The following is a 257383-nucleotide window of genomic DNA, read 5'->3' as shown; positions in this document are numbered from 1 at the left end:
TCTCAGATGGCAGAAGGGCAGACCGGTTATCCCCACTGACAGGGGACATGTGTCTCGGTTCTAGGAGCCCTCTCTGCCTAGGTTTTGCGCTCTAAAAAAAAAATTGAATATTTGGAAACTGGAGTAAAATTGCTACTCTATGAAAAGATAGAATTTTATTGCCTCGATGCCTATTATTCTGAATATGAGGGCCATCAGGGTGGCTACACACTTGCCACCAAGCCTGAGGATTTGGGATCAGTCCCTGGGATCCACATGGTTGGTAGAAAAGAACCAACCCCTGAAAGTTGTCCTCTGCCCTGCACATGTGTGCTATGGTCTACACACAAAACAAATTTTAAAATGCAAAACAAACAAGCTAAGCTCATTTTTAAAAATTATAATATGGTTCCCCAAAGGTCCCGCTTTCTATCGAAACATATGCCTATTAGAGTAAGTCAGCTCCCTATCTGTGACTTCTGTCCTCCCCAAATCATCCTTTGTCTTTGGGGATCACTTTAGGAAACACTGCGTCCTGCCTGGCAGGGAAACTTGTCCCTTGTCTAAGCTTCCTCTGACAGGGATACAAATCTAACCTATCACTGCTGTCACCATGGAAACAAAAACCGTTCATGTCTATATAGCAAGCTGAGACAATTTCCCCCACTGGATCCTGACAAATTAAACCCCAAGGCTGGAGGTGTGGCTCAGTGGTAGATCACTTGCTTAGAGTGAATACGGCTATAGGGTTGATCCCCTGCACTACACACAAAAGCCAGTTGAACCCTCACAACGACGTTCCTGTCGTGTTCCTCAAACTCTGATATGTCCGCAGAGGCAGAGGGAAAGTCAGTATACAAAACAAATCCTCCCCTCTTCCCAAGGAAGCTGCCGCTGCATCCAGTTGTGGGCTCCATCACCAATCCAGTATGTAGTATGGGCCTCCTGGGACCCAAGGGATAGAGAATGCAATGACCGAGACACGGTCTTCATTCACCTTTGGAGTATCTGTTTGCAGTCCATGGGGGGAAAGAGCGCTCCAGGATCCAGGGTGGGAACTTGGAAGAAAGTATCCACTAACCACGAAATTAGGCTTCTCAAAAATACTAACTTCCTTCTGGAACGGAGAGAAAAGAACAGTGGGGAGGGAGGGAAGTGGCTCCCAGAAAGGAAGGAACACACGCATGCAAAGGCCCTGGGGCTGGCACAGCCCAAGTATGGGCTAGGGTTGCCCCTCCTTCAGTTTTCCAGGCACAAGGAGGAACAGCTTCTTTAACCATGCTGGTCCCTCGGCTCAGCAAACCTCATACCCCTAGTCCTGCAGGTAAACCACACCTGTTTTCCTCTTCACTCCTTTCTTTAAGACAATGGAAAACTCACCGGACAAACCCGGACACCGAGAGTGTAAGGGCTCTTTCCCCGTAGGGCCACCAGGTTTGGCCTGGCTGAAAAATTCAAAAGCATCGGTTATTCAATAGCCCACATTTGTTCTTAAAGCTTTCTACATTACAATGAGATGCCTAAACAGAAAAAAATATATATATCTAATTCCTTTTTCATCATATATTTTCTCAAATATGAGGTGTTTAATCTAAAAAAGTAACCAAAGGCTTGGGAAGACTCAGCAAGGGAGTTGTAGGAAAGGCGATTCAGTGCTATTAAAAGCAGAGAAGCTGCCGCAGGAAGGAAACATTGCACAACACGCTTGGCAAGGAGTTTTGTCCTGCACAAGTACTCGGTGAACTGCGTCGCTACACTACCACAATGGCTGCCATCCATGCCAAAGAGGCAGCAGCTGGTTCTGCCAGGACACGTGTTCAGCCAATGGTGTTTGGTGATGGTTATAAACTAAACACAGCCTGGGAGGTGGAGGAAGGGGCAGAAAAAGCGAAGGACCCGAACTACACTTTTGCCATCGGCCAGCGCTTACTGACTTGACTTGCTAGGGCACGGGAAAAGCGTATCTTAGTAAATAAGGCTGCTGCTATTCAGACACAAACCCTGACATTGGCTGGCCTGTGCAGCTTTTCTGCCTGTCTCTTCCTCAGAGCTGCTGAAAAAACACAAACACAACATTGTCAAGCTGCCAGAGATGCAGATGTGGGCTGCCTGGCTGGTTTTAGCTGCCCTGACTCTCCTATAACCTTGACGACTGTGATACGTAGAGTCCCAGGAAGTAGAGTTCCTAAGCGCCCAGTGCTTGAGAACCCAGGGTTTGTCTTTGGTCATTGGACTTGAGGATCACATTCCCTTCCTTTGGGAGCCTGGTATGTGCTCTGTGCTCTATAAGGGAGAACTCTCTACCATGTGAAAATAATATATTCATGTGTGTGCATTGCTGTACTTGAGTTGTGTGCACTGTTGTGTACTGATGCATTTAGGCAACACCCAGAAATCTACAAAGGCTTTGAAGCATTTAATTTCATTTAAATGGTCTCCTTACCCTTGGAATGTGCTACTTAAGTGTTTATGATTTTTTTTTTACACACCATTTTTACAGGGCCATTTGTTTATGATGTGACATGGTAAATAATCATGTTGGTTTTATGTTATTTTTGTTTCTCAAGAAAATAAATGTACATAATATTAAGCAAATGAATAAATTATTAAAATATGGACGTTATGATTGTGCCCACTGTTAAGAGTAAATTTATTTAATTTGTTTCATAATGTGACCGTCCCGGTGATGAAAATTTATATGCCCCTTATGCATATTGATACCATGTATTTAAGCTTTGTTCCATATTGATGAGTGCTCCCTAATAAAATATTTTAAACCTCTTTCTCTAAATGCATAACGCCCTCATTGTTCAATTGTGACATGCTGGGGACATGGCAGGAAACAAAGGGAGCGGGTGGCTGAGAAGAGGGAAGCTGCTGCTGGGTGACATATGGGAGAATGGACTTCCAATGTGCAGGACAGCAGCGTTCAGGACACAGGCCAGAGGAGAGAAACCAGAGAAAGAAGTCGTAGAAATCTGACATGGAGATGTTAAATGTGTTCTGGGCAGAATGTATTGAGTGGCCCAAAGCCAAGGCAAAGAGCAGAGCAGCCAGTGGTCAGAAAAGGGTGTGAGCAAGGAGAACTCTCCAGTAGAGACCGGTTTCTGACCACAGTGGCAGAACCTTGGAACCCCAGGGTTACAATTGAGCCCCATTCCCTCCCAGAGATTTTTCACTATGACCAAGTGAGCTTTAGTCCAGGGGTGCAGGGAGGGGTTCAACGTGCACAAATCAATACATGTAATGCATCAGACTAATAGATGTAAGGGCAGAAATCATATGATCATCTCAACAGATACAGAAAGGCCTTCAGTGAAGTCTAACATCCTTTCATGATAAATGCCCCACAGAACTAGAACTGAAACAAAGGGATGGATGGGTGGATGGATGGACGGACGGACAGACGGATGGATGGATGGGGTATACCTCAGTAAAATAACAGCTTTATATGCCAAACCCATAACCAACAGGATACTAAGTGGGAAAACACAAAGTGGTTCTACTAAAGTCTGAGCAAGAGCAGGGTGTCCATCTTCTCTCCTCTCATTCTGTACAGTATTTGAAGTCTTAGTTAGAGAAATAAGACAAGAAGAAGAAATAAAAGGACCACAAATAAGAAATAAAGAAGTCAGATACTGCTATATACAGATAATAGGTTCCTACGCATAAGAGACCTAAAGATCCCTCTCGAAAACTCCTAGGCATGATTGCCACTGTTATAAAATACCAGGATATAAAATCAGCATACAGAAACCACCAGCTTTCCTACATACTAACTGCAAATAATTCCACTCAAAATAAGATCCAGAAAATAAAATATCTAGCGAAAAGTCTTACTAAGGCAGTGAAAGACCTCTATAATAGAAAAAATTTAAATACTAAAGAAATTGAAGAAGACACGTAAAAAGACTTCCCACACTCAAGGACAGTCAGAATTAATATAGTGAAAATGTCTACATTGCCAAAATCAATGTGCTGATTCAATGTAACCCCCATCAAAATGCTAATGACAATACTCATATTCATATATATTAATGTGTTATATATGTGGTACATATATATATTTGGGATATAACAAATCCTAAAATTCATATAAAAACACAAAAGACCCTGTAGTAACAATGCAATTCTAAGAAGAAAACAAAACCAAATCCACTTTCAGATTCTACTCTCAGAACCATCCTTCCAGATGCGCATGATGTTGGACAAAAGCAGACACACAAATCAGCCAAGCAGAGGACGCAGCACTAAACCCATGCAAGTATGGTCACCTGACTTTTTACAAGAATGCCAAAATACACATTCAGGAAAAGGCAGCCTCTTCAACTGGTAGCTAGTGAGCAATGACTGTCCACGTGTAGAGAAACAAACAAGATCCCTCTCTCATACCCTGAAAAAAAAACAGATTCCAAATGTATCAAAGACCTTAACTAAGACCTGGACCTCTCAAACTGTTAGAAGAAAACATTCAACACATAGGTGTAGGGAAGAATTGTCTGAAAAGGACTCCAGTAACTCAAGAATTAATGCCAACGATGGACAAATGGGATCGCATGAAACTAAAAACTTTCCATCAGCGAACAAATATTAAGCGAAGAGACCGACTATGGAATGGGAGAAAATCTTTATTAGCAGTACATTCAGCACAACATTAACATCTAGTATATAAAGAACTCAAAAGGCTCAATACCAGGAAAAACAAAGATTCTAATTAATAGACAAGCCAATAAACAGACCTCGAAAGATGAACTGCAAAGTCAAGAAGCTTGTTGTAGTGGGTGCTGGAGAGATGGCTCAGCAGTTAAGAGCCCTGTCTGAGGGACTGGAGAGATGGCTCATAAATTAAGAGCACTGGCTACTCTTTCAGAGGCCCTGAGTTCAATTCCCAGCAACCACATCGTGGCTCACAATCATATATAATGATATTTGGCGCCCTCTTCTGGTATGCAGACAGAACACTGTGTACATAATGAATAAATAAACCTAAAAAAAAAAAAAAAAAAAAAAAAAGTGCCCTATCTGGTTCTATAACGAACTTGAGTATTTCCAGCACCTACATAGCAACTCACAACTGTCTGTATCTCCAGTTCCAAGGAATCCAACTCCCTCCTTTGGCTTCTATGGGGACTATACACATGAGGTGAACAGACATACATGCAGGCAAAATACCCATACACATAAAATAAATAAATCTTTTTAAAAAAACAAGCATATGTAAAAGTTTCTCAACAGCCTTAGCAATTATGGAAACTCACAGCTACACTGAGGTTCTGTCCTTGGTCAAGAGAACTATAAAGGCAATGCTGGCACAGATGGGGGGAAAGGGGGAGTCCTTACATACTGCTAATGGCAGTGTAAGTGAGTCAAGCCATGATGGTCAACATAGAGGTTCTTCACAAAGCTAAAAACAGACTACCATTTGGCTCTGCTATGCCACCTCTGGGTATGTACCTGAAGCATGCGTACTCACCCTCTCACAGAGATACCTGGGCACACTTGCTCTCTGCAGCGCTATTCCTAACAGCCAAGTAATGGGTCAGCCACGGTGTCCATCAACAGTAAATGAACATAGGAAATACCGTAGATATACTTATGTGCATACATATATAGTGAGGTTTTATTCAACCATAAAGAACGGAAATACGTTGTTTGCCAGGGAATAGGTTTAGTCTGAGATCATCATATGGGCAAAATAAGCCAGACTCAGGAAAACAAATATCACCTGTTTTCTCTCATTTGTAGATCCTAGATTTTATAGAGGTATATAAACCCATTTATATTGTCATGTGTATGACATAAAAGCAGTGGAGAGGCTGGGGGCTGCGGGAGAAGAAACTGTCAGGACAGGGAGAAAGGGAAAGAAGGAAAAGGGAAGGATATGGGTTAAATGTGGTCAAAGTACATAGTGTACTTCAAGGAATTCTTTATGAAGCTCAGCACCGCATACAATAAACTTGACAAAAAAAATTTTAGACAATAGCAAGTCTTCTTTCTGCACTCAGCTCCTAAGTAGTGCTTCTTCTGGGGTATATGTTCAGGCATTAGATAGCCCAGGCTCCTTACTCCCCTCTATACTGAACTTTGTTCATCTCTATTTCAGACCCAAAGGGTTGAGTGATGATAATTCTGCCCCTTCCCATTCTGATGTTAGCCAAGGTATTTAATGACTCTATGAACCAGTTTCCCCAGACAGAGACTGAACACTAAGTCATTCTGCTGGCCAATTATCATCAGTCCTGTTTATAAATGTTAATTGCTTCTAGCAGAATTTGCAGAAAAAGAATTAGCCTTATGTAAATGGGAAAAACAGTCTCCGTTCCCACTCCTCGCTGCTGCTCTGTTCTGATGCACACACCCCTAGTTTATGTGCATGAACAGAATTTATGTCCACAGGATGCTAATCATGTTGAGGTCAAGGGGAGCTCTGGGGTCTGAATGCGCTCACACACCACCTCTGTGCCACTCCCTCCTGCAAGAATCAAACACAGAAGGACCCGAGTCAGAGGGAAGCGGCACTCAGATTTAATAATCCCCAGGAGAGGCCCCACATGTGGGGTGCCATTACTGAACTGTTCTGACTCCTTCAGGCTTTCCACCCCTTTTTTGAATCTGAAATGGCCAGGGTTGAAGAACGCTGTAGGCTGATTGTTCAGATCTTTCCAAAATCTCCACATGGGAATCTAATTTCCATTGTAAACATATTTGGGGATGCAAAATTAAGTAACAGGAAGAAGCTTCCTTCATAGGTTTGTGACCTCCCCAAACCCCAGGTATTAGGGAAAGGGAAGGTAACTGGGAAAGAACAAAGAGAAAAGACGGTTAGAGGGCATAAAAGAGTGGACCAGCTCACTCACGGCATGGTGTGTGTGCGTGTGGGAATGTCCCAGTGTGCTCAGAGCATGGTGTGTGTGTGTGTGTGTGTGTGTGTGTGTGTATGTTCCAGTGTGCTCAGAGCATGGTCTGTGTGCATGTGGAAATGTCCCGGTGTGCTCTGAGCATGGTGTGTGTGTGTGGAAATGCCCCAGTGTGCTCAGAGTATGGTGTGTGTGCACATGGAAATGTCCTGGTGTGCTCCAAGCAAGGTATGTGTGCATGTGGAAATGTCCTGGTGTGCTCAGAGCATGGTGTGTGTTTGTGTGTGTGTGGAAATGTCCTGGTGTGCTCAGAGCATGGTGTGTGTGCGTGTGGAAATGTCCTGGTGTGCTGAGAGCATGGTGTGTGTGTGGGGGGGTGGAAATGTCCCAGTGTGCTCAGAGCATGGTGTGTGTGCATGTGGAAATGTCCTGGTGTGCTCAGAGCATGGTGTGTGTGCGTGTGGAAATGTCCCGGTGAAGTTTATTAACTTGTACAAGATTATCTTGATGGTCAGCTTGATACAATCTAGAATCACCATAAACACAAACTTCTAAGCATGTCTATATCCGTATTGGGTGGGTTAACTGAGACAGAAAGCTCTACCCTGAATGCGGATAGTACCATTCCGTGGGCTAGGATTCGTCTCTCTCTGCTTCCTGGCTATAGATGCAATGTGGCCAGCTGCCTCCTGCCTTTGTCACCTCTTCCCCATCCTGAGGGACTGTGCTCTTGAGCTGGGAGACAGAATAAACCTTCCCTCCCATAAGCTACATATATCAGGTACTTTGTGGAGACAATATGTAAAATAACTAACACAATTGGTCTGCCTTAATAACTATAGTAAATAATATAGCAAAATGGAGTACACCCCAAATAATGACCTCAGGAAACTGCCTCACCCCTTCTGCCTTGCGAAATTATACCCAGAAGACCATCTACAAACCAGAGGATGGGCCTTAGACACTGTGCTTCTAGGTACCTTGGCCTCCACAAATTCCTGCTAAGTGGAAGCCACCAGGTTATATATATATATAAACCCAGACTAAGACAAGAGAATACCCCAATGTCCTCATTGTCCTCCTCCACCCAGCTCCACAAGCAAGACAGAGGCAGAAACACAGCAAAGTTTAAGCCACACCTACTACACAAGCAAGCCCCTGACCACAGAGCAATGGAGAGGGAACACGGACAAGGAGGGTGGCATTCCTACACTAAGACTCTGAGGTTCAAAGACAGCCATCCAGACTGCACATTCCTCCTTGGTACAGGGGATGGGAAGCTGGGAAACTGGAAGGGTCAAGGGTTTCAGGAAAGTCAGGACCATCAGCGCCTTATTTCTGTACACTAAGGTATAGGCACATGGAACAAAGAGGCATCTTTCTCACTCTCCATATAAACACTGGATGAGGTTTAAATTGAGAAGGCCCCATTCTAGCAGCCTTCAGCCCTGCTCCTGGGAGGCGGGCGACCACCACTTCTTATTAATTGATTCATACAACACACTTCTACTGGGCATTTCCCATATACCAGATGTCATCTCAACACACATTAAAGGAAACTGTAATGGGGAAAAGATGTGGGCCATGATGCTCTCATGCTGGACATCTTCCAGAAATGGTCTACACACATTCAAATAAGCAGCTCTTTTTACTCGCCTTATAAAAGCAGAGTGAGCTGGAGCTTTTTTTTTTTTTTTTTTTTTTTTTTTTTTTTTTTATTTTTTTTTTTGAGCTGGAGCTTTTGATTGGTTGCCTTTGGTACATTTTATAGGCCAGCAACTGAGTAAAGGGAGGTCCTTGGTTATCTTAGATCTTGTGCTTCTGACTTAACAAACACACCACTGAGTTAATGCCAAGTCCAGTCTCCTGCCCTTTGGAAAACAGCAGTTTAATATCAGGAGTCTTACAGAACGACTAGGAGAGCTTATTTTAGAGTTTCCAGCATTTTGAAGGGCCATAAACTTGTTTCAACAGTGTTGTCATGGCCCAAAATATTTCTGGAACTCTTCTGAGATCGCCTTTGGAGTCAATTTATGTATGGCACCGCCCCCTGAAGCCCATGTATGTACTTATGACAGCAGATAACACTAGCCGCGGCAAGCACATTCCTTTCTCAGATGAGAAGTGTGAGTCTTCTGGGCTCAGGGGAAGCTGCTGGGACCCCTGCTGCTGGAGTCCTCAAGTGGCCATTGCCAATGCGTTGGCCAGATGACTCTGTCATCCTTTCAGCCAGATGCAAGTCACAGAGGTCAGACCACTATAAAAAGCTGTTCTGAGTAGTCACTGGGAAAAATTAGGTCAATGCTTTTCACAGATTTTTCTCTCTTTTTTCCCCTTTATCCTTTCTTTCCTTCTTAAATTTTCCCTTTTTTCCTTCACACGTGTGGGGGGGATTGGAAACCAGGAGTTAGCTGAAAGTGTCATTCCTCAGGTGTCATTCCTCCTTGCTGTTGTGAGACAGTGTCTCTCAGTGGCCAAGAACTCTCCTATCGTACTAGGAGGATTAGCCAGAGAGCCCCAGAATCTACTCAACTCTATCTCCCCAGGACTGTGATTACAGGTACAGCCACTGTGAACGGCTCTGATTTTTTTGTTTGTCTGTTTTTTACATGAGTTATGACATGCACTTTACCGACTGAGCCATCTCTTCAACCCCTAAATATTTCTAATCAGCACCATTGTTTCATCGAATAAAATTTTACTCTGATGCCTACCATGCACAACAAAGGAAAATGAAGGAGGCACGGACTGCTGTGAGGAAGAGAGCAAAGCCCAGCTGCTCAGTTACTCACACGCATATCCTCTCTCTGTCTCTCTCTGTCTCTCTCTCTCTTCCCATCCTCCATAAGAACCATGGAAGCAGAGCTGAAATTGAGCAGAACCACACAGTCTTCCGGAGCAGCAGCCATCTTGTTTTCCCATAGGCTTATTGCCCACAACCATCAATCACAGAGCGCTCCCCAAACCAGGGAGGGAGTGTCTGACTACTGGGGTTGGAGCATGGTCACTGAAGGTCTTGGCTTTACAGAAGCCTACCACAGTCAAAAGAAGAGAATGGTCAAAGCCAGTCACCACACAGGCCCAGCATCTGCAAGGACTCTTCCTGGCAGGCTGAAATCAAGAGCAGCCTGGATTTAAGAAGACTTGGCGGGAGCAGAGGGACTGCTCTCAGCCTCAGGACCTGAGGAATAAGAGCTCGTGACAGAGAAGGTGACAGGCACTCAGGACTCAGTTTGTTCCCTTCATCCGCAGCAAAGAAACCAGGGTTCGGCTCCCAGCACCCACTTCGGGTGGCGTACAACCATCTTAACTATAGCTGGCACCCTTGTCTGGCCTCCTCAAGTACCAGAACTTATGCACACATACAAACACATACACATAATTAAGAAAATCTTTAAAACTAGCCAAGTAACACATGTACATTGAGCAAGTGTTCATGGGAAGTGTACCCAGGGCAGGTAGAGCAGTCCAAAGATGTCCATGGACAAAGTAACCAGAGAAGGAACAGAGGCCAGGAATGAGTCATGCAGGGCCCAGGCTCCATCATCGACCTCCCCTTGGCACTGGCAGAGTAAATTGTAAGCACTTAGTTGCCCTCAATTTGCAGCTTGGGAACAGGTGTTTGAAATGCTTTCAATGTGTTAATTCAGCTAACGTTTCCAACAGAATTTTGGAATAGTTTCTGCTATCTTTTTTCTTCTTTAAAGGAGAGAAACTGGGGTTCAGCAAGAATTGGGAGTTTGGAAAATTGACATAACATACCAATACATAGCCTTGCTGGGATCTGAATCCAGTCCAGAAAGTGCTGCCGTTTGTCGGAGTCCTAGCTCTCCTCTCCCTGTCGTGGAGCCTAAGTTCTTAGCAAGGAAGAAAAGAACCTTGCTGAGCAATGAAGGGCCTTCAACCCTTCAAATTCCCTACATACGTATAAGGAAGTTCTTAATAAAATATTTAATGATAGTTCTCTCTGAAGTACTGTCATTCCCTACATGTGATGATATTTGAAATGAGGGTACATGGTTTTAGAACAAGACAGGGTAGTTAGAGCTGGGGCACCCCCGGATTCGTGGTTGTCATCACTGTGCAGGTCCCCAGTTCCCAAAGCAAGACTCTTCAGGAAAATGCTCTCCAGCACTCAGCTATATTAAGTAGCCTCCGGACTAATTCCGGGGTCTCAGGAGTGAGCTGATTCCATTTGACTTCATCACTATTTGATGAGAAAGCTGGGGAGACACCCAGCCCGTGTCCGGACTTTCGCAGTGGCCTCCAGACTTCAACTGAAAGTCTCTTTGGGAACTCAGTGTTGAAATCTCCCAGATAGCAAATATCTCTTCCAGAAGAAAAAAAAAAATCTCTTCTCAGAACTCAGCTCAGGGTGTCTCTCTTCAGTTGGGGCAAAGTGAGCACCAGAGTTCCCAGCCCTGCTCGCCACAGCTGGCTGATAGATAATTGAAACGTCCGCTTTAATCCTCACTTGTTCCCCCACACAAAGGGTCAGGGGGATTCCGTCATGTTATAATAAATATTTAATATGAGGAGAGAGGGACGGTGCTTACCAGGCTCGGTATTCTGTGGGCAGTCGGGAGCATGGAGGTTGAGACAGACTCCCATCTGTGCTTAGGACACAGGTCCCCATATTTTCAGTGTCCCTACAGCTGTGTGGGGACAAAGCAAGGCAAATGAGAGTGAGCCTCATGTCTCAGGGGCAAGTTTGCTTCGCACATCTCTGTACTGAAATGGCCTGAAAAACACTGTTCTCGAGGGAAGAAAAGTACGCTGGTGGACAGGACAGGCTTCATGCTTGGCTTGTGATTAGCTCACTGGGGAGATGACTCAGTGGGTGGAGGGCAGGCCTTATGAGCACAAGGAGCTGTGTCGGACCCCTAGCACTCATGTAAAATGCCAATTGTGGTACATGCTTGCAATTCCAGCACTGGGGAGGCAGAGGCAGAGGCAGGAGGGTTCCTGGCTTCCTTAGCTGACCAGTCTAGCTGAATCAGTGAGCTCCAGGCCAGTGAGACCTTGCCTCAAAGAGATGTACAACATTTGTGAGGATGGTACCCAAGGTTGTCCTCTGTTCTACACACACACACACACACACACACAAGCATGCACACACACACACACATGAGCTTGCATATATACACAATTTAAAAAGTCTTTCTAGGAAAACAAGAGAATTCTCATCTGTGTGAGGAGGAGAACCATCTACCTGTCTCCAGAAGCCTCAAAACCAAAGGTTTTTGGCAAGAAATACATATCAGAAATGTACCCCTCAACCCTTGAGATCAGCTTGCAGTTACCCTAGACCCCAAGTTCCTGTCCCAAAGCCCTGGCATTGCTTCCAGAGCCTGCTCTGGCCTCTCCTCAACCATTCCCGTTAAGCCATTAGCCAAGAGGAGATAATAAATTAGCCGATGGGCAGAGCTTAGAGCTGATGCCCAGAGAGTCTGAGCATGGATGCCCTATGTACTTTCCAGCCCTAGCAATAACAGTGCCTCAAGCTTTTCTGTTTAGATACTGCTTTTTCGATGTGTATTGCTGATTCATTCACATCAAACCCACCACCGTGGTCACAACACCTCAATCTGAACGAAGCCTACTCGACACGTGTAGGGTCGGCAGAGATCTGTACTTGGAAAGCTCAAACAGAACTAAGGCACTGCCCGGGGGCAGGGGAGGGGACAATGACACCGTGAGCAGCAAAATCTCCATCAAAAACAGAACAAAATGTGGCACTACATAGATCATATAAAGGACACTTGTTTACTGAAGACAAACTGTCACTGTGATGGCTAAAATTGATTGACAACTTGACAGGTTTGGAATCACCTAGGTACACCTGTGAAAGATTTTATTGACAGGTTACATTTTAGGCATGCCCTATAAACTATATTGGGCTAATAAGGACTTGATGATAAAAGTCCAATCCTCAGTGCTCACATGAGCATCTAGATGCAGTGGTATACATCTGTAACCCCAGCACTCCAGTGGCAACATTGGAGGTGAAGCCAGGAGAATCATTTGGAAGCTTTGGGGACAGCTAGCCTGGAGTACCCAGCATCTTGGCAGAAACAAGAGAGATCCTGCCTCAAAAGGAAGAAGGTGGGAAGTCACACCTAAAAGCTGTCCTCTGACTTCCATGTGCACACCATGGCACACATGCACACACTCTTAATAATAATAATAATAATAATAACTTTTAGAAGGAAAAAGTCACCCGATCATCATCTTTCATAGCTCTTTGCTTCTGATCATGGATGCAATATGACCAGCCAACCTCAAGAGCTCTGGTACTATGACTTCCCCACCATGATGGACTGTATCTTTGAACTGTGAGCCAAAATAAGTCCCTTCTCCATTAAGTTGCTTTCGTCAAGGAATTTTATCACAGCATCAGACAAGGGACTGATGCAGAAAATACAAGACAAGTAGTTAATGCTCGACTTGGCTGGACATGTGCGCTTCTGAGGGGAGCTAGTCATGCTACCCCACCCTTCCTTACTTTCAGACTGGAGTTCATTTTCACATATGTTGTAAGGTTAAGGCCCTGTTTCCTTTTTTGTTAAACATCTGATTATTCCAGCAATTTTAGCCAACAACTTCCTTGTCCCAGCTTCTATAAATTCCCGTGGAGCAAATGAGGTAGGCGTTCAGTCTTCAGAACTCTTGTAGATGCCTTTTTCCATCACCCACAGAGATCCTTAAATTAAATCTGTCTTGACGTCACCATAAATACCAAATGAAGGAGCTTCATTCATTTCCCATTTCTGATGATGCTCAGTTGACTCATCCATCTATGCTCAACCGATAAACAAATTCAGTGCATTCCAAATATAAAATAGCTCCTTGTCACATGGAATTTCATGAGTTTTTCCTTCGTGGGAAGACGGGTATACATATGTGTGTAAGGATGCTTCCAGCCATGTCCGTGAGGAGGCTGGAGGTGGATGTACCTTTCTCTACCATTTTTAACTTTGTTTCCCAAGACAGAGTCCCTCACTGACCCTGGAGCTCACCATCTGAGCGAGACTGGGTGACTAACAAGCCTCCAGGATCTGCCCGTCTCTACGTACTAGTTCTGGGATTACAGGCATGCATCACCACGCTAACTCTTCCATGGAGGCTGAGGATCCGAACTCAGGTCCTCAAGCTTGCACAGCAGGCATTCTGTCCACTAAAGCCATCTCTGCTCTGCCCCAGAATTTCACGTCTTAACTCCCCTTCCCAACAATGCAGTGTTCTGCTCTCCTAGGTCAAATGAGGGCTACAGAACTAGTCTCCAGAGAGTCTAATACAAGCCATACAGTGTGCTGGTTTCAATGTGATGCCCCCCCTCCCCATTTTCAGGCATTTGAACACTTGGTCCCCAGTTGATGGTGCTGTCTGGTGAGGCCTGGGAGTTAGGAGTTATGACATTGCTAGAGGATGTATTTAACTGGGGACAGGTTTTGATGTAACTCATGTGCCATTTCCAAGTTTGTCTCTCCACCTCTTTGTCTGTCTCTCTCTGTCTCTCTCTGTCTCTCTCTGTCTCTCTCTCTCTCTCTCTCTCTCTTTCTCCTTGCTACTTATGATTGGATATGTAATCTCTCTGCTGTTCCTGCCGCCATACCTGCTTGTTGCCAGGCTCCCCACAGCTACGTTGGCCAACAGAGTAAGGGATCCATGAGAGGCAAGAAGGTACTTCCATTCAACAAGTCTTAGTAGCTGCTGTTGGTTCAAACTTTGAGAGTCTAACCCCAAGTAGTTTATTTTAGGCATATTTAACCAGAGTTTGGTGAAAACTTTCCTGGTGATAATTAGCTTAATCCTTTGTGCACAATAAAGCAAACATAATCTCTTTGAGGAACAAAGTAAGTTAAATAAAGACCTGATGTGATTACATCATAATTCTTTGTCGAGTACATGTGACATCCTTCGTATGTTCTATAGTCAAGCTCATGATAAGGGTCTGGAGAGGATCTGGTCTATGTGGTCTTGGCCACACTGATAGCACAAAGATCACCAAGCGATTAACCACATCTGTTCCTGGCCTTCTGGGCTGATAACAGATTATGTATCGCTTCCATTGAAGGGACATCCTGTATGTTTAATATTCCAAGTTCCCTGCACTTATCTGTGAGCACAAGGACCTCTGTGCCTCCTACAATAGTGGTGATGGACTCTTATCCATCTAGAATCATAACCCTCAAATAAACCTTTCTTTGTATAAGTTGTCTTGGCTATGGTATTTTATTACAGCAATATAAAGCTAACTGGTACATGGATCCTAAAGTCTCCAAATCCCTTGGCGTGTCAGTGTTCCACCCTACAAGTGCCTGGGTCTGAAGTCTGCTTTCTCCAGAACCAGGCTGCTATGCTCTAAGACCCCACAAGCTCTAGCTGCCCATAAGTCATACTTTTTACAAACTTCCATGCTCCCCCTGGCCTCAGAGTGTTGCAAACAAAGGCAATTTAAAGAGAAAATGTGGCCTTTTCAACAGCTTCCAAAACAATTGCACACTCCTTTATCGGCAGGAGAGTCCTGGCTAAGGGGCTTTTCAGACTGGGCATGTTCCATGCCAAGTAGCCCTCGGGGTTTCTCTGAGAAGAAGTCAGACAGGAGGTGGAGAGGAAATGGAGGGAGGTGATTTCCGGCTGCCTTTTTCAAGGCTGTCCGCAAAGTCAAGCAAACTGTTGTTGTGAATTAAATTTCATTTGGAGATATCCCCTAAGAAAGGTTAGATTTGAAGGGGGAAAGGGAACTAAGTCAGGGGTGAGGATGAAGTGGGAGGAAAAAGATTAGTTTGTACCCACATTGGATTTCGGAGGGAATGAATTAGGAGATCTACCATCCATGTGGCTTGGGTCCTAGCACTCTAACTGGGGTGAGAGGGAGTAAAGGAAGGACAGACAGACATACAGAATAGCTGGGGTAAGCGGGGGATGTGAGCACTCTTGATGGAATGGTACCAACAATGTAACAGTCTGGAACCTTGGAGCATTTATTATGTATGGGGTGGGGGTAGCTAGTCCTGCTAGGAGGGAGAAGGAGCCGCTGTGGGAGAGCGGTCTTAGACTGTGTACATCCCGCTAGTTTCCGTGCACACTGGTCAGTCCTTTGTAAACACTCAGACCTGGACCAAAGGAAAGTTTTGCCTTCCTAAGCCTGACCTGAAGGAAAGAAAGGCTTTGCCTATTTCTCATGGATCTGAAGCCTTGGTCTTTGACATGACCAGCTCATGTCACACAATACATGTTCCATCCAAGTTTCTCTCTCTTCCCTACATCAGTGGTTCTCCACCTTCCTAACGCTGCAACTCTTTTATACAGTTCCTCATGTTTGCGTGACCCCAGCCATAAAGCTATTCCATTGCTACTTCTTGACTGTAATTTTGCTGCTGTTATGAACTGTAATGTAAATATCTGATATGCAACCCCCAAAGGGGTCACAACCAACAGGTTGAGAACCACTTCCCTACAGGTCTCTATCAGCTAGAGAAATTAATATTTCTCTCATAAAGAAACACTGGGGAAAAAAAGTCACAATTACTTAAGACTTACAGTGATATCAACTGTATTCCTCCAAGTCTTTGGGACACATGTGGGCATGCCTTATTTTATCTCTTCCAATAAGAAAAGACATTAAAACCCCAATCTCAATTTTTATCTTCCTCTTGACCCCTGTGTCCTTGGTACCTCAAAGCCACCTCTAGATTACATTTTAATGACACAAACTCCATGTGCCAATCTTAAGAAGCATCCTCCAGCGCCGGTGAAATAGCTCAGTGGGTAAGGACACTTGCTGCACCAGCAGATAATCCAAGTTCTATCTCAGGACCACAGCGAGAGGAGGGAACCGGCTCCTGACACTTGTCCTCTGCCTCCGTGCACACAGCGGAAACAGGGAGCGTTTGTGGGGTGGCTTTTAGTGTCCTTATCACAGCCATACCCTCATGGATTAGGCTCTCCGCCATCATGACAAAGACCTGAGAATGCAAATTAAAGAAAAGAAAAGAACTTATTTGGGTTCGTGGTCCCAGCCCACCATCAGCTGGATCTGTTGCTTCTGGCCTGAAGTGAGATAGTATAGCCTGGCGGTGGGAGCGTGTGGCAGAGGCTGCTTGCTTCGTGGCCGCCAAGAAGCAGAAAGAATAGCAGGATGGAGTGAGGACCAGAACCCACCCTTTAAAGACACGCATGCACCCAGTCACACTCCTCCTCCAGTTGGACCTCTTTTCACAGTTTGCCACCTACCAAGAGTCTGTACAAACATTTTAGCCATTGGTGGATTAAAATACAAGTTACACGTGAGCACCCTCGTGATATAATCATTCATAGAAAGCCCTCACAGGCACACCCAGAAGTGTGCCTTACAAATCTTCTAAGGCATTCCTTAATCCGATCAAGTTGACATTCAAGATAAACCGTCCAGCCACTTAAACCTACACTTCCCGAGCACCATCTGTCCGCCGGGTTAAGGAGCAGGATTAAAGGGGAATAAAGAGGCAGTGATGAATACCACGGGGCTCTTTAGTTGAGTCACGTCCGGTCAAGCCCTTGAATCAGATTTCTCTTCAGTTTGGAACCAACTCTGCCTGCTTCTCTGGAGAGAGGGCATACAGATAAGTCGTTTGCCAGATGCCAAGGCTCAGGCCTTCATCTCTCGTGGCACCTGCTTTCTTTAGGAACATCTTTCCACCACTAGTGCCTCTTCTCTTCTGGTGGAAATTTGCCAAGCACCAAAGCTTTCAGTCACTTGCTGGCGGGGACTAGAGGAACTCTAGGCCACATGCTGCAGACCCTTGGGTAGGTATCTCTTACATCCAGCAGTGTGGGTGTCAACTGTGCTTCGGGGGCAGGGGAAGGTCAGTATCTAGAAACCTCACCTCCTATTTGATCCACAGATGTTCCTGATGGATCTCTAAGCCATTTAAACAGAAAGGACAAACCCAAGCAAGTGATAAATAATTGCAGGCGAGGACTGGCCCCAAGTGCTCCCTGGTGTTCATGGGGTCAATTATGTTCCTTGTTGCTTGACGCTCTGCGGTGGCTTCTCCGTGTTCTCTATGTGCAGTCCTGAAGGGTTTCAGCTCTCCCACCTTCACAACTGAGCTTAGGTTTCAGCTCTCTGAGAAGGGCTAAACCAGTGTCTCTTCCGACAAAGGGTGATTTATGCACAATGTCTTTACCTTCAGGACTGAGGGAGGGAACAAAGACAAGGCTCAAGTCAGCATCCATTGTCTCAAGGACAAATCCAGCAGCCCACTCTGGGTCACTTTTGGACTTGCCCAACCTTGTGAAAGTATGTCCAAAAATGATAAAGACGAAACCTCAGGCAATTAGAAATATGCTAATGTAACTGCTGCTTGCTTAACCAATCACATTTGACCTAACTGGGAAACTCCCCTTAACTGTGCTTAAAAGAAGCCTGCATGCCTCTCTTGAGGTTGTCACCATTTTGTACAGGTGAATGACCCCACATATGTTGACATAATAAATGCTCTTTGTTCTTCCATACTATTTGAGTCTGGGGTCTTCCGTCAGCTTTTCCCTGAACCCTACAATCCCATCCTTATCAAGCCTCCGCCTGGATCCCCTCTCCCTTCTCCAGCCTCTGCCCCTGCTTTTTGAACTGTGCCTCCAACCTGCCAGGAAATCCCCATCTCCCCAGCCTCTCTCTACTCATCCTTAGGTCTCATCTGAAACATCATCAGCCCCTCCCAGATGTCAAGACTAGGCTAGCCCTTCTGTGCGGGCATTCTGACAGCATCCCCCACTGCCCCTGCAGCACTTACAAGATCCTAAGGAAAGAAGTGATGTGCACGTCCCTTCTCTAAAATAGCGTAGCATTTACATATTAGTTACACTCACCTTCTCACGTACATCAGATGAGCCCTGCATTACTTACAACACCAAGCACGATGCAATGTAACATAAATCACTTATGTGCTATTGTTGAAAGCCCAGGAACAAGAAAAAGGTCTATACATGTTCAGGACTGATACATGCTTCCCCACTTGTTTAGTGTGTGTGCATGCATGTGATGAGCTTGTGTGTGTGTGTGTGTGTGTGTGTGTGGTGTACTCACCCATGTGTATGCCTGCAGAGACCAGAAGTATATGTTGAGTGTTTTCCCCTATCACTCTCTACTTTATGTGTTAAGACAGGGTCTCCCACTGAACCTGGAGTTCACCATTTTGGCTAGGTTGGCTTGCTATCAAGCCGCTGTGATTTAAGGGTGCTGCCCTACCAGCCCTGCAGTTACAGACATATGCCAAAGCATCTGCCTTTTGCATAGGTACTGGGGATTTGAACTTGGATCCTTATGCTTGTGCAACAAGCACTTTACCCACCGAGACTCCTCCCCAGCCCTTTTCCAAATACGTCTGATCCACAGTTGGTCAGAACCACGTATAGGACCCATAGATCTTGAGGGCTGGCTGGCAAGATTTAGCTAACACGTGTAGACGGAGCATGAACTTCATCTGGCCCACTGGAAACCATGTCTGTTAGGATTTCTGCTTGTCTTCTCGTCTAATACAATGACGAGTGCATAGCAAGAGCTCAAAACTATCTATTGGTCATGTAAATAAGTTGAGAGGGATCAAATATTAACAAAAGAACTCACAATTTCCTGCCCACCCTGGCTTTGCATTTTTTTATCCTTCTTGCAAATGTCAGTCTCAAAAAAAAAAAAATGTCAGTCTCATTCTTCCTACGTGACTTAACAACACTCTTTTGCCACGCCTGGCCAGGGCTCACACTAACAAACACTGAGTACAATCAAACAAGCCTCATTACTTCAGGTCCTCATTGTCATTCAGGTACTGTAGTTTCTGTCCCTCTCTCCCCACAAATCAAGCTCTCCCTCTCTTCCCGGTAGCTGTCAGCCTCAACCTTTGAAATGCCATTTTTTCCTAGAAAACTCTGCTCTTAAAAGAAAAATGAAAGCTATTAAGCACTCTGTGCTGGCCCATCTTTTCCTCTGCATAATCAATGTGTTAGAAAAAATCTTCCTTGACGTACTCTGGATCTTGGTCTCAGTTATGACCACACTGTGTGGGCTTATGTGCAATCTAAGCACACCCAAACTGGGGTTAGCACTTCTGACATTACACTCCACGGTTCTGACTCCCTGGTTATCCATGGTGGGGAGGGAGGATGAGGCAGCATGAAGATTTAGCTGAGGATAGAGAGTCAAACTTGGATTCCTATTCTGGGAGTCTTGTTTACCAACTATAGAATCCCTGAGTTAGAGAGCCTGATCAGCTTGACTGCCAGCTCCACAGAGCCTCACATCATCTGAGAGAAGAGTCCAACCGAGGAGTTGTCCAGATCAAATTGACCTGTGGGCATGTCTGTGAGAGATTATATTGATTGCCATTTGATGTAGTAGAGTCCAGCCTACCATGGACGGTGCCACCCTTAAGCAGGTGGTCCTGAAGTGTTTGAGAAAGGGAGCTGAGGATGAGAGAGCCCAAGAGTCAGCCAGAGAGCAGCATCCTCTGTGGTTCCTGCTGTGTCCATCATCTGTGAAGTGAGCGCCTTGGTTGAATGTAATAGGGTATGGAACAGCAAGTGGAGAGGCCTTCAATTCCTGCTTTGAGTTCCTGTCCTGATGTCCCTCAAAGGGGGTGGGGCAGGCACAGGACTATAACATTCTAAGGTTTCTAAGGTGGACAAAGTCTTTCCTTCCCTCCCCTCTGTTGCTCTTGGTCAATTTTTTGTTGTTGTTATTTTCTTTTTTAGCAAAGGACTCTGCGATTCTATGATTCTTTGCACATACTTCAATGACAAATTTGCTTATCTGGAAACAAAATGCAGCTGTGCATTTTGTAAATTAATTCACTAGCTCTGGAACATTTTTGCGCTGCTTTCTGCAAGAACCTCAACATATTGTGTTAGCTTTTAGTCAGGGCCTTGTATGAAGTCACCTTGATGAGATTTCGAATCAGCTGCAGAAGCAAACCTCGGGGTATGTGTGAGTGGAAGTTCTTAGATTGGGTGGATAAGAAAAGTGTCCCTCAAATAGAAGGTAAAAGATGTTTATTCTTCATCCAGATATCATCAAGAAAGCCTTTCTGGAGACGTTGTGATTGAATTAATATCACAAAAGATGAGGTAACCAAAGAGAAAAAAATTCTAAAGGAAGACAGGGGAGAGAAGCTTGCCATGCTATGGTGGCGGGGTGCTGACCACTCCAACAGGAGTATTGACTCATATGGGGGAAAAAGAAGTAGGGTCTGAAGCTTGAAATGTGGCTGAGGTCAGATTGTGAGGGACAGACACACACACAAGCACACATGTGTGCACACACACACACACACACAGAGAACAGCTAAAAAGCCTGTGATGATTCTTAGAGGCTGTATGTCAGATGTGGAGCCTGCCCAGAGATTTACTTCTGCAGGAAGTTCTAAGTCTCATCAAGATGGCTTCACACAAGACCCTGACTAAAACCAGTGCAAACATGTTGAAGTGCTGCAGAATGCAGTGCGTGAATTTTCCAGAGTTAGCAAATGGAGAGTTGTTTCCAAATACTTGGGGAAAACTAAATAAGTGTGTACTAGGGTTTGCCTGTCAAGTGTCACCCACGGGCTCATGGCTTTTCACAGTTGGTCCCCAACTGGTGGTTCTGCTTGGGGAGGTTATGGGACCTCGCTGGAAGAGGAGGTCTTGTGTGAGTTCTAATTGGTCTTAATAATAAATACCCAGAGCCAGATATCGGGGTAAATGTGGAAAGATCAAAGAGACGAAGGAGCAAGCCACAGCCAACTCTTACCTTGATAAATCCTCAGCTGAAAAAGGGTTGAGCTCCTGTCTCCTCCCGCCTTATATTCCTCTCTCCGCCCAGCCATGTCATTTCCTGTCTGTCTGTACAGACCTCCAGACCTCTATGGTTAAATAGTGGCTAGCTCTGCCCTCTGATCTTCAGGCAAGCTTTATTTGTTAGAGCACAAACAAAATATCACCACGAGGAGGATCATGGGAGGAGGTGTTTTCAGGGTACAGCCTGTCCTGCTTTTAGTCTTGTCTCCACTTCCCAATCCACCAAGACATAAGGAGTCTCTGCCACCTGTGTCTACCACTACGCACCCAACCTCCTCACGATGTGATGGATTGAAGCTGTGACCAAAGTAAGTTCTCCTGCATTGCTTTTCTGTGCTAATTCATCACAAGGATAAGAAAGATAAATCAGTGAGTGAGTAGAGAGGGCTCATGGGTATTTCCCCTCAGAGATGTGTGCGCCCAGAACTCCAGAATATGACCATATTTAGAAGACGAGCCTTTGTGGTTGGTAGGATCTAGAGTGGAGTTTATCCTAAATTAGGATGGGTCCTGAGTCCTTGTAAGAAAAATGAAATAAGGCACAAAGGGGAACAGAGAGGAGAGTCATAGGAGACAGAGACGAGGTTGGCACGATGCAGCTGCAAGCCAAGGAATGCCAGGATTGCTGGCAGGAGGCGGGATATAGCAGGGGGGCACAGAAGGGATGCCTTCCCCTCAGGGCACCTCCCCCACTCATCACGAAATGCCAACCGCACAGTCTCGCACAGGTGGAATTCAGGCTTCCACAGCTGCTGCGGATTCAGAAGTGCAGCTCTGTTCACACCTTGATCTCGGCCATCAGGTCTCTGAAACCCTGGCAGCACACATGCCCATTGATTCAGGCTTCTCTCACAGAAGACTTAGGCAACTAATATATTGGGGCATGTAGGTAGATTATTTAGGGCAATAAGTCTAGAGATGCGGCAGGGAGTTCATTGTCGGATGTTTTGACAATCCAAGTCATTTCTCCCCTCCCATTGGTTCTGTGGATTCTTGAGTTGTACTTTATCAAGCAAGGAGTGTTAGCATTTCCCTGTGTTGATTTCTTATAAGCTCCATGTACATCAGAGGTTCTCAACCTGTGGGTTGAGACCCCTTTGAGGGTCAAATGGCCCTTTCACAGGCTTCAGGCCAACGGAAAACACAGATATTTACATTACGATTCCCAACAGTAGCAAAATTACAGTTAGGAAGTAGAAATGAAATAACTGTAGAGTTGGGGGGTCACCACAACACGAGGAACTGTATTAAAGGGTCACAATATGAGGAAGATTGAGAACCCCTGGTCTACATTATCTAGATGCTATTATTGCTTCAACACCCCCCATCAAAACTTACCTTGAGTTTAATTTCCATTGTCAAGTATTAAGAAGAGAAACCCTGCACTCAGTGGGATATATTTATTATCCACCCCTTTCCACACCCAAGGAAAATCACAGGAGAAGGGGTGGAACAAAACTGTAACAGCAAGGGGCTAGGAGGAGTGAGGCTGCCTTCTTGCCAAGGCGTGGCCATTGTACTCACAGCTCGGAACACCTGTGGCTGCCTGCAGACGACCTAGCTCATCAGTGCGGATGGCAAGGGCCTCACCAGGCCTCACCCCTAGCTGAGGAGGTGGCGACCCTCTGGGGAAGGAAGTCCCTTTGCTCAAGGCTAGTGGGTTGCTCATGCCCAAGAAAAGGGCACCTCACCCATGTTCTTGCAAACAATCCTAATTAAACTCTCTGAGTCATAAAACAAGGAGCATGTGTTGGGACAAAGAAGGGTTCAGGGGTGGGGGTACGACAGGGAATGGGGAGAGAATACGGTTCAAGTACACTGCATACCTGCATATTCTATGCACCTATAGAAATTCTTAAAGAATAGATAAAAGATTACTTAAGAAAAGAAGTGAGTCCTTTAGAGATAACTAGGTCATGAGACAGAGCCCTTATTAATAAGTCAACCCTTCCTAGGTTGGTGGGTTAATGAGTTAATGCACTGTCTGAAGGGTTCACTGTTACAAAAGTCAATTTGATTCCATCACTTGTTTTTACCCCTCTCACCCCCTGATCCCTTATAGCACCAGCAAAAAAAAAAAAGCCACCAGCAGGGGGCAGCCTCTTGACCTTGATCTCCCAGCCTGCTGAACTAGGAGCTGACTAAAACTTTACTCTTTAGAAGTCACCCAGTCTCTGGTATCTGGATACAGCAACAGAAAAATGGGCTACGATGAATATTACGGGTTGCAGAAAAAAATTAAATGGGTCTGAATTTTAGGCATCATGAATTCTAAATCCCAGTGAAAAAGTTTAAACATTAAAAAAATGTAATTCAGCATTTGTAACTGTTGTATCTAATCAAATTTAATGAGGCTCCTTCCTTCTTGAATGAGTCCTTAAGGACCTGCCCTACACACTGGGTATTTTGTTTCCTCCTATTTTTTTGTTGCCTGGCCTCTTGATCATTCTGGAAGAATTGTCTGGGCTCCTGGTGAGCTTAGAATTCCAGGTTTAGTCCTGTGCCTGCCCCACCCCCTTTAAGGGACATCAGGACAGGAAATCAAAGCAGGAATTGAAGGCCTCTCCACTTGCTGTTCCATACACTATTACATTCAACCAAGGCGCTCACTTCACAGATGATGGATACAGCAGGAACCACAGAGGATGCTGCTCTCTGGCCGACTCTTACACTCTCTCATCCTCAGCTCCTTTTCTCAAACACTTCAGGACCACCTGCCTAGGGATGGCACCATCCATGGTAGGCTGGACTCTCCTACATCAACTGGCAATCAATATAATCTCTCACAGACATGCCCACAGGTCAATTTGATCTGGACAACTCCTCGGTTGGGTTCTTCTCTCAGATGATGTGAGCTGGGTCTCTAATTCAGGAGTCCTATGTCTTTTTGCCAAATTCCATGCCACATGCCACAAAACATCCCAAGCTAGGTGGTACGAAATAGTCACAGACCAACTTCTTAGCTTACAGAAGGGAATCAATCAGATTACATACTCGCCCTTAGACAGCCCAAAGCTCCAGGCCACCCCCGCCCCCCAAATATGATCCTGATAGATAGGCAAGCAACAAAAACTTCTAGAACTAAACAAGCATCAACCTCCTATCCCCCACCACCTAGTTCTCTTATGAGGAGCCCGGTCAGGAAGCTCACACACGGCATCCCCAACCACCTAGTTCTCTTATAATGAGGAGCCCGGTCCGGAAGCTCACAAACAACATACACCTGAACGGGTCCAGACTCCCCGTCAACCTCAGAAGAACAACACCACAAATGTACAGAAACCTTAAGTGGTTGGTTTGGTCTGCACTGTTGATATGATGGCTGTGTCCTGGCTCAGACGATTTAGTCTGGCCACTTGCTCGAGATCGCAGCCGTGAGCTGATCATTTATTGCAGGTCCAAGGACGCTCGATAGATCTTAATTGAGCTCAGCCCGTGCTAGATGAAGTGAAATGCAGCTGACAAGGTTTTTTTTTTGTTTTTTGTTTTTTGTTTTTTTTTTGAAGGAACAGAAGCCACACCTTGTTAACCTGAAAAGTATTAAGAGCCCATCAGCAAGTGCAGAAAGCTGGTGGCAACCGAGTGAAGGGTGGCAGTGGGGTCTGCCGAGAAGACCTGGGAAGGAGCACAGCTGAAGCCATGCCCTGCCCATCAAATGAGGACACCATTTCTAAACCTGAGCCCTCTGCAGCAAGCATAACAATCCAACAACCATCACCCTGGGCAGTGCGCTGGCTCACTCTGCAAATTCAGTGTTCCAGGATGACTAAGCTTAGGTAGTGACCACATCTATCTGCAGGCTTGACGACACGGAGGCTGGGCCCTGAGTCTTTCCCTTCCTCTAGCGAGGGCTCGTCCTCTGCTAACGCTCATATAATGGAGTTTTCCCCCAAAATAAAGGGGGAAATCGATCCAGTTACTGAGTAGTAAATACAACAAATAGTCACTATAAAGAGAAATGTATTAAAAGCGTGATGTGAATCCTTGTCTAAAGCAATTTAGCTCAAGCACACATAACAATGAAAAGAATTGTCAGGTAGGAGAGAGGAGTCAGTTATTGAGAGCACTTGCTGCTCACCCAGAGGACCTATGTTCCATCAATTGCACCTACATCAGGCAGCTAACAGTGCCTGTCACTCCAGCTGGAGGAGGGAGCTGATGTCCTCTTCTGGGCTCTGTTGGTACTGCACACATGCATGCACATACACAGTAGAGCTGTACACATGCATGCACATACATACACAGAAGGACCCCTGGAGCTAGATGGTCAGCCAGACAAGGCTCTCGGCAAACTCCGAAGGAATAATGCCTGAGGTTGGCCTTGCTTCCCCACAAATGCCCAAACATGGGTGCACATAAACCTGTGTGCATGAGACAGACAGACAGGCAGACAGAACAGAAAGAAAGAGAGAGAGAGAGAGAGAGAGAGAGAGAGAGAGACTGCCCTAATAAGTTCCAAATCCTGTCCAGAATCCTGGATCTATTCCTTCCTGCTCTGGTGATTTCTCTGTCCTAAGCCACTGCCACCCATGGTCACGCAGGTCTACAACGGCTCCTGCTTCTTCATATGCCTGGGCTCAGACCTCAGAACATGAGCAACACCAGAGGGCAGGCAGCTGAACTGAGCCTGCAAATGACCAGGTTCTGTGCTGGGAGGGTGGGGAGCTGAGCCACAAGAAGGTCTCTGGCTTGGCTGGAGCGTGTGCCTGGGCTCTGCAAAATCAATCCAGTGGATTCCAGATTCCAAATATCAGTCCAGGGTCCAGTGCTTTCTATGATGAAACCTAGAAGGTAAAGTAAATAGACTGAAAGTCAAGGAGTCTAAGCTTTTGTTCAGAAGAAACACACACAGAGGAAGGGAGGGAGGGACAAATGGAGGGAGGAAGGAAAAATGAAAGAAAGAAAAGAAATTTGATTTCTTAGTGAAGCAACCCACTTTGACCCCAAATAGAGAGTCTCAGGACAGAAAGTCAGGACCATTCCAGAGTCCTGGAAAGGAAAATATTACTCCCAAATTTTCAGTGGGATACTCTCCACTTCCATCCATAAGCTAGCATCCCCAGGGCAGGAAGGATGCTGCTGCAGCCTCGGGTCTTCAGTCGGGCTATTTTTAAGAGAACCCAGAACCATAGTATCGCTAAATTCCCAGATGGAGTCAACAAACAGGAAAGAGACAGTTAAATTAAGTACTAGAGTTTGGTCTTCCGATTTCCGGCCTCCTGGTACTACCTGTGAGAGCTCTTGCTTCTATCAGAAAGTACACACTATGAAGCTCATCCCCAGAGCTCCTTTCATGGCCCTATGGACACGGATGCATTCTGAACCTCATCCTCACAGCTGCATTTATGCCCCGTAGACATGGATGTATTTCTGGTCCTCTGGTCTCCATGCCCACAGCTCTTTCCATAGCTGTGTGGCCTGGATGCATTCTGGAACCTGCAGCACAGTTGCCGACCTGTGTCTGAGTTTCAGTGTTCTTCCTGGTGGGAGAAGCAAGATAGTAAGAGTGCGAAGTCACTAAGAAGAGAGAGAGCGAACATCTGATATCAAAATGACAATCGTGCCTTCAAAAGCAGCTCATAAAAGAGAATAAGGCTGTTGCTTTCCGGGAAAATCTCCCCAAATCTCCTGATGCAGAGGAATGCTATAAAGACCCTCAACGTTTGCCCTCGGACTTCCTGAGGTTCCCTCATGGTGGACTGGTTCCATGGTGATAGCGCCTTACTCAGCACCTCACCATTGAGAGAGTCCAATCTCAGAAATGACCTCACCATCCAAGAGCCTTCTCTCCTGCCTGCAGTCCTCCTTCTGCCTAGGGACATCTGGCAACAATCATTTCACTCATTTGCACTGAATGAATGGTGTCTTATTTCCTCCCTCTGCACAGAGCCTCAAGTATGGCCATTAGAGGCTCTTGTGTGTCATCGGATGTTGTGTTTTGCCAAGAAAGTCTTGTTCCTTGTTTTTAAGCTCCTAGAACAATCCCATTTTAGGGTATCTTCTATCTGGACTGGCCCTGCAACAATTTGCAACGCGTGCTTTTTTAAGAGATGCTTTATCCTCTTTCCACACTGAGTGCCTCTGGATGGCCTGCTGCAATCGATGTCCTTGTGTTCCTCTCCAATGTCCCCTCCCACTTAGGGAAGAAGGCGCCAGTCCTTGCGCCTTCTGAGGTATAAAACACAATGACTCCAATGGTCAGCTCCAAGGAAATCTTTGGGGTGTAGGGGTGTAGGGACCATTCCGTATCTTGTCTGCGATGGGTATTGCATGAGTCTAAAGAGAGGAGGAAGTGAAAGCGAACAACGGCAAGGGAAAAAGATGAATCTTGCATGGATTGTCTTATATGGACTCCAGATTGTGTGTGTGTGTGTGCGTGTGTGTGTGCGTGTGCGCGCGCGTGCCTGCGTGCAGTGTGGTTATGGTAATGATATGGAATGGCATGGCATGGCATGGCATGGGACAAAAGTAGAGGGGGCACTAATTGTGGGAGAGGGAAAGACCAGCAGAAGAGGGAGCAGGGAGAGCGACATGGGGAGGGCAAAGAAGAGCCTAATACAATAACAGACATGTAAAACTGGAAGCGATGCATGAGATATTTTGCTTCAAATCCCAGAGCCTGTGTCGTATCGGAACCAATCAATCCATAATTTCTGGGATGGACACCAGGCATCTGTGTTTCCTCCTCTCTCCCCAAGGTTTCCAGAGTGCAGTCAAGGTCAAGCACCGACTGTGAGTAATGTTTGCCTCACAGGAAAAGGGGTTTAGTCAGCAGCTCAGCGTCCATTTCCCAGAGGCAGATTCTGTCCATCAGGCACACCTGTTCCAGCTTGGGCAAGGGACTGGCTTTGTGACTGGCTTCCCCAAATGACTTCCTTAGAGACTGTGGTTTCTGTCACTGAGGCCCCATTCTGGAACCCAGAAGTAGTCCCAGGAGACACAGAATAGACTAGGATTCCATGTTTCCAAATTCATTGTGGGTTCCACCCGCCTCACCCCAGTCACCACAGATGATTAAAAAACAAATAGAAACCCATTGTTTTAAAGGTACAGGAAGCCTTCCTGGTCTAGTGACTCATGCTTTTAATCATAGCACTCAGGAGGCTGAGGCAGGAGACTACCGTGTATTTGGAGGCTGAACTGTTTAACAAGCCTATTTTAAAATAGAGAAGAATGGGCACAGAAGTTCAGGACAGACAAGGACAAATAATAATGTTGTGTGTCAATCTGACCTATCCACATTGTGCCCCAGCATCACTTTGGGAGAGGGTCCCACGAGTGGGTCTCACCCCACCAGCTGAAGACCTAAGCAGACAAAACAACTATTGACAAGATACTTCTCTTACCTATGTGGTTTGAGATTGAAACCTTGGATTTTCCTGTCGGCCATCCACTTCAAGGGTCTGGGGACCGCATCCTTCAGCTAGAACTTGTGTGAATGGATCTGCAAAGACTTGCAAACTTAATCATGCAGATTTGGGGATCCTCGGCCTTCAGGGTGTTGCTTGAACTAATTCCCTGAAGAAAATAAACTCACCCCTCCCCACCTCTCTGTTTCTTTGGTGAGTTCTGACTAATACATATTTTTTTTTGGAAAACTTTTTGCGGGGTGTGTGTGTGTGGTGTGTGTCTGTGGTGTGTGTGTGATGTGTGTATGTGTGTGGTGTGTGTAGGGGTGTGGTGTGTGTGATGTGTGTATGTGCGGTGTGTGTGTGTGTGGTGTGTGTGATGTGTGTATGTGCAGTGTATGTGTGTGGTGTGTGTGATGTGTGTGTGGGTGTGGTGTGTGTGATGTGTGTATGTGCAGTGTATGTGTGTGGTGTGTGTGATGTGGGGGGGGTGTGGTGTGTGTTATGTGTGTATGTGCAGTGTATGTGTGTGGTGTGTGTGATGTGTGTGTGCAGTGTATGTGTGTGGTGTGTGATGTGTGTATGTGCGGTGTATGTGTGTGGTGTGTGTGATGTGTGTATGTGCGGTGTGTATGTGTGTGGTGTGTGTATGTGCAGTGTGTGTGTGTGGTGTGTGTGATGTGTATATGTGCGGTGTATGTGTGTGGTGTGTGTGATGTGTGTATGTGCGGTGTGTGTGTATGTGGTGTATATGTGCATGCCCCAAGGCATTCGTGTAACAAGTTGCAGGAACCAGTTCAAGTCATCAGCCTTGGTGGCAAGTGCCCTCACTTGATGAGCCAGCAAACGCCTCTGTGTTCTTCCATCTGTTCCAGCAGTCTTGAGACACTAATACAGTTACAGGCAGAATATTAATACTGATCCAGTCTAGGAAAACTCCATCATGGTTACTTTCCTCACTCCCCTGCCTCTTCCTTAACTCCCGGCTGTATTTCCTCCATTCTATAATTTGGTCATTTTAAAATTTGCATAGATGATATCACACAGAGCCTACTTTTTTAACCACCAAGTTGAACCATTTAAAAGAAAATAACCCAATGCCACTTTCCTGAACCTTTCTAGAACTAGAAAGACTGTGGTTAGGCTCGCAGCCTTTCCTGACGTGGATTTCTGCTCCAAGACACACCTTTTTCCCAGCGGCATCCCGCCCACCTCCACCCCACCCCCCACCCCCATGCATTCCAGTAGTCAGCAATCGGGAGAGGGAAAGAAGCTCTCCTGCTGTTTTTCCTAGAATTCGATGATCACATCCTCCCTAGAACAAACTTGGGAGCCCGTTCAAGCTCAATCAGTTTTACCACGACTCCATTCAAGCTCAATCAATTTTACCACGACTCCATATCTGTTATCCAGCCCTGCTTGAGTCAATGGGAAAGTGTGCCAGGCTCTCCTCTCTCTCCTGGGTTGACCCACTCCCCTCTCTTCTGGGCTCAGACTCTGGGCTTCTCCTCCACATCTCTCGAGGGATGGAGCATGAGCCCCACCTCAGGGTGTCCACTGTTTTCCTTCCTACCCAGCATGTCACTGCCTGCAGGGGGCACAGCATTTTCTTAATTACTCTGTAACTTAAACAATGAGTCTGGTTTTTACATATGTATCAATGTACTTTATTACTTCTCCTGGCTCTCTGGCTTCCCCCGTTCTCCTGCCACCCTCTTGCTGGTCCCCTCTGACGGCTAGTATCCCCCTTTCTGATTTCACATCACACATCTTTCATTATTCCCCCTCCCTCCTGTGGTCCTTTTCTACACCGGAGCTGCTGCATCCGTGACGGCTTTGTTGTGATGCTTCCTTAATTCCCATCCTCTTCCTGTAATGCAGTGCGTTCAGGCCTTGTCATTTGCTACCCCTCTGCAATTGAAAGGCAATGCTATGCAAATGACCCCCCTTCTCTGCCCTTCTGCCTCCACCTGCCCTGGGCTGGTGTGTCCTCCAGCTGAACCTGCTGGGGTTGCCTGTCACCCTTGATGGGATGGGACTGGATAAGCCCCAGAGTGAAATGCTTTCTGCTGACTGATTCAATAAAGAGAAGATACCCATCTAGATTCCTTGTTTACTAAAATTCAAGGTGTATGACTGTCCTTGGCCCTGAAAGCTCCCTGCTAAGGGGCTGGCTGAATTTCTGTTCTTAACTTGCAACTGGAGAGGAGCTAGTGCGTTCAGCCCCAGGATCAATTTCCATGTCTAGAAAGCTTTTGTCTGGTGTGATGCTGTGAAGCTGAAAATGAAATCAATTTTTGTTTCCAGGACCTGGAGCTCTGCTACTTGGAATAAATGAAAGACACACAAAATCCAATCCACAAGATGTGCTGCCACTGGGCTTAGTCTCTGAGTGTCTGCAGAGGGTATATAATTCAGGAGGTTCATGGCAGCGATGGGTTAAACGGCTCCCCATGAAATGCACTCTGGCCAACAACTCCCTCTTCTTTATGGATCCATGGACAGAGACAGAAGCCAGATACAGGTGGCAGGAGAGGGCAGATCAGCCCTAGCCACAGCAGAGAGCCTGCTGCCTTGTCTGCTCAGTGCTGCGGGGTCTTACACTGAGTACCTCTGAGACATCTGCTCTGTGTGTGCCTTCTCCATGCTGCCAGAGAGAGAGTTCCTGAGAAGCTGTGGGGATGAAGTGTTTGAGTGTAATCGCTAAGAGGAGTCACAGAAGATGGGAAGGGCTGAATCATCTAGGGGAGGCATCTGATAAATTAAATTTTAGCAACTGTTTCCTACAAAATAAATAAGACTTATGAGTCCAATGTGTGAAACAGAGGTGTAGTTTCAATGGGGTATTCAGCTCCTCCCGGGGGACCCTCAGATCCCATCCCAGAACTGTGTCAGGGCTGTGTGGAACACAGGCAGGAAACAGCTCGCAGGAGCCCAAGGCTCACACTGCTTTCGACACTTTAGTGTGAAAAATAGTTAGACTGTGAGAGTGGGTTTGGTTTCTGGACGCCGGCTACTGTCCCTCAGAAGAGGTCTGATTTTTTGATTTTTTTTTTTTTTTTTTTTTAAATTTTCGAGAGACAGGGTTTCTCTGTAGTTTTTTGGTTCTGGTCCTGGAACTAGCTCTTGTAGACCAGGCTGGCCTCGAACTCACAGAAATCTGCCTGCCTCTGCCTCCCAAGTGCTGGGATTAAAGGTATGCGCCACCACCGCCTGGCTAAGAGGTCTGATTTCTAACATGAGTGAACCATCGGGGATCTGCATTTAGAACCCAAAAACACGGTGAGAAAATTGAACATGACTGCTTCGTGTTACATGAATGAGACTCGCAAATAGTAGGGACTGCGAGGGGCAACCACGAATTATTCAGAAGAGAGCTCAGCTTTGGAATAAAGTCGTGTCCCAGGTGAACCCTCACCAAGGCTCACATGATGAGTCGGTGATCCCCAGTGTTTCCTTTAAGGTTCACACTTCCAGAAGTAGGATCCTGTGGTAGAGAAATATTTTGTGTTCAAACAGACTGAAGCCCAGGATATCACATGATGCTCACGTGACCTCAGACAAGGTCACTGACCTTTCTGGGTTCTCTTCTGTGGAGAGATGAGCATCCCCAGAACCAATGGGTGGGGGGGGTCGACACTCATCATCATTATGTTCAGGGACATGTGAAGCCAGATTGCCATAAACTGTCCTTTTGGACCAGGCAGGAAGAAAGTCTAGAAAAGTCAGGTGATCTCGAGTACTGGGGAACATTGACTGTTTGCAGATTTCTCACAGATGCCTGTGTGAATCTAGACTGAAAGCCATAAGGCCCTTAACATGTACCCTGGGAGTCATATTCTACTCCGAGGGAGAGACATGAGCATCTGTTGAACCCATTTCCCTTGAAGCCATGGTAGCTACGGACTTCTCTGCCTCCAACAAAGCAGTTAAACTACAGTAACACAAGTTGCTCATCAGATTCACTAGTACAGGTCAAAGGTCACAAAAATGAACTAAAGATGAGCCACGACGGGAAACCATGATGGCTTGGGTACCACTGTGTAAAGAGGAAGTGGAGTCTCTCTCTCTTTGTCCATCTGTCTGTCTTCTACCCTCCCTCCTTTACTCTTACACGTGGTGGTCAGGGGGTGTCCTATAGACAGACTGTCTTTTTTATGGAGGACTCTAGTACAATCTAGAAGGGCATTTAGATCACTAGTCAATTATTTGTCCTCCATGGTAGTTACATGGGCATTTGTGTACGTAATTTCATTCAGATATAATCTAGTTTCTATGTGTATTATATTCATTACAAAATGACTCCCTTCTAAGTAGCCCTAAGACATTCACAAATAAAATTCAAATGAGGTGTCTTGAACTGGACCCTGGAAAGTCCTGACAAAATACTCAAATGTCAAAATGTCATTCTGCCTGTCACGTCTTTTTCCAATGATTTATCACGGGCTCCTCACACTCTCTAGAAGCTCGGCTCCTTGTGGACACCCTCTTCACTTTATTGATGGCTAGTTTTACTTTCTCATGCCCTCGGTTAGACCCTGAGTTCCCGCTGAGGGAAGGCTGTATCTCTTTCATCTGTGCATCCACCACTGAGCATACAGCTGGAGCTTAGAAAGGATATCTCAGGAATAAGCCAGAAATTGTAGACCGCCTTGGCGAGTTACTCTATCTAGGGTCTGTAACCCGCCTGGCTGGTCAGTTATTCCAGGGTCACGGAGAGGTACCACCTGAAAGACATGGGCTGATGAGAGGAAGGAGGCTAGGCAGATTTGTCAAAGCCTCCATTTATTAGAGTCATTGTTACAGCTTATATAGCCCCTGGATGAGGAGCTTGGGGGGCTGGGGCACGGGATCTTGCCACGTGGTCCACGTCGGTCACGTACGCCAAGAGATTATGATCGACAAGTTGACACACCTAGTTCTCTAGATAGTTTGGAATGTGAGGCAGGTTCGGCTAACAGATAGCTCTCTATTAACAGTTAATTTGGGTGTGGGATAGGCTTTGTCAATAAAACAATTCTCAATACAATTGGGAAGTAGAGCCCTCTGCAAAACTCCTCATGGTGGTGATCCCTATAATAATTTGGGGGGGGGGGGGGACATGGCTCCTGACAAGAAATAAGTGAGAAAAGCTCTCTTTCCGAAAAACGATCCTCCAGCTGTGACCTGTCACGGCTCAAGATAAAACGAACATAGTCAAGAGGAGATTACAGTAACTGAACCAACAGTATCCAGAGGAAAATGAGGCATGTCTTAGACCTGAAGGAGAGGAGAATTTTGGTAAAAAGGCCTATGGACAGACATTCTCTCCACAGCTTAGAGTGTGGAGGCTGTGGAGAGAAAAGGATCGCAGGACTGCGGACACAGCTCCAGAGCAGGGGAAACAGCCAAGCCAGCTGAATAAAGAAAAAGGTGAATAGATTCAGCTTCCTCAAAACACAGGAACCCAGGAATGACTCCTGATCCTCTGCGTAAGTCCCGCTTCTAGGAAGGGGGACCTGCGGGCTCCCGCTTTTCTAGAGTTGGACTCTTAGTGCCTGGAAACCAAGTTTCACACAGAACCATACCCAAGCTGCTGACTAAGGAGTGGTCCCAGGCTCCCACTGTCTTTGATGTTCTAGCCAGAGAGAAGCTCAGTTGTCACCAAGGTCTTCACTCTTTGCCGTGACATGGGGATGATCCTCTTAGGAAAATGCCTTTGATTCCCATCCAGAAAGCATCCTCGAAGCCAAGTTTTGACACAGAATTCAGTCTTTAACACGGCGTATAAAAGGCAGAGACCCCAGCAATGTTTAGATTCAGTTTGGTCCACAGAGTTGGGTTACATCATCCAGTGATTTACATCTCTATCTTTGACCATTAATAAGTTAGACTGTGGCTTTCTGTGCTGAGTTCATGCGCTTTAGTGTCTAAGGAAATTTATAACCTCTATGGAAATGCCAATCACACGGCAGAAATTGCCAGTCCACAGGGAATATGTTGACCTCTCACTCAGTTATTGCTCTGTGCTATTCTCCATGCAAATTCCCAGTTTCTTCTCTTTTTCTTTAGGCAACTTTCCTCTGTAGACTTTTTAAACTGCTTTTATAGATAAACTATTGCTAATATCCAAGATGTATTTGAATATAATGTCACTCAAGCTGGCCTTAAACTCACAGCATGCCTCAACCTCCCAAGTGCTGGAATATGAGAGCTTTGTACCAATCCAGTTATTCTATAGCTTTTATTTATTTAATTTCTTACATTTATAAAGGAAGTATAAAGCATCCCTCCAGAACTGAATCTAATTTTTAAAATGATGGAGTTAAGAAAAAGCAGAGGAAAGAGAAACAGAGAGCCCGTCGGAGCGAGGATTTGGTTCATGCTTCGCTTAATTGCTAATTCCCAGTAGCCTCTTCTGCTTGTTTTTTAGTGGGAGAGAAGATCTATGCTTCGACCTGGAATGAACTTGGGGTGATAGATGGCCCGGCCTCTTGATAATTATGTTCTGCGCGTGTGAAGGAAGCTTCCCTGGCCTGCACTGAAAGCTAAGCTCAGCTGACTCCCAGTCCCCACAAAGGCCAGAGGCAGCGCTCCTGCGTGTGACTTTAAATGCCAGCGTCTCTTCATCTCTCTAAAGGATGCTGTGTTTGGTAAACTCTCTGTCCTGGATTTCGCAGCGGATGCTTCATACCTCGCTACAGAACGCACATTTGGAAGTAATCATCCAGTCTTGCGAGCCGTTTTTGTTTAGTGGCTAGTGTTCTTGGACATCAAAGTAAATTTTCCTTTGAAAACAAAACACAAGTAGGCCAAAGAAAATATACCTTCTGACCTACCGCAAATAAATAATCACCCATAATTTGTTCCCCTACATCATTCCAACACCTTATATGTGAAAGAGTTACGATGAACCAGATGTCTGTGTCCCCAGAATCAGCGTATTAAAGCCATAGCCCCAGTGCAATGGTATTGGGGGTATTAGACTTTAATACGGCTGGAAACCTCAGCACGGAATTAGCGCCCTCGTTGGAGGAAGAGACTGGAGCCGGTGTCGTGGTCTGAATGGGACATGCACACCGCAGGCTCATGTATATGAATACTTGGTCCTCAGCTGGCAGTTCTGTTTTGAGAGGTCATGGAACTTTCACAGACGGGACACCGATGGAAGAAGTGGGTCACTTACTAGATAGCATGCACATGTGTATGCCGAGACCTATGAGCATGTGGAAGCCAGGGTTCGATGATGAGTGTTTTCCTAGGTCATTGTCCACCTTATACATTGAGGCAGGGTCTCTCACCAGAACCCAAATCTGGATGTCAGGCTACTTTACCAGTCTACCTAATCCTCTTGCCCTGGGGGTTCCCCGTCTCTGCCTCCATTTTGTTAGGTGGACCACTGCACCTAGAGGGGTCCTGAGGACCCGAACTCCTGCTCTCCTGCTTGTGTAGCAGGCGCTATCGCTCTTGAGCCATCTTCCAGCCCCTGGACTGTGCTTTCAGGGCTTAGCCTGCCACCCTTTGCAATCCCTGCACTGGCAGGCATGCGAGGTGCTTCACACCTAGGTGCCTGTCACCCACTACTATCAGGGTGCTGTGTACCAGATGTTTGTAAGGGTCACGTTCGCACTGAATGGATGCTGCTCCCGTTTTGAAGCTTTGGCGGGGGAGTAAATGTTCTTATTCAGGACTCTTTTGCTTGTTTGTTCGTTTATGTTTTTTAGAGACAGTGTTTCTCTGTGTAGCCTGACTGTCCTGGAACTCGTTCTGCAGACCAGGCTGGCCTTCAACTCACAGAGAACCACCTGCCTCTGCCTCCAGAGTGCTGGAATTAAAGGCGTGCCCCAGCACTACCCATTATTCAGAACTCTTTAGAAGACAAGAACAGCATTCGGTTGTACCCATGGTTCCTTGTAGTTACTGATACTAAAGCTGCTACATGAATTATAGTCTCAGCATAAAGTACCCTCCCACAGGCTCAAATGTTTGACCACTTGTGGTACTGTCTTAGGAGGTTATAGACCTTTGTGACATGGCATCTCATTGGAAGATGGGAGCTTAGGGGACACAGAAGATTAGAACATTCCTAGTTTCAAAAAATGGCTCTCTCTGCTTTCAAGAGGCTGCGGGTCACACCAAGCCCTGTGAGTACCAGCTGCCAAGCCTCCACTGCCTGACAGTGTGGGGATCTATCCTTTCCCTAAGTTGTTTCCATTGATTATTTTGCTCTAAGGATCAGAAAAAATGACTAGCACCCAGGGAAAAGCCTTCCTTTCCTTCTCCTTGGCTCTCTGGCTCCAACAGCCTCAGTCTCCTGAGAAGACATGGAGGAGATGTGAGTGAAGAGGCCTCTAATTTTTCAGAGCGGCTGACACCAACCACATCTGTGACCACATCCGTGAGACTAAATGCACATGGTAGGTACTGACAGCAAGGGCCGGGCCTGGCTATCAAAAGCCGCTATTTGTGCAAAGCTGGGAAGTCATTCTACTGACCCTTCAGGTTTCTTTCTCTTCCCCCAGCTCAGAGAAATGGTCTCCTTCTCCTAGATCCTTGAAGTGTGTAGCTAGGATGATCCCTTGACATATTACAGGGAACCACTACAGACAAACTCTTAGAGGTCCCTTTCAGAGGTCTCTGCTGGGCTTGGGACAGGGGCTGCCAAATTGCTTGCCACTTCATTGGGGGTGTCTGCAAAGCTCGCCCTCAGGATTCTCATTTGTTTACCGAAAGTAGACTCGAATCTCTCTGAGCAAGTTCTCACAAGGGAAAAAGCCAAAAACCGTCTTCAGGGTCCCAGCTTGAATCTTGAATGCAGAATCGCCATCTGCACACTGCACGCCACCTCCATCAGAGAAACCTGCAGTTGAGAGCCAGTGCCTCTCCCTTTTGGGACATGAGACGGTTGTGTGCAGCAAGGGGCATGCTGAGGTCAGTAGAAAACTTGGCTAAGGACTGGGATGGCGGCTCAGTTGCAAACTGTCTACTGTGCAAACCTGAGGCCTTGAGTTCAGATGTCCAGAACCCACGTGAAGCAGGTGCAGTGAGGCACGTCTGTGACCTCAGCTGGGGTGGTGGGAATGGGGAGACAATGAGTTCACTGTGCAGCCAGCCCAACGAGGGGATGAACTCCATGGCCAGTGAGAGACCCTGCCTCCAAAGAGACAGTGGGAAACCTGGCATGATGCCGCCCAGCGCAGCTACGAGCCCAACCCTCCAGGAGGTGGCGGTCAAGTTCCTCACTGGCTACTTAGTGACTTCCAAGCTAGTCTGAGGTACATAAGACCTTGTCAAAGAAAAGAAAAGAAAAGAAAAGAAAAGAAAAGAAAAGAAAAGAAAAAGAAGAAAAGAAAAGATGGAGTTCAATTGGCGAGGACATTGAATACTGACCTCTGAACTCTATACACACGTGTGGATACACACATGTGCCTACCTACACATGGATACACTCACAGAAATATGTACATATGTCATACATAAAGACATGCAAAAATAATTTCAAAACATAAAAATTAGTAAAGCCTGGTTAAATGTCCCTTGTGCCTGTGCATCTATGACACAGAAAGGTCTTGGATGTCTCCTTTGATGTCTAGAAACACAGCCCCGTACTTTGGAATGTAAATGCAACAAGATCCACACCAAACCGTCCTTGGATGCACTGAAGGAGCAACCTGTAAAGTAGCTGTTTCCTCTGGGTCGGATATAATAATCACCATCTAGAACCAAAAAGCTGTGAGGACCCAGACCAGGACCTCACGGCACTGAGCCTATTGACTGTGCTCCCAGAGAGGGAAAAAGGCAGGTGATGAATCTTGGGACCTTCCCCTCCCCAAGAGTCCAATCCCCATTTTCATTGGATTATTTGTTCCTTTGATGTCAGCCTACAGTCCACAACCCCAGAGAACCTAGACAACAAAAAGACCCTAAGAGAGACATACAAGCATCTACACAGGAAGGTGAAAAAGACAAGATCTCCTAAGTAAATTGAGAGTTTAGGGGTCACGGGAGAGGGTAGAAGGAGAGAGGAGAGGAAGGGAGGGGAGTGGAGAAAAAAGAATAGCTTCATAAAAACAATTTTAAAAGATTCCAATTTCCTAGATCACAAGAGGCAAACAAAGGCCTATGGTGGAATGTGTAAATGCCTGTAAACTAGTCAGGGACTTCCTGGTGGTATATACTCCCATTAGTCACCCACGGTCCTCTGACTAACCCCAATAGACTCATTGGTTCAGCAGGTAGAACTTGAACGGAATCTTCTGCTCCGTCAGTGCCCTCTCCCTCTGGGCTGAACGTAGTGCCTCTTTAAGTCTTTGGAAACCCCACACAACACAGACCAAGAGCAAATAGGGGTCAATCTAGGCACTTGACACTAATCAATCTTAATTTGGGTGAGGAGCACAAAGGCTTTAATCTTTTCTTTTTGTGTTAATTTTTGTTAGCATACAAAATAATAGATGGGTTCTATCATGACATCATCATATATAGACATTGTTGTACAGTGCTTAAATTCATCCCCGTGCTACCTCTTCTTGTCTCTTCTTTCCTACATGCTTGTTCCCTTTCTGTCTCTAAACAGTTTCCTTTACACTTCCGTGAGGAATACATATGTGTGTGTGTGTATACATATATATGGAGAAAGATTGAAATACATTGAGTTATATTGAGATATAAATGTCTAGATTCCGCATATAAAATAAATGTGATATTCGGACTTTCTTCCCTCCATTATCCTCTCCTGTTCTCTACCTCCTCTTAGACCCCTTTCTCCTTCCTACTTTTATGTTGTGTGTGTGTGTGTGTGGTATGTATGTATACACAAGTGTAATTCTTATGCATATAAGAGAAAGTATAAAACACTTGTGTGGTACTTTGAATGCAATTGGCCCCCATAGTCTCATAGAAAGTGGCACTATCAGGAGGTGTGGCATTGTTGGAGGAAGTGTGGCCCTGTATGGGTGGGCTTTGAGGTTTCCTTTGCTCAGAATACCCAATAAGTCAGTTGACTTTCTGTTGCCTGCAAAAATGTAGGACTCAGCTCCAGCGCCATGTCTGCCTTCATGCCTCTAAACTGCAAGAAAGCCACCCCAATTAAATGTTTTCTTTGAAAGAATTGCTATGGTAGGGCTGGAGAGATGGCTCAGAGGTTAAGAGACTGGCTGCTCTTCCAGAGGTCCTGAGTCCAATTCCCAGCAACCACATGGTGGCTCATAACAGCCTATAATGAGATCTGGTGCCCTCTTCTGGCATGCAGGCAGAACACTGTATCTATAATAATAAATCTTTAAAATATTGCCAGGGTTATGGTGTCTCTTCACAGCAATAAAAACCTTAAGTATGACAATCTGCCGTCCTGAATTTTCTTTATTCACTTGATAAGATGTTCTCCAGTTTCTCCTGTCTTCCTGAAAATGACATCATTTCACCCTAATTCCCAGCTCTGTAAACCCCATGGTGTACTTGCATGGTTCCTCCTTCATCCAGTCACCCACTGAAGGGCATCAAAGCACAGGTATCCAAGAGTGAGATAGGGACTCATGGACCCCTCTACCTCGTGTCACTTGCAAATGCTGATGCCACAGACCTTTCAATTGTGAAGATGAGTAAGATAGAGGCTTACTGTTGAGAAAGGGGAGGTGGTTATGTGTTCAAACTGGAGGCACTCTGACTTGGATATATGCCCTGGCTCACACAGGTCCTTACAAGAGCTTACAGAGGATGCTGGTTCCTAGAACTGGACATTAAATCCCAATTGAGAATTTCAAACATAAACAACTACCTGTAGCTCGCCTTTCCAGTACCCCACAGTAACCATTAGATCGATCTGTAGCTCGCCTCTCCAGTACCCCCCAACAGTAGCCATTAGAACTACCTGTAGCTGGCCTCTCCAGTACCCCCCAACAGTAGCCATTAGAACTACCTGTAGCTTGCCTCTCCAGTACCCCATCAGTAGCCATTAGACAAACGGACTCAGTGCACTCAAAGTTGGGGTGATAAACCTTCAAAGAAGCATCTAGATAAGAAGTCGCATCACCCAGGAACAGTACTGTGGTGGTTTGAATAAAAATGGTCCCCATGGGCCCATAGGGAGTGGCACTGTTAGGAGGTGTGACCTTGCTGGAGTAAGTGCTGTGTTGTTGAAGGAGTTGCATCACTGGGGGCAGGCTTTGAGGTCTCAGATGCTCAAGCCACACCTAGTGGCAAAGTCTCTTCCTGCTGCCTGCAGATCCAAGTATAGAACTCTGAATTCCTTCTCCAGCACCATGCTTCTCACCATGATGACAACAGCTAAACTTTTGAACTGTAGGCCAGCCCCAATTAAATGCTTTTCTTTGTAAGAGTTGCCGTGGTCATGGTGCCTCTTCACAGCAATAGAACCCTAACCAAGACAAGGACCAAAGCATAAACCTTTTGCTCTCCTCTCCTGATGCTGAGGTAACCATATAACTCTGTGCATTTAAAGTCTTCAAAGGAAGTGACAAGGCTACCTGTTTTCTGACAGAAAAATAAAAAATCAGCCTACTCTACACTGTATTGGGAACGTCTTCATGAGATAGCATCCAACCTAGATGGGCACACATTGCGTGTTCTGTGAGCAACCTGTGTTAAGTATATGGAGTATTGAATGAAAGGAGATAGATTACTGCCTAACCACATTCTCCAACAAGCATTTAGAAACTTCTAGGGTGTGACATGTAGAGGTTATACAATTTGATTCTCTAGAAATCAAGGAACTCAGCCCAGATAGTCACTGAAACTGAGTCACATAAACCATCTGGGGTTTGCAAGAGGATCCCCAAGTCTTCATGCAACAGTGCCGTGAGTTGCGGACTGTCTCTGCTCACCTCGACACTGCAGAGGACCTGACCTTTAGCACAGGGATGCTATTTCCACTAACAGACAGAAAGCAACCCTGTGTATGAGTTTATAGCAAAAAAAAAAAAAATGTACTCACAACATTGAGGGGATTAAAATCATAGATAGGGATTTGCAACGGTTACCATCATCGTCTAAGGACGGCACTCAAAACATTAGCGTTAGTGGCTCTGTTTTTCAGCCAATTGCTGTCATTTTGCTTCCCATGATCCGAGAGGCATTTTCTGCTTTTATTTTGATCCCATGGCCAATATCAAGAAGTCAGTCACGGTGCTGGAATCAGCATCCACAGGCATTGCCGTATGTTGCCTGGCGTCGCACAGAGCCAGCTTCAAAGCTCTGAGTTATCTTTCCAGCCCTGGAAAGGAACCTTCGGCTGCTTTATTCAAAACCCTTTAAAAGTGTCAGTCCTTCCAGGACTGAGAAGATGGTTCAGTAGCTAAAGCACTTGACACAGAAACGTGAAAACTCAAGTTCCGGTTCCCAGAGCCCACACAAAGACAGGCTTGATTGCATGTACCCACAATCCCAGGGCTGCTAGAGCAAGGTGGGAAGTAGAGTCAGGAGCATGCCTGTAAGTTTACAGGCCATTCAGCTTGGCTTACACATCTGTGAACAAGATACCCTGTCTTAAACACCCCAAGATTGTGTTCTGACCACCACATGCATATCGTGGCATGCTCATGCACACATACACACACACACTCACTCACTCACAGAAAGAGATTCCAATTTCTGTGACTTCTCAGAAGATGACATTGGCATTATTTTTTTTTTGCTTGTCTATTTGTTTTGCTTTGTTTACCCATCAATCTTAACCAAAGTGAGTCCCAGAAAACCTCATATATTGATTGCACTCCGAGACAAGAGAGAGAGCATAGGAGGTTTGCCCAGTAGCCCTCAAAGGTCATCATAGGAAGGACTCCCCTTCCCAGAAGGCCAAGTACCTGCTGCAGTTAAATAGAAGTGTGTGCACAGCATCTGATTAACTGGCAGCCACAAGACTGGCAGATATCAGCTAAGGCACCCAGCTATCTCCACCAAAGGATAAATTTTATATTCAAATGCTTACCACTCAGGAATATCTAAATACCCACAAGCCCCTACTACTTTCCATTGCAGACACGCAGAATTACTAGAACTCGTAATAAATATAAGCTATGCTCCATTCTTGGGAGAGAATCGATGATGAGCTACATGGAGGGTTGTAGGGGACAACAGGGAGCATGGGAGTAACAACAACGGAAAGTCGGAGTGCAAACACCGCAACTCCAGTCCCAGGGGTCCAACGCCCTCTTCTGGCCTCTCCAGGCACTGCATGCTTGTGGCATACATGCGTACCTTTAGAAGACCAAGGAATTTCCAGCATCAGCAAAGGGTGGAAGTGGCGGCAGACGTGAACTTAAGCAGACAATACAGCAAAGCTTTCCCCTTGGGTTTCTGGATAGCTGGGCTGCTGCCAGAAAGGGCCACCCACTATGAAAATAACCCCACAGACTCACCCAGAGGCATGTCTCCTAATCCATGTCAAATACCATCAACTTGGGCATGGAGACCAATCATCACTCCTGAGAAACGAGAATGCCTGGACCTTTTGGGGGGTTATGAGATACTCGCACAGAATTAATTTGATTCTTAAGAATTCAAATCATTAGCATCTTTGTTTGTCATAGCCAGAACCTGGAAACAACCTAAATGCCCCTCGATCGAAGAATGATAAGAAAAATGTGGTACATTTACACAATGGAGTACTACACGACAGAAAAAAAATGATGACATCTTGAATCTTGCAGGAAAATGGATAGAGCTAGAAAACATTATTTTGAGTGAGGTAACCCAGACACAGAAAGACAATTATCACATGTACTCACTCATAGGTGGTTTTTAAACATAAAGCAAAGAAAGCCAGCCTACAAACCACAATCCCAGAGAACTTAGACAACAATGCAGACACTAAGAGAGACTTACATAGATCTAATCTACATGAGAAATAGAAAGTAGAAAAAGACAAGATCTCCTGAGTAAATTGGGAACATGGGGACCCTGGGGGAGGGCTGAAGGGGGCAGGGGAGAGGCAGGGAAGGGAGCAGAGAAAAATGTAGAGCTCAATAAAAATAAGAACTCAAATCATCTTTGTGATCTGGTCAACACAGGGGAGGGGGCTGTGCCCGTCAACTAACAAATGGAGTTTCAGCTCTCAGATGAGGAGAACTCAACAGGTCCAAGGATCGTGCCGACATGCTTTCCATTTCTCCAGTCCCTGAACAAACAATTAGAATGTTCCCACTCACCAATGACAGCATTCCACACTGGCTCTCTGACACACAAGGCAAAACCTACTGTTGTAGAAAGGATTGAGCTGAGCCCAGTCCCCAGAACATCCTTTCTTTGCTACGACAGTAAACCTCAAACTCTCCTGTATCCCAAAAGGAGAGATGCAGAAGCCATCCTCAGCTTCATAGTTTATTCAAGGCCTGTATATTGAGCTGCATGAGATTCCGTCTCAAGTAACCAAAATAAGATAAAATATGCAGCTCTGACTCATTCACTCATTTAAGTGGGGACTGGGGATGAAAAGGTGACTAATGGCGAGCTAGGGCCCCAAAGCAAACTGCTCTGTCACTTGGGCCTTATAACCCAGAATATCCATGATGCATGAAATCTCCATGGAAACCAGCAGGGCTGTGTGAAGCCTCTTGACAAGCTTCAGTGGAAGCAGCATCCCGCAGGGCTGGGAGGTTTCAGAACAGAGCGTGGTCTCCACTGTCAGCCAAACATTCTCCACTGCAGAAATGGCACCCAGCTTACAACTGGGCCCGCTCAAGATTGAGCTCCTGACTGGAGCATCCGGAGGCTGTGTGGCCTGGGCTGCCATTTTAAACGGGGTGTGGTAGGACACAGTGACCCCCAGGGCTAGCAATTGCAAGGTCTGAGGTGTAAATTTATGGGTGCTGGTGATATAATGAATCCAACCTGTGCAGCTTCAAAGACACAAGCGCCACACCCGTGAAGATGCCTTGGGAGGGGGCCCAATACGCAGCCCTCATCTTTGCATTCCCTCCCTCGAGTCAACCCGCACAACCAGACTTGCCTGCTTTCTATTGTCCTAAGAAGCGCCATTTTGTCTTAGCGCTTACAGTCCATCACTGAGGGAAATCGGGGCATGAACTCAAGACAGTAACCTGGAGACAGGAACTAAAGCATGGGCCGTGGAGGAGGACTGCTCACTAGCTTGCTCTTTGTTGTGGAGTTTCATTGTTTTATACAACCCAGGACCACCTGCCCAAAGGTAGCACTGACTGCAGTGGTTTTGGTCCTCCCACATCAATCATTAATCAAGAAAACAACCCCCTCAGACTGGCCTACATGCCAGTCTGCTGGAGGCCCCTTCTTTCTTGAGGCTCTGTGTCCTTAGCTTGCTTCAAGTTGACAATTATGAACCAGCTCAACCACCTAGGGGGGATTTCCTTCCCACTCATTGGCTAAAAGAAGAAAAAGACTCTGTCTGGCCTTGCCCCTGATTGATTCCAAACAATACAAGAACAGGAAATGAGCTATTAATAGCCTGATCTGTGGCACCCTGGGAGACAGGGGAGAACTTTGATCATCACATTGTCTGTCTTCTGGGGAGAGGTAGCCAGGGGCCCAGATTTCAGCTGACTTTGATGGAGTCGATATCACAGAAGTTGGTCGGGGACTTGGAATAAAGAAGATAGGGAGATTAACAACTGCGTATAGATGGATACAAGAATACCCATCTGGCACTTGAGAGACAGAGACAACTGGATCTCTGTGAGTTCCAGGCCAGCCCGTTTACACAGCATGTTCAGGCTAGCACAAGCTACATAGTGAGACATTGTCACAAAAGGAAAAACAATCTACTAGCTAATTCAAACTGTATTTGCACTTCATACTGTTCTATTTTGTCCATTGAGAGCTACTTTGGCTTCTTTATCTTTTATGGGGAGAGCCTGAGGCTCCTTATTTATATGAAGATGGTGGCTCAAGTTACTGCTGTGGTCATCGAACGCTCACACGTGTATGTGGATGCTGAGTTAAAGGTGAACTATGACATCAAGCTATTTTCTGTCATCTCCAAAACTTTGCTTCTCTCCTGTGCTCTGCAGTCTAAGGACTACAAACCCTGTTTCTCCTGTCGGTGGACTTGCTGCTAGCTTATGCCAGTAGGGGGCAGTAGAGGGAGGTCAGCTGGCTGGAGAAGGAGTCAGCTCCCTCCTGCTTGCTTGGGTTCCGGCCAGTCCCGTGCAGCAATGACCCTTCACCAGAGTGGCAGCCAGTTACTTCAGTTTCTAACCTTTTTCCAAACGTCCAGAGCCAGCATTGCATGTGGTCTCAGTCAGAGACACCAGCGGTAGCAGACAGTGCCGGCCCCAGCTTCACAGAGGGCCTTACCCAAGCTCCCGGTTTCTGATGTCCTCACCCCCTTCCCTCCATGGCCTCTTGCTTTTACAGTTCCATAAGCGGCCGGTTCTCGACATGAAATCGTTATCCACACGCACTGTCTGTGTTTTCTTGCCTGGCTCCTCACAGATATGGAAGAAAAATATATAAGCGTGCAACTGAGAAATGACAGACCCTCTGCAAAACGAAAGCAGTTGTTTTGGCGGTGGCAAGCTGGGATGGAGGGGCTTATCTGCCTCCCAGTTCTTCTGAAACCCTGCCATGATGCAATGTCATAAGTCTCTGTCCTTTACAGAGACAGTATGTACCCTGGGCAAACTGTCTCCCACAAGCGAATGATAGGTAAGGAGATCAATTTATGAAATGCCTTGGTAATTGCCAGGTGGGTGGGGACAGAGTGTGAACTGCTGGGAGAGAGAGTAAACAGAATGCTGACAGAGATAGGATCTAGGAGGGAATGTTTTCTGAAAACAGAAAAGGCCATTGCGGGGGTTGAAAGACAGCAACCACGGCTTACTACAGAAAAAGATCCCGCTCATAGAAAGCTCAGTCAAGTACTCACCAAACAAAGAGGAGAACCTGGGTCTGGAATCCCCAGAACCCGTGTATAGGGTTGGTATAGCACCTATCTGTAACCCTGTGCTTGAATTGAGAGAGAGAGAGAGACAGGTGGACCCCCAGAAACCTCTGGCTACCCAGCCCAGACTAGTCTGTGAGGTCCAGCCTCTGTGAGGGACCAGGCCTCAAACATAAGGTAGCACCATTAAAGATACACAGCATAAACCTGTATGCACGTGTTTCCGCATGCCTGCCCACACATACGTGAATATCCTGAATTTTTCTTTCTTACTATTTATAAAGAAGTGGGGCACACAAGGAAACCTGGACATACCGAGGAGAAGCAAGCTGGCCTTCCAGAAGCGTTCTGCAAGACAGGCATGCTGGTCGGACTTATTCTCTGCAGCTTGCGGCAGGCATCAGCGCCCTCTGCTGGTCATGATGTAGAGGACAATGCAGACTATTCTAAACAGCTGTAAGTTGAACCCCCCAAATTTTCTGTAGAACTCCCCAGTCCCTCCCACTGTGATTGCATTAAGCTAAAATAAGATCTTTGGGATGGGCTCTAATCTAATATGACTAGTGTCCCTAGACAATGAAGCAATCAGGACACAGGAAGAGACAGGGGAAAGACTACGTAGACACAGGGAGACAGCCATCCATAGGCAGGGGGACCCAGCCAGGAACTCAGTTTCAGATGGGGCCCCTCCGAAGATGTGAAAAAATAATTTCCTGTGATTTTTTGGTCCATTTTTTCGTATTTATGTAGGAAGGGCTGTATGCCACATGCGGAGGGCAGAGAAAAAGTCGGTCCTCTAATTCTACCGTGTGGATCCCGGGGATCAAACTTAGGTCGTCAGGCTTAGGAACAAGTGTTGTTACCCACTAAGCCACCTCATTGGTTGGATTCTCCGTTCTCTAACCTAGTCTGAGTACTGTGACCACAGCCCCTCATGCTAAGACCCCATTCCAGAAGAGTGTTTTTCTAGACACATCCTTACATTGTTTTCTGCTCTGAGTGGACTGAGATAGACAAAGAATTCCCTTTAAGGACATGCTGCAGTGTGCCACGCAGGACAGAGCCTAGTTTGGACCCCCTAGTTCTGCCCTAGATGCTAAGCACAACACTCCCTGCATAAGGAGTCCTTACAGCCTCCTTCTCCATAAAATATGGTCAGTACTCACCCACTCACAAAACCAGGCTCCAAAACGCTCTTTTTGTTGCTAATAAAATTTAGAAATAAACTATTTGGAATATATTTTTAGAAACACTAAGTAGATATAATACTGACTCTTTGTGTTCACAAATATATTCTTTATCATTTTAAGACAATATAATTTGGGCCAACAAAATGGCCCAGTGAGTAATTGTCACTTGACAACTTGAGTTCAATCTCTGCAGTCCATGTAGTGGAAGGAGAGAAACAGTTGGCATGTACTGTCCTCTGACCTCCACATGTGCTAGGTGTGCATGCCAGCTGCGAAGAAATGTAAGAAGAAAATGTAGAGGTTTCAGTAAATGTAAAAATGTCTGTGAGTGTTTTTACAAGGAAGAGATGCTTCGTGCCAGCAAGTCTTATCGGAACAGCTATCTAGCTGCTGGTGCTGCCTGGTTGTTGTGAACCTAACACAAATGCAGTCACCTGGGAAGAGGGACCCTCAATTGAGGATGCCTACGTCGAATTGGCCTATAGGCGAGTCCGGGGGTGTCTTTTCTTAATTAATGATTGATGTGGGAGGGCCCAGCTCACTGTGGGTGATTCCACCCCTGGGAATGTGGTCCTGGGTTGAACCAGAAAGGCAAACTGAGCGAGTGTTCCCCATAATCTCTGCTTAGGTTCCTGCCTTGGCTTCCCTGGACGATGGGCTGGAAGCCATATGCCAAACAGACCTTTTCCTCCTCCACCTCTGTTATAGTTAGTGTTGATTACAGCAACAGAGAAGCAAACAGGATCACTGCACCAACATTATATGTTACATTCCCAATGCTGATGCAACACATTGTTTAGATTTTTCATTTAGATCAGTGTTCACACCTGGGCTAGCTCTAACCCTTCCGATGCACATGTTACTTTTGGGTCTCTGTAGCAGCCTGCTGAATCAATTAGGGGCTGTGTCCACACACTCGGTGCTACAGCTGCAGAATGCTTTACTTACACAGAGGAAGAACTGTCTACTTGAAAGTTTAAATGGACTCGCCCAGAAAACTGTCAGAGCCTGGAGCTGTTATCAGTTCTAAAGATGTCCAATGAAAGGAACATTTGATTTATTTCGTATAAGAAAAGTGGAAAAAGAGTTAAAAGTTGGGCATGTTGAAGAGATCTCCTTAAGGTAACAAAGCCCCTCTACAGCTGTAAGAAAACATGGACTTGTTTTGTTCTCGGACTTGGGGCCGCCCTTCACAGGCCCAAACTGCATGAGCAGAGTTTGTTTGGGGAGTGTAGTGGATTTGCTTGTTCAGCATTGCCCTGCCACTAAATGCCCCTGAACTGTACGCTTCGAAATGGTTAAAATGGGAACTCTGAGGACATGTAGATTCTACTGCAGAAGAGCAAGCGCCAGGAGAAACACAAACATACCCACAAAGACGATCGAAGGACCAGTGGTGGCCAGTGGTAACTCAAGGAGAAGGAGGGAGGGATGGAGACGTCGAGCAAAGGGGCTCTCAGGTTAAAATGGCGCTGTTACGGGGAGGGGGGGTGGGGAGGGGTGATGACATCCTACGTTTGGAACTCATAGAGCATACAAGGCGGAGCAGTCTGATTGACAGGCGGCATCCAGCAACAATAACCCATTGGAATGGAGTCACCACTGTGGCAAATGCACCGCACCGCGCTAACCCAGGACGTGAGCAACGGGAAACGGGAGGCGGTAGGAGATATGTTCTACGCTCCTTGTTCATTTCTCTCTCTGAAAACTGCTTGAAAGTAAAGTTTATTGATTTTATAAAAATTCAGCCAGATGAAGAGACACGAGCAATGAACACATGTAACAATTTGGATAGACATCATGTCAATCAAGTTGAAGAGTCCAAGAATAAGAATATAGAAATGTAGATTCCAGAAATAAGAATGTGTAAATAAAGAAATAAAAACTCACAAGCCTAGGAGAATGTGAGCAGGCTGTCAGCAGCTTAAGGACTGACTATTAACAGTGGGTTACTCCGCTTTGGAAGCCGAGTCTGAAGCGGCCCTCTGAAGACAAACTTTTGGATATCCCCCCTGGCCACTCATGACTAGAAACTGATGTGAGCTGAGTTAACTTTTAAAAGATGGGACATTCAAAGAGTACAATACAGGACAATATTTGCATAGAATGGCTCACCGGAAAGCACTTTATTAAAATCTACTTTAAGAAATGTACTGATGGACTCCTAACAACGGAGAAAAGAAGAGAAAACTGCTGCAGGCCCCTTTATGAAATTGTCCTTGCAGCTCAGACTAAATAGTTCTCAGCTAACACAGGAGACTAGCTGGACATTATCAGGTGGTCACCGTGGATCTTAGGAGGTTTGAGCTGTAGGAACCAGCCATACTAAGTTAAATATGAACAGATCACCCAAAGGAAGTTCTTTACTTCCTGAGTCTCAGTAGTTTACCCTGAAGCAATACCTGCTTGCAGGAAAAACCACGAGCTGAGATTACCCGACCAGCACCCAGGAAGAGACTATCCAAAGGAAATGCCTAACATTCCAACCACTGTAGATAGGATCTCTTGCCAGTACACACTCACCAGGACACCCGTAGACAAATGTCAGTCAATCTGGGGTCCTGAACCTCAGAAACCCCTTACTCCCACCTTTACTACTATAAAAACCCAACTCTAACTGAGCTCAGGGCTCTCCGTTTATTCCAATACGTTGGACATGCGGAGAGACCAAGTTTGCAAACCTGCATAAAATAAAGGCTCTTTGCTTTTATGTACGGGACTCGGTCTCCTTGTTGGCTTTTGGGAGACTTTGCAGATTTGGGCATAACCTGAACCACTGACAGCTTGACCTACCATCGCTCACACAGCATTCCATTCACTAAACAGACAAGACAGACAGCTCTTCCCAGGAGCACTGGGAACATGAGCCAAGATGGACCACCCTTAGGGCCATAAAACAAGTCTCAATAAACGGGGGTTTAAGTCAGAGTAAGCATGCTCTCTAGCTGTGTAGAAATCACACTGGGGTCCTTCCCAGAAAGGTCTGCATTCTTTCTCCTCATTAGGAGATGAGAAACACCCTTCGCTCAGCCTCGGAGTGAAGAAAACAGGAAGAAACCAGGGTGAAATTGATAGTACAAAATGTTATCTCTAGACAAGGAAAATATTACAGAGTCTATATTAAGAAAGTAGAGCTAGGGGCTGGAGAGATGGCTCAGAGGTTAAGAGTATTGCCTGCTCTTCCAAAGGTCCTGAGTTCAATTCCCAGCAACCACATGGTGGCTCACAACCATCTGTGGTGAGGTCTGGTGCCCTCTTCTGGCCTGCAGGCATACACACAGACAGAATATTATATACATAATAAATAAATAAATAAATATAAAAAAAGAAAGTAGAGCTATGACTCACAGTCATGCATACATGCACACATACATACATAGATACACACATACATAGATACACACATACACACATATATTCTCACATACATACACATACAAACACACATACACATATGCATGCACGCATACACACACACAATACATATGTACATATATACAAACATACATATATACATAACTTTTTTTGTAAAATTCCCTATCAGCTCTTCAGAAGATTCTTCCTAACAGGCCTTCCCACAAACGGAAGTCCAGGTCTGAACAGCTGCAGTGGTGGCAACCACAATAAAGAGGAAATCCCACCAACCTCGCAGATGCTCTTCAAACACTGAGAAAGAAAAGCTGGCACCCCAATATACTGTGTATTCAACACTACATTGACACAAAGCCAAAGACATCCCAACTGAAATCTATGCTCCTTATGAACAGGTGAAAACAATTCTAAAAATAAGCCTGGCAATTGAACCAAACAGCGTGGCAGAAGGATAATACACCACGACCAAGATTGGTTCAGTCAGTCATGCAAAACTGGTTTATCGGGGCTGGAGAGATGGCTCAGAGGTTAAGAGCATTGCCTGCTCTTCCAAAGGTCCTGAGTTCAATTCCCAGCAACCACATGGTGGCTCACAACCATCTGTAATGGGGTCTGGTGCCCTCTTCTGGCCTGCAGGCATACACACAGACAGAATATTGTATACATAATAAATAAATATTAAAAAAACTGGTTTATCATTTGAAAAATCAATCTGTATAGTTACTATATTAACAAATTTTTAATTTAAAGAAATTCATCTCAATAGAGAAATAAAAAGTACTGGATAAAGATCCAAAGTCTATTATCAATTTTTTTTTTTTTAATTCTTAGGAAACAATGAATGGGAGGAAACTCTCATCTTTGCAAAGAATAGTCTACAAAAAATACGATGGACTGTACACACTGCACTGCTGGAGGCCTGGATGCTTTTCACACAAGTTCTCAGTCCGTTGCTGAGCAACGCTGTTCTGGGGAATGCGGTCAGTGTGATACGGCATGAAAACACCTTCATCGGAAAGGAAGAAGGAAACACATCTCCCTTTGCAGACCAACTGTTTGTCTACATGAAAATCCAGGAGGGCTTGTGAAAAGCTAATGGAAGTCTGGCAGCGCTAGAGGTACAGAGGTGATTCATGGGGCTGGAGCCGTGGCTCAGCAGGTAAAGGCGCTGCCATAGGGTCTGAGGACCTGAATTCCACTCCTGAAAACCACACGGTGGAAGGATCCAGCTGTGAGGGTGATCCTCTAACCTCCACATGTGCACACCCAGACACACACCAAACAAACAAACCAAAATGCTGAGGAGACCTGGTTAAGAACATTTGCTTCTCTTGCAGAGGACCTGGATTTAGTTCCTAGTTCTCAAATGGCAGCTCACAGCTGCCTTAATGTCAGTTCAGGGAACCGACTCCCTCTTCTGCCTTCCACAGTCACTAATGCATGGTTGCGCATACGTAAATGCAGGCAAAACATTCAGAGAGAGAGAGAGAGAAAGAGACATATACACAAATAAATCTTAAAAAATAAAATGCAAACAAATTTTTAAAATTAAGTATCACTATGTTCTAAACACTAAGCCATACGAGTATGTATACAGCCCAATTTAGAACAGCATTAAAATATGAAATGTGGATAAATCCAAAACGACGCTCAGGATCAGTGCATTAAAATGTATACGCTCTACTCTCAAAGACATAAAGCCCTACCTACTCTCATTTTATGAAGCATGTTGTTTAAAGAAATGAGAAACAGCAATTGTATAAATACATCTGAAAAACACATTCTCAACTCCATTGACCAAGAGAAACAAGTGAAGGTGGTTCTGAGACTGAAGAGATGGCTCTTTGGTTAATCATGTGCCACGCAAGCATGAGGACCCACTTCAGATCCACAGAACAGGAAAAAAATGGGAGGGGAGAGGAGGAAAGGGGTGGGGGGGGGATAGAGAAGACTAAGGAGGGAGGGAAGGAGGAGGGAGAGGAGGGCGGGAGGAGGGGAGGGAGAGAGGGATGGAGGGAGAAGGGGAAGGAGAGAGGGATAGAGGTAGGAGGGAAAGGATAGTATCTGACTACAGGACATAACCAGAGCTTAACACTTAAGGGTTTTTTTTTCATTTAATAATTTTTATTTAATTTTTTCATATATTTTGGCCCTGAATTTTCCCTTTCCAAATTCCTCTTCCCGATTCTCCCCACCTGCCTACGCTTGATTCTTAGTTACATTGCAGGCACGCTGTTACAGAACGGGCTATCACCGGAAGATCATCTGAGCCGTTTGGCCCAATGGCTCGACTTAATTTGCGACTTCCTAGCTATGCAAACCACTTCCAGATCACACCCGGTCCCTAAACTCCCGGGTCAGATTTGATCCCACACAGGGAGCTCTGACTCCAGAGCCTCTGAAAGCTTAAATCTCTGAGAGCTCCGGCCGTGCGAGTCATTCTAAGGCTCGTGCACTGCCGCCATCTAGGGGCCAACTGAGCGCATTGCACAACCAGGGTCGTTCATTCTCAATTCCCTGGCTTTCCTTTCTGTCCACCAGGTCTCTGTGGACAGTGAAGTTAAGGCCACCAGGCAAAGGACTGCTGTTCTCAGAATGACCTCCGAGGGCTAGGACGCTCATTCTGGAAATGCCGGAAGCCCCAGAGTTTCTGTTTTTTGATACCACGCTGTTTTATAAGACAGGACCAGGGATATTTAGCACCTGTGTGTGGAAGAAATTGTTAAGCACTACGGGCATCGAATAAAACATGTCTCTGTCCTTAAGGCTCTGTTAACCACATATAAAACAAAACGGATTTATGCTACTTCTGACACGCATGAGACCTGGAAGGCAAAGGCTAATGTACCCCCTACGTGCGCATGCGCACATGCGCCATGGGGGAAGTATTTTTGGCATGGGTCCTGGTGCATTTTTACACACCAGCTCATCTGGACCTCACACGCCAAAATATGCCATGGCGGAAGCTGAGAGTTTCCACAAGCAGCTTACACACCCAGCTCAGAATGAGGCATGCAGAGAGCAGGTACTCAGACTCCTCACTTGGGCCCACCAGGCAGTCACATGCAGGATGCAAGCCAGCATCTTCAATCTGTGCCTGGCTCCTTTACTTTGGGCCACCTGCTGAGCTCTGCACACGGATGTGTGAGTCACTCAAGGAGTGCCTGTCTGACTGCATTTTACCCCCACTTCAAGTCTGAAAACAGAAGAATTACCATCCTAAGCCTTCAGTCATCTTGAGTCTTTCAAGACAGGCTACCCCTTCCCTTTATGACTTCCCAGAGGACAGCCACCCATGAAGACAGGACAGCATCCTGGAATGAGCATCTCCCGAGTGCCAGATTGGTCCCCTATGTGATGATAAATATCAGGACTTCCTCCAACCATTCTGAAGAACCTGAATTGGGGTCAGGTGCACCATGCCTTGGCAAGAACCAGCAGCTATGCACGCCTCTTGCTCCCTGGCCCAGTTTCTCTTCTATTTAAGACTAAACTTCATGTCAGAACCTTGAGGAGAGAGTTGGGGGACACCAAACTCCTCTCTCTGTTCCTCTTCACACGCTGGCCACAGAAATAGTCCTCCCTCCCTGGCTTCCACCATTCCATGTTGTGGAATATTCCTTTATGCTGGGTGAAATTGTGTCACTGCGATTGGTTTAATAAAAAGCTAAACGGCCAATAGCAAGGCAGGAAGTATAAGGGGTGGGGGACTGTGGGACAGAGAGAGCACTGGGGAAAGAAAGAGGGAGTCACCGCCAGACATGAAGGAGGCAAGATGGGCAGAACAGAGTAAAGGTAATAGGGTCATATAAGAGAATGTAGATTTTAAAATATGGGTTTATTTAAGTTATAAGAGCTAGTTAGAAACAAGCCTAAGCTAAGGCTGAGTTTTCATAATTAATAAGAAGTTTCCATGTGGTTATTTGGGAGCTGGCAGGTAGGATGGAGAAAGACTGGTTACAACTACACGTCTCTTTAAATGCTGTATTGTAGCAGATGGCCCTTGAGGGGCGCCATCTTGAAGCTGCTAGGACCCAGTTTTTGTCCTAAAGTTCCAGTTACAAATACACATCTGTGCATGGTCCCAGAGCCCACACTCACCCGCACGAACCTCATCTCCTCGTGACTACCAAAGATAGTTCAAGACAGGACACGTGCATTTCAAGCTTTGTCATTCACTGAGAACAGAAGACTTGAGTTAGACAGACGTCTCCGCAGTCAATAGCATTCGCTGCCCTTGCAGAGGAGCTGCGTTCTGCTGCCAGCACTCACATTGGATGGTTTATACCCCCCAGCAGCTCCAATTGTGACACCATACTCCAACCTCTCCAGTCACTGACACCCACAGAGTGTGCATATGTACCACAGGCACTCTCGCACATCCATAAGATAAAAACAAATAAGAGGAAACCATTTTTGAAACACTTGACTTTCACGTAGTTCTCCTAGCCTATTTCCAGATCCATAATTAGAGATCACAGTCTCCCCTGTCTTCCCAGTGCTGGGGTTATTGCTAGTGCAGCCGTTAGCTACTGGGGCAGCAGAAGAACAGAGGAGAGCATTTCAAGCAGGCACTCAAGAGTAGAAGTACACAGAGAGGTGTCACTGGCCCCCAAAGTGCTCAGAACTCTTATCCTACTACAAGGAGCAACTCCTTACCAAGTCAGCAAACATTAGCCCCCCTGGTACAAAGGTTTCTTGATCATTTTCTCAGGTGAGTTTCCATCAGTAGAGGTCTTTTTTTCCCATCTTTCTCCTGACATCCCTAACCTGAAGTTCTCCCCCCCCCCCCTTTTCTACCTTCTAACTCCAGGGCATTGACTTTGTTTTGCCAAGCTCTGTATGCTTGAGCTAGCAAACCACATTGAACATAACCTTTGCCCGTCGTTCGAGATGGCGCACTCTTTTCTTCCGAGCAAAACACTTATAAACCACGGAGAGACTCCCTGTGTCATCTCCTGGGGGAGTCGCTTCTCGTGGGATAAACCGAAGCATTAGTTTGCCAAGAGTGAGCCTCTATCCCGGGCAGAAGATGGTATCCTAGTTTCTTTGCCTGTGATAAATACCCTGACAAAAGCAACTGAGGAGAAGCAAATACTTTTAGACTCAGAGGTTAAGGCGCAATCCATCCAGGTGGGGGATTAAGGCAGAAATTTGCAGCAGCTGGTCACACTGTGGCCCCAACCGGAAAGCAAAGAGCTTGAAGGCATGTGCTCATCTCGGCTAGATGTCTCTTTTTATTACAGGATCCCAAGCCCAGGGATTGGTGCTTTCCACTTTTAGACTGTATTTTTTAACACAGTAAAGATAGAACTTTGGGCTGGAGAGACGGCTCAGAGGTTAAGGACACTGACTGCTCTTCCAGAGGTCCTGAGTTCAATTCCCAGCAACCACATGGTGGCTCACAACCATCTACAATGAGATATGGTGCCCTCTTCTGACATGGAGGCAGAACACTGTATTGTATATGTAATAAATAAAATCTTTAAAAAAAAAAAAAAGATAACCCTTTGTAGGCATGGCCAGAAGACCAGAATCCACAGGATGATTCTAGATTCTGGGGAGATCACAGATGGGAGAGAACAAGGCAAGTGAAGGGTACTCTTTGGTTACAGGACATTGAAAAGTGAGCCACCTACTTTCAAAGCTACCAGAAGGTTCTATGGAGGCCACTGTGATAGACCTGTCACTAACAGTCTTTCTCCTCTACGGATTTGGGATGCTATACTATGGGCCTGCCAGGCAAGATGAGCCTGCTGGTGCAGCAGCGGCATGGCTGTGTCAGAGAAACCAACTACTTTCTAATTGGATTGTGTTCCATTCCCAGGAATTCGTATGTGGTACTATGAAAATGAATGAAATGTATGCCCTGGCAATGCTGAAGCATGCATGGGCAGCCCCGTATATGGTGGTTCTATTGAACTCGTCCATATTGGGTTTTATGGTCTAAGTTGATGAGGATGACTGACCAGGTTTCTTCCTCAAGAGGGCTCCAGATCTCATTACAGATGGTTGTGAGCAGCCATGTGGTTGCTGGGAATTGAACTCAGGACCCTTAGAAGAACAAGCAGTGCTTGTTCTTAACCACTGAGTCATCTCAAGCCTGTAACTAGGGGGAGGACTGACCTTAAGGCAGAAACTACTGCAGTTTATTGCTAAATGAACATCATATCATGTACCTGTCAAATTTCCTTTCTTACATTTATGTTTAAGCCCATAGATAAGTGCCACTGCCCGCTTTGGCAGTGGGGGGTGGCTCTTGCCGAGACCCATAACTGGTCAAAGTACTAAATCAAGTAGACTGTTGAATACTCAGCAACAAATGGAACAGCAAGTCTTGCTCCATGACTCAGCAAAACTGTGGGGAAAAGGGCGGAAAGAGTATAACATCCGGGAGAAGGGGCAGAACTGTGAGATCCTGTTCTCCGGGAATAGCACAGCTTTTGCACTCTTGAACAATCAGCAGCCGTGATGTCTACACAAAAGCTGCACGAGATTGAGCCAAACAACATTCCATTATGGAAAGGGGAGGGGTTCATAAAGTCCCACGCTTCCCTGAGGATCTACTGGCAATTAGTGGTTACCTGGGTAAGGAGAGGAGCTTTCTTTTTCTTTGATTTGTTTCTTTATTTACTTGGGGGAAAAGGAAACTGCTACAAGACACGAGTGTGCAGGTCAGAGGACAAGTTTGTGGAGGCAGTTCTCTCTTTCCACCTTTATGTGTGTTCAGGGGATGAAACAAGTGCCCTTAACCCCTGAGCCATCTTGCCAACCAAGAGATGCCAGTGGTCTAACCAACCCATGTTCCTGTAAACAACCGTAATGAAACCCATTTGTTATGGAGTATTAGTTTAAGATTGTTACATTTTTTCCCCATGGAACATTTGTTTAATGAGGCAAAGATGTGTCGCATTCTTATGTTGTATTTGTTTAACTCTGTAAAACTGTGTTACTTTGCCTGTCTAAAACACCTGATTGGTCTAATCAAGAGCTGAACAGCCAATAACGAGACAGGAGAGGGATAGGCAGGGCTGCCCTCAGAGAGCATAAATAGAAGGAGAACTCTAGGTTTGAGGAAAAGAGAGGAATGGGAAGAGCTAGAAGCAAGAAAAGAAGGAGAGGAGGATGCCAGGGACCAGTCACCCAGACACACTACCAGCCACGGAGTAAGAAGGAAAGAAGAATATAGAATAAAGACAGGTTAAAAAGCTCAAAGGCAAAATGTAGTTAAAGAGAAACTGGGCAATTTTAGTTAGAAAAGCTGACTAGAAACAAGCCAAACTAAGGCTGGGCATTTATAAATAAGAGTAAGTGTCTGTGTAATTTATTTGTGAACTGGGTAGTGCCCCCCCCCAAAAAAGACTACACCCACTGAGGTGGGGCATGGGAGAATACAGTATCCACACAATGAAAAAAAAATGGCCTATGATGCCCACACAATGAGAAAAAAATGGCCTATGATGCATCTAAGGGTTACATGAAATAATTGTGAGATGTTTATATTCAAAGCTTTGTCTACTTTCTACTGAGCTCTTGGAGACCATATCTTCTTTGTTATAGACTCCATCTGATAACAAGAGCTACCCCCAAAACTTTTCTGGGTTCAATTGAGATAAAAATGTAATTTTTTTTTTTTTTTTTTTTGGTTTTTCGAGACAGGGTTTCTCTGTGGTTTTGGAGCCTGTCCTGGAACTAGCTCTTATAGACCAGGCTGGTCTCGAACTCACAGAGATTCGCCTGCCTCTGCCTCCCGAGTGCTGGGATTAAAGGTGTGTGCCACCACCGCCCGGCAAAAATATAATTTTATTCAAGATAAGTATCTCTTATAAGAATTAGCAAGATGAATTTAGAGACTGGGAAGAGAGGGGAAGACAGCAAGCAGAGTTATCCCACACCTATCCAATTTCCTTTTTCATATTCCTTTCCCTAAACTTAATTTCCATTCTGATTGGTTTCCTCCAACCAGAGAAGCTGGCTACCTTGGTCCTATGGAAGAATATGTGGATAAAACCATGTACCCAGTTGCCACGGTTGTTTTAGGCATGAACACCACTTTGAGGTTGGTTAGTATAAGGGAAGACCTAAGAGATACTGTTTGGGGGGAGTTTTTTCCTCAGTTTAGTAACTTTTCTTGTTGCATGACAATAAGCAACTTACAGGTGGGATGGTTATATTTCTGCTCACAGGTCAAGGGTACAGTCCACCATGGTGGGAGAGGCATGGTGGCAGGAGTGTGTGGCAGCTAGTCATTTGTGTTAAGTGTGTGACTGTGGTCTCTTGTGTTGAGCGTAGGACAGCTTGGTGCTTGTGTTGAGCATGTGACTGCTGGTCTGTTGTGTTGAGTGTGTGACAGCTTGGTGCTTGTGTTGAGTGTGTGACAGCTGGTTGCTTTTGTTGATCAGAAAACCTTTAGGAAGTGGATCCTCCCTGGAGGAAATGAGTCATTGTGAAGAACATGGAGGGGGGGCATGAAAAAGCAAAGGAGAGATGAAATTGACCATGGAGTGGAGAGGACGCTGGAGAGTTGCGAGCCACTGGTGTTGCAGAACTAACAGAGGGGACCATTTATACAGAGCAGGACACACACATACACACACACCTTCCAGCTTGAGATTGGACCTTGAGCTCACACACACTCTTGCTATGGAGCGCTGCGAACTGTCAGCCTCAACAGAAATAAAACAAACACAGCCACTGGACTGTGAACTTGAAATCTCCAAACCTCTCGTTTAAATAGAGCGTTTCTCTTAATGAGTCGTCTGCCTTTGGTGTTGGTTTGCTATACTGCAATGCGGGCTATTACCCCTAAAGAAGGAAGAGGAACTGAGACAGAAGCAACAATTAACCTGCAGCCATTCTGAAGAATGGGCAGACCGAGACGAGGAAGGACCTTCCTGGAGAAAGGCGGTACTGTGCGGTGGTGAAGGGGGATTAATGGATAATGAATTGATTATGACACATCTATAGAGTTGGATGTGAGAGGTTCACCTGAGAAAAAGCAGAAGAAGGCAGACACTCAGAGGGAAGCATGGATTCAAATGGAAAGAAACTAGTGTGGCCCACTGGGTTTCCACAGCACATTCGCACAGGGTAGTGCCTGGGAGAGAAGCTAGGCACCCGTGGCTGAGCCATGATTCCCACTCAGTCTTTATTGGCTGGCACTAGCATGGATTACCAGGGAACACTCAAGCCATGAACAGGTGGACTACCCCCTGTGGAGTCAGCCTCTGGATTCAGACTGTGGATACAGGCTGGTTGGCCAGACTATAGTTGGGGCTGTTCTTCAGGTCCGAGTAGGAGGCATAGGTTGGAGGAAATTATGAAACCTATATAGAAAGCTAAACTGCCTACCACTTGATCCTGGGGGTACAGAGGGGAAGCTACGGGGTGGCTAATACAGGTGGAGACCATAGGGTGGGAAGGATGAGTAGAGGGTACACATGGTGGGAGAGATACGGCTGTGGATCCATCTTCCTTTCCTCCATTGAGATGGTGCTCTGTGCTCCGCGAGAGTCTGACCTCCTCGTCCTGTTCCCTCTTCTGATGCAGCCATCTAGGACTGCATTGCCAGCTTTCTCAATCCTGCTTAAGCACATGAGAGGAAGGATGTATCTCCTCCCAGCAGAGGGCGCACAACATCACAGAGAAGTGGGAGAGAGCAATGCTTTCTCCCCTAGACATCTGCACATGCGTGATAAAGGCATCTTTGGAGCAAGAAGGAGACCCAAGCCAGAGGACCATCAGAACGGGAAAGCTAGGAAGATGACTCAGCCACTAACTATTTGTTGGGTGAGCATGAGGGCTTGAATTCAGTGTCCAGAACCCATGTAAAAAGCCTTGTGATTTTGGTGCTGAGGAGACAGAGACGGGAGGATCCTGTAGGCTTACTGGTCAACCAGCAAACAGCATAATTAATGGGTCCGGGACAATGGGAGATTCTGTCTCAAATGGGGAGGAAAGAAAGTAGATGACATCCTGAGGATTGTTACCTGAGGGTGACATCTGGCTTCTGGCACATGTGTGCACGCACGCACGCACATACAGAGAAAGAGAGATTGCATCTGAGTCCATGCTTAGAAAGGGTGTAAGAGGGTCAGATTTCGAGTGCATTCAGAGCACATTCAAATGTATATTTGTGTGTGTGTGTGTGTGTGTGAGAGAGAGAGAGAGAGAGAGAGAGAGAGAGAGAGAGAGAGAGAGAGAGAGATCTAGGAATAAAGAAGATAAAACTAAAATCCTCAGTCCCTAGACAAGGTCATGACTGGAGGAATATATGGGACTATATCGGCATCTTCTCTGCCCTCCATCTCTTCCTCCTGAACAAGTCAAGGTGGTTGTGGGCCTGCATGAAACGACTTCCTTGTTAAAAAAAGTTGTTTCTGTAACTTTAACACTAGTGGGGCTCGGGTGTCAGTGTTCATCGCGACTCTGACATGTATCGTCTAGTCATAACATAAGCCCCGGTGCGAGGTCTTCTCCAGTCCTCCATGGGTTCCTCTTAGGAGCCCTCAGGCTAAGCAGCCGTGAGCCTAAGTTGGGCTTCTTCCAGCAGCAGCAGAGCCTTTGGCGCTCAGGGCTCTCCTCGTCTGTCACCCCTGTGGGCGCCAGCCCTTCCCTTATGCCAGAGTTTGATCAGGCAACAAGGCATCTAGTATCTAGGTCACTTTGCCCTTTTCAAATGATTGTTTTTGCAAAGGATTCTCATAGACGTTATTTTATTTACAGCCCGAGGTAAGTAAAATAAGGTAAGACACATTTCTGTCTCTGGCTAGCTAGCCACTTATTGAGGGAAAGGCTGGGTTACTTAATGCACAGAGCAAGTAGGAGGTGTCTCTTCAATTGCCATCATCCACAGGCTCTTCTGAGATCCTGGACGGGAGGATAGGGGTGAGAGGTGGAGAGCACTAGGGAAACAGATTGTGCAGGCTGTCAGGCAGGGGGGAATGTAGGCAAGCCAGCTGTGCAAACTAAAGTGTGCAGGATGACCACAGTGCAAATTCGGAGACTGAAATGTGTTTTCTGCATCTCTTGTGGATCTATTCTAGCTTCTTATATCCTTGCCATACTTTATTTATATTGCTATCACTCTCATAATAATGGCTTTCTGTCTAGGAAATCCAGTTTGCCTTTTCTTTCTCTTTTCTCCACATATTTTTGATTGAGTGGAGTGGCGTGTGCCTGTCATTTCAGCATTTGGGAAACAGAGGCAGAAGAATCATGGGTTCAAGACAAGACCGAGATACCTAAGGAAACGGTGTCTCCAAAAAGCAAATATACTTGAGGGGTCAAGAAAGGGCTCAGTGGTTAAGAGTACTTGCTGCTCTTGCAAAGGATCCAGGTTCAGATCCCAGCACCTCCTGAATGGTGGCTCACGATCATCTGTAACTATAGTTCCAGGGCATCTGATACATTGTGCTGACCTCCTTGGGTCTTTCTGCAACATTAAGTTCTCCCTTGAAGACGTGTGTGTGTGTGTGTGTGTGTGTGTGTGTGTGTGTGTGTTTCCTGGTCCCAGGATTGCAGACTCAAAGCTGCTTCTAAGAAAACTGCCTTGACTCTCTGTGCTCCGTCTCCTTATCACTTCGCCAGCACAATGGCCTCTTCTTCATGACTTTTTGCAAAGATTAGCTCTGTTAATGGGCACACAGCTCATAGCACACAGTGCCATAATGAATGCTAGCTGTCAGCTGTGTGACTTTAACCAACCGATTGCTTGGAAACAATGGAGACCATCTCCAACATCCCCTACATCTCCAATAGTCTTTGCAGTCACCCAAGAATGAACCCTGGGTGATTATCAATCATTTCTTGGTATTTAGATTCTTAGAAGGGGCACAGAGGACACTGTTTCTGGCCTGGTGTCCCTTTGCACTTCCCTGCCCCAGCTGTACTCCATCCCTGGCTTGCCGTTCACCAAAGGGCAGAAAAAGCTGGAGACTGAGCAGGTGAGATGACTCCCAGGTCCTGTACTGAGAGCCAGGTTTTCTACAAACACTCCCGCTCAGGAGCAAGATGGGGGCTGAACCCCATCACATCACAGCCGATGGGAGAAGAGCCAGCTCAGCCTCTCCTAAGAGAACGCATGCTACAGAACCTTGCCTGCGATGGGGCCTTGGCTCGGAACAGTGCAAGGCTTAACCACAAGTTCAAGGCGAGGCATGTCACAGACTTCCTCGCTCGCCCCTCATATTTTCTCCTGGCCTCCTTAAGCTTTTATGCATGTGTCTAGAACAGCTGTTCTCAACCAGTGAGTCACGACCCCATGTGGGTTGCGTATCAAATATTTACATTACATTTCATAACAGTAGCAGAATTACAGTCACGATGTAGTAACAAAATAATTTTATGGTTGTGGGGGGGGGCAGTCAGCCCAACATGAAGAACTGTATTAAAGGGTCACAGCATTAGGGAGATGGAGAATCACTAGTGTAGAGTGAAATCTACCAACAGGAACACAGTTGCCAGGACTTAACCATACCACTAGTACCTGGCCCGTCTCTAGACGCAGCCTCCTCCAGCATGCCCCTCGCCACTTAAGAGTGGCCGACAGTGGATGAGACGCTCCCAGCCGCAGCCTGGAGCAAAGCTCAGTATCTGGATCACTTTCAGTTCCTGTCCAAGTGGATCCGCACCTCTTAGTGCCTGAAGGGGCCTCTGTGGGGCCTATCCTGCACAGAGCAGTCTCCTGAGGGGCTGAGTGGAATGCGGACTTGTGAGCTAGAGCCCACAGGCCCTTCTTGGTGTGAGTGGAGTCTGGGAGGTGATGGGATGGAGCTGGGCTCTTCATTATCCCCACACAGGTTCCTCATGTTGAAGACTTCCTGCTCCCCTTTCTCACATTTGACTTACTCGGTCACAAGGGCAGCCCCACACACTCGACACTGTGGCTCCCAGGAGAACCCAAGCCTTTCATTCCGGAACCATCTCAATTAAAGACCATTTCACCCTTAACTACAGTCAATGTTGTGACTGGTCGTTGTAGGTCACTGTGAGTGTTTAAAGGATCCAAGCAGGTGCCTTGCTCTAAGTGACATGGGGCCTTGTTTTTCCTATTACTTTCCCATCTCTTTGCTTGTAATAATAACATTGTCTTTTTCCTTTTCATTGATATTTTCTTGAAGGAAGGACCTCATTACGTCACCCAGTCTTGCCTCAGCCTCCTGGCTGGGCTTGTATAATTCTGAATTTTACCTCATATCCAGTTTAGATGATGATGATGGTACAATCTGTTATGGGGCCCAGGGGTAAACCAGCCCTATCATAGGACGGCCCAGGGTGCCCAAAGCATGCTCCTTCTTCAGCCAGAGCAAATGCGACCTGAAGCAGGGAACTGAGAGCCCAGCATGCCTCTCACCCTTACCAGCATTCCACCCTGGGCTGAGGGTGGAAGCCTAGGTCTCGCTCTTGGTTTTGACGTCGCCTCCACTGAGGTGTCAGGACACACTAGGTGGTCTTCTTTCTCTCCTCCCCCCAATTAATTGGAAGATTTCCCATAAAAACATCGGAAGGAAGACCAGCGCCTACCCGGAACACCCGCCTCAGCTCCTGTGGCCCCACCTGGATCCCAGGCTTCTTGCATTTGGCATGGCACTCCTGGAGGCTCAGGGCCTCCTCTCCAGGATGGGGTTTCAGACACTGATCCTCAGCCTCCGTGGCCCTCAGCCCCCGGATGGGGCATTGTCTGGGATGAGAACTCATCCTGTCACCAGGGTTTCCATAGCAACCTGTGACAAGGGGGTAAGCACTCAGGAGCTGGTCCATGGCCTGAATCTAAGCCATGCCCTGAGCTTCCCCATGAGTAACTTCAGAGAGAAGGCGATACACTGTAAGGGTCTCAATACAGACAAAGCCTCTGAAACAACCACATTCTGCTTTATTGGGTGTTCAGTGGTAATATAACACAGACTTCTTCTTAAGGAATAATAAACACGAGACTTGTATTTTACCATAATTATTTTGCCATTAAGACAGCGGTTACAAAAAATAAAACAAAAAAATTTTTTTTGAAAAAAAAAAAACAAAAACGAAAGTACCTTCCTGGCTACACACATGATCAGCTTTAGCACTGAAAGGTCCCCCCCTCATGGGTCACAATCACAAGTTCAAGGGTTAAAAACCATCTAGCAGTAAATCCTACATTGATTTAGAGCATCAAGTCACTGCAGTTATTCAGTTCTGAGACACTGTGCTGACTTATCTTAGCATTTACATAGGACATTCATTTAACAGACACAGAAAGCGAGCCGACGGGCAAACATGCTTACACGGACTGCGGGAATCTTCAGGTTTGAAACTGTTTGGTTTGGTTTGGTTTTTAAGAAAATGACCTAAAAACGATCGACAGGGCCATGGCCCCAAACAAGAAACAGCAGGAAGACGGTGAGTATTGAAGAGCTGCGAGGGTTTCTCAGAACCCAAACAAACGAACAGAAAGGTGGTTTCCAACTTGTTCAAATTTCCTCTCTTAAGTGCAGGTAAGGGGGGGTGGGAAGCAAATATATTAAGTCAACCAATGTTTAAAAGTGCCAGTTACCTTTAAAAACAACAAAAATTAACAACAAACCAAAACCCCAACCATTAACCTCAAAGGCAAAATGTGTGGTCACTCAAAGCATCACTGTGTTCTGAGGCCCTGTTTTACACAGCAGACTGGATTTGTAAAGGGCCTGTGGACCTAACACTGCTCACACGGACCTGGAAACATATTTGGAAGGAAGTATGACAGATGTTGGCAAATACAGAAAGAAGCCAGCTAATGAAAAGCTGTCACTACAACAGGAAGAGGAAGGGTGACAAACATGAGGTGACAGGGTCTCTAAGTGGGCCATGCATTCAATCTGTACAGTTTTCTTCCCATGAGATATTGTTTCCTAAGACAGGGTCTTTCCTCCTGTAAAACAGGCTTGAAGTCTAATTATTCCCCCCAAGATTTCCACCCTTAGAAGGGATTCCCACATCATGTTAGACTTTTTGAAATAACTGGACAGAAAAAGAAATGTTCCCTCCTGCACACACACACACACACGCACACACGCACACACACACACACACACACGCACGCACGCACTGAGAAGACCTAGTGTCCAGGAATTCTCAGCTTTTCCTGGGAAAGGCAGGGAAGGGCTCCTCCACAGAGACACTGGCCCCAGCTTGGTAGGGTCATATGAGCTTGAGAACTGGATTTACAGATTTGACCAGGACCTCTGTCACTTCTGCGGCCTAATTCTTCATGTTTCTGCACATGTGACTCTATTCTGGGCCCACACATGACAATACTGGTGTCGCAATCCGGGTCACCCCTGTGTCCGGCAAGCCTCAAACTCAGACACCTCCTAGTGATGGGAACTGGATAGCACCAATCTTAACAGAAACCTGGACCGCACAAAACTATGGCCGTGGGTACAAAACTAGGTAGGGTCCTCTCAGGTTGTGCCTGCAGCCAAATCGCAATGCACGGCTTTAAGAGCAGGCCGCAGGGTAAGAAAAGAACACTGTGGGGAAACACAAAGCAAGGAATCAATATCACAATCTCTCTGTGAGTGCAGGAGAAAAAGCCAGAACAGACAGAAGATGTGGGGAAAGGGTGAGGAGAACCTTCAAAAGGTCTAACCTGCCGCAAAATCTAGGTCAACGAAGAAAACCAGCCTCTTTACAACAGCTGACCCGGAAGAGTAAGGGATGGCGATGGAGATGCGAGGAGCTTCTCCAGAGGGGCAGCCGCAGCCTGCCAGCCTCGGATCTGCGCTATGGTTACATAATTGCATCATTAGGATGTCCAGTTCAAGACCCGTGGATTAATATTGAACCAGGCTTTCAATTTAGTATTAAAAAAAAAAAAAAACAAAAAACCTCCCTTATCCCTCCCCATCCCATCCCTCCCCAATCCCACAAAGAAAACCCCTTTTTAAAAATTATTTTAAAAGAAAAGAAGGCAGCTCAGGGCAATTCACTATATCTTCCCAGGAGAGGAAGGTGCTAACCACACAGCCGAGGGTGTGATGGGGCACCCTCGCTGGGATCTGCTTGGTGGTGTGTGTCTGCGTGTGAGATGCAGCTCCGTGTGGGGTGGGTGGCTAGGCTTGGGTGTGGTGTTCACAACTGTGTAGGGGCTTGGGTGAGCGAATTCAGAAACTCCAAGGGGAGACCGAGTGTAGGGGGCCCAAGAGGAAGCCCCAGGAACTGGCTGCCCACAGCAACTATCACAGGCTCTTTAAAATTTAAAAAAAAAAAAAAAAAATTGGAAGGAAGGAAGTCTCAGAATGTCCTCAGGTGTCCCATCCCCCGTCCCCATGTGGCCTGCAGGCCTAGGGGCTTTAGCCCAGGCTGGTGATGTTGGCACGGCCACCAGGGGGCGCCACGATGCGCTGGGTGGTGCGGCGGGGAATGTTGTCATCAATCTGAGCACCTAGGAAAAAGTTAAAACATAGGTGAAATCAAATCAGACTCCTGAGGTTTGCTCAGGTACACTCCTAGGGGAAAAACTGAACCAAGCACACACAGCCTTACCCCTTCTCCCAAACCTCACTAAAGGTTCAAACTACAGGAAGTAGAGTGGACACCCATTCAGCCCACAGGTCATACTTGGTGCAAGTCATATCTTCCGGGGAAAGCAGTTATATTCAAGGTCCTAGCGAGTATGGCTCTTCACTCAGGAGGAGTACGAACGGTCCAGGTCAAGAATGCTGGATCTAGAGCTCCCAAACCCAAAATACCCTGAACTCTAAAAGCACTTGAGAGCTGACATGATGTGACAGTGGAAAATTCCACACCTGACCTGCTAGGACAGACTACAGTCAGACATATACTAAAAATACTGCATGAAATCCCCTTCAAGCCGGGCGATGGTGGCGCACGCCTTTAATCCCAGCACTTGGGAGGCAGAGGCAGGCGGATCTCTGTGAGTTCGAGACCAGCCTGGTCTACAGAGCTAGTTCCAGGAGGACAGGCTCCAAAGCCACAGAGAAACCCTGTCTCGAAAAACCAAAAAAAAAAAAAAAAAAAAAAAAAAAAGAAATCCCCTTCAAGACTTTGTCACATGTATATGAAACACAGATGCACTGTGTGTTTGTTTCATATATATATATATATATATATATATATATATATATATATAGAGAGAGAGAGAGAGAGAGAGAGAGAGAGAGAGAGAGAGAAAGGTGTGGGGTTCATGCACATAAGTGCAGTGCCTGAGGAGGCCAGAAGAGGGCACTGGATCTCCTGGAGCTGGAGTTACAAGTGGTTGAAAGCCACCTGAGCATGGTCGCTAGGAACAAACTTGGGTCCCCCACAAGATCAAAGTTCACTCTTAACTGCTGAGCCATCTGCCCTGCCCACATGTTGTTTGAATTTGGGTCTTAGTCACAAAATATTTCATTATCTACATGATATTTTTCTAATTTTAAAAATGCAAGCTGGCTTCCAGTTCCAAGCATTTCTTTCACAGAAAGGTCTAGCAACCTGCACCATCTATGTAAATAACATGGTGATAGGCGTTGTGACGGATCTCATACTTTAGGGACAAAACTTTGGTTTAAGGGCCTGTCTCCCAAACCAAAACACCTCAAAGAGTCCCGAAAGTGGGAAACTCCTCATCTGTCACAGGCATGTAAAGTATGTTCTAAAACCCAGCAGACTGCCGGGCGGTGGTGGCGCACGCCTTTAATCCCAGCACTTGGGAGGCAGAGGCAGGCGGATCTCTATGAGTTCGAGGCCAGCCTGGTCTACAAGAGCTAGTTCCAGGACAGAACCAAAAGCTATGGAGAAACCCTGTCTTGAAAATCAAATAAATAAATAAATAAAACCCAGCAGACGTGGCAAGAAAAGGGAATCGGTGCGATGAACCATGCTGTTGACAGGCCACGGGACATGGATGTCTGTCTAAGCTTGGAAAACTGGGGAACGGAAGGCCCCATCGTGGGCCAGAAGAAAGAGGGGAAGGAAGTTTCCAAGACAGAAAGTCTACTTTTTTGTCACCACGAGGATTGTCACAGGTTTTACCCCTGCAGATGGTTCACACATGTCCGGTGGCTTTGCCGTGGGCAACTAACATGAGTTAACTCAGTGGATGTCACAGCAGGCCTACGGGGAGCCGGTGCTGAGACTCACCGCACAGGTGAGGGCTGAGGCACAGAAGGTCTGAGTGAGGCGGGCTGCAGAGAGTCCAGGCTCCACACTCATCTGCCACAGTCCCTCTTTAACAATGGATGTGACAGACCAGAAACTGTCCCTTCAGTCTCAAAGGGGTCACACACAGGGTGGGTGTCTCAGCATCCCATGGCACAAAATCTGATCTGAAGATTCTGAAGCCCAGTTTGTCATTGACAGACTCAGGTCTGGTGGCTGGAGCGCTCCCCATCAGGGAAAGAATGAGATGGTTGTTACCTTGCATTTTCTGTGAAGTCCCAGCCTGGCTCTACAGAACCTACTACAAAACCTACTGGCTCTACAGAACCTACCCAGAACCGCCCAGCCCTGGCCGTACCAGACAAGCTGAATCCAGACTGGTGCAGGTTCCGAACAGGTGGGGCCTGCTGCTTGGCAGGGGATGTCTTAGCCGATGAGGCTGGAGTGACCGTCTTGGGTGTCACAGACACCTCGCACACAGGTCCGTCATACAGGCCACGAGGGACCCCTCTCAGCTCGGCCAGCTGAAACACACAATCACCCCACAATCCATGTCACATTCACAGAGGACATCTTCCCGGAACCCTCCCAGTGCGATGGAACAGCAGCTGAGACAGGCCAGGGATGCCTGGAGATTAGGAGACAGACCAGGGATGCCTGGGAACTAGCAGACAGGCCAGGGATGCCTGGGAACTAGGAGACAGACCAGGGATGCCCGGGGACTAGCCCTCCACCCCATGGACAACTACAATAGGCACAGATACGCAACCAGCACCTGAAGTTCCAGGCCAAAGCCCTCCCTCCCAAGGTGGGTCCCCAGTGCGTTACTCTGCTGGTTTCTTACAATTCTTTCCCACCCGGTCACATCATCTTTGAACCCTCCAAGAAGCCCTTGATCATACTGTGAAGAGGATCTGGGGTCATTTTCAAGGTCAAACTGTCTATCTTTCTAATCTCACTCCTCTTTTACTCCCCTTACAGCTCCACCCCTTCCCCACCTCAGTTCCGGAGCGCTCGCCACACCCTGAACACACCATCGGATTTCCACCCATCACATCCCATCTTCCTAGTGTTCTTTGGCTCGGGAAACTCTTATGTAAACTTCAAACCCCAAATGTATTCTTCCATAGCATCCTCTTCCGTGATTCTGCAGCAGGGATTCCCTCCTCTGGGTTCTTACCCCACACTCATCATCAGAGCTGTGGTCATCCTTGTCTCTTCCACCAGCAGGCTCAGTTTCAGGATGAAAACGTCAAGTTGTCTTTATGTTTCCGTCCCCCGTCTCAGTATTCTGACTCACGGTACTTAGTGAATGCCTGCGGCATTAAACTCAACCCATGATGTTTAATAGTTAGCCAAGTCACTCACCCTGCTCCTTGCCTTGATGCGCTTGTACACGAAGTCAGGGAAGGGCTTCCGGGGGATGTAGCGTCCTGAGCCTTCGGTGACGTGGAGCGTGCCATCCTCCAAGACGATCTTGCCCTGGCTGATGACTACCAGGGGGGAGCCACGGCACTCCATGCCTTCAAAGATGTTGTACTCAAGAGCCTGGGGGTAGAGGAGGACGGCTACCATCAGAGCAATCCCTGTCCCTGTCCCTGTCCCAGACTGAATCAGGCTGATGAAGCTTACTGGTATACCCCAGAGATGGAGCCTGTCCCCATTAGCCACCCCGGGGACACTCACTTTCTGTCTATAATATGAACTCAACTCATTTCCACCTCCAAATCTGAGAGAAAAACAAACATGTAATAACATGAGCAGTAAGCACATGCGTGCACATGCGTGCGTGCGTGTGTGTGCGCGCGCGCGCATGTTTGTAAACACTTTACAATTAAATCATTCCAGCTGTATCTTGTGGGCAGACCTATGAACCAGATGCTCAGCATTCTGGGGCAGCAAGTTCACACACAAGTCGAGGCCCTGCCTGAGCTACAGTGCGTTCAAGGCTGTTTTAACAGAGTGGAGCTGTAGCTTAGTGACAGAATGGACTTAGTGGTAGAACCCTTTAAATGCACAGGGCCCTGGGTTCAGTCCTCAGTACAATTTAAAAAGAGAAAAGAGAAACAGAATGGGGAGGGAAGAAAAGGGCTCTTCATTAGCAGAGACCGTGTCCACCAACTCTTCCCAGAGCAGGTAGACTTCCCAAGGCTCGCCTCTGAACAAGATCCAACTGAACTACGAAATGAGGCGGTTTTCTACAGCCTTGCCTGGATGACAAGCCTATAAGGAGCTTAAGGTTCAATCACAGTCCTCAACAGTATAGACTGGTGGCATGTAAAAGACGTGTAAAAGCCTGTGAGGATTGAGGTTTAGAGTCCTCAGTGACCCACAGGTGTTTGGGGGCTCATGTCATTGAGAGTGAAAACAGGCAGTCTGGCGCCCCCTCCTGGGAAACGGGTGGGAGGCTTTCCTGTGTGTTTGCCAGCGAAGCTGAGAGCCGCGTCCACAGTCCTCGGAGTTCTGGCTCAGCGCCGGCAGGAGGCCTACAGCTCTTTCGCTGCAGCTGGAGGTTAGCATGTGTCACAGAGCAGATGTGCTTCTGGGAAAACTCGGGCCAAGAGAAAAAAATGCTAGCAGATCTGTGTTGAGGGCGGGGCCGCACCACCCAGGTCAAAGGCCGCTTCTGCTTGTGCAGCGGCCGCAGAGTACAGAGAAAGGCCACAATGACATAGCAGGATGTGTCTCACGTGGCAAAGCCACACTGCTCCGTAGTGCCAGTGACTGCTCTCAGCACTGTGCAGAGGCTCCACAGAGAAACGTGGGGCGTTGCTGTAAACAAAAGTGGAGGGGCAGGGCTGCAGGTAAGAGGATTTAAAGATGGATTCCGTGATTCTGGGGGACACCATGGCTCACAGCGACCCCCTGAACAGGATGCTTGTCCCTGAAATCAGAGTTGGCTGTGCAGGCGCAGTAGCCTAGGGGAAGCCAGATCCTCCAGGGGGTACCCTAGGTCCTGCGGTTTAGCACCACGGAAGTGCCACCCACGGCATTCTCAGCTCAAGACTGTCTGACCCACACAGGCAGTGAGATTTAAACCCTAGCCTGCATGAGTGCCAGCTTCCAGTTCAGAACTTCAGGTGGGACCTTCTTCCACACCCCCACCCTTAAGGGCGCGGCAGAAGCATGGTGGGCTTTTCCACACCACCTCCCCAAGGACTGACCTGCATCTTCCTGACCCCATACAAAGGTCATAACGGTCCCAATTAGCACCCTCATCTTGGGTGCTTTCCTGCATCGTGGTACAGAAACTAAAGATGTATCTCATCATCGGTATTTGTCTTGTGCATGGCGAAAGGCAGGCACTGGATAACAGTGGTCCATGTCACTTAAACCCTGCCTTAGAACTTTTAGGTTTCCTCACACGCCACCCTCCCGAGGCTTATGTGACGACAATGACGCAATAAAAGATCTTTGCGTGTAGAGCAAAGTGAGAGAATCCTGTCTCCTCTGGCATGACGTTGGGGAGCATGTGAGGGATGGCTAAGATCAAGGTGACATCTATCTCACTCCCATCACTTCCTAATTTGTGATCCATCTCCAGACAGACACAACCTTGGCCATGGACCCTTTTATCCAAGACCTGGCCATCCGCCAGGGAAGTGACCTTAGCTGCTTCTCTGCCACACCTAACCTATGAAAGGAGAAATTTCACAAAAGCCCCAGTCTCCTGTCCACGGCTGGCTGTCCTGCACTCGGTCTCCACACACACAGGTCCCTTGGTACCCGAACCATGAACAATGTACGCACTGGGGCTAGTGGCCTAGGAAGGAGCTGATGTGAAGGCTTCTGTAGCCATCCCTCCTTTAAAATACCGAGAGAAGCAGGACCATGACTCTACTAAGTCAATGGTTCTCATCCTTCCTGATGCTGCGACCCTTTAATACAGTTCTTCATGTTATGATGATCCCCAACCATAAAATTATTTTATTACTACTTCATAACTGTAATTTTACTACTGTTATGAATCATAATGTTAATAGCTGTGTTTTCCAATGGTCTTAGTGAACCCTTGTGAAAGGGTGGTTTGATCCCCCCAAAGGGATTGAGACCCACAGGTTAAGAACCCACTGCTCTGAGTGATGTAAGCCTGGCATGTTCAAGGATGGGACCCCAGACCTCCTGTCATCCTTTTGAGATGGGAGGCTGTGCCACCACTAAGCGTGGGCATTTTTAACGTCATAGGATTTCCCAAAAATTACAGAGCACATTGGAATCTTGGAAAACCTAATGGAGGCTTAGCAATAGGGTTATGGGTAAGTTAGATTTTCCACACTGAAGCCAGACCTGGAGTCTGTTGTTTGTGCTTCACCAGATGAGCAACGCCATCTGGCATGCCCCTGAAGCCGGAGCAGGCAATGAGGCATTCAGGAAGGGCCACATCTCTTCAAAAACATCAGGGCAAGGATACTGCCCTAAAGGTTTAGATAAAAGCGTCAGTTGGCAGCAACTGTCTTCCCGAACCTTCATGCCTCCCTGTTTTCTGTCTAAGCAGAGAGGTCCTGATGCCAGCTACCTGCCCAGTCACGTGTGTCTTTAATGAGCCTTGGCCGTCCCTTTTATTCCCTCTGGAGAGGGCACTCCACTAAAGAGGACAGCACTTTCTCCACCCCTCCTCGCCATGGCGCTGTACACGCAGTCTGGTGGGGGAAGTCTGCCAAAAAAAATGAAGGCTTCTAACTCTGGCTCGACCACAAGATCGCTATGTAACATTAGACTGGTCACTGAAGCTCTCTGCACCTCTCGTTGATTTATCTCCCCACTTGGGATAATCACACCAGACCCTGTAGTGAGAGGATCAAATGAAAAGAGCGGGCATGCGAAATGATACACACGCGTACAAAAGGTTCCCCCTCAGGACGTCACTGAGGATTCCAAGATGGATGATACAAGTTTAAGCGGGCACGGCACCAAGGCTAACGCCGAACCAGCAAGGCAAGACCAGCCGTAAACATGCAGTCCAGCAGTCTGCCCATGCAGCGCCCACCATCTCAGTACCCACAGGGGCCACAGAAGCTGGCACTGAGCCCAGCCAAACCCTTCAGCCCAAGAGAGAGGACTTAGACTGGCGGAAAGCCCAGACCTGTCTCAGAAATACCTGGACCTGCCCTACGCCGTTATGGCACTTGGGGCCGGCCATCCTGATGATTTCAGGCCCACGGAAAGGAGCAGCAGGAATTGTGCTCCCTGTGACACCTGCTGGTCACTTAGAACTTCACTCAGAGATCCGCTCCACTCATTAAGAACTCACTTCCTGCCAGGCGGTGGTGGCGCACACCTTTAATCCCAGGCAGATCTCTGTGAGTTCGAGGCCAGCCTGGTCTACAAAGCAAATTCAAGGACAGGCTCCAAAGCTACAGAGACACCAGTCTTAAAAAACAAAACAAAACAAACAAACAAACAAACTTACTTCCACACCTGACTCCAGATGGGACACAATGACACAGCCCCTACACCCAAGGCTAGGGGAATGCATGGAAGAGGGGACAGTGGAAGAGCCAGAGGACCAGAGGCACTGCTGTGAGACAGTATTTAGTGACAGAAAGATTGTAGCCATTACACAATAAGGTTGTCTGCCCTAGATCGCACTGCTCTGCCGGATGGAGGAAAGGTTCCCAGAGCGCTATAGGCATTCAGTGACTGCTGAGATGGGAGGGAGAGGCATTCTTTCTTCAGGGATTAGCTTCTGGGAATTACCTAAGTCTAAGCGGTTAGCTCAAAGTGCACATACGCGTGGACAACACTAACTAGACTCTATCACTGGGGTGTGTGTGTGTGTGTGTGTGTGTATGTGTGTGTGTATACACATAGTTAACTACAGAAGAGGAGGGCATGAGTTTGAGACAGCTCTGTGGCAAGACAACAGTACTAATGCATCAAACTCTTCAACAACAACAACTATACACACAAACAGTTCCTGTAAGAAGGGGGAAAACAACTCATGTCAAGATCCAAGTGAGCTGGATTTTAGAGAATTATGGATTTGAGGTTTTCAGATTAGAGACGCCCAGCTACCAACATTCATGCAAACATCTGAGAACCTGAAAATTTCTGAAATCCAAATGCCTCTGATTCCAAGCATTTTGGGTAAGCGCTACTGAAACTCTATTATCTTTATCTGCCTTCTGGGGGAACAAGTTGAATAGAATCCCAACAAATGATGGCTCTAGGGTCTGGGGAGCTAGGTCAGAGGTTAAGAGCACTTGCTGTTATCGCAAGAGATCTAAAAGTTCAGTTCCCAGCACCCACACTGGCTGGTTCATTAGCACACTTAACTCCCAGTCCAGGGATCTGGTGCCTTCTTCTGGCCTCTGCAGGCACACTTTCAGGATACTGCCGCACTCCCACCCCCAATAGATCTCTACCCTTTGGCTATTTTTAAAGAGTTCATGTTAAAATTTAAATAAGTAACTTCCATGCTCCTTTATAGCTCAGTATTGTTAAGAACTGTCTCTTGCTAATATGGCTACAGCTAAATAAAATATCAAGACGGGGAGAAAATGGGCTGGAGAGGTGGCTCAGAGGTTAAGAGCACTGATTGCTCTTCCAGAGGTCCTGAGTTCAATTCCCAGCAACCACATGGTGGCTCACAGCCATCTGTAGTGAGATCTGGTGCCCTCTTCTGGCCAACAAGCATACAGACAGACAGAACACTGTATACAGAATAAATAAATCTTTAAAAAAAAAAAAGATGGGGAGAAAATAAGATTTGAGTAATGAGCTGGCATAGAATACTCTACTTGCTTGGTGGAATATATACATGTAGCCCCAGCAACAGGGAGGTTGAGATGGAAGGATGGTGAGTTTGAGGTCAGTGTAGCATGAGACCCTGTTTCCAAAAACAGAAAGTAAAACACCCGTCCAAGGTCCTTCCCTTACCCACTTGGTGTTCCGAGGAACCGCTGGTATCCGATACCTCAAACTCTCAGAACACCCAAACCTCACTGAGCCCCTGGTTCTCAGGTAAAACACCAGGATGCTAAAGGCATATCCCTGAGCTCTGTGACCAAGAGCTTCCCCAATTTTTAGTTATTAAACTGTGACCCCATGTCTGGATGATTTCTTCTATGAAAGGAGAGGTAAAAATTCCTTTAGGACAAGATGCATAGCTATCAATCAGACCTCAGGCCTGAGGGAAGGGGGACATGAAAATGGAAGTGCCCAGTGGCCAGCTCAGGAGCGGACACTTAACTGTTCTCCAGCTAGGCCCCTTTCAGTAAGCCACCATAAGAGGTACGACCCAAACCACAGCAATGGAATGGTGCCTGACTGGTAGAAGCTTCTGGGATTCTAATGTCACTCTAGGGACTCTAAGTGTCGAAAGACAGAGGCCATTGCTCTGAAACATGGCCAAGAGTTGCAGTCTCGTGTACCTCAATAAAGAAAGTGTTGGTCCAGCCCTGGGAAGACTAAAGTCACAGCACATCCTGGAGAAACTTCACTCCTATCCAGCTGAGGTCCTTCCCAAATCCCTGTCTCTCAGTACCTGCAGCACACATGTCTACCCACGATGGGCAAGCCTTACACTGTTGTGCGTCTTGGCAGAGATGGTCTTCACACTGTCAGGGTCCCAGATGACCAAGTCCGCGTCAGATCCCACTGCAATGCGACCTTTCCGGGGGTAAAGGTTGAAGACCTTGGCTGCGTTGGTGCTGGTCACAGCCACAAACTGGTTCTCATCCATCTTTCCAGTGACCTGTGGGGCACAGGGCACGTGTGTGTGTGTACACATGCACGCAAATGCACACACACACACACACACAGGGAGGGCAGAGGTCAGAAAGCTGAAGGTGGAACATGTTCGGCAATAAAGAAACACGTGTTGACAAGCAATGCACTCTGGGATTTCCCTTTCAACAAAGACAGGCACAGGTCTGGGCTTCTAGTCAATGAGTCTCAGGCCAGCCTGGCTTTCCAGGATATATAGTAAGGGCTGATCATTTCCTGAAGTCCTTCCCTTCCAAACCTGCTCTAATCACTGGAGAACAAGGAAGTGAGTGTCCATCAAAGGAAAGCAAAATTTTTAAATGACCAAAAAGGCATATCAAAAAATTCATTTCGGGGCTGGAGAGATGGCTCAGTGGTTAAGAGCATTGCCTGCTCTTCCAAAGGTCCTGAGTTCAATTCCCAGCAACCACATGGTGGCTCACAACCATCTGTAAAGAGGTCTGGCGCCCTCTTCTGGCCCTCAGGCATACAGACAGAATATTGTATACTTAATAAATAAATAAATATTTTAAAAAAATTCATTTCGTTCAGCAAAGAAATTGAATATTAAATAAAAAAGACACGATTTACTAAAACAGTTGTGTTTTGAGCTTCTGCTCTTCATACCCACTGAGGAGTATCATATGCCATGCCAGGTGCCATCATCTTTGCAGGAGGAAGCTTAACAATATGATTTACAGTGTTTAACAGACTCCTTTTGACCTGGTGATGTCACTTCTGGAAACTTCTCATAGTTAAAGATGTACCCAAGTATATGTCTACATGGAGACTCATCTCAGTTAAAAAAAAAAATAGAAACAACACCAATTTTTAGTCAAAGAATTATAGAAAATTGACCGTTTGGTGTCAGAAGAAAAAGAGAACCTTATCTACCATTAAAAATCAAGCTTTCCACTGGGTGTGGTGGCCACACCCTTCACCCCAGCACTAAAGAGGCAGAGGAAGGTGGATCTCTGAGGTGGAGGTCAGCCTGATCTACATTGCTAGTTTTGGGCCAACCCAGGCCTCCCATTGAGACCCTGTTTCAGGGAAACAAGCAAGAAGATTAAAAGTACATTTCCTGTATTTCATGTGGGTTTAAGAGGACGATGACAGTTTCATGACATATTAAGAATCCTTTTAATGGGCTATGAGGTAGTGTGCGATGCTAATGTTACCTGTGCACACGTGTGCTGATAAAAACTGAAGATATGCCCCAAAATGCTCACCGTCGACTAACTCTGACACAAGGTGATTTTACTCACATAATCTAAAGAATTCATTAATAATCAGAAAACCTGTTACTATATTTTAAAAGTGAAAAAGCTTCCGAATTCCCTAGGTCAGTATCTGCCCAAAACAGGTCAAGCAGAAGCCTGGAAGTTCTCCAACACACTCCCAACAGAGTGAAGTCAAAGACTATTGACTGGGTGGGTCAGCAGGGATTGAGGACGCTATCTTCTCATTGACACAGGACTTAGATGTCATAGTTAGAAGGAAATGCACTCCCAGGAACTGCCTTGGAGAAATACCATCGCACAAGTTCGAGTTTCTAGAATGTTCTCACTTGGCCAACATTAGCCCCACGCCCACGGAGACAGGCGCATGCCTGGGCCAGCCAAGAGGGGAATCATCAGTCCTTACCACAGCTTTGTCCCAGATGACGGACATTCGCTCCTCTGTGCCGTTGGTGCCCTCGGGAATCAAGGTGAAGTTGTCCTTCCCTACGGCCTTCTGGGCAGTGTTGAAGGTACAGTGGGCACTGCCAGTGACCTGGAGGTCTCCACTGGAAGGAAACATACGACATGAGGCTTCCTAACAGCACAGGGTACCTCAATCTGTCTGGTGAGATATTTCCTAAGTGATGACCTGCCAACCATGCTGGTATCCTTCTGATACCTCTTCAGACCCTTTAGTCGGCTGTCAGAATGACCCAGGCTCCCATCAGGAATTTCTACCCAGGACGGTGACACAATAATTCCTTGTTCTCACTGATTAACCCCAACTTTGGTCAATAAGGATCTATTTTTAAACCTGTTCCCAGCCACCATGCTGTCACCTACTGGGTCATTTTGGTCTGAGGAGATCTAGAGTGTAGATAGGAACAAGTCACCAATACTCACCAGGACAGCAAGGAGTTGAGAAAGTCAGGAGTGGTTGGGTCAGGGCTCAAGGGTGGGGAGGTGACAAAGGCAGCGGCCTTGGCCCAGTTCTTACTCCAATAATGAGAGCCATCAGTCCCCAAGCTGGCAGTGATGGGCTCACCATACACCACAGTTCCTGAGAAACAGACGCAGAAGGCTCAGTCCGACGCCCCAAGAGTAAGAAACCACTCTTAGCAGACATTACTAGGTGCTCGGCACTGTAGGATGCTCTCAGCGTTCCCTCCCTGGGGATAAAACCTCATCTCACAGTTGATGACACCCATGGCTGGAAGTCCAGTACCCTAGGCAGCCAAGACCAACAAGTCAGCACACACTAAGATGCCCTGCTCTACGGACTCAATGCTCTCTCCTGAGACAATCCTAAACACTATACATGCTACATACCACGGATCTCCAACTCAGATGGTTTCCAACACCCAGGCTTCAGAACCATCTAGAATCTCCTTTTATCGGCTGATGAGTGGATTATCTTTACTATGCAGAAGGTGTCCTCCTTGTTCATACCTGACAGCCCTTCACCATGGTTAATTCTAGCTATAGAGCCAAAATCATAAATAAAACCACAAGGCTGAGGTATCAGGAGCAAATAGTGTCAGAATCTTCTAGAGACACCTGGATGCTTAAGTGGACACACAAGGGACGCAATCAATAGCAGCCATCAGAGCCACAGCTGACTTCATGCGAATCTACAGAGTCTCTAGAAACCTGGCCTAACTCATATGATGTCCAAGAAAGAATGTCAGCTCCCTGGATGTCCAAATGGTGTCTTCTCTGTCCCTCCAGAGGAGGCCAGACAATCGGGGCCACATACACTGCCTAATGTCCATCCTGTATGTCTTAAATACACTCTTCCCTTGACAGGCCTCATCCCTTTCCTAGCCCATTCCTGCAGATTTTAGGTTTGGGCTTGCTGTCTCAGTTCCCCATGCAGGCTCTGTGACCCTGTGACACCCGTGGCATGTGTAGACACTCCATCTTCACAGAACAGTCTCTCAATACTATTCTCTTCCACACGATCCCTCTAAGGCCCTCTCAAGTCATGCCTTCCATGTTTAAACAAAAACAAAACAAAAAACTGCCTTTCCCCCAAACTTTACCTATGTCCCTCATGATTCAATGTCAAGCTCTTCTTTTTTGCCTAGCTGAGTCTGGCCTTGAACCCACTATGTCTGTGGCAAAGGATGAACTTGAACTTCTTATCTTCCTGTCTGGACTCTGGAGAGCTGAGATTACAGGAGGGTGCCACCATGCCTGGCTTTTCAGCCTCCCCTTTCATGGCTCAGGCCCCACCATTCCCCTAAGCTCTGAATCCTACACCCAAATTATCACCCACTTTCAAAGTGCTGGGTTCTTTACGGTGACACCTGTATCACTTTTCTGCCTGCACATAGTAGGCACTCAACATACCTAACAATCATCTTGCTGCCTGTATACAGCAGGTGCTTAATGAATGTGTGTCACGTCAACCCGGTGCTCTAATGTTTCACTAATTCAAGGCCTGAAAGCTGGAACTCGTTCTCAGGTTACCCAAATCCATCTGCCTCTCCTGCCAGCACCCAGCCAAGCTTCTTCTCCCTAAACACGAGACCCACCCTCAAGGCCAAATCCTTCTCAGTCAGGAATGTGTCTCCCTTCTTCTCCACAGTCCTTGCAGAGGCTTATCACTGGATAATAGCCCACAACACCCTCTTTGCCCAGACACTCAAAACTGGCTCCAGGGAGCTGCCCCCTCCTGCCTCAGGAATGTCACAAAGAAGTGGCTGTTTAGTTAGAGGGTGTTGGGAGGCCACAAGCTGCCTCCCGTCCACACTCAATAACAGCCTCCAGGCAGGAGGGAGGTTTCTAGAACCAAGTACAAGCCTGCAGGAGGAGACCCCTGGAGGAAAGAGCCAGGAGAGGGAACCCAGCAATCCTGACCTATGGGAAGCTCTCCCAATAGAAGCTTGTACAAGAGCACTGGGCACTTGCCTCCAGATGGAAAAAGACCTCCTAAAGCCAATGCCAGCTGTTAGCTGTTCTTCAGGCCCCTCATAAGGTGCAGCAGCTGAGCAGAGGCAGCACTGGCTGTTACAGGAACTTCAACAGAGCTGATGAAATCTAACTCCCAATCCAGCAAGCCCTGCCATCGACTGACCCCCTCCACACGAAGGACCCACAGCCAGGCCTGCAAGCCCCTGCCATCCACTGCCCCCACCTCTGTACAAAGGACAGGTCTGTGAACCCTGCTGCCCACTGTCCCCACAGCCCTCGGGTATATAGGTTTTGTCACCATAAAAATTCAGAACAGCAAAGGTGCTCAGAGGAGAAAACAACATCTCCTCTGTTTGGGAAATATACACCCCCAGGATGCCCTGGAATGCATCATCCTCTGTCCTGTTACTGAGTCTGCACCTCCATCCTGGCCCTGGAAATCTGACTGGGGGAACCCGCTAGTAGAAACAGACAGGCTTCGTCCGAGACTGGGATGGGAGTGATACTGTTTGACAAGGGGCTGGGTCCCCTGCCCTCTGCCCCCCTTATCATAAGCCCTTAAGTGACAATGAACTCAGCCTTTAGCCCCTGGAAAACACAGGATGGGTCAGAGCCTCCAAGGTCACTAGAGACATATAATTTCTTCCTTAGACCATCAGAGAGTGGGGACTCCTGGCCAACCTAAGATGGAGCCATGCAGAGACCTGGGGAGAGGAAGTCACAGATTTTTTTTATTTATGTGTATGCGTGTGTGTGCCTTTGTATGAATGTGCAGATGTGAGTGTGTGTGCCAGCAGAGACTAGAAGAAAGTCTTAGCTTCCTGGGAAGTGGAGTTACAAGAGGTTGTGAGGGGTCTAGTGTGGGTGCTGGGAAGCGAACTGTCTGGTCTTCTGCGAAAGCAAGAATTCTTCCCCGATGAGCCACGTCTCCAGCTTTGCTACAATCAAACCTCCTGAGGGAGTCCGAGGTCCTTGCCAGTCATAGGACCCATCATATCCAAGACCTCCACCTTCAAGGGAGTGTGGTTCATACATTGCTGTCTACCTGTCCCCCCCCAGCCCCACCTCAGTGGCCCAGAGCCTTGCCATGGGCTCCTCCCCTTCCTCTATAAACCGTGTGCTGGAGGAAGCCATGGACTGGCTTCCAGAGCTCAGTCAGGCCACAGACACCAGTGAGCTGCTGTGTGCCAGCCATCATTACCACTAATAATAATAAACCACGAACAGCTTAATTGGCCTTTTTTATGCTCCTCTAAATACACTGCTGATGCTTTCTTGGCGGCCGTTTGTAGTTTCTGATTCTCTTCTCCAGGGAAAGTCTAAACTGAAGGATATGACCCCAAGCCAGACTCTGGCAGACGCACTAGTCAGGCCAGGAATGCAGGGGCCGGGCGGGTGATGTTTATTCACAACCAGCCCCGGGCTAAGCACATTCATGAAGAATAACTGCAAGCTGGGGTTTGAAAATGTTTGACAGCTCCGGGCTCCAACAGTTTGTCATTTCCCATGAACGAGAAGCAGGACAGATCCAAAGCAAGAACAATGGGAAACCACATGTAGGGAGTCTTAAAAAAGCTCAGTCACAGAAGCCCAGGGAAATGAGACTTGGTGGAAAGACAGACAGACCCACGTTACTCTGCCTTTTTCTGGGAGTGCTCGGGCCACAGCCTCAACTGCCTGTGGACTATTCAGTGAGATGCTGACAGCAAGAATGGTTCGGGTCTAAAGCAACAAATTGTGTGTGTGCGCGCGCATGTGTGTATGTATGTGTATACGCATGTGTGCACGAGTGTGTGTGTGTATGTGCGTGTGGGTGGGGGGGAATGCACATGGGACAGGGAGTTGCACATATAGAAGACAATGTATCTTATTAGCCTGGAGCTCTCTAAGTAAGCTAGCCCAGCTGGCCAATGAGCCTGAGATCTGCCTCCCCAACACATTACAGTCATGAACCGCCACACCGTTTTCTTTACATGAATTCTGGGAGACAAATTTAGGTTCCTGTGCGTGTTTGCCGACTCTATCTCACTAGCCCTATTTTTTTTTTTTGGCGGGGGGGGGAGGTCAGTACCATGCTAAAATATAGCCCAGGCTGACCTTCAACTAACAATCCTACTTATGCCTCTTTTAGGCTAGGCTTAAGGACTATCCCTCATAGTCTCACGATCACAGACTCCTCATGAGCTGGATCCCCATCCCTGTGCTGGGATCACAGGCATATACCATCCATTGGGACAGTAAACAAAATATTCAGGATAAGTTTTCTGAAGTTCCTAGAACTGATTCTCTAATCTGAGATAATTCAGATAATTCAGGGGCACTCATGATTATTCTTATAGTAAAGAAAACACATGCAGTCCATGCCACAATGGCATGATGAAAACACCACTGCGGACCCTGACCCAAACACTTCTACAAGGCAAGGCTGTGTGTGGATGCTGTATTTGATGCCATAGAACATTTTTTAAAATTAAAAGACTGGTTGGTTGCCTCTATTGGTGCTGGTCAAAATAGGTTGGAAAGAAAAAGAATGAGTTTATGAATTCAAATTCCCAGGTCCAGAACTGGTGTGGGAGGCCTTTCTGTATATGTGCTGTTTTTATTGGTTAATGAATAAATAAACTGTCTTGGGCCTACACAGGGCAGAACAGAGATAAGTGGGGGGTGGGGGGAGTACTAAACTGAATGCTGGGAGAAAGAAGGGGGACTCAAGGGATGCCATGTAGCCACTGCTGGGAACAGACGAGTCAAAACCTTGCCAGTAAGCCATAGCACGTAGTGATACATAGATTAATAAATATGGGTTATATTAAGATATAAGAGCTAACCAATAAGAAGCTAGAACTAATAGGCCAAGCAGTGATTTAAGTAATACAGTTTCTGTGTGGTTATTTCAGGGCTGAGCAGCTGGGAACAAACAGTCTCCTACAACAGGAAACCACTCTTCTCTCTACCCTGAAAGTACCCACATATACCTTTACCAACAGAGAGCACAGGTGGCTGAAAGTCAAACCCAGGATCTTATCCTACCTGGCTGAATTACAATGCAATTTGAATTCCCAGCCTCCAGGGCCACATGCTGTTCATTGACTAGGAAATGCTTCTGTCTCCATACAGACTTCAGATGTGAGCAGCACCCTTGTCTGTCACCTAGGTCTCCAGCCTGTGGGCCTTCTCTGAAGATTTCCCAATCCAGATCGAATACAGCATGAACTGAACCAATACCTTGAAATAAATCCACCTATGTTTTCCTGTCCCATCCCGCATCCTCCAGTGGGCTGTTTCTCTGACTAATGGACTCTGCCAGGATTTCATGACACTCACAATCCAACCCACCTGCCACCTCAATCTCAAATCTGGTTCAAGATTACTACATGGAAAATTAGTTTAACCCAAAGGACTCCTCCTCAAGGTGAAGTAGACTTCATAGGTCATGTGAGCACAGGATTTCATGATGCCCATTAGCCTTCCCTGTTGGCCTGTAGGTCAAGAGAAGTCTTATCCTGGATTTGAGTTTAGTGTCCCTCAACTGCCATGACTATGTGAATGTGGCTGTCCCTTGGTGCTAAGGAAGGACAAGAAGGATGCACATGGGGTGACATCAGCAGGTACTGCCCATAAGTTACCATTCCCTCAGGAAGGGAACTGCAGCCACCCAGGGCTCCTCACGTGAGCGAAAGGTAGCCTGAAGACGTCCCCACCCTGACACTCAGGACAAACAGAGGGCAGAGGCCTGGAATCGTGGCTTTAACTTCCAGCAGGCTGGATGTTTGGGAACAACATGTTCAGTTTCTGCATTCCAATTTCTCTTCTGTGACACGAGTTTATTAAACCAACCACTTTCCACATTCTCCTTAAGAATAAAGCCCAAGCCATGGCTTGATGATACAGGCCTGTAATCCCAGCTACTCAGGAGGCTGGGGCAGGAGGATTAGAAATTCATGGCAAGTCTGGGAAACATAGTAAGACTTTGCCCCCAAATACAAAGTAAGATGAGGTACCAGGATAGAGTTCAGTGAGGTTGGTAAAGGGGTGTCCTGGTGCACGGCGCAGAATGACGGTGGCCACAGGGTCACTCAGGAAAGGGAGGCCACCACTGCGCTTGGTCTAGTTTGCATAGTTATATCCCCCGCTGGCATTTCATCCCATAGTCTCCTGTTTATCTCATTTCTCTATTTGCCCTAACGTCTCCAGCTTGGACATAGGACCAAGCGGGTCTGTGAGTAGCGAGGCTATGGCAAATGAAGAGTAGATAAATATTGTTCTAAGTCCTTCCCATAGCCTGAACCTCACAGGCTCCCTGTCCTATCCTCCAGTCTTGCCTGGTCATAATGTCACTGATCACTCCCCTCCCGTCTTTCTGCTCCTGCCTCACCCTCCCTCCGAGGGCAGATGCTTGAGGTCAAGACCACTTTTAGCTCCTGGCACTGAGGCCTGAAGGGTCACACAGGGAAGGTACACGAACATCTTCATCTGGGCTTGTTGAACCACATTTATTTCATGTCTCAGTGGCAAGAATGACTGGTTACTGGAGACACCTCTCCTCTCATTATCTCTTTTAAACGCAAGCATCCCTCTGTGAGGAGAGTCACAATCACGGCTGTCCCTTTGCAAGTGGGAAACAGATCTGGAGATGCTAAGTCACATGGCTGTAACACGTGCAGGGTCTGGTCCTGATCAGTGTTATTAATCCCAGGGAACAAACCCTCAAGCAGCCTGCTACTGTGTCCTTGGTGTTTCAAAAGCCAGCCTACAAATCACAACCCCAGAGAAATGAGATAACAATGAGGACCCTAAGAGAGACATACGTGGATCTAATCTACATGGGAAATAGAAAAAGGCAAGATCTCCTGAGTAAATTGGGAGTGAGGGGATCATGTGAGAGGGTAGAAGGGGAGGGGGAAGAAAGGGAGGGGAGCAGGAAAAAATATATAGTTCAATAAAAACAATTAATGTGTGTGAGTGTATGTGTGTTTCTTTTTTATTTATTTATTTATTTATTTTGGATTTTTTGAGACAGGGTTTCTCCGTAGGTTTTTGGTTCCTGTCCTGGAACTAGCTCTTGTAGACCAGGCTGGCCTCGAACTCACAGAGATCCGCCTGCCTCTGCCTCCCGAGTGCTGGGATTAAAGGCGTGCGCCACCACCGCCCGGCTCGTGTGTGTGTTTCTTATTACCTATGAGGCCTATGCTCAGGGTCAGGCTCAAGTTTCTACCTGAACTAAATCCGAACCCCATAGAGACCACAAGACTTTTATCTACTAAAATAATCCCCAAGAGGAAAGGTGAGCTGGTCAAACATTAACATGGAGATTTGAAGCCTGAAGCTATACACTCAGTCATCAAGTCCAGTTCAGCTTTTCCCAAGCTCTGACCTTCAGAAGAAAAGAAAAAGTGAAGGTTGCTACCCCAGACTGCCTCCTGGGGAGGTTAGGAAGATCCAACAGGACGCCAAGAGCCTTCCCAGCCCTCTACAGGGCCAGAGCCTTCTGCTGTGGAATTCCCCAGTGACTTGGGTCTGTCTGAGAGCAACAGCTTGAATGCAAAGGCCACCCTGAGAACGGTATGGGCACAGCTGGATACATGCATGGAAGGTTCTGGAACAGAACTGGCGGAATTTCTTCCTTTTGGGACCAGGCTCAAAAGTTAACAAAAACAACATTCTGCTCTGGTCCCCAAAGCAAAATGCCGGAGTGAAACTGTGTGCTTCATGAACGTTGAGTTAGTACCACAGGCTTCGGTGCTGCTGGGGAGCTGGCTGGTGACTCCACCCCAGATGTGATCTGCCAAGGTGAGTCTGTGATGTTTCACACTTTGGACAGGAAGGCCACAATACAAAGTCATGTGAATGTTAGCCTTACCTGACTCCCTATGACTCCCTATCTTTATTATGCAGAATGATCAGTAAAACACACAAAATTAGCTGCCCACCACGCTCCCCCCTTTTCAGACACTGTACCCACTGTGCCCGTGCTACATGGAAGGAGTGCCACCAGGAAGGGTGTTTGGTATTGAAGCTGAACACTCAGTCACCATACAAGTGGACATGGGTGATAAAGGACCACAGGTTCAGTCACCACCTACATGGTTTCCTCAAAAAATAACTTAAGGCCAATGCTGAACAAATTCTAGATGCTTTTTCCAAAAGGGAAGAGAGCTGCACACCTGTGATCCCAGGACTCGGGAGGTGGAGGCAGGAGGATCAGGAAGTCATGGTCATCCAATGCTATACAGTGAGTTCCAGGCCAGCCTGGGCTATGTAAGACCAAGTTTGAAAATACCAAAATAATACTGTTTCTACTCCTACTAAATAAAAGGCAATTTCTTCAAATAGCCAGCAGAGGGCAGGCTCTCAAAAATTAATAGCCTAGCAATTGGTCAGATGGAGCCCCAGAAAACCCCAAAGAGTAGGGGCCATAAATCACAAGGTTGGTCTGGAAGCCATTTTGGGGACAAGCTAACTGAGTAGCCATTGAGCAATTTCTTCCAGAGCTTGTACCAAGTCACCCACCAGTGAAAATATCCTTACAGTCCTTATCCATCCATGTGGGTCACACAGCAAAGTAGGAACAGCTGTACAGGCCAAACTAGACAGAGATCAAGTCGGAGAGAAAGGTGGGGGGAAGGGAGCACCCGATAGGAGGGAAAATCAGATAAACAGAGATAAACAAGCTGGAAAGATCCACCAGAGGGTGGCGGGAACAAGAAGGAAGACGGGCATCCCTGCGCAAGGCTCACTTCGGGTCAGGCTAAGGTTCCCATCAGCCAGTGTTCTTTCCAGCTCTACTGGCTGGGCTAACTCCTAAGCAAAGAGCATGCCGTGTGACCAGCCAAACTCGCGGCGCTCCTCAGGTGACAGTGGAGCCTATTCATAATGTATAAGGTGCTCCATGGAAGATCCCCGAGGGAAAGTGCTGGAAGCTACACTTAGTGAATTAGTTTCTAGGATCTGTCCCGGGAGAACTGGCTTCAGGCAGAAGGCACCCACAGTATACTGGCAGGGAATCCCTTGAGGCCAGTAAACATGTGTCCTGCACCAAGCTCTCACTGTCCCCCAGTAGAAATCCCCACCAAAGGTGGAAGGAAGATACATAGTAGCATTTCCCAGAGAGGCTCTGTAGCCAGCTAAGAGTGATGTAACCTATGTAGGGTGACTAGTTTGTTTACACAGAATCACGCTGATGAATCAACATAAATAGAGAGGGGCTACCAGCCCACACGGCCTTGGTTTTAAATAGATACAAACAAGGCCACGGACTGCAGAACAAAGGGAGGAAACCAGAGCTGCCCGCTCTGTTTGAGTGCAATTAGGTTAATGCTGGAACATGATAAAAGTGGCCCAGTTGGCAGGAGGGTCGGAAAAAGAGCCTCCCCAGTGGGCAGGCTCCTTCCTTCCACCTGCCCACAGTGGGTCTAAAAGCCCCGCGCGACTCACCCTTCTTCCGCGCCTGGGCGATGACGTCAGCCGCGCTCTTGCTCATCACTTTGGTGACATACAGGGGGCAGTTGGTCTGATTGGCAATGGTGATGGAGCGGTTCACAGCTTCAGCCTCGACCTACGGGAGAGCAGAAAGCATGAAAACCCAGCCCACCCTCAAGCCCATCTTCGTCCTCATTCGCCAACAGAGACAGATGGGTCCCCCTAGAGTCTTTCCCAAAGGGCACCCAGTACATAGGTCCTCAGGCCCCACCTAGACCCACACTAGCAGCTCTGGAAGAGAACCTAGCCTAGTGGGTTGCAAGCACTACGCATGATTATTGGCAGGAAACGAGATACTCTGAAGAGATACTTGGTTCACTCCCTTGAGTTATCACACTACTGAAACAATGGCCCCTAAGAAATTAGAACTTCCTGTGGCGAAATTTCATGATGGGAGAAGGAAAAGGCTGAAGCTGGGTGCCTGCCAGAAGAGGAACTTGTCTCCAGGAAAAACAGTTCACGCAGTTCTGACTTGACAGAACCCCCTTCAGGACGGCCGCAGCCAAGACAGCAATGGGTGGGAGGGACCATGCCATGACCTGGAAACGGCCTGGCTGTGCAAGCTTGCCTTCTATTTAAAAGCTGTTATTATTTTCTTCTTTTTAACAATGTGTCCGTCTGTGTGTGGGTCTGTGCACTTGAGTGTTGGTCCCATGGAGGCCAGAGGCTTTGGATCTACCCAGAGTACAGGCAGTAGTGAGCTGTGTGGTGTAGGTGCTGAGTGGTGTCCGCCCTTGTGTGTTCTCAGTCGCTGAGCCGTATCTCCTGGCTGGCCTGGAACTCCTGGTCTTGCCTCCTTGCCTCTTCACCATAGGCCCCTAAGTGTGCTGCCATGACCAACAGCCTCCTGTTTAACCCTAAACTTCGTGTCAGGCCTCTGAAGACCGGCTTATGGATCGTGACTACCCTGAACCATCTCCTTTCTCACTGTTTGCCAATGGCTTATTTCTGTAATTAGCCTATTGAGGACGGCCAGTGAAGCCAAGCTTGTTAGGGCTGCCAGAGCCCAGGCTTTGTCCCTAACCCTGGTAACAATTTCACTTGCTCCTGTTCGAGAAGCACCATACATTCACAGACCCTGGCTGATCTCAGCATGGCCATTCATTCTGCTCTCGTGATCCTGAGTGAGGACATTTACTGTTTGTGACTCTGGAGCCGAGTCTGCCAGATACTTGTGAGCCTGGCCGGCCTCACCCACAAAACAAAACAAGCTTCGCAGGGCTCAGGGATGAAGTAGGCAGCAGCATGTTCTCCAACAGCGGGACTGGTCAGCCACAGCCTGGTACCACCTTCAGCACAGATGAACAACCACCCCAATCAACCATCTGGCTCTTTGTATCTGATCCTCAGGGAATGGAATTTCAGATCCTGCGTCATGTCTGCTGAACACCCAACTAGGAAAGTCACCTTGTATGGAGGCCCATGTCATATTCAACAAGGCGTTGCTCACTATGTCAGACGACACCTATACAAAGCAGATCCCAAAAGGGCACTGCCACACGCTAAGGAGACACTAGTGTAAACTCAGGCAGGTGGGGGGGGGGTCTTATTCTCTCTCTACCCACCAGGCCCTACTCCTAACGCCCTCAAAGCAGAGCTGGTACCCGCCAGATACTCAAAACTTGCTGCACAAATAAATGGCTTCATCTTATTAATATCACTTTAAAAAGCCAGGCCGCCACTTTTCACAGGAGAGAGCTGCACACTCCTCGTTGAGTTGACTTTGTTAGGCCTGTTTCCACCTGAGCATGGCAGGGCTGGGGTCTGTCGCTGCTTCTCTAAGTGCCCATTCCAGCAAGGGAGCCCAGGCCTCAGTCACACTCAGCTTCTGGGCAACAGTTATGTGAAGGGGGTCTACAAACCTACAGGAAAGCGAACGGCTTCAAAAAACACTCACCAAACACTCAAATGTTTCCCATTCCAGGGATGGCTGAAGGGAACCTCCCTCTTGCTCCCTGGCCTCCTTCCCCTCCCTAAAGCCTCCAGCTGGGCTGCCAGCTTGGATGTCTCTAGTGGGAAGTGTGAATGAAAGAGACTTCAAGATGCTCAACACTTTGCAGGGACGCCAGAAACAGCCCTATTGATGTCCCCGCACAGACCCTTCACAAAGGGACAGACACACTCACTATAAATAATGGCTGGGGCTATAGGCCTGCTGCCCTCAGTTAAAGTGGGGTATGTAATGGCTCTAATCAAGAGGCCAAATGGGACCGGCTCCCACTAAGACTAGTGAGGAAAAATACTGGTCCCAGGGGGTCTGTCTGGATTTGCATACACACTGTGAATGGAATTCAGACTCCATCTGGCCCCACAGAGTGGCCTGAAATTGGACAGAGGCCAGACTAAAATGCTAGCTCTCTGGAAGAAGAGGGTATTTAAACCTCACTCTCAGTCGTCCAATCAGAACACTCCAGCCGCTGATCCACCACAGACACTGTTGTATGTGCACTGAGCCGACAGAAATCCCTTTAAATCTTGTGGATAGAAAATAATAGCTTAAAATAAAACCTCTTCTCATTATGGGGAATCTCAGACATCTGGGAGGTTATCGATGTGATTTCATAGATGGGGCAGCACAAGTACCACAGGGAAATGACCTATCCAGGGACCCATAGCAGAGTCTGGATATGGCGGCCTCTGCACAGCCTGTCCCACCCCATCACCTGGCACAGCTGAGTCATATATCCTGAGGCCCACCTGAGACAGTCTATGTTGGCTTTTCTGGGCACATCTAAAAGTCCACTTTCTTCACAGGCCCCAGGCTCTGACAGTTGTCCTTGCTGGCAGCCAGTCACATTCTAGCCTACACATATACTTCCCGTCTGCCTCTCTGTCACCAGCTCGCTGACAGTCCCTCTCAGAGAGGACCCAGCCTCCTCTCAGCTCACTGCCACGCAGGCCCAGGCACTGCCATGATCGGAACACGTGCTGACCACACTGTACCGCCTCAGACAGGCGATCCCTAGAGTCCTGCCTACGTCCTCACCAGTCTCCCTTTTCCCATCGCCTTAGCTAAAAACAAGATGAAATCCTACCGAGCTGCCCGCGTGGCAGGCTGCAAAGAGGAACGTACGGTGAAGTTCAAACGCAAGCTGGCCACCAGGGCACTACTAATGGGAGAGATCCTGACGCCACACAGAAGCTAAATCGTTAGTTAATGTTGTGGCCTATGTGCTGGTGGTTTCTTCCTAAGTGGGCGGTACAGCAAGTCCACTCACAACGGCTCCATGTTTGATTCTCTGTGTTTAACACACACACAACAGACTCAGCTTGGCAAACTGAACAGTCCTCATCCAAAGAAATGGCAAGAGTGAAGGACTTGGAGTCCTAACTCCATTCTGCCAGCCCCTCCCCCTCTTCCTCCCTCCCATCCTGTCTCTGCTCCTCTGAAGTCCCTATATCTAGCCTCACCTCACAGGAATGCCACAGGGTGAAATTAGTGAGGACAACATCAAGCTCAGAGCCTGGCATTAGTTGGGCACCCCCAAATCAACTGAAACGCCTACTCCCCCCATGCTATGGTCCCAGCCTTGCTGGCCCTCAGGGATGTCCATAACTGGCCCCTCTGCACTGTGCAATTCTGTATGACAATGGCCAAAGAGAAGCCCCCAGTGCTGAGCCACATACAAATGGGTTTAAGTTTTTTGTTTAAAGGCTCGATCACAACGGTGGCTCCCTGATAGCGATCTCCTTCTGGGAGACACGTGGGTATCCTTCCTGCTTCCGTGCTTTGTTCTGGCAAGCTCTGGGATCTGGTGGCCCCAGCTCCTTCACAGACCATGTACCAAACATCCCCCTTCTTATCTGGTTCTGGGAACCCTTAAATGTTGAGTCTCCATCCACCCAGGTCCCTGAGAGACTTCTCTTCACCTCTAACACATCTTTGTAATCTAAAACATTCCTTGCAGAACTCCCCCATCATCCTCTTCCCTCAGAGTTCTCAGACGGCTGTTAGAATAACCTTTACCCTTACTGAAGGTCTAGCCTCTGTGTGTGGGTCCCTCTGTGTAGGGAAAAAAATGTCCCTCAAAAGGAGGGGCACTATTAGGAGCTGTGGCCTTGTTGGGGGAAGTGTGTCACTGCAGGGCGGGTTTTGAGGTCTTTTTTCGCTCAAGCTTCCCTCAGTGTGACTTTCAGTCATCTTCTTGTTGCCTCTCAGCTCCAGCACCACATCTGCCTGCATGCCACCACGCTCCCCTTCATGATAACAGACTGAACCTCTGAAACTGTAAGTGAGCCACCCCAATTAAATATTTTCTTTATGAGTTGCCATGGTCATGGTTTCTCTTCACAGCCATAAAAACCCTAAGACATTCTGTAAAGTACTGTAAAGTGAAAAACCTATTGGCCAAAACATCATCTCCTACAACATGAAGCCTGCAGCCTCTGACTTAACAGACTCCGTGGTCTGCTGTGGTAACTCTGTGCTTCGTAGCCAGGGCTAACACTGCCCACAGCTTTCAATGCTTCTTTCTACTAGGCTCCACTGAGCATGCTGCTCTGGGTGAAGGCTCCTCACGTGTGTTGCAGAGATGTAAAAGAGCTTTGTGATTCCACCCTGTGTTTGGAGCCTGGCGGTACTGCTGGTGAGTATGCACATGCAAACACATGTACACACATTTCTTTGAAAGATCAGTGTGCATCCAAAAAGCCCCCGATTTCAACAGGTACTTGGGGGGCATAGTGCTCTGCAGAGTCCAAGAGCCCTCAAGCCACACATCCCACTCCCAGATATTCACCTCCTCCGGTCGGCTCAGCACGTGTCCCTCGGGGCCCGTGATGCCCAGATCCAGGATCCTCTGCTGTTCCTGTAATACATAAAAAGCCAACTGATGAGATGAGCTGGGTGTCAGGTGGCTGATGCTGAGAGACCTGGGCTAAAAGTCTCCCAGCAAGAAGGATAGTGGGCCCTGTTCACAGTGTCATCCCAGACCTCAGAAAGAGAAGGGGCACGACACTAACCCCAGCCCCACTTGAGTAGTGGGACTCAGCCTGTGGGGGATCATCAGATAGCCTGCATACCAGATAGTTACAGTACGGTTCACAACAGTATCAAAATTACAGCTATGAAGGAGCAACGAAACAATTTTAAGGTTGTGGGTCACCACAACAAGAGGAACTGTATTAAAGGGAGGGTCTTAGCATCAGGAAGGTTGTGAACCTTCCCTGGGGATGCTGAACGTAGAGGCCCTCCTCTATGCCCCGGTGGGAGCTGGATATTCAACTCCATCCAGAATATCTGTACTGCAGGGCCAGGAGAAAGGGCCTAGAATGGGAACCAGCCACTTGCCCTGAGAACACTAGCAGGAGATTACCAACAGAGCCCCGGGACCAGAACACCAGGCCCTCGGGATTCCCACACTGTGTTCCGCTCCCAAAGCTGTCCTATATTGTTGAGCTTGCTTTCCTCGAGATGTAGAATATGAGAGAAGGGTCCCGTACCTCTGCAATGATGTCACCATTCTCTGCATGGACTTGAGCAATGGCACCGATATCCCGGATCACACTCAGCACTTCATAGATCTGAGGAAGAGAAGGGTAAGCTCAGAGACCAGAAGTCGAATCTTCCAGGTCAAAGAAAACCCGCTTGGTAAGGGAGAAATAGCAGCCAGGCTGCTCTGGTAGGCCAGACTTAGCAATATGCTCAAGGGGGCTTCTGACCACTCTGCCATTCACAGAGGCAACCCAAAGACAAGGACAGGAGTGAGGTACGAGAAGCAAGGGATGACGGCTCAACCCAGGTATGATGAGGGGCTCTCAGTACCACCTCCAGGCCATATGGGTATCCTGAGGTCACAGGTCGGATTTCAGAGTCTGACGGAGCATGACTCCATCAAAATCAAATCTGTCAGCCATGTCCCATCAACCTATGAGTGAGCTCTACACACATGGAAGAATGTTTCCCCAGATGCCAGTGGTGACCAGACCAAACAGAACAGCAGGAGCCTGCTCGGAAAGGCTGGCTTTCTTACCTGGGAATCCGTCAGCTGGAATCGATCTTTGAAAGCCATGTACACGAGGAAGGAGTTCACCCCTGGGGACAGAGGAAGAAGAGAGACAGACACGTGAGCTGTAGTAGACGAACCCAAACCAAACAATCAAGACGTAAGACTGTTCACCCCTGGGTGTGCACCTGTGCCTATCTGTGTGGGAGGAGGGGGGTGTAGGGGGGCAAAAGAAGAGAAAAAGAGATGGAGATGCCAGGAGAAAGACAAAGCAATCATGCAGCCTCGTGCCTGTCATCCCAGCTGCTCAGGAAGCTAAAACAGGAGGAGCACACTTTTGAGGCTTGGCTGAACTTCAGAGTGAGCTCAAAGCAGTGTAGAATGCTTAGAGAGACTGCCTCAAAAAATCAAAACTACAAAGGGTTGGGTACATAGCAGCGGAGTACTCGACTGGCATAGATGAAGCCCTGGGCTTAATCTTCACCATCACAGAGTTAAAGAGGAGCAAGCACGACAGAGACAGACAGACAAAATGACAAAGCAAATGGGAAGCCAGGAACAGGATTTCTGGAAACTGTTTTCAGGGTTCTTAGGATTTTCCTACGTGGGAACTTTAAAAGTCCAACAAAATTAAAACCTGTGCTGTGAATGCATTCACACCGCAGCGTAACTCACAACAATCAGAAGGTGGGAGCACCCCACCCCACCACCCGGGGGCCATCAGTGCATGGACAGACACACAAGAGGAGGTCTCTGTGCGAGCTGGAACACCAGTCAGCCTGACAAAGGAACTCTGGCTGCGTGGGACAGTGGGCACAGACACAGAAGGCCATCCTACCGAGTGAAATGCACCAGTTATGAAAGACAGGTGCTGCAAAGCCCACGTGTAGGAGGGACAGAGCAATCACTGTCACAAAGAGAGGCAGGATGGGAATACCTGGGCTGGAGGAAGAGGAGGAGAAATTAAGGAGACAGATTTTCATTTCAGTAAGATGAAGCATTCTAGAATTGGATAGTGGTGATAGCTTGGAGAGTGTTCTATTGCATTTATTTGTGTGTGTGCATGCGTGCATGTGTGCGTGCATGCGTGCATACGTGCGTGTGTGCTTGTGCCATGGCATGCACACGAAGGTCAGAGGACAACTTGTTTTCTCCTTCCACCATGTGTGCACTGGGAATCAAAGTCAGGTCATCAAGCTTGGCAGCAAGTGCCTTTACCTGCTGACCCATCCCAGAGGCCCATACTGACAGAATCAAACCAAGGTGAAGGGGGAGCCCACACAACTGCACACTTAGAAGTGAATCAAACTGCGCATCTCGGGCTGGAGAGATATCGCGGAGGTTAAGAGCATTGGCTGCTCTTCTAGAGGATCCAGGTTTAGCTCCCAGCACCCACAAGGTGGCTCATAACTGTCTATAACTCCAGTCCCGGGGGATCTAATGGACTCTTCTGGCTTCTGTGGGCACCAGGCATCCACATGGTACACAGACACACATGTAAGCAAAGCATTCACACATATAAAATAAACAAATGAATAATTATTAAAAAGAGCCTATATATACATATATATATATATATAATTTATCACTTTAAAAAAACTTTTTTGAAAACAAGTATTTATTCTGACTTTGACAAGAAAATTAATTACAAACTTCTGACTATGGAAATTGTCTTTTCTTTGGCAAGCCATGCTGGTTTTTAGGAGATTTTTTTTTTATTAGAAAAAAAATATCCATTAGCTTGGCAAGCAGCTGTCCATCGTAGCACCTTGGAGTTCGTGCCTCCCAAGGCACCAGACCAAACATCCCTGTCCAAGAACCATCACAATTCTAAACAATTGTCTTGACAACCTCAGAGCCTCAGAGCTTAATCCAGGCCATCTGGGGATGCTGGAAGCTGCCTGCGCTAAAGGCCTCTGGGCATCCCAGTTTTTCACTCCATGCCAGGCAACAGTTGCCAGGCAACCTGCCTAGCCTGATTTGGGATAGACTGACCCTGGGAATTGAAAGTTAAAAATCCAGCAGCATCTGGGTATTCTCAAGAAGTGAAAGTGGTCCTCACTAGAAGCCAGAAATGCCAGAAGTGTGTTTGGAGGCTCTGGCCAGGGTCCGGTTCCGAAATGATTTTAGGGTTACCTCTTTAGAAGGGGGGAAAAAGTTACAGTAGCATTGAAAGACCGTTAAAAGAAAGCCGTTGCCTCCTAGCTGAAAAAAAAAAATGAGATCTACTTCTGGATGAAGATGAAACACTGCCTCCTCTCTTAAAAGGGAAATACCTGGTCAAGGGACCTCTCCTCTGGAAGGCAAGTTCACCTGAAGTCACGCTAAAAAGATGGGAGGAATAATTATTCCTTTAAATGAGGTAACGAGCTTTCCTTCCTAGAATTCCAGCTCTCTAGTGTAGTGGGTTTCAGGGCCGCAGCTGTGAGGCTTCATATGTCTGCCCGATTTTCTGAATCACTCAGAAAAACCTAACTTTTCCACTTCCTCTTTCTATCCCTTTTCAAAGTGTGCTTTCTCGACCACTTTGAGCTCTGCTGCTTCTCCAGCTCCCCTCCCCACCTGGTGGCTGCTGTCTGCCATGTAGCTGGCCTCATGCCAGTGTAACTCAAACAACAATGATCTTTTCTCTCTTTTCTTTCTCCCTCTACCCTCCAGGCAACTTACCTACCTTTGAGCTTTTTCCCCTCTTTTAAATTGTATTAAAATGGTCCTTGAGTGTCAAAAAACAAAAAGTAAAAATTTGCAGAGTTGAGGGGTTGGGGGGTTACCTCCATACTAGGAAGAAACTTAAAGGACATCTTAGTCCAATATTTGCAGGACAAATATTGAAATTATTAAGATTCAAGGTTTACATGAATTGCCCTGTGTCACACAGCTAGTCTGTGGACAAGCTGGCTCCCCACTCCAGAGCTTCTTTCACGGGGTCTGTGGACGCCTTTCCTGTCATTCTCCACACCTAGATACTGGCCTCCATCTTTTCACTCAGAGCATACAGTGTTTCTGACTCCGAACCACTAAGAACAAAACAATTAGTAGCATTTCCCCACAAATCAAGACCTCGTGACATCAAAGAGTGACTCCTATAGCTTAATCCACAGCCAAGCTGAAAGGGGCCCAAGAAAACCATGTCATTCAGCTCTACTGCCTGAGCCCCCCAGGTCCTGGGGCACCTCAAGGTACATGAAGACTCCCTGGCCTTCCTGAGAACCCTTCCTCCCAATTCCTGGGATTCTCTGAAGCAGAAAAGGCCCTTCAGCTTGTCCCAGGTTTGAAGAGTCTCATCACCTCCTCAGACAGCCTCATTCTTGCAGGTTTGTGTGACATATTTACCCTAAGACTCCAAAGACAAGCCTACTGCTTCACTGGGCCTTGGAGGACCAGTTACTCCTTGAGATCACATCTCTCAAGCCAGCAATCTGTAGAATGCTGTTACACAAGAAGGCAGCCCAAGAGAAAGCCACACTGTCTGATGTAGACTGATGCACCCACACTGGGCTAGGGCCTCTGCGGGCAGCATAAGCTGGAGCCAAAAGCCCCCATGACTTTCTCTTTCGAGGAAGTCTTTGGGTTAGAACCAAGCACCTACAGTGGAGTTGCGAGACCTACCGTGGTCCTTCACCAGAGCTTCCATCTCCTCCTGGACACCCTTGTGCCACTCGGTGATGTCCACGTGCAGAGAGTAATCACAGCAGGACTTGCTGTCGGCCCATTCCCTCCACTGATCGAAGGCTGCCAGCAGGCTGGTCCCGGGCTCAGGAACGACATGGTCAACTGAGGAAAGAACAGACATTTGTCGTCATCACTGGAGAGTCAGGAGCAGGTGCTTACCCACTTGAACCCTGAACTGAGCCTCCTAGGTTCCCGCAGGAGACACTGATCTCTCCAACAAAGTCTCGGAATGCACTTAAACCTGCTGAGTGCCCAACGGGGAGAAACTGCCGACAAGTGAAACCGTGCATGAACGCCTCAGATCCAATCTATCAAATCCGAGTCCCCGAGGCCTGGGGCACATTCCGAGGACAAGGAGTCCTTGTGGACAATGGCAGTGTCAGAGGGCCAGCTAGAGGATCCAAACCCTCCTTTGTACTGCTTGCTGCTGTGAGACGCCCCAATAGACAGCCAGGCCTCGTTGAGACTGGAATGGGGCCATGTACGGCGGACCTTTCCAAAACAGCGAGCAGCCCCGCTCACTCCTGACTAGTCAGGTTTCCTCGGTGTAATTCCACTCTGTAATTTAAGGACAATCTTTCATCTTAAGAGTTTAAAACATTTTGAAGCTGAGCTTGCTGTAATATTATTACTAAGGTAGGCTGATATTTAGGACAAAGATGAACTCAGGCTGCTCAGTCTGTACCCTGGCTCCATCGGTGCCTCGCAGGTACCCCTGGGTAAACTACTCTGCTGCCCTAAGTCTCGGGGTTGCTTCTAAAGGGGATTGTATTACCTACAGACTTTGTTATGAAGATCACACACAGACAGAATGTCTATCAACCTTGCAATGCTCCTTGATTTGAACCCTCTAGTGCCTTCTTCTTAAACTGCAAATGTAGTTTAAAGTCACCAACAAGCTCAACAGAGCCTGGCTGACCTCTGCAACAGGACCCTGTGCTGGCTCTGTCTGGCCCTCTGTCTCCAGCTACATCGGGCTGCTTCCTTGTATCCCAGGGTCTTTGTACATGCCACTATCTCTCATAGGATCCCTGGAGGGCTCTTGCCCAGGCTTCCTTGATAACATGAGGCTTTCTGGAACTGCTATGGCCCATCTTTTGTACACACACACACACACACACACAACAAAGCACTAAGATTCCAACTGAAATTAGCTGTTCAAAGGTCAACCAAATTCATGCAACAAGAAGGAAAAAGGCTCAAGACTCTGGACTCCTAAAGCAATGAACTATTCTTCCGAAATGAATATTAGATTTCCTATGCCCAGAATCAAAACTTTCAGATGCAAGTACATTGTGATTGGCTTAACTTGGCTTCATACATATTGAGATGATCATCAGATACAGCAGTTAGCCCTGCCTGATCATTATAAATTACCTAAATGTATTGAATGTCACACTGCACGCTGTAAGCCAATATCATTACTAAATGGCAATTAAATAATTTAAAATAAATGTATTTTAAAACACGCTTCTAAATTCTTTTGACAGAATTCTTTTTTTCCAGGGCTAATTCACTGGGGAGTACTCAGATACCGGCACAAAGAATCAGTCTATGTAACGACAGGGTTCCACGGCTACCTAGTATCTAGAACATGCTGTCAACTGATGACGGCTTTGACAAATGCTACCCTAGAAACTCCAGCAAGACAATTCCAATTTCTCTCCCTTGTCTGTTTCCTATTCCACCCTACAACTCCAACAACAAAAACATCACTCTGCTAGCAGCAAGCATTCTGGGCTGTCTGTCTACAGACTGCCTCACCCCTCACTCTCCTCCGTCCCTGCTCCTAGGCAGCCAGACGGACCTTGGAAGACCCTTTATCCGCAGCTGCAGGCCCCATGCACATCATCAGGAAGGGCAGACTCGGGCATCTCCCCAGGGCCCAGCTAGATCTGACTCTGGCAGACGTCTCTGATCTCCATCGCACTCTCTGTCCCCGACATGGTCACCACCCACGGCCACCCTGCGGATTTCTTACTCCTTGGATTCACCCTGTTCCTGTCCACTCTGTGCTCCTTGCTCTGGCAGGGCCCCCTCAGTGAATCCCTTTGCGCTTCACCAGACAGCTCCGCCCCATCAAGTTCATGAGACTGCCACCACCTTCACTGCCGTCTGCAATAGCTCCAGAGTCGCACGTGCACTCACATACTCACATATATTCACACACACTCACACATGCACTCACAGAGACACACACACTGACTCAGAGACACACATAGACTCACACAAAGACATAGGCACACACACTGACTCAGAGACACACATAAACTCACACAAAGACATAGACACACACACTGACTCAGAGACACACACAGACTCACACATGCACTCACAGAGACACACACACTGACTCAGAGACACACATAGACTCACACAAAGACATAGACACACACACTGACTCAGAGACACACATAAACTCACACAAAGACATAGACACACACACTGACTCAGAGACACACATAGACTCACACAAAGACATAGACATACACACTGACTCAGAGACACACACAGACTCACACAAAGACATAGACACACACACTAACTCAGAGACACACACAGACTCACACAAAGACATAGACACACACACTGACTCAGAGACACACACAGACTCACACAAAGACATAGACACACACACTGACTCAGAGACACACACAGACTCACACAAAGACATAGACACACACACTGACTCAGAGACACACACAGACTCACACAAAGACATAGACACACACACTGACTCAGAGACACACACAGACTCACACAAAGACATAGACACACACACTGACTCAGAGACACACACAGACTCACACAAAGATATAGACACACACACTGACTCAGAGACACACACAGACTCACACAAAGACATAGACACACACACTGACTCAGAGACACACACAGACTCACACAAAGACATAGACACACACACTCACATATATCCTCACTCACACAGACACACACACACCTTTGCCCACACACTCAACACTCACAGAGACACACACTCACACAAACACATACATACAGAGATGCACACACTCAGAGACACACACTCACTCACACTCACAGAAACAGATACTCACACTCAGAGACACACACTCACAGAGACACATACACACTCAGAGACACACTCACACAGATATATACACACTCAGAGACACACACACACATATACTCATTCACAGGGACACACAAAGACACAGACACACACCTAGACTCACACAGATGCACACAAAGACAGACATATACGCACACTCACTCACACACACACACACACACACTACAAAGCATAAGCTCCTCATGGCATGGACAGTGTTCAGATACAGGAAGAGCTCAATGAATGCCCTATGTAATCACTACTTGGCACTCACACCTTACCTTTCACACAGTTGAAAAAGAAAACGGGGTTCAAGTGCACCCTCAGTATCGGTGAGCATCATTCTAGGACACCCGGAGGATGCCAAAAATCCACAGACACCTAAGTTCCTTGCATTAGTGTGTGCACACAGTCTGCTACGTCCATCTGTATACTTTTGCAGGGAGACTGAGAATTGACCCCCAGATCCCAGCATGCTACAGCTAGGCTCCACTCCAGACCCCCTCCATACACCTCACAGCCTCTCTAGATTGCTTGCTTGCAGAACCTGATGCAGGACCACACAGTACTCTGCCTGTGTGGACCTGGTATTAGTGCTTGCATTGTGGCAAATTTCAATTGTGTATTTTGTAACTTTCCAGAATTTTTTCCAAACAGTTTTTTTTTATATATATTTGTGGTTTGGCTGAACTCAGAATTAATTGAATCCACAGATGCAAAATCCTTGGATCTGATGGGTCAACTGTACTCTACTAGTGACACGGTCAGCTTTTCCATTTAACCCACAGGGCTGAAACCTGGAGACCCTCCTGCCCCACCCTGCTTGACAAGGAATGTTCCTTCCACCAGACAGCATGGGACATAAGTAAAATTGCCTTCTTCAAAGCTGATTTTCTAAAATAAAGGTAATTTTAGGTAAAAATTAATATTACATTCATTCAATCATCACCACCACCCTTTAAATCAACCAATTCGACTTGGTACATTTTCTTTATCTTTTTTCTACATGTTGTATTTTATTCTATTTCCTTATCTCTAGCCTCTCTCTTCCCCCAAAAGCTTTAGAGAGAGATACCCAAGCCAGTCCTGGCTGACACACTTGTCATCCCAGCATGCAGGAGTTGGAGGCAGGAGGAGCTTGACAAGTCTGAGGTCAGCCTGGGCTACCTAGTGAATAAGTCAGTCATGGACACTTAGTGATATCCTGTCTAAGAAAAACAAGTGAATGACAATAAAACCTTAAAATGCAAGAAGATGCCATCAAACAAGAACAGGAAAAACAGGGAGCTGGAGAGATGGCTCAGTGGTTAAGAGCATTGCCTGCTCTTCCAAAGGTCCTGAGTTCAATTCCCAGTAACCACATGGTGGCACACAACCATCTGTAATGAGGTTTGGTGCCCTCTTCAGGCATACATGCAGACAGAATATTATATACATAATAAATAAATAAATAAATAAATAAATAAATAAATATTAAAAAAAGAACAGGAAAAACAGATGACAAGGAGGAAGGGAGAAAACGGGACACAAAATGAAATCAAGAACAAAGTTGTAAGTTGTATGTTTACGTGTGTGTGTGAAGACATAAATAAATGCACGCATATTTGTGTGCATGTGTATAGACCTGTATGAATGCTTTGTTACTGTCCATGCATATTCACACCTATGCACAGGCATACATGCATGCATACATGTTTGCACCTGCGTGTGTATGCATCAATAGATAAAGTTTGGATGACCTCATGCCTCTGCTAGATGTTGTCAGACTCCCAGGCCCACATCCAGGAAGCCTGACACCCATCCTTCCTGAGGGTCAACAAGGCAAACCATTTCTCAAGAGAACACTGAGAACCGCAAGCTCAGTCTGGGAATAATGCTCAGCCCACTGAGTATAATGATTCTTTTAAATATCTTAATATTGGACTGGATAAAATAGTTTACATCTACACACTGGATGCTTTGATTTGCCCATTACAGAGAATAAATACTAAGTTCTCAACGTTTTGTCCCTTGACTGGCTCTCTTTCATTCTATTTATCCTGTCAGGAGTAAACACAGCCACTTTAGGATACTCTTCTTTAAGATTCATGTATTTCATCTTATGTGTAGGGGTATTTTGCCTTCCATGGAAGTCTGTGCACCGTGTGCATGCCCGGTGCCCACAAAGGTCAGAATGGGCACCGGATTCCCTGGAACTGGAGTTACAGGCTGTTGTGAGTCACTGTGTGGGTGCTGGGAACCAAACCTGGGTCCTCTAGAAGAGCAGTCAGTGCTCTTTAATCTTGAGTCATCTCTCCAGCCTCCGTGATACCCTTTAAGATCCTAAAACCATTAAACATACATATTCACACTCCCCCAGTGCTTAGTATCAAATCTGGTGTCTTGCACACGGTAGGTAAGACCTCTGGATGATTGAGCTACACTGTCAGAACTCTCATTTTTATGAAAGAAAATGTTTCTTTCAAAGGCCCACTTCTTTCTACAAGACCTGCCTGCTTCCTTTTCTACCTAAGGAACCCGAGAGAGCTCTGTGTAGAATGCTCCATGCAGGACGCCTGCTCCCGGACAGCTCAAGCAATAGCTTGCCGTGGCTCAGCCTCCACTCACCCTTCCACAAAGATGGAAGGTCAGTAACAGGACCCACAAAGGGACTCAGACACTGTGACGCCATGCTTCTCCATCCTCAAGGAACATGAGACGTACCTTGAGTGTGAACTCTGGTTCGTGCCCTCACCCGTTGCCCCTGTTCTGAGACAACAGGTCGAGATGGTGACCCGGGGAAGTGAGCTTCTGAGAAGCAGCATTCTGATTCTAGCTGGGTATAGTCTGTTTTCCCATCTGCCTCCCCTCCCATTTCCACCCACTCGGGCCTTTGAGGGCCCTGATCACCACACAATGGCAATGCCACTTTCAAAAACAGAACCAGGTTCCCTGACTAGGAGGTTAGGCCCTCCCCATCTGATGAGTGAGCCATGTGATACCCAGCACTTCAGAGAAACAGGCATGCTTCCCCTAAGCTAATGGCACTTGCAAACGTGTCCCTGAAATGCCTGTATGAACTTTCCCACTGTCCTCCTTCCACAGAAAATCTCCTGGGAAGAGCCGCTTCTCGGGAACACGGCAAAGGGTCATGACCACTTCCGGAGGGAGCAGGGGTCCTTGATGAGGAACCAAAAGTAGAAATCCATTCACAGATCATCTTTCTGGTGGCCTTCTTCGGGTAACTGTCCCTGTGAGAAAGGCGCAGCCACCCTCCAGAAGCCAGCATTGACAAGGGGGTAAACATTAGGGTCAAAGCACCCCAAGAGTTGGGCCTGCTTCCTGTGGTGGCCTTCCTTGTTTACTGAGATTTCCCGGACTCATCTATAACCATGCAGAGTAGAGGAGGGTAAACGTGGGCACAGGGAAAAGTATCTGTGGAATGCCTTGTACACATTGGCTGGCATTTCCTCCTTGGAGCATCTCCATAGAGTCCACAGCACCCGTCCACTTGCTGTATGACAAGCCAAAAGCATGCCCTGGAATGACGGCCTGAATCTGGACATGTTTTCTGTGAAAATCTCAGAATAGCCAAAGAATGACTGACTATAAGTTGTCAGTTCTTAGTTCTGAAAGTTTTACCTCCAAAATGCTCCAAAATCTGAAATATCATGACATATGTGGGAAGCTCCACACTGATCTCACATGACAAGTGCCAGCCAAACTACAGGCATGCTACCGAAGTGTACAGAATTACTTTCAGGGGCCGGGGAGGGGCTTGGCTAATAGGAGGCTTTCCTAACATGTCCATGTCTCTGTCCCCAGTGCTAACAAACTCAGGTCTGTAATCCCAGCGCTCAGGAGGCAGAGGAGGCTGATGGATCACAGCAAGATGGAGGCCAGTCTAGTATACGTGAGACTGTGTCTCAAGAAAAAAAAAGATCTCAAGAGCAGGTCCACCAGACTCAATTAGTGGGCATGGGCCAGGCTCTGGAAGGAACCCATCCAAACTAGGAACGTGAACCTTGCCCCCAACTTCTGGTGCCAACATCTTCCAGGCATTGTGTTAGAGCGGTCCTCCATTGCCACACCCTTGCCTGAATTCCAAACACATGTAGGTTCCCTAAAGCAGAGGGCTCTAAAGGGAACCCCAGGATCAAAAAAAGCAAACACCCCCTTTAGTGTGTGTGAATGTTCATTGGGGGCATCAGGTTGAGAGCTTGTCAACACATTGGCACCTCATAAAATCCTTTCTTCCGAGCAGCTCACACATGGGCTCCTGGCAACTCAGATCAAAGGTCAGGCTAATGAAACCTGCCTGTGGCGCTGCTGAGAGTCATTCATAACTCGTAAATCCCTCCAAGAGATGGAGCCAAATGAAGAGCAGTAATTCCCTGACTCATCAAAAGCAGACATGGAGGGGTGAGAGCCCTCAGGCCATCTGCAGACAGCAGGAGGTCAAGATCTCAAGAGCAGGTCCACCAGACTCAACTAGTGGGCATGGGCCAGGCTCTGGAAGGAAGAGAAGGCCAAGAATGACTCTCTCCACAACAGACAGTATTGCTTGATTTCAAGGGCTTGATAGTTCAAGCTCATTCATTCATAAAGGTGGCCCATGAGCCACACGGTGGTTTGAATAAGAATGGCTCCCATATAGGCTCATATATTTGAATACCTGATCTGCAGTTGGTAGAACTGTTTGGGAAGAATTAGGAAGTGTCCCCTGTTGGAGGGAGTGTGTCACTGGTTCGGGTAGGGGAGCTTTGAGTTTCAAAAGCCCAATCCATCCCCAGTTAGTGCTTGAGATCCCTCCCTCCCACTCTCACGGTTGTGGATCAGATGTAAGCTCTCAGCTACTGCTCCAACGCTATGCTTGCCTGCCATCCATGCCTCCGCCACGATGATAAAAGACTGGACCTCTGAAAAGCTGTAAGCAAGCCCTCAGTTAAATGCTTTCTTTTATAAGCTGCCTTGGTCTCGGTGTCTCTTCTCAGCAACAGAGCAGTGACTAAGACAAGCCACATGGCTGGGGAGATAGTGGTCAAAATGTTTGATGTACAAGTATGAGAACTAGGGTTCAGATCCCAGCATGACATAAAAGTCACGCACCTGCGACCCCAGCACTGGGGACAGCAACAAGCATGTCCCTGGGACTTGCTGACCAGCTAGTCTAGCCAAAACAGTGAGTTTCACTTCAGTGAGAGACATGAAGACACCACTTCACAAAACAAGGCAGAGAACAAAGGGGGGAGACATTTGATATTAACCCCTGATCTCCATGCATAGACATAAGTGAACACACACACACATCAAAAGCCTTGAGACCTTAGCCAGGCAGTGGTGGAGCACATCTTTAATCCCAGCACTGGGAAGGCAGAGGTAGGCAGATCTCTGTAAATTCAAGGCTAGTCTGGTCTACAAGAGCTAGTTCCAGGACAGCTAGGGCTGTTACATAGAGGAATCCTGTCTCAAAAAACAAAAACAAACAAACAAAAAACAAACAAAAAAAAAGAAAAACTTTTGAGATCTGACAATTGATCTGCAGAAGCCCTCAGAGGGCTTTGCACACGAGGCTGTTACCATATGACCACAAAGTCAGCTGACATAAGATAGCCGGGCAGCCTCTATCTGGAGAGATTTTGTAACCGAAATCGAAAAGATATCAGAAGTTTGCCAGGACAACCTACCACTTTCCTGACAAAGAATTCAGGTTCTGGGCAAGTCTTGAATGTTACATAATCAGGGCTGTCAAGACGGCTCAGTGGGTGGAGGTGCCTGCCCCCAAGCCTAGTGATCACATGGCAGAAGAGAACTGACCCCCATAGGTTGTCTCCAGCCTCCACACCATGCCACTCCCTCACCGTGTGTATGCACACCCCGCACACTAAATAAATACATGTGTGCAATTATTAAAAAATTTAAAGATGCATAATTAGATGGAATTTAACTCAGGTCTGAATCCTAAATCTCTAATTTTTTTTTCTTTTCACTATAACAGAAAAAAATGTTACCCGTAATCCCGCTGTCTTATTAATGACTATTCATCTATTACTCCCCAGATCTGTCATACAGGTACATATATCTAATGTGGGTGTAATCACAAGCTATGCTCCTTTTTAGTGGCATGGGGCTTTATTTTACCCTAAGAGCATGGTTGTGTTACCATCTTCTTGACCCATCTTCTAATGAGTTATCCTTGGGGGTGTCCATTAATTTCACAATTTCCCTGAGGAACAACTTGTGGGTTTTCTACATCCCCTAATGATGCATAATGTTCTTATGAATACACTCATGTTTCTAACTGGTCCCCTACTTCAGCTTCTTCCCTGAGGAGAGGATGCTGGGGTCAGCATAAAGGGATGGACTGTGGTTCTCAACCCAGTTGATCAAAGTGGAATGGCTTCACTCTGCCACCAGCAATTCAAGGGGACGTCACTCCAGATAGTACTGGTGCCCAGTTTACAGGGTTGCTATTTAAAGGGGCAAACACAACACCCCTTTCACCCTTCTTGGTTGTCTTTGTTTTCGAAAACTGGCCACTTTCCAAGACCCATCTAGGATGCCCGGGGAACACACGAAGGATTCAGCAGGCCAGCTGTGCAGAATGAGTCACGATCTCATGAGAGCTGGGGCCAGGGGCCACTTGTGCCATTTTAGTCCTAACTCTTGTTCAGCCCTTCTTCAGCTAACAACCTGCTTCTAGGACAATTCCCAGCTAACACTGACCCATCAGGAATGCACAATGGAGACAGGGTTGGCAGGGCAGCCCAGGCCCCAGTTCCCAGCACTGAGGAAAGGCATGTCCCGCCTCTGCTCCATGTTCATCTCCCGGCACAGACAGTTCATAGGAAATACCATCCCTGCCACAGAATGACGCAACTGTTGCCTGGAGAAGACAGCAAGGAGAAGCAAGGTGAGTACCCTAGCCAAACCCTTCACTCACGACGCTGCAGGCAGGCTCCAGGCTGTGCAGCTTTTCTCTAAGCAATGCTGAAGTCGCTGGCTGAGGGAAGGGTGAGGTTCCTGCTTCCTGCCATTAGACATGCACTCTGGGTCAGACTCTGAACAGACGCCACATTGACAGCAGCTCATGTCCCCACACCAGAGAGAGAAACACACTCCGATTCCGACAGGGGTGTCAAGCCTGGAATTCCTCTAGCTCTGACATCCTGAGGGTGACTTTGCCCAGCCCTGCCAGCACCCTGCTCTCAGAAACACTTCAGCCTTCATGTGCTCAGTGAAGACCATGGGGACTCACTCATTTGAAAAGACAGAATGACATGACATTCAAAGAAACATCAGCGGACCAGAAAAATCGCATGACGTGAGATCAGGTCCCAGCGCTCGACCTGCCCACTCCTGCTTGCAGGAAATGGGGACCTGACAGCCAGCAGGTTTGGCCTTGAATCCAGGCGCCACCCGGAATGAGGTCTAGGAAGCTGGGCAAGTTAACTCCTCGGTGCCTCATTTTCTCCATCTGCTACAGAGGTATAGCAACGGTGTCTCTCGCATAGTATCGGGAAACTGAAACCACAGTGCCTAGAAATGGCAGCCGAGTACCAGTTCTCTCACTGGTTGTAGAACTTCAGGGTTCTTGGCCTCCCTGGGCCTCAGTTTTCTTATCTGTAAAATAGACATTATTCTAGTACCTGTTGTGATTCAGCATGTGTCAAGACCTTACACCAGGAGGTTCTCCTGCCAGGCCTGCATCGAATGACTAGCTGACACTGGAGGAGAAAAGCTGTTTTGCACCATCCCTGGCCAGTGCTGTAGCCCCTAAAGGGTGAAGCTCCCCTTGGGGAGACCAGCCACATACCCCAGAAGCAGGGGAGGGGGATGGGAATGAGGGTGGCCCCGAGCAGGGAGTGTCAGCAGTGAAGAACGGGTGTGGGGAGGAACTGGATAAAGGCTCTGCGGAGGGAAGGCCAAGGCCACTGCACCACAAGAAAGGCTCAGAACTCTGAGTCATCCATCCCCTCAGAGGAACAGGCTTCTGCATAAACAGACCAAAACCCAAGGAGCAAGATGAAGCTGCCCTATTTACAGGACAAGTGGGTAAATCGCAGAGATCCGCTGAGGAGATACCTCAGTTCCTGGGGAGATTCCTGCACTATCCCCACCACCCCACCCCATACCTGGACACCAGGATACAAAACAAAAGAAAACAAAACAAAAAAAACCTTCCTATCTGGAAAGTGTTAGGATCAGGTAAATTCCCTTCCCAATGTCAAGAGGACTCAGACAAGGGGAACAAAGCTGCCAATCAGGGCAGATAACAAACTGGCCTCATTAGCAGGGCTCTCTGTCATTCCACTAAAGAGCAAAGCAACCTGATCCTAGAGGTTCCTAGAGATCTCCCCAAACATCAATCCCATCCACAGCAGCCTTTCAGAGTGCTAGGGCATGCTTGTTTTCAAATCCCCTAAGGACGCTGGAAACCCAGGCTGGCAGGATGCTTGGCTCCCTCCCTTCCCCATGTGTATATATGCACACAGTTGTGTGTGTGTGTGTGTGTCTGTGTGTGTGTGTGTGCGTTTTCATGTGCACATGGGTGGTGTACATGCATGTATATGGAAGTTCATACATGCATGCAGGCCTGTACAAGAGGGACAAAAAAGGAGTGTGGTGGAGGCAAGCCCCCTATCCTACTTCTTGGGTCCTTTGGGCCCTTTAAGGAAAATAGAAGAGACACTTCCCAATTTTCACCACAGTCTGCCAGAAATAAACTCCAGACGATGAGCAAATTCCAGAAAGAGTAAAGAGATGTGACGATGGGGGACCACGGAGGACAGCCTAAAGCTTTTCCACAACCCTCCCTGGCCAGGCTGTGCTCTGGGAGCACCACCTCGAGAGGGGGGTGGCCACTGGCTGGGCTTGTCAGATGAGGTGGCTGGAGAAATATGTCATTCATGACACTTCCTCTGTTTGTCTCGGCTTTCGGTTGCCCTGGGCTACAGGACCACAGATTTGGTGCTGGCTTCCCAAAAATAAGAGATTAAGGGACAGGGTGGAAGAGCAGAAGAGAAAGAAGAAAGAAGGAAGGAAGGAGAGGTGGGGGAGAGAATAAGTTTTAAAAGGTCATATACAAGGCTTCCATGTGCAAAGAATACAATCAATTCAGTTTTCATTCCAGAAGGTTCCTTGCCCAGAAAACAACCCGAAGACTTAGTCTTCCCGCTAGCAGGGACTAACAGCAACACACACATTTACTTGTGCAAAGCTATGTTAGAATACTCCCAAAAGCCCAAAGGCCACAGACAATAACAGGAAAGAACACTGTGCCAATCCACGAGAAGGGTCATGTTTACATTTCTCTTGCTGTCCACATAGAAATACTACAACCTGATGACAATGACCCTTCTGTGAAAACACAGATTGAAACAAACAATACGGTGTTCACACCTATATTTGAGGGCACAGTTTATAGCTAATACATGATTAGCATACCGAAAGGAGCACTTAGTTCAAACACTAACCACAGTGTGTTTAAGGCCCCGTCAGTACATGGACAAACATCCCATCCTTGTGGCAAAAGCTGCCAGGACAGTTCCCTGTGCAGTCGGGAATAGATCAGCTTTCTGGGCTTGGAGCTAAACTAAGAAACAAAAACAAAGGAACTGGCTGCCAGTGTTTGTTCCAACATTGCACAATGCCTCTCACATCCCCTCCAAATGAAGTCCCACAGGGAAGGAAGACTCGGTGAGGTCATCTGTTGACTGGGCTCAATTTAAAGCAAAAAAAAAAAAAGATGGGTGTTTTCCTCCTAGGAATCTGGACTGAATTCAAAAGCATAGCACAAACCATATCACAGCCTCCCTGGAGCCTGACACGGCCGCGACACTGACTAGTGTCTCCCTTTTCCACGGGGAACGATGGCTCAATGAGCCTGTTTTGTCCCCCAGTTAATTAGAAAGACTGAATAGAAGCCAATCTGGATGGTGCCTGATAATTCTGTTGAAGCCTGATAAGGGACTTGTGCTTAGCATCCAGGTGTTGCATGCACGTCACCGCCAGTGTGCTCACAATGACACAGCCTCACAATATGCTCTCCCTGTTCCCAGGAACAACAGGGCTCAGGAAGGGCAACCTGGGTGCCAAGCACAGCTCCACATGCAAAAACAGCTGAAAACCGAAAAGTTCACTGGTAACCATAAACACAACTCATCCAATCAGCCAAAGAAAATGCTCAATGCTCATTTGTTTTCATGAATAGCTACACCACTCTTCTATTCACCTATACACACAAATGTATTTTAAATACAGCGCTACAATAGTATCGTGTATAAACTATTCATCGCTAAAGCTCTCTCTTTAAAATGAAAAGGGGGCGGAGTCCATTCAGCACAATGTTGTTTGCCTAATAGTCCCAGAATTCAGAAGGTGAGGCAGGAAGATCTCGTGAGCCTAGGAGTTTAAGACCATTCTAGGCAACAAAGAGACCATATATCAAAATAAATAATAAGTAAAAATGAACTAATTACGGCACTTACTGCCAAGCCTATTGGCTGATCAGCCCCCAGATCCACACAGTAGGAGGGAGGTACCAATCCTTCCTTCAGCTTTTCCTCTGCCCTCCACACGCACGCACATCATGAAGTACACGCATTCACATGCATATGAGCGCAGACACACCAAGAGGGTGCTGGGTCCCTGGAGCTGGATTGGCACGCAGTGGAGAAGAAAGCACAGGTGCTGGGAACTGAACTCGGGTCCTCTGCAAGTGTAACACACGTTCTTAACTGCCGTCTACCCAGGGCCACCTTTTGAGATTTTTGAGTTTACAAAAAGTAATCACTGAAGAATCTTTCTTTACAGCAAAACTAAAGAGGGGCTCAGCGGTTAAGAGCATTGCCTGCTCCTCCAAAGGTCCTGAGTTCAATTCCCAGCAACCATATGGTGGCTCACAACCATCTGTAATGAGGTCTGGTGCCCTCTTCTGGCCTTCAGGCATACACGCAGACAGAATATTGTATACATAATAAAAATAAAAAAAAAACTAAAGAATCTTTTTTTTAATTTAACTAAACTTTTCTCTTAGGTAGCCTATATGGTATCAGATTCTTAAAATCCTTAGTTTTGTGTTGCTCCTGTAGAAAGAATATGTAAATTGTAATTTTCCTTTGGTTATTTGTGGCTTATTACAGTATATAGAAGCGTTTAACCTTAGTACATATTTTCTAGCTGATAAGCTTAATAAACTTTTCTATAAAGAAATAGCAAATATTGTCTTCCGTCAGTCCCCTTGAATAGTTAAGGAATGCACTGAAAAAAATGTTGCAATAATTTCATTTGCTTTGTCCACGCAGGCAGTAGTTCTGAGTCCCACTTTCCTGCGGTGGCCCTGACATCCAGAAATCCACCTGTTTTCAATGTACCACCTTGAACTTGTCACGTCAGGGTTAGCAAAGCAGGTTTAAAACCTGAGTTCTCAACTGAGTATGCACATGACCTTAATGCTGCACGGGGGGTGGGGCAGGGACTGACGCACAACACAGCACAGCACAGGTGACCCCTGAGGATAACTCACTGAAGGAAGAAAGCCAGACACAAAAGCGCACAGGTTCTGATTCTCTTTACATAAACTGTCCAAAACAACCAGGTCCATACAGACAGAAAATGGATTCATGGTTTTCACTAGTGTGGAATGTGGAAAAAGACACTGGAGACCCCAAACCTGCCCCAAGGCCAAACCCCCTTCCTTCAGTGCACCACCCAAGAAATGACTAGAACAAAGGAGATCTCAGTTCAGTGTCCAGCTCCACTACGCCCTCAAGAGACAGAACGACATGGGTGGTAGAGCCAGGACTTAGAAGGACTTCCTCCCATGATCTAGAATGCGTGACTCTCTCCTGAGCTGGAGACTGTGCCTGGCAGGAGAGATGTCCCAAGTGGGGAAGGAGGTGGTACAGGGGCTGTCCTTCCGTGTGAAGCACAAAGCTCAGCAAAGCAAATTCTCATCCTCAGGGGAAGACAAGAAAGATGTCTCTACGGATGGTGAGAGGGGAGAAAACTGCTATGGCCTGAATGTGCCCCCCCCGTGCCCCCCCCCCCGCCCCAGCTCACAGCGCTAAGATGTTTAAAATTTCACCTCTAAATCCTTATGTCAGTGGTGTGTCAGAGGCAGGGACTTTAGGGGGTGTCTAGGGCTAGAGGACGTCATAATGGTGGGGAGCCCATGATGGCATTGATGACTTTACACGAAGCGGAAGAAAGGCCAAGCCTGGCCACGTCTCACGACGTAGCACCTCCCTCCTGCTGCTCTGCCACAGCCCCACTGCCCTCTCCAAAATCCACTGCCATGTTCTTGGACTTCTAGACTCTCATTAATGAACCCCAAACCCTCTGTTCTTCATAAACAACCCAACCTGTGGGATTTACTTAGAGCCACAGAAAGCAGCCCAAAGACAAGAAGTCTCTGGCAGCCACAGCTGAACACTCTTAACAAGAAAGAGACATCAGGGGACAATAAGAGTGTTCCTCTGGATCAGAGCAAAAGCCACATCAGAGCAAGCAGGAACCCTTTACGGAAAGGATGGAAGCCTGAGAGACGGACGAGAAAACAAGGGCCAACGCTGAAGTCACTTGGCAAAACAAATTTCATCCCCAAATCTCCCGGGAGTCAGACAGTCTTAAAAACCAGCTGGACTGTCAAAAGGGAAGCCAGTGGGCCACCTCCCCCCACCTCTGTGACTCACCCCAGTTCTATCTAATCTACAACACCCTGGACATCTCATCGAAACACTAGGAGGCAAGCAAGAATAGCGAGGCAGACAGGGAGCTGCTGGCCGGAGCTAATAAGCTGCAGTCCATCCCAGAACTAAGGTCTCCTGGTTGCCTCCTTGATGTGTCCTTGAGAAAGGGAGGCCTCAAATTCTTTCCACTACACCTCATGTTTCCTTAGTGAATCCCTGGGATGGTCACACAGAGGAAAAAACAATTCTGAGAGCAGAAGTCTCAACCCCAGACTGTTAATTCCCCTCCCCGTCCTCGGACTCTCTCAGTTTCTGAAAACACCTCCTTCCTGGACTGTCTCGCAGTCAGCTATAGGGAGGGCTGAGCTGATGATCCTCACAGAGACATGGGAAAGAGGGGTCCCAGACAAACTCAAGGAGCCTTGGGATGGGGGGCAGCCTGCCTGAGGGCAATTGGCTCAAGCTGGCCCTACACTGAACAGGGGCTGTGCCGCCCACAAGTGGAATTAAGTTAGACTAGAGAATTCATGGTGTCAGTCTCTATGAGGACTGCAGTCCAAATAGCCCTCTGGGGTGCAGGGGGAATCGAGGTCATGGAGGCAGGGCTTCTGTGGAGAGACCAGAGACACTGGGTAGACCACCATGGTGGCAAGCCTCTCCTCGTGGGTGTAGCCGCCCTCTTAGCGGGAGAGGTACACAATAACTGATCATTTTCTCCCTCTCTACTACAGAAAAGGGAAAGGCACTTTGAAGTGATAGCTGGTTGGAAATGCAGGACAAAGCCTGAACACCAAAATAGTCCTGCTGCTGGGGGATTGGACAAGGGTCTAATCCTCCAGGCAAACTCAAGGCAAGGGCTGTGCCCAGGGTTTCTGTGGCATTCACAGACATTGTAATAATAATAATAATAATAATAAAATAAACAAATAAAGCCACAAATACTTTCAACTGAGGAAACAGCTTAGTTGGTTAAGTGTTTGCCTTACAAACATGAAGACCTGGGTTCAATCACCAGATTCCACATAAAAAACTTGGACATGAGGTCAGGTGGTGGTGGCACACAGTCTTTAACCCCAGTACTTGGGAGGCAGAGGCAGGCGGATCTCTGGGAGTTCAAGGCCAGCCTAGTTCCAGGGCAGGCTCCAAAGCTACTGAGAAACCCTGTCTCAGGAAAAAAAAAACAAATAAACAAACAAAAACTTGGACTTGGTGGTGGTTGTTTATAATCCCAGCAGTGGAGAAACCTAGCTTCCTTAGCAAGTTCCAGGTCAGCGAAAGACCTTGTTTAAAAAAAAAAAAAAAAAAAAAAAAAAAAAAAGCTAGACGAGTTACGCACGCATGTACACGCATGCACACGCATGCGCATATGCAACCAAGTTCTCTGGCACTGATCCGCAGATGGATCTGCAGTCCTTATCTACACCCAGGGTAACAAAGTCCAGTGGCTTCTCTGGGCCCCTTCCCATTCCTTCAGTTCTAGCCTAATAATCAGCTCTTGACCGTCAAGGTCAAAGGGAGGACAGGGCTGGAAATGGAGGCCTAGGGTTTGCAGAATCCCAGTGCGATGAATTGATTATCTGCACTCGCAAATGAACTTTCTTCTCAGGTCTTGTGACAAGGACAAAATCTACCTATGATTCCTGCTGGGTCTGCAGAGGAGTCCAGAGAGCATCTATAAGGCCATTTCTCAGCAGAGTTCATCAGAGGACAAGTAGACAAAACAAAAGAGCACCTTACTGGTTCAGCATCACGTGTCTGACTTGCTTGTGAGACAGTCCCAGTGTGGCATTGATATGATATAGACGGAAGTGCATCCACTGGACAGGACCTCAAATGTCTGTCCTCAGAGAAGTTCCACGTAGTTGCACAAAATGACCCAATCAATACACAACCAAAACTTCTTAATCTATGACTTCCTGTCAGTTCCCACTCTGAAGCAAAAGTTTCTTTTCTTCCAAAATATTAAATGCCCACAACCCGTGCCCCCCCCCCCACAATAGGTTTCAGAGTAACCCTGAATACTTGTCAGGGCTTTGGGGACTCCTGGGTTTTACAGTGGCTCTATTCGGCCTGGCTTCTACCTATTGGGATCTGTGCTAATAGGAACTAAAGCACAAGATAAACAATGAGAGTAGCGACCACCACTAAAGGGAAGCACGAGAGGTACCCACCATATGCCTCTTCCTGAACAGGCCACCCACGGCACGGAGATCAGTGCTTAGATTGGGAGCCATGATGTGGTCCCTTGGTGTGATGCTATGAAACAAGAAGCCGAGGCTCCCAGTGCCCACCCAGTGGGAGAGGAGCTCTGCCTTCTGGCAGGTCTTGCCCAGGCCCACTGAGTCATAGGCACTACATGACTAAATGGTTCATTAGCCAAAATACCCACTGGAAAGGATCTGTCACCAAAGCTGGCAGAGGAAACACCCAAGGTTGTGGCCTGAGATCCTCGGCAAGCTACAAGGCAAGCTGGTGGAGCGGGGGATATGGGTACTGGCTGGGGAGAGATGGACACCAGGATATAGACTGCGCAGCACAGCCACTATGAAAATCACGGAGCTCAGTGTGCACAGTAGTTCAGAAGAGGCACAGCACCAGCCTCGTTTGAATTCCAATGACAGTTGAGAACTGGCACCCACTAAGAACAATGTCCTGGGGGCACAACTTCAGAGCTACGGGGCCAAATGGGCTGCCAAGGAAATACAGACCCCAGAGTAAAGAAAAGTAAAAGATACAGTTTTTATTCTCGTTTGTCCTTGTTTTTCTTGCTGTGTTCAAAAGAGGAACTGCTTTATATAGGCTTGAACATAAAACGGACTTTGCACTCTCTTCCTGATGAGCTGGGTCCATCAAGTACTATGAAATAATAACACACACGGCCAGGTGGTAGGTGACTGCATTCTTCTGCATCCTCCCAGAGGAGACAGACAGATGACTGATGAATGACAGACAACACATAAGTGGGCAACTCAATAGATTATAGCCAGGAATAGATACATTTAATATCGTAATCGATTAGCTAGACAAATGCCAACATACACATTAGATTGATGTATATGTAACAGGTTAAATAACAGAGATGAATGGATGACAGACAGACAGATAGACAGATGTACATGGATGGGTCATAGAGTGAGTGAACGGTAGCGTCCCCCAGAAAATTTGTAAATTGAGACCCCCAACCCCCAGAAGGATAGCAGCAGGAGGTTGGGCTTTAGGAGGTGGTGACGCCATGAGTAAGCTTATCGCTCTCACTAAAGAGGTCCAGGAGAACCCCCCAATCATTTCCACCACGAGAAGACACACTGAGAAGACAAGCAACTATGACTCAGAAGGTGGGCCCTCGCAGACACCAAATCTGCTAGCGCCTTGATCTCAGACTTCCCAGCATCCACAGCTGTGAGAAATACATTTCTGTGGTCTGCAAATGGCCCACATATGGTATTCTGTCATAGTAGCCCAAGGAAGTAAGTAGGTAGGTGAGTAGATAGATGGATCTTATCTATAGATTAGAAAGATAGATAGATAGATAGATAGATAGATAGATAGACAGACAGACAGACAGACAGATAGATAGATAGATAGATAGATGATAGCTATAGATAGGGAGATAGATAGATAGATAGATAGATAGATAGATAGATAGATAGATAGATAGATAGATAGATAGAGATAGATCATAGATAGGTAGATGATAGATAGATAGATAGATAGATAGATAGATAGATAGATAGATAGATAGACAATAGATAATAGATAGATAGATAGATAGATAGATAGATAGATAGATAGATTTAGATAGATGGCAGATATATGATAGATAACTTATAGATGATAGAGAAAAGATAGATGGTGAAAAAAGACAGATGACTAGTAGACAGATAGATACATACATGAATAATAAATGAGCAATACGGGCCACACTAACAAATGAAGATGGACAAGTGACGTGAGATCCACACACACACACTAGAATTATCACAATAACCATTTTGTAAATATCATGGTACAAAAAAGTCCACAAATCTCACTGATTCTGTACATAACCATAAGAAATAACAGCCTTGTCAATCTCGCAGATGTAAAATCGCTACCTAGAAATGCATTAGGACGGTGGCTTCCATACAGCGAGCACCACCAGAGAAACACACTCAGGTCTGATTCTTGGTGCTCTCCTCTCACAGGAAGCTCATCCTCTGAAGTGGGCCAGTGAGTTGCACCTAGCCACAAGAGTGGAGCCGGGATAGAGGATCCGATTGGTTGTCCTAAGTACACTGATTCTATGTTATTACCAAGATCTTTTGATTTCTTACACGCAGGCTCCCCACAAGGACGGACTTTAGTCCTGATCTATCATTAGAGGGAGACGTGGTCATAAACACTACTGAGGCAACCCTAAGACAGTAGGCTTCTGGGAGAATCACAGCACAGCGGGTGGTCCATGGCCTGGGGATGGCAGTCACCCTGCCTAGTGTACCTCTGCCCTGCGCTCCTCTCACCCTAGCCCCCATCCCTTCTCCTGCTCACTGCCTCTCCCACTCACTCCAGGTCCTAGCCAGTATTGGGGAAGGAGCCAAGCGAAACCTTCCAGACACCAAGGACAGCAACAGAATCCAGAGGCTCAGCCCCCTTGGTTTCCAAAGATTTTTGAGAAAAAGCAGCTTTGCAAGCTACGCCCACAACCACGTCCCAGCAGTGAGGCAGAGAGGAGAGAGCTGAGCAGGGAAGAGCCCAGCTGGCACCCCGGCTTCTAGAGACCTCCTGAACATCCACTCGTTCCATTTTATCTGTTAACAACTGTTAAAACAAGATCTTAGACGCTGGAAGCTTCCAAACTAGCAAGGTTAAACCCACCTAGAAATAGAAGTTTCTGTGCCTGGAGTTTGTTTAAAACTCCCCAGGAGGCCCAAATGTGCGATTATACTTTTTAATGTTGGCCAGAGATCACTACAAAATTCCCTCTACTGGAGAGGGGCCCTGAGCCACCACAACCCAACTTCAGGCAGCATCTGCTCTATCATTAGGGGAGCATTTCAGTCACATTCTAAAGGGGCGGCCTCCCAAATGGGTTAGCCAGAAAGGGTTTAATTTCTACTCACTGCAACCCCCTTCACCATTAACCTCAGCAGCGAGGCTGACTAATGGTAAAGGCTTCACCCAACAATGGCAACAAGTCTGAGGCAGAGCCCTCAAAACCCTAAGAAAATAAGGGATCATCGCTTGGGAAGAAATGGGGGGGGGGGGGAATGGCTACTCAAAGAGGAAAAGAAGGACATGAAAGGAGCCTTAAGGGAGAAACTTAGGGCCAAGGCTATCAATGATAAGGAAAAAATAACACATCCTTGGCCAACCAGTCCCTCAGGCACTCAGTTTTGTTTTTTTTTTAACCATTGCACACCATTTATTGTGTATACTGTATGAGCAGGTGTGTGTGTGTGTGTGTGTGTGTGTGCGCGCGCGTTTTGCATGAACAGGTATGTGTGCAACCTGCAGTGGTCTGGATGAGAAACGCCCCCCATTGTCACAGGGATTTGGATATTTGCTTCCCTGTTGTTGGTGCTGTTTGGGTAGGTTTAGGTGGTAGAACCTTGCTGGAAGAAGGGGTCAGGCTTTCAGAGTTGAAATCCTTGAGCTACTTCTAGTTCACCCTCTTTGCTATGTGCTGATGGCTGAGGAACTCCTGATTCCGGTTACCATGCCTTCCTATTGCCATGATGGATTCTTATCGCTCTGGACCACTAAAACAAAATAAGTTCTTTCTCTGCTAAGTTACCTTGGTCACAGTATTTTATTATAGCAATAGAAAGGTAGCCTATACTGAAGTCAAAGGAAAGAATCCTCTGATCCTCTGATGTTGGTCCTACAGTGCTCTCCACTGTGTGGGGTGTGTGTGTGTGTGTGTGTGTGTGTGTGTGTGTGTGTGCAGGCACGTGCGTGTGTGTGTTTGTGTTTGAGATGGGATAGATCAAGCAGGTTAGGTTGACTGGCCAGGAATTGTCCAGTCTCCTCAGAGTGTTGAGATTACAAGTTTGAATCTCCCTACCACGCCCAGCTTTTGTTGCATGGGTTCTGGGAATGAGCTCAGATCCTCAAGCTTGCATGGGAAGCACTTTAGTGATTCTCCAGCTCCTGTGTTGAGCAGAAGGAGGGGTGCTCACTGGCCACTAAGCAGAGTGAAGTTCCTGAAGTGACTAAGCATGCTGCCTCTGTTTACTAAACCCCTTCTACCCTGTGACTCAGTACGGAAGCTGGCCAGGGTCAGCTGTAGCATCACCACACTGAGGAAAGAAGGTAAGGGGTGAAGGGGCTGGCTTCTGCACTGCCCTTCCCCAGATTCTAGGATGCTCCAGAATCTGAAGTGGTGGGGCAGCTACCAACAGGAGGCAGACGAGAGAAAATGGGGGCAAGGGTCCAGGTCTTCCACAGCCCAACACCCACCCCTAGAGCTACACACATCAGTTCTCTGTCAGGTGTGGGACAAATGGCTGTACAGGACCACTGTAAAGCAACCTGCCAAGAAGCCAGTGTAGCCAGCTCCCAGAAAGCCATGGACATAAAAAATGGCCCGAGCTCCCAGCCCTGCCCTCCAGAAGTCTTTGCCTAGTTTATTCAGCTGGGATATAGAACAGGGGATCTTTAGGTCATGGAATCTTATCTACCAACGGGAACCCCGAAACTGGGACACTGTGCCATGGAAGCCTGGCACTCATTCATACGAGGGTTGGAGAGAACTGACTGTAGCCCCAACATGTTCTCTGCAGCCCCCCACTCCTCCTGGCCTCAGCCATCACTCTCACTAACCAGACTGAGGGGGAAAGTTCCTATGTGTCTGGACACCCTAGGAAAAACCGGAGAAGAGGCTCTGCAAGCATCCAGGAGCTCAGACTTGCCCGGATCCGTGTGCAACACGCACAGCCAGAGTGGAGACTGAGATCCGAGAGAAGGGCAACATCTCAGTGAATGAAGACCATCCCTTCCTAAGCTGGTTTGATCTCTAAGGCTGGACTGCCAACTCTCAGAACCACGATACAACAAAGAAACCCTGGTGGATCATGGTAACTCCCACAATGGCCCTGAAGTGGATCTGTGGGATAGAACTGCTCCTCGGAGAGAAAATTCCCATGAGACGTGAGCGCGAGACCTTCAGGAAGGGCTCTCCAGCTCTCCAGAATTATTCTCCTCAGCAACAGGTATCAAGCAATTGGCACAGTCATGAACAAAAGCCTTCTAATCCAAACAGCCACCCAGTGACACCTGAGCAAGTCCAGAGAAGACCTTCATGGCCTTAGGCAAATCATCTAGGGTTTGGGAGAGATAAGACGCTGAAGAGGGGTGGGGCGCGTCCATGCGGACAGTATGTGGGATAACGTGGCTTTCTAATCATGACCACAGGAAGATTTTGTGGTGACAACTTTGGTCCTTGACTTGGAAACTTCAGTATGATGTGGTTGGGTATTTGGTAAACACTTTCTAACCAGAGTCAAGCGAGTACTGCAAAGGGAATAATCAAAGTATCCGTTACAGACACATTCAGCTCTCCCCGTGTTCACACGCAGGCTTGCCACAGGCAAGGCACAAACCCAATGCCACGCGGATGAGCAAATGACAAGCAACGGATGTACCACAGTGGTACCCCTGAGCCACGTCCCCTCAATCTTCCTTCACCCACAGAAAAAGCTGGGACAAGTACAAAGGGTCCTGGGAAAGGCTTCTGAGTCCACCAGGGTCCCTAGGGATGCATGGCTTCTATCATGCTACTGTCCACAGGCAGCAAGTTCTCTTAGCTATGCAAATCATCGTGCGTCTCCAGCTCCAGCATCTATGCAGGGACAATTCCAGGAGAGAGCCTGCCCCGTCCACAACCACAGGCTGACACGCCTGAGCTCTGGGCTCTCCCCAACTGCTGGCAGAGCTGACCACAGCACTGGTGATGGTGGGGGTGGCCAGAGCACTAAAGGAGCAGTCACTGCCATCATACTGAGGACAAGACACAGACTTCACAAACCTCATGACCCAGTCGTGCAGTGTCACTCAAATCAAGAGCCCTTGGAGTTTTCTTTTATCCGTCCATCCATCATCCATCTATGCATCATGCATCCATGCATCCATCCACCCATGCATCATCCATCCATCTATGCATGCATCGTGCATGCATCCACCCATGCATTATTCATCCATCCATGCATGCATCCATCCATCCATGCATCATCCATTCACCCATCCATCCATGCATGCATCATGCATCCATCATCCATCCATCTATGCATGCATCATCCATCCATCCCTCCTAGCACGACATTGCTCGGGTGGGAAACTTGACAACAAAACAGAGGGCTTCAGTGGATACATTACATGGAACTAGGTGCCACAAAGTATGAGATAAAAGCCCATCTTTTGCCAAAGTACAGAGAAGTTACAGGTTCCAGGGAGAGGGGTACCTATGCTAAACCTCAAAGGCAGTGAGGAGTCTCACAGACAGAAGGAAGGACAGTCAAGGAGTCTACAGGCATTGAGACTAGTCAGCAGGTTTGCCTCACAGGGCAGACAGCTTGGGTTGCGTTCTCTGAAGAAGAGAGAAGCACCAACGGAGTCAGAGGAAGGGCATGGTGGCAGACCAGGCTTGGAAAGAAAGAGTTCAGCCACAGAAGATTGGGGCCAAACTAGAGGAACAGGAAGCAAAGGTAGGAATCAGATGGATACAGAGGCAAAATGTCCTAGCATGAGTGAAGACCCAGGGAGGCTCTGGGTAGATAGCCAATGGGACTGCGAAGCAACGCTCTGGAACTGGGTGCTGGAGACACAGCAGAAGAGCCATTTGGGGGCACTGTGCCCAGGTCCCACACCTCTAGGAAAAGCCTTGGACTTAGGTCAACAGCATCAGCTGTAACTTCTGCCCCTGGAAATTTTGGCCTGTGGAGCCAGCATAGGCTTCCAAGGGACGCACCACTCTGTCTTCACACACTCAGCACCTGATAATCCAACCTGATCCATTTTCTTTTATTACATCTTACCGAACCTGTGTGGACTTCTATTGCCATTAAGTCCTGCGCTGGTTAGTTTCTGCTGTAACCGTGACAACCTAGAATCACCTGGGAAGAATCTCAACTAGAGAACTGCCTCCCTCAGGTCGGCCTGTGGCCAATGATTGACGTGAGAGGGCCCAGCCCACTGTGGGCAGCGCCATCCCTAGGCCTGGGCCCTGTAAGAAAGCCAGCTAAGCACGAGCCAGAGCAAACAGTGAGCCGTGCTTCTCTACAGCTCCTGCTTGATTCCTGTCCTGCCTTCTCTCAAGGATGGACTGTGACCTGGAAGTGTAGGCTGACAAAAATGCTCTCCTCCACAAGCTGCTTTTTCAGTCGTGGTGGCTCTTAGAGCCACAGGAAGCAAACTAGAACACGCCCTGAAATAAGACAGCACGGCAATAATTTCCCCCAACATTTCCATGGCATTAGGTGTTATGAATAAGACAGCATGATAGTAATTTCCCCCAACATTTACATCACATTAGGTGTTATGAATAATCTAGAGGTTATTCAAAGTCTCCAGGAAGGTGGAAGGTAGACAATATGCAAATACTATGCCAGTCTTACTGTGGCATACTCAAATTTTAGTACCCTTGTGGGGGGTGGTGCTAGCTCCAACTCCCATTTTCCCAATGCAAAATTCCAGCCACCCCCACAACCCACCTCCAGTCGCCGCCATGACTATGGGGCCAGTTTGGATGCCCTATGTCTGGTGTCCCTGCCCACCCATCCCTGGATGGAAAGGGCAAAGGGCATCCTGCCACCCTACACTTGGTGCCCCTCACAAAGATGTCATTGTGTAAGGCTCAGCAGCAGCTTGGCTTGATGCTAACAATATATTCTGCTGGTGATGTGTCACCTTCTTCTACACTGGAACACGCGGCTGCATTTTCTTCAGCAGGCAGCAGGGCCTTGCCAGACAGAAATGGAGCCTCCAGGGACAGGGAACCCACAGCCAGAAGGAAAGAGGTAAAGATTCACCCACCAGTGCAGGTGACAGGGATTAAAGGAGGTAAGAGGGATGAGAGGGAGAAAGGTGTGGGCAGTCTTTGTACCAGTTTACCCAACTGCTTGTTTCTACAATAGCCAGAAGCCCTTCAAGTTCGCACTTGAAAACACCCAAAGCCTTTCTTTCTGGCTTCAACATGTACTTGGGAAGCCAGGGCCCCGTTAAAGAAGCAGGCTCTGAGTTACATGAAGCTATGCCCCTGCCTCACAGAGCAAACTTCAACCACATACTTACGCAGAATATAAGTGAACCCAGCAAGCAGAAGACAGGAAAAAAAAATCCCGAGTCTTCACCTGCACCCAGGGGGAGAGCAGTGAGGCTGCTGGGAATCCTGCCCGCATCAGCAACCATGGTTTTGGCAAGAGTCGTTAGTATTTTTCACAAACTGCCAGAGCAACGGATGTAGGGCGTGGCAACCCTGAGCACCTTTTTACCCACAGACTTTCTCTTTCCACCTTTTACAGTGCTGTGGTTCGAACTCAGGACCTCCCATACAGAGTTCTACTGCTGAGAGAGAGGCTCAGCCCTTCTGTTCTAGGAGATCTGTTCATCAAACCCACTTACCGCTGAGCTAAACTGCCTGCATCTTGAACCCGCCCTAAAACGCCATCACATTCCATCCCAACAGATAGAGGTGGCCATCATGCCCACTCCCTTTTCCTGGAAATCTCCTCGGGGCCCTCGAGTGACCATCTTAGATCCCCTGGATTAGCACAAGACATACTGAGATGCCTCACCCAGGGAAGGAAGCCCACAAGTGCTACTCAGAAACGAAAGGGGATCAGGGAGGGTCCATTCAGCCCAGTGAGCCCCAAGCAGCCAACAGAGCAGCAAGCTAAAGTGGGGTTTGCATGAAGGGCCCTCCCGGGAATGACACCCAAAAGACTGGAGCAAAGCAGAGCAGCAAGGAACACCCCAAAGGATCTGCCTCACAGGTGTGACAAGGGAACAGACTGCTGTCCCTAGTGCTTCAGATTGAAGACTAGGATGATGGAAACACCAGGGAGTCAGGTGTGATTTAAAATGCAGGAGACATGGGACAATGCACTTCTAGCTTCAGGAAGACAGATGGGAATCTCTGACAGACTCCCCAAAGTCACAGTCATCACCGAGAAACCCCCAGGAAGATAGACTTCAAAAGGCATCAACTGTGGTCCTTTTCATGTTGATCCGAACCCTCTTCCCAACCCCACTGTTAACTCTTCCTTCATGACACAGTACACTGACTTTTGCTCTTGGATAAAATCCCTTTTCTAACACAGGACTCTGATATGCCATTGTGCAGTATCCCCACCTCCCCCGACCCCTTGTCAAAAGACATGCCGGAATCAAACCGTTCACATGCAAACCCGGAACACAGCTGCTATGTCCAGTGAACACGCCTTGGATTTCATTGACTGAACACGAAACCCTGAGACTGACACATGAAAGGGCACCACCATGTGTGCCTACAGCTTTCCTGTTTAACAAACAGCTAATACCAGCAGGTCTTCTTCCAAGTATAGTAGCCTAACTCATTTAGTGTCCAGCCCAGGCTACAAAGCATTACCTCGAATGAGCTTCATATTATTGGAATGGAGGTTTCAGGCTACCACTCCATTTGCTCCTGAGTGTGGTGGTATATGCCTATCATCCAAGCATTTGGGAGACAGGGAAATAAAACCAGTAAGTAACTAACCTCTGCTACACATAGAAATTGAGGCTAGCCTAGGCTACGTAAGACCCTGTCTGGAAAACAAACAAACAGAAAATGCTTCGTCTATCCTATCTTCACTCTGAGAAATATCCTTGGAATTTTTGTAATCTAATATTTGTGGCTTCAAATGCCATGTTTTCATAACCCAGTCACATGCGGAAGTCAAGGAGGACAAAAGTACCAGATGAGACGGAGCTGCAAGCCCTCCTCTTACCCTTCAGAATTCCCCCAGAAACCCATCCTCAAGTTCAACTGCAGACAACTGCAGACACAGAGCAGAATATGAGGCCAAGGGAATAAGACAGTTTACTTTCTCCATGGTCTCCCTCAGAGCTCTGCTCAGCTCGCCAACGTTACAATCTAGTAACAAGGACTCATCCCCCCCCCCCCCCCCCGCGCTGGAGCCACACTAAGGTGACAGTGCCTGAGCCTTACTGATCATGGTGGTTCCCCCAGCCAGAGCCGCCTTGGTTCCCTGGAAGAAGTCATCTGCTGACGTCATCCCCTGGTCAGGCATCTGGAAGCGAGTGTGCACATCGATTCCTCCCGGGATCACCATCCTTGAATGGGCTTCAATGGTCTTCACGCCCCCTGGTACAATCAGGTTTTCTCCTATTTGCCTGAGAAAGCACAGTCGGTGAGAGAGGCGCCAATGAGAGGCGGAATCAAGTCGGATCTGACATCTGTCCTCATCGCGCTATCAACAGACCTTCACTACGTGGCGAGCACTTCTGTTTGGAGGCGTCCCTAACATCCTTCATGGGAGCACTCCCACCCACTCCTCATCCCCAAACATGAGCAGATGGGGAACAATGAGGAAAAACCAGGCACAGGGGCTCGTATGACCCCAGCAACTTGGGAGACTGACACGGGGATTACCTCTAGTTCAAATCCTGTAGTCTTGGCTACAGAGGGAGCTCCTGACCCACCAGCACTGGAGAATGAGACCCCTGTCTCAAAGCACAACTTACACAAGGCAGCAAACTCCTCATTCAATGGCTAGTTCTCAGAGACCTCTAAGCTGGAATACTGACGAGGCCCCCAACACTTATATGACGTTCACTCTGCCTTCTTCGGACATGCCATTCGGCTAGTTTCCCAGGACAGTTAGCGCTAGACCTATCTCCCAACATCTGTTTTCACGGTTTTCCTTTTCAATGTAGGGAAAACAGAGGTGGGAAAGTGTAGACAGTGCAAAACAAGGAGGGAAAAAGAAAACTAAAAAGTAAACACTGAAATTCCAATAATCGTAGAATATGGAAGCAGGTGCCCATGGAGTCAGATAAAGGTAGAAAAACAAATACCAATGCTATTTGAGATACGTATCATACCCATTGGGGGAGGGGTGTTGTGGCAGTGTTTTTGATTTGTGTTTGAGGGTTTCATGTTTTGTTTGAGACAATGCCTCTCTACCAAGGCCTAACTATCCTAGAACTCACTCTGTAGTCTAAGCTGCCTTCAAACTCACAGGGATCCTCCTGTCTCCACCTCCCGAGTGCTAGGCTTAAAGGTGGATGCCATCCCAACCAGTTGTAGAATTTTATTTTTGAGACAGGATCTCATCATTCAAATAATTTGTTTAATTTTACTACATCTTTCTACCAGTTTTTTTTTTAAGGGAAAATTCATCAAGGAGGAATTAAATTTCTAAGACAAATAAACATGACTAAAAATAGCATCAGACTGCCCCATTCCGGGCCAGTGTCCTTCGGCCCGACCCATCATGCTTGCCTACGATTGGGGATGCAAAAGGAATAAGAAAGTCATAGCCTGTGACCGCCCAGAGCTGAGACTGTTACAGACAAACACACATGGAGAAAGCATTAACTGTGGAAACACTAAGACCCATTCTGGCTTCGCTGGTCAGGGTGAGCGTCCAAGCAATTGCAGCCAGCGCAGCTTGCCCCTCTCCAGACTCACTGGCTGCGAGAGTCTGATGAGCGCTGCTTATTTAAACGATGCCGTTTGCTGGGATGCTTGCTTTCCAACAGATGTGCTCTCTCTCCAGAGCCCATGAGCTGTCCCCAGAGGAAATGCATGAAGACACTGCTGTACACTCTGTTCAGTTAACCCTCCAGAGTCCCAGAATCCCCAAACCCAGAACCCAATACACAAGCAACACGGGGTGGCCTCATTGATTCTAGGAACTACTTCAAGAATACAACAGAGATAGAGAAATGGCTCAGGGGTTAAGAGCACTTGCTGTTCTTCCAGAGGTCCTGAGTTCAATTCCCAGCACCCACATGTAGCTAACGACCACCCATAATTCTAATTTCAGAGATCCAATGCCCTCTTCCGACTTTCAAGGGCAGAGATGTGGTATCCATACATACATGAAGGCAAAACACTCACAATACATAAAAATAAATCTAAAAGAAAAAAATTGAAAAGGAATGAACCCTAAAATCCCTCCAGCATTAGGCAGTCATTTATCTGAGTTGCTGATAATTAACTCAATATCCTGTGGCCCTCCCTAATTAAGCAGGTGGGTACACATCTTAGCAGGACAGGCTGCTGTCCACCTTCATGTGCTGTGACTGAGCACTCCATCCCAAACGATGACAGTCTAGGAAAACCGAAGCATATGCAGCCTATCGCAAGCCGAGCATGTGAGCTGGCTCCAGGAGGGGGCTGTGTACCTCTGCTCAAAATAGCAGATTACATAATACATGGGTGCTCATGTGTGCTGTGACTTCGAATTCCCTGAATCTGAATTCCCCAAATTCATTAATTACCACCAATAAAAACAAGCTTAAAATATGCTAAATTGGTCACTTCGGGTTTTTCAGCAGGGCCTGACTAATGCCAGATGCACGTTGGACCAATGTTACGACATTCCCAGCCCAAGCTTAGAGTCATTAAAGCTTGAGACTATTTACATGAAAGAAGCTAAAGCTTAGGAACACGGTGTCTGGGTGTGTGCGTGCGTGTGTACGTATGTGTACGTGTGGGTGATGCATATGTACATGCATAGCACGGAATCGTACTTACTTGATCAGCCCATCTTCCATGTATATGTCAGCATAAAAGGACTGGTCATCATTCACAATCTTGCCACCTTTGATCAGAAGGCGATCACTCTGTAACAAAGAGAGGAACAAGGTCACAACATATAACTGACCTAGGAGAAGCACCATTCTCGAGGGGAGGGGAGGGGCGTGGCTAAAGGCATGTTTTTACCATTCAAGACTGATGCTCAAAGTCGGGGAATTTGGGGAGGTACCTTAACCAAAGTGAACCTATGCTATACAGGCTGTTCATCACCTGATAAGTAAGCTCAGCCTACATAAACAAACCATCTTTTCAAGAACATCTTAGACCTGAAAACAAGAAAATAAGAGAGGGGCATTATAGAACATTCCAGCTAAAAAAGAAAACGCTTTTAAAATGATTTTTGGCTAAACCTCATCTTAAAAAAAAAAAAAATCCACCCACGTGTAGGAAAGTCATGTCTTGGCAAACTTTTTGTCGGGGAAAACTGACCAAAAGTCTGTTGTCATAGCATATGCTACACAAACACAGGGGCTTCAGCCATAACAGGCTTTCAGCTTAGTGTGTCCACTCTGTGTTCGTTTATCTTTGTGGTAAATCACAGCAAGTGCATGGGCAAAGGAGGAACTATAAAAACAGACACCCATCTAACAAGTAAGAAACAAGAGTTTTACAATAAATTAGACATGGGGAATTTTTCAAGTCTAATATCACTACAGACGGTTGACCCACTTGAGTGTTAAAAAAAAAATAATACTAAAACTAAACTAAAGACTAGTCCAGCCGAAAGAGCCAAGAACATGTAAAAGAAATGCTATCTTCTGACTCACAGCTATCCAAGACATTGTGAATGGGGTGTATGTGATGTCATCAACCTGGGAGGAAGCACAGGTTTGCTATTGCAGAGCCATTCCCCTTTTATTATGCTACGCCTTTCAAAGAACAGCATTCATCTTGAAAACAGTCAGCCCAGAACTCTAGTACAAAAGAAAACCTCAGCAAGTACTACCTGCGCTTTGCAACTACCTAGAAAGGGAAATTTTCCTTAAAACAGACACATGATGCTACAGAACAAAGAAAACAAGATACAGTTGTGCATAAGTGTAAACGCTATTGGTCTTAGAAGGTATTTATTACTTCCGTTACACTGAAACACAAGGTCGGTTCAGTTTTACACTGCAGGGTCTTCTATCCAGATGTAGGCACATGGAGAGGGTAAATTAAAAAAAAAAAATCTTTACTAGTCCTGCCCTGCACGCAGAGCTATCAGAGCCTTGGAACCTTTGTGAAGTGAATGGGGCAAGATTCTGCTGCTGGGACACATGAGGAAATTGAGACTCAGCGGGCTTAAGCCTGCAGGGACCCCCTCCTTTTCTCCCCTGAGCAGAATGTCTGTAGTCTGGCACTAAGTCCTGTCCTTCACTACCTCCCCTTCCTCACAGAAGTACCTGTCAGTGCCATCACTGAGAAAACCACACCCCTCCCCTCGTCAACGGGCTGGACGGAGGGGGGGGGGAATCAGTCTGTTCAATCTAAAGCCTTCTAAAAGGCTTCTTACATAAGAGGCGGGCCACAGTGACAGAGGGAGAGAGAATCAATAGGTCCTAGGGCATAGGTCTAGATATTTTCAAGGATAGAGGGGGCGCTCTTTTAAAAAGTGGTCGTGGTGGTTGCCTAATTTCCCCCTCCCCATACTGTCAAAATGAAATTGTCTTATTCGTGCAGGAAGACAGTTAATCACAAGAGATTTGCAGGAACTCTCCCCACCCCCACTGCCCAGCTTCCCAGATGCGGTCCTTCAGAAGGCAGTGAACATTGTATGTTGCATCCTGTGTGTCAATCCTTTGGGATCTGGTACCGGGGATTGGAGGGAGAGGGGGCTTCAAGAAAGGCTAGTTAGTACCCACCTAGCCCAAGCTAGAAACCCCAGGCACACGCCCCCTCCTTTGGCCAACTGTTCTTACACCACTCCTGAAGATGGGTGTGTCCTTGTGCACCAGGGAAAGGAGGCCGGGGTCCCAGGGCCCCAGAGACAAGGAAAGAAAAAACTCGCCCTCAAATCCGGCCTTAAAACCCATCTTCACTATTTGGAAGATGATTTCAAATCTGCGTGTTGCTGGGTCATAGCCGACCACACGCTGGCCAGTGCAATCGCACAGTATTATATAACAATGAATTTCCTTGGCGATTCTCCCTGCCCGGGATTTCTTTGGAGGATGTAGAAAACATAACCGGTGAGATTTTTTTCCCCCAGTAAAAGACGCAAAGAGAGGACGAGGGTTGGGGCACCACCCGCTGCATCCCCGAAGCATTGCGAATTCCTCCCAGAGATGCTTGGCAGGGATGAACGAGGCCAGCACCTCGGCCACGGTGATCATTGTCTAGGGCAGGCCGGGCCATCTGCGCGAGTCGCAGCCAGCGCCATTACCTCCGCGAGCTTGCTCGAGGCTGTCCCCAGCGCCCACCCGCCCAGCCCGCTTTGTATGCGCCACCACAACCGCCTCCCTGGTGGCGGAAGGGGCAGGAAAAATGGAGAAAGAGAGCCGGGAGCCCTGCCAAGACCCCAGCCCCAAACCACAGGGCTCCCCTGGTACTCCGGGTCCACAAAAAGCTCCCGCCCTTCTCTGTTCATCATCAAGTCCCGATCCTTCCTTCCCTCCGCATCATCCCGATACGCCCTGCCCTTTCCAGCATCCCTCTGCTGTCAGGACGCCTCCGGGCTGGAACTCGCTCCTTCTCGCAGGAAGAAGGCTCCAGAAAGCTCTTTCTGGAGAGGGCGGGAGACACGGGAAGATCCGTTTTCCAGGCTCCCCACCACCAGGCTCCGGGAGCCTAGCCTCGTAGCACGCAGCCGGAGAACAATATCCGAGCGTCGACCATGCATATTCAATCTGGCATCCATTTGCTTGCACCCCGCGGGCAGCGCTGCAGCATCTCGTACTGACAATGAAGGATACAGCGGATCTGGCGCGCTACCTCCAAGCACTCCCGCGCCTATTTCAACGCCTTGCAAACTGCATGCCTCGTAACTGTTATTACATCTCCCAACCCCCACCCCCACCTTCACCACCATCGCCACCATCGCCACCGTTGGCAACAAGAAGGAAAAGTTGAGTCTCCTCCGCCTTTAAAAATACATTCTTCAGCTATTCTATGTCACAAAAGGTTGCTTGCGTTTCCCGAGTACCAAACTTACCGTGATGCGTGGAATGTTTTTCTTCCCCTGATAAGACATCTCTCCTGGGGGAGGGGGGTAATTTCAAGACGACAGCTTTAAAGCAAAGACAGCCGGAAAAGAAGATTTGGTTTAAAATATATATTTTTGTAGGAAAAAAGTACAGTTCCTTAGCTGGTCTTGCTGTTAGGGGATTTCAAAGCTATAAGAGACAAATGCAATCCTCTGTCTCTTCTCCTCTCCTCCAACACAGATCCAGCTAGGGCGGAAAAAAAGAAAGAGGGAGAGAGAACAGGAGGGAAGGGGGTGGAAATAAACTACAGCAATAAAAGCCTTGGTTCCAGTCAGCCACCACCGCGCATGCGCTGCCAGCCACTCCCTTTCCTCCCAGGCAAAAGCCATCCGCTTCGCGAGAGACGCTCACTGATTGGACGGGATCGTGGGATATGCAAATGAGAAAGGCGGGGCAGGGCGCAGCGCCCGGGCTGCGACTGCGGCAGTGCGCGCAGGGCGCGGTGCGTGCGTCCGAGCGGGGAGCGCGCCTTTCGCGCCCTTTCTCTGAGCCTGGGCGGGCGAGTGGGGACTGCGGCTGGCAGCAGCCCCAGATGCTGCATCTGCAATGCAGGGCACAATGGAGGAGTGGTCGTCCCGGGAGGGTGAGGAGGGGGCGCAAGCCCGCGACGGAGGGGCTTCAGTTCGACCCGGGCGGCACGCACACGCCCGCCCGCGCGCCAATCCGCGGAGGCCGCCGCTGCAGCCCCGCGTGGGGTGACTGCGCAGAGCCAATGGCCTCGCTGGCGGCGAGCGCGCGACTGCACCGCGGCCTCCCCCTCCCCGCTCGCCAGGCGCGGCCTCCGCCCTGCAGCGGCTGCTGCGACAGGGGATTGACGGCTGGAGGAACGCGAACAGCATCCGGGAAGGTCGTGGGCTGCTGGGCAGCGGACGCCCAGCCCGAGAACGTTTTCTTGTTTTGTTTTTGTGTGTGTGACTGCGGACTACCAAGAACAAGAGATGGAGGCCAGCGCCTGTGGGGCCAAAAGGACCAGTCTTGCCCCCTGGTCACCCTCTTAGGTGGTACGCCAAGACTGACTCCTTTTGTGTAATTGTGGGGCCAGCAGATCTGGGGAGAAAGCTGCAGGGAGCCCTAAGGCTCCCACATCCAGAAACAACGTGATGAATTATGAAGGAGCAAGAACAAGAGATAGGGGATGTTATATCCCATAGAAAGGGGAAACTGAGTCATGGAGTAACACTAGCTCTAGTCACTAAGTGCACTCCAGGGCTTCCTTGATGACCCTAGTGGTGCAATAGGCCTAAGAGCCTTTGATTGTCAAGCCAGGCTGTGATGTTCTAACAGTACCACAGGAAGGGAAAAACTGGTGCAGTGAACCCCAGGAGAAGGTTCTCCGGGCAGATGACAAAACTTCTGCAGAGGCGTGACTTTGACCTTCTCACCTTGAGATCAAAGAATGCTCGTGGGTACTGCTTATTCTAGGTCAGGAGGCAGTCTTTCGGGGAGGGAGGGTATCTGTTTAACTGGCCCACACCTGCCAGATAAAGACAGAATTATCCTGTTTTTGTGCTTTGTTTTGTTTTCTGCACCTGGCCACTGGAGGGGTCTTCAGTCTTCTAGGAAGTGTAAAATCACCCTTTCAATTCCTGCCTTAAAATCTGCAGTCCACTAGGGAGGGGACTGTGAGGCTCCTGGTCAGTTCATTCAAGTTCAAGTTCGATTTAAGCTGTGCATCTTGAAAAAAACAGAAGACAGTCCTTGCTTCCTGTTCCAACCGTTTATGATGTGCACTAAAAGGGCCAGCCGAGATCCTAAGGACTGATGTCAGCCGGGAATGACTAAAGAATCCAGGCTCACAAAATTTAGCAGGTGGATCCTATAATCCCAACACTTAGGATGCTGAGATAGGAGGATCAAGAACCACTCGGGCAATATCATGAACTGAAAAATAATTGAATAAGAAAATAAATAAATAAGAAAATAAAGCAAAAAATATGCTTTCCTCTCCAGGAAAGTCGCCAGTAAGGTTCAGCTGGAAATCAACTATTAAATCACAGGAAAAATAAGTTCTTGTCAGGGAAGGATAATGAGATTCAAATTAATTTAAACAAAATAGCCTCCAGTTACATTGTTTTTGTTGCATTTCCCTGTTCTTGGTCTTAATGGGTTTAAATACATCTTGCTATTTTAACAATTTGCTATGGAATATTTTGTTTTGTCGCATCCATCTTATTAGTGTCAGTCTCCTTCCCTCAACCTTACATACAAGGTTCTTAACCCATGATAATTGACATTTCTCCCCATAAATGTCCAGAGACATAAGGTTGAAATTGATTTATCTGTTCTGACTGGAGCTTAAGAGAATATTTGGCAAATGGAAAGCCCCGAAGGAAAAAAACAACAACTTTAATTAATGAAGGAAAATAATTGTAGTTTTGCTTATCTTAGCAAACTTTACTGCTCAGTTCAATGCAGGCAAATAAGAGGGGGTGGGGAAGAAGCATCTACACTGACAGATGGGTTAACCCGAATTGTATTTGTTAACTCTCTTTACGGACACTCAAAGGAAAATTCCTAGGGAATCATTATCAGGGAATAGGATATTCGAAGCCGTGCTCCACCCTGGCTTCTGGGGGTTTAAAAATTAAATGCATGGCGTGGCAACGAGGATGAATCTTTCTCTTCTGCATTCAGTCTCTTCCAGAGCCTACCTCCCTGCAGTTCCTCACCCAGCAGCAGAAGAGGGCAAGCAGCAATGCCTACTGCGACAGTCTTTATGGTATCACCCAGGCATCTGGGGCAATAAGCGGAGGGGTGAGGTGGAGGTGCCCTGTCAGAGACTGACGTCAGCCACCACTGCAGTTGCCTGCCCCTCCCCCTGGACCCCCATCCTGTCACCATGCTCAACAGTCAGAGCTTCTGAGAGAGACAGAGAGACAGAGAGACAGAGACAGAGAGAAAGACAGAGAGAGAGACAGAGAGAGACAGAGAGAGAGAACGAGAGAACAGCTACAGTCCAATAGTAGAGCGCTTGCCTAGTGTGCCCAGAGCTCAGCTGTGTTTAGCTGGACCTATTGGCATAGACTTGTAACTGTAGCTACTCAGGAAGCTGAGGCAGAAGGAACACAAGTTCAATGCCAACTTACCAAGACTGTATCTTAAAACAAAAGAGGTAAGAAAGTACATTTTGTGCTTTCTTTTCTTTCACTTCCGTTTTTTGTTTCTTTGTTTTTCCAAACCCTATAAGATGCAGTTCCAGCAGTCAGACCCATAGCAGGCATTAGTGATTGGTTCGTAAATAAATAGGCTTTGCCACTTTAACTGTTAAGGTAAAACCAAAAGGCTCTTCCCCATTACCAACATGCCCACCCCCAAAAAAGAAAAAAAAAACCCTCAGTCTTTCTTGTGACGCTATCATTGTGCTGGGTCTGCTTCTGTCCACACAGTCCTTCGTCCTCAAGTTCCTGGAACCACAATGGAATTTTGCTTGCAAAATTATTCCCGTGGGAGAGGAGAGGGGAAAAACTGCCTATGTTTATATGTTATGTTTCTTCTAACAAAACTGCCACGTTCCACTAAGACTGATAACAGGCAGCATCCTTAATCCTAAAATCAACCTCAGAGTTACACAAGGTGTCCCTAGGAAAATGTCCCTATTACTCATTTCTCCTACCCAAGTACTAACCAGGCCCGACCCTGCTTAGCTTCCGAGATCAGACGAGATCGGGCGCGTTCAGGGTGGTATGGCCGTAGACCCTATTACTCACTTCTGAAGTTGTATGTTGGAAATGAGTAAGGGAAGAAGGGCACTAACCCAGGGCCCTTTCTCCATTCTGCAGCCACACCCTAGTCCTCTGAAGCTGTCCCTTCCTCTGCTCCATCATTCTGTCTTGTGGGTGGATGATACTGTTTGTCCCATCAGGCCACCCATACTATATGGTGAGCCCCAGCCCCGAGCCTGAGGTGGGGTAATTCTGTTTGAACTCACAGAACTAAGAATTTATTACAGTCTTGGTGATTTTCCAGCCTTATAAAGAGTACCGCAGGAGAACTCCAGGCTTTGAAAGATGGCTGTGCAGATGGGTAGAGTAGAGATAACACCCACTGGAGACTCATAAGATCTTTGTACCAGAAAATGGGGGTAGTGAGCTGAGGGCTGTCGTTTGGAGTCTCCGGAATGACTGGCTGCTTTCAGTTCCTCAGGATCTACCCAGTGTGAATTCTATCCGGGCACAACCCTCCCAGGCTCTTGGTTTCATCTTCCCTCGCTGTGTGGGAAGCTGGAGTAATCATTTCTGCTTCTGTAGCACCCAACGGGTACTTGGAAACAAAACGCTGACAGGAAGATCAAAACCTAGATGTGGTCAGAAAGAAAGAGCCACAGAGCCCCGCGTCACTGCAGCCAGTTGCCCAGGGCTGCAGCCTCCGGTGTGATCTGCAGAGGATAGATGGCACAGTGCTCAACAGAAGGGGCAGTGCCCAAACCAAAGGGCTGTGGCTGGAGTACGCTGCTGCAACGGGTGTACGCAATGGTGATCGCTTTCTTGACTGTGGAAACCCAAAGGGCACAGATTGCCAAAGAACTGCCGTACACGCGTCCAGCCCACTACCACCTTCAGTGGGCGAGTCCTTTGAGTAGCAACCAGTGAGGGCCATCACGGCAGTCATACACTGCTTTTACCAGAGTTGGGCAGGTAGGAACTGCCCCTTCGGGGCTCTGAAAGGGTCCTGAAGATCCCCTGTCTACATGAAGCTGAGAAGGGGATTGGGGCACGGATGAATAAGCACGCCACAGAAACGAACAGAATCATTTTTTTTTCTTCCGGTCTCCAGTTAGCACAGCTACCTCCCAAAGGACCCCACACTGCACACCTTGCACCCCAATGTGTGTTAATGCAGATTATCCTTGGGGTCTCTGTCCCTGCTAGAGACACAAGGCACCTGACTCTGGCCTTCCTGTCTCAGGTCTTCCCCCTGGTGGCCAATGAGGAGTATGCAGATAGTTCGCTCCTTTGTCCTTGACTAGTGGGCTTCATAGTGGGAAAGAGCCTTTAGGTTACTTGGCCTAGTGTTCAGAGCCTGTCTGCCCGTCAGGATTATCTGAACCCTGGCTCCACCCTCAGGGATACAGTCTCCCACGGCCAGGTTCGGGAAGATTATTCTCCTCATTCTCCTCTGATCACTGAGCCTCGCACCCAGACCTTCTAAAGGAGGAGGAAACAAAACAAAGAGCTAAAAGGAAGGTTTTACTCCTACTCAGAACTTTCTCTACTTCCCAAAGTGCAATGTGGCCGGCTCCTTCATTCTACAAAAGAGTGGTAAATATCATTAGCTTTCAACTTGTCCGGTTTCCACTAACAATCCAATTTGCTACAATGTTGCTGCGTAGCTAAAAAGGCAGGAAACAGAGCTTACAGAGCAGTTTAAACTCATATTCCCCACCCAGGTGTGGCTCGGTGGTTGGGTTTACCTAGAATAAGCTCTTCTCTGGCTTTCATCCCCAGCCCTGCCAAAGTTCAAATTCAATACGTTTTTGAAAAAACAATACATATCTTTCACCTTCCCCTGAGCCCTACAAGGTTTGTCTTTGTATCCTATCATAGATAGAGATGTAAGGTACAAAGAGGTCTCTAGTCAAGGGCGGCTTCCCACTCGAGCAAGGAAAATATTCAAATCCAAGAGCCCCATGGTTCAATAGGTGTGTTCTTCCATAATAAAGAACTTGATTGTAGAACCCAGGACCTGCCTTGTGCAAGAGAAAGGCACAGGTGATCCTACCATGTCTTCACTGATTTCTCTCCAGCACATCTTACCCCATGTAGCTGGGGTGCGCTGTCATATAGCTAGGTTGACTGAGGGATTTTTTTTTAGGTTATTTCACCCATACAAAACTGATTTTCATGTAAATACACACCCGAGGCTCTTAACAAATGACTCCTGTGCTCCGGTCATACAACCTGAGGTCTGTTTGTTACAGCACCCATATTCTTTCTAGACTGACTGCTATCGAGTGTCACTGCTCTTTACTTCCTTGAACTTGGGAAAATGCCCCGGCTCTTTCACCACCCCGGGCTCTGTGTCCTCACCAGCTATTGCCCTGTCACTGTCCTTCTTCCAGAACTCCCTTCCAGCAAAGTGTAGCCTATTCTCATGATCTTCATTTTCTCAGAGTTGGCAACTGGTCAACCTCAGGACTACTTCGTAGGCTTTACCCTAAGGGACCTGTTACCTCCACCTACTTTCTTTCAACAACTATTAGCTGTTTAATGTCCACCATATAATATTAAATGAATAAAAATAAGTTACAGTATATTAGTACATAATGCGATCCTATTCAAAATAATCAGTAAACTTGATTTTAGGGCATTTAAGTTCAAAGGGGAAAAAAATGAGCAGAAAGTAACAAGAATTCCATGTGTCCTACCCCAAAAACCAGTTTCTCTTATTATTAACACATTAGTATCCTATGTCTTCAAATAAATTTATTACCACCAGTGATCATATACCATATAATAATAAATTTTTATATATGCACATATATGCTGATGTTAAAATGAGACCTTGCCTCAAATTTTATATATATATGTATATATTATATATATTTCTAGCACTGGCTGACCTGGAATTTATTCTGTAACTCAAGCTGGTGTCAAACTCATGGTGATCTTCCTACCTTCATCCTCCAAGTGCTGGAGAATGGGATTACAGGCATGAGCCATCATATCCAACGTTGACACATTATTAATTAAAGAACATAACTCACATTAGAGTTCGTACTTCATTGCTGTGCTTTGTGGTTTTTTTCCTAGACAGGATGTCATATAGCACAGACTGACCTCCAACTCATTATGTGGCTGAGAATGTATTTGAACTCTGGATCCTTCTGCCTTCACCTCTCAAGCTCTGGGATGCATTACAGGCATGCGCTACCATGCCCGGCAGGTTTACTCTGTAATGTACACCATTACAGTATCATAAAGAATTGTTCCACTGCCCTAAAAAATCCCCTGCTTCTCCAGATTATTATACACACACACACACACACACACACCAGTCTTCTTGTTGACTCTGTTGTTTTGTTTCTTCAAGAACATCATATTGTCAGAGTCATACACTGCTTAGTCTTTCAAAATTGGCTTCTTACATTCATCAATACATGGGTAAGAGTCTCTGTCTTTTCACTGTTTGGTAGCTCATTTAGTTTATCACTTACTAGTCTATCAAGTGGATAAACCATTTATTTGCTTCTCTATTGAAAAACATCCATCTTGGGGGCTGGAGAGCACTCAGCAGTTAAGAGCACTTACTACTCTTGCAGAGGACCCAGGTTCAGTTCCCAGCATCCACATGGTGACTCACCACTAACAGTAACTCCTGTTCCAGGGGAGCTGATGACCTCTCCTGTACTTTGAGGGCACTGTATACACATGGTGCACATAAACTCATGTGACCAAACACAAATACATTAAGATAATAAAGATAACTAAATAAATCTTTAAAAGGGAAAGACAACTTGGTGGCCTCCAAGGTTTTGCAGTTGTGACCTTGCTGCTGTAACAATTTTCATACAGAGTTTTATCTGGACATATGCTTCATCACATCAAAGTGTAAAGTCACTGCATCACCTAGCAAAAGCATATTTAGTTTTATAAGAAATTGCTCAACTGTCTTCCAACATGGTTGTTCTGCTTTTCATTCCTGCTGTAAAATACATTAGATACTACTTATATTGGCATCTGACCCCCCTTAAATGTGAGTTCTTAGTACCTTTAGGAATTAGCTGACCACATGGAGCGTTGGGGGATTTTTGTATTGTTATTATTATTGTTTGTTTTATTATTTATTTATTTTATGTTTATATTATTTATATTATTATTTATTGTTTATTATTATTGTTTGTTTGTTTGTGAGACAAGGTTTCCCTGTGTAGCTCTGGCTGTCCTGGAGCTTACTCTGTAGACCAGACTGGCCTTGAACTCAGAGATCCACCACCACCGCCCAGCTCTTTTATTTTTTTTAAGTAAATGCTGCTGGTATTGATAGTTGGTTTGGGAGATTTTGTTTGTTTGTCTACAGTGCTAGAACTGAACATTCTGCTAGGCAAGTGCTCCCCCAAGTGGTCTTCACCTCTATGAGACGTGACTGGCTCTGTATCTCACATCTAGCCGCACTGACCTGTGCCTCTGTCCTTGTGCCATCGCTGTCCTGTATTTATCACCATAGTTTTTCGTATATTTTCAAATCAGGAACTTTGGTGCCTCTGGATTTGTTCTTCTTCCTCAAAAACGCTTAGATTAGTCATGCTCTTTGGCATTTCTGCATTAGTTAAGGCTGGTTTCTATTTCTGTAAAAAGTGCCAGCAGGATCTGATGGAAAGCGTCAATTCTTCACTCATTAGTCGATGTGAACTATGGGATGCCTTTCCATTTATCTTAATTCCTTTGTGAATAGTTTATACTTTTTAACACAACGCAATGTACAAGTCTTTCACTTCTTTGGTCACATTTATTCCCACATTTTATTATTCTGTTGCTCATACGAATGAAATTGTTTTCTAAATTTTATTTTTAAAAGATTTATTTATTTATTTATTCATTTATTTATTTATTATGTATTAAATGTTCTGTCTGCCTGCAGGCCAAAAGAGGGTACCACATCTCATTACAGGTGGTTGCTGGGAATTGAACTCAGAACCTCTAGAAAAGCAACCAGTGCTCTTAACCACTGAGCCAGCTCCAGCTCCCTAAATTCCATTTTTAGGATAGTTTATGGTGTACCAAAATAAGATTGAAGTCAGGCATGTGATTTTTGCTTGTAATACCAGTACTAGAGAGACTGAGGCAGAAGGATCACAAGTTTGAGACTAGCTTAGACTACTATTGCCAGAGGTTTCTGTCATCCATTCAGTCCCACATCCATTCAGTCTCAAAGAAAAACACACAGAGGTTTACATTAATTATAAACCAGTTGACCTATCAGCTTAGAATTCTTATTAACTCTTACATCCTACATTAACCCAAAATTCTTGTCTGTGTTAGCCACGTAGCTTGGTGCCTTTTATTAGCGAGGCATTCTCATCTTGCTTCCTCTGTGATGACTGAGTCTTTCCTCTTCCCAGAATTCTCTTGTTCTCCTTGCCCCACCTATACTTCCTGCCTAGTCGCCCTGCCTATACTTCCTGCCTGGCTACTGGCCAATCAACGTTTTATTAAAGCAATACAACTGACAAGTCTTCACAGGGTATGAACGAGATCATTGTCCCACAGCAGATTACATAGGAAGACTTTGTCTCAAAACAATAACATTTTTAAAAAATCAAGATGTGAGGGTAAAGGGGCCATAAGATGACTCAGTGGGTAAACTCATGTGGCTTTAGATGATATATATAGGGTAAAAAGATAGACAGATGATAGATAGATAGATAGATAGATAGATAGATAGATAGATAGATAGATAGAGATAGATAGATAGATGATAGACAGATATATGATAGGTAATTGATAAATAGATGATAGGTAGACAGAGATACACAGATGGACAGATAGACAGATAGGCAGATAGATGATAGGTAAGTATTTAGGTAGATTGATGGATAGGTAGGTAGATCAATAGATGATAGATAGACAGATAAATGATAGATAAATAGACAGATAGATGATAGATATGTAGGTAGATGGATAAGTAGGTAGATAGATGAGAGGTAGGTATGTAGGTAGATTGATAGGTAGGTAAATAATAGATAGGTAGGTAAGTAGAGATAGATAGATAGATAGATAGATAGATAGATAGATAGATAGATAGATAGATAGATAGATAGATAGATTATCCACTGGTTCTGTTTCTCTAGAGAACCTTGACTAATACAGACAGCTTTTTTTCTTTTCCTTGTCAACTGTCTTCAAAGACATGTGCGTCCTTGCTTTGCTCCAAACTGAGAGAATTTTTGGGTTTTGCCATTGGTTATGGGACCAGCTTTGGGATCCCCCGATCCCACACACTGTGACGTAAACATACATGCATGTAGACAGAAGGAGGCTCAAGGAGGAAAATCAGGTTTTCTTCTGCACCATTTTCTATCTTATTCCCTCGAGACTGAGTCTCCCATTGAACCTGGGCTAGGCTGGCAGCCAGCACACTGCACCAATCCTCTTGCTTCCACTCCTTACAATGTTGGAGTTAGACATACGGTCATGCTGGATGGTTTTTATAACATGGGTGTTAGTGGTTCAAACTCGGGTCCTCAGGCTTCCATAGCAAGTGTTCTGTACCCACTCAGCCATCTCCCTGCCCCAGTGATGAGTGCACACAGACGGCCTTTGCTGCAGTGACATGGGATCCTTCTGTGGTGGTTTGAATGAGAATGGCCCCCATACGCTTATGTATTTGAATTCTCAGTCCCTTGTAGTTGAACCATTTGGGAACGATTAGGAGAAGTGGCCTCATTGGAGGAGGTGTGTCAGTGGGAGCAAGCTTTGAGGCTTTAAAAGCCCATGCCAAGCCCAGTCTCTCTCTTTTCTCTTCCTGTTGTGTGTGGATCAAAATGTAAATCTCTCAGCTACTGCTCTAGCACCATGCCTGTTCATTTCCCTCTATGATAACGGACTCACCCTCTGAAACTGTAAGTAAGCCCTAATTAAATACTTTCTTTTATAAGAGTTGCCTTGCCCATGGTGTCATGCCACAGCAATAGAACAATAACTAAGACTTCTATACCTGCTTGACTAAGACTTTTATTAACTGACTAGTGTGGGAATTCCTTCTATCTATGTGTTTTTTTTTATTGGTTAATGAATAAAGAATCTGCCTTGGCCTGTGACTGGGCAGAGTAGAGCTAGGCAGGGAAAACTAAACTGAATGCTGGGAGAAAGAAGGCAGAGTTGCGAGACACCATGTAGCTGCCAAAGGGGAAAAACGCAAGCTGTCAGCTATAACCTTGCTGGTAGGCCACAAGCCTTGTGGTAAAATATAAAATAATGGAAATGGGTTAATTCTAGATGTAAGAGATAGCTAGCAATATGCTTAAGTGATTGGCCAAGCAGTGATTTAATTAATACAGTTTCTGTGTGGTAACTTCAAGTCTGGGAAGCCGGGAACAAACAAGTGGTCTCCACCGACAACTGTTAGTCTCTGAGAAAAGCTGTTTTACATTTCTACATTGTAGGATTTTTATTTCATCTTGTCTGCATGTTGTAGGTTGGTTTGCCTGTGCTAAAACATCCTTTGTTCCCCAGGTAAATCCACCCTGCCGTGCTGTGCAACCACATGAGTTTGAATTTGGTTGGGGGTGTTTATAAGTATCTGTTCATCAGGAATGCTGCCCTGTGGCTTCTTATTTCTAATAGTGTCTTTGTCTGGTTTTGAAATCAAGGCAAACTGTTATGATTCGTGACATGAACTGGAAAGTGTCCTTGTCTTTTGGTTTGGGGAAGAGCTTAAGAAGGCCTCAACTCTTTGAGTTGAGATGTTCACCATGGCCATGAGACAGTAGAGTCCTTGTGATCTCCTTTCTGCTGGTGTGAAAGTCATGGTCAACAAGACCCCTCTAGGTTTGATTAACAGTCACACTTACTACTATGGTAATGCCAACGTCCAAGGCACCAGGACACTCAGAGCAGCCACAAAGCTAGAGTGTGTGTGAGGAGGGGATGGCACTGGCTCGCCACACTTTTCTCTGCAGTCGTCCTCAGCTTGTGAGATGTGCCATTCAGCTTTCTGCTCCTGTGTTGTGCCCAGAACTCTCCCAGAGCTCCTGTACACTGATGTCTGCTTGTTGTTTTTGTGTTAGCGTGCTGATGGCTGAGACATCCTAGTGTAGCTGATGACACTCTACCCCAGTTAGCATTGTATGTTTGCTAGTTAATTTTACAGCTGTGCCTGACCACCTCACCATGGCCGGTGATCAACGTTAACCTGACTAGTCATGGAACAGACTGACATCTTGTACCTCATGATGTGTCTCTTTCTTGGAGAAGACCTGGAATCGCTTTAAAGATCAGCTTGCAGGGGACTGGAGAGATGGCTCAGTGGTTAAGAGCACTGGCTGCTCTTCCAGAAGTCCTGAGTTCGATTCCCAGCAACCACATGGTGGCTCACAACCACCTACCTGTAATAAGATCTGGCACCCTCCTCTGGCGTGCAGGCATACATGGAGGCAGAATGTTGCATACATAATAAATAAATAAATAAATAAATAGAAGATCAGCTTGCAGAAAGCACATAGATTACAAAGAGGCAATGGATACGTTGAAATGGAGTAGACAGGCTACAAATTCAGGGACCTGTAATCTCTATTAGGTGCTAGGGTGAAAAGGTCACACAAAGATTGATTATTCCAGACTGAAACTACCAGGGAAATGTGAGAACTAAATGCAGTTGCCTTGGACAGTGGACCCACTGGAGGACACCAATAAGCAACAGTGTAAAGTGAACAGAGTCTGGGGGAATAGAAAGTGGTACCGTGTCCATCGTGACTCTGACTTTGATGGTTTGCTTTGGTCATGAGGAGGACGTTCTCACGTTGTCAGGAAATGCACCCCAGAGTGTGAGGCAACAGATGACAGCTTATTCTATCATGACGCAGAAATAAGCATGCCGTTAGGGAAAGCAGGGGTGACAGAGAAAGGGGGTGTAATGAAATGTCAGCAATTAGGAGAGCTGAGTGAAAGTTATAGCATGCCCAAATTCTCTTTCTCGCTGGTTTTTTCTTACTGTATTTCCCCAGCCAACCTGGAAAGCACTGAGTGGATTCTGATGGCCTTGAACTTGCATTAATCCTCTGCTCTGTTCCCGAGCACTCTTCTGCATTACACCTGTGCATTGTCGTGCATGGCCTCCAAAATTCTCTAAACACTAAATGACTGCAAAATGCAAGCTTCCTTAAAACACTGTTAAGGTCCAAAGTCACTTTACAAAATTTTATATTAATAATATTATAAGTTATATACAAAAATGGCCAAACCACCCCACCCCCCAAAAAAAACCTCACAAATGTTGGCACTTGGGGCCCCTAGCTGCCTCATCCTGAAGCTCTGATTTTGCCTTGACCTTGAAGCCTCTGGGGCAGCTGGCCCAGACCTGGCTCTACCACAGTGTAATGTAGAGATCCAAGGCCGTGTCTTATAAAACGACAAAGGTCAAAATCTCACATTCCCTTTTGTATAAACAGACAAAAAAAATAGTATATGGGCCATCAAGATAGGTCAGCGAGCAGGTAAAGGTGCTTCTCCCAGATCTCGAGACCTTGCCCCAATTATCTAAGTACTTATACAGCAATAAAGAGATCAACAGGAATTACCTGGGATTTCTATAGCCCTTAATTTAGCTATGAACATATTTATTTAAGTCACTCATTAGAAAATCAACTTAAAAAGCTTCCCACAGGCTCTGTGGGAATCCCCAAACCACCCAGGCTGTTGGCAAAATTATAGGTTGCTCTCTGCAAACTGACATCAAGGGCCCATTGCTGAAGACCAAGCCTAGACAGCTCACTGAACACAGAGATGTTGAGCTGGAGTCTACTCAGAAGCTTCACTACTATGTGCCAGAGTCTTTGATTCAGGAGGGTACTCTGCATGCTCTCCAGAGAAGTGTAAACACCGAGCTAGCCACAGGTCCCCTATCTACAACAACGTTCTACCTGCAAGACAGGCTAAGGCAACGGTGGCACGAAGCCGTGGGAGTAACCAACCAATAAATGATCTGACTTAAGGCCCATTCCAGGACATGGAACCCTTATCTGACACTGTTAGGGTAACCAAGAACCCAAGACTAGATAGCCCAGGGACCTAGAGCAAACCCAAATAATACTGGTCTAAAGAGGGAAGGGGAGAAAAAGAATGTAATCATAAAATGACTCCTAATGATATATTCTGCCATGCTCATATCAGTGCCTTATTCAACCATCATCAGAGAACCTTCCTCCTGCAGCAGATGGGAACAGATACAGAGACCATAGCCACACCTTGGAACTCTCGACCCTAAAAGGAATGTCTCCATCAAATCCCTCCCTCCCTTCAGAGCTTGGGAAGATAGGACAGAGAGAATGAGAGAGCCAGGAGATGGAGGGCACCAAGAAAACAGGCCCTCTAAATAAAGGTGAGAAACGCTCATGTGAACTCACAGAGACTGAAGCTGCACGCACAGGGCCTGCACCAGGTCCTCTGCACCTGTAGTGTGGCTTCCGGTTTAGTGTTTTGACGGGATTCCTGAGTGAGCGAACAAGTGGGTCTCTGATTCTTGAGCCTTCTCCTGCCTCTTTCTCCTTCTGTTTGTCTGTTTGCTCAAACTCTAATGTGTTAGCTTTTATCTTACTGTATTTTATTTGTGACACTTAAAATGATTGAATTTAAATACATTTAAAAATGAATGAATGAATAAATAAATAAATGAATACTAAGTAACTAGGGCAAAGGCTAGCAGCTAAAGTGTTAGCCTTTTCCCCATTTTCTCTAGTGGAGCGACACTGGGTACATCAACTACTCCATGGCAGGTCTCGTGTTGAGGAACAGCTGACCAACACATGATGGGCTCATGTGTGCTGTGTGTGTGCTTTCATTTGATTACAGTTTGATGGGGTTACAGTTATATGTGTGCAATCATGTGTGTTCACGTATGTGTGTGCACACAGTGTAGAGGCCGGAAGACAACTTCGGCTATTACTTTTCAGGAGCTATCCATCTTGGTTTTTGAGATAGGCTTTCTCACTGGCCTGTTTTTTGGGGGATTTTTTTGTTTGTTTGTTTGTTTCTTTTTTTGATGATGTTGTATTTTGTTTTCTAAGTTTTGGGCATTTTGTTATTACATTGGGTTTTTGGTTTGAAATTTGATAAAGAACTCAAAGTTAGAGAAGAGGAGAGGATCTGGATGAACTTGGGGGAGGGGAAGAATATGATCAAATTATATTTAAATTTTAAAAATGTTTTAAATTATACATATGTATATGTGTGTGTCTATACATATATACATACATATAAAGAAAATGTAACCAGCCAGCCAGCTTCCTGCTACTGCCAGCATGTCATGTCTTCTCCGCCACTTTAGAATCTTGCCTTCTGGAAATAGAAGCCAAAATAAACCCTTCATTCAAAAAAAAAAAAAAAGCTTTCTACAAAATATATTTTTATTGATATGCATGTTTTCATGTGTGCGCAGGTATGTTATGAATGCACAGGTGTATGTGTGTGCACAGGTGTGTAAAAGGCCAGAAGACAACCGTGGCTGTCATTTTTCAGGAGCTGTCAATCTTGGATCTCCCACTGGCCCGGAGGTCACAAAATAGGGTACACTGCATGTCCAGGGAGCCAGGGAACCCTCTCTTGGGATTACAAGCATATTCCACCCTGCCTGGGTTTATAAAAAGAAACAAAAAACATGAACCCTGCAGATCAAATTCAGGTCCTCATGCCTGCACGGCAAGCATTCTACATGCTGAGGTATCACCCCAGTTCCGGTCCCGCAAAATTCTTATAAGCATGCGTGTATATATAAGATGTGTGTAATCTCAGACATGATGGTACATACATGCAATCTCAACACTGAGGTTGGTGATAGCTGTGACAGAAAGATCGTGAGTTCAAACCCTGCCTTGACTGAAAAAAGAGAACCAGCTGGGCATGGTGGTGTGCACCTTCAATTCCAGCAGTCAAGATGAGAGAGAGGTGGATCTCTAAGTTCGAGGTCAACCTGATCTACAGAGAGCGTTCCAGGACAGCCAGGGCTACACAGAGAAACCTTGTCACCCCCTCCCCCCCCCAAAAAAAAAGAAAGAAAAAAGAAAGGAAAGAGAAAAGGAAAAAGAAAAGTGAACGAGAGCCAATCAAAACCATCTTCATTACAGATCCTAGCCTCCATATATGTGGCTGTGAATCCTCAGGACCCTGCAGTGACCTAGGTCAAGGGGCAGCCACATCTCTCCAGCTCTCATCCTCCACCTTGTCCATCCACAAGGCTACATTCAGAGTCACCACCGTCGCTTGTCTCCGTTATGTGTATGCAGGGGTTTTCTTCTCTGCTATGTCTATTGGGCTTAATTTCAAATTCCTCTTTGTTCAGACATCATTCCCCCCCACACACACACACACTGTTCATGCCCAATCACCTAAAAATTTACTTTTAAAAATACACCACATGTATAATTCAGATGGGGAAATGACTAGGAACATTTGTTAATGCTGCACATCCAAATTCATAAAAATGATCTGTGTGTCTCTGTACTGAAACGGAAATCCAAATATCACATTCTGTTTTGCATAAACAGACTGAAAACGTAGCATGGGGGCCGATGAGATGGGTCAGCAGGTGAAGGCCCTGACCCGATAACCTGAGTTTGACCCCCAGTTTCCACATAGTGAAAGGACTGATTCCCACAAGCTGACCTCTGACCTCCAGACAGTGATAGGCCTGTACCCACACACAGATACACATTGCACAATAAATAAACAAACAAACAAATAAATAAATCCTTAAGGGGTAAAAGCTAACTTTTTCTTATTATTGCTTTTTCTTTTTTGACAAAAAGTCTCACAATATAAACCAGGCTGGCCTCAAACAACTCATAATCCTCCTGCCTCAGGCCCCCCAGTGCTGGGGTAGGAGTTTGTTTGTTTTTTTTTTTTAACTATACTTCAGCTCTTTACCCCAAAACTTCATATATTATACATTTAATCCTCAAAACAACTTCAACATTGTGAACTTAATGTTTGTCCCTCAGATTCTTACTTTGTTGAAATTCCTCCCTGTGTGGTGATATTTAGAGGCAGAGTCTTTGGTTGGTCATCATTTCATGAGGATGGAGCCCTCATGAATGGAGTAAGTGCCTTCATTTAAAAAAGAACATAGAGCTAGCATGTACTCTGTCATGTCAGGATGCTAGAAGCTGACTGCCTGTGGCCAGGAAGAGCACCCTGACCAGAACCCAGTCACGATGACATCTGGTCTCAGACATCCAGGCTACACAACCATGAGAAATAAATATTCACTATTGAAGTTATGAGTCTGTGGTAACTGGTTCTACCAGCCCAGGTCAGGGCATCTCACAGACTGTCCTTATCCTAAGTGATGGGGGAAAGTTGCTCACAGAAACAGTGCTCTATAATATTTCAACAACAACAAGGTCACACGGTGTCTTGGTCACTGCTCTATTGCTGTGAAGAGACACTAGAGCCAAGCCAATTCTTATAAAATAACACGTTTAACTGGGGTCTCACTTACAGTTTAACTGGGGGCTCGCTTACAGTTTAGCTGGGGGCTCGCTTACAGTCTCAGTAAGGAGGCTTAGTTCACTGTCCTCATGATGGGGAGCACGGTGCATACATGGTTATGGAGCAGTAGCTGAGAGCCACATCCTAATCTGCAGGCAGCAGGCAGAGAGAGACACGGGGCTTGACACGGTTCTCGGACTGCACTCTGTCATGCAGTGTTACAACTGTACACATCAACACAATGATACTGTGCAGCCCTGAAGGAAGGAACGGACTACCGACACACGCTGCACAGGTTGCCCTTGAAATGTTAGGCACAGGGAGAGAAGCTCATCACCAAAGGCTGAATCATGCTTTCTTTCCATATGAATAAAATCTCCAGAATGGACAAGTCCACAGTGGTGGAGACAGAATTACTAACTGGCAGAGGCACTAATGGAGGAAAGAGGGACTTTCTGATGGGCCTTTTGGTCAGGGTAGGGTGATGAAAATGCTTCTTAGTAGATATTTGATCGTGGTGCACAGCCTATGAAAACAGTAAAAGCTGCTGAGTAAAGAGGAAGGTTTTATATCCAAAGGACTCCGTACCTGATACTTGCACATCTCTGTGTTCATTGCTGCTCTGTGACAGCAAGGAAATAGAAAATGCCTAGGTGCCCGTCAGCTGGTGACGGCTACTGAAAACATATTCACACACACAACGAAACTGTAGTCTGTAGTAAAGAAGATAAAATTATGAAATTTAGAGGAAAATGGATAGATTTGGAAAGCATAATTTTAAGTGAGGTGACCCAACCCCCCCCTCAAAAAAAAGATAAAATCACATCATATACAATTCCTAGTCCCTAAGGCACAATAGTGTGTAATGCAGGTAAAGCCTAAGAAAACTAGGAAGGAAACGAAGAGAACAGGATAGCTGGAAATAAGAAGGATGCCAGGTGGAAAAGAACATGGGAGACATGAAAGACATAGGGTGGGGAGGATGTGAGGGGCGTGGGAGGACAGGGCTCAGAGTGTAGGGAGGATGACCACTAAGATGCTCTTTGTTTGAAAATGTCATAATCATAACTAAGACCTTGTGTGCTAATTTACATTTTTAAAAGAAAGACCAGGCATGGTGATGCATGCCTTTAGTTGAAGCACCCAAGAGGAAGAGACAGGTGATCTCTGTGAGTTTGAGGCCAGCCTGGTCTACATAGAGAGAGTTCCAGGATAGCTACAACTGCTTAGAGAGATCCTATCTCAATAGACAGATTAGATAGACAGACAGACAGACAGATAGATGATAGACAGACTTTAAGAGGAAAAATTATATATTCAAGGAATAAGCATGTGTTTTAAAAAACACTCTAGAATATTTTTAAGGTATGTGGATTGTATCTCAATTAAAATAGGCTTTTACCAAAACTCAGCTGTCTCCAGAAGTTATTCTGCCCCAACTTGCCCTTGGAGAAGACCCTACCCTCCTCCTCCTCTCTCTATATAAATGGCACCAAAAAGATGTAACTTGAGAGTTCTGCCCTCCAACTCAAACCCCATGCCTTCTTCATCCTCAAAGCCACCTGCCTCAGCACTAAAAGCTCCTTGTCAGGGAGCTATATCCTCATCTCCATTGTCCTGACCACCTCTGGGACCTCGCCTTACTGTACAATGTGGCCCAGGATCCCATCTGTCCCACAACAGAGGGATATATGCATGCATGGGACCTTCTCTAATGACCCACCTGCCTTCCTTGAGTGGCCCTGAAAATCCTGACCTGCCCCTACTCTCCCTCCTGACCCCTCCCACCTCACAGCCCATGACAGTTTCCTCCACCCATGCTGCTCTGTGGAGAGAGTCACGCTAAGACCCACATGGAGTGGCCAGTGGGGGAGGGGGGCTTTTGCGGTCTCCTCCTCCTTCATCTTCCTCTGCCTTGGATGCTGTCAGTCATCCTGCACCTCTGTGCTCCTTCAACCATAGAGTCACTCCCTGTGCATTGGCCATTCTCCTGCATGTCTTCAGGACGGTCTCCCCGACACTACAACTAAGGATGGCGCATTCCCCCACAGTCCCGCTAACTCTATTCAGCCAGCCCATGTTATCTCTGGGCGGTCTTTTCTGTCCAGGGCTTCTAGTAACCCCTCCATACCAATAACACCCCATCTCCATTTTGGTCTCCAGATGGCTTCTGAGATTATCTCCTGCAGGTTTTGCCAGATCAGAAGGCAGTTCCTGTGCCGCCTGGGGGAGTCGCATCAGGACCTTTTAAAAGCATCTCTAAGCCCTTGCGCTCCTTTCCACTACGCTGGACCAGCCCTATGTTCTCTCTCAGGCCCCATCACCTGCTTCCACAGCTCCCTCTGCCTTTTCCTTTTAGCTTCCTGTCCCTGCTGTGGCCTGAATTTGTCTCCCAAAGTTGATGAGAATTAACCCCACCCCAGCAGGACTGGGAGGCGGGGTGTGGTTGCGTCACGAGAGCCCCACATTCATAAATGGGCTGATGTCACTGTGATGGTTAATTCTTTGGGTTGTCAGCCAGGGCTAACTATACAGAGGTCACTGCCATTTTGCCATTCTGCGGGGACACAGCAGAAGTGCCCTGAGCAGATGCCGACACCTAACTCTTGGACTTCCAGCTTCCCTAGCTAGGAGAAAGGAGGTGTCTCTTTATAAACTCCTCAAGTCAGATGTGGTAGCACATGCCTGTGGTCCTAGCACTTGGGAGGTGGGGGGAAGAGCTCAGAAGCGCAATGCAGACCTCTGGTACAGAGTGAATCCAAGGACGGCCTCAGCTAACTGAACAACTAACTAACCAAACAAACAAGCCAGCAAACAGATAAATTAAAAACATGCCCAACAACTTTTCCGAGTTGCTGTCAAGATGGCCGAAGTGGAGCAGAAGAAGAAGCAGACATTCCACTAGTTCACCTACCGCAGCGTGGACCTGGACCAGCTGCTGGGCATGTCCTATGCAGCTCTACAGCGCCAGGCAGAGGTGACGCCTCAACCGCGGCCTGCGGCAGAAGCAGCACTTGCTGCTCAAGCACCTGAGAAAGGCCAAGAAGGGGGCGCCGCCCATGGAGAAGCCCGAGGTGGTGAAGACCCACCTGCGGGACATGATCATCCTGCCCGAGATGGTGGGGAGCATGGTGGGCGTGCACAACGGCAAGACCTTCAACCAGGTGGAGATCAAGCCGGAGATGATTGGCCACTACCTGGGCGAGTTCTCCGTTACCTACAAGCCTGTGAAGCAAGGCCGGCCCGGCACTGGTGCCAACCACGCCTCCCGCTTCATCCCCCTTGAGTAGCTGTGGCCAATAAAGACGCATGTTCAGCCAAAATATATATATATATATATATGCCCAACAGCCTCAACTATTTGGTTATAACGACACACAGCCTGACATGGGCCTGGAAGCTGGTTCTGACAGCCCCTTTACTTACGCTCAGCCTTGGCATTTTAATCTTGGTGCTCAGAAAACTTCTTTTTATTCATTTCTTAACAGACACATTGAATTTGATATTTGACTGCTCTCAATCTGGAGCTATCTTTGGCTTTAAAGTCACCTTCCCTCACTCAAAGCCAGTATGTGACACCCACATAAATGTCCCCCAGGTACCTCACACTCAGAATGTCTATAGCAAAGTCATCTGCTCTTTTCCAGCCACCCCTCCCCATCCTGCTCCCTGAGGCTGGGAATCTCACTTTATCCAAAGGAGGAGCAGAGCGACGGCCACACCCACTCTCTCTCAGGGCCTTCCCCACCAGGATCTCCCACCAGCTCCTGCATTGGGAGCCCACTCCCTTCCTCCCGCAGGCCCTGGTCATTGCCATCTCATGTGTGACTTGCCACAGAACCTCCTGCAGGTCTTCGCTTCCACCATTGTCCACAGGGGTCCTTTGAGAAGCTCAGGTCTACCACACCACTCTCCTGCACTGAGTCTCCACCTCCAGAAGCATCAGTGCCAGCATTTCAGGACGGCAGACAAAACCCTGCTGAGACCGTGCCATTCCTACAGCCATTCCCCTTGACTCGGTACTGCAGACATACAGCCGTCTGAGCTCACGTGTTCTAAATAACTCTTCATTGAGATTGTCTTCTGCCCACTGGAGCCTCCTAGCCAACTCCTCCAAGTCTTCCTACAACTTGGACCTTCTGGACGGGGGAGCCTCCCAGACCACAGTTCTATTGTGGTAGTTCTATTGTGGGTGTTTTGAGAACCCTCCAATCTGTTGTCCACAATGGCTACAGCATCTGTCTCTAGACTCCTGCAAGCTCTGCCTCAATGGTAGGAGCTTGTAGCTATTTTTGTTTCTTTTTCTTCTCTTTTTTGTTTTATTTTGCTTTGTTTTTCAAGACAAGATTTCTCTGTGTATCCCTGGCAGTCCTGGAACTTGTTTTGTAGACCAGGCTGGCCTCAAACTCACAGAGATCCATCTGCCTCTGCCTCCCAAGTGCTGATATCAGTGTGCACCACCACCACCCAGCTTATTTTTTGTTTTTCAAATAGGGTTTCAATCATTATTTAAATAATTCAATTTATTATTGTGTTTATTATTTATTTTAATGGATTTACTCTTTTTCTTTGGGCTATGGTTATTTTCAATGAATTAATAAAAAGGCTTTCTTAGTTCCCAGCCTTACTTTCTAACCTGAAATGTGGACACAAGTCCACACAGACAAGCCCTCAGCAATTTTTAAAGACATTAAAAAACCCCTGAGACCTGAAGGTATGAAAAGCTAGCAGGCAAGGCAACAGAAGAGACGGAACTGGCAGGGGACCATGTAGCTTGGTGGAAGTCAGAACGTGTCTCTCTCTTTCACATTTTTTAAAAGATTTGTTTATGATGTGCACAGTGTTCTGCCTCTGGTTGTGAGTCACCATGTTGTTGCTGGGAACTGAACTCAGTACCTCTGGAGGAGCAGCCAGAGTTCTTAAGCTCTGAGCCATTTCTCCAGCCTGGAACATGTTTCCTAAAGGTATAAAATGGGTGACAATGAACCTGTACACTGGTCCCTGTGTTCTCCTCTTCTTCACACAGGCTAGAACTGCTGGCTCCAAACTTGCAGGCACCAAAGTCAAAACTTTACCCATCCAATCACCTTACATCACCTCAATAAGCACCCTAAAGCATCCCAGGCCTCTGGCTCCTTCTGAGAAACCACACCCAGCATCTGCTGATTGGAGCTAAGTGATGGATGAGCCAAGTCACCATAGAAGACCCCAGCTGCGGTAACCATCCAGAATGAGTCAAGCCACCAGAGAAGATCTCAACTGCAGTCACTGTCTAAAGTTTGCTAACTTAGAAACTCTCTTTGACATGTATACTCATCCCACCCCAGATGACGCCCCCTAACCTCTACGGGGTGGTGGGCCACCCTTCTCTCTGTCCAGTCTCCAGTTATGAGAAACTTCCTATCTCAGGCATTTTCCCAAAATACCCCCTGATGACATAAGTCACAAAACAATCCCATACCAGTTTAGTATTATGGATAATAAAAGGGTTATTTATTTAAGGGGAAAACTTACAGATCACTGTCCTAGACAGCAGTCCTCTGAATGAATAGGAATAGAGTCTAGCAGCTGGAATCAGGAGCTGCATTTTCCGCGGCTTTTACAGTATAAAAGACCATGCCCAAGTGGGCTGGTACCTTAAAGGTTATTGGCTGAAGGAGCAGAATGTGCTCCCACAGCAATCCTCCCCCCCCAAAAAAAACCCACCATTGCTACTATTAAGTCGTAGTAATATTTCTTTGTTTCCCAGCCCCATGGCAGAAGGGGTCTGTCTATAAGGGCATTTCCACAAAGGTTTAGCTAGGGAAAGGAAGGCCCATCCTGAATGTGAGTGCTGCTTTCCATGCACTGGGATCCCTGACTGAGTAAAAGGGAGACTCTTTTTGCTTACTGACTGTGGATACAATGCGACCAGTTACCACAAGCTCCTGCTGCCAAGCCTGCCCCACCAGGACAGACTGTGCCCTCGAAACCGTGAGCCAAAACAAGCCTTTCCTTCCTTAAATTGCTCTGTCAGGGATTTTTGTCACCGTAAAGAAGAAGTGAACCGATACAGCATGGTCACACAATGCTGGGCTATCCAATGCGACAATAGTGAGGTGGGGCTGCTGAATTCACCTCGTGGGAGTACTGTGACCTTGACAAGTTAGGGCAGAGACACAAGTCACGTTGGAGTAGGCTGAAGAGTGAGCCGTGGTATCCAAAATACATAATGCTTACAGAGCAACAGTAAAAAGACAAGCATCCTCCCCACAGAACAATAGGAACAGATTATAAATACTCAGTTCACAAGAGAAAGGCCATGAATAACCAGGCACCATATGAAAAGATGCTCAACTCCCAAGCAGCAGGGAAAAGGCAAACAAAAATTATGAAAGATACTGGAGCCATGGTTCAGCAGTTACAAGTGCTTACTGCTCTATCAGAGGATCTGAATTCAGATCCCAGCACTCCCATCTCACAAACACCTATGATCCAGCTCTGAGGGATCTCTGTACACACACACACACACACACACACACACACACACGCACATCACTAAAATAAGTCGTTTTTTTTTTAAGGAAATTGTAGGTCATTTATAGCTGATGTGAGGTAGATGGGACGCTCTGTGCAGGTTCTATGCAAATACATCATTTATATAAGGGACTTGCACATTTGTGGTTTTTACCATTGATTTTACATCCTAACTAACCCAAAACCATCCAGAAACCAGCAATAGGGGGAGAAAATATTTTTAAAAAGCAATATATAATGGTACATATGAATGACAATGTCACAATGGAACCCACTAGTTAAAGACTGAATTTAAAGAGTTGGGACAGGAGTGCCCAGAAACTTATTTGCCCTGTATGCTGGTTAGATTTATGTCAACTTGACAAAAACTATAGTTGTCTTAGAGGAGGAAATCTCAAATGAGAAAATGTCTCCATAATACTGGGTTCTGGACCAACCTGTAGAGCCTTTTCTTATTTAGTGATTGATGGGGGAGGACCCAGACCATTATGGGTGGAGCCATCCCTGGACTGGTGGTCCTGTGTCCTTTAAGAAAGCAGGCTGAGCAAGTCATGTGGAGAAAGCCAGTAAGCAGATCCCCTTCACAGCTCTGCACCAGCTCCTGCCTCCAGGTTCCTGCCCTGTCCTCCTTCAGGGACGAACCACAGTGTGGAAGTGTAAGCCCAATCCTCCACAGCTTGCTTTTTGGTTATGGTGTTTCATTACAGCACTAGAAACCCTAAGACAGCCCAGGAAGCTTTATTTCCGTATTGCTCTAGAAGGTTCTAAACCTGAATAATTCCATTCAGCGATTGATGACTAAATATGATAACTCAGACTATACCCAATTGGGATGCAACTAAAAAATATCACCAAGCAATTAGAGGTTATTGTAAGAATTGCTATTGTAAGTTATTGCTATTATAAAGATACCTTTGCTGGTGTGCCGCAATTGATCCTCAGTGGTGGTGGCTGTGCATTGCTGGTGGAGGTCTCTGCTGGTGAACAAGCCCAAGGTCAGGAGGTAAAGCAGATCCTGCCTGGAAATCTCATTTGGGCCTTGAACGAAGATGGGTCGGGAGATGAGGAAGGGTGGATAGGGATGGACTGTGACTTACAGCGAAAGACAAAGCATTGTTCTAAAACAGAAAGCAGAGAATAGAATCCGTCGCACCAATCCTGGTTTTAACACTACGCTGAGATGAAAACTACAAGCCAGGCATGGTGATGTGCTTGGGAAGTAGAAGCAATAAGATCAGGAGTTCGGGATCATCTTAAACTATCATAGCTGGTTCGAGGCCAGCTTGGGTTGTTTGAGACCTTAGAGGGAGAGTGGAAGTAAAAGAGAAAGGGAACCCCTCTGCAAAGGGAATGGTGCCCCCTAATGGACTGGATCTTCTAACATCAATGAACAGTCAAGACGCTCCCCCACAGACACACAGCCATGCTCACAAGCCAGCCTCATCTAAATGATTCCCCGTGAGGGCTCTCTTCCCCAGAGATTCTAGGTGGTGGTACATTCACCTTCTACTCCAAATGTCGTCTCTATCAGTCATCTAAGGTCATCTTGTCATGTGGTTCCAAAATCAAAATTGACTTTAAAACTTCCCTGTACCAAAGAACATAATCAATACAGTGAAGAAGAAAGCTATAGAAGGGTGAAAATATTTGTAAGTCATGTGTCTGTGGCTACTTACAGTACATGGACACATACTATAACACAGTAATTGTTCCATACAACTCAAAAGAGCAGTCAAGGGTGTGAACAGATATTTCTCTAGAGAACACATACAAAGGGCCGGGAAGCAGAAACATAATGATCCCACCAGGCATGTCAATAGGGAAATGCAGATCAAACCCACAGTGAGATACCACTTCACACCCACTAGGACAGCAACTATCAAAACAAAAGCAAAAAACAGCAAGGCATATTGGTACATATATGTACTCCCTCCTGCTTGAGAGGCAGAGGCGGGAGAATCACTTGGGCCCAAGTGTTTGGGGACAGAGTTTACAACACAGTGAGACTTCATTTCAAATGAGGAGGACAGAGAGGTGGAGCAGGAGAAGGAAGAGACTGGAGGAAGAAGAAGAGGGAGGGAGAGATGAAGGGATAGATGGAGGGAGGGAGGGAGGAAGGGAGAAGATTTTAAAAGGTACAAGAAGTGGGGAAATAGGAGCCTTTTGCTCTGCTGATAAAACAGCATACCTACTGTGGAAATCATTGTGTGGTCTCTCAAGAAACTAAAAGCAGGCTAATTAGATGGTTTACTAGCTGAGAGTACATACTACTCTCACAGAGAACCTAAATTCTATCCCTAGCACCGACACTGAGTGACTCCACCTGAAACTCAAGCTCTCGAGGAATTCTTTGCCTCCACTCTCTTCGGGCAATGCACTCGCACGCACGTATAGACACACACACACACAGATATACACATAAAAAGCAAAGGCCAGGAGATGGTTCATCCATTCAGAGCATTGACTGCTCTTCCAAAGGAAGTCTTGGGTTCCATCCCCAGCTACATACATTGAATGCGGTGGCACATGTCCGTGATTTTAGCACTCAGGATGCAGAGGCAGGAAGATCCCAAAATTCAAGATCATCTTTGGCTACATAGTGAGTTCAAAGCTCGCTATGGACTATACGAGACCCTGTCCTATAAGAAATAAAAAATTTAGGTAAAGCAGTGTTATCAAAGCAGCAACTCCACCTCCGGGTAGATACTCAGAAGAACTGAAATCAGGAGTTCAAGAAGGCATTTTCGATACCACATTCATAACAATTCAGCATGTCCACAAGTGAATGAATGGACGTACAGAATGTGGAGGCTGGGGTGTAGCTCTGTGGAAGGTGCTTACCTAGCTCACGCAAGAGCCTGGCTTTGACCCCCGCAGCATGAGAAAAAGTACTGTATTTTAACAATGAAATAGCATCAGCCAAAAGAAGGCAGTTCTGCCCATGCTGTAACACGGGTGTCCCCTGAAATTGTCGTGGTGAATGAAAGCAGCCGGTCATCACAGGAAAGTATCAGTGCAGATAGGACACGCCTACAGTGCTGAGATTTTTAGAGACCAGAACTAGGGCTGCCAAGTTTTGGGGGGTCAGGGCTGGGCAGGAGAACGGTAACGTGGTGAGGACAAAGCTTCAGATCTGCCAACTGCAAAGAATTCGGATGAACGAGCAAACATATGTTTACACTTATCTCTGAACTGCACACCTGCATCATCAAGATGGTGAAGTTTGTGTTATTTGTGTTTTGCTCCAAGAGGAAAAAAAAAATCAGTGAATGCAGCTTTCCAGATTTCACAGTTTTAAATTCCACTTGTTGGTCACTGTTCCTCATTGCCACCCCTGGCTTTCCAAAGCTGTTTGCTTGGAAAGCAGGTTTTCCACATTCTTAAGTAGCATTTTATATACACACATTAAAATTTTGATTCTATTAAATCTACTGTATATATTAAATATTTTCATAATTATATAATTAGATATGCATATATGCGGGAAAAATGAATGAGTCTTTTTTATATGAGCAGGATCAGAAAATGGAAGGCTCATTATTCAGAGCAAAAAAACTCTGGGGGCCACCCAGCTAGCTATTGTAAATGAATTTCAAGGCTCCCTGGGGACTTGGTAATATGACTATAATTGCAGGAGGGGCGCCCTAAGCTCCAGGATAGATTTCAGACAGTTCTGTAGTCCTAAGCGCAGTGAGGAATGATGCAGCAATAACAGAAGCAGAAAAGGAGAGATAAGTTGAACTTAATTAAAATTAGAAAGTTTGTTCCTCCAAGAATACTATTTTAAAAACATAAAAACAAACAAAAAACAAAAACGGGGCTGGAAAGATGGCTCAGAGGTTAGGATGGCTCAGCAAATGAACTTATTATATTCTACATTCTATTTGAACACCAGCTGCTCTTCCAGAGGACCAAGGTTTGGTTCCCAGCAACCATGAGGGCAGCTCATAGCCAGCAGCTGTAATGCCAGTTCCAGGAGATCTGGCATCTTCTCCTGAGCTCTGAGGTCACAGGCACACGTGATGCACACACAGAGAGGCACAGACACACCACACGTGATGCATGCATACAGAGAGACATAGATACACACATGCTCATAAATAAAAAGAAAAACAAAACAAATCTTTGAAAAAGTGAGAAATAACCCAAAAATGGAGAAAATATTATCAGAAACCATCTACCAGAGCTGAAAGGACAGCTGAGGGATAGAGAGATTGGCTGTCATGCAAAGTCCTAGGTTTGAAACCCAGAACTAACAATAAACAATCATTATCTATCCAATAAAGAGGAAGAATCCAGAATATATAAAGAATTCTTATCATTCAACAAGACAAGGAAACAAACTTAAGAACAGACGGATTTTTAGATGGATGCATGAACACCCAGCAAGCACAGTGGTAAGTTACTGGGAGTCGGAATAAAGCCACCAAGAGAGCTCACAAACTCACAGAAAGAGAGATAATCAGTCTTGGAAAGACTGTGCAGAAGTGGGGACCCTCACATTCCACAGGACAGAAAATGTAAAGGAGTGTGGTTGGTCCTAAAATGGCCGAACCTAGAATTACCACAGAGCCCAGGAACTCCACTCCTAGGTGAAATCCAAGAAAATGGAGAAAATGGTTCTACCTTGAGATGACTGTGAATCACCAAATTACTCCGAATTGCCAAAAGCTGGAAATGTCCCCAGTGCCCATTAAGGGACAAATGGAAAAGCATACAAAATGAGGCATATTACTCAGCCAGTAAAAGGAAGAAAGTGCCCTGCCACACACACACACACACACACACACACACACACACACTACAGTGTGAATCTCAACAAAACGCACTCATTAAGATAAGGAAGAAACAAACGGCCACATATCGTTTGACTCTGTGGACAAGAAATGTTCAGAAAAGGCAAATTCACACAGACATAAACACAGATGCATGGTTGGCAGAGGGTCTAACAGAAGTGTCTACTTACTGGGCACAGGTTTAGTCTGAGGGTGACGAAAGTGTTTGGAATTAGACAGATATGGTGGCATGCACCACATTGTAAAAAATGCAACTTTTATGCTACAAAAAAACCAGCTAGGAGCAGGGTGGCTTTCCTTTCTGATCCTTCAGTGAACATGGAGAAGGAAGCCTTGAGGGATAGGCTCACTCAATGGCAGCTCAAGGTCATACAGCTGCCCAGATCACACAGCCCTGAGGTGGCAAAGCCAGGTTAGCAGAGGTCTTCCTGTCTTCTTCCACAGCCTTCTCGCTACCAGACAGTTCTCCAGGAATCCCAGCCCACGTGTGCCATGTGTTTATTCAAAAGCAAACCCAGAAGCACCTTCAAGGCAAAGTCCTCTACTCAAGACCAGACTTTGGCTCTTCAGGGCCAGGTTCTCTCCCTCAACTGAGAGGCTCTGACCCATGTAAGGAACCACCTGTGTGGGGTTTGGGGCCTAGGCCACCAACCTTCTTCCTGCAAACAGCTTAAGTGTCTGGCAGCCACCTGTTACTGCTTTTACAAGACCTCCCTCCCTGCTCACGTGACTGTTGAGAATTCCATGCAGGTGTCCCCTCAACTATCCATAGGTTAAAAACTCTAATCCTCAAGACTGCATCACAAGGTGAGACTTCTGGAAGACCCGAGATCGTAAAGGGGGAACTGCGTGGTGAGATGAGTGTCGTCATGACAGACAGAGAGCCTGCTCCCTCCACCTCATGAGGAGCATGAAACAGCTCTCCCTCCCCAGATAAGGGCTGTGAGAACGAAAGCCTGGAGTCCCAGCAGCCTCGTCTACAGTCATCTGTCACAGCCGTCACAGCTGCCTTAGACAATGACTGACAGCGATCGGAAAAGGTACACTGTCTTCACAGAGCTCTGATCTTAGGAAGGGCGTCGTCCAGGCTGTTCAGACTTGGCCTGTGTCCCGGTGGTAGCCGGAGATGCTTCTTGTGTTTAAAAATCAATGGACAGAATTTCATTCGTTATGGGCACATTCATAAAGACTGATCAGTGTGGTCCATTTGATGGATGACATTGAAGAGTGCATAGTAACAAATACGTGTCACTCAGAGCACGCTTACAATCATTATTCTTTCAGAGATGGGTAAGAAATGGTGAATATGAAAAGTAACTCAGAGCCACGCATGATGGTATACAGCCTTACTCCTAGTACTTAGGAAGCAGAGGCAGCAGGATTGCCAGAAGTTCAAAAGTAGCCTAGTCTATGCGGTGACCCCCCAGGCCAGCCAGAGCTACAGAATGAGACCCTGTCTCAAATAAGTGGGGGTAGGGAGCAATTCAGTACATCTTAGTGATTAAGAAGTTCTCAACTGCCTAGTTCTGGGTTCAAATCCCACCCTTGACTCTTCATTAGAACGTTGCCTTTAACTTCCTTAGCAAGGTAAGGGTCACAGTAGCATACATTTCATAAAGTCAACGTCAGATTAATAAAATAGAGCATACAAACATTGCTGCTAGGCCTGCCCCATAAAGCTATGGTGTTCGGTGGGATGGAAGTTCCGCCAGTAGAAGTGAATCACACCTTGAAGTTCACAACACAACATGGCCCGGAGCTGCAGAACAAGTTGGAAGAAACACAGGGCGCATTAGGACAGCTCCATTCGAAGCCGCGTCCACGCGCCTCCCAGACTAACAAGGCCTCCGCAGTCGGGTCAGTAAATAGCAGTGGATCTCCACGGCCTTGGTTTCTGGAAGGTGACGGCACATCTGTCAAAGGAAAGGTTTCCAAGCGAGGAGGCTGCACACTCTGCGACAGAGAGTCTAGCATGGAAAGTCGCAGCTGAGAGTCAGGATATGATTTGTAAGTCATGGGTTGAGTTTTTGGTTTGTTTGGGTTTGCTTGCTTGCTTGTTAGCTTTTCTTTAGAAGGTTATACGTTTCCCTATCCGGAGCACATTCCTAGTTGGACATATGACAATGTCATGAGTCATAGAAATAGGGTCTCTTTTTAAAACTTTTTAAATTACATTCATTTATTGTGTATATGAACAGATGTGTGAGCCATGGCAAACATGGAAGGCAGAGGACAACTTGCAGGAGGTGCTTCTCTCTCCCACCATGTGGGTTCTAGGGATCGAACTGAGGCGGTCGGGTTTGACAGCAAATACCATTCCCCACTGAGACATCTCACTGGTCTGAAACAGGGCCTCCTATTCCGGGTTAGACTTATATACTACATGGTCAAGGCTGACCGCGAACTCCTCACTCTCCTGCCTCCACTTCCCCTGCCCTGGGATTGCAGGCATGTGCCAACATACCTGGGTAGTACCAAGGCCAGGGTTAGAGTGAAGCCAAGAGAAGAGGCCTCCACCTGAGTCACAGGACTGCCACCTTAGGTCGAGGGGTGACGTCCTTTCTTCAGGGTTCAAAAGTAAGTCTCATTTGAGCTCTGGCAATCAAGGTAAAGACACAACACAGGTAACATTCAAGCCATGGTCAATTTGGACTCTCCCTCCCTTCTCAAGGAAGTAGAAAGAGACTCTGGTACCAAAGGCCACCTAAGAAGAGCTGCCTGCTGTAGTCAGGGCTACAACAGTAGTTCAGCCCAGCATGGAACCAGTGGACTTTAACTTCCAAACAGTTGGGGGCGGGTCTTGCCTGTGGTAAAGCAATGGCCATTACCTTCCTCTTGAGCTGCTGTGGAGATAGATACAGCGTTTCACTGGCAGACTTTCATTCAGCTTAGGCCTGAGGCAAAAGGCTGGGGAATCTTGTCTCATCTGAGCTCGACTTTTCGCTTCTTTGCCCCGCCTCCCACAATTAATTTGTTCATTGCACATCTACTAGCTGAACAAGGATTTTTAAGTTACCATTGATTTGTTATAATTTAAAGAATTATAAAAAACCTTTAGGAGGAAGAAAGAAGACTGGGAAGATGGCTCAGTTGGTTAAGAGCTGGAGATCATATGTGACTCTCTTATTTGTTGTTTTGTTGCTGTGAAGAGACGCCATGGTAAGGCAGCTTATAGAAGCTTGCAAGCTCACCCGCAGAACCCAGGTGAAAGCTGAAAGTAGAGACACACTCGTGATCCCAGCACTGGGGAGGCTGAGGCAGGAGGACCACTAAGAGCATCAAGTTATTGGCCTGATTCTAGGCTCCCAGACAAACCTTCAGTACACATCTGTCATCGCACAAGAACCTCAAAGGACAGCTTGGTTATTCGCCACTTACACAGGTCTGGAAAATGTAACCATCAGGATTTCTCTGTAGGTAAGATTTGGGAAGGTTGAATGGAAGAGGGGAGGACAAGGGGGAAGAGAGGGAATTTAGACCATGGTGCCCTTTGGAGGAAGAAGGGGCACCCTAGGAGGATGGGGTAGGGATGGTGTTGTGGAACGCTGGGAACCTAGGGCTGGGAAATAATCAATCTGGGGAGAGGGGATATGAATCCAAGATGGAAATATTAGAAAGCATTGTATAGGCGTAGTGAGTGTCTCGATTCATTTTATGTGCTACTGTAACAGAATGCCTGAATTGGGTAACTTATAACAAAGACATTTTATCTTGTTCTTTATTTTATCCTATTATGTGTTATTTATATGCATATGTGCAGATATGCATGCATGATCACATATTGTGACTGTATATGTATGCACATGTGTGTGGAAGTCGGAGGATGGCCTCAGGTATCCATATTCCTTATTGAGACAAGCCTCCTACTGAGCCCTAGGGCTTGCTGCTTTGACTGGGGCAGCTGGCTGTAAGCCGCAGGGATCTTCCCAACTATTCCTCCACAGCTCTGAGATTACCAACACACACCGCCACAAAACACTGCTTGATTTGAAACAGCATCTTACCGTGTACCCAAGGCTGCTCTGGAATATATTACATAGGACAGCCTGGCCTTGAACGCATAGAGGTTTGCCTGCCTCTGCCTCCCAAGTGCTGTGCACCATGCCCAGCCCACACCCAGGTGTTTATGCTGGCACTGGTGATTCACTCAGGCCTCAGGCTTGTACAGCAAGCCCTTTACTGACTGAGCCATCTCCCCAGTTCTAGACAAGAATTCCATTTGGTGCTTGAATCTAGAAGCTGGGAAGTCTAAGACTGAGGTTGCACACCATTGCCATGAGACATGATAGAAAGCGTCACATTGGCAAAAGAGGAAAAGTGACGCAACTCAAGAGTCTGAGGTTCTTGTATCAACAGGGCTGACAGCATAAGGGGAAGCTACTCCCACCAGCCTTGCTTCCCAGCATGGGACTACACAGAGAATTAAGTTTCCAGCAAGTATCTTGGGGATATGCTTAAGCCAAGCTCAGCAGAGGTCTACAGAGCCCACTCACTGGCATTTGCCATGGACCTGAGGACAGTTACTTCCCTACCTCTGTAGTCTACACATGTTGTTCATGACTAAATGGGCCTGGAAGTTCTTTGAAAGGGATTCAGCATCCAGCATCTCAGGATGAGAGAATGTTTATGACCTAACCGTATCTCCAATGGAAGAGGAGGATCCCAGAAGAAACGGTGGGGCTTGAAGACCACTGTTCACTGGCAAGCTGGCAACTACCATGGCTAAGCACTGAGTGTCCTCCAAAGGTCTGTATGTGAAGCCTGGATCCTCAGGGAGGTAGACCTTTATGATGTATGGTTTGATAGGGACTCCCAATGTCATTGTGTGTGTGCCCTCAAAGAGATTATATTCATTCTCTCTCTCTCTCTCTCTCTCTCTCTCTCTCTCTCTCTCTCTCTCTCTCTCTCCTTGCTAAGCAGCCCTGGCTGACCTAGAACTCATGGTGTAGCCCAGACTGCCCCTGAATACACTGAGGTCCACCTACCTCTGCCTCCACAATGCTGGATTAAAAGTGTGTGCTGTCATGCCTGGCAACTCTGACCATTCTTAAGACCCCTTACAAACAAAGATTCAAGGGAGGAGAAGGGAGCATAACCCAATCTACCCACCCTCCTCTGTGCCAGAGCTTCTAGAAGAATTCCTTGAAAGCCTGGGACACTCTCCTCATGAGTGTAATGACCCTAAATAATGACCACTGATTCTGTCAAAACAATGAGCCAACTAACTGTGCTTTCTGAAGTCACCATCATTATACATATATGCACATCCTCTTGTGAACCATGAAAAATTCATACATTGTAAGCACCAAGCTGGGTAACTGTCCCTAGTTATAAATGACAAAATCCCACAGGAATGCCCCTTTTGTGATAAATGAACCAGAGAGGGCTGCAGAAAGACTGAGCCAGAACCGACCTCTAGAGCTAATGACCAGGAAAGTGAGGCAGAGATGGGTTTACAGGGGTTAAAGCTAGGGACTTGGCCTGGTGCTTTCCCCTTCGAATTGCCTCCTCTATGTTCCCTAGATTTGCAATTTAGAGTTTCTGTTCAATTTAGGGTGTGTTCTTACAATCACTCCTGATCTTACAGCCAGTGAAGCTGCCCTTCAGACTCGAGTGTTAATATGCTGCCTTTGTTACACAGGGGTCATCTCATCTGCCATCTTTACGTGTTCTCTTGTGGACTCTCCAGATGTGGTTCTGTTCCCTCCAGGCTGTTGGAATGACCCGTATGTCTGACTTGGGAGTGTTCACTCAACCCCTGTACTATGCGGTCTTGACTTTCACCAACATACTCCCACAAGGACTCATTTTATACTTACCCTGTTTTCAGTATAAGGTACAATATTGAAACATTTGGGTTAGGGATGTAGCTCAGTAATAGAACAATTGTTTAGCACACACTAGTCCATGGGTTCAGGCTCCAGCATCACAAAAGAAAGAAAGGATAGATAGATAGATAGATAGATAGATAGATAGATAGATAGATAGATAGAGCTGTTGGTCATGGTGGCTCACAGCTGTAATCCCAACACCCAGGAGGCACTGGGATTGTCTGAGTACAAGTCCAGTCTCAACTACAGAGAGAGATTCTGTCTCAAAAAAGAAGGAAAGAAAGAAAGGAAAAGGAAAGAAGAAAAAGCAAAGAAAAAGCAAAAAAGAAAGAAAAGAAAAAAGAAACTTTTTAGTTCAATTGATCACTCGGAACAAAACAAGCTTTTTGGATTTAGATTCTGGTTGCCTCTTAGTGTAATATAAATTTAAAAATCAGAGGATGGTTGGATGAGTGTAAATTAAGTAATTTTTTTTGATAGAAGTGGTTCTAAGAAAGTAAAAAACTCAAACACTCTGCTGTGTTGGGAAACAGACCCCAATCATTGCCCCCAGAGATGCTCTCTGAGGCTTTCCCTGTAGCACACAACCTGAATGCTGGGAAAGCCCTGCAGTGAGCATGTACAAACTGCCCCCAATTTCTCCAGTGGCTGTCTGAATGGAAGCACCTTTAGGACTAACCTTCCTCCTGCCCTGGAAGGGAAGGCACGTGGGAATTCAGTATAAAGTCATTCATAGATTGGTTTCTTATCTTCACCGCGGGCATGAGAGAGAAACAGCAATCGAATATTAAGGCACTGTACACTGTAAATGATCAGCTGAGACATTAAAACTGTGAAAAATACACGAGCATAAATGTTGCCCTGTAACGGAGGAAAATGTGTGTGAAAAGACGAGTGGATTTGAAATGGGCACTGCTGGGGTTTACCGGACCATGTCAAACATTTTCTATGACCACGGATAACTAACCAAACTAGCCTTCTTTGTCTCAACATTAACACAATCAGGGAGTCTTGTCTTCAATTGCAAGTCTTCCCCTCCCATCCTCTTTTTCCTTTCCTTTTTGGCTCTTTGAATATAATCCACGTAGTCTCTCCCCATTCCCAAAGTGCCTCCCAAACAGCGCTGGGGAAGCACTCTGGGAAGCCCTTGCCGAGACACTTAGCAGAACTTTGTTCTGCACATGGGCTATCTAGCTTTTCTTGGTGACATCACGGCCTCCTCGACTCTTCACTGGCTGTGAACCAAGTCCAGGCACTGGAGACAGGCTCAGGGCGCTGGCCGTGGTCCTGACCTCAGAGCACAGGACCCTGGTGCGAAGCGCTCCCAAGGCGGAGACCTTGCCACTCCGAGGAGTCATGTGAGCCCCTTCCCCCTTCGACCCCAGGGAAGTCCTCTGGTCTTCACTGCAGCCCTCCACTGCGCTCTTTGAGCTGCATCAAAAAAGGGTGGGGCACTGAGCCACAGCTGCAATCAGATGCCGCCCGGGAGGATTTAAGAACAGCACAGTGGTCCACCCCAATCGCCACTCGTCGCCTCTAGCTCAGGGATCAGCTGGTCCCTGACGCGGGTTCCCCACCTCCCAGGCACAAGGAGGCCAGGGCAGCCTTTGTGGGAGCTGAGACGCCCACCGGCGAACCCGTGCCTCGCCGCACCCTGCGCGGTGAAGGGGCGGGCAGGGCGCGGTGCGCGTGCAGATGCGGGAGGCAGAGCTCCAAGCGCCGCGTGCCGGCCGCCACGCGGGGATGCTCGGTCCTCCGCGAGATGCCAGGGTTCAGCCCCACTTTCCGTCCCCACCCTCCCATACCAACCTGATCGTAGATGTTCTGCAGGGCTTCCTTGCCCGAGGCCCGCCGGATCTCCACCTTCCGGCCCGATTCAACAGATGGCTCCCCGCTGGCACGCCGGCTCTGCCGGTGCGGGTCCGGGCCCAAGTGGGCGACATCCCGCTGCTGAGCCACCACCTGCCCCGAGCCCCGGCCCACCGAAAGCGAATCGAAGTCGATGGTCTTGTTCTCCGAGGACCCTTCCACCGGGCAGAACATACCGCAGAATTTCTGCCGGGGCTTGGGACTGCCCGAGCCCAGGTTTTTAAAAAAGGCAGGGACCTCTTCGTCCTCTGCCGCCTTCCCAGATTGCTTTCTCTCAGCCATGACTCGGGGGGAGGGTCCTCTCCGTCCGTCCGTGGTTCCCTAAGTCTCCCTGGCTGGGTGTGCACTAGCCCCTCGTTGCTGCCGCCGCTGCTGCCGCTCCCTGCCTACCGCAAGGTGCACAGAAAGGATGGAGGGCTGGCGAGCCGGCGACCCACCCCTCCCGGTCCCTCCTCCTGACCCTGCTTTCTCCCTCCCTGCCCACGCCCCCCGGCGCCGCCGCGCCACCTCCGAGCGAGCGGCAAAGTTGGATCTGGGCGGGCGGTCGCTGCGGCAGAGGCTGCCAGTTCCCGGCAACGCGGGGCGGGGCGGGGCTGGCTGAACGCGCGATCAGGAGGGAGGGGAGAGGGAAGGAGGGGACCCAGGGGGAGGGGACGAGAAAGGGAGGGTACAAGGGGGTGGGGGGGCACCCGGAGCCCGCGCTCCGGAAGTGAAGCGGTCACTCCACCCGCTAATGGATGCGCAGCGGCCGCCCGGCAGACCGCTCTCGGCGCCAGGGTGAGTGTCGGACAAGCTACAGCTGGGCGAGGACTGGAGGGTGCAGAACCTAACCCTGAGTCTCCCTCTTCCACCTGCCTCGCTTAGGTGGCTCTGGAGCTCCCCTGTCCCTGGGTGAGGGCTGAGGGTTGGGGGTCAAGCCTGTAGGCTCTGGGGTGGGGTGATCCTGGAAACAGCAAGGGCTGGTTTCAGACACCCAAGTACCCGACACCAAAGCTTCAGTTTACCCCCGACCTGGATTCTGTGGGGGACTGTCGGGGGAAGACTTCAAAGAGCTGAGGAAAAAGGAGGATATTCTTGCTGCTTGCAGCTGCTGCGGTAGAAGGTGGGGCTCACAACATGGCGGGGACGAAGAAAGCAGAGGGGCGTAGCGAAAGGGAGGAATGACCCGGAGAAAGAAGCAGGCCTGTGGTGCTTAGGGGTCTAGAGAAGAATGCAGGTTGCGAATCGCAGCACTGCGCCTCAACATAGAGACTGAGGACCCTCAACATTATCTGAAAGTCCCAAGCCCTGCAGGTTGGCCACTGCCCCAGGAAAGGCCCAAGAGGGTCTGGATTTGGGTCCCACCACTCACCGCCCCCTCACCACACACACCTGGTTACCACCACCACCACCCAAAATGGTTGTGGGCAGACTGAGCCCACTCCAGACACATCTTGTTTTCAGGGCGTCCCGCCTAGCTCCCCCCGCCCCTGTTGCACACTGCGCCAGAGCCCCGCGGCTGCCAGATGCTGTTTCTCTAGGGCGGCAGCGCTTTGCGCTAAGGGTAGAGTTCGATCACGATTTAGAGGAGGATTACATACTGTGAATTATGCGCAGCCAAAGTGTGTAAAGATTTGAGGATGTGTGTGTGTGTGCGCGCGCGCGCGCGCGTGTGCGCACGCGGTCCAGCCATGGTCCCCAGCTTGGAGGCTTTTCCAGCCCGCACTCTAATCTTGGGTCCTTCCTCGCTTATTCCCAACCTGTAGTCCTGTGTCTGGTGGATTTAAGCCGCCTCTGTTTTTCCAGAGTGGTTGAAACCAGCAGAAGTGTTGCCCATCCTTTAGGGACCCTAGAGGGAGATCTGAGCATGCTCACTAAGGAAAAAGGGTTTGGTCTATGAGAGACAGTTTGCTGCAGTGTATTCTCACAGGGCGATGTGACCAAGAAATCAGTTCCATTGTCAGCCTTTGCTTAGGGAAGGATTGTATGTGGATACCAACACCCCCAGTTGCTGGAGATACCTTGATGGATGGAGAGTCACAGTTCATACACACACACACCACCCCGAACTTATGCAGGAGCTGAGAGCACCATATGTGACCCTTTGGACATTAGCACCCGATGCATTTGGCATTTTAACAAAAGCTTCCACTAAAATTTCCAATGCTTCACCAAAGCCCTGTGAGATGAGGGATTTGGTCCTTCTGGCCTTCCAAGTTAGGACACTGGGTTAGGAGGGGCTATGCCTAAGGTCATATGTCAAGTTAGATTCAAGCCGGGTCTTTGATCCCTGGAGCCCGGTTCCTGTGGGCCCCCTCTGTATGAGAAAAATGCAAAATGCTTGTATTCTCTCACATCTAAACATTTCCTTCGTGGCCCTTTGTACATGAAGGGTGTTTCACTTGGGGTCTTAAATTGGGGGAGGGGGTGATTTTCATTATGTGTGTGTGTGTTCTGCCTGAATATATGTACAGGTACCACATGCATGCTTGAGTCCTTGTAGGCCAGAAGAAAGTGTCAGATCCCCTGGAACTAAAGTTGCAGAAGGTTGTGAGCCACTATATGGGTGCTAGGAACTAAACCTGTGCTTTTAACCACAGAGCAATCTCTCCAGACACTCGGGGTTTTCAGTTTGTTTGTCTGTTTTGTTTTAAGGCCATCCCTTGTAGGTGAAAGGCCTCAAAAGCTAGCCAACTTTAGCATGGCAATTTTTCTGTGGACCTGGGCATTCAGTGCCTTTGTTTGGCTGTTTTTGTTGTTTTTGAGACAAGGTCCTGTATGTAACCCCAGGTTGACCTCAAACTCACTATGTAGCCAAGGATGCTCTTGAAATTCTGTTCCTCCTGCCTTCAGCTCTTAAGGGTTGGGGTAATGGGCATGTGCCACTCTGCCTGGCTCATCTAACGCACAGTTTCAAGCATGGTGGCAAGCGCTCTACCGACTTGACTGTCACTCTTAGCCCCTCCAGTGCCCTTTACACTTCTGATTCCTCCAAATACACCAAGAGAAGGAAGTTCACTCCCTATCTTACAAGAAGATCTCAGGCCTGGATTGGTCTGGAGTTCCAGGTCCCCATGCTCCCAGGCACAGGGTAAGGCAGCATCTTGTCCTCCTGCTTCTGGCACTGGAACAACCTTTAGTACCTCCGAGAAAGACTGAAGCTGCTTCTGAGGTAGCTCCTGCCATAGTTATGGCCAGCATCTGTGGCACAGGGCCTCCCTCAGACTGATGGGAAACGTTCAGGCTAAAGGGAGAAATGGCTGTGGTATCCTAATGTACACTCTACAAAGGTCTCTGGGAAGCACCGCCAAGCACCACATTCAAGCACCGCAGTTGGCATACCACAGTGACTCCATAAGAATGCACGGTCTGGGGCTGGAGAGATGGCTCAGTGGTTAAGAGCACTGACTGCTCTTCCAGAGGTCCCAGGTTCATTTCCCAGCATCCACATGGCGTCTCCCAACTGTCTGTAACTCCATTTCCACAGGATTCAACACCCTCACAGACATTCATGCAAGCAAAACACCAGTGCACATCAAATTAATTTTTAAAAAGAATTCATGTGGTCTGGTGACATTGTGGATATCTTAGCTTGCATAAGTGCACTCTGTGATGTTCAGCCTGTGAGGAAGGCATCCCGGTGAGTAAGTGACCATGCTGTCATAGGGACCCTTTTACATTTGTAGGTCTCCCTTTCCCTGAAGAGCAAGTTGCTTCATGGACACTTCACTCAGTAGTGGGTATGCTTTTGTTTTTTGGGTTTTTTTTTTTTTTTTTTTTGCCTTTTTGCCTTTTTGCCTTTCTCTGAATGACCCAGTCAAATTTAAATACAGGAAGTGTCTTAGTTACTTTTCAAACTCTGTGGCAAAGTACCATGACCAAGGCAACTTGTAGAAGAAAGCATTTAATGGGAGCTTACAGCTTTAGAGAACCAGATCATGACCGTTGTGGCCGGGAGCATAGCAGCAGGCATGGTGCTGGAGCAGTAGCTGAGAGCTCACATCTGATCTACAAACACAAGGTGCAGAGACTGACCATGGGATTGGTGTGAGATTTTGAAATCTCAGCTCCCACCCCCAGTGACACACCTCCAAAATCCTTCCTAGAGAGTTCCACCAACTAAGGACCAAGCATTTGAAGACATGAGCTGTGGAGCTGTGGTGAAAGCACCACAGGAGGACTTGGGTTGGCAACTTACCAGAGTAACACTTAAAAGCCATGCTAGACACAGCAAAAGAGAACTGATTCCTAACTCCAAAGTACACTTATTTTTCTGAGATTCGACTTTTCTCTTACACCCATTAAAAATCATTTTTAAATGTTTGACTAATTCCATTTAGTTCTGTTTATATCTTTTTCTTCTCTTTTTGAGCCAAGATTTCCCTATGAGGCCCAGACTGACTACAAACTTGCAATCCTCCTGCCTCATCTCCACGAATGCTGGGGGTGCCACCACACACAGTACAGTTGAATTTGTTTTTAAAGATGGTTCTCATGTAGCCCAGGCTGGCCTCAAACTCCATATGTGGTCAAGAATGTTCTTAAATTCCTGATCCTCCTGCCTCCACCTCCCACATGCTGAGATTACAGGCATGTACCACCAAGCCCAGTTTACATGGTGTTGGGAATTGAACTCCAGGCTTCCTGCCTGTACGCTAGGCAAGTACTCTTTGGACTGACGAGCATCCCTAAAACTAGGTGGGCTTTTTCTTCATTAAAATATAGCAACTATCTTATTTAGGATGTTCCATTAAATTCTGTGGGTCTGTCACTTTTTTCATGCTTTACTGAACTGTTATATGTTTAATACGTGCATTAATCTTTATTACTAGATTTTAGGCCTAAAAACACATTATTCGTGTTTGTGTATAACAGGACAGCTTGATTTGGGTGAAGTGAAGACATACAGACTATTATATAGAAGTGGGAGACATCTTCCTGAGCTGGAAACTGAATACATGGCTCCTTGATTCTTGAGGAACATTCTGGAACACATAAACAGGTATTTAACTATGTCTCCTAATCTCATCTTTCGACTGGTAAAGGTCTTGAATCCCACCCACTGATGGGGCTTCAGGATGGAGAGACAGGACTCAAGCTGGTCCCCACAGGGAAAGGGTACAGTAAGCAAAGACAGTTCAACAGAGTGGGCAGACACAGGTACAATGGGAGTCCTAGCCTTTGGTCCACCCCTAGTTCCATTCCAAACTAGAATGTGGGTAGGTCCTGGGAAGTAGAGGTCTGTGTAGTAAAAATGAACCTCTGTTTCCCTAGGCATCCCCACCATCTTGCTGAGTGACTCCCCAGAGGTTTGAGCTACAGTGGAAGCCACCTCCCCACTGACTGGAGAGAGCCAAAGTGACAGTAAGTAGGAGATGGGAAAAGCAGTTGTTCCAGGTGCCTCACAGTGACAAGAGTCAACGCCACACAGCTGTCCCCGGCTCTCAGAAGGAACAAGCAAGCAGCAAACCCACAGCAGAGCCACAGGTAACTGTAGAACCCATCAAACTTGCCGTGGGTCTGAAGACACACGGGAAGCGCCTGGTTCTTGAGACTAAATCAAAGGACAAAGCGTTGATCCGCAAGGCTTTGAGCTGCTTCAGGAGTGAGCCGGGCCAGGCCTAAGTGTAAAAGCATAGCCTGGGAGGATGGCAGTGGCCCTGCTGGAGGGTTGGTGCGAGATCATGAGTGTAGATGACCAGAAGGCGTTGATGGTGACGGGCATACCAGTGAACTGTGGTGAGCCTGAGATCCAAGCGGTCCTGCAGGAGGCGCTCAAGTGTGTGGGCAACTACCGCCTGATAGGCAAGCTATTCCAGAAGCAAGACAACACCAACGCTGTCTTACTGGAGCTCACGGAGGACACGGATATGTCTGTGGTCCCCAGTGAGGTGCAGGGAAAGGGGGGCGTCTGGAAAGTGATCTTTAAGACCCCTAACCAGGACACTGAGTTTCTCCAGAGACTGAATCTGTTTCTAGAAAAAGAAGGGCAGACGGTTGCGGGGATGTTCCGAGCCCTTAAGCAGCAGGGAGTGTCTCCGGCTACCACAGCCTGCACATCCCCTGAGTTACTGGCCCACTTGGTGGGGCAGGCAATGGTTCACGCCCCAAGGCCCCTGCTGCCCGTGAAGTACTGTAAGCTTCGAGTGTTCTCTGGAAGCGCAGACCCTGCCCCGGAGGAGGAGTCCTTCGAGGTCTGGTTGGAACAGGCCACTGAGATAGCCAAAGAGTGGCCCATCCCTGAGGCTGAAAAGAAAAGGTGGGTGATGGAGAGTCTTCGTGGCCCCGCCCTGGACCTCATGCACATTGTCCAGGCAGACAATGCTTCCATCAGCGTGGAAGAGTGTCTGGAGGCCTTTAAGCAGGTGTTTGGGAGCCTGGAGAGCCGTAGGTCCGCGCAGGTAAAATACCTAAAGACGTATCAGCAAGAAGGGGAGAAAATCTCAGCCTACGTGCTCCGGTTGGAAACTCTGCTCCGGAGAGCTGTGGAAAAACGGGCTATTCCCCGGAACATTGCTGACCAGGTACGCCTGGAGCAGGTCATGGCCGGAGCCAACCTTAACAATGTTCTCTGGTGCCGGCTCCGGGAGCTGAAGGATGAGGGGCCACTACCCTCCTTTTTGGAGCTGATGAAGGTGATCCGGGAGGAAGAAGAAGAAGAGGCCTACTTTGAGCATGAGAGCAGGGAGGAGCCAGGGGAAAGAGAGGGCTATCGCCGCTGGGACAATGCAAGGAATAACTGAGAGACTTCCCAGCTCCCCTTCACCTCCCGGTGGACACAGGGACAGTGCTTGACAAGGCTAATCTTATTACAGTGGGTTTTTCTCTAATATACAGGGTTGAAGTCAAGCATTAGAAATATATATATATACATATATATGTATATGTATGTATATATATATATATATATATATACACACACATATATATATGACAGGGTCTCATCTTATAGCCCAGGCTGGCCTTGAGTTTGCACTCTTCCTGCATCAAAGCCTCCCAAGCTGAGTTCTGGGATTAGAGGAGTGTACCACTATTAGTGCCCCATCTCAATCTTTCTTTCTGAGGAAAAAATTAGCCTGGACTCTGAGTAGATTGGTTTGGGGGACTCTTAAGTAGATTGTTAGTAAATATGTGACTAAGTTCCTAAAATACCTAAAGCTTCTGTACTTCAGTGTCCTTTAAGCTCAGCAGGGTCAGCCAGGTAGCTCAGCTGATCAGGTCGCTTGGCAACCTCTTCAGATGGGGGTAATGATGTGGACAGGTAATAGAAACTGGCCAGGCAGGAGCAGGAGAAGTGACTCGGAGGTTAAGCGCACTTGCTACTCTTACAGAGAAATTCAGAATCCAGCACCCACATAGTGACTCACAACCATTCAAACTCCAGTTTCAGGGTCTCCAACACCTTCTCTTGGTCTCTTTGGGTGCTGCAGCACACACCTGTAAAATAAATCTTTAGAAAAGAAAATAAACTGGCTAGGCAGTTTAGGGGCATTCCAAGAGTGTCCCTGGCTCTCTGATCCATCAATGTCACGAAGGAGCTTTGATTTCTCGTTGTCAGCTTCATGGAGGTTACTTTGGGGTGGGACTGGGACCTCAGCCAGACACTAATCTTTTTGTAAATTGCTTTAGAAGTAGATCTCTAGATTTTCCTGATAAAAAATGGCTTATATCTGTTCCCCAATTTTAGCCCATCCCCTAAATGATTTTAGGGTTATATCTTCAGAGGAGGGAATTTTATAGTGGCCTTGATCAGGGCTTTTCCGAGTCTCATTAAGAGAAAACCATTGCCTTCTGGTCAGAAGAGTGGAAACTATCTACCTTTTGCCTAGGTGGAGACCTAACGTTCCAAACTAACCAAAATAGAAGAGTTAATCCAGTTGGGCAGGTCCATCACCTGACTAATGGACTGCCCATTAAGAAGACAGATTCATCCAACTCCATGCTAAAGAGATGGGAGGAATAATTATCCCCTTAATGAGATCATGTGCTTTTCTTTCCCAGAACCCCTGGGATCTGCACAGTCACTCCAGAACCACCACAAAATGTAACTTCCACTTGTTCTTTTGCCTGGGGCCCAAGCCAAAGTAAGCTTTCTCTAGTACTTTGAGCTTTTTTTTTTTTTTTTTTTTTTTTTTTTTGCTCTTTCCATGCTAAACCTCTACCTAATTAAAAAAAAAAAAAAAAAAAAAAAAAAGGCATGGCTTTCTCTTTTATGTCCCTCTTCGGGAAGGTTTGATCCCCAGAACCCTCATGGTGGAAGGAGAGCATCAACTCCTGTAAGCCATTATCATCACACATACACACACGCACACGCACGCATGCACATGCGCACTCACGGACGTACGCAAATACATGTACTGTCTTAAACCACACCAAGTAGAACAATGTTGACTCATACCATAGAAGAAAGAATTGACCTTATTAAAAAAAAAAAAAAAAAAAAAAACAGGTTTGAAAGATGAGGTGGAGTGGCTTGTTGGGACATTTCCTTTCTCAAATGAGCAAATTCTGTGAGACTCTGGAAGCTTCCCCAAGCTGTCCTCTATAGCTGAGCAGTCACAGACCTTACACTAGGGATCTGGGGAGCTGGGAGGCAGGCCTTCCTCCACCAGATGAATTAGGACCATCGTGCCCTTGGGTTTCTAATGTCACCGGCAGTGTGTCTCCCTCCACACACACCTTTCTTCTACTTCATGTGGATGGTTCCAGAACCAGCTGCAGGGTCAGTCTCACGACCCATGGATGACTGACCCAGTCTGATACCAAGGGGTACACAGCTATAGAGAGAAATCTTTGAGCAAAAGATGGACTTTCAAAGACACGCACAGAACTGGGCATGCGCAGAGTGGCTGTGACTGTCACTCTGGTCTGTTGAACCATGAAGACTTTAACTGGTGGAAGTGACCTCGCAACCTACTGAGGGCCGCAACATGCAATGTGTTCCACATAAATCCCACTTCATGTGTGCAGCAGGCTACTCTGTGTAGGGTGTTGTGTGCATTCATGGGGTGTGCGTTGGGGGGGGGGTGCTGCGTTACTCTTTAGAAAGAAGCGGAGGTCCAATGGGTTAAATGGTCTCAGCATCAAAATGCTCAGAAGAGATACCTAGACAGAGGCTCACAGTGGATCTTGGGAACCCACCCTTCACTAGCTATGTGTCACTCAAACGTGTTTCCTTAGTTCTGTAGAAGACTGATATTAATTAAGCAAATGTGTTTCAAACTCCTTAAATCTCAAACACAGGACAGGGAGTTTCAAGTGTGCTGAGGACCAAGGCTCAGCACATCAGTGTTCACCAAGTTTGCTCTTGTTTCCAGACTGACCCATTTGCAGGCATCGGTGTATATACTTCAAGTTCTCTGTGTCTGTACATAGACTTGAAAGCTGCGACGCCTTGTGTGTGTGTGCCAGGTTGAGTGCGCTGGGACACCATAAACAAACCATGTAGTTACGTGCCAGGCATAGCTCTGGCACAGTTCATGCACAACCTTGTGGTAGACTCTTGTGTAGTGTAAGCAAGTTGCTTAGTCTCTCTCTGTACATCAGTTTCCTTATCTAAAAACGAGCGGCCGTTAGGATCAAATGGCACAATGCCTTTTAAGCACTTCAAGCAACGTTTGGAACTTAGAAACCCCTCGATACACTGAGGACCTTGGCATTTTCGTGATAGTTGTTGTCAGCTCAATGCATGCTCTTCCGACTAACGGCGTGGAAACAAGGAAGGATGTAACAGACTAACAGTCGTGACGCTCCCACCACCGGGAAGCATTTCTAGCTCTTTTACACGGGCCGTCTTTCACATCTGTGCTAATATTCCAGAACTGGTTGGTGACCGTTAGTTGACTTGATTTTGAAGTGATAACCTGCTCTTCTGAAGTAGGAAAAGCATTTTTAAGTCATCATCTGTGACGATTTCTCTTTCTGAAATATGCATCTCAACAGTGCCCACGCATAGTGATGTGATTGTCACAGCTGACTATTATATCCTGACTTCACGTGGCTTTCTGTTCCTGTGAATGGCCTCACCATTATTATCAACAGACTGCAAAATTAAATGTTACCTCTGTGAAGTTATGAAATAAAGTTTCAGAGTTAGTGAAATCCTGAGTTGTTTTCTGTTTCCTATAAATCTGAGTGACTGCTTCAAGGAGTTTCATTACTAAAAACAAAACTAAACTCAAGGCACTGGAGAGATGGTTCAGTGGTTAAGAAAGAGCCCTTGCTGATCTTCCAGGGGACCTGAGATCAATTTCCAGCACCCACATCTGGTGGCTCATAGGTGCCTGTAGCTCCAGCTTCAGGGGTCCTAACACCCTCTTCTGGCCTCTGAGGGTACCAACACACAAACGGTATTCACACACACATAAAAAGTAATAAATAAATAAGTAAATAAATAAATATTTAAGAAAAAGAAAGTCGAACTAGAGCCAAAGGCCTTGAACTTTCCTAAGTGAGAAAACCTGTCAGCAGAGAACTACAGTAACTACTTGGTGGTGTCTTCCAGGAAAAGACAGCACTTAGTACACCTATCATGAATTTTCCTGCTAAATGCAGATCACCAACTCACTTGCTCAGGAAAATAAAAGCCCAGATCAATCCTCCAGCCTGGATTATGCCGAGGGTGAGAGGACCAGAGGTGGACTCTGCATTCAGGGTTTATGTCAGCTCTCCTGTGTAGATCTAGATGGAGGAATCGCCTCTTGCCTTCGGAAGCAAGCCTTGAACTTGTTTCACCTCTTTGGAGTGCACTGGGAGAGCATTTAATAGTGTGCTAGACACGCTGTGACCAGTTCATTAGGGGTGAGCACCCCAAGGGATGCCCTGCTCCACATCCCCATCGTGTGAGCAAAATCCCCCCAGGAAGGGCTCTCACCTCATAACCCATCTCCATGGGGAAAAAAAATTCCCAAGATTCCTGAACCATTGCTGAAGATCACTTTCCTTTTCAGTAGGTATCCCTGGTGGAAAGTGCAGTCCAGGTCATCAGCATCCTGCATGTTTCAGGGCACTAAATGTCATCTGATGTCTACAACTGCAACAGCTGCTCAGGCTTGTCCATCCTACTGACTGCTGGATCAAATGTCCATGACATTCAGCAGAGCTTCTGGACATCCCATGGTTTGCTAGACAAATGGCCAAGACCAGCAGAGTCTTGTGGAATATTCTTTTACATTGTGTGATGGTGTGTCACTGTGATTGGTTTAATAAAAAGCAAAATGGCCAATAGCTAGGCAAGAGGTAGAGGTGGGACTTCTGAACACAGAGAGCTCTCAGAAGAAGAGGGGAGTCACTAGAGGACACAGAGAGGAAATAGGAGGTGCAAGATGAAGGAGAGGTGAAAAGTCATGAGGCAAAATGTAGATGGATATAATGGGTTAACTAAAGTTATAAGAGCTAGTGGGACAAGTCTCGGCTATAGGTTGAGCTTTCATAATTAATAATAAGTCTCTGTGTTGTTTTTTGTGAGCTGGTGTCCCCAAAAAAATCTGGCTTCAGTCTTGATTGAATGCCTGTCACCCATATCCTTAACTGAACCCTAGTCTTGCTCCTGGGGTTCTGCCAGCCCTTCAACCCCTCAGTAAAAAGATGTTGTATCCCCTCTACCCCAGAAAGACTGGGAGGTGGCAGTAGCATTCCTCAGGCTCTGCACCACCTAGGTTCCACTCAAGAAGGCATCCATTTCTTTCTGGTGTGTGTTCATCCCTCTGCCCCACCACCCACTATCCACTTAAACCTAATCAGGATGGGTGTTATCCAAAGTAAAAAATAACAAAAAGAATAAGGACTGTAATCTGTGTCCAAGACAGGAGGGTCAGAAGTCACTGCCAAGAAGGGACAGAGCCTGAGACACAGTGAAGAAAGAGGATCCAACACAAACAAGTATTGTCAAGTGGGCTCCACCAGCAGAGTCTTTGATAGTCTAAAGACCTAGAGCCAGGGCCTGGAGAGATGGCTAAAGGCATTTTTCAACAAGCCTGATAACCCCCAGAATGTTCAATCCCCAGAATGCACATGGTGGAAGGAAAAAAAACCTACTCCTGCAAGTTGTCCTCTGACCTCCATAGGTATGACATAGCAGGCACACACACATACAAACAGAGAGAGACAGAGAGACACGGAGAGAGAGACAGAGGAGAGAGAGAAAGAGAGAGCAGACATCCCACTTATCAAAGCAGGAAATTGTCCTGGTCCAGACCTCCATGACACTGCTTTTCTCTGTACCCATGTGCTCCCTGACATCCCATAAGGACATCCTCATAAATATCAGTGAAACTCTAGGAGCTACAGCCCCAGCCTCTCTATTGTATGTGTGTATGCAAATATATGTGTACATTGTATATGTGTGTGTGTGGTGTGTTTGCATTTTTTAATTCTTATTTGTTTTTGTTTCTGTATGTGTCTATGTGGCAGATGACCAAAAGAGAGCATCAGACAACCTGGAGCTGGAGCTACAGATGGTTGTGAGTCACTCAGTGTGGGTGCTGGGAACTGAACTTGAGTCCTTTGCAAAAGCTTCATATCCTCTTGACTACTAAGCCATCACTCTCGCCCATTAAATATTTTATAGTCTTTTTTATTCGAGAATTTGTTTGATGGAGGAACAGAGTAGTATCAACACCTTTTTTTTGATAAGATATTTCTAAGTAATTGCAATATAATTAGTGGATGCTTTTATTTTATTGAGACAGGATCTGGCAAGTGGAAATATTTTTAATGTTTCAGTGTTTTATTTTTTAGAAATATCTTAAGTGCTTTGGAAAATCATCTCTGTCCTCCATGCACTTTCTTCTTATCCTGTCTCAGCCCCCCAAGAGCTGGGATTACCAGCATGTGCTAACATCCCTGCACTGAGATTACAGGACCTTCCAATCAGTAATCCAGAGTAATTGTGGAGGACACTTGACTTAACTGCCCGGTCTTGCTGCCTATTATTCAATATCTTCAAACTGTTACTTAAAATATTTTTCTCATACTCACCTTGTGGTGGTTTGAAAGAAAATGGCCTCCAAAGAGAGTGGCACTATTAGGAGGTGTGGCCATGTTGGAAGAAGTGTGTCACAATGGACGTGGGCTTTGAGGGTTCATATATGCTCGTCACAGCCATCGAGACAGACACTTTGTGTTACCTTCTGATCAAGATGTAGCCAGTGCCATGTTGCTTGCATGCCACCATGCTCCCCACCATGATGTTAATAAACTGAACTTTTGAAACTGTAAGCAAGCCACCCTAATTAAATATTTTCCTTTGTGAGATTTCCCAAGGTCATGGTGTCTCTTCAGAGCAAGAATAACCCTAGCTAAGACACACCCATACGTGTGTCTGTAAATATATCGTACTCCCTCTTAGCGGGAAATGGGATCTTCTGGCTTCAACGTTTTTCAAAGACACTGAACAATGAGAGCAAATGTGCTTCATATTTATTCTTACTTTTTTCCTATTCCCTCAGCCAGGAAACTCTTTCAATAACTTCTCACAGACTGTGGCAAGGAATTACCACAGCCTGTTTGTGTGGAACATGCTTTGATTTTTCTCTCCATTGTTTAAGGATATTTTCCTTAAATATAGAGCTCCAGGTTGGAGAACCGATTCCTGCAAGTCGTCTTCTGGCTGCCACACATATGCTAAGGCAAACACGTGCTTCTTCCAATAAAAATTAACAAATAATAAAAGATACAATTAAAAGTTTTAAAAATTCTGAGCATCAAAGATTGCTTCATCCTCTGGCTTGTGCTATTTCTGAGAAATATTTGTGGTTCTAATTTCTGTCCTTTGGTACACCATGTGTCTTTATCTATTTGAATTTTTTTTTAGAATTTCTTTTTCTAACTTGTTTTCAACAAGTTAGATATGCTTTGATGTGATTTTTTAAAAATCCTGCTTGCTGTTCACTGGCTTCTTGAATATCAAGATTATAGCTCTCATCCAATTTGGACAGTGTTTTCCTCTTCAAGTGGCTGTCAAGCGCCATCCTTCTGGGAGACTCCATTGTGCACATTTCCTGCAGCTTGTTGTTCTTTTTCCTCAGGATAATGTTCTTTTCTTTCATTCCTTCTCTTCATGTGTCACCCTGGGGAGTTGTAATGCTGGGTCCTCAACCTCGCTGACTTTGTTGGTGGCATTGTTATGCTGTGGAACTGAACTGAAGTCTATCAGAAGAGCAGTACACACCCTTATCCATTTGGCTTACTATCTATCCAGCCCCAGCTGAAAGTATTTAAAAGAGGATTTGGCACTTGGGAAGCAGGACATCTGTGAGTTCAGGGCCAGCCTGGGATACATAGTGAGATACTGTTTCAAAAACAAACAAACAAACAAAAACAAAAAAGAAAAGAGAAAGGAAGGAAGGGAGGGAGGGAGGGAGGAAGGAAGGGAGAAAAGGAGAGGGAGGGAGGGAGGGAGGGAGGGAGGGAGGGAGGAAGGGAAAGGAAAGGAAAAGGAAAAAGAAAACTCAGACCTTTCCTGAGCTCAGACTACAAAGCGCAGGCACATTTGAAATCCCTTCTCACACCTCCTTCTGCAGCACACGCACGACCTAGTCATGGCTATTCACCCTCCAGACTTCAAGTTTAATGAACTTCTCAAGTTTACATAAGAGCCATTTCTCGTTTTATATGTACTTCTATGTTTGAACCCTGACTGGCCTAGAAGTGACCCTGGTTGTTGTAAATGCCAGGTTACTAAGTGTCTGGATTTTGTTTTCTTCCTTTAAGGCATATTTAAGTTAGTTCGAGCAGGCAGTTAAATTACTGGTGAAACCGTTTCAACCTTTTGAGGTTTAGGATTTTTGTTTTTTGTTTTTCAAGACAGGGCTTCTTTGTGTAATCCTGGCTGTCCTAGAGCTTGTTCTGTAGACCAGGCTGGCCTTGAACTTGCAGAGATCTACCTGCTTCTGACTCAAGAGCTGGGATTAAAGGTATTTTTAAGGTGAATCAGAAAGAGCCGAATAGGATCAATTTAGTCTTACTACTAATACATGACCCTTGTATCATCTCGACTGAGCAATGAGGGTGTTCAAAGAGGCCTCGCTCTTCTGTCCCTGCTATAACTCAAACATCACCAGTCCATGTGAGCTCCACTCTCTTGCTCGTCTTTCAGTCAGAGGGGAACCCTCCTCGGCTGCCTTTGTCCGGTGAAGAGAGTTCTATTCCATGCATGAACAACAGTCTGCAGAAGTGCACCGCCCCTGAGTGGATTCTCAGAGCTCTGTTTCCTATGTAATTTCCTGTTCCTTACACTCTCCTGGGAAACCCAGTGCCCGGGTGCCCCCGCGCAGTCAGAAATACTACCGCCTTAGTCGGGAAGGGGACTTCAGGCAGTGACAACACAGATGAGACACATGGTCCTTCCTGTCAGGGTCCAGTACCGCCTGCTGTCTTGGGACAGAAAAAAAAATGTCTTCCCCTGCCCCTTTTCCAGTCTAAAGAAGTAAGATGATTCTGGTTCGAGATATTCCGTGATAGACAATGTGGAAGTCCATCTTTCTGATTTGAAAATAGAAAATCAGCACAGGGCTGGAGATGGCATTCTGTTGGTTGAGAGCTTGCTTAGCATGCAGGAACCCTGGGCTTGGTCCCTAGCAGCACAGAAACTGATCGCAATGCACAAGCCTGTGACCCCAAGACTTTGAAAACAGAAGCAGGAAGCTCAGAAGCTCCGGGTTAGCCTAGCTACACAGTGAATTCAAGGTCAGCCTGGGATAAATGCGACTCTGCCTCTAAATCAATCAATCAATCAATCAATCAATCAATCAGTACGTTAAACACTGATGGGTAAGACACACTGGAGAGGAAGAACAGAAGGTGCAAAGGGGGAACTGTGGTTCTGAGCACACATGGTCTTTGGCAGGACGATTCCCTCTTCTCTGCACCAGAAGGAACAAAGTGGATTGAGTATTCTGCACAGACTGCCAGCAGACCTTGAGCTGATGTATGTTCCGTGTTAGTGAGGTTCAAAAAGCAACTTACCATCTAAACCCCCAGCACAAAACTGAAGGGATTTCGGCTGCAGGATTTTTCTGAAGTCGTGGCCACACTGCTTGACAAAGGTTGCACCTCTCTGTCCTGCCCCTCCAGGTTTTCCTCCTAACTCGAAGCCCATTCTGGGAGGCCCTGTCCGCTCTCTTCAGTTCCCTACTGCTTCCAGCCTCAAAAGAGGAAGGGCTTGATTAGGCTCGGAGGTGATGGGCAATATGGGGTTGGGGGAGGGTGGGGAGGAATGGACTGGAGTGGGGTTCAGCAGCAGAGCGGGCACTCCGTATGCTTGAGGCTCTGGCTTCATCAGCAGCACACACATAACGGAGGGCATAGCCCAATCTGAGCCCGAGCTGAGTTCCAAGCTGTGCACGTCTTTGCAAGCACATCCAAGATGAGCAGTAAAGGGTTATATCTCAGAGTGTGGAGATGGGGGACCAGATTGCGGAAGGCTTTGAGTGCCAGAAGTGGGAATTAAGACCGGCTTCTGCTTTCATTTATTCATTAATTCATTTCTAAAAATGTGCTGAATGCTGAGAATATGTAGACTCTGAGCTCAAAACTGCAGACATTGGGAGCCGCAAGAATCTCTCATCAAGAGAATGAAGGGACGAAAGAGGCAAATACTTGTAATGAGATGTGGGATGTGACATCCCCTGAAACAAAGAAATTCACCTTTGGTTCTTGTCCATGAGAGAATGTGCCTAAACAACAGGTGGGTGCTAGCATTCTTCTCCCAGCGTGGGCTCACACACCCCAGCTAGTACGTTTATTTGCTGAAAGGTGGAGTAAAAAACCCCATGCAGCCGGGCGGTGGTGGCGCACACCTTTAATCCCAGCACCCAGGAGGCAGAGGTAGGAGGATCTCTATGAGTCTGAGACCATTCTGGTCTATGGAGCAAGTTGCAGGTCAGGCTCCAAAGCTAGAGAAACCCTGTCTCGAAAAACCAAAGAAGGAAGAAAGGAAGGGGAGGGAAGGAGAGAAAGAGAGAGAGAGAGAGAGAGAGAGAGAGAGAGAGAGAGAGAGAGAGGAAAGAACGGAAGGAAGGAAGGAAGGAAGGAAGGAAGGAAGGAAGGAAGGAAGGAAGAAAGAAAGAAAGAAAGAAAGAAAGAAAGAAAGAAAGAAAGAAAGAAAGAAAGCTCTCGTGGAGCCTGGCTCCCGTTTTGGGCAAGTCACTCAACCTCCATAAGCTTTTGTCTTCTCCTCAGGAACAAAGGACCAACTAGCTTCTCTTTGAGTCAAGAAGTCCCTCGAACCTTAGTTGAAATATATGTTGGTTTAGCTAGAAATATTTATTCAGTATCTGGCCAGAGGCTGAGATACAAAGAAAACCAAGATGGCTCCCAGGCTCAGGGGGACCCCATCATGGGATAATGTGGCGAACATGGTCGAGGTAGGTGGGCAGAAGGAGTTCAAGCACATGGTCCCGTGTCACTAGGAGGCATCATGCAGTTGTTCCAGCAGCTGGCTGGGCATCTGCCAATGGCTTCACTGAATACTATGAATCCATGAGTCAAGACCTTTGGGCACATCAAGCCACAGAACATCTGTGCATTTTCCCAATGCCTGGTGGACCGCCCATTCCTGAGAAGGACTCAAAAGTAGAATGACCACAGACATGGTCCCAAGTGCTGGTCTGACAAATGGAGACTAGCTCCTGGGAAAGTTACACTAATGAGTTTGGACTGATATAACAAAACGGTGCAGACAGAGGGGCTTCCACATCAGGCATTTATTTCCCACAATTCTGGAGGTGGGCAGCCAAAGGTAAAGTGCCAACAGGGCTAGTTTCTGCTCTCCTCACCTTGTCTGTCCCCAGACTCCCATGTTGAAATTCTAAAGATCAGGATGGCGGCACACGCTGTTATCTTAACTCACAGTGATGGAGGAAGAAGGATCAAGAATTCAAAATGAGCCTAGGGTGTGTAGCGAGTTAAAGGACAGCCTAGGCTACTTGAGACCATGTCTCAAAAGAAGAAAAGAGGGGAGAGGCGGGGGAAAGAAAGAAAATTCATTCATTCATTCATTCATTCATTCATTCCTCATTCATTCCTCATTCATTCATTCATTCTAACCTTCAGTGTGAGGGCATTTATTTGCATTTGGGGCCCATGGGAGATGACAAAGCCATGAAGGTAGAGCCATCACGAATTGGATTAGTGTCTTTTATAAAATAAACCCCAGAGAGCAGCATTCTTAGCCCTTCTGCCATCTGGGAACACAGTGAGAAGATGCCAGAAAGTGCATCTGATCCTCACTGGGCACTGAATCAGTCAGCACCTTGATCTTGGACTTTTAAGCCTCCAAGTTTGAGAAATAAATGTCTGTGGTTTGTGACCATCTAGCTTACGACCATCTAGCTTAAAAAAATTTTTTAGACAGCGTCTCCTGCAGCCCACACTGGCCTCTAACTTGCTATATAGCCTAGGATGACCTTGAACCCCTGATTCTCCTGCCTGTATCTCGCAAGGGCTGAGATTGCTGGCAAGCACTCCCCCCACATCTGCTTTGGGATAAACACTCTACCCACTGAGCTGCAACCCTGCCTGAAACACTGTTCCACCATCTCTCCTAGACAGCTGTCTTCCTCTGTGCACAGTGTCTCTGGATGTTCTGATCTTTTCTTCTGAGGTCCCCAGTCACACTGGATTAGAGCTCACCCTAAGAGTCTGTATATTTTAATCACCTCTTCAAACTCCCTATTTCCGTACACAGTCATATGCAGTTGTACTATGAGGCCAGGATCTGAACTCAGGAATTTGGGGTTAACTCCACCAGTCCATAGCAAAATTTAGGCTGGTTTTCTGCTGCTTGGAAACATGGGGGGACAAAGATGAGGGGCAAGGTCAGCTCCCCTCTGAAGAAAAGAACCTTGCCTATGTGCCCAGGCTTACAAGGAACAGAAGAGGGAGCCAGCAGCTTCCAGGACACTGTTGCTCAGAATGTGCAAAGATGGATCGTTTCCAAAATTAGAGAGCACCACACTTCCGTGTTGCTCTAAATAGTGCTTGTAAATGCCGTTGTCAGCTTTCTGGAGACTTCACTTTTGGTAGACTTAACCCATTGCTGAGCATCAGCACTGCTCTGAGGACAATAACCTGTATGAGCTCTCTCTCTCTCTCTAGGCAGTCAGGGCCCCTCCACGCCACCCTGGCTTTGCGGGCGGAATACTCTTTCCTCCTCTTATTTTCAACACTGGCCATTTACTCTCAAGAAGAGCAAGGTGGGGGGGCTGGCAGGGCGAGCAAGAAATTATTTCAAAGGAAACCCGTTGCCATAGGAACCAGTTGTCAAATGCTTTTCTGTGCGGGAGGTGTCAAGAGTGGGACTGCGGGATTTGCTAAACGTGGCTTTGTCTTCAGTTTGTGACATGAACAGTGATTGGTGGTGGGGGAGGGGAGGAAGGCTCTCGTCTGTTGGAAGTTCACCCCCCCCCTCAGAGTGAGCTGGGGGCTTCTAACTGCAGTGCTCAGGGGATGGGGGGGGGGGGACACAGAACACACAGGATCAAAGGACAGAGAGAAACCTCCTAGCTAAATCAGAAAATGTCCCCAGGCCCGCCTCCCCTTCTCAGCCCCACGCAAGGCTCTGTTGCTATGCTGAAGTCAGACAAGGTCTATAGCTTTGGAGGGCCAGCAAGCTGAGTGGGGAAGCGGGGCCAGTCCTCAGGAAATAAAAGAGCAAGGCAGCTTGCAGTGTTGGCTGGGCTCCACGTAGTGCCCCAAATGGACAGGCTCTGAGACCCCCAGACGTTCATCATGACTTTACCTGGGGTCAGGTTAGGACGACAGATGTGGGGGACCCATCCTTCACATATCCCTTTGAGAAAGGATGGACTGATCCAGGGTTGATAATCAAAATATAACGGGACTCAAAGAATGAAAAAAAAAAAAAAACCCCAAGAAAAATTTAACCTCATTTGAAAGGGTGAGAACAGACATAAACCACAGGCAAATGGAGGGGTCTAGAGAGGTGGCTCAGCAGCTAAGAGCCCACTTCCCAGCACCCATGCTGGGGAGCTCATTACCACCTGTAACTCCAGCCCTCGGGGATCTGATGCCCTATTCAAACTCCAGAAGCACCTGCACTCACTTGTACATAGTTAAAAATAAAAATAACTCTAAAAGAAACCACAGTGAACTATCGGCTTATAGCTGTTAGGGTGGCTATCATCCAAAAGATAGTAAGGGTAAGAAAGTGGAGAAAACCCATGACTTATTCCAATGGGATATTGTGGGTGGGAACACAGACTTCTATAGTCGTCCTGGTGAACAGACTGGAGGGTCCTCAAAACCCTGACAAGAGAACTACCATGCTGGGGACACAGCTTACTGGTGGAGAACTTGCCTAGCATGCACAAGGCCTGGGTTCCACCCCTAATATTAAGATAAATAAGCACACAATTCATCCAGCAGCCCCACTGCTGAGCAATGCCGAGCAGTTGGACTGAACAGTAATCTGTCTGTCTGCTTCCTCTACCAAGACAATGTGACCAGCCACCTCGACCCTAGCAGCTATGATGTCCCCTCCATGATGGACTATGTCCCCTCGAACTGTGAGCCAAAGCAGTCTCTTGTCAGAAACTTTGTCCCAAGAGAAGTAAGCAAAGCCCTGGCCTTATGTCCTTTGTGAACGGCTTCCATGGAGCACGGGCCACCATCCCCGGCCTGAGGCCCCTAAGGGTCGAACATCACTGGTCTAAATAGTTTCCCTGCATTAGAAACGTGTCCATCCTGTACCAACAATCTTCCTTCTCCCTCTTCGACCTCCAGATCCAGGCTTTCAGCTGACTGTTCTGGGCTGAACGCACAGAACAACAGGGCAGACATAACTTGCCCGTGTGTGTCCTCTGTGTTCCCAGTTGGTGGAGAAGGACCCCGCGTAGATCAGGTGTGCCTCAGGCTCAGGGATAGGGGACCGTGTGAGTGACTGTGAGTGAGCGAGTGACTGAGTGAGCAAGTGACTGAGTGAGCGGATGAGTGAGTGACTGTAAGTGAGTGAGAGAGCGAGTGACTGAGTGAGCGAGCGAGAGTGAGTGAGTGACTGAGCGAGCGAGAGCTAGTGAGTGAATGAGCAGACGAGTGAGTGACTGAGTGAGCAAGTGAGTGACCATAAGTGAGTGACAGAGCAAGAGTGAATGACTGAGTGAGCGAGAGCAAGAGCGAGTGACTGAGTGAGCAAGCGAGTAAGTGAGCAAGCAAGCCAGTGACTGAGTGAGCAGATACGCGAGAGAGTGACTGAGTGAGCGAGCAAGCAAGAGAGTGACTGAGTGACTGTGAGCAATGAGCGAGTGTGAATGAGCAAGCGAGTAAGTGGTGAGTGAGCGAGTGAGAGCACAAGTCAGTGAGTGGCTGTGTGAGTACATGAGCAAGTGTGTGAGTGAGCGAGCGAGCAAATGGTGAGTGAGCAAATAGCAAGTGTGTGACTGTAAGTGGTTATGAGTGAGTGAGCGAGTGAGTGTGAGTGACCGAGTGTGAGTAGTGAGTGAGCAAGTGAACAAGCAAGCCAGTGAGTGACTGAGTAAGCAAGCGAGTGACTGAGAGCGAGTAGTGAGTGAGCAAGTAGTGAGTGTGTGACTGTAAGTGGCTATGAGTGAGCAAGCGAGTGTGAGTGAGCAAGTAAGCAAGTAAGCAGTGAGTGAGTATGTGAGTGAGTAGTGAGTGAATGAGCAAGCGAGCTGAGGACCAAACTGTTCAAGCTCTGGCATGAACAGTGCTGCAGCAAGAGACCCCCAGATATCAAGAGAGACCTCAGCAGTCCCTCAGCAGAATGCTCTCCTCAGATCCTTTGTACTTCTAAGGCAGCTTGATAGACATGGTTGCACACACACACACACACACACACACATAGGAAAGGGGAGGTGAACTTATTAAATAAACATGAAGTTTTGTCCTACAGAGTAAAAGCTGAATAGACCCAATTTTTCATTTCAGCTGATTTTTGCATTGTTGAGTGCTTAGAGATAGCATCAGAGGAGGCAGAAGGAAGGTTCTGGACTTCTCAGCAACATCAGACACCATTGTTTATCCAAGGCCACCAAGAGCTGGAAATGCAGCATCCTTCTTTTGAGATGTTCCCATGGAAACCATGTGTGTGCTATGCATACAGAAGGGCAGCTTCTAGCACCATCCGCCAGCCGTGGCTCCTGAGACAATGTGGTACCCAAAGTAGAAGCCTGCAAATAAGGAAAGGGCAGGGGCACAAAACATCTGCTGCCTCACAGCCAGAAAATGCACCTTCCTTCTCCCTGCGCTCCATTAGCCTGACATATCCCCTCCCTGGGAAATGTGCCAGTCCCCCTGTCACCCTGAGCATAGATTTCCCTGGCCTCCGTGATGGGTGAGATAGACATCTACCTAGGAAGGTTACAATGTTAATTTCACCCTGTCATGTCACAGGAGGAAATGAGACAGGGCTGAGGGCGCAGAAGGGATTTTCCACAGGGGTGACATATTTAATGCGTTTTGCAGTGTGGACACATGGTAAGCAGGCTTAGGTCAGGCTGAACACGTGCTGCTGCTGGTGCTGGTGCTTTCATGGCCAGGGAGACAATGGCTATCACTGTCGTTGCCCACCCATTGTCTGCAGGTAGGATCTGAAGGCAGGAGGCAGTGTAGTCGCCATCTGTGCTCCCACAGGTAGCCCTACAGCCACCTCTGTAGCCCCTATCTGTCAATGATGTGGCAGCTCTGAGCTGCTTCCTTATCTAGTGAATGAAGATCATAAAATCTGCCGCATAAGGTTCTTTCCCTCTGTATGCTGTGAATATGTTTTTATTACCATTGGCTAATAAAGAAACTACTTTGGCCTATGGCAAGGTGGAAAATTCAAGCAGAGATAGAAGAGGAAAGAAGGTGGAGTCAGAGAGATATGATGTAGCCATGCAAGAAACAAGATGTAACAAACCACAAGCCTTGGGTAAAATATAAAATAACAGAAAGAGGTTAATTTAAGATATAAGAGTTAGTTTATAAGATGTCTGATTTAATAGGCCAGACAGTGTTGTAATTAATGTAGTTTCTGTGTGATTATTCAGGTCTGGGTGGCCGGGAAACCAAAGCAGAGTCTCAGTTTACAAATGGTGCCCAACGTGGGGTAAGAATATCCACATAAAGCTTAAGAAAGCTTGAAAAAAAAAAAAGGCTTCTAGGCCCACAAAAACCAGAGTCAACTGAAGCTTGGTAGCCGCATACTTTCACGTAAGCTTGTTTACTGGTGGCAAATAGAGGCATGGCTCCTTTAAGAGAAGGCTTCCTGACTCAGCATTAGCAGCATAAACTGCACAGCCCCTTTAAGAGACAGCTTCTGGTTCATGTTGGCAGCACAAATGGCTCTGGCTCTTTTGGGAGGTCCTTTTATGGAGCACTTGAATGGGTTTGTGGGCAGTGTGCTGCAAGTTACTTGGTGGCAGCCTGGGCCAACTGCTTCAGAGAGTTGAGATGGTAAACATGGCTCCCAGAGCAGTCAGTAAAAGGACCTCTGCCATGTTGGAAAGTCAAGCAGGGTTGGATCAACAGCCAAAGCAGCTGATCTTAGCCATGTCTGCTTAACAGTTTAAAGCAGTAATCAAGAAAGAATTATAGATACACAATAAAGACAGATTAAGACAGAAAAAAAAAAAAACCTCTGAATGGGCTATAGTCTCTTTTTAAAAAGTGTACATAGGCTTAAGAAAAAATGGGTATAGGCAGTTATAGAAAGAAATAGTTTTAAAAAATAAAACCAAGTCTTTAAAGAGAAAGTACAAAATATAAACAAGTGCAGGCAGTCATAGGTTAAAGATAAAAAAGGGATGTGACATAGAAATGAATACTTTATATTGGTATGGATTTTAATTTTTTGATACAAATTTAAGGTCAATTTTGCTATATGTCTATTTATACTCTTATTTGGGGTATTATGTTTATACAGCTCATTTAAAGATGTATAATTAAAAATTACAGATTCATAGATAGTCATTTATAAAAGTCAAACTTGTAGTCATGTTGGTTGGGTTTTCTAGATATACAGAGATATATTTGAGTTAGATAATCTTCAACACTTCAAAGACCTATAAAATATAGCATTTGAAAAGGTTTTAAAAACTTGGACTTTTCTTAACAATGAGACATGTCTGCTTCTGGAATCATCAATTACTTCAGAGAGGTTGATGAGCATCATAGAAACTCATTATGGAATTTGCCTTCAATGTGACATGGCTAGCCATTTGGGCAAGAACCTGCTCTTGTCTGAGCTGCTTGATGGTATGCTATAAACGGGACATGCAGGACCCACAGAAAAATGACTGCTAAACTTCTTGAAGAAGGTGAAATAGTCCTTCAGGGTTCCTGCTTCATAAAAGAGTCTGCCAGACATTCTACAGGACACAGGAGAAAGTGACTGACAAACTGCCAGTATAGGTATAGGTAAAACAATCTTTCAAATTGTCTGCCAGATACTATGGGCCTGTAGGATGAAGATGAATACCCCGACGTTACAGAAGAACTTTGGGTGACTGTCCTGGCAGCAAGGTGTCTCTGAAAATTCTAGTTTTGGGAGTTGCTTACAATGCACTTCCTATTCACTTAGGTAATATTATATCCTTCTGGGCCTTTGATGGAGCTGAAGACTTGATAGGTGTAATTATAGCTTTCCTTAGTTATGATAAAAGATAAATTAGATATGAAACTTTAGACTCATAAAAATATTATAACTGTAATTCTTGCTTGACAACCTATTTTGTTACATGTAATTTTACTATGTTAAAGTTAAAACCTTCCTTTTTATTTAGACAGAAAATATCCCTCTGTATGTTGTGAATATGTTTTATTAGCATTGGTTAATAAAGAAGCTACTTTGGCCTATGGCAGGGCAAAATATAGCAGGCAGGAAATTCAAGCAGAGATACTGAAGGAAAGAAGGTGGAGTAAGAGAGATGCCATGTAGCCACCCAGAAGCAAGAGGTAACAAACTATGAGCCTCATAGTAAAATATAAAATAACAGAAATGGGTTAATTTAAGATGCAAGAGTTAGTTAATAAGAAGCCTGAGCTAATAGGCTAAACAGTGTTGTAATTAATATAGTTTCTGTGTGATTATTCAGGTCTGAGAGGCCAGGAAACCAAAGTAGAGTTTTAATTTACACTTTCCATTCAAAGGAGAAATGATACGTGGACAGTCTCTAGCAGGGGGCTAGGATAAATACCCAGCCGATTATGGGCTTTCTTCCTTTCCATTCACATACACTGACTTCCTGCCAGCAGGGAGACTCGATATTTGTTTTTCACTTTGGCCTATCTCTCATTGTACTCCTCTTCCCCCGATCCCATCTCTGCCCCTATAGAAGGACCATGCCTAGGGACAAATTAAAATCTACTGAAAGGAGACAGGGACTAAGATTAAGTATTACACCTTACCAGGGCCACATGGCCTCTGGTCTTCCATACCTTAGCATGTCTCCTGTGGTGATGGAGGAAGGTCATTGGTTAAATAATAAAGAAACTGCCTTGGCCCATTTATAGACCAGCCCTTAGGTGGGTGGAGTAAACAGAACAGAATGCTGGGAGAAAGAAGCCGAGTCAGGAGTCGCCATGATTCTCCCACTCCAGACAGATGCAGGTTAAGATCTTTCCTGGTAAGCCAGCTCGTGGTACTACACAGAATATTAGAAATGGGTTAGATCAATATGTAAGAGCTAGCCAATAAGAGGCCGGAACTAATGGGCCAGGCAGTGATTAAAAGAATACAGTTTCCGTGTAATTATTTCGGGGCATAAAGCTAGCCATGCGGGCGGTCGGGTGCCCGGAGACGCAGCCCCGCTACTCCTATTACAACAGAGTGGCGCCCAGCGTGATAATGAACTCCACGTAAAACCTGAGAGGGCTTAAAAAGGAGAGAGAATTTAAGACAGCTTTTTGCTGTTTATGGGTTGCATTCAGCAAAGAAATTGTCCTGACTCAGCAACAGGAAAAAACTGGCTGTTTTAAAATGCCGGCTTTCTGGGCTGTGCCGCCATCGCGATCTCTGTCTGGCTCCTGCGGGAGAAAGAATCTTTAAATGGAGCATTTGGAATAAAGTGCTACGGCTTGCTTGATGGCAATGTGGACTACTGTGTGCCTGGAACTGTAAATGGTTCAGGGGCACCAAACGGCTCAGAGGCACATGCAGCTCCACCACGCTACTGGTGCAATCTGCAAGGATCAGAGGCACGAGCGGCTCCGCCATGTTGGACTGGGTGGGGCAAGCAAGCAGTACCTGTTTTTGTTAGCGATTTAAAAGCGCAAAACAAAATGCTCCTGGATAAAAAAAAAATTACAGATTCACAATAAAACTGATTCAGACACTGTTGGATGAATGTACGTAGGCTTGAGAGAGAGAAAAAAATATATATAAAGAATAAAGTTAATGCCCTTAAAAAAAGGGGGATAAAGTCTTTAAAGAGACAGAGTACAGATAGTTATAGATTAAAAGAAATAAAGAAAATAAGCCACGTAAAAATGGAAAATTCACAGAGAGTCTGGATTCTTTGTATTATTGTGTTTTCTTTAAAATTTTCGACTGTAAAGGAGCTAAGTACAGAGAGACATTTCATTATATGGGCTGCCAAGCTAAACCAGAATGGATATAAGGGTATTATGATTTCAGAATATGGGTCTAAGGATATGATGCTTTGGAAAGGAGTTTCTTTTGTTTTCACAGAGGATGTGACCCTGTGGATTTCTTCTATCCCAATATGGTATGATAGACCACGCCCTCCTGAAAGGTTGCTGTGAACACATTCAGAAAATTACTTCATTCAACTGCCGACTGAGATGACCCTGACACACAGGTTACACCATGAAAGATCTGAATACAGCGCCCCCATTCAGCAGGAAGCAGTTTGGAGAGAAAAACTGCGCCCATGTTCCCAAATATGGTTTATAAATGTTCTTTTACATTTAAAGGGGGATATGATATAGATATGAATAATTTGCATTGGTGTGGATTTGAAGGTCAATTTTGTTATATGTATATGCATATTTCTAATCTTGATTAAGGTATTGTGATTGTATAGTTCATTAAAAAATGTAATGTATATAGGTTGCTAATGGATAATCATAAATAATAGTCAAGCTTGTAGTCATGTTAGTTAGATTTTCTAGATGTGCATAGATATATTTCAGCTAGATAGGCATTCTTCATATCTTTCAAAGACTGCAGAATATGGCATTTAAATGTTTTAATAACTTAGGGCTTTTCATGACAATGAGACATGTCTGCTCCTGGCAGCACCAATCTACTTCAAGAGGAAGATGGGCATTGAAGAGGCTCCTTATGGAGTTTGATAGCCATTTGGGCATGAAACTGCTCATGCCTGGACTGATGCATAAACTGCACACAAAGAACTCGCAGAAAAAGGACTGCTGAACTTGCCTAAAGGTGAGATGTTCTTTCGGGGTTCCTGATTCATGAAAGAGTCTGCGAGACATTCTGCAGGACACAGCAAAAAGTAACTGAACTGTCTTTGGAATTTCCTGCTTGATGAAAATGTCTGCTGAATACTATGGCCTGTAGGCTGAAGATGGATGCCCCAATGGTACAAAAGAACTTTGGGTGACTGTCAGGCAGTGAGATGTCTCTGTCATTTCTAGAACTTTGGATTTCTTGTTTGCTTAGGTAATATTATATCCTTCTGGAGTCTTTGATGGAGTTGAAGAATGGTTAGTTATAGCTATAGTTTTCCTTAGTTATGATAAAAGATAAAATAGATATAAATATTGTAACTGTAATTCTTGCTTGATAACTGTTTTGTTATATGTAATCTTACTATGTTAAAGTGAAAGCCTTTTTTTGTTTAAACAGAAAAAGGGGAAATGATGGAGGAAGGTCATTGGTTAAATAATAAAGAAACTGCCTTGGCCCATTTATAGACCAGCCCTTAGGTGGGTGGAGTAAACAGAACAGAATGCTGGGAGAAAGAAGCCGAGTCAGGAGTCGCCATGATTCTCCCACTCCAGACAGATGCAGGTTAAGATCTTTCCTGGTAAGCCAGCTCGTGGTACTACACAGAATATTAGAAATGGGTTAGATCAATATGTAAGAGCTAGCCAATAAGAGGCCGGAACTAATGGGCCAGGCAGTGATTAAAAGAATACAGTTTCCGTGTAATTATTTCGGGGCATAAAGCTAGCCATGCGGGCGGTCGGGTGCCCGGAGACGCAGCCCCGCCGCTCATATTACAACACTGTGGCATGCCAGCATGTTATGCTTGTGCCTCCAGAAGCCACAGTCAGGCCAGCCCTCACTCCACTTGGCCTCCAGACTGACATGTTCAATATAAACTGGAACAGTCTCTGCAGCAGCCCCCAGTTCCGAGAAAACCATCTCATTTAGTCCTATCTGTTGCAGTGCCCCTGGTCCAGTGAACTCTGCTGGAGATGGCGCTAATGCTCGACCCTTCTTCAGCAAGATGGATTCTCAGAGAAGACCATGGACCAGAAGCACCCAAGCTGCCTTCTTTCTTAGTTTCCTATCCCACCTTGATGGACTTGTTCCAAAATCTTTGTAGAGAATACTCAGCATCCAAAAGTTCAAACCTTCCCTTGTCCTGGAGGAGACAGCTTTAAGTTCCTGGAAGAGTGAGAGTCCCACCTGAGCTGTGAAATGCCCACATCATCTGTATGTGAATGAAGGCTGGCAGAGCCTCATTCAGGGCCTTCTGCCAGTCATGTGGTCTGATGCATGACCAGAAAGAGTGTCTAGATTGTGGCATACGGGAGACCCAAGGTTTTCACTTTCCCCAAAATACATACCTTGCTGTAGATACAGTCGCATGCTGGACAGACTAGCACAGGTTCATTATCCTGGATCCTCTTCCGGAAAGACAAGAGCCACGCTCTACAACAGAGTTGAGGAGGTTGCATCTGACTCGGGTTATTTGTGTTTTCATATGCTTTATCCTCCTTACCTTTTTGCCAGTCTAAGAAGGTAGCTGGGAGGTTCAGCCTTGTGTGAAGTCCTTCCAGAAAGCGATTCAAACAGTCCCTCACTCATCTAACACAGGTTTATGAGTGCCCAGGAGAAGGGTGACAGTGTATGAAGTTCTAGGCAGATACAGGTAAACGGGTGAACACAGACAGGGGCACTGAACAAACAGCACAAAACGTATGAAACTGTGACTCAGACTCTGACATTTGCCCCACAGGAGAGAGCGCTGTGCTGGGGAGCTTTCTCCCAGCCAGAGGCAGCTTCCTTCCCAGCAGTGCTGTGCTCTGAGTATGAATCCTGACTTTCCCAAGAGTGGAGACAAGGATGAAGAGGTAGCAGGGAGTTCCATTATATGCACAACCTGAGGGACAAGAAAGGCAGGGGAACAAGACAAGTCAACGTCAATGCAGCAGCGTGACGCAGCATGGGGTGTCATCTGATCTGGCAGGAAGAGGTGACAGGTTGCCAGGATGAGGTTGTACTTCTAGCAAGTAGTTTGGATCAGAGGACTGTAGCCTTGACTAGGTAATTGTTATTTTAGTGGATGCTGGCAAACGAACTGGGGAAACACTTGGGAGTGGGGGAAATACCACTGACAGGACATATACGCATGTCCTGGGTGGGTATGGGGTTGAGGGACAGAGGAAGGGCAGCCTCAAAGGTTCTCGCTTGTCCTGCTGGTGGTTAGTGAGGACCATGATTGGGTTAAAGGTGCGGCAGTGTCACGGTTTCCTCTTGCTGAGAAAGAAAATAAAATTAGAAAAAATTGGAAAAATCAATTTAAAGGAGGAATTATTTTGACTCATGGTTTCAGGCCAAGGTAATTTGGCTTCTTTGTTTCCATGCTTTGGTGAGGCAGAGCATCAGGCAGGAGTGGTAGACAGGAGCTGTTAGCAATAGAAAGAAACCCTAACTAAGACAAGGAGGCAGACATGGTGCTGGAGAAGTAGCTGGGAGTCCCACATTTTGTAGGCAACAGGAAGATCTGAGACACTGGGCCAGACCTTGAGCATACATGTGACCTCAAAGCCTGCCTCTATAGTGACACACTTCCTCCAACAAGACCACACCTACTCCACAAGGCCACGCCTCCTAGTAGTGCCACTCCCTTTGGGGGCCATTTTCTTTCAACCTTCTAAGAGCCCATTTTGCTCTGAACTTAGCTCTTCACGATCCAACCACCTTTCAGTGGCACCATCACTGGGGGGCTCAGCATGAGCTGTTTAAGGGACACCTTATACAGAAGCTGCAATCGACATGCCAACCCTGAGACAAGGTCCTACCGTCCAAATGTAACCTGTGAGGCATGAAGGACTCCTGCAAGACAGACCCAGAAGAGCCAATGGTGTAAGTCAGTCCCCAGAAGTCAGAGGATAAGAGGAAATGGGTATCTCAGCTCCAGCAGGGAGTAAATCCACCCTTCCCCTGCCTTTGTGTTCTATTCAGGTCCCTCAGCTTCACGGACCTGCCACAGGTGACTTGAATCGCTATGGTCTACTGATTCAAATGCTTCTCAGATGCTTCCAGAAATAGCGTCCGACCAGCTACCTGCATGCCTTATAACCCAGTCAGATCTGTACATAAAATGAACCATCACGGGGGGCTGAAGAGATGGCTCAGTGGTTAAGAGCATTGCCTGCTCTTCCAAAGGTCCTAAGTTCAATTCCTGGCAACCACATGGTGGCTCACAACCATCTGTAATGAGGTCTGGTGCCCTCTTCTGGCCTGCAGACATCACACAGACAGAATATTGTATACATAATAAATATTAAAAAAGAGTTTTAAAAAAATGAACCATCACCACACATGTCATTTTTGTTACCCGTGATTCCTCTCATTCATCCTGTTCCATATCCTTTCCAGGAGCCCCTGCCTTCTCTTTCTGTGCAGCATCTGGCCATCTCCCATGCCCTTTCCTGAGACATGTCGATCTCTGCCGTATCACCTTTCACATATATTATTGCAGTATCTGTCCAGGTAGTCTCCTCCCCGCTTCTACCTCTGCTCAGTGTTTATTCCCATTACCGTAGTCAAGAAAGCCTTTCATACCCCCATCCAGTTTCACACTCCTCTGGTCTGGGGCTCCCGCATCACCCAGACACCCAAACACCCAGGAATTGCTGACAGAGCCTCTGGGATCGCTCTTCCTCCCCATCACCACTCTGTCCCTGATGTTCCTTGGGGCCTGTGATGGTTGGTCTTGTTTGACAACTTGACTGGATTAAGAAACATCTACAACTATGGACATCTGCCTCTGTATGTCTACAGGGGTGTTTCCAGAGAGAACTGACACATGGCATGGTGATTGGAAGAAAAGCCCCCACCCAGTTGTGAGTGGCATCCTTCAGCAGGCTGGCATCCTGAAGGATGGGGGGCAGGCCGTGTCCACATAGAGCCTGCCAGCCCTGTCTTCCGAGTGAGCGCAGGAATGACTGCTGGGACAACAGTGGCCTCCTGCTTCTTCAGCATTTCATCACGGAGTCATAGCACCAGCTCCCTAGAGAACTTCTAGGCCTTCAGCATAGGACTGGAACTGCTGCTGACATAAACCAACCCAGTAAGCCACCTTTTATGTCATATGCAGATACTCTGTTGGTTCTGAAGGACCCTGACTAGTTCAGCAGCTTTGCATTGGCTGTTCCTGCTCTGTCTCTTCCCGAAGGACCACATCACCTTCTCGAATGCAGCCTCTTAAGACGGCTCTCGCCATCCTAACTCACAAAAGTAAGTCCCAGCATTTCACCCCAGCAGGAACCAGGGATGTCCCATGTGCCAGCAGGACACTGTAACTGCCATGCTCCAGAGACAGGGTCACTCCTCCAAATCTGTGTCACGTTAGACTCCCCACCAGGGGACTATATTAGTTCCTTTTCTTGTTGCTGTGGCACAAACTCTAAAAGGGGCATATTTTGGTTTACTATTTCAAGATTTACTTTAATGATTTTTATAGATTTATTTTTAATCGTGGATGTGTGCGCATAAGTGGAGGTGTCCACCAAGGTCAGAGGTGTCAGATCGTTCTGGAGCTGCAGGCAGCTGGGAGCTGCCAAGTGTGGGTGCTGGGAACACTTGAGTCCTCTGCCAGAGCTGTACATGGTCACGGCCACCAAGTCATTTCTCCAGCACCTTGGCTCAAAAATTAGAGACGCACTGTAGGAAAGGCATGGTAGCAAGAGCTTGAGGCAACCGGTCACATCTTGTCACCATCAAAAAGCAGGACAGGAAGTGAGCCCCATCGGTGCCCCACTTCCTGCAGTGAGGTTCCGCAACCTTCCAAAGCCAGCCCAGGGCCAAGTATCCAAGCACACAAGCCTATTGAGAATACTGCACATGTAGAACAAAGAGAGACCATGCGGCAAAGGATGTTTTTAAGTGGTTTGTTATAAAGTACTTCCAGGAAAACTAGTCAGAAAGCAAAGGTCGGGTCCTAGGAAGGAAAGCAGAGCAGTGAAGGCCCGCAGGTCCCTCCAGCTCAGCCACATGAACACAAAGGCATGAGGCTTGCCAAGATGGGCATGCTCGGCACTCGTTTGTGAGTGGCTGGGACCGGGAGAATAGCAGCCTCAAGTGTGAGAGTTGTGCAAAGGAAATGGTGGGTGTGGCTGGAGCAGATGTGAAGGGCACTCTCCTGAGGGGGTTCTTTATTATCTGATGGCAGCTGGACAGCACAAAGAGGGCACCAAGGACCCAAGCAAGTTGTCAAAGCATCGAAAGTTAAAGTCTGCTTTATTCACTGGCTCGGCGACGGACAACCACATCCGGTCTGCGAGGGATGCTGGGCCTTCCATAACTTCCGGGAAGCTTCCTGTTTCCAGAATCCCACCAGGAGAGACTGGGGAGATCCTAGACTCCAGCTCCACCTGAGACCAAGCTCCTAGACACAGTGGAGCCCCGCTTCTATTTCCTGACTGTAGGGACTTAGACATGTTAATGGCCTTCATGATACAGCCAGGTATGGCAGCCGGAGCCTGTAATACCAGCATGCAGGAGGCTGCGGCAGGAGACTAGAGAGTTTAAGGAGAACCTGGGCCCCACAGGAAGATCTTGTCTCAAAGGAAAATAAAAACGAGGGAGGGAGGGCAGAATGGTCATCACCTGGGTTTGAACCCCAGAACCCACAGGGCATAAGGAGGGAACTGGCCCCCAAAAGTTATCCACTGGTCCCCACGAGCGCTCACAACCCCCATCCCCATACAAGATAAATAAACAAGTAAATAAACATTTAATAGATTTTTAAAAGGTGGTGAGGGTGCTTATCAGCTTCACCAGTGTTCTGTGAATAGGAAAATTCTGCCACCACAAGACCCTTAGGAATGAGTTATGCATGGCCCAAGTCACGTCTCTGCCGCCTCAGAGTTTGTAAGTTGGAACAATTTATCTCTGTGCTTTCATTCTTCAAGTACAATAGTAAACAGTACCTGCCCCGCCCACTGGAGACTGGCCCTTGCTGAGATCACGTGAGGGAGGGCTGGGGAGGCACTCACGTTCCACGTGGAAACAGAACGTGTGGTAGATGCCTCCACGTCTAGAAGCTTCTCCTAGTCTAATCTCGCCTCTGCTTATCTTGAGGAGGAGGCATTAGCGCGTTCATGGGCTTGGAATAGGGGGCTAAATGAATCTTATCTGACTTCCGAGGGACCAGAAGCCCCAGCTGTCACCTGGGCTACACATCTTATGAAGAGTGGCAGATGGCAAACGTGTGCAGGAGCAGGTGTGAGACATCGTGTGTCACTAGGGAGCCACAGACAGAAGCCACCGCAGGGACCATGGCACACCCCTCAGAATGGCTGACATCCAAGAATCTGACGGTCACAAATGAGGGGGGAGCAGCAGGAGCTCCCGGGATGAAGAATGGCCTGCAGACAGTTCCACAGTTCCGTGCAAAGCTAAACCCGGTCTGACTGCAGGCCTTGGGGGCTGTCCTCGGATAGGTCTGCTGGAAACCATGTACGCACAAAAAAGTTGCACACAGATGTTTACAGAGGTTTGTAATCAACGAAAGTGGGAAGCGGATGGATAAACCCCCACAATGTGCAAGTCCCATCATCATAGGACATTCCAAAAAAACAAAATAATGGAACAATAAAGAATGCGTGCTTGGAAGAGCCTTGAGGTGGGGAGGCTGACATGCCAAGAGCACGGAAGGGGATTTTCAGGGCAGTGGAACAACTCTTTATGATGCTGCAATGGTAACACTGGTCAAGATCCAGAGAACTTGCACAACACAGCAGGAATCTCATGCAAACCACACACTTCAAATAACAATGTGTTGATACTGGCCCAGAAATGGAAAACAAGGTACAAGATGTTAGTAAAAGGCCAAGAGAGGAGAAGGACATTTGCGTAGATTCCCAATCTCTGAGGAGTCAGGAAGATCAGTGGTGCTCAGGAGTTCAAATCAAGCCTTTAGCAACACAGTGAGAGAGAGAAAAATGTCCAGCAAGATAGCTCAGCGGGTAAAGGTGCCGGCCACCACGCCTGGAGAAAGGATTCATTCTCTCTCATTGTCATTGTGTGTGCGTGTGTGTTCGGTGTTCACACCATGCCATGGCACACAATGGGAGGTCAGAGGCTGACTTTCCAATGTCAGGTCTCTCCTCCTGCAGGTACTTGGGACTGAGGATCACACTGGTCTGCCTTCCAGGCATTCACGAGGTGGGGGTGGGGGGCTGGGGTTCTCCTTTGATTTGCACTCTGGCATCTGGACTCTGGTGTGTCATGGGGCAGCTCTCTGGTGAGATCTGGGTTCTAAATGCCTCTGTTTGAGCATCCACTCGTTGTCTAGCTTGGAAAGTTATCTGTGGGGTCACCTCTCTCCTCTTACAGCTGTTGGCTGGCCTAAGCCATTAAACAGCCCTGCACAGACTCTGTAGACCAGGCTGGCCTTTAACTCAGGCACCCGCCTTCCTCTGCCTCCTAAAGGCGTGAGCCACCACCACCACCTGAGGCTTGCTCATACTCAACAGGACGTAGAAGGGGAGACATCAGGAAGAGGTGTGACTGACACTGCTCATAGTGTGGCCAGCCACAGCCCAGGTGAGATCCAGAAGCCAGAAGAACAAGATCCAGCTTGTGCCCCGTGGCTGCAGATCCAATCCTGGGCCATGGGTCTCACAGGAAGGGCTACTGTTACCTGACCACAGACCCGCTGAATGGTTCACGCAAGCATCTTCCCTTGGAGGCCCAGCCTCTGGGCTGTACCACGCTTTTCATCCTAGCAGCTAGGGTCCTAAAGGTGAAGCATATTTGAGCTGGCTTGGGTTTGACTGTTCTGAGAGGAGTGTAATGAGGCCTCGATAATCAACAAAATGTGTATCAGTTAGGTACTGTAGGTACTGAGGGTACCGAGGCCCTTCCAGATTCCGTTCAGCTTGTGCATGCGGTCTCAGAAGTGAGAACTGTGCCAGAGGCAGAAACGGCAGCAAGGGAGCCAAATGAACTTCTTTAATTGAAAGACCCTTAGTGCTGGGGAGACTCTCACTCAAGTCTCGGCATAACACGACGCCCCCCCCCCCCAGTAACTCATGAGAGACCGTCCTTGCTGCAATCACATGAGGTTTAATGATGAGATGAGACGGGAACCAGTGCACTGGGGCCGAGACTCAGAACCCACGCAGGGGAAGAGTTCGACCCCGAGTGACCTGGAGAAGGGGTTTTTATAGGAAGAAACCACAGCCCAGTAATCCAAAAGGGGCAGGGAGGGTGTCACAGAAAATCACAAGGGGGCAACTCCCTGCCTCTCAAGATCACTCAGGTCATAATCAGCTAGTTCCTGAAACACAGTATTCCAAAAATACCTAATGATAATCACAAGGGGGAAACTCCCTGTTTCTCAAGATTATTCTCAAGACTACAATCTAACTTTATCTTCAGCTAGTTCCTGAAACACAGTCACTGAATTGGCCAATCCTAGATTTCTGATTCTTCTCTTCCTGCTTAGATTTTTGGCTATTTTCTTCCTGCTGGGGGGGGGGGGTCTGGATTTATCCAGGTCTTTCACAGTCAAGAAGTAATTGAGGGGGATAGGAAAAAGGAAAAAAAAAAAAAAACCCTGCTCAATAACAAGAAAAAATGCAAGAGGACTGGATAGATGGCTCGGTAGTTAAGACCACTTGCTCTTCCAGAGGACCTGGGTTCGATTTCCAGCACCAATATGTCAACTCACAACTGTCTGTAACTCCAGTTGCAGAAAATCTGACATCCTCTCTGGCCTCCAGAGTCAACAGGCCTGGGTGTGGTCCACAGACATACATGCAAGCAAAACATCCACACAAATGAAATAAAAAGGATCTTTTTAATTTGAAAAAAAAAGACCCTCCACCGAAGAATGGATAAGGAAAATGTGGTACATTTACACAATTGAGTACTACACAGCAGAAAAAAATTACAACATCTTAATTTTGCAGGCAAATGGAGCTAGAAAACATCATTCTGAGTGAGGTAATCCAGACCCAGAAAGACAATTATCACATGTACTCACTCATAGGCGGTTTTTAAACATAAAGCAAAGAAAACCAGCCTACAAATCACAATCCCAGAGAACCTAGACAACAATGAGGACCCTAAGAGAGGCATACATGGATCTAATCTACAGGGGAAATAGAAAAAGATAAGATCTCCTGAGTAAATTGGGAGCCTGGGGAACTTGGGAGGGGGTTGAAGGGGAGGGGAGAGGCAGGGAGAGGAGCAGAGAAAAATGTAGAGCTCAATAAAAGTCAAAAAAAAAAAAAGAATAAGGAGAAGATGCAGTAACAAAATTAATCTAGAAAGGGGCATAAAGAATAAAAACACAAAAGCTTTTCATTGTTCTTAATGAGACGATTACTAAAATCAGTGAAAACAAAGTGGGAGAAGAGGAGGAGGAAGAGAAGAGTGAAGAGTGTGGGTTGGACTGGCGCCTGCCCTCCTATAATCCACGCTCCTACGGAGGCTCTACCCAGCAGGTGCCTGATGGCTTCTGGAGCAGCCTCTTTATGACTTCCCTTCTTTGTGTACTAGGGGCCTCTGCTGGCCGCACTTAGCTTTGCAACCGTGCGAGCTGTGCAGGCTGCCTAGGCTCCCAGACTCCCTGGATTGCAGCCCCTGGGGTGGCTACCCTCCTAGCTGTGGGGTGTCTCCCGTGTGCACGACAGCGAGAGAGCAACCACTGTGCAGAGCTATGCTCAAGCAGACAGAGATCCTCACAGTGCTTAACTCCCCTAGTGCTGATCTCCCTAGGGCGAGAGCAGCTGTACTGTATTGCACAAGGGTGGCTCCAGAGGTTCACCCACCTGCTAACCTCTGGCTCAGGGTTGTCAGACTCCAGAGTTTTCTCAGCTGATGACTGCTTTGCTAAGATCTTTTCTGTGCCTCCTGGCCCCAGGCTTTCGGCCTAGCTTCTTTTCAGTGGGTTACCCCACTCTCCTTTTCTTGACCATCTTCCATATTTCCCCCCAGCAATTCCCTGCTATCCTTTACTACCCATGATAATTCCCAAAGCACTTTCTTGTTCTCCCTTTGGAATGGAGTCTCATTTTTTATCTCTGTGTATGCACACGTGTGTATGTGCATGCATGTTCATGTGTGGGTCTGCACATATGTGCTACAGTGCATCGTGGAGGTCAGAGAACAGCCACGGGGTTTGGCTCACACCTTCCATATTGTGTGAGACACAATGTCTGCTTGCTGCTGACTAGGTGACCCTCACACTTGCAGGGATTCTCTTGTGGCTGCCTCGCATCTTGCCTTGGGGTTCTGGAACTGCGCTATGGTGCCCTTTATGTGTGTGCTGGGGATCGAAACTCAAGTCTTCATGCTTACACACCTCCCCAGCTAGAGCATCTGTTCTTTCTCTGCCTAACTCCTCCCCGTACCTAGGTCCCACAGGGATGGCTTCCAGCACGCTGTGATTCAGGACAGGGCACCTATGAAAATCTTGCTCTAGGGGAGCTGTCGGTGCGGCTCCTCGTGCATGGACAAAGGTCTAACCTGACAGATGCTTTCTGTGATGAAGCAGTTTACTTCCCCCTCAATGTGAAGCAAAGGCCTTGCCCCCAAACATCCCCACCAGCAGGAGGCGCTAACTCCAGTCTGGATGCGGAGCAAGCACATCAGGCTGCTTCATTCTTCCTGACTGGATCACTGGTGGGTCCGCAGGTTCTTCTGGATGCTCGCTGCAGCAGCAAACAAGTTTCATCTCATTTCACTGCTGTTTGGACCTTGGCTCAGGATCGTCCTTTCTTTACATTTTAGCCAGCTTGGTTGCTTCCTGCACTATACATCCCAGGCTATATGCGTGCCCTGGCTACTGCTTTGCCTTAAATTGTGGTCTTGATATGGAACAACTGTTGTGACTTTATTTCCAAGTAATCAGCTTTAAGGCTTTCTTCCTGACAACTGGAAGGAGCTTAATTTGATATTATTTGTTGTTTTATATACTTGTTACTTTAAACAACTCAAAATTATATACTCAACAATAAAAAAAATCAAGCAAATATCTCATTCATGTGACTCAATATAAAATTTTCATGTTTATCTACAACTCTTTTTCCAAGAAGTAATCACTGCAGACACCGATAGGTTTATTCATAAATTACTCTGACATTTGCATTATTATTATTATTTACTCTTACTGTTGTTTTGTTGTGATCATTCTGCATTTTTGGAATTAAAATTTTCTCTGTTATCTGTTGGCTATTATCTTTAAGAAAAGATTTAGTTTGATTTACGTATATGTGTGTGCACATGTGTGCATGTGTGTGTGTGTGTGCATGTGTGTGTGTGTGTGTGTGTGTGGGAGAGAGAGAGAGAAAGCGAGAGAGAGAGAGATCCCAGTTCCAGAGAAGCAAAGACAACTGGATCCCCATGGTCACTGGCTGGCCAACCTGGGCTAATTGGTGAGCCTCTGCTCAGTGATAGACGCTGTTAAAACACAAAATGAATAAGTTCTAAGGTATGATCCCTGAGGCTGACCCCTGGCCTTCCTATCAGATCACACGCATATAGACGGGCATCCACACACAGATACATCTCACACACACACACACACACACACACACACACACACACACACACACACCAGCCCATAAAGGACCAAACTTGCCCTCTGCCATCTTTTTCCCAGAACCACATCCCAGCAGGGATGCTGCCCTGCCTCTCCACTTCCAAGTTGTGTGCAAAGTCATACAAGAACAAATGTTTGCAAAAGGTGTTTCTAACTAGTGAATGTACACGGAAAACCTCACACAGATGGGCAGCTTCCATCCCACGAAACACTCACAGTTAGCAGCCCATGTCCATCTTGATGAAGGAAATAACAAAGAGCTGAGCTAGTTCTGAAAAGCCCAGCTGGGCTGCTCCTCCATGCGCTCACACCCGCTTCTCACTCTGCGCTGACGGAGCCAGCTCCCCCTGCTGAGAGCTTCCAGAAGAAGCAAAGAGGCTGCCAGGCCTGCAGAAGGGACACATACAGGCCAGCAGAGAGCATGGCCCTTGCAGCCTCCTCCTCAGCCAAGTCCAGCTGAGACATTAAACAGAGTTCACGGTGACAGGAAGCCAAGGCTGTTTGAGAGCCAGCATCTGACCTCACTGAAAACAACAAGTGGCATCTTCTGAATGCCTGAGCTGCCACTGCCCCTCCCTCTCGGCAGCTGTACTTCAGTGTGAAGACGCTCTGAAGCCTAGGACGGCAGAGACTCACGGAGGGCAGGAGCAAGGAGGGTGCCATTCATGCGTTCTGGGCTTCCTGTCCTGTTGCCAGTTATGACGGTTGGAGCCTGGGCCTGGTAGCTCTAACAAGCGAGGCTCTGCCATCTGTCATCAACAGGTCAACTAAAGACACAGTTAACAGTAAAAAGCAGAGAAAGGAGAAGAATTCAACATGACCCAGTCAGCAAGAGGCTGGAGAGATGGCTCAGTGATCAAGAGTGCTTGCTGCTCTTCCAGAGGCCTCCAGTTTCCCAGCACTGACATCGGGCCGCTTACAACCACCTTAACTCCATCCAGCTCCGAGGGATACAAATTCCTCTCCCGGCTTCCTCAAGAGAGTATACACACAAACACATGCACACACCATACACACACGTACACACACACTGCATACGCTCACATAGACACATACATACATGAATAAAAACACATTTTTAATTTTTTTAAAATCAACAAAATGAACAAAGACTCATTGACACCCTAACAAAAGCCTACCTTTGGGACCCTGACATGAGGTTTAGGATTAAATAGAAGGCAAGAGGTACGTGTAATTAAGCAATCCTGGTCAAGGTTTGGTCGCACCCATTGTCACACCACGGCAGCCCCTGCCTCCCCAGCAGGTGGTGTGAACTCTCCTTCCCAGAGACAAGCTCCCTTCTGGCCAGCATTCCTCTGCCCACAGGAGATTTCTTGTGAAACTCTAATTTCTTGGGGCCCATTGTTCAATCATCTGATAGCCAAAGGGGAGCAGCACAGCAGTCTTTTTAGAATATCTTCATCCCTGCCAACACGGTTACACTCAGAAGAGGATGTGCGTTCTAAGCCATTCCGTAACCATCACTGCAGGTCACCCCCGTGCCCAGCATAGGGCAAGGGACCCTGCAACTTGCAAACATTAAACCCTGGGCTTTATCCTTCGAGAAGATCACTCACAAGACCCAACGAAGAGGAATGAGTCCCAGAGGGAAACAGCAGAGGCCCCACGCCCCATCCTTGCTGGTTCTTGAACTGGGCTGCAGAGGGCTGCAGGATCAAATACCTGGTCTCCACCCTCAGGTCGGTGGGGATCCCAGGAAGGAATGCAAACAAACACACTGTGCCTTAAGGACAGAAATAACAGGTGGCACCCGAGGCCGGTCAGGAAGCACAGGATGTCTACAGATACGAGAGTGCAGTGAGGGCTGGCGCTGGGGCTTGGGGCAGCAGTTAGCAAAGGCCAAGAGGAAAGAAAGGGTGGTGGGCACAAATACAGAGGTGAGAGGCCAATATCAGGTCACAGAGACCAGGGGTGAGGCTACCTGGAAAGCCCGGTAAGGAGATGAGAAGTAAAGGGTTTACCACCTCAGGCTGACTTATTCTTCACCCGACATGAGAACTGCCTTGGGCTACATGACGTTCTACTCAGTGGCAGGCAGTACCCTCTAGAGATGGACATTCCTACCGTCATGGAAACATCATGGAGTCCAGTTCCTATAAATGGTGGGCAGAACAGGCGTCAGTGGTTCCAGAAGCTCAGGGACTTCCAGGAGAAGCACCATGGGTGGTTCTGTGCCGCACTGTTGTGTCCTCCAAGTGGTGGAAACTTTAGAACTTGGGTCACTGGGGTGGGGCGAGCCTTGAGGACCTAAACCCTCCTCCATCTTCCGTCCTCTCTCTGCTTCTCTGCTGCAGAGGCAGTGTGACCAGCCACCCCCCACTTCTGCCACCACCTTCTCTGCCATGATGGACAGGGTCCCTCCTTCATCTAGGAGCCAATTCTCTCAGGTATCCAGTTAGAAATAAGAAAGGCGGTACACTGAGCCAAGGATCTGCTTTGCCGTCTGACCTGCTCCAACTAGAAACGCAGCTGTCTTAGCCTCGTCTGAACAGAGCAGAGGGAAATAGGCCCCGGACTGTGTTAGTCCTGAAAGCCCTGGGCACAAAGACAGAGGTAGCATCCTCCTCCCTCCGCCCAAGGGATGATTCAGCTGGTGGAGAGTACTCTCGCCAACCTGACACCCTGAGTCCTGTCCTTGGATCCCACAAGGTGGCAGGAGAGAACTCACTTTGGGCAGCTGTCTTCTGACCTCCACTGCACGCTCGCACAGATGCGCACATACATGACAATAAAGAAAGATCGTCAGCAAATATTTTCCTCCTCCACTGGGCATTAGCAAATGGTGGCCGTGAAGGTTGTTCCCCAGGTTATCCTCAGGAATAGGATCACTTCCTGCCGCCACGTGAGTGAATCCTGAAGATTCTATGCTAAATGAAAGGAGGCAGCCACAAATGCACAGACCCTGAAGAATTCCGCCTCCCTCAGGATCCTGAGGCGACAGATTCCTAAGCAGAAGGGAGAGTGGTGGGTGCTGGGCCTGAACGAAAGTTATTTAATGGTGTCAAGCAGCAGTTCTGAATGATGGGAAGGGATGGCAGGGAAGCTCACACAGCGACATGAGGGCGATTGCAAAAATGGTTAAAATGGCTGAGTGTGGCCTCATCTGTGATCCTAGCCTGGGCTACATAACAATATCCTACCTTTAGATTAAAATGGTTAAAATGGCTGAGTGTGGGCTCATCTGTGATCCTAGCCTGGGCTACATAACAACATCCTACCTTTAGATTTGCATGGCATTTATCTGTTTAGTGCATGTGCGAAGGTCAGAGAACAACTTTAGAGGCTTCTCCTTCTACCACGTGGGTCCCAGGAATTGAACTCAGGTCAGCAGTTTTGGCAGCAAGTGACTTTACTTGTTGAGCCATCTGGCCAGCCCACAAGATTCTACCTAAAAACAAAATTGGAAAAAAAAAAAAAAACTAAAGAAAATAAAACAGTTAGAATGCAAACATGAAATATTATGTTCTGTATGCTCTACTACAACATTCCAAAAGGAAGGTTTTCAGGCGGTGTTAGCAAAGACAGCGATCTTTGGCCTTTGGTTAGACTTGGGCCTTCTGGGTCTGCAGCCTGTTTTCATGGTAACCGCAACAGGCCGCTGCATGCCTGGCAGGCAGGATGTCATCATCAAACTAACAAGAGTCCCTGCACTGCGCTGGCCTCCGGCCCACCCATTCTCCTCTCTAAGTTGCCACCCTGAGGAAGCCCTGGTGTCAGCCTCTGGCCTCTGTGTCTCCTCAGGTCAGCGACTCTGAAGCTCAGGTGCTACGCTCACTGGCTTCCTGTGGTCTCAAGCCCGGATCTGCACTCTTCCCTCTTCTATAGAAAAGGCTAGTGTGAGCTTGCTGGGTTAGAGGATGCAATACACCTCTGGGATTTCCCTCTGTTCGGTGACTCTTAATCGGTTCTGTCTGTGGTGCTGCAGACCTAACCCCGGGCCTGGCATCTCCCCCCGGCTGACACTCATAAACGTGTACCCTTTCCTCCTCCTCCGCAGCCGCTCCCCTTATTAATTCCTTCAGACCGTCAAGAGGACAAAGGGGGAGATTTCCGTGTACCCCAACAGGGCTCTACCCACATTTCCTGAATTTCCAGAGTAGCAGCCTCCTCCCAAGGGAAGACAGTCATGGGACAAACATCAGTGAGGATGAGGCTTTCAGCCAAGGGTGGCATGTCCAGGTGACTTTGTGTGGACTTGTGGGCATGGACTTGGAACTCAGAACCCGTAGGATAGGTCACCCAGCTGGCTTCAGCAGCTGTGGAGGTGACGTAACAGAGCTGAGTGGCTCTCTCTTCCCTGTGGGCTGATGGCATGTTTCCTAAACCATCAGGATGGTGGAACAGGGAGGGGAAGGGCCCTCATCTCCCTACAGCCACACCCCACATCACACCCCTGCCCTGTTTTTCCAGACACCCATGCTCCAGTGGATTCCATTTCCCTGTTTTTCCAGACACCCATGCTCCAGTGGATTCCATTTCCCTGTTTTTCCAGACACCCATGCTCCAGGGGATTCCATTTCTCCCCCAATTCATTTCCCAGCTTGCAATCCAAGCATCTTTCTAGAGTACACAAGGAGTAGACCCCATTGGCTGATAAAGTTTATGAAATGTCATATCACTTTTCTCATTGCTGGGACAAGGCGCCTGATACACATCGATGTAAGAAATGGCTTGTTTGGGCTCACAGTTGGAGCGTACACATCCTCACTGTGGAGAACTCATAGCCGCGGGGCTGTGAGGCAGCTAGTCACGTGACACCCGCAGACAGGAAGCAGAGATGAATGCTGGGGCTCAGCTCCCTTTCTCCTTCTCATTCAGTCCAGGGGGCCCCCAGCCTAGGGAATGTCGCCGCCCACACTTAGGGTGGGTCTTCCCACCTCCATTGACTAGAAACTCTCACAGACACTGTCAGCAATCAGTCACCTCGGTGATTCTAAAACCCGACAGGCTGACAGCCAAGATTAAACATCAGAGGGATTGTTACTATTTGAGTCCAAAAAAAAAAAAAAATTGTCTCCAAAGTCTAATATGTTAAGGGATTGTTGCTAACTGGTGTCTTTTGAAAGATGACTAGGTTATGACGGCTGTAACTTCATCAATGGGTCGATCTGTTGAAGCATTTCAAGATGGATAAACAAGGGCCATCTGGCGCTACTGCTTTTAGGCCTGTGGCAAAGCAGAAACACCTTTGGAGGAAAACCGCTCAGGGCAGACAGGAAGCAGGGGGCAGGAAGGCAAAGGGCAGGATACTCCTCCAAAGGTCCGTCCACCCCAGGGAACTACTTCCTGGCTGCTATGTTCCAGTCCCAGGAGGTCTCATCCTGGGCTTTCTCCAGTGTGCTATCCTCCTTAGGAACCATCCAGTTCCATATAGCACTCCTTTATGACTCCCAACTCAACAGACTGCACTTCCTTGTTAAGTGCAGCTTTGTGTGCACACGTATTCAAATTGTACTTTTAATTTGGCTTTATTAGTATATAACAGGCATACACTAATACATATAAAGTGTACACTTGGGGCTGGGGCTGCAGCTGGTTGGTGGAGTGCTAGCCTTACATTCATGATGTCCTAGGTGATATTTGTAACTGCAACAAAAAAGAAAAAAAAAATAGAATAAGCGTATACTTGAGTTACAGCTGGTCATTAGCCACCATTTGGGTGCTGGGAACCCAAGCCAGGTCCTCTGAAAAAGTAGCCAGTGTTCTTAACCACTGAGTCATCTTGTCTACCCCCCATTACTACTTTTTTAGTGTTTTAAAAAAAAAAGACAGTAAAATAACAAGTAATCTAATCAACAAATGGACAATGGCCTGACCACTTTTCAGAAGACATGCAAAACAAGAAGGATGCTCACAATTTTTAGACGACTAAAAAAAAATGAAGATCTGTTGAACTGCCATGAGGTCAGAACAACGCACTTGCCAGATGTCCCTTGAAAACAAGAGGATATGGAAAGTTATGGCAGAATAATGCTACCTTCACACCCCAACAAGTATTTCCTTAGTCGGGCAACTTAACATTTATTTTCTTGGGGAAAAAGTTCCATTAGTAACATATAAAAAAGCTGATTTTTGCCGGGCAGGGATGGCGTATACCTTTAATCCAGCACTCAGGAGGCAGAGGCAGGCGGATCTCTCTGAGTTGAAGGCCAGCCTGGTCTACAAGAGCGAGTTCTACAATGTAGAGCACAAGGTCGAAACTTTTCCCACTATGTATAAGCAGCTCACGGGCAAGGATGTTAATTTTGAATTCCCAGAGTTTCAGTTGCAAAGAAAATTACTGAATAAAGTGTTATTCATAGTGGAAAAAAAAAAAAAAAGAGCTAGTTCTAATATAGGCTCCAAAGCTACAGAGAAACTCTGTCTCAAAAAAACCAAAAAAAAAAAAAAAGTGCCTTTTTTTTTTCCAGTAAGAAAAGAGCAAACATTACAGACTGGTGTCTTACATGCTACGTATTTTGTAATTAAAGCTGCAGCAGTGTAAGATAGCTGAGAATAAAGACTCCACACCCCACTTCTAGAATAAGCTGAATTCTTTGCTGTTCCTCATGTTGGTCTCTGTGGTCTCCTTGACCCCAACTTTTCACAGGAAGAAGCAAACCAAAACTACACCAAGATGCCAGTTCAACCCAGTCGGAATAACTGTCATAAAACAAAAGAAGTCCCTGTACAGGAAGGTGACTGTGGACTGCCCATGCCCTGGCCATTGATACTACAGGGGCAGTCAAAAGCTTTTCCCCATGTTTGGAATGTCCACTCCTGTCCTTGCTGAAATCCGGTGATTTGTTTGTCTGTTTTTTTTTTTTATTTATTTATTATGTATACAATATTCTGTCTATGTGCATGTCTGCAGGCCAGAAGAGGGCACCAGACCTCATTACAGATGATTGTGAGCCACCATGTGGTTGCTGGGAATTGAACTCAGGACCTTTGGAAGAGAGTGGTTAAGTGCTCTTAACCACTGAGCCATCTCTCCAGCCCCTGTTTGTCTGTTTTTTGAGACAGGGTTTCTCTGTGCATGGTCCTGGCTGTCTTAAAACTCAGTGAGCCCCTCCTGCTTCTGCATCCCTAGAGCTGGGGTCAAAGGTTGACACGGTCACTCTGGTGCTTTTTACACATCTTCCTTCTCACAGCCTCGTTTGTATCCTGGCTGCTGGCACCAGGCTCGCTGGGTACCTTCTACCAGCACTGGGCACTGTCCTCAGAGACTTATGGATGCCACCGGGCCAAGGAATGGACAGCACGACCAGCACAAAGAGCAAAACTGGAGACGCTGCCCAGGGCATCACGGAACAGCTTCTCACTGCACTGAGTAGTTGGCTCGGGGATGGGAGACTCAAGATACAAAGTCTTGACACCAGCACCTCAGCAGCTATGTCCTGGCCCCCCGTCCACCTGCTAGTGCCTGGAAAGACTGCAATGTCAAGAGCTTTCCCATTGGATCTGTTGCTAACTTTTCTTTTTTTTTTTTTTTTTTTTTGTTTTTTCGAGACAGGGTTTCTCTATGGCTGTGGAGCCTGTCCTGGAACTAGCTCTGTAGACCAGGCTGGTCTCGAACTCACAGAGATCCGCCTGCCTCTGCCTCCCAAGTGCTGGGATTAAAGGCGTGCGCCACCACCGCCCGGCTGTTGCTAACTTTTCTGCTACCTCCCAACAACTATGCAGGAAACCTTATAGATTAAAAAAAAAACAAACTCACAACAACAACAAAAACCAATAAATGATAAATTCTAGCAAGGATAGGATAGACAGATGAACCCACATAAAATGCTGATGGAAGGTAGACTACTCTGGCTGCCATGAAAGGTCTTTAAAAAATTCAAAACATACGACCTAGCTATACCACTCCTGGGCACATAGCCAAAGGACTCCAAGATTTTTCCTACAGTGACCATACACCCATATTGATCTCTGGTGCATCCTAACAGCCAAGACAATGGACTCAGCTAATCTGCCTAGTGAATGGATTAAGAAGATCTCTCTCTCTCTCTCTCTCTCTCTCTCTCTCTCTCTCTCTCTCTCTCTCTCTCACACACACACACACACACACACAAATAAAAAGCAATCTTAAAAAAGAAAATTCGGCATGTAAGGAAGTCAGGAAAGCGCAGAGAATGTTCAACAGAATGGGGCTCCTTGGTTTGGGTCATGCAGACTCCCCACTCTGACCTAGCAACCTGCAAGCAACCCCACCCACCCTGAGCTGCATGCACACCCATGCGGAACAGCAGAGGTGTCTCCTCCCCTCACATCCATCAAACTCAGCTTCTGTCACATCATACTCTGCTTCTGTCTGGCAGGAAGGCAGGGATGGGCTGCCATACCGGGCTGCGTCAGGGTTTTTATTAATTGCCTTTGAGTGACTACATCTCATCGCATACAGCAGCACCTCACACATTAGGCATTTAATTTTTAAAAAGGGGCATGTGAAATTAGTGGTCTGAACTGTGTGAATGAAGGCGTGAGCCCACCCCCGGGCACAACCTCACCAGCTCTACACCCGTCCTCTGGAAGCCGGGCTCCTAGCCAGGCTGGTGAGTTGGAGACGAGCTGATCTGTCTGGACCTGAGGAAACCAGACACTCCCCTACTTGGGTTTGCCACCCTTGCCTCAGCCAGCTATATCATGGGAGGCCGGGCCCTGCCATTCCTGGGTGAGTAACCAAATAGTAACCCTGGGAGGTGTAGCTGAGGAAGTCCTTCCTCAGGGACACGTGAGGCCCACTCATTGCGTGCCAGACCATCCTGCAGCAATGCCACCATCAGCTGCCAGTCAGCTGACTCTGCCAGGTGACCTCTGAGCAGCATCGGATGTATTTGCTTGTGAACGTCTGCTTTTAGGGGGGCCCTGATGTGGGATATCCCGTATGTGTGCTGCTTTTATTGGTTGATGGATAAAGCTGTTTGGGCTTAGCAGAGTAAAGCCAGGCAGAAAATCAGAACAGAGATAGAGAGAGGAGGCAGAGTCAAAGAGATGCCACATAGCTGCCAAAGGAAACGGTTGATGGGACCTTACCCAGTAAGCCACAGCCTCGTGGCAATACACAGAACAATAGAAATGGGTTATTTAAGATATAAGAACTAGCCAATAAGAAGCCCAAGCTATTGGCCAAGCAGTGTTGTAATGACTATTTATAGTTTCTGTGTGATTATTCGGGTCTGAGCTGTCAGGAAACAGAAGTGGTCTCCGTCTACAGGGTCTTAACTGTGTAGCCCAGACTGACCCAAAGTCTGGACTCTCCTTCAGCCTCCTCGGGGCTGAGATGACAGTGGGTGACCTTGCCTACCTAGGATAAGCTTTTCACATCACACAATCCCAACAGGAAGAGCCACGCTACCAGAACCAGAGCGTTTTCATCAGTTGCTGCTCCATCCTTATTTACTTAACTTGGGATGGTGACAGACAGCTGTTTCCTTTTTTGTTTGTTTGTTTGCTTGTTTTAAGACAGAGTTTCTCCGTGTAGTCCTGGCCAACCTGGAACTCACTCTGTAGACCAGGCTGGCCTAGAACCAGTGATTCGCCTGTTTTGAGTGCTGGGACTAAAGGTGTACACCACCACTACCAGGTCAGATGGAAGCTGAGGCAGGAGGATTATAGGTTCTAGACCAGCCTGAGCTACACAGTGAGACTCTGTCCCAAATCAAGAATAAAAACAAAGGCCGGGCGGTGGTGGCACATGCCTTTAATCCCAGCACTCGGGAGGCAGAGGCAGGCGGATCTCTGGGAGTTCGAGACCAGCCTGGTCTACAAGAGCTAATTCCAGGACAGGCTCCAAAACCACAGAGAAACCCTGTCTCGAAAAACCAAAAAAAAAAAAAAAAGAATAAAAACAAAGAGGAGGAGGAAAAGGAGAGGGAAGAAGGGTGGTATACACTGTTAGTACTCAGAAAGCAGAGGGAAGGGGACCATGAATTCCAGGCCTGCCAGGGCTACATGAGACCTTTCTTAAAAAAAAAACAAAACAAACAAAAAAAAACCCATAAAGAATGAGAAACTGACATTGCCTCTGATCTGCCTACAGCCCTGGCCCACATCCATGTGTTTCCTATACTCCTGATCCCAAGAATATGAATGCCACTCATGGTGGCAGTGGGGACGCTGAGGAAGCGCTACATTACTTGTGCGGTTCTCATAGCCACTGCCCTCCAGGGAAGCCACCAGGGGACGTCAGTCTTCTCTGACCTGACCTCAGCGTCTCCATCCAAGTCCTAGAGAAGCAGGAATCCAGAGGGCTCTGGAGTGGATGCCAAAGCCCCTCCTCACCTCAAGAGGGTAAAAAGTATGTTCACACAGACACACACACACACACACACACACACACACACACACACACACACACGGCACAGCTCCCTGTAAAGTGTCAGGCCCCAGGCCAAGTACGGGGCAGTGTGAAGATCCCCAGAATCAGAACACGAGCAGAGAGGACTGAGTGTGCAGCAGTGACGAGGCCCAGAGATGGGCGTCACAATGACAGCTGCTTCCTGAGAACCCTGAGCAGCCACTCTGTGATACTGTGATTGACGGTGACACATCCACCACGCCATTCCCAGCACAGCGCTCATCCATGCTTGGAATTCTCTAAATTGTCCATAATAAGCCCTTTCCACCCCAGGGTATGCTAATGAGCTGACTCTGAGGAGGATGGAGCTGGGTCCTGGGAACCAAAGTGTGACCAGAAGGATGGAAGGTCCAGCCCCACCCATGACTGGGGAGGTGGAGGCAGGCCGTTTAAGTCAACTTCCAGGGGCCGAGAAGCTCATGACTCATGCCCAGGGCCTAAGTCTCCCTAAAGGAGAGGTTGGGCTTCCACAGAGATGAACAGATGGAGTGCTGGCAGGATGGAATCCCCGAGGAGAGGCGGTGCTGTGCCCCTCAACTGCTAAGCCATCATCTTATGGCCAAAATGCTAATTCCCAGACCTTTCTGAAAAACAATTTTCCATTGTGTACACACGTATTCGTGGCAGTCAGAAGACAATTCGTGAGAGCTGGGTCTCTCCTTCAACCGTATGGGTCTCAGAACCAAACTCAGGCTGGTTAGCAGGCACCTTCCCTGATCAGCCATCTCACTAGCGTCCCTCCCCGAGATAGGGTATGAGAAAGAGGCAGAGGGAGAGGCAGCGAGAGACACATACAGAGAGGAGGCAGAGTAAGAAGAGGCAGAGAGAGAGGCAGTGAGAGACACATACAGAGAGGGGGAGGCAGAGAAAGGGTGGGCTTCTCTGAGTTCTGTGGGCGTTCTGGGAACCTCTGATTTGGAGCCAGTCAGCTAGGAGGTAAAACTGAGCTGTGAAGCTAGGGGCAGACTGCTGGGATTCTTGTCAACTGTCCGTAGTACAGAGCTGATTTCCATCACAAGTTGCCCTGCTGGCCTGGAGAATGGGTCACAGTGTGGAAGACCGCCCCACACAGCGGTTGACACAGGGCAGAGAGACACAGGCTGTTTCCTCTACAACTTTAAGCGCAGCTCTTCTGCCAAGGCTCTGTAAACAGGACAAAACCCCAGTAGCCCACTGCAGTACCCTCGCCACCACTATTGCCACCACCATCCCGGTGCTGAGGATGGAGCCCATGGCCTCCTCCACGCTAGCTAAGTCCTGCCATTGTGATGCATCGTCACCCAGAGACATTCCTAAGCAATGTACCTCTTTTGAAGTAGCTCGGGATCACAATCAACCTCAGCAGCCCTTCCCACCCACACACCTTCTTTCAGAATGACTGGATATCATCAGGATAAAGTCTTGGTTGGTCCTGTGGCTTGCTTAACTTAGTACAGCGGTTCTCAGCCTTGCTGATGCTGTGACCCCATGCAGTTCCTCATGTTGTGGTGACCCCATAAAATTACTTTCATTGCTACTTTGTAACTGCAATTTTGCTACTGTTATGAATTGTATAAATATTTGTGTTTTCTGATAGTCTTTAGGTGACCCCTGTAAAAGGGTCCTTCAACGCCCCAAAGGGGTTGCAACCTGTGGGCTGAGACCACTGACTTAATGGATGCAGGAATCAGAACCTTGTGTAAATCCCTGGCAATAAGAGGCTTCGTGGTGTCTGGCTTTCTGCAGTCATGCTGAGGGAAGCTGATGGCATCTGAGGAGGATTAGAGGAGGCCCTGTGGATGAGTGCTGGGGGCTTCCCCTGCAGAGTTCCCATCAGACAGAGTAGCAGCAAAAGGACCCTGACACCAGCTATGTGACCAAAAGGGGTGGAATCATCAGATTTGGGGGTGGGGGTTAGCAGATTGAAGATAGTATTTGTTAAAACTGACCCTTCTGTCTAACCAGCTCTAATGAGCTATCTGGATCCTCTACCTAGGGTCTCAAGCCTTTTCTACCCCATAAAACGACTTGTGATCCTTACAGAGCAGAGGCCAGGACACGAAGAAGGGGTGCAGACCCCCAGGCAGACCTGGAGAGGTGGTGGAAGAGAATGAACCTCACCCACCGTCATTAGAGTTCTAAGTTCTGGGTGGGATCCAGACCTACCTAACATCACTTGGGGTACTTCAGGAGTAGGAAGACGGCACCTGGTATCCCTGCCACCAGGAAACAAGAGTCTCCAGATAGGATTCGTAAATCTGGAACAATGATGGCCCACTCAAGACCGTGTGTAAGTCACGGGGTGACTGGAAGATCTGTAGCTCATGCAGACATGCTTGGGGTGTTAGGGAAGGAATGAAATGGGAGTAGGGCTGGTGCAGGACCCTGACAAAGGAAAGGACTTATTAGGGTGGGGTCCCTTAGTGTGGTCAAGGAGAGGACAAACTGTGGGACTGGGGTGGGAAGACTCCACCGTCCCTTATCCCACCCAACGCTGCCTGATTCCTGGGGACAGGCCAATGATCTCAGAGCCTGCTTGGCACTGCATTGGGTAAAGCTCTAGGGAAAACACAGGACCTCTAGGGAAATGTGTCTGTCACCAGAGTAGGGCCCATGAGAAGCAGGGATCAGGTGGGACCTGGTCTAGAAGGGCTTGCTGACACTTGGCTTAGGAGACTGGTGGCTCCGTCCTGACCATTCCATCAAGCAGGTGACTTACTGGCTTCCGTGCATAGCTCCATGCTCAGCCCCATATGAGGCATTACTTGGCCAATGTTCTCGCCAGGTCACAGACACGCTGCTCTTGGAGAAGATCCATGTCAGGAAAGCTCTCTGGGAAGCTATGTTCCCCAGCCCTTCTCCTCCACTCCCTTTGAGGGTGCCTGGTCCCCTGACAGTTTCCTGGTTCTTCCTGTCATTTTCGCAGTGCCTAGGGGTAGGGTGGAGATGCGCGCTCCTTACAGGACACAAAAACGAAGAACACCCCCACCTATCAACTCTTCAACTGGGGAGTGGTTATTTTAGGCTGCACCTGCCAAAAGGAATGACAAACAGCCAATGTCCTTATTTACATGTGGAGGGGCCGAGTCAAGGCGCTGACTTACCAAGGCATCCTTGACGCTCCAGTGACTCAGAGCAGTCAACATGCCACCAAAGCCAACAGACAACTTCGTGCCTTCGGGCCTGCTGTGTGCATGGATACGGGGCCTAGCCAGAGCCAATGTTTCCGGCTGTGGTCCTACCTGAATGCGGCTCAGCATCATGAGGCCAATAACGCTGGAATCCTAGTTAAGTGTGGTAGTTCGGGGCTGTAATTATAGCATTCAAGTTTAGGCAAGAGGATCTGGAGTTCAGGCAAGCCAGGGCTACACATCAAGTTATAGGCCAGCCTTTTCCTAAAACAAACAAACAGAAACAGCAAGAGATATGATGTTGCCTGAGATATTGTTTAGAGTCCCTGCACAGGATGCAAGACCCAGTGGACAGACAGACAGACAGACAGACAGACTGATGATAGATGGATAGATAGATAGATAGATAGATAGATAGATAGATAGATAGATAGATAGACAGACAGACAGATAGATAGAAGACAGGTACTTCCTATAGGCAACAGACTTCCTATAGGCTAATACAAGTTTGTGAATTCTATGGTTTTATTTCCCTGAGAGACACAGCACCAAGTGAGTCTGTCCATTTTGTTACAACTGTTAAGTACAACCTCTTTTATGGTGAAGCATCCCTAACAGGGCTCTGTAGAGTCACAAGTGGGTACTTGCCAAGCCTGTAGGAAGCCCTAGCTTCAATCCAGAATAACCTTCTTAAAAAAAAAACAAAAACAAAACAAAACAGTAATTCTGAGGTATCAACAGGTTGAAACTTCCAGTCTCGCTGCTGCAGATCCAGCCTGAAAAGGACAGATGCCCAACCTTAGGTACCAGGGCCAGGCTACGCAGACTTGGACATCTGTCTACTTGGCTTTCTCATCCCATCGCCCAGGACACCACCCCACCCATCCATCCATCTTCACTGCTCAGCTCCAGCAGCTGCAGGAGCTCACGCAGCAGCTGTGAAGAGCGGTTTGGAAGCAAAGGGCCCAGGAACATGCAGTGCCCTGCTCCTGGTGCTCCCTGGGAGTCTAGCGCGAGTGTACACACGTTCAGTTTTTATAAGACTCGTAATGAGGGACCAGTGTTTACTCCCACGGCTCGTTTTCTCTATGCTTCCTTCCCGTCCCGATAAATACCTTTTCATCTTTTCTCCCTCTTTCTCTTCCTTCTTAACCTGTGGGATCAGGGATCGAATCTAGCCTCCCACATGCTAAGCAGACGCTGTCCTGAGCCAGATATCCAGCCTACTGTACTCACCCATAACACATCAGGGTCACTCTGGAGAGGGGTAAGAAAGAAGCAGGACGAGGGACAGGAGGAGGAGGAGGTCAGGGAGGGAGAGAAAGAACACTGTGGAAACTGCAAACATATCTAACAATCACATTACAAAATTACATTTAGCATCACTATGGGGATCCCGCTGTGTATTACCAGAAACAGCTACATTTCTACCTTCTTTATTAAACACACATCCTGGCTGGTGAGATGGCTCCGCAGGTACAGGTACTGCTGCAGGGCCTGCTGAGCCAAGTTCAGTTCCCAGAAGCCACATGGTAGAAGGAGCAAACTGACTCTCTCAGTTGTGTACACACACACACACACACACACACACACACCCGGGGGGGGGGAGATTCCAGTGAGGATAAACAGAAGTTGAACTCCATACACTGCTTGGGAAAAAGTGAAACAGAGGACCTACTATGACAAACAATCAGGAGAAAGTGAGGCAGAATTGCTGTATGACCCAGGACCAGGAATACCGTAGCTGAGTGGATACTCAGAGGAACTACACGCGGGATCTCTGTAACAGCCGAGTGGGCACTGAAGTCCCTACTAGATAAAGAGCTCACTACCCTTCATCCACAAAACCTAGGACAAAGAATGTCTCAGATGCAGGGTGTTTGGGATTTGGAAAGACTTTCAGGGATTTTACTGATGGAACATCTTCAATCTGGATCAGAAACCCCACACATGGGCCAGTAAGACGGCTGAGCAGGGGAGGCACTTGCCACCAGCCCAACAACCTGAGTTCTATCTGAGACCCATATGGTGGAAGGACCCAGATCTCCACATGCACACTGGACCACGCGCATACACACACACACACACACACACACACACACACACACACACACAGAAAGGTAAAACAGTGGGCTGGAAGCTGCCTCCATAGGACCTAGGAGAAAGTCACAATGAGTTAAGGTGGGACTTGGGGAAAATCCCACAGGCAGTGCCAGCACTGCCGAGAAGTGCAGAGAGAAAGGTGGGTGAACCAAAGGGAAGGAAGCCAGCCAAACACAACTCCAGACATGGCTCCCTGGCAGGGGAGGGGCAGAAACCTCATTCAAAAGGAAAGCCAGGCAACCCTGATAGAGGCTGGCAGTCCGCCCTCAGGACAGCCCAACCCTACAAACCCCAGGTCCTACTGTGACCTTTGGTGAGACAGTAATTCCTGGAGCCAATGGATCCCATCCTATGGGCAGGAGCCACCTTGAGAGGGAGCCTATTATTTAAAACCGAGCTATCCTGGGGACCTGGAACAAGGAACCACCACAGGTCAGGGAGATGGACTCTAACCTGTCACAGCTCGTTAGAGTGTTTGGGGCAAGCAGCCCTGGGAGGCAGCTGTGTGGAGAATGCAGGGCTAGACACTGGCAAGTCAACAGTGCAGGCGACAGGAGACTCAGCTCGGTCCAGAAGAAGGAAAAGGGGGCCTTGATCTTAGTGCCTGGGAGCAGACTCCATCAACTGAGGAGAACTCTGGGGTCTGAGCCCAAGGGCAGCAGGATCAACCTCTGGAGCCTGACAGCTTGGAAACCCCAGAAGAACACTTGGCACCGGCAGCTGACCCCTCCAGCAGGAAGGCTGACATTTAGGAGGTTTGGATATAGGAAGTGAGGCCCTCCACTTGTACACATTACAACATTCTGGCTACTTCCTCCCTCTAAAAACCTTGAAAGAACCCTTCAGTTGTGACATCAGAACCCAGATGGTAGGATCTGGAGAGTTTCGGGACAGAATCTGATAGAGAAAGGAGGCTACCAAAGTGAAGACCGCTCTAGCGTCTGATGAGATGCCAGGCCAGTGAAGGCTCAGCACCAACACAAAACTCGGGAAAAGGCAAGAGCCTATACAACCTCCTTCCCCTCCCTGTGTATCTAACTGGCAGTCTCCAATTTCCGAGGGCCCAGAAACCTGCTCCAACAATATTAAAAGCTGTAAGAGGAAAACATCAAATGACTGACAAAAGAAAATATAATCTCAGATTTCTAATCAGCAATGCCATAAATCAGGAGAGCATGCAAAATGGTTCAAACAAAAGCCTTGAAAGTCAGCAACTATCAACCAAGGCTGAATGTCCAGCAAAGCTACTGTTTATAACGTCATGAGACTGGCACTCTGCCCACTGTGCCCAGAGGGCAATTATCTTTTGCCTGACAGAAAAATAAGGACATGTCAAGGCAAGCTCAAATGATAGCCGCTCACGGCCACCAGGCCTGCACTTCAGAGGATACATAAAGGAGCAATATACACAGAGGAGCTCTTCGTAAGGAATCCATCATGACTACCACAGCAAACTAGCAAACCCCTAATACTACCAGGGGAGAAAGAAAGACAAACAAACTAAGCAAGCCTAACCAACCAGAAAAACAAACAAGAAAATTCAAGCAACTAGTTAACATTGCTCAACAATAACCTTACGTGTAAATAGCTCAACTTGCCAAGAGACTCAGACGCTGACTGGATTGAAAACCAAGGTCCACCTACTGGATAGGTCATCCAAAGTAAAAATCAACAAAGACCTCAGAGTTAAATTGTACCATAGGTCACATGGATTCAATGGAGCCACAAGATGTCCTATCCAACAGATTTGGGATACATATTCACAAACAGTCTATAGAACATTCTAAAACAGTCCACAATATAAGTTTCAACAAACACACAACCACGCCTAACTGTAGTCACTTAATCCTTAGCAAGGTGTCAAAAGCAAACCAGGGGGGTGGGGGGAGCCTCTTCAACCGACGGTGCTGGGAAAGCTAGATATTCACACAAGCAAAAATGAAACTAAATCCGTATCTCTCACAGAGCACAAATATTACTTCCAAACGGTGAGCAAGGCCTTACTGTGAGATGTGAAAACTGCTTGAGGAATCACACGTAAAACACACGCACAGGCAAGAATGTGCCACAAAGGACTATAACAACACAGGAAGGAATCTCAGGAACTGAAAAGTGGGACTGCACAAAAATAAAGAGCTTCTACCTAGCAAAGAAAATGACTGGAAGAAAATGACTGCAGAACGGGAGAAAACGTATGCCAACTATACATAGAATATATTAAGGACACCCAAAAAATTAATCCCACCACCCAACCAACAAATGAGCTGAGCAGACAGTCTTTAAGAAGAAACACAGGTAGCCAGGAAACATCTGAAGACTCAACCAAAATCCTTCACCACTGGAATAGGGCAAAATTAAATTTACCTGGAATCCATCTCCACCAAGTCAGATTGGCTAAACAGATGACCACAAATGCTGGTCAAGATGTGAATAGACAGGAAGACCTATTCACTCATGGGAGTATAAACTGAACATGGGGACTGTTAAAATCTGGTGAACATTGCTGGGCAGTGGTGGCGGCGATGGTGGTGCATGCCTTTAATCCCAGCACTCGGGAGGTAGAGGCAGGCAGATCTCTGTGAGTTTGAGACTACCCAGGTCTACAAGAGCTAGTTTCAGGACAGGCTTCAAAGTTACAGAGAAACCCTGTCTTGAAAAACAAAAACAAAACACAAACAAAAATATCTGATAAACACTAACAGGTTTCTGAATTATCTCAATTCAAAATCAAACATACAATGAGTCTAAGACATCTCTGGCTGTGCCCCTGTGCTGCTTTGTACAACTCCAGCTAAGCCTTGGTTCTGACTGCACAACACACACACTGTGCACACCCTGGTGCTGTGCCACAGGCGCGTGACAGCAAACGCTGCCAGAAGCACTTTAGCTCAGACTCGAGACTACTGTATGATATAAACTGTAAGGGGTCACACAAAGTGTGACCTGAGAGGAAATTCAACAGTATAGATAGGGAACTAGTCAGTCCTGCTGCTCCAGCAACGACACCAGCAGTCATACCCAGAACTACTAGAAAGGGTGCGACCTGAACCTCTCGTTTGTCCACGCCATGCTGCTATAAACCCTGGGACGGGAATCACCAGGTACCTCTCCTAGTTTTGGAAAAAGGAACAGCAGGGCACACAGCAGGGCACAGATCCCAGACCACCCTGCGGGACGGTGGTGGTAAACTGAGTGCCACAGAGAGTCAAGGCACTGTGAACATTTGGGCATAGGAGCTGCGTCCGAAGCGTTAAGGTATTACTGCAGTCTGCGGAACCCAGTGTGCCCTGTAAGCGTGTTCCTGAGGAGTTAGAGCAGTCGGTGACATCTGTGAGACCGGAGAAAGAGATGTGGGAGAGGTAAGGGATGGTAGTGCTGGTTGGCTGAGAGCAACGACCGAGTGTCGAGGCAACAGTCTAATGAGACAAGTCTAGTAAGAAAGACTTTTGGCAAGGCCACAGATGGTTCCGAGTTTGACCCTGGAGGGACACATAACCAACATTCTCCAAAATGACCAGGCAGCGTGCTATTCAACAGGTGACACTCATGGGTTAAGGTCTGAAGCAAGAGATGGTGCAGCAGGGAGGTGGAATCAATATCGTCTACAAGGGATACTATTAGGGTGTGAGGACCATCGAGGAGCTTTAGATACTTCTGCCGTGTCTATACTTTGGGGTTGAAAGTTGGGTGTGTATCCCCTGTATTTTGATTATGCCTGATGGGCGGTCGAGATAAATGCTGTAGTAAAGTTTATTAAAGACCTCCATCTCCCGTCTGTGGTGTTCATGGGCCCTTAATTAGGATATAAAAGGCTCTGAGTTTGTCATAAATGGTAGAAGGCCTTCCGGAATATGCATCACGTCTCCTACAGAACTAATAAGGACAGCCTCCATAAGTCTCTATTGGCCAACGTCAACAGTAATCTCTCGTTGGATCATAGAGAAAGCAAGCATAGGGGACAGGTGTTTTAGAAATTAAAGTAGGTGTTATAGGGACAAATATCTCCTTTTGGCAACTTGCCAGTGAGCAGACTCCAGATCCCACCATGCATGTGGTCTGGTTAAACCATTAAATATAAGTTTCCTAAACCTTTGAAATCAATATAACAATAGGGGGAAAGAAATCGGAAACATTTTTCATCACCTTAGATGACTTTTACAATGTACGTACCTTAAAACACTAGTTTTCAAGCCGGGCAGTGGTGGTGCACGCCTTTAATCCCAGCACTCAGGAGGCAGAGGCAGGTGGATCTCTGTGAGTTTGAGGTCAGCCTGGTCTACAAGAGCTAGTTCTAGAACAGTCTCCAAAGCTACAGAGAAACCCTGTCCCAGACCTTCATATCACTTTCTTAGACCGTCATAGCTGACTTAAGTTTTCACATTCTCCACCCAAGCATTTACCTGAGAGATGAGTAGTTAGTACTGAGAACAATCACTGTAAATCAAGTTCCTGTAAACCCCCCCCCCCACCTTTTTTTTGTCTGTTTGTTTTGCTCTCCTCTCTCTGCCAGAGTCAGGTGGCTCACCTGGCGTGAGACAGAGATTTTGCAGGAAACCTTTAAACAAATTTGCTTGGGTCTAGAGGAGAGGGAGTCATACCCCAACTCCAGAATTAACTTTCCAACAAAGCAGAACAGTTTTAATATTGCCTATATTCAAAAGACATTTGAATTCCTGCTAAACTGAATCCAGTGACCAGAAAGCCCAGAGATAAATTCTAAGCCCTGACCTTCAAAGCAGCCATGGCAAGTAGCATTAGCAGTGGTGGCTGGCAGCTAGCAGCGTCAGAGAAAGCAAAAACAAAACCAATAAATACAGAATACAGAAAGGAGACCAGTCAAAAACAGAACAATCAGTGGCCACCATCACGCATACATCCAGCTGAGTGTGACCCATTTCCATCTCTGCTACCATGTGTGCTGCAAGACTTACAGACACACTAGAAAACACAGAACCATTAGCACACACAGAAAGACAAAACTTTCCCAACAAATAGGACCAGGTGGGTAGGTGGTGTCTGCTTTTGTACTGGATGGGAGTGAAAAGGCTTTGTAGTTGGATGACGAGGACTTTGTTTCTATTGGTGTGGGTGGTGGTGTGTGTGTGTGTGGGGGGGGAGTTGGGTACCTCATACTCAGGGGTGCACCTGGAAGAGCAGCAAAGGAAAAGGCATGTTGGGTTGTGTGACTTGGAGGAAGAGGAGGGGAAGAAGGGTCAGCAAGCCTGGGGTCAAGTGGAATGGGGAGTGAAAGAAATAGAGGCTCCCACTTTGGCTAAGATATTCCTTCCCAGCAAGGGGTCAGGACAGGTTGGTACTACTAGGAACGAGTAGGTAAGATATCCCTAAAGGTACAAATAAGTGGTAGGGTTTAGTGTGGTTGGTAAGGCTGTCCCCCTACCCGACAATAGGGGAACAAGAAGAGGTGCATCCCTAAAATTCTGTCAGGACAAGCAGGTGGCCCCAGTGTCCAGAAGGAAAGGAATAGATTCCCCTGATACTGTGGTATTTACCTGAGGCTTCCTTCCTGTCAGAGACGGCTGTGATTGGGTCAAGAGAACCCAGGCACCCTGTTGGCCGAGGCTAGACCAAGGAAGTTGGCTGAAAGACGATCTGGGCTTGATATCTTCATACCACAAGGGACACAGAGGCAGTCAACACCCCAATGCCTTGCTTGATGGCACCTTGGACATGGTTCAGGTGATTTATGGGGGTTTGGATAGGCCCGGGGCCAGTGAACCCCTCTGACTCCATTCGAAACAGGGACACAGAGGCTCTTGGGTTTTGGAAGGCAAGGAAACCTGGGCAGCTGCTATGGCGAGTCTAAAGGCCCTCGCTAACATCAGACATTTTTGCTTTAGGGCTTTTTAATCTCTCCCATTGGTGTGTACTTCAAAGACTACGGCTAAGACTTCTACCTGTGGAGTGAGGGGTTCTTTCTTTAGACATTTTAGGTTTGACCCTCTATCAGGGAAACTTTGGGAGAAGTAGCAGGTCATGAGTTCTTCCTCTGGGGCTTGGGATCCAGACTGGTTTATCTTAAGGCAATCTAGGAACTGAGTTGGTTGTTCACGTTTGTCCTAGATGATCTCTTGAATTTTTTCATAATTAGCACTTAAAGGGCAGCCTTGTGGAGACTGTCCAGGAGGCAAATTATAAGTTGGGTTCTAGCTAGAATGCCTTCAGCAGTACTGTAATTCCATTCAAGGTCCTGTTAGGACCACCTCGGCCTCAACTGGGAGGACAGCATTGGTTTGGTGGATTTCATCTGCATGTGTCCTAGCCTGGTCCCAGACTGCTGGCACTTCTCAGGGAGGCTACTTCCGTAAATGTCACGGAAGGTGAGAGTGTACGATTGGGAGATAGTCTGAAACTCACTAATGAAAGTGATCTGAGAGAGATCATTTAGTAAGAAAGGGATATGTATCCTGACCAAGTCATCCACCCCAATAATCTCCCACAAAGAAAGAACTTGGGCTGGAATCGGCCACGTAGGAGGAGGTAGGTAGAGAGGAGGTCCATGGTGGAGCAGGAACGAGCAGTGGGAGGACTAAGGGCTGCCAGTGGGTGGCCTGTCACTGAATAGGGAGAAATGGAGACTGGAGGGGCCAGAGGAGAAAGAGCTGTGGGTTAAAGCCAATAGCGGGGAGGCTCACTAGCTGGATTGGAAGTAGTAGTTTGGATGTCATAACTAGGAAGTTAGGTGGGGGAACAGGAAGAACAGAGAGAGGGGGCTCGGAGCAGGGATAAGAGAAAGCTGGAATGGAGGCAATGGGGAATCTTTCCATTTCTCCAATTGTTCACAGTACTTATAAAGGTCCCAAATAATATTAGGATCTAATATGCCATTAGGTGGCCATTTGGATTGATTACCTAAGGTGTACTGAGGCTAAATTTGATTGGAAAGGTGAATAAATTTAAGACTCTTCAGGTCGGGTGCTAGGTGGGGGGGGGGGGGCTGAAAGTTTTCTAAAGGCATCCCAAGGGGAAATGGGAGGGCGCAGGCGACACTGTCCCCATGATGACAGGAGGGAAGAAAAATGTCACTGCAGCCTGTAGTCAAAGGTCTCCCCGGGACTCAGGAAGGACCCAATGAGAACCAAGGTGTTTGTGGGTCATCACCACACTCAACAGGGGTCAGGGGCTGAGCCTGGCTAAGCCAGAGGGGAGACTCAGCACCTGGCACCAGGGCTTGCTAGAGGACAGAGGCCACAATAAACCGAGCTAGGGGGCAAAGGGCTGGGGAATGGTGTCCCAAAAGCCACAAGAACCTAGAGGAGCTGAGAGATTATGGCAGTTCGGAAAGGAAGGCAGAAGAAGAGGGCAGGAAGGGGGGCAATAAATAGCTCAAGTAGGCCTAAGGAAACTGTAGGATTGCAGCTCCAAGGATAGGGTGGGGTCAGGTGAAGCAGTAGCCTTAAAAACCGGCTGGGGGTGCTTCCACCTCCAAGAGTACCAGAGGTGGGCTGTACACTCAACGGTCACTTACTTGAACTCAAAGAAACGTTCACACTGAGCAAAGGAGGAAACTTACCTAATTGCCCCTGGTGGATAAAATGCCGAATGACTGATGGGGGAGCCAGTCTGTCGCAGTGATCTGGAGATGAGGGATGGGGTCCCAGAGCAGCTCAGACCCCAAGGGGGAGCAAACACCAGGAGAGTCTATCCAAGTCATATCGGCAGTGTAAGCGCTACAGCTCTAATGGGAAAGGTACCCCACAAAGTCACACCCCACAACAAACCACATTAAGAGATCTATCGGGAGGGAAAAACCCAGGTTTGGCTGGGTCTACTTGGGCAAGAAGCGGCAGAACAGAAGACAGGGTTTATACAGGGCTCTGGGGGGCGCGAGGGAGTTCTTTCCAGGGTGGTCCGCAATTGGAGGGATTATGTGGCCTGATCTTGGGCAAAGTTCAGGGATTGGTGGGATTTTTTTTTTCTTTTCTGTAGGACAGGGCCTGATCACTCTTCCACCTCGGGGACAAGGGCGGCTAAGAACTACCATTAGAGAAGACTGGGGTGCGGGACTTGGCCACTGGAGCTCTTGAGGGCAGGGCCTGGATGCTCACCCACCTCAAGGGGTCAGGCCTGGCCACCATAGTCGTCTAGGGGTGGAGCCTGGTGGCCAGCAGGAGTCTGAGCAGTGGCAGGGAAAGCTGCCCTGCTTCCCAGGGTTTGTGTTAATAGCCAACACGGGCACTGCCACCAGGGCTGTGCTTTGTACTTTATAGAACATACTGGAGTCACGTTCTGTTGAGTGAGTCTCCTAAATACAAATGATACTTCAGAACTGCTTAGGAAAACTGACATTACTTGCTCCTGAGAGGCTGGTACCTGCAAACTGCTCTGCTTCCAGGCAGCATCTCAACCGATGTGACAGGAGCTAGACAGTCTGAATACAAAGTGGCCCTGCGGGGCTTGTGGGGTGAGTGTGTGGTCCCCAGCCGGCAGCACTGCTCTCTAAGTGGAGCAGCTTGAGCTGACGGAGCGGATCCCTGGAGACTGCCTTCGAAGCACGGTTCCCAGTCCCTTCCTGTCTGCCATGAAGTCAGAACCTCCTCTCTGTCCTGTCACTAGTGATGGTGACTTAATTAGCCCTGCCTGGCCCTACTTCCTTCAGCTGTGAAGCCAACCATCCTCTAACTACTTAACAGCTGCTGCCATGCTCAGGAGGGCAGTGCAGGTAACTTGGAGGGACGCTGACCAACACAAAGTCTGATTCTTTACCCTGCATTGAACACTGCATTTTGTGCAACTCCACATTTCAGATTCAAATTTTAAGCATAGTCCCATGCTTATGTGGGGACTTAACAGAACAAGCAAACTCTCTTCCAGTGAGCTAGATCTCTGGTTCCACAGTCCCATGTTTAATGTTGGGCCAGCCCTAATCATATTACAAAACCCAAATGATCACCCACTACCCTTTGGCTTGCTACCACTCGAATGCAAACTTCCCAACAGGAAGGCTTCAACAGCACCACTTCTTACCCAGTCAGATACTCTGGTCCTAGAGAGTTCTCCATGGGAAGGGCTTCATGCAGGAATAGAAGGGCATTTCAGGTAACAAGAGTGACGTCAAAGTGATATACCAACAGGCAGTTTTTGTGAGAGCTTTAATGGCACAAAATGTTTATAGCTACAAGTTACACGTGTTCTGTAAACTGTAAGGAATGACGCAAGTGCTGACGAGACAGACGAAGGATGTGTATCACTCTGGCTCAGTTAATGCCAGGAGCTCCACCAACTGGTTCACTGTGCGGTTCGTCTCACGGGCCGAGTCTCCACTTCACTCTACTGTAATCGAGTGACTCTGCACTGTTCTCTGTGCCGCTTTCCTCTTGACTTACAAACATCTGAGCCAGTTTTCATCAAACTTAAAACGAAGCCTGCTTTTCATTCCAAATTGTAAACAGGAATAAAGCTTTTTAAACATTATCTTAAATTTCAACTCTTGGTTGAATTCTGCTTTGCAACAGGACAATGTGTTTTCATTCAACAAGAATCTGTGTAGGAGCATAAACATCCCGTATGTCAGGGCTGCAAATCAACACCATACAAGCTCCCTGACGGACAGTTGTGCTGCGACATGTTCCATGATCTTACTGATACTTTCAAAAATGGCAAAATTAAATTTAGTTTTAATGTTGAAATAAAATCATACGTCCCCAGTTCAATGGCACTGCTGACAGACTGCTCCTGAATTTATAAAGGAGGTGTCTGCCTGGGAGATCACTTAGTGAGCGACTGTGCTGCCCGCTCACACAGCAGCACTCAACTGTGCTACAGTTTAGCCTCGGCAGTCCGGCCAATTTGATTCAGGCTTTTCAAAAACAAACAAACAAATAGGCCATCAGATTTACTTTCTTCCTAAAGAAATTCAAATACAAACACTCGAAATAAATAAGCGATAAGGTAAATCAAGCGTCACCAGGTTTAAGAGCAAGATAGAAAAAGGGCAAAAGACGCCCATAATCATTTAGACATTAAATGCCAAAAAGAAAATAACTCACAAAAACTACTTTGGATATATTATCTTTCTTAAAGATAAACAGCTATGTTCTTGAAAAATGATAGAAATGTCTTCCTATCTGTGTTACTTTCCATTTCCATGTAACACCAATTTTATAACCCTTTATGTGAGAGAGGAGTTAGTTTCTGCAGACTAGCAAACCCGGTTGCCATATTTATTCAAGTCTACTTGGTACACCATGTAGGTTGCTAGCTTTGAAATTCACAATGGTTCTGCAACTATAGCACAGTCTATATCATAAACAGTAATTAATTACATATAAAAGATAGAATCCTTCAGAGTTATGCTATGTTCTGAAATCCAACAAAATCTACTTGAGATAATCTGCAATCCTGATGCTGTCTAACAGTTTGGTCCTAAAGCTTCACATTGTAGAAACAGACAAAGAAAGTCTGCCATTCAAAGGATTTTCTGAGTATTGCGGAACATCAGGAGTTTGACACAACTGAAAAGACAACTGCATGAGAAAGTCACCAGGGCCTGGGAGATCCTAGGGACACACTGGGAAGACCGTAGCCAACAACAGGAAGTAAGGGACCACAGAGAATGAATGGCATCTTTCCAGAACTTTGTCAACTGTTCCCACACCCCAGATCTGCTGTGTGAAGTTACACAAGTGCTTGAAATAACTCTGAAGTTACTCTTCAGAGTGTAAAGGCTCCAGGGTGTAAGCAAAGCTTCCTAAAACAAGAAGCCTCTATTAACACCATGAATCAGACTCGTTCCAAGTCTCTTCTGAGAAAAAAAGAAAGAAAGAAACTAGAAAGACAAGTAAAGAAAGTCATGAGAAATTCACATGCAGGTAACACATGAAAATACCAAACGCACAAAAATCTCAAAAGCAATTTCGTGTATGTCTAGATCTGAGGCATTCCTTAGAAATAAAGATTCTCTATCATAGAAAAGATAGCATTGCAACATCCTAATGTTAAAAATCTGCCAGCATGTTCTATTCTTCTATATCCTATCTGTCACTCATACAGGCTGCCTCCTACGAATTGAAGGCGGAACAGGAGGCTTAGGAAAAGAGCGGCTCCAAAGCTGGTTTAAAGTAATTTTTATTGCCCAGGATATTTTTTTCCTTATGTCTTGCTTTTTTTTGGTTTGGTTTTCTTTTGTTTTTAATAACTATAAATTCAAGCTTAGGGAAGCTTGTTTTTGTTCTGGAAAACAAAAACTAAACAAAGCTTTTATAGTACTGTTTGCAAACCTGACCTCATTTAGAAAGAGATGTAGTTGCATGGCTAGAATTCAGCTTCTAGCATGAATGATGCAGGTGTGATTCTGGTGGTACTAAGAGGAAATGATGGTATTGTTGACAAGGTTATAATCTGCTGGTGGCATTGCTGAAAAAAGCCCTTGCAAATTTCTAAACGACAGGAAATTCTGTTAGGAATCTCTAAAGTGTCTTACAGGCCAAAAAGGGAAGAAGGTTAGTAAAATGCCTCAACAGAGTTTGAGTAAAATACTGGATTTGAGAGTTACTGGGATTGGGTATGTAAAAATAGGGTTGTAGGTTGGGGATCATGCTTACAATAGGTCTCAAATTCAAACTACAATACACCACTTCACAGGCCACGCGCATTTCCAGGTGCTTTTCGTTTCCCTCAGTAGGTGCTGGCAGAAGGTGTGCTCAGTCGTTTTCCAATATAGATGCTGAAAGGAAGCAGAGTGTATCATGTTCCATCTATCTCCACAATTACACCAGCCTGGTCCATAGGGTGATCTCTAGCTGGTAAACATCTGAGAGCCTCAGCGCACTCTTCCCAGACTCCCTGAGCCACCGCTCTTTTCTCCCTTCTATCTGTTAAACAAGCATGCTCCCACTGAGCTACAGCCCACTGACTAGCTCAGTCCAGATGATTTCATAGGATTCTGTCTACTCATTAAGTCAGGATTGGAATCACAAGGGCAATGATGTCAAGACCAGGTAAAGCTAGGAAAAAGAGGCCCTTTCAAAGCCCAAAGCAGTCTTCTCCAGCCCCCACGTGTTTCTATTTGGATAAAAGGTTCTATCGCTAGTTCAGATTGAGAGAGATAGATGGTCACAGACAGTGTTTTTAAGATGGAATCTAACATGACTTTCCAACACCAAGCAAGAAAATGACCCCTTCCACAGCAAAAGCAGAGTGCCAAGGATAACAAGCAGCACAATCCTCAATTAGTAATAGCAATTTTTAAGCCCCTTAAAAACATTCACCTGTAGCAAGAGTTAAACTTAAAGCAACAAAAACAGTTTAAAGATACATGAAAGCAAGAAACACTGCGAGGCCCCCAAACCAAGCTTTCTAAGGTAAATGAAGTGAACAGGTGGCAGCTATTAAGAGTCCTCCCAAGCTCCACAGTGCCTTTCACTCCACTGTCCCGTCTTTACCAGCAGATCCTCTACCAAGGAGACAGGAAAAGATGCCCACACACCCATGCTCCAGAGCAGGCACTTCCCTCTGCTATGCTGAGCCACTCACAGCAAGATCAGAGATGATCCACTTTCCATGCACTAGACACAGAAAACAACTCACTGGGCATGCTCAGAGTGCATGCAGCAGGTAAGCTAATGCTTACAAACTGAAATCTTTCAGAAGTGTATTTTCTTAAATACTCAAATCAAGGGAGAAAAGCCATTAATTGAAAAGACATGCCACAAGTTAATGAATTAAGTAAACATGAGGCTGACTTTAGAATATAAATGCCACAAAGTTTAAAAAAAAAAAAAAAAAAAAAGACAGTACCTATAGTAGCCTACCAGCATATTCAAGAATCATCCTCCACAATAGTGTGTTTTACCATCTGGGGGGAAACCATTTTGCATTTATTCCTACATTTGTATTTAATAACAAATTACAATTAGAGAAATTTTAAATAACTCAAAAAAGTAATCCTGGGCAATAGTGCCCAGGGAAGGACACAGGGCAGATGGCTTTTTTCTTCTCAACATCTTGCCACCCACCACCATTAAGTAATGCACTGTCAACAGGGTACTTACCCCAGCCCCAAAGCCAACACGTGAGAAAGGAAGAGAGACGGGATGAAGACCTTCAGGAACTCTGCAGAGAAAATGCCCCCTTTCTTCATGGCTCCACTCTTCCTCATGCTTAGAGATACAGCACGTTTAGGGTGTCTGAAATGGAACTCTCTGGGGAAGAAGTTCACAGCTGGTTTCAGAACACAAGTGCTGCACGTGTCCTGGGGACTACACAGTCCCACAGACAAGCACATAAAACCCAGCGCCAAGACAAAGCAGGACTTACTTGGGTGGGATGTTTTCGGGTCTACTGGACCAGTCTGATACCCAGTCTGCACTTTTCTTCAAAGCCTCAACTTCTTTCTCTCCTTCTACAACTTCTTCTTCTGACTGAAAAGAATTCAAACAGTGAGAAGGGAGGAACAAGAGAAAAGCAGGAAAGGATAACCAATTCTTTTAAATACAAAACAAACTAAAGTCATGCATCTTTATATAGGAAGCAGCCTATTTTCGAATGGGCTCAAAACTGCCCTAAGAGCATCCCAGGAGGAGAAGTGAGCACGATGGAGGCCGCACTGAAGGACAGGCTGTGCCCTACAAAAGCCCTCTTCAGAGATGTGAGGAACCCATGGAGTTGGTGCTGCCGAACCTGAGGGTGCACAGTGGGGTTTCACTATGTCCCTCTCAACATTGTATTTCCCACACTGTACATAGTTTCAATTGCATTTAATTTTTTAGAACTAGAAAAAAACAAAGAGAACACACCAAAAAAGACGTGAAAATAAATTGATAAAAAAGTTGGCAGAGATGTGGTAAATCATGATGGCTGCCAAACACCTGAAAGAGCAGCATCTACTTAAGCTGCTCACACGCATTGATCTTGACCTTGATCAATCCCCAAACAGAAACTGCTGCACTCCATTCTACAGAAGAGGGCAGGGTTTATGAGACTTGCTGAGGGCCTCACAACTGAAGGTAGAGGCCACTGGTTTCCAGCCCAGGCAAGCTGCCCCAAAGGTCCCACTCATAGAACCATGTTTCTCACTTTCTGAAAGGAGATTGCTTTTAAAGAGGAATTAATGAATGTTTCTCAAGATTCTAAAACTAATTTTTTATTGGGGGGAATAATCTATTTTGAAGTGAGTCAGAAGTTAACATCTATTAAATAAATGAAAAATATTCTTTTTATTACTAGTGAAAACCTGAGATGTCAGGCTAGAAAAAATTATATTTCCACAAGCTTTTTCTTGTTTTTGGTTCTTTAAGACAGTGTCTTATTCTGTAGCCTAGGCTGACCTGTAATTCACTATGTAGCCCAGGCTGGCCTTTGACCTCCCAAGTGCTGGGGTTCTAGACTCAAGCCCGGCAAACTCTCTTTTAACAGAAACTAAAGGGGTGAGAAATTCCTAAAAATGACACATTAGCTGTATTTATTCCTAAAAATGACACATTAGCTGTATTTATTCAGTCTTAAGACTGTAAGGCTGTGACTCCACAGTGGACTCTACTGAAAACTCTGATTCTGACCAACAGGTCAAACACCTGGCCCACTCACGGATACTTTCCACCTCCACCTCCTAGTGACTCAGCTGTCTGGGAAGGGAGCTTAAGCCTGGCTCTACACATAACACCCGTTTACTACCAAATCCAGGTCAAAGCTCAGGGGATGTTTGTGTCCCTTTGTCAGCATGGCCCTTATCTAGTTCTGCTGAAGTTGGCAAATTCCACTGAATAGCACAATGCCTCATTTAGGACTGAGCTCTTTCCAGCAGGCACTGAGATTACTCAGAATCATGAGCTGGCTCTCTGGAGTAACCCTGAAGTCATCTCAGGCAGAAAAATCAGCAGCCACAGGGCAAGCGCTGAGCAGCCTGTGTACAGCATTTCTGAGTCTTCAGCCTGCTACAGTCATTCCTTGGATGTTACCTTTGTATCTGTATTTATTATGAGGGGTGGTGCCTGTGTAGAAGCTGTTTTTCTCCTTCCACCATGTGGTGCCAGGGCTCCAATGTGGGGTTGCAACTGAGGCGGTTAGGCCACCTTGATGGCCCTCTGATTCTTTTGGTTTGGTTTCAGCAATGCTGGAGACTTAAGCCTAGGGCCTCTGACATGCTAGAAAGACTCTGCCTCAGTAACTGCACGCCAGTCTTATAACAGTTTGTTCTGCTTAGTTCCTCCTTGGGCCTCAGGATTCTAAGTGCTTCTGGTTTAGTTCAGATTTTTTTTTAAATATTTATTTATTATGTATACAGTATTCTGTTTGTGTGTGTGTCTGCAGGCCAGAAGAGGGCACCAAACCTCATTACAGATGGTTGTGAGCCACCATGTGGTTGCTGGGAATTGAACTCATGACCTTCGGAAGAGCAGGTAATGCTCTTAACCACTGAGCCATCTCTCCAGTCCCCTAGTTCAGATTTTTTTTTAAAGATTTTTATTTATTATGTATATAGGTTTCTTCCTATTATGTATATAGGTTTCTTCCTTCATGTATCCTGCAGTACAGAAGAGGACACCAGATCTTATTACAGATGGTTGTGAGCCACCATGTGATTGCTGGGAATTGAATTCAGGATCTCTGCAAGAGCAGCCAGTGCTCTATTCCTCTGAGCCACCTCTCCAGCCACCTCAGATTTTTTTGAACAAGTTCATACTTTATTCTTTTCAGAAAAAACAATGTGAGATTTGTGCTCTGAATTTTTCAAGATAATGGAATTTTCTCCAGAGGACTAAAGCAAAGTTACCTTTGGATTCATACAGTTGTTTTAATCCACAGATATATTTCTCAACTTACTTTAATGTTTACTGTAGTTCATTTCCTTTATTAATCTTAAACTTGCCAATGCCAGGGTTTTGGGAGAGAGATGGTGAGCAGCCTCACCAAACACTCCATGTTGGCCTCAGGCTTCTTTATAGCCATGGCTGGCCTTCAGATCTTACAATTCTCAGCCTCCTGAATTCAGAAACTACAATAAAGATCTGAACACATCATGTTTGGCCCATTTTGAGTTTTTGAATCATCTTCCTATAATTAAAAAATCTGGCGAAAGGGCACCTCATCTAACCATGTACAACTCTGTTCTTCCCTCAACCTCCTCAAACAGTCCTAGGAGGTGGGGTGGGTGGGTCTTTATTTTATTACCATTTAATTCTTCATTATCTGGCCCACCTCCAGTTCTCTTTAGGTCTCTAAATAGGGGCATTAAACTGCATGCCCGTATCCATGTACAGATAAACCAGTCTCACAAGACAGAAAGGAGGCTATTTCCAAAGACAGCAACTCCATGCTGGGCCCATCCTAAAAAACAATACCTTCGTGGACTGTAAGTCTGCATGTGACTGAGTCTATTTCCTGCTACACAGTGGAGTCGCATGGGTCCCATCACCTTTAAGGAAGAGGAACACTGCGCTGGTGAGCCTGCTTAGGAATCCCCACACTGGGGCTCTGCAGACCTGTCAGCTCATCTGCATGCCTAGTCTCCTGACTAGGGACTGACTCCCCACACTGGGGCTCTGCAGACCTGTCAGCTCATCTGCATGCCTAGTCTCCTGACTAGGGACTGACCCCCCTCAGAGGTCAGTTTCAGTGAAGGACCGGATCACAGGCTCAGGTTTGCTTTCAGTCATGTCTTTAACACTGACTTGCTTTGTCATCTTAGGTGATAACCACATGAGGACAAAGTGTCTGTCTCCCCATTTCCCCAGTAGAGTAACATTACCCTGTCCCTCCACTGGACTGAGAAACTTAGCATCAGAACATACTGGTAAGTTCTGGTGTCTTTCCTAACTTCTCTGGGTAAAGCTGGATCATGACATCTCATTTATTCCTCACAGACACACATAAAGAAAACGGACAGCCTCAGCCAGTTCTTCTTAACTTTCTAACAAAAAACTTTCTCATTCATGAAACTCATTTTCCTAATCCCTAGTGACTAGCTTTTCAATTACTTCTTCAATCTTAAAAATATAAATGCTTTATATGTAATATAAAGCATCTACTAATATATCTCCTTTATTTTAAAATTTTTACTCCACAGACCCAACTTTGTCTTTATAGGCATCCAACTACTTGCAAAAACCCATGCTTGTCCCCACTGGTCAGTCTGATAGCATGGCTTATCCCCTGCTTAAAGTCAACCTCAGACTATCAGAATCTCACAAGCTCTCTCTCTCTCTCTCTCGCAGATTTCTTTCCAATTTGATAATGGCTGCATTCAGTCCTAAGATCGCAGTTAAATTCAGTGACCTCATGGGCCTGATCACACTCATTTTCTTGAGTCAGGGCTGTACACCTAGCTTTCACTGAGCTAGGAGGAGAAATACCCATGGGGGCGTGGGGGGAAACAGAGCTCTGAAGGAAAATGAACTCAGGAAAGACTTGGCTTCAGCTGGTGTCTTTCTTTGGACTCTGCACAGCCTGAAACAGCAACTCATGGGGCAAGGATGCAAGGCGTCAGAGTAAGTTCATAGAGAGCCGGGCGGTGGTGACGCACGCCTTTAATCCCAGCACTCGGGAGGCAGAGACAGGCGGATCTCTGTGAGTTCGAGGCTAGCCTGGTCTACAAGAGCTAGTTCCAGGACAGGCTCCAAAGCCAGAGAAACCCTGTCTCGAAAAAAAACAAAACCAAAACAAACAAACAAAAAAAAGAATAAGTTCATAGAGCTTCCTAACTAAGTAGTACTCTCGAAGACACTCTTTGGAAAATGTCTAAATAAAAGCAATCAGACCAAAGACCCCCTACAACAGAGTATCAATTCCCTCCTCTCTTCTGTTCAGGGGATACCTACTTGCCATGAACTTCATGTGCCTTTTCCACACCAGTTACAGCATCCTGCATATGGCCAAACTCACACACACAAGCCAGAGATTTAAACATTTCAGCCAATTATCACCAAGCTTCTTTAGACAACAAAGTGCACCACACAGAGTAAACTGGTATTGTAAGTCTCAGCATGTGAACAGCTAAAGTGAGCCAGCTTCAGAAAATAGCAAATGGCAGAGTAGTGAGGTGTGGAGAAGCGGTGCAGTCTTCTGGCAGAAGACTAGAAGCATGGCACCAGACACACAGCTTCAGCACAGCAGCCTGTGCTTATGCCGTGAGGGAACACCACAAATAAGACATCATCAGTAACTTTCTAAGAGCTGGCACAATAGAAAATTCAAGAAACAAGGAATTCCTGTCTTCACTTATTGCCTGTATGCTTGCTATAGCATCATGGAGCAGCCTTATACAACTGGTACCAGGCCCATGAGCTCACAGACAGAGCTGTACTCTGGGCTATAGACACCGATCTTGTTAGAGAAACACTCCATTGGTAAAATGCAATCAGGCTTGGAGCCCAGCACCCTATTTTAGCCAACAAACTTCAGAGACTCTTGTGTGTTTTCCAAACCAAAATAAAACACACACCCACCTGAGAGCTATGGTCCCTGCTGGTGTGCATCTCAACATCAAACATGATCTGTCCATCTTCTTGTGGTGAAGGGCTAGGAGAGAAAAAACTTAGACATTATTTTTTGTTTGTTTTTTTACACTTTATTCTTCTGGTCATATGTTTGTGTGTGCAAGTATTTCCTGGTGCACATGTGAAGGTCAGTGGACAACAAGTGGCAGTCTATCCCCCCCGCCCCCCCCGCTTCTGGGACTAGAACTCAGGCCGTCAGGCTTGGCGCAATCACCTCTATCAACTGAGCCGTCTAGCCAGCCCAGTTCAGTAGTTTTGTCACATCTTAAGAATTTACTGAAAAACAGAAAATGAAAGTTACAGCAAGATAGCTTTGAAAGAGGAGCAAATCTTAAAGTCTATCGATGCCAAAGAAGCAAATCCTATGTTGAAAGTAAGCAGCACAACAGCACAATGTAATGGAGTAATGTTACAGAGAGCTCAGACTCTGTCAGTGGTAATGATGCCTTCATAGTGACGAGCCACAATATGACCTGAAGATGTAGAAGCACCACACGTTCTTGTTGTACTGCTGTCCAATGACGGTGACATGATCTTCAAAATCCAGACTGAGTTCTTTTGTAACAAGTTCCCAAACCTTAGCACAACCGACGACATGCTGGAGGCACCATTCTGACCTTAAAATCCAGCACACAGGCCCCAACACCCGCCAAAACAGGAGCAAAGACCTAACCCATCAAAAACCTAAAGCATATAATTCCAGGAGCCAAGAAAGTCTCTAAATGTACTAATCTTGCTTTCTAGCTCTTGTAGTTTCAATTCTTGTTAACTGAAATGTGCCAACCAGAATGTGGGTTTTGTGCATAAAAGGGGCTGCATGATTTATGCTAGCTCCCTGTGCGGCCGCTGTCTTTGTGCTGGTAACACGATGGCATCAAGGGCCAGTCTCATATACCGATGACCAGGCCCGACAGTCAAATTGACAGGTTGATAAGCCCACAGAAGTGCTGTTTTCCTTCTGCACTGTGCTGTTGATACCAATCTTGTTAGAGAAAAGCTCCCTTCTTCACTGGTAAGCAGTTCACACCTGAAGATTAGGAATGCCATCAAGCCTGGAGTCCAGCTCCTCTCAGGTTCAGTGGGGAGCCTGTTAAACCAGTGATGTGTTTGTCCTGCACTGACAGGCAAAGGAGGAGCTCTAGGAATAGGTCCACACTGCGCTTTTAGAAGCTGCTTGGGATGGCAGGATACAACACAAAGTAAGGCATGCTGGGATATCTTCTAACCACCACGGCAGTGTCTGTCCTAGAACTCAAAGATCCAAGTGCCTCTATGGAGTGCTGGGATTAAAGGTTTGTACCACCACACCTGACATGGGATAACTTTTAAACAAAACATCTTTAAAACAGGCTAAGCCTGGTGGTGTAGTCTGAAATCCTAGCTATTCTAGAACCTGGGGTAGGGAATTTTCAAGTTCATTGCCCAGGCTACAGAGCAAGTTTAAACCCAGCCTGTGCAACTCAGCAGGACAGTTCAAACCAGAGAGTCACAAGAGGGCTGGAGATGCAGTCAGCAGAGCAGCTCTTGCCCAGCACGCTAGAGGCACTGTGTTCAGTACTCAGCACCAAGACCAGAAAGTAGAGGGGAAGAGAAGACAGAAAGGAAAGGGGAGAGAAGAGAACATGTCCATAAGCTGAGGTTACATCCAACAATCCTAAGAACTCCTCCACCGATAAGAAACACTTCCCATAACTTCAAACACAAGTCAAATCACACGAATCTTGAAGCCCCCTTTTCTGTTGTACTGTAGTGCTACGCATGTCTGGTGTATACATGTGTGTGCAGGTGTAAGTGCACGTCCTTGTGGAAGTTAAAAGTGACTCTCATTACTTTCCTCTACTGTTCTCCACCTTATTTTGTGAGGTAGTGTCTCTAGCTGGACCTGGAACCCACTGTCTCACTGAGACTAGATAGCCAGGAAGTCCCTCTGCTATTCCTCTTCACATTCAGGAACCTGAACTAAGCTGACCCCGGGAAGATGAAGTCATAGTTCATCACACACATCACTGTCATCATAAGCTAAACAGGATGCCCAACAAGCAAGTGACTTCTTAGCACCCTGTGAACAAGAGACTCATGTACACACAGTACCAATGATCAGGTTCATGCATGCACATGTACAAAAATAGGCTACAGAGGACAGAAACACCAGAAACTCAGAGAAAGCTCTAGAAATCCTTCAGCAAGTCCCTAGATATAAAACTTTATTCTGGCTGGGCATGGTGGTACACACCTTTAATTGCAGCACTCAGGAAGCAGAGGCAGGCAGATCTCTGTGAGTTCGAGGGCAACCAGGACTACGTACAGACCAACAAGCAAGCAAAACTACTGAAAGACAGACTAGTGCTGCAGCCTCCAGAACCGATGGCAACTGTCCAGAAAGAACCATGTGCTCACTTCTGCTTGTGACAGGAGACATGGCAACAAGGCAGAGATAACACGGAGGTGGCAGGGTACTCACTGTGCCAAACAGCCATCGGACCTGTCTTCCAGCTGCCTTAGAGACAAAACTGGGTGATAAGGCATGCGGGAAGGTCAGATGTTGTTTAACTTCTTTCTCTATTTTCTCAGACGCTAACCATGTGCTATAGACAAAATTACTCCTGCAGATATAACCTACCCTGCTTCTCCCATTTTTAAATGCCCCTCAATCTTCCCATGCAAGCGCATCTTCACCATGGTGAATCATCAGCCAGCTACAAATGAGCCAGACCACTGTGGCATCGAGTATCCTATGAGGCTATCACCCTGCAGGAAACTTCTCACTACTTTTGGAGATAGGTCATCATTACGTATTGTTATGTAGCCCAGGTAGACCTTCAACCTGTGGCAATCCTCCTGCCCAGCCTCTTGAGTGACGAGACCATAGGCATGTCTTACCTATATTCAGCTTACAACTGTTAATGTTATTTAATACCTAGTCTCTCAGGAAGTTACAGGAAAAAAAGGCTCAGATGAAAGTTAATGAGCCACTTGTTATCCTTTCCTTTCTACATCTTTCTGTATATTTACTCCTCAGCTTTCCAGAGGCAAAGAGCCATGCAGTGAGATGTAAGTAACACTTCCTCAGAGGGAATGCATGGACTTCAGCACACTGCTTATTGAGAGCCACACAGACATGGCTGGAACCTCCATCAACTTGCAGGTCCTGTGAGCAGAGCATTTACTGAATGCCTCATGTGTGCCAGCCTGTTACCGTGAAGGGTGCAAAAAGTCCACATGGCCCTACCTCTGGCTGCCTAGAGAGGGAGACAGAATGTTACTGTGACTCATAACACGACCTCAAAAACAAAGGAAAATGGGAAACTCAGATTAACTCTGTAAGTTTACATTAATAATGCTAAATTTCATTTTGATTTTGAAATTGCATTTAGTTTGTGTGTGTGGATGTGCATGTGGAGGCCAGGAGATAACCTGAGGAAGTCAGTTCTCTCCTTGCTCCCAGTGAGACCCAGGATGAAATGCAGGTCTACAGAACTTAGCAGCAAGTGCCTTTATCAGCTCAGCCATCTTGCTGGCCTGCTACTCAATCTGAAACTGATAAACATCTGAAAATAATTCAGTCTGAGAATAAAAATGACAATGGGGGAGGGGTGACAGTGAGCACTCAGGTGCCTATCCATTAGCTATTCGGCTTTTAATTTTTCTTGAGACATGATCTCACCATAAGGTCCTCTGACTGGCCTGGAACTCAAGATGTAGACCATGCTGGTCTGGAACTCACAAGTTACCTATGCCTCCCAAGTGTCTGGCCTAGCTATCCAGTTTAAACATGCATGGTACAATGAATCTGGAGGCCTATTCTCTTAATGACTACTTAAGCAAATGAGTCTTCTCCTCATGAAAATTACCTTCCTACCCACTCAACTCCTGAGTTACACCATCAGCCTTCACATACCTGTCACAGTGAGAGCTGCCTCTTGAGCTGCTCTGTCCCGACTCATGCTGTGCGTCCAGAAGGATCTTCTCCATGTCTCCATTGTGGATTGAGGAAGAGGAAGGGACGTGCTCCAGCCCCCCATTCTTCCCGTTGCCATTATCATTGCCATTGCTGCTGTTCATAGGTAGCTCCACCCAGGAACCTGTTGGACAGGTCAGATAACAAGTCATAACCACAGTGGGGCTGAAATCCCTCCTGTGCACACAGATGTCCATATGTTGAGTTCAGATAAGAATTCTGACTCGACTCAAACTGAAGCCAAAGTATTCTGAAGAAAATAAACACACAGAAAGTCAGAATCCATGTTGTTCTGCTCACAAAGGAACTCATGCATTAAACCTACCCAGAAGGTAGAAATCTAAAATTAATGAAGACGGGCTTTCCTGCCAATTTTTTTTTCTGGTTAAAGCTTAATTTATGTCCAATCAACACTCTGGTGGAAACTCAGGCTCTTCTTCAAAAGCTATATGCCTCTTCCTTTACTAGACAGGCCATTACCTTTAACATCTCAGTTACACATACACGACTTGCCATGGGTGCCACAGGATTTGCACCTAATTAAATCACCAGATGACTTAGCAATGTCGTACAGCTCGTCTTAACAGGATGACAGCTGTCTCCTAACTAACACAAACTGAAAAGCTCCTAAAGTAAAACCAAAATTTAATCAAAAAGTTCTCAATTTGTTCCCAAACCCAGAGCATGCATTAATAAAGCTGGTCCTTGATGAAACCAAATAAAATTAAAAATTGGGGTGGAGGGAGACCACCAATGTGTCTCCTCTTCCCCCCAACACACTTTTAAGTTTTCTCTTCCATGCTGAACATACCTTATCAGATTGTTCCTTCCCTTTTCTCTCCCAGGACCTCTACTTCCTAGGGTTTTCATTAAGTCCTGAGTGTGTGGAGGAGGGAGAAGCCACTGCAGATGGGCTACAGAGAAGTTTGGGATAAATAGTTGAAGGGGGTGGGACCATAGGAAAAGGGGATGGGCCTTTCTAAGACACATGTTCTTGAAGATTCTTATTGGTCCAATAAGCTCAACAGGCATCAGTAACACTGGCCAATTAATCAACTTCTCAGAAAAGACATCCTCTACATCCCTTCTGCACAGCACTTCGCTTTAGGAAGTGTGACCAACAGCCAAGCAGTGCTCAGACCTGCACTTGGGAGTGGAGACAGGATGACTGATGGTCAAGAGCCAGTCTGAGTCTGACTTGGGCTATGAAAAACATGCAAAATCCCTCCCAAACCAAAACCTTACAACCTCCAAAATGTAACCAAGCAGGTGAACAGGGCCAAATCTCTAAATCCTTAGCAGATTCGTCAGAATGGCCAAACAACACCTCAACCCCTAAAATGCACTCTAAACGAGGCAGTGACACCAGATCCAGCAGGAGGGTGAGCTCACCTGAGGGAGAAGTTCACATGCCTAGCTAGGAATGGGACTCTCGGCACTTTAACCCTTCTCGTCCTCCATCTCACCAGTCAACAGAGCTGGTAACAGAGGGGATCTACTCCCCAGAGCTGTCAGAACTACCCAGCAACATCAACGACCAGCAAACAGCAGACACTCATATGTTATGGAGTTTGTATCTGTTGCTAAAGAGTTGCCCTGTCCTTTCCATCAAAGGCAGCCCACCCCCCAGCAGTCCTGAAATCACCAATTAATTCCAAATAACAAAGGCACACAACAGCACCTGGCCTCATTCTACACCTACATGAAGATGGGCATGGCTGAGAACACAGGAAGAAGAGCAAATAAAACCAGAATCACTAGAGAGATCTAGTTTAATTAAATATTCAGAGTGCTCCTGGAGTGGATACGAATGTGCCAGAGCACATCTAAATTTAGGGCTCTGTAAAATATTCTAGATGGAGGGACAAGGAGAATAAACAATCTTTCCCTATTCCCAATGCTTCTAGGGTTTTCAAATGTCTATTAAAACCAATGAGATTGGTTCTTGTAGACAGATAGCCCAATGCACAAAATAAACAAAACCAGAGCCCAGGGCTGCTCTGGCAGGAGCACTAAGGACCAAGGGTTCCAGACAGGACAATCAACATGTGCTTAGAGAATCTAATAAAAGAATGGTGCCCACAGAGTCTGGGTTTGTGCTCCTCACTTCACTGAAGGACTTCCAAGCCCACACCAACTCTATTTTCTGCATTAAACATAAACAGTTGCTACCCTAACATTAGGAACTTGAGAAGACACACCTAGAAAGGCTTAAAAGTGACTCCTGCTGTGCCTGCAACAGTCGGGAGTACAATGCCCCCATTCCCACCATAAGGTAGAATGTATTGGAGTGGCATATACCAGCACCACAGTTAACAGCGTAGCTGAAGTTACACCCCATACTAATGCTTACAGCTTATACCCACACAGGTGCCTTAACCTCTGTGTCTTAGTTGCCTTATCTGTAAACAGGGATAACAGCTATATCTATTTTAAAAAATTACAGTTGGGTGGTGGTGGTGCACGACTTTAATCCCAGCGCTCGGGAGGCAGAGGCAGGCGGATCTCTGTAAATTCGAGGCCAGCCTGGTCTACAAGAGCTAGTTCCAGGACAGGCTACAAAGCTACAGAAAAACCCTGTCTCGGAAAAAAAAAAAACCAAAAAACAAAAAAAACAAAAAAAATTAAAATAAGAAAATAAAAAAAATAAAAATTATTAAGATGGCACAAATAATGCACACAGAAAACTACAGAGAATTAATTGCCACATACAGGTCAGTCACTATGGTAAGTATTCTTCAAAATCACTGGATTACAAAAGTATGTTCCTTGAACACAGAAATGTCAGCACATAAAACTAAGACTCAGGGCAGGAGGGGTGGCTCAGCAGTTCAAAGTGCTGGCTGCTCTTGGAGAGGACCTAGGTTCAATTCCCAGCACCCACATGGAGGCTCACAGCCATCTATAACTCCAGTTCCAGAGGATCCCATACCTTCTTTCTGGAACCCTTGGGCACCAGGCACATGCAAACGAAACACTCACACATAACTCTTTTTTCAATCTTAAAAACAAAATCCTAATAATTATTCTCTCCTTCCTATTTCTAGTGCCTTGTTTTGTTGTTTTTCTGGTGCTGTGGACTTGAACACAGGTGCAGCAGGCCTATTAAACAGATACTCTAACTCTGTATACATAACCAAAGCTCTGATTTTGATTTTCTGGGAATGTCTCATGTATCCCAGGTATATTTCAGCATCCCACATTGTGTCTGCTGGGAGTATAGGACTACACACCACTACACCTGGTTCCCATTCCTATGTCCAGAGGAAATCACTTTGAATAGTTTCACATGGAAATTTCTGCAAGTTTATTGTTTTTCTTATGAAATATTTTTTGGGGGCTGAAGAAATGGCTCAGCAGTTAAGAGCACTGGCTGCTCTTCCAGAGGATCTGGGTTCCCAGCACCCACATGACAGCTTATAACTTTCTATAATACCAGTTCCCGGGACCTGACACCCTCACACATACATGCAGGCAGAACACCAACGTACATAAAATAAAAATTAAAAAAATAAAGAAAAATTATTTATTTATAGTTTTCTGAGACAAGATTTCTCTATGTACCCCGGGTTGTCCTACAACTCACTCTGTAGACAAGGCTGGCCTCAAAAGAAAAAATTGTTTTGTTTTGTTTTTCGAAGACAAGGTTTCTCTGTGCAACTGTCCTGGCTATCCTGGAATTCACTTTGTAGACCAAGCTGGCCTGAAACTCACAGAGATTTGCTTGCCTCTGCCTCCCGAGTGCTGGGATTAAATAATTGTGCCATTACTGCCCAGTGAAAAAAACTTAAATAAGCAATTGGAATTGTACTGTATATACGGTCCTCGTGTCATGGTTCTCAACCTGTGGGTCATGACCCCATTGGGGCCGTATATCAGACAGCCTGCATACCAGATATTTACACTATGATTCATAACAGTAGCAAAATTACAGTAATGAAGTAGCAAGAAAGGATTTTATGGTTGGGGTTCACCACAACACGAGAAACTGTGTTAAAAGGATACCACATTAGAAAAGTTGAGAACCACTGACCAACTAAGTATCGATTTGCACTTAAAATTCTGATGTGCCTTTCCAATGTTAGTATGTGCGCATTCCTTTGAATATCCTGAATCTCATTTTAAAATTTTCTTTTACAATTTCATGTGTATGGCTATTTGGTCTGCATGATGTCTATACCACATGGAGGCCTGGTGCCTGTGGAGGGTGTCAGAGCCCCTGTGAACTAGAGTTAACAGTCATGAGCCCCATATGGGTGCTAGGAATCAAACCTGAGCCTCTTAAGAGCAGTCAATGCTCTTAACCATTGAGTACTCGCTCTCCAGCTACTTAGAATCTCACTTTCCATAAAGACAGCACATTTTTAACCATTATCCAATGACAATGCTTAGTAGTTACCCAGAAGACTATATTCCAAATATTTTATTATGCTGAGGGCTTCAGGAAACATTCTGAAAGGTTATCTGGCTATATGTAACAAAAGCCTTTAAAAGTTATTCTTAACTCAGCAGCAGTGTTTTAGAGACAATTTAAGTATGTGTGCATGTGTATCTGTATGATTGCATGTATGTATGGAGGTCAAAGGTCACCCTCAGGCAGTTCCTCCTTGTTTTCTGGGACAGGATCTCTCACTGACTTAAAAGTTGATAATTAGATGATGCTGGCTAGCCAGCAGGCCTTCTTGCTGGGATCTACCCATCTCTGCCTCCCCAAAGCCAAGATCTCAAGTATGGACCATCATGCCTGGTGTAGGCTCTGGGGAACTCAAATCCTCATGCTTGCAAGCACTTCAATAATGGAGCCATCTCCCTGATCCCAGAAATACTCTCTAAGGAAGCATGCATAGTCACAGGGAAAGTTAGGTACACATTCCTTATAAGGAATTCATTAGATGGGTGTGGTAGCTCACACCTGTAATCTATGCTGCGGGGTCCAAGGCAGAAGGGTTGCTACAAACTCAAGGTCATCCTTGGCTGCACGAGAAGACCAAGTCTTAAAGCAAAACAAAATAATCTGGTGTTGATAACAGAAATAAAAACTTTGTTTGTTTGTTTTTGAGACAGGGTTTCTCTGTAGCTTTGGAGCCTGTCCTGGAACTAGCTCTTGTAGACAAGGCTGGCCTCAAACTCACAGAGATCCTCCTGCCTCTTCCTCCTGAGTGCTGGGATTAAAGGCATACACCACCATGCCCAGCTAGAAATAGAAACTTTTAAAACATTAACTTTATCTTCTGAATATGAGACAAAAAAAGGAAACAGGTGGAGGGGCTCGTTTCTTTTATTACTGTCTTTCACTACAAGACTAGGCTGCCCTGGAACCTCACTCTAGGTTACCTTAGGCCAAGATCTTGCTTCAGCCTTTCCAGTGCTAGGATTAAGTCTTAACAGACAAATGACACAACACACCTTCTCTCCACCTAAACTGCTCATTTACAATCAGGTCCTCTCAATGTGCTAACTAGGCCCAAATCCTCACAAAGGGGACTCTTACTTGGAAAAGAAACACAGTAAAGATTTCATGTCATACAAGAAACACACAAAGGAAACCACCTCCAGTCAGTACTCTTCCTGGCATGCAAGCTTTAAAGAAAGAGCCGAAGCTATTATTGTCAAAGAACTGTTTACATGTTGGAAGTGGTTCCTTTGTGCTGGTTTGCACAAAGCCATGCTGACTTATTTTCTAGTTGAAATCTTCTAGAATGGCAGAAGTGGGCACACAAGTTCCTGACCAGTAACTGATCAGCTTGCAGACCCTAAGCGTCCACCAACAATTAAATCCTTACATATCACAGGAAACAGTTATTTTCTTTCAACTTTTCAAGGCTTCTGATGTCACTGACACATAGTTAGGGGTCCTCTAAGCCTTTCTTCTGCCTGCTTGTTTCAGGTACTTAATGCTAGGACCCCAGATAACCCTGTAACAGTCCCCCAGCATTCTTCTGCGCTGTGGGCACAACACACTACAGACTGGCGAGGCAGTGCCACAGCCCGAACTTCTTACCAGGGGAACAGCAAGGGCACTGTCTGTGAAGAGTTGTCAAAAGGAAAGGCAGTAACTCCAATTACACAAGAATTACAATACTCTGATGTTCCTTATGACATTTTTGCAGTGTGTCTCACTCATCTCTTGAGAAACTTTACAGTTTTCTTAATCAGAAAAATGACTGGAAACATTCTTTTAACTTTGGGAGAAGTTTGGGTATTTGTCTTCCAATCTGTAACAAAACTCAACAGTCCTGCCACAGCAGTAAACAGAACTGGAGAAAAGTTTCACTGTTCCATATGCATCAACAATTTGGGCTGGAAAGATGGCTCAGCTGTTAGGAGCATACACTGCTCTTACAGAGGACCAGAGGTTTTTTTTGGTTTTTGGTTTTTCGAGACAGGGATTCTCTCTGTGTTAACAGCCCTAGCTGTCCTAGATCTAGCTCTGTAGACCAGGCTGGCCTCGAACTCACAGAGATCCTCCTGCCTCTGCCTCCCGAGTGCAGGGATTAAAGGCGTGTGACACCACCACCCAGCCTAGAGGACCAGAGTTTGATTCCCAACCCCTCAATTTGTATTCTAGCTCCCAAGGATCCAACGCCCTCTTCTGGCCTCTATGGGTATCTGCACTTGATACATAGGTTATTTAAAATAATCTTTAAGAAATTTCAATATTTGCTATTAAAACTCTGCTGTGGGGCCAGACGGTGGTGGCGCACGCCTTTAATCCCAGCACTCGGGAGGCAGAGGCAGATGGATCTCTATGAATTCGAGGCCACCTGGTCTACAAGAGCTAGTTCCAGGACAAGCTCCAAAAGCTACAGAGAAACCCTGTCTCGAAAAACAAACAAACAACAACAACAAAAAAAAAAACCTCTGCTGTGGGGCTGGAGAAATGACTCAATAGTTAATTAAGAGAAGAGTCTGCTCTTCCAGAGGACCTGGGTTTGATTTCCAGCATGACATAGAGCTTACTACAACCATCTTTAACTCCAGTACCAGGGAATCTGATGCCCTCTCCTGACCCCGGTGGTCACCAGGCAAGAACACGGAGCACATGCATACACGCAGGCACATCCATACAAAAATCCCTCTGCCATGACCCTTAAACTAGAGACAAAAATCTCAAGCCAGAAATAATCTGCATTCATTTCAGCTCCTGTTTTCAACAATTGTGGAACTTCAGCCAGCAAAATACTTGGACTTATCAGGAATTCAGATAGTATTAGATGCCTGAATAAGTTGTTTCACTTAGCTCCTTAAAAAAAAAAAAAAATCACTCGGCGAAATCAATTAACCTTGTTTTGTTCAACTCAGGGCTACGTGATGAGCTTTAGAAGGCAAACAGAAGAAGAGGCAAGGCCAACAGTTAAACCTGGCATCACCCAGCAGATCTCTGATGACTCTGAGAAGTGCAGCCTGGCCCCAGTATAATACTTTCTGTCTAGCAGACTTTTCAAAGAACATCTGGTATCACACGGAGGCTGGGGCTTCACCTGCTTCTGTAAGAACCACTAAAGAAGAAGCAGAAGGTACACACAGAAATGAGCATGCCCAACACAAGAGAAGGATCCTGAAAGTTCCATGGGGACTCAAAACAAGAGGCACCGCTTCTACAAGTAACAGACCAGGGATCTCTTTAGCCTAACCATTTCTAAAAATGTATGCTAAAGATGGGTAAAAAAAAAATCTAAATTCTGTATTATGTGATATGAGTAACATTTAATTACACATTGACCAAATCTTTTTTAAAGTCAGCATTTAGAGACAAGGCCTATCAAAAAGATGGGACAGGGCAGAGCACCTTAAAATATCTTATTTCTAGCTGGGCGGTGGTGGCGCACGCCTTTAATCCCAGCACTCGGGAGGCAGAGGCAGGCGGATCTCTGGGAGTTCGAGGCCAGCCTGGTCTACAAGAGCTAGTTCCAGGACAGGCTCCAAAACCACAGAGAAACCCTGTCTCGAAAAACCAAAAAAAAAAAAAAAAAAAAAATCTTATTTCTATTTATTTATTTATTTTGGTTTTGTTGCTTCCTGAGACAGTCTTACTCTGGGGCCCATGACAGTGCTGGAATGACAGATACGTGCCACTACAACGGGCGAAGATAAATGTTCTTCCCATCCTGGAGGCTGAGCAACAGCTCTTACCAAACTGTTCTGGTTACGCCTGAAGCACCCCTCTTATGAAAGACACTGCCTGACTTGTAAGCATCCAAATGGCTTTTAAACTTCGTCTCGCCATATGCCAACCCCCCCACTACCTCTTTCATAAGACACGAAGCACATAAAGAAAGGTTGGGCAAGAAGGACAGTCGATCTCACAACAGGGGACACTCTGGGAACATGATGTCTGTTAGAAGGGCACTACACTTGACTGCAACTCCATCCTGACCGGCAGCCTTCAACTGCCAGTGCCTCTGCCCTGGGTCTGTTGTGTTATTTACTGTATTTCCTGAAGTCCACTGCCTACACCTTATGGTGAGATCTGAGGGGATGTGCTGGACACTCAATCCATTTAACACAAAACACACTCGAAAAGTCTCTGGTATGGTGGCTGTCATGCCAGAACTTGGGAGGTGGAAGGCAGGAGGATCAGGAGTTCAGATCATCACCAGCCACACAGCGAGTTCGAGGCCAGCCTGGGCTACATGAGACTGTCTCAAAACAGAAAAGTAGTAAAATAAAAATTCATGGTTAACCACAACAATAAAAAACTAACTTAAGAAACTTTGGAAATTTTCAGGGAAAAAAAAGGGGGGGGGGACGGAACAAGCACCCTACACAGAACTCCAGTGACCCCTGGACTGGCGTGGGGAAGCAGGCGAGTCCCGCACACCTGCGCTGCCGCACGTCCACCCGCCACGCCCGGCCGGCCGCGTCCATCTCCCGGCGTCCCCACCGCACGTCCCCAGACCCGCTCCGCCCGCCAGCTCCAGCCCGCCGCCCTCAGCTGCGCGCGCCGCCAGCCCGCTTCCGACGCCCGCCGCGACCCTAAGCCTCAGCGCCCAGAGCGCAGGCCGCGAGCCAGCGCCGAGCGACTGCTCCTGAGCGGAGCACGCCGCTGTCAGTCACACGCGCAGCCTCGGCCTCGACCAATGGCGCTGCCGTCTGCTCCCGCCCCCTCCCCTCCCGCACGGCGGCGGCGGCGGCGACCGAACGGCTCCTCCTCCCCCATCCCTCCGGCCCCGCGCTCACTGTTGAGGCCGGCGGGCGGCGGCAGGGGCTGCTCCCCTTCCTCGCAGTTGTTGTTGTTGTTGTGCAGGGGTGGCGGCGGCTCAACTAAGTGAGACATGGTCGGGAGACTGGGAGCGCCGCGGCCGCAGCACGACAGTATCCGGCTCTCGGGCAGCAACACAACAAGTCGAGTCCCCCCGCCCCCTTTTCTGCGCCTGCGCAGTCCCTCCCCGCGTGACATCAGGACCCTCCCGGACCACGTGATGACAACACAGGCGGCAGGGGGCGGGGTCTGGGCGGGGAGGGGGCGTGTCCGGTTCGAGCTGGGGCGGGGCATTCGAGGGCTGGTTCGGACCTGCGGGTGCCTGGGTAGCGCTGACACCTGCGCCGGGAACGAATTCCTGACAGTCAGTCGCACTAGCCAGAAGGGCTGAGCTAAGCAATTGGCTTCGTGTCGAGCAGAGGGAGGGCAGTGCACCATGGAAGCGCGGGGCATGAATGGAGCCCCTCCCACGCCTGCAGCGTACACGTAAGAACTCAAGCCTGGCTTTAAAGAAGCAGAAAAGCCCAGTTCCTCCCCTTGGTGAAACATCCATCCCTGCCTCCCACAGGACACCATGTGAAGTACCTTGGAGCGAATCACCTTGCTGGAATTTCTGAAATTTTAATTGCAAAGGTAACATACGATCCTAGTGACAAAGAATGAATAATAGTTGGGCGTGGCGCACACCTGTCATTCCAACCCTCCAGCAGGCTGAGGCAGGAGGATAGCGAGTTCCCGACAGCCTAGGCTATACAGCAAGCCCTTACCTTCAAAGACAAATTAAAAAGCAAAAGCAAACAAAACAAACAAACAAACAAACAAAAAGATTTACCCAAACCCTGACACTTGCCGGTCTGTGGAGGTACTTGCCTCTAACCCCAGCACCCGGGAGGCGGAGGCAGGTGGATCTCTGTGAGTTCGAGAAGGCTAGCCTGGTTTACAAGAGCTAATTCCAAGACAGGCACCAAAGCTACAGAGAAACCTTGTCTCGAAAAAAAAACAAAAACAAACAAAAAAACCCTGACACCTATCTCTGGAAATGACCTACGTCTTATATGCTCCCGACTCTGTTACTTAATGTTCCTAAATACCCCTACATTGTATCTTTGCCAAGTTTCCTTGACCTTATTTTTGTATAGGAAAATTTCTCTCAATACAGTACTTGTCTTTTGTTTCAGTCTGCAGGAGTTGAAATTTTTCAAGTACTTGTCTTTTTTTTTTTTTTATGGTCTGGGAATATCCACACACCATCCCCCCACCCCCAGACAGGGTTACTCTGCTGTGGAGCCTATCCTGGAACTAGCTCTTGTAGACCAGGCTGGCCTCGAACTCACAGAGATCTGCCCGCCTCTGTCTCCCAAGTGCTGGGATTAAAGGCATGTGCCACCACTGCCCCTCCACACACCAAGTTATTAAAGCTAAGACTAACTAGGGAGATGGCTCAGTTGATAAAGGTGCTTGCTGTACAAACTTGGTACTGAGTTCTTTCCCCCAGAACTCAGGGTAAACGGAAAGCTAACTCCACAAAGTTGTCCTCTGACCTCCACATGTGCACCATAGCATGTGCCCTCCCCCTGTGATCACACACACACAATTTAAGATTTTTTTTTTTTCAAATTACACAAGTGTGTGTTGGGGTCAAGGTACTTTTAGAGGTCAGAGGTAGAGGTATCAGATCGCACTAGCACTAGACTTTCTGGAAGTTGTAAGCCAACCCATTGAGGTGCTGAAAATCAAACTCAGGTCCTAAGAGTGGTGCATGCTCTAAACTGCTCAACCATCTCCTGCCCCACTAGTAATAACTTTTTGTTTATTTGTTTGTTTTTCGAGACAGGGTTTCTCTGTAATTTTGGAGTCTGTCCTGGAAGTCCCTCTGTAGACCAGGCTGGCCTCGAGCTCAGAGATCCACCTACATCTACCTCCCGAGTGCTGGGATTAAAGGTGTGCACCACCACTGTCCCACTAATAATAACTTTTTAAAGATTATGAATTTATTGTAAAACCCTAATTCTTGGGCTAGAGAGATGGCTCGGTGGTTGAGAGCACTGGCTGCTCTTCCAGAAGTCTTGAGTTCAATTCCCAGCGGCCACGTGGCAGCTCACAGCCATCTGTAGTGAGATCTGGCGCCCTCCTCTGGTGTGCAGGCATACATGGAGGCAGAATGTTGTATACATAATAAATAAATAGATCTTTAAAAAAAAAACCCTAATTCTCTCTTAGGCTTAGTTTTTCATTAGATGCTCCCTTAATTCTCCTGAAATTAAGTTGTAAACTGCCTTTGATTTTTCTCAACTTCATAGCCAACTGACCCAATGGTATCTATCTATCGATCTATTTCATTTGCTGGCCTTTGTGAGACAAGTCTCACTTTGTAACCCATTCTGGTTTGGAACTCACTATGAAGTCCAGGCTGATCTCCAGCCTTGACAGCTCTCCCTCGGCCTCCTACTCACCAGTATTACAAATGTGAGCCACCATGCCTCTGTGTACCTTGGCTGTCCCGGAATTTGCTCTGTAGAGCAGGCTGCCTCAAATTCAAAGATCCACCTGCCTGTCTCCTAAATGCTGGTATTAAAGGTGTGTCACAACTGGAGCTGAGACACAGCCTCTTGAACGAATGCACACAGCTTCCCCTCATATTTCTCAGCATTTGATAAGTTTTTTAAGTGCTCTATCACTTTAGTTATATCGCCAGCCATTTTTCTTTTAGATGCTTCTCATTAATGATTTATTTTTAGCCAGGCATGGTGGGGCATGCCTATATTCCCACCAGAAGCTAGCCAGATCTACGGAGCCAGTCCCAGGACAACCAGGACTACACAGAGAAACCGTCTCAAAACAACAAAAATGAGCAGCAACAACAACAACAAAAAAAAAGACTTATCTTTTTAAATTATGTTTGCCTG

At 46.8% G+C, this 257383-nt stretch overlaps 3 protein-coding genes and 1 pseudogene across 5 annotated transcripts; 2 read left to right on the top strand and 2 right to left on the bottom strand.

Moving 5' to 3' along the window:
• Positions 1-65263: 65263 nt before the first annotated feature.
• Positions 65264-168719, bottom strand: Dpysl2 (dihydropyrimidinase like 2). 2 transcript variants are annotated; one of them, XM_057785733.1, is made up of 14 exons: positions 168294-168719; positions 128956-129044; positions 126400-126584; positions 98412-98576; positions 94830-94891; positions 94300-94380; positions 93597-93665; positions 88813-88933; positions 79366-79522; positions 78887-79028; positions 77061-77231; positions 70904-71083; positions 69894-70059; positions 65264-67817 (listed from the first exon to the last, which is right to left on the bottom strand). In XM_057785733.1, exons 1-14 carry the CDS (start codon positions 168633-168635, stop codon positions 67726-67728), a joined length of 2022 nt encoding a protein of 673 aa, XP_057641716.1. In that variant the 5' UTR covers positions 168636-168719; the 3' UTR covers positions 65264-67725. The 2 variants fall into 2 exon arrangements, with proteins under 2 accessions (XP_057641716.1, XP_057641717.1); XM_057785734.1 differs by lacking the exon at positions 168294-168719 and adding an exon at positions 132152-132467.
• On the top strand, positions 149649-152631 carry LOC130884626 (40S ribosomal protein S15-like; annotated as a pseudogene).
• A 313-nt stretch (positions 168720-169032) lies between the features above and the next one.
• Positions 169033-176446, top strand: Pnma2 (PNMA family member 2). Its single transcript, XM_057786827.1, has 3 exons — positions 169033-169130; positions 173208-173334; positions 173607-176446. The coding sequence occupies exon 3, from the start codon at positions 173981-173983 to the stop codon at positions 175073-175075; it is 1095 nt and encodes a 364-aa protein (XP_057642810.1). The 5' UTR covers positions 169033-169130; positions 173208-173334; positions 173607-173980; the 3' UTR covers positions 175076-176446.
• A 55518-nt stretch (positions 176447-231964) lies between these two features.
• Positions 231965-254638, bottom strand: Bnip3l (BCL2 interacting protein 3 like). 2 transcript variants are annotated; one of them, XM_057786648.1, is made up of 6 exons: positions 254456-254638; positions 245216-245399; positions 241267-241339; positions 236141-236244; positions 235876-236025; positions 231965-234548 (listed from the first exon to the last, which is right to left on the bottom strand). In XM_057786648.1, the coding sequence occupies exons 1-6, from the start codon at positions 254550-254552 to the stop codon at positions 234500-234502; spliced, it is 657 nt and encodes a 218-aa protein (XP_057642631.1). In that variant the 5' UTR covers positions 254553-254638; the 3' UTR covers positions 231965-234499. The 2 variants fall into 2 exon arrangements, with proteins under 2 accessions (XP_057642631.1, XP_057642632.1); XM_057786649.1 differs by lacking the exon at positions 254456-254638 and adding an exon at positions 246087-246169.
• Between the last annotated feature and the right edge of the window lie 2745 nt (positions 254639-257383).

This window comes from Chionomys nivalis, chromosome 12 (genome assembly GCF_950005125.1).
Source record: "Chionomys nivalis chromosome 12, mChiNiv1.1, whole genome shotgun sequence".
Lineage (NCBI taxonomy): Eukaryota > Metazoa > Chordata > Mammalia > Rodentia > Cricetidae > Chionomys > Chionomys nivalis.
This window is presented reverse-complemented; position numbering and strand designations above follow the sequence as displayed.

Excerpts from the sequence above, each read along its gene's own strand:
- Dpysl2 (XM_057785733.1), bottom strand. The coding sequence starts at position 168,635 with ATGGCTGAGAGAAAGCAATCTGGGAAGGCGGCAGAGGACGAAGAGGTC. Across the intron at positions 94,892-98,411 it reads AGCTCTGGTGAAGGACCACG|GGGTGAACTCCTTCCTCGTG; the intron begins GTAGGTCTCGCA and ends CTCTGTCCCCAG. Across the intron at positions 79,523-88,812 it reads CGCCCAGGCGCGGAAGAAGG|GAACTGTGGTGTATGGTGAG; the intron begins GTGAGTCGCGCG and ends TCTGTTTCTCAG.
- Pnma2 (XM_057786827.1), top strand. The coding sequence starts at position 173,981 with ATGGCAGTGGCCCTGCTGGAGGGTTGGTGCGAGATCATGAGTGTAGAT.
- Bnip3l (XM_057786648.1), bottom strand. The coding sequence starts at position 254,552 with ATGTCTCACTTAGTTGAGCCGCCGCCACCCCTGCACAACAACAACAAC. Across the intron at positions 241,340-245,215 it reads GGCAGCTCTCACTGTGACAG|CCCTTCACCACAAGAAGATG; the intron begins GTATGTGAAGGC and ends TTTCTCTCCTAG. Across the intron at positions 236,026-236,140 it reads CCCGAAAACATCCCACCCAA|AGAGTTCCATTTCAGACACC; the intron begins GTAAGTCCTGCT and ends CTTCTTCCCCAG.